The 288,358-nt window shown below is 38.5% G+C and overlaps 1 protein-coding gene and 2 non-coding genes across 3 annotated transcripts; 1 reads left to right on the top strand and 2 right to left on the bottom strand.

Annotated features, from left to right (window-relative positions):
• Positions 1–36,514: 36,514 nt before the first annotated feature.
• Positions 36,515–36,621, bottom strand: LOC127134104 (small nucleolar RNA R71). Its single transcript, XR_007807874.1, has one exon. It is a non-coding gene; the product is annotated as a small nucleolar RNA R71 (small nucleolar RNA).
• An 11,735-nt stretch (positions 36,622–48,356) lies between these two features.
• LOC127133395 (small nucleolar RNA R71) lies at positions 48,357–48,463 on the bottom strand. The gene has a single exon (XR_007807374.1). It is a non-coding gene; the product is annotated as a small nucleolar RNA R71 (small nucleolar RNA).
• Positions 48,464–101,475: 53,012 nt separating this feature from the next.
• On the top strand, positions 101,476–273,192 carry LOC127129989 (uncharacterized). Its single transcript, XM_051059076.1, has 3 exons — positions 101,476–101,804; positions 103,871–104,479; positions 273,122–273,192. Exons 2-3 carry the CDS (start codon positions 103,876–103,878, stop codon positions 273,190–273,192), a joined length of 675 nt encoding a protein of 224 aa, XP_050915033.1. The 5' UTR covers positions 101,476–101,804; positions 103,871–103,875.
• Positions 273,193–288,358: the final 15,166 nt, after the last annotated feature.

The following is a 288,358-nucleotide window of genomic DNA, read 5'->3' as shown; positions in this document are numbered from 1 at the left end:
CAAACATCATCATGGAAGAATTTGAAGTCAAACTAGAAATTTCCAAAAATAGAAAGTTGACCTGTAATTGGAGTTTGCCAAAAATGGAAACTTCTTGATCCCAAACTTACATCATGATACAAGCTTCAAATGAATTTTTGCCCAACATGAAAGTTGAAGATCTTGTTCTCCCATTTCCAAAAAGTCCAAGAACACTCAATTCCCATGTATGGTTGGCATGTTATGATCAAATCATTCTCACAAATTTTTGAACTTCAAAAGGCCATATCTCTCAAACCATTTGGCCAAATTGGGTGGGGTTTTTTGCAACAAGTCACATTTGATCCCCTCTTTCCAAATATGTCATCATAATTCACCAAAACATCACCAATCAAAATGGCACTTTTGGAAGTAACTTGAATTATTTTAAGTGAAGTGAAAAATTGACTTTTCAGAATAACCATTTTCAATCACTTTTACCAATTGGAATAGTTCAGGTATCATATTTAGACTTTGTTGGAAGCCCAATTTCGTGCACTTTCATGCACCTCCTTGCAAATTGGTGGATTTTTAGCAAAATGGCAAAAACACTCAAAATTACCAAATTTGGATTATCACTTTCACTAATCAAACTTAGCATGTTAAATAGCATATATATTTGCCATTTTCTGCCAAACAGAACCCTAGCAGCCACAATTGAAAACAAAAAAAGCTCATTTCTCCCAAACATCATTTTTCTTCATCTGAACTTTTCTGAAAAAATTGCAAAGAGCACGAGTTGGCCTTGGCTGCTGCATCATATACCATCATTTTGGAGCTCATTGCAAGCCTTATTCCACGACTGTAAAGCCATTACCACTCTGTTTTCATTAAAGCTCCATCAATGGCATATCTGAATTGAAGCCATTCCAAGGGTTCCTGAGCCACATTACCTTATTCATTCATCATTTGAAGCTTGAAGCAACAACTATTTTTGCCATTTGGAGCCAAACAACAACTACATCTCAACTGTTTCTCAAATCAAGTAAGAATTCGACCATGACCATTTGCTAAACTATGCTATGCTTATGATAGATCTTACTTTGCTGATTGTTATGAGCTTTTAATCGTGCAAAATGGTTGAGTGATGAGTGAGTAATCTGGCTTTAAAGTATCATGTTCAAACATGTTTTTGCTTGGTTCTTGGTTGATAGCTCGATTCAATGAAAATTATGGTTGGATTTGTGATGTATGATGTTTGATGTTTCGATTGCCATGCTTACTTTTCATTTCTGGAACAATTAATTTTCCACGATTTGGGAAGAGGATGAAGATCCACTGTAGCTTCATGAACCCTAAATGCCAATTCCCAGATTTGTGTTTCACGTGTTTTGCATGAGCCTTGCACTGTTCCATTGCCATGAGCGAGTTACCGGTTGCCACGTCCAGAATCAACACGCTGTGTTTCATTAAACGTTCAGGAAAATTACAAATATGCCACGGCCTTATTTATTTGGTTATTTAAATCATTATTTTTGCAATATTCATTTCATTTTGTACTCAAACTTGCAAAAATCATAAGTCAACCATTGTTAATCCAAATTTCATGAGAATTTTTGCTAATTGTTCATCTGGACCTCTAGTTTTTAATCATGATTTTTCCTGATTTTTTTGGATGAATGAATTTTAAATGGTGCTAGGATTTGTGACATGTGCTCATATTTTGTACACTTTGCCAAAACATTTGTGAAATGATGATGCTTTGTCCAATGGCTTCCAAATTTTTTGTGCTTAAACTAGACACATTCATGGTGATTTTTGTGTAGAGTTTGTGAATTTATCATTTCTGGTTTGTGAGTTATGATTTTTTGAATTAGGGTGTGACAATTTGTGTCACACCATTGATGTGGAACTTCATGATTTTCAATACCATGCTTCTTGAACTCAAATTGGCTTGAATTTTTGCATGAATGAACCTATGGATGTCTAGTTTACATGTGAATTTTCTTGGAATTATTTTTGGCATTTCCTAATTGTTTGGGATTTTCTCCCCTGTTTGACCAAAATGTTGACTTTTGTGATACATGTTCCCATATTGTTTGTGAAATTCTCATACTTTATTGGATGAACTCGAAATTTGACATGTGATCAGTGGACATCTTAAGCTTTGCCATGGTGTTGATCCCATTCATTTCTCATATGTTATCACTGATTTATGATTTTTTGAAGTTGATACATGTTTGGTTGACTTCTTTGAGCATGCTTAAACTTGCCTTGCCTTTCTAATTTTTATTGACCATCTTCCCATGATCCAATTGAGCTGAAATTTTGTGTGCTTACCATGCTATGGATTATCTTTGTTCATGATTTATTTGATGATTTTTGGAATTGTTTATGATTGGTTTTGAGTTAAGTCTTGCTGTTGACTTCTATGAGCTTCCATATGCCATGCCTTGACCTAATTTGCTCATGAAATGATGATGATGTATGATATGAACATGAAACCAATTGTGTTTGTTTCTTAATTGTTTGAACATGATTTTGGTTGACTATCATTTGCTGTTTTGACTTTCTCATCCCTTTTTGACCCTAGGCTTGTCCTAGTGGTCCTGTTGCTCATGTTTGAGTTCATGTTTTCAGGTTAAGCAACAAATGCTTCAAAGAGATCATACAAATTTGTTTGAGCTTGATTGTTTATCATGACTAACTTCTTTGTTTTGTAGGTTGCTTGACTCATATGCCTTGAGTCTTGTGCATTGCACATTTACCTGATTATTTTGACTGTTAATCCTTATCTCCTTTTGATTTAACTTTGAGATGTGTACTGATTCTGTTTGACTATTTCAGGTACTCTTAGTTGCTTAGTTCTTTAAGAACTTGCTTTGCTTTGCTTTAATAGCAATTTGCATTGAGGTATAATCCCTTTTCTTCATGTAGTCTGGAAGACCTGGCCTGTTATTTGGCCAGGCAACTGTCTGAAGTCCTCCTTAAGAGGCAATGCCTGTGTGTGTTTACATTTGTCCCAAGCAGGAAAAGTCCTTCAAATAAGGCAATTGGTAGAATCCAAGAGATATGCAACCTATCTCCTACTATTCTGTGAGTCTTCTCCTTGCTCCCATTACATGGTTGTAGCATTGAGATTCAAGCCCAAGATCTATAGAGTCTTATCTGTGGAGAGAGTTCCTACTTTCTGAACTCCCACACCTTCTGATATTCAAATGCTCTCCCTGACCAGGGATAAGAGCAATGAGGCACACCCCTCATATCCTTTCATATGCTTCACCTTAGCCCCTCAATGGCAAGGTTAAGAGCACCATTAACCCTATTCCAGTTGGCTTCAATGCCTAACCCTTCTGTGTGAGCCTCATTGTTTGGTTATAGTGTGTGCTGAATGATTTCATTGATTGATTGTTTGCTTCATATGCACATGTTTGCTTGTATGATTTATGCATTCATCATCATTAAGTGCTCATTATTGCATGATCATCTCATTTGTCTTTGTGACATCATATCTTTGTTGTTTGCCCATTGAGAACAATTGTAAGACCATTCCTTTGGCCATTGCTTCTATGATATGGAAGTGAGTTGTAAGACCATTTCATTGGCCACTCATCTTATCTTTGCTTGATGCATTTGTTTGATTGTATGTGAGGATGCAATTGTAAGCCCCTGTAAGTTGGCATTTGCTTTCCTGTGATCATATGTTGCATTTGTTTGTTGTATGTGAGGATGCAATTGTAAGTCCCTGTGATGTGGCATTTGTATTCCTAGGACCATACTGTGGAGGTTAGAGTAAGCCCAGATAAATTGGCATCTGACATTCATGATTTTCTTTTGTTTGATTTATGTGAGGATGCAATTGTAAGTCCGTGTAATTTGGCATTTGTATTCCTATGATCATATGTTGGAGTTTAGAGTAAGCCCAGATAGATTGGCATCTGACATCCAAGCGTTTGCTTCCTTTGTTGGAGATTGGTATAAGTCCAGACAGATTGGCATCCGGTATCCACTTTCATTTTCCTTATTGAGGAGATTAGTATAAGTCCATTGAGCGGCCTCTGATATCCATTTCTGTTTTAGGAGATTGGTGTAAATCCATCTATTGGTATCCGGTATCCGCTTTTTGTTTGTGAGATTGGAGTAAGACCATTGAGTGGCATCCGGTATCATTTGTTTGCTTATTTTATTATTGCTCTTTGCCCATTCCAAAGGACACACTTGAATCATCTTCTATATGATTTCAAGAGGTGAACCTTCTAAGAAGTTTTACAATCCATCCTCATCCATTCATCCCCCTTATGTCCTAAACCTTTTCACACCTTAATTTCAAACGTGAAATAGATATTGTGCAAACATCTTCATGCTTTTTAAATTAAAAACCTGGACCCCAAGTCCTTGACTCTTTTCAAACTCCATTTCATGATACTTCTTTTGAATCAATCTTAATCATACTTTGACCCTACTTTCATAATCACAATCAATTAACTTCACCCATTCAACTGTTTTGGCTTTGTCCATTGTTAATCTTTTCATGCATTAGCCATAGGTTTCAATTATCATTGTGGTTGATGTAAACCTCACCTTATCCTTAGTGAGTCGACTATAAGACTTCCATACTGAAAACAGGGTTAACCCCTCTAGTACGTCGAAGCTATCCTCGCATGGTGGATGTTGGTCTTGGTCGAGTTTTCTCCCATTGATAATGAAAAGCCTCAGTGTTATTGTTTTAAAACTGAATCCACTAACTTTTGGAAATCTTTTAGCCGAACTACGGCGTTTTGATCCTTACCTTTGATGGAAGGTACGTAGGCAACGGGTTCATCCGTTCAAACCCAATAATAAAATTGTATATTCTTTTCTCATCATCCCAATCATGTTTGCACAATAAATATGTCAAAAACAAATAACAACTTTATACAACAAGTGTGAAAAGGGCTCCCTAGGAGTACCTAGGACGTAGTGGGTGCCTAACACCTTCCCATTGCGGAATTTACCCCTTACCCAGACTCTCTGATCTTTTTATTAGTTTTCTACGCGTAAAACTTCTTAGGCTTTTGTTCGCTTTTTAGCCAGTCCTTTGGATAAATAAAAGTGCGGTGGCGACTCGAAATCTTTGTATACTTTGCTTATGGTTTAATCAATAAATCATATAGCGACGAATACACCGCTACAAGGGCCATCCATTTAGTTACATTTCGTAATTTATTTTTATCATCAATAAAGGACGGGTTTTGCAAACAATTTTGTGTTCTCTTTCTTTCAGTTTTTTTTACTTTTTACCAAAAAATGGCAATGTTTCTTTTTTCGTTTTTTCTCTCTTTCCCAAAAAAAAAAATCTCTCATTCTAAGGTAAAGCATGATCCTCCATCATGCAGAGCCGACCACCCGGATCTCACTGCTAACGACACTGCTATGGCCAAGTATGACTTCGACAATCCTATCTATCAAGCCGAAGAAGGGGCTGAGGGAGATTGTGAATTGCCTGAAGGGTTAGCCAAATTGTTGAAACAGGAGGACCGAGCTATTACACCTTATCAGGAGGTGGTTGAGACCATCAACGTTGGTACCGAAGACGACAAGAAAGAGATCAAGATCGGGGCCAGTCTATAGGCCGAGAAAAAAAACCGTTGATCATGTACTTGATTGTGTTAGAAAGGTCAATGGGTTGTGTGCTCAGTCAGCATGACGAGTCAGGTCGAAAAGAGCATGCAATATACTACCTTAGCAAAAGTTTACCGACTGTGAACAAAGATACTCATTGCTCGAGAAAACTTGTCGCGCTTTAGCATGGGCTGCTCGCCGACTAAGACAGTATATGTTGACTCACACGACTCTATTGATATCAAAAATGGATCCAGTCAAGTATATTTTTGAAAAGCCATCACTTACCGGAAAGGTTACTAGGTGACAAATGATACTGACAGAGTATGACATCCAATACACTTCACAAAAAGCCATCAAGGGAAGTGTCTTGTCAGACTATCTTGCAGAGCAACCGATTGATGATTACCAACCTATGAGGTTTGACTTTCCTGATGAGGACATCATGTTTCTCAAATCGAAAGATTGAGGGGAACCACTCCCGGAGGAGGGGCCTGACCCTGAATCCAAATGGGTTATGATGTTTGATGGGGCGGTCCACGTCAATGGTCGCGGAGTTGGTGTAGTGTTGATCACACCGGAAGGGGGTTCATATGCCATTTGGTGCCAGAATAACTTTTCCCTGCACCAACAATGAAGCCGAATACGAAGCTTGTATCTTAAGACTTGAGGAAGCCGTCAAAATACAGATTAAATCCCTGGATGTATACGGGGACTCAGCTTTGGTCATCAATCAAACCAACAGGGAAATGGTGCTATGCTGGAACTACGTACCAAGAATTGACGTATCTCGGTCAGAGACGAATGAAGAAAGCATTTGGTCAGAAAGTACGCTCTCGGGAGTATCGAGTCGGTGAATTGGTACTCAAAAGATTTCTTCCTCCCAACACAGATCACAGGGGAAAATGGACACCGAACTATGAGGGTCCGTACGTGGTTAAAATGATTTTCTATGGCGGAGCTTTGACGCTAACAACCATGGAGGGCGAAGGATTCCCGTCCCCTATTAACTCAGACGCGGTAAAAAATACTTCGCATAAAATAGACCCGCTGGACAGTAAAAAGAATAGTCCAGGCAAAAAAGGGGCATCCCGACGAACCAAAAAAAAAAGAATAAAGAGGTTCGGGCAAAAATTAGGGATATATAAAAAAAGAGTACACCCAGTGAGTCGAAAACCCAAAAGGGCGGCTCAGGCAAAAATGGGTATCCCGGTGGATTGAAAACCCGAAAAGGGGGCGATCCAGGCAAAAGTTAGGGAATAAGCGAATGACTATGATCTGAGTTCATCAGTGTTATATCACCGTTTCATTAAATCCAGCAATCTTCGAAGGTTAAAGATTGACTAATCATCCACTTCAGAAAGCAAGATGAGCAGAGCGTCTTGAGGACATACGAACCATAGCAGAGTCGAAACTCAGTGGGACCCCGTTTCCCCATTGCCATTAGGATAGTTCTCTTTTTATAGCGATCACCTCTTTTCAGGGATCAACTTCCTGATACCCTCGCCTATTCCTGGCACAAATTTTCTCCCCAGTAAGAGTCGAATAATTCAGTTAAAGAGCCTCTTTATTTTTCATTTATCAGTTTGTTTGCAAAAATGTCCGAATTTTTGATAAAACATATTGCATATGAACATAATGGTGGCTTTTGCAGATGATTTGCACAGGAAAACATTTAAAATTGCTTTGAATGTGCTTAATCCCAGACGGTGAATTCAAACCGAGTAATTCCCCCGAGGCATACGTGTATTTTTGGTTGCAGGTCACAGGAACCGGATGCCAAGTCATGAATCCTCATCCCCAAGCGGTTGACAAAGTCTCTCCTCAGCAGAGCATGTTCCCCAACAGAGTTGACAGTATCCAGACTGTCTATCCCTAGTAGAGTTGACAGTATCCAGACTATATATCCCCAGCGGAGTTGACGGTGTCAGACTGTATCTTCCTAGCAACAGCGGAGTGGTTGCATACCCAACGGACAAGAGGGTGGTGTTCCCAGTGTTCATCTCATCCCCAGCAGATTATTTCTAACAGATTTGTTCTAATCCCCAGCTTGAGGACGATTAGCAAGTTCATATCCCCAGCAAAGGTTGTTTCCTACGACATTTCCCCAGGAAGTGTTTTCCCCACAGACTCTCCTCACAGAGCCTCGCCGAGAAAAGTTTCCATAGTTGATACTCCCCCCGCAAGGTCGACTTTTCAAGCAGCCAATTTATTTTTGGTGGCTCATAGGTCCCGGCAAACGGATCATTCCCCACAGAGCATTCAAGGATTGATACAGCGATCTGTTCCCTACCGGAGTTTGCTTCCCCTAGCAGATTTTTTTTTTCTTTTACACCATGCATAGCATTTGCATTTGCATGCATATCATATCAAGCATACACATAAGCTGATAAACAGGTTCTTCCAAGCAGACTGAAGAATTACTTTACAACCAAGGTCATGAGATCCAGCCAGAGGATCAAGCGTGAGTGATCCAGCCTGAGGGTCATTTTGAAGATCCAGCCAGAGGATCAAGCGTGAGTGATCCGGCCTGAGGTTCATTTTGAAGATTCAGCCTGAGAATCGTGTTCCAGTGATCCAGCCTGAGGGTCCATTTCAAAGATTCAGCCTGAGAATCGTGTTCCAGTGATCCAGCCTGAGGGTCATTTCAAAGATTCAGCCTGAGAATCGTGTTCTAGTGATCCAGCCTGAGCATCATTTCGAAGATTCAGCCTGAGAATCGTGTTCCAGTGATCCAGCCTGAGGGTCATTTCGAAGATTCAGCCTGAGAATCGTTTTCCCGTGATCCAGCATGAGGGTCATTTTTGAAGATTCAGCCTGAGAATCGTTTTCCCAAGAGTCAGCCTGAGGCTCAATTTGAAGATTCCCCAGTGAAGTCGCCTACAAGCTTTATTCCCCAGCAAGTCTAATTGAGGAGTCGTTACAACATGTTCTAGCCCGAAGAATATGTACGAAGCCCAAAGTGGAATATGCTCGAAGCTGCATATCTAATATGAAGGTTGGGTGTAGATTTCAAAAGAGGGTCAACCAGCGCATGCCTCAGATGCGGGATCCTAATGATGGGAATTTATCATCAAAACAATCCAGATCTATCCAGAAGATCGAAGTCAGGTCTAGCCCGAAGGTCGGAAATAGATTCAGCCAGAGAATCGCAACAATTCAGATCTAGCCAGAAGATCGAAGTAGATTCAGCCAGAGAATCAAAGGAAATAGATTCAGCCAGAGAATCGAAACGAAGGAGATCTAGCCAGAAGATCGAAGAAGATCTAGCCAGAAGATCAAAATCGTATCCAGCCCGAGGATCAAAATTAATATCCGACCAGAGGACTAAATTGAGTATAGGTTCAGCCAGAGGATCGAAACTCCAGATTAACCCAGAGGATCGGAAAAAGATAAACAGCACGGTGTATTTCCGCGTTTTTTGTGGTATTCTCGGAGCACAAATTTTCGGTTTGTCTTTGATATTCAATCACAGCTCATCCCGTTTGTCTGATAAGCTGTTCGCTTTCATCCTACTCGGGTTAGCTGATGTTTGAATAGGGGCAGCTGTAACACCCCAAAATTGGCCCTCCTCATTCATGCATTCATTTAGCATTTCATATTGCATTTCATCATGTCAATCAAAATTAGATCCAAAAAAAAAAAATAATAATAATAATAATTTTTTACAAAAAAATAATAAAAATTTTTAATTAATTAATTAATTAATTAAATAAATAAAATATAATAAAAAAATTTTGCACTTGGGTCTCTCTCATTTGAGCCCACAAAACCATGAAATTCAGTCTATAAATACCAAGGCTTCACTTGAGAGAACACAGAACAAAAGGGGGATTTTGAAGAGAAGCAAAATACTCTGAGGTTTCCTTGGAACAAAACCCTGAGGAAAAAGATAGTGAGAGAAGACCTAACGGAGTTCAGAGCAGCCTCCAAACCCCGAAGGGAACTCAACTACACAGAATCACCTCTGCCTCACATAAACCCTGAAGATTGTTTTGTAAACCTCACGGGTGCAACTCAATTTCAATCAAGCTCTCCAATCAGGTTTGCCATTATTCCCATTACCTTTGCCCATGGGTTTAATATGTATATGAATGTATAAACAATGCCTTGAATGTTTAACCGTTTAATTTCTGAAATGTATGCCACAAGGTTTGAGTTTTCTGAAACCATACTGTTATTCATGAAAAAAATGCTTATGGTGTTTCACTAACCCTTTTGTTGAGTTTTTGTGAGGGCTCACATGACTTTTGCAGGGATAACTTGCGTGGTTTCCCACTTTATTTCTGGGATAACCCCTGGAGGTTCATTCCGATTACCTGTACTGACTCACTTTTCTTTGATGGTACCAGCTTGAGAGATCTCTGGGTTTCTTGTCCCCTTGGTTGCTGTTACTTCGGATCTTTATCCGTGTGGTACTTTTTACCTTTTCCCGTATTTTACTGCTTTCCTAGCTGGAAGACCTCGATAGGAGGCAATGTTTTGTGTTTACCTTAAGATACATGTTTTGTGTTTTGTGTTCATATCCCTGCAGGTAGCGCGGTTCCTTCATCAAGGACTGCCCTTTTTGCCCTTGAGCATCCCAAACCCTAACCCTTTATTGATTTTTCTTCTCCATAACACACGTTTACTCCTTCTACTACAGGCGAGTAAGTCTCCAAAGGTCGAGCATCCGGTAGATTGCGTAGTGACGTCGTTCTTCCAAAACCCAAACCATAACCCCGTAGTTAGCCGAACTACGTTTTGCTCTGATTCTCAGGCCAGATGAGATACGTAGGCATAAGACGCGATGTCTTAGCGAGCACACATCCCCCCAACCCATAGGTCAGCCGAGCTACGAAGACTCTGATTCTCATATTCAGATGAGATATGTATGCAGTGGATGCGACATCCGCGCGAGTCATTTTCATTTAACCCTTTTTTTTTTGGCAAACAGCACAAGATAAACCCACACCCTTTAGACAAAAAATACAAAAGTGGATCCCGTAGAGTACTACGGATGCGTAGGGGTGCTAATACCTTCCCTTCGCATAACCGACTCCCGAACCCAAGATTTGGTTGTGAGACCCCGTCTTGTCCTTTCCTTTTTCAAGTTTACTTCGAGCGTTTCCTTTCCCTCCTTTGGGATGAATAACGCACGGTGGCGACTCTTCTGTCTTTTTCTTTCGCCGGTTTTTTTTTTTTTCGCACTGTATTTTTCAGGTTGCGACACCCATACTGATCATCAAACACCTTCTGATTACAACCGGTCACCAGGTTGCTCAACTCTACCAACGATGTCAACGGCTCACGGTAAAAACTGTAGGTGCAAGTCTTCCTCTTCAACTCTGGAATGGCTGCCATCTCTCACTGTGAACAGACTCCTGAATGAACCTGAGAAATGATATGCATGAGCAAATTAGCTTTTTTTCTTTTTTTTTGTATTCTTTCTCTTTTTTTTTTGAAAATAAACATGCTATGATGCAAATGGTGCAACTATGACTGACTGGCTGTGTATCACGAGGCACAGGATCAGAGCTTCGGCATGAACTCGGAACCGGAAACCACATATCAAAGTCATCTGAAACCCAAGGTCATTTGGAACCCATACTTTAGAACCAAGTCACCAACAAGAACCAAGAGTCACCAACAGGACAAGGTCACCAACATAACAAGTCACCAACAGTACTTGTAAAATGATTCATTCCCTCCCCACTCACGGGTGTCATCTAGGTCAGGGTAAGGTCAAGAGAAACGCAGGATAAACAACCCTTTCAAGAATATCATCATATACACACCAGATGTATGCAACGATAATACCCCATCGGGATCTGAACTGCTCGTGATACCATGTTCCGCTAAGTGGCGCCATACCACCCGCTTCCCATGAATCACTTTATTCCTAGGTATCCTAGAGTTCACTCATAGCCTGGGTATTGGGCCTTTTACCTCTTGTAACTCCCACCCCACAGAGAAACAGATACACAACCAGCACAATGATAATATGATGCATGCAAACATATATGCACATATATACAATCACAGCATAATAATCATAAATGCAATAAATTAAAACAGTAAAAGCAACCAAAACTATCCTAGAGGGCGCTAGGATTGACTCGCTTAGGGAAGATGGACCAGCAAGAGGTCAACTTCTCTATTGTCCCCAGCAGAGTCGCCAGCTGTCGCATTACGCGAAAAATCGGCGGGAAAAGACACAGAGCCGCCACCGTGCGTTATTTATCCCAAAGGCGGGAAAGGAAACGCTCGAAGTAAACCTGGAAGGGAATGGTCTCACGACCAGAGATGCAAGGATCGGGAGTCGGTTATGCGAAAGGAAAGGTATTAGCACCGGTACGCATCCGTCGTACTCGACAGGATCCACGCTCAAAAGAATAGAATAAGGTTGCTAAATAAACTGCTCGAAACACTGCCCAAGGGAATGAAACACAGATGAAAGACGGACGAAGAGGACTCGGCAGGATGTCGCATCCTGGGCCAACGTAGTTTGTCAGAAACAAACATTAGAGCACTCGTAGCTCAGCTAACGCACGCCGAAACAAAGACACTGAAACGAAACGCTAAGACGTCTAACGAAACGCACAATAGGAAACGGAATGCCAATCAATGGACTTACATCCAACTCCACAAAAGAACACAGGAAACCGAATGCCAATCGCTGGACTTACATCAGACTCCAAACAGACAAACACCAACAGGAAACCAACTGCCAATCGCTGGACTTACATCAGACTCCAAACAGACAAACACCAACAGGAAACCAACTGCCAATCGCTGGACTTACATCAGACTCCAAGCACACACACAAGAAGAAGAAGGGTCTCGATTGCAACTAGGGCAAGAGAAAGGGAAGGTCTCAATCGCAACGGGGGCGAGAGAAAAGGATTAAAGTTAGTTGTCAGTCAAACTCGACAAGACACCGCATCTCGTGCCTACGTATCTCATTTGGATATGAGAATCAGAATTGTCGTAGTTCGGCTAAACTATTTCTACTTGTTTTGTGTTTTTTAAGTGAACAACGTTACTACGTAATCTACCGGATGCTCGACCTTGGGAGACTTACTCACCTGTAGTAGAAGGAGTCAACGTGTTCTTAAGAGGGGATAATGTTTGTTTGTGTTTTAGGAAAGCCCACGCAAGAAAGGAAGTCCTATACGAAGGAACCGTGCTACCTTAATTGACATGCAAACGAGACTACGCGAAGTCTAGCAAACCTAGGGGATACAATCACACCACACAAACACATACAACATGAAGTAAACACACCAACAAGGGGCTCAAACATCAAGCGTGAGGCTTTAGTCAAGGGGTCATATCAACCTCGACAAACAAGCCAACTGGAAGGGTATCTGAGGCTCTTAACCATTGACATTGACCGTCAGGGTGAGCAGATGAAAGGTAATGAGGATTGGTCCTCATAGCTCTTAACCCGGGCCTGGGTGAGCTTCAATCAATGAAAACGTGGGAGTCCAGAATGTGGGACTCTACTCCACTTGACTGACTCTATATACAAAGGATCTTGGGTGTTTATTTAAAATGCGTCAGCACGTAGTGCGAGCAAGATGAAAGACTCAACTGAATAGTAGGGGATGGATTGCACATCCCTTCTATCTGCCAATTGCCTCTTCACTTAGGAGGACTTGAAGTACATGGCACAAAAGTAAACAAACACAGTCATTGCCTCTTAAGGAGGACTTCAGCCAAACGCCTGCCAAACAAAAACGACAGGGCTTCCAGACTACATGGAATTAGAGGGATTACCTAAGTGGTACGTCAACCACAAGCAAAGCAAAGCAACTCAAGCAATGAGTTAAATCTACTAAAGTACCTGTAAGAAAATCAAACAAGTCAATATTCACATTCAGACAAACAACCAACAGTCAACAGTGTTACAACTCAATATGCACACAAGTCAAGCTTTATGACTCAAGAATTCAAGTGATTCCACCACACTCCATGAACCTACAACATAAAGAATTAGTGCACAAAGTAATTTGCATCTCATGAAGTGAGATTACATCAACCACTAGGATTAGAAGCTTGAACCTGAAATGCAAAACTCCAAAGGTGAGTACAAACCACTAGTTCAAAGACTAGGGTCAAAGGCAAAGCAAAAAGTCAAAACAGAGGTTCATTTTCCACATGAAGCACATTTATTGAAGTAAGAACATGTCATAAAAAGGACCAAACTCAAATCATAAGGCAAGGCCATCAATCAATCAAGCTAGGGCAAAGGCACCCAATGGTGGTCACACTTGAGCATCAAGAAGAGAAAATGTACATTAAATCAGAAACACATCCAATAATCATGAAACTTTTTGTGCAAGCTCAACATATTAAACAAAATCATCATGAAAAAAATTGGAAACAGAGGACATCAATTGACCTAGGAATGAAAATGAATAAGATCAACATCAAATTGTGTGACACACATTGTCACACCCTAAGTTCATGTACCTAAAACAGAAATGACAAATGCTAAAAATGCACAACCAAGCCTCAAAAGTCATGTTATGTGTTAGGAATCATCATGTCAAGTTTCATGGCAATTGGAGAAAGTATGAGCATTTCACAAGTCAAATGGCATAACATATCACATTTTGCATCATGTTCAATCAATCCATCACATTCAAAAATCCAGACATGGTAAAAATCAGAAAATCACATCATAAAATAATAGACATTTCAAGGAATATTTGGCAAAATATTGCATTCAATTTGGAGTTATTTTCAATTAGATATGATTTTTTGAAATTGGATGAAAATAGTGAAATAAAATGTGAGATAATTGGGAATGATAATGAAAATCAAATGAACAAAACGCTGCAGGTGGGGATCGAACCCTGTAGGCATCAAAACGTTTGCGTTTTGGATAAGGAAAACAAAAGGGAGCGAAAATATGTTCGCTGGGGATCGAAGTGAGAAGCGTCCAAAACGTTGCGCATCACTTATGAGCTGGCGTGCCAACTCACCGTCCACAACACGCGTGGAACTAGTCAACGAAGCAACAGCCTATCAATTGGCCAACAGGCGCGCCAGCATGGCACATGACATGGACAAACCCTAACATTAATGATCCAGACGACGCTCACTATTCACAGCGGTGGCCTAAGGCGGTTTCCACCGTCTTCTTCAACAAGACGGTGGCTGCACAGTGACTTCATCACAAAATTTTTACAGAAATTGGCAATACACACATGGTTGGAACCGTCACGATGAGTAGAACAAGAATCCACCATTATTTTGGCTTAAAACTCTATGAATCGTGCAAATCGAACGAAAACACATTTGACATTCAAACTTTAAATCCAGATTACTCAACCAATTCTCAACCATTTTCAAAAATGTTCATATCAGCGTGATTAGTGAGCCAAGATCTACAATACTATGGCAATAAAATAGAGAAAAATGAAAGTCGAAACTCACCTTGTTTGAAGAGCAGTGACCAAAACCGTGTCCTCAAGGCTCCCAGCTTTCCAGATTCACTTCCTTTGAGCTCCACTGAAGTTGGATGCAAGAAATGGCACGTGAAAAGACCTGAATCAAGCTCAATTTGGAGCTTCCATTAATGCCTTCAAGCTTGTGGTATGCACGAATTTGAGATGAATTCCACCAAATACACGTTGAATCTTGCTCAGTAACACTCCATACTCATGATTATGCAAGAATATTAAGGTGTTGTGTGCAAAATTTTGAGAAATCAAGAGAGTGAAAATTGAGAGTAAAAGAGGATTCTAGATCTGAAAATGTGTGTCATCAATAAAACAGTTACCATTAAGCTTTTATATGCTCTCCTAATTACTCTGAAATTGTCATTAGGCCAAGGCTAATGAAAGATTAGGAAGAAAAGAGGTGTATGACCAAATTGCAATTTCACCTTATGCATGGCAATCCCACGTGAACAGTGCACATGCACCATTCAAATACTCTTAAAATCATCCCATGCACGTGTTGGAATGGTTAAAAAACTCATATGATGTACCAATTTTAAATTCATGGTTTTCCCTCCAAAAATCACATGTATGGCCAAATGATTATGTGAATAAATTTCATGCCATGTAATGAATGATTTGGAAAGTATATGTCACGAGGAGAATAATGCAAAAAGAGGCACTCCATTTGGAGTTTTAGATCAAAAGTTATGGCTCTTGGAAGTTCCATGCACACTTGGTGATGATTTGATCATATCTTCTCAACCATTCATCAGATGCTCATGATCTTGGACATTTTGGAAATGGGAGAGAAAGATCTTCAACTTCCATGTTGGACAAAATTTCATTTGAAGCTTCTTTGATGTTGGAAAGTCAAGTTGAAAGTGGTCCAAAAACTTGCCATTTTTGGAAACTTGGAATTACAGGTCACTTTCCATTTTGGGAAACTTTTGATCTGGCTTCAAAATCTTCAAGGTAGATGTTTGAGATGATTAATAAACCTCTTTTGGACATGAATGAAATGTCTCAAACCATTTCTCCACCTCATATCCCTCAGTTGACTTTCAGTTGACTTTTATGGGCCTCAATGACATGGACATGTACTGTGGACTTTTGAGCCTCTAACACTTGGTCAAGTTGCTTCAAAATGAACCTTGATTCATATAAGCTCTTCAAAAATAACCATAGGGCCCTTGTCTCAAGAAAAACCTTGGTCTCTTTGCACAGATGAATTCTCTTGATGCCAGTCTTGACTGATAAGATGCAATGTACTATGCAATGCTAATGCCCTAAAAAATGAAATGGATGCATGAGTGGGGGGTGCAAATTTGAGGTGCTACACACATCTATGATGTTTGTTTTACTTTTTGCTTTATTCTGATAATGGTAATCACAAAAAACATAAATAAATAATATAATTGTCCATTTGTATAATATTTGGTCACAAATTCACTTCTCTAAAATCAAAATATCAAATCATTATGCAGGTTGGTTTCTAACCCCATCGAATACAATGATCCTTCTCCTTCTCTGAATTTTGAGTTCCTTGTGTTTGAGGCTGAGGAGGAAAGTGGTGAAGAAGTGAGTGATGAATTGTCTTGTCTTCTTGAACATGAAGGAAAAGCCATTCAGCCATTCGAAGAGCAGATTGAGTTAGTCAACTTAGGTTCCGAAGATGATGTGCAGGAAGTCAAGATTGGGTCTCGAGTGTGTCCAGATGTTAAGAAGGGGTTGATTGATCTTCTTCGAGAATATTTAGATGTGTTTGCTTGGTCCTATCAAGACATGCCTGTTTTGGATTCTGAGATAGTGGAGCATAGGTTTCCGTTGAAGCCAGAATGTCCGCCAGTCAAGCAGAAGTTGAGAAGAACGCATCCTGATATGGCGGTGAAGATTAAACAAGAAGTGCAGAAACAGATTGACGCAGGTTTCCTTGTGACCGCTGAGTGTCCGCAATGGGTAGCCAATATTGTGCCTGTGCTGAAGAAAGATGGAAAAGTCTGCTTGTGTGTTGATTACTGAGATTTGAATAAAGCCAGTCCGAAAGATGATTTCCCTCTGCCACACATTGATATGTTGGTAGACAATACTGCTAAATTCAAAGTCTTTTCGTTTATGGACGAATTTTCCGAATATAATCAGATCAAGATGGAACCCAATGATATGGAGAAGACCACATTCATTACACCTTGGAGAACATTCTATTATATAGTGATGCCTTTCGGTTTGAAGAATGTTGGTGCAACTTACCAAAGAGAAATGACTACTCTTTTTCATGATATGATGCATAAAGAGATTGAAGTATATGTTGATGATATGATTGCCAAATCAATTGATGAAGAGGAACATGTTGAGCATTTGTTGATGCTTTTCCAGCGTTTGAGGAAGTATAAACTTCGTTTGAATCCCAATAAGTGTACTTTTGGTGTTCGTTATGGTAAGTTGTTGGGCTTTATCGTCAGCGAGAAGGGTATTGAAGTTGATCCCGTCAAGGTCAAAGCAATACAAGAGATGCCTGCGCCCAAAACTGAGAAGCAAGTCAGAGGATTCCTCGGCCGCTTGAATTATATATCAAGATTCATTTCACACATGACTGCCACATCTGCGCCTATATTCAAGCTTCTCCGGAAAGATCAGTCTTGTGATTGGACCGAAGACTTCCAGAAAGCTTTTGATAGTATCAAAGAGTATCTGCTTGAACCTCCAATCCCATCTTCACCTATTGAAGGAAGACCGTTGATTATGTATTTGACTGTGCTTGAAGATAGTATGGGTTGTGTTCTTGATCAACAAGATGAGACTGGAAAGAAAGAATTTTCAATTTACTACCTTAGTAAAAAGTTCACCGACTGTGAGACTCTGTGTTATATGTTGGAGAAGACTTGTTGCGCATTGGCTTGGGCTGCTAAGCGTCTGCGTCAACATATGTTGAATCATACCACTTGGCTGATATCCAAAATGGATCCAATCAAGTATATATTTGAGAAGCCTGCTTTAACTGGGAGGATTTCCCATTGGCAGATGTTGTTATCAAAGTATGATATTGACGACCGATCTTAGAAAGCAATCAAAGGTAGTGTCTTGGATGATCATTTGGCTCACTAACCGATTGAAGATTACCAGTCAGTGCAGTATGATTTTCTTGATGAAGAGATCTTGTACCTGAAAATGAAAGATTGTGATAAACCATTGCTTGAACAAGGGCCAAAACCTGGTTCCCGTTGGGGCATGGTATTTGATGGAGCTATTAACCAATATGGTAATGGAATTGGGGTAGTGATTATTACTCCTAAAGGCACACATTTTCCATTTACAGCTAGATTGACTTTCAAGTGCACAAACAATATGGCAAAATATGAAGCTTGCATTATGGGGCTTGAAGAAGCCATGGATCTCACAATCAAGCATTTAGATGTCTTTGGAGATTCAACTTTGGTTGTGAATCAAATCAAAGGTGAATGGGAGACGAATCAACCCGATTTGATACCATATAAAGATTATGCGAAGAGGATTTCAACTTTCTTTACAAAGATTGAGTTTCATCATATCCCTCGAGATGAAAACTGGAGGGCAGATGCTCTTGCAACGTTGGCGTCAATGATTGTAGTGAAGTATTGGAATGAGGTTCTTAATATGACTGTGATGCATCTTGATAGGCTAGCTCATGTGTTTGTTGTTGAAGAGATCAAAGATGAGAAGCCGTGGTATTATGACATTAAGTGTTTCCTCCAAAATCAAATTTACCCGTCTGGGGAATCCTTGAAAGATAAGAAGACTTTGAGGAGATTAGCCGGCAACTTCTACCTGAATGGTGATGTCTTGTATAAGAGAAACTTCGATATGGTTTTTCTCAGATGCGTGGATAGACACGAAGCAGACCTATTGATGATTGAAGTTCATGAAGGTTCCTTTGGTACCCATTCCAATGGACATGCAATGGAAAAGAAGATGTTGCGAGCAGGTCACTATTAGCTGACAATGGAATCTAACTGTTGCAAGTTTGTGAAGAAATATCACAAGTGTCAAGTATATACGGATAAAATTCATGTCCCTCCAACACTGTTGAATGTCATTTCCTCACCATGGCCTTTCTCCATGGTGGCAATTGATTACTTCAAAATATGGGTTGAAGGGACATTGTATGCAAACATAACCAAACAAGTTGTTGTAAGGTTTATCAAGAATCAGATTATATGCCGTTATGGTGTGCCAAGTAAGATCATTACTGATAATAGATCAAACTTGAATAATAATATGGTGGAAGCTATTTGTAAAGACTTCAAGATTGCACATCATAATTCTTCTCCCTATAGACCCAAGATGAATGGGGCTGTTGAAGTTGCAAACAAGAACATTAAGAAAATCATTCAGAAGATGGTTGTAACATATAAGGATTGGCATGAGATGCTCCCATTTTCTCTGCACGGTTATTGTACATCCGTCCGCACTTCAACAGGGGCAACCTCTTTCTCTCTTGTATATGGTATGGAAGCAGTGCTCCCCGTAGATGTTGAGATTCCTTCATTACGTGTGCTCATGGAAGGCAAGTTGACTGAGGCTGAATGGTGTCAAGCCAGGTATGACCAGCTGAATTTAATCGAAGAGAAGAGATTGACTGCCATGTGTCATGGTCAGTTATATCAGCAGAGGATGAAGAAAGCTTTTGATAAGAAGGTCAGGCCTCGTGTGTTTAGAGAAGGTGACCTTGTGCTCAAGAAAATTATATCTTTTAAACCAGATTCTAGGGGCAAATGGACTCCTAATTATGAAGGCCCATATGTTGTTAAGAGAGCCTTTTTAGGTGGTGTTGTGATTCTTACAACTATGGATGGTGAAGAGTTCACTCGTCCTATGAACGCAGATGCAGTCAAGAAATAATTCTCCTAAAAAAGAAAAGAGCAGCTCGCTAAGTTGAAAACCCGAAAGGGCGGCTTAGGCAAAAAATGAGCGTCTCGGTGGATTGAAAACCCGAAAGCGCAATCTAGGCAAAAGTTAGAGACAAAAAACAGAAAGAATCATCCCGACAAATTGAGTACCCCACGTTGGGGAAATTTATGCAAAAGTTAGGGATTATGGCAAGTAACTGCATCCTGCTGATCTTTAGTTTGGAAAACTTTGTTGAGCACAAGGGTTGACGGTGATTCATCATCCTCCGTATCGGCCAAAAACACAGTGAACATCAAGATTTGATGGAAGGATTAATGGTCATTTGTATTCAATGTGACCCTTTTCCATGTAAATTACCATTTTCAACTTTGTAAAAATCTATGGAGTCTTGTCATTTACAGACTACCATTCTATTAAATAAAGTTATGCTTTTACCCCATTGTTTCTACTCTTGTTTATTTTAGCCAAATAGTTTAAATTTTATTATGATCATTTTCGAAATTTAAAATTTTAAAATAAAGATAATTTTTTATTAAACATATAAAAGCATGAATTCTAAAGCGATGAAAAGGAACGTCAATAGCAGTTTGAAAGCGGTAAGCCCTAAGTGTGGAGCAACATTGGTCCTCCCCGAGCAGTAGGTGCAATTTCTCCTCCATTCCCCGATGACATTTTTCAACATTCAGTTTTTGTTCGCCATTCTCCAGTATAATAGTCGGCTAAGTTGGTTGATTTAGTTCCCCTGCGGAATGTTTATCCCCCCAGCGGATCTTGTGGTTATTCCCAGCAAGGTTGGTGATTATTACCTGGCCATTTTTATCTCCAACAGATTAAGGATGGTGTCCTCAGCAGTTTGCACGGTTACGATAGAACTTTGGTTTCCTCACCAATCATTATCATATTCGCTCCCGGTAAGAGTTTCCTCCTGGTCTATGAGCAGTTATTTATGTTTATCCTCTGCATGGTTGTCTCCCATTTGATATGGTGTTGACCTAAAATTCCCCGCACACTCAATAACGGTTTTTCTCAACAGATCTCCTCCTTCCCCAGCTAGGATTGAGCCTTTGGGATGTCGATCTCTCTTTTCTACGGCAGTCGTCTCCCTCTTGTGTGGATTGACCGAGAATTGTATCGATGATTCAAATTTGGTACACTTTTGTATCCTTTGCGATCGTTTTGTCAGCATGATCATCACATATACATAAACATATACATATACATATACATATACATATACATATACATATACATATACATATACATATACATATACATATACATATACATATACATATACATATACATATACATATACATATACATATACATATACATATATACTCATATATTTCATCATGTGATTCTTATTCTCTGTTATGGCAGTACTTTATCCCCATACAAATTTGGTGTTTGTCCTCCCTTCATTGAAGAGTGTCATCCCCTTAAGCAAAAAAAAAAACTTTAACCTTTCTCCTTTCCCCACTAAGTTATTCTCTCGTAGACGATTTTTATTTCAATGTACTCCCAGGGATGTTATCAGGATGGAACTACTCCCCTGGAGTTATATCCTCATTGGGTTGAGTCTTGATTGACCGTTTCTTTCTAGATTTTACCTAGATAGATGCTTTGGGTCCCCTAAGAGATTGTTACCTAAATGGTGATATTCTTCTTAGGTTGCAATTTGCTACTTCTTGCCCAATACCCGCCAGAAGTAATTTGTTTCTCCCTGGCGGATTCATTTTCATGTTTCCCCAGGAAATATATCCTTGATATGTTCATCCTAACCGATGACGGATATTTTCTTCCCCTGTTTTGAGTTTATCCTTCATATGTTCATCCTAACCGATGACGAATATTCTCATCTTTGGTATTCTTCCCAATTAAAAGGTAGTTGTAATCCCTATTTTGTTCCCCAGAGAGTTAATCCTTGATATGTTCATCCTAACCGGTGACGAGTTTCCTTCTTCTTGCGGTGTTCTATCTAGTAACTGATAGATGTTATCCCTGTTCCTTCCTCACAGAGTCTATCCTTGATATGTTCATCTTAACCGATGATAGATTTTCCCTTTGACGGTGTTCTATCCAGCATTCAATAGATGTAATTCCTGCTTTTTGTCCATCTTGGTTTATCCTTGATATGTTCTTCCTAACCGATGACGTTTATCCTCCTTGACACCCTCAGGCAAGTCTATCCTTGATATGTTCATCTTAACCGATGATGGATTTTCTTTCCTTTTGAGTCTATCCTTGATATGTTCACCCTAATTGTTGACGGATATTCTCATCTTTGGTCTTCTGCCCAGTAACTAGTAGTTGTAAATCCTATTCTTGTAGTTTTCCCGAGCAAGGTTATTCTTACTCAGTAATCGGTAATGAATACTCCCTCTTGGCAATTCCCAGCGAGTCATCCTTGATATGTTCATCTTAACCGATGACGAATGTCCTCTCTGTCAGATCTTTATTATCTCCTTATCCAGTAGCAGGTAGTGGATAATAGATTTCTGTTCCTCCTATGTTGAAGTTTATTTCTTCTCTAGTTGAGTTGAGTGCGCATTTCCTTAGTGAAATCTCTTTTTCCTGCATGATTCAAGTACGTCAGTTTTATCCTGATCTACTCGTATCCACTGCAAATGTTTTTGTTTCCCCCGGCTGGGTCTTTCCATGTTTATGGAATTCCTCCAGTCTCCCAGCAGTTTTAAGTAGTAGCCTGGCCTACGCATACCCTTTCTATCCCCTCAGAGTCTCTGTCTCCCCAGTGATTTTAACTTACGAAATGCATCACGCTCCTATCGATATTCGGTCTCTCTAATTTATTTTCCTTTGTGGCAACATTTCCTCACAGAGAATTATCTTTTATATTCATACCATATGTATCATGAGGTCTCTTAGGGACCAAAATTTGTTTCTATATGTTGTTATTTAAGCCCATTCTACTGATGTCCTCTCCGTCAGACTTTTATTATCTCTTTACCCAATAATAGGTAGTAGATAATAGATTTTTGCTCCTCCTGTGTTGAAGTTTATTTCTTCCCCAGTTGAGTCGAGTGCACATTTCCTTAGTGAAGTCGTGTTTTCCTGCATGATTCAATTACGCCAGTTTTATCTTGATCTACTCGTTTCCCATGGAGATGTTTTTGTTTCCCCGGGCTGAGTCTTTCCATGTTTATGGAATTCCTCTAGTCTCCCGGCAGTTGTAAGTCATAGCCTGGCCTACGCATACCTTTCAATCCCCTTAAATTCTCTGTCTCCCCAATGAGTTTTCCTTACGGAATGCATCATGCTCCCGCGGATATTCGGCCTCTCTGATTTCTTTTCCTCTGTGGCAATATTTCCCCACAGAGAATTAGCTTTTACATTCATATCATATGCATCATGAGGTCTCTTAGGGACCATAATTTGATTCTATATGTTGTTATTTAAGCCCATTCTACTGAGTCGATACGAAGATTTTAACCTTCACCTCCTCAGTTAGAATGTCCTTAAATAGGGGCAGCTGTAAGACCCTAATTTTGACTCTAAGATCCCTCATGTAATCTCATCATATGCATTAGCATTAGGATCACACTTTGGCATCCTCCTTACCCCTCTTTCATTGGGTTTGTTTTGGGAGAGATCACCAAATACTATGTGATTGTATTATACTTGTATATTATCATTTTTACTAACCAAAATACCAAAAATATGTCTTTGCATTATCTAACTCTTTTGTAGGTAGGTCATGATCCTCATTTGATCCATCAAGTTCATATGTAGGGTTTAAGACCCTAATGGCTAAGAGCACAACGAAGGAATGATCCACAATGTCTTTAAGCATCATATATGAGTCCTATTGATATTTACATGTTACTTTGATCAAGTATTCTTCAAGATTTGGGAGGTAGTTTGCCTTGGAAACCCTAGTTTGTCTAGGTATCTTGATTAACTTCTTCAACAAGCTTCCTCACCAATTGATCAAATTTCTCAAGGGGCACTACAAAATTCATCATATTATGCATATATTATCTATCATGAGCCTAAAAATTCAAGAGAATTGCATGATAGCAAGTTGGTTGATGGTGGTTGGCCAGATGAATTCATCTGATCAAAACTGGGTCCCCCTAGACCCTATCTCCTACAATTCTCATCATATGAAAATGATCCCAAGATAAAAGTTACTCTAAATGACATTACAAACAACTTTCATGATGAATTCTAGAGCTAATTTTGCATGGAAAGTCATTTTATATGTTGAAATATTATAGGTCATTTTGTCTAAACCCTAATTTGAAAGTCAACTTCCCAAGGCCATAACTTGCTCAATTTTTAGAGATGAAAGATTTCCAAGTTGCACAATCAAATTCAAGATGTCTACTTAAACTTTTATGTTTGGAGTGAAATCTAAATCAACTTTTATGAGCATGTGATATAAGGGTACATTATAGGTCATTTTTTACCTATACCATTGAACAAGTGATTTTCCTCAACTTCAAAAATGCATAACTCTATCATTCTAAATTCAAATGACATGAAATTGGTGAACATTTTGAAGGTATTTCAAAGGGATACAACTTTGATTAAGACACTTGTCTCATTTAAAGCTCACATGAAAAGTTAAGTAAGGTGGAACATTGAGGTATATGACTTGACACTTAGAAAAAAATTTAACATGTTGAAATTTCCAAACTTCCACCTCAAAATTCACCATAATTCAAGTTCCAAATGAAAAAGTGTCCAATATAAGAGTTGTTCCCCTTGATCTAAGCTTTCCAAAGAGTCATATTTCATCCATTTTGGACAAGGTTTGCTAGGGATGCGCATGGTCTTAACCGGTCTGCATCAAGTGGAAAGATCAAATGTTCAAAACATCATATACCATTGCTTTGCCATTCAAGCTTCATTTCAACTTCATTTCAGATACATTTGGACCAAAATGGATTGTTTCATGGGCCTGTACACGCCTATACAAGCATGTGCATGACATTGCCAAATTTGGAAGCAAATTCAAGTGTGAAAATAACAATCCCAATTGCTATAAATACAAGCCCTCTGAGCTTATTTGAAGGATCCATTGCGCGCCAACTTTGCCCCCTCTTTTCAAACCCTCACAATTCAAAGGAAAACCTGAGAATTTTCAATCTTAAAATTGAGTTTGAATCTCACTGTTTCGAGATTCAAAAACTCCAAGATCCAAAGCTTTGTTCCATTTCCAAACCACTTTTGCAAGTTCCCTGAGTGTGATCAAGCAAGGATTGAAGCAAGCAAGATTAAGTTCTGCATAACTTTGAAGGTATTTTCCAGAAATTTTCTTCTCTTCGATTCTCACTCAATTCTCATCAATTCTCTTGGATCTTTGGTTGTCTGAAGTCCTACCAATGTAGGCAAGAAGATTGAAATGCTTTAAGGTCAAATCGAAGCAACTCAGTTGTCATACCTCAAAATTCAACTCCTCATATCTTTCTATATATGTGGAGTTAGTTAAAATTGAGGTCAGATTCGTGCTATACGCCATTTTTTCTTTCAGATCATATCCTCCTTTTTCATTTATGTGATGGTGATGACTAAACCAGTCTGGCGAGGTTCGCCTGAGAAGGTGACCGGAGGTTTAGCGCCGGTGATGTGTTGGACAGGTTCTGAGCCACATGATCAATTCAAAATGTTTTAATCTCACGCGTTGGTTTTGATTACCATCCCTGTGGCGAATTGACTTAAGTCCATAGTGGAAAGCGTGTTGATGACCACTTGATCTGCCACCTCAATTAATGAGGGAGATCAAGTGGTCCACGTTTTTTTGTATTTTCTGATTTTCATTTTATTCCTTTGATTTTCATTAATTCATATTAATTTTAATATTGATCCAAAAAATATGAGACTTTCACCCAAAAAAATTAAATAAAATCCTCTTTCATATTTTGAATTAAAGTTATTTTTTGGATCATTATTAATATTTTTCATGATTTAATTGATTTTGTGAATATTTTTAATTACTTAAAAATACTTTTAAGTCTCTAAAAATTCTGAAATTTTTTCTCCAAGGTCCTTTGACCTTGTTTGACCTATGATAAATCTCATGGCCATTTCTTTGGTGTTTTGATGAGATTTTAGGAATTTGACAAATCATATTTAATATAATGCATTATTTTTAGTATTTTTTAAATTGAATAAATGCCAAATAATTGTGTTGAGCCATTTTGATTGTTTGTATGAGTTTGACTTGTGTTGCTAGGCCTTGGTCAAGGTTGATTTGACTTTGCTATGTTAAGATCATTGGATTTAGGGGATTGACGGAATGTATATTTCATCTCCCAAAATGAATGAATGATCTTAATTTGGTAAAAGTCCTTATTTATCCAATTTGAGTTTTGATCCATTCCCCTCCCTCTTCATCTTATTCCCCTTCCTTATGCATTCATATCATGGACCTATGATATCTCAATATCCTAAGGCTAGTTGATTGAAAAATCAACATAAGTATGGATGAGATTAGGTCACCTCTTTTGCATATTCTTTTTTATGTGTGGTATTTTTCATGAGCATAGTTCATTATACTATGTCTCTAATATATATTAACACCAAAATTCTATTTCTCGGTCTCAAATAGTTGTGACTTCTACATAAGTCCAACTACGATTACTTAACATAGCGCTAAATTTTAGACACAAAAGGCATAGCATTCTAGTTAGTGAGATTGTAAGTCTCCCCTCTTTCATGGTATTATGTTGAAACTTAGACTTTTTTCCTTCCTTTGGAAGATGTCTTGGTTCAAGGATCCATGCTTGTGATAAGTGGGTTGAGTGTTCTCCAAAGAATGACTTAAAAAAAAGCAAAAGCAATACTAACTTCTAACTCATTAACAACTAACATTTAATTTTAATTTATTTACTTTAATGCACTTTATTTTTAAGCCTTATTCATTTGCCATTATTCATACCATTCTAATTGTTTATGTTAAAGTTATTTTCAGTTTGTCCATTTGGACCATATTTTGTGATATATTTTGCTTGTGGATATTGTGTTTGTTTGTGTGGTCTTTGGCCATTAATGTACATAATAAGAACAAAAACTCTAAAAAACATCTTGTGTGGACTGTTGGTTTGTCTGAGACAATTGGTCTTAGAATTTAGGCATAACTCCCTATCCAAAGGACTTGGCCAATGCCAACTTTCATGTAACCAAGTGCTTGTAATCTGAAACTTCATTTGATACATCATTAAAGATCCATTTGCGTTCATCTGCAACATGATCATTGTGAAACTGTTATTTTGAACCCGTGACTTATGGCATTGTGGAATTCATCTGCTACATGGATAAATTTGAAGAAGATCATGGAATGGTTAAGCTTGGATGTGGCTATCTTTATTTGATGCCTTGCTCTTCAAGTTGATATTGTGTGCATTGTTTGTTTCTTGATTCTAATGTCCAAGGGAATTTGGGTTTCTATATGACATTCTTGTCTATTGGATTGCAATCCATTGGTCAGATCTTTTCAACTCTTAACTTTTAAATTTATGCTTAGGATTAGTCTCTTCATCTCCTCCCCATCTCTTTAATTTCAAAATCTCTCCATCCTTTTAAAAAACTTCTTTTTTTGTACTTGTCTCTTTTTTAAAACATAGACCATTTTGCAAACTAGAAACTTTGGCCTTATGCCATTGCATTTTTAAACTTCTTTTCTTAAATAAATATGTAAATAAACTTAACCATACTTGACTTAAAATTTTCAAAAGCCAAAAGGAATTAACTCATTCAAACCATTTTCTAGGTCTTTGTGCCTTTCAAACCTAATTTTTGTTAAAAGCAAAGCATCCACTTTGAAATTTGTATCACGAACTTTGAGGTTTGATCCCTCATTTTTATGTTGGTAGGTAGGCCCAAGTCCGAAGGACTTGTCAAACACAAAAATATAATTAATGAATTCTTTTCTCATCCCCCATTCTATTTGTTTGTAAACATCATTTTGTACAAAATACATATGCACACAAGAAAGGGCTCCCTAGGAGTACCTAGGACACTTTGGGTGCTAACACCTTCCCTCTGTGTAACTAACCCCCTTACCTGTAATCTCTGGTATTTTATTAGTTTTGATTTTAAAACTTCTTGTTTTATGGGTTTTGTTCATACATTTCCCTTGGAAACAATAAAAGCATGGTGGCGACTCTTGTTATTTGATGTCTTGCTTATCCATAGCTTGATGATCATGAATTTACCGCTACACATGTAAAGATCAATGGGACTCATATATGATGCTTAGAGACATTGTGGATCAAACCTTGGTTGTACTCTTAGCCATGAGGGTCTTAAACCGTAGATATGAACTTGATAAATCAAATGGGGATCATGCCCTACCTATAAAAGAGTTAGGCAAATGCAAAGACATATTTTTGGTATTTTGGTTAGTAAAATGATAATATACAAGTATGATAAAATCACATAGTGCTTGGTGATCTCTCCCAAAACAAACCCAATGAAAAAGAGGTAAGGAGGATGTTAAGGTGTGATCCCAATGCCAATGCATATGATGAAATTGCATGAGGGATCTTAGGGTCAAAATTGGGGTCTTACAGCATGTCGCACATCTGCGAGTGAACAAATCCTGCAACACAAAATTTACCAAAATGCTCTAGGTATTGCATGAACACCTTGTCTACCATCCCGACCACACACAAAATCACAAACATATTCAGATGTCCTTTAATTATGCGATATAAAACCCCAAAAAATTTCAAATGCAATGATTATCAAAGATTCATACGTTTTTCCAATCAAAACAAATAAAAGAAAAATAAAGAACAAACTTTTGAATAATAAGAAACTTTTATTGATTGAGAATTTGCCTATAAATAGGAATTTACATCAGGAGGCAATTCCTAGGAGGAGGTAATTGCAAAAAAACAAAAAAATAACAGATTAATACAAGAATGGCAATATGAAAATGGATTTCCATCAAGTTCTGATTTAGTTATAACTCTTATGACCTTGACGTTCTCATCCCTTTGCTTTCTGAAGAAAATGATTGAACTGATTCCTACCCTTCGGGGTTTCCAACTGTAGTAGCACAATGAAATCTCAGCCCAATGCAAGACATAGTCGTTCGCTTTAAATCCCTAACTATTGCCTGGATCACTGTTTCGGGTTTTCAGTCCATCGGGATAGCCTTTTTTGCCTAATCTTCCCTTTTATGTTTTCAACTTAGCGGGTGTATTTTTTATTTTCTTATCCCTAATTTTTGCCCGAACCATTTATATATATTTTTTTGTTCGCCGGGATGCCATCGACTTAGCGGGTGCTTTTATGTGATGTATTTTTTGGCTACGTCTATATTCATAGAGAGTGGAAAGTCTTCACCGTGCATGGTGGTGAGCATCATGGCTCCGCCAGGTAAAAATTTTCATATAACGTATGGCCCTTCATAATTCAGAGTCCACTTGCCCCTGAGATCATACTGAAGAAGAATAATTCTTTTTAAGACAAGGTCGCCAGCTTTGTAATTCTAAGGACGAACTTTTCCATCAAACGCCTTCTTCATCCGCTTTTGATATAACTGCCCATGGAAGATGGAAGCCATTCTTTTCTCTTCGATGAGGTTTAACTAATAAAATCTATTCTGCACCCACTCGGCCTCATCGAGTTTCACATCTGTCATCAACCTTAAGGAAGGGAATTCAACCTCGACATGCAAAAATGCCTCCATGGTATATACCAACGAAAATGGGGCTGCCCCAGTCGAGGTACGTACCGAAGTACGGTAACCATGTAAGGCGAAAGGTAGCATTTTGTGACAGTCCATGTAGGTTACAACCATCTTTTGGACTATCTTCTTTATGTTCTTATTGCCTGCCTCCACTGCCCCATTCATATTTGGGCGGTAGGGAGAGGAATTATGATGTTGAATACTGAAACTCTTGCACAACTCTGTCATCATATTGTTGTTGAGATTTGACATATTGTATGTTATTATCTTCTCAGGGATTCCATAACGATAAATGATATTCTGATTGATAAAACGTGCAACCACCTGTTTAGTCACGTTGGCATAGGAAGCAACTTCCACCCACTTGGTGAAGTAATCAATAGCCACTAAGATGAAACGGTGTCCGTTTAAAGCAGTGGGCTCAATGTTCCCGATCATATCCATACCCCATATTGTGAAGGGCTAGGGAGAAGTCAAAACATTCAAAGGCATGGGAGGAACATGCACTTTATCAGCGTAAATTTGGCACATGTGACATGATCTGGAATGAATGTGGCAGTCGGTTTCCATGGTCATCCAATAATAACCTGTTTTCATAATCTTTTTAGCCATGGCATGACCACTGGAGTGTGTTCCAAATGAACCCTCATGAATCTCCTTAATGATTATATCTTCTTCGTGTCTATCCACGCATCTGAGTAGGACAAAATCATGATTCCTTTTATACAACACATCACCACTGAAGAAAAACCTGGCATATAACTTTCTTAGTGTTATCTTATCAGGGATAGACGCATCCTTCAGGTATTCCTATTTCTCAAGGTATCTCTTGATATCATTAAACCAGGTTTTATCATCCTGCGCTTCATCATTAGTGGAGCAAAGAGCTGGCTCATCCAACCTTATAATGCTGATGGAGAGGGCTTCATTCACTCATTTAACTTTGAACATGGAATATGGTCAAATGTGATCTCCTCAAAGTATGGAATCAATTTTATCACGTTCTCTCAGTATGGAATCAGATTCGGGTGACGAGTCTCCCAATCTCCATTGATTTGGATGATAACTATAGTAGAATCCCCATAGACCTCAAGAAACATCATTCTCAAATCGATAGCTGCTTCAAACCCATAGATGAAAGCTTCATATTCGGCTATGCTATTTGTGAAGTCAAAATAGATTCTGGTAGTGAAAGGAATATGAAAACTCGTGGGAGAAGTAATGATAGCTCCCACACCATTTCCCAAGGCATTTAAAGCACCGTCAAACACGAGCGTCCATCGCGATCCTAGTTCTGGGCCTTCAGCTTGATCTGGTATGTTGTAATATTCTTTGAGAAACAAAACATCTTCATCAGGAAATTTAAATTTCATTGGCTAGTAATCCTCCACAGGCTGATAAGCCAAATAGTCAGCAACTATACTACTCTTGATCGCTTTTTGAGTTGTATACTGGATATCATATTCCGTTAAAATCATTTGCCAATGGGAAACTCTTCCCGTAAGAGCCGGATTCTCAAAAATATACTTGATCGGGTCCATCTTCGAGATCAACAAAGTAGTGTGGGTCAACATATACTATCTCAGCCGGCGAGAAGCCCACTCTAGAGCACAACAAGTTTTCTCAAGCAGTGAATATTTGATTTCACAGTTGGTAAACTTTTTACTCAGGAAGTATATTGCGTGCTCTTTTCGGCAAGACTCTTCATGTTAGCCTAATACACACCACATTGACTCGTCGAGGATAGTGAGATACATGATCAAAGGTCTTCCCTCTACTGGATGCATGAGAATCGGAGGTTCCTGCAAGTACTCTTTTATTCTTCCGAACGCTCTTTGACAATTTTCGTTCCACACCACTGCCTGATCTTTTCTCAATAGTTTAAACATCAGTTCACATGTGGCTGTTAAATTGGAGATGAATATATCAATATAATTTAACCTCCCTAAGAAACCATACACTTATCTTTCAGTTTTTGGTTCAGGCATCTCTTGAATTGCGTTTATCTTTATAGGATCAATCTCAATTGCTCACTCACTAATCAGAAAGCCAAGTAATTTACCGGATCTCACGCTGAAAGTACATTTGTTGGAATTCAGCCTCAATCTGAACTTCCTCAACCTCTCAAACAATTTCTGCAAGTTGACTAAATGTTCCTCCTCTGTATGGTATTTTGCAATCATATGATCCACATAGAACTCAATCTCCTTATGGATCATGTAATGGAATATGGTTACCATTGCGCACTTGTAAGTTTCCCCTGCGTTCTTCAAACCAAAAGGCATGACTTTGTAAAAAAGGTCCCCTAAGGTGTGATAAACATGGTCTTCTCCATGTCTTCTAGAGCCATTTTAATCTGGTTATAACCGGAGAAACCATCCATGAAACAAAATACCGAGAAATGTGCAGTGTTGTCGACTAATACATCAATATGAGGGAGCGGGAAATCATCCTTGGGACTTGCTCTATTCAAATCACGATAATCAACATACATCCGTACCTTGCCATATTTCTTAGGCATAGGAACGATGTTAGCTACCCATAGAGGATAAGAAGTAACTGCCAGGAAACCTTCATCATGTTTCTTTTGCACTTCATCTTTGATCTTTTTATACATATCTGGATGCGTCCTTCGAAGCTTCTGCTTAACAAGTGGACACTCTTCTTTCAAAGGTAGCCTATGCACCACAATATCCGTGTGAGCCCAAGCATGTCCTGATAAGACCAGGAAAATATGTCAACAAATTCTTACAATAGATCAATAAACCTTTCCTTCACACTTTCCTCTAAATAAGCCCCTACCTTGACCTCTTTTACATCTTCCTTGGATCCAAGATTCACAACCTCAATGTCTTCTTGATGCGACTGGATGACCTTTTCTTCTTGCCTTAGCAACCTTTCTAACTCTTCAGGGGGTTCACAATCTTCATCACCTTCTTCTTCATCTTGGTAGATCGGATTATCAAAGTCATAACGAGTGATAGCAGAATCGTTGTCAACAGAAATCGAGGTGGACGCGGATCTGCATTAATGATGTTTTTTATGCTTTTAGGAAGTGTGTGGTGAAAAGAAAGTATTGCCATTTTTTAAAATAAAAATAAAAATAGAAAGACAGAGATCAAAAGATTTGAATGCAAAATGTCCTTTATTTCATGATAAAAATTGAAAATGAAACATGGTGGCCCTACATGATTCACTACGCCTTGGGCAAAGCGCGGGAAATATTGCATGATAAAATAAACAAAAGAAAATTACTCTTGATTGAGTGTGACTTGGATGACATCATCTGTAGTCCAATTGTGGAGCTCTTCATCTGGACACTTGGTCGAATCCAGTTGTCAATGTCATAATCACTGTCATCATCATCATCATCACCGACATCATTGGCCTGACCATTACTGATGAATCCAGCACTTGTAAACTTCACCGACGTGAGAAGACTTGGAGCCTTGGGAGATTCAAGGGCTAAACACTCTCTAGAATGATTGAAATTGAGACCTAGCTTATCAAACTTTGGAGGAAGATCTATCACTCAACCCCAACCTTCGAGGTGACCACTCTCAACCACTGCCCTAGCATCCTTCAACAAAGACATAGAAACTGCAGGCTTTTCATCCTCAGAACAAGGAGTCTTGATCATCTGAACTGCCTCAAACGCCTGAAAATAAGTTTCATGTAATTCCCCCTCAACCTCTATATACCAAAAAGATGTCAAGTGACTCACCATGTATTCTTCCTCGCTGTAAACCATAACAATTTTACTACCAATCAGGAACTTCATTTTCTGGTGCAAGGTGGGTGTTACAGCGTCTTCCCCATGAATCCATTGGTGTCATAGCAAACAACAATATATGGGCTGTATATCCATGACAAATAATGTCGTTCCAAAAACTTATGGTCCAATTTTAACAGGCAGATCCACCTCACCAAAAACAGCTCTTCTAGATCCATCGAAAGCCCTGGCTATCAAGTCACTTGGGTGCAACTCAACTCCTGCATAGTCAATCTTGATTAGAGAAGACATGGGTAGCACATTTAAGGATGACCCAATGTCCACCAACACGTGGGATGATGTAGTCCCTTTGCATTCCATAGAAATGTGCATATCTTTATTATGATTGCACCCTTTAGGAAGGAGTTCAAAGTCTGTAAAACCCAATCCATTATCAGCTGAAATATTGGCCACAACCCATTCTAACTAGTTGACAGTGATGTTTTGCGACAAAAAAGTGGAACTCAACAATTTCATCAAGGCATTTCTATGTGCTTCGAAACACAACAACAAGGACAAGATTGAAATTTTAGACGGTGTCTGGCTCAGATGATCTATCACTTTGTAGTCATTTTTCCTGATTAATCTCAATAACTCTTCAACTTCTTGAGACAAAGAAGTTCCAGGCACTGCATTCAGAGTATTAACTTGTACAGATTCTGAATTATCACCCACCACTTGTTTACCCTTAGCTTTTTCCAAGGCATCAGCATCATCTTGAGCATGTTGTGGAGAATAAATCCTACCACTTATGGTAATTCTTCTCGTACCGGTGAAATTGTCAACATTCAAACTTGCGTCTTAATTTGGTTTATCTTCGGAAAGCCTCCCTTTATTTGTGGGAGTATACATAATGGAAATTACCGCCACTTCTTTCTCTTTAACTTTCTCATCTTTCACATGATGACACTGAATTTCACCATATTTTCGACTACGATTTCGCATGCATTTTAGTGGTTTTATTGTTATTTTGTTATGTTATTACTATGTTTCTCTTTGTTTCTGGTTTTCAGTCTAATCAGAGCCCCAATCAAGAAAAGGAGTGAAAATGAGCTAAAAAGACTAAAATTCAGCATTTTGCACTTGTGGCTCCCACTGTGGCTGGCGCCATAGGTCCAGCCATGACGTGTCACATCTCAACTTCCCTCAACTGCCACGTTCCCCACTATCTCTATCATTTTCCTTGCCTATAAATACATACTCGTTTTCATTTGTTTAATCATCCAAACTTAGAGCAGATCCAAACTCAGAGCAAACTTAGTTTCACTTACGCATATATTCAGTATTTTTAAAGTGGTAATCGTTTCGCATTGGGGTGTTACCACAATTGTGTAATCACGTCTGTGATCGAGTCTGTAATCGAGTTTGGAGCACTTTGGAAGGAAGTTAATCCTGCCGCCATTTTCATTTCCGCTTCGCATTTTATTCAACCCTCCGATTGGAGCATGTTTTTATTGCTTTGCCTTTATCTATTTTATTTTCCCGCACTGTATTTACTTTATTTATTTCTCGCACTCACTTTACTTTATTTATTTCTCGCACTCTCTTTACTTTATTTATTTCTCGCACTCGCTTTACTTTATTTATTTCTCACACTCGCTTTACTTTATTTATTTCTCGCACTCGCACTACTTTTATTTATTTCTCGCACTCGCACTACTTTTATTTACTTTCCGCACTCGCACTACTTTTATTTACTTTCCGCACTCGCACTACTTTTATTTACTTTCCGCACTCGCACTACTTTTATTTACTTTCCGCACTCGCACTACTTTTATTTACTTTCCGCACTCGCACTACTTTTATTTACTTTCCGCACTCGCACTACTTTTATTTAAATTAAAATGCACTTTTACTTTACCATGTCTAACTAAATCTATAAAGGTTAGAATGTAAGGACCGTAATTGAACCGATAATACGTACAATTGTTCGTAGAAACACTTAAGGGCTATTTTGACTTTCAACTTAAGTTTTCTCGCACTTAATTTCCGTTGGGTAAGATCGAAAGCCGTCCAACGTCTTTTTAAACTTAGTTGTTTTTAACTATTTCAAATACAGCGAAAGCACTTTGTTTAGTTCATTAGGAGTTTTTAAATTAGGAAGAAAAGTGATTTTAAAACTATTTTCGGAAGCGTTTATAAGATTAGAGTCTGGTTCGTGAGAACCTCTTTTGGTTTAGAAATCCAGGTTAAAATACTTTTCAACTTAGTCAAGATACTATATTTCTTAAAAATAGGTTTACTACTCTAACGCAATGCGCGCCTTTTTATAAGTGAGAATAAGAGGGTTTGATTAGGGAGTACAACTCGGTTCTGAATACGCGAAAGCGACAGTTCCTGTTAAATTGGTTCTTTTCAAAGTAGGAAACACTGCCCATAAGTAGTTCTATTAGCAAGTACTTGGATTATTAATTGATTATGTGAATTACATTCGAGCCTGTCTTTATTAATTGAATTAAATTTAATACTTTACTTTTCATTGCACACTCTAAAAACCCCTATTTTGATTACCTTAGATAAACACCATAACAATAGATAACGATAGATTGACACTTGGTCTCTGTGGATTCGACAATCTTTTATATTACTCTGACGCGTTCGTATACTTGCGAAAAGCACGCATCAAGTTTTTGACGCCGTTGCCGGGGACCAATTTCGTCAAATTTCGTAGCTTGTTCTTATATCGTTTAGACTTAGGTTATTACCCGCCGGTCAATGCGAAGAACTCGCAGCACCAGAAGTTTAGTATACCCTCTGGCGGAACCTGAACGTTAGGCTCGCGCACGTTTATTCTTCCATAGAATTAAGAGAGCTATGGCCGAAGATCAGAACCAAAGACCTCTTAAGGACTTCGCCCAACCATTAAACGAAGAACCTAGTTCTAGTATAGTAAACCCAACCATCCCAACTAATAATTTCGAACTTAAACCCTCCCTGTTGCAACTAGTGCAACAGAGACAATTCTCAGGTCTCGCTATTGAGAACCCAAACCAACATTTAAAAATCTTTCTCCAATTAGCAGACACTTTTAAAACCAATGGAGCTTCTCTTGAGGCAATCCGTTTAAGATTATTCCCTTTTTCTCTTAGAGATAACGCCCTATCATGGTTAGATTCCCTTCCACCCAATTCCATTACGACTTAGGATAACCTTAGAAGAGTATTCCTTTCTAGATACTTTCCCCCAAGTAAAACCGTCGTTCTTCGAAAGCATATAACTAGATTTACCCATAACCAAGGAGAATCGATGTTCGAGGCTTGGGATAGATATAAAGAGCTGTTAAGAGCATGCCCACATCATGGTTTAGAAAATTGGTTAATCATTCAGACCTTCTATAATGGACTTCAGTATAACACTAAGATGACCATTGACGCTGCCGCAGGCGGTGCGCTGATGAACAAACCTTATCCTGAAGCTAGTGCCCTCATTGAAGATATGGCTCAAAACCATCAATCATGGGGAGTCGAACGAGCGACAGTTGAGAAGAAGGAAGCCCAAGGAGGAGTACATGAACTAAGCTCTATACACATGATGCAGGCTAAAATGGACGCATTAGCTCTCAAAGTCGAGCATATATGCATAAACCCGAATACTGCAGCCGCAGTTTCGTCGGATTGTGAGATATGTGAAACCAAAGGACACCAATCTGCAGAATGCAGTCTATTAAACGAAACCCACTCTGAGCAAGTGAACTACACCCAAGGGAACCCATACTCGAATACTTATAACCCTGGATGGAGGAATCACCTGAACTTCTCCTATAAGAACAATAACCCTATCCAAAATAATGCGCCTCCGAGACAACCTGGTTACCAAGCCCCAAGATCAAATTAACCTATGCAACCTGTACCACCAAAGCCGAGCCTTGAGAATATTATGGAAAATTTTATCACTGCCCAAACCCAACAAAACAAAGAGTTCATGAACCAAAACATTCACGTTAACGAACTGATTACCCAGTTAGGAACCAAGGTTGACCAAGTAGTTACTCATACCAAGATGCCTGAAACCCAAATCTCTCAGGTAGCTTTAAACCAAGCCCCCCAAACCACACCTGGAGGACAATTCCCTAGACAACCTCAACAGAATCCACGAGGGCAAGTCAATGCCATTACCCTACAAAGAGGGAACGCTTATAATGAGCCACCAAACCCAAGACTGAGTGAACCCAAAACTTCTAAGGAATATACCGAACCCACGGACAAAGTAAAGGAACCAGAGGAATCTAAAAAATAGGAAGGTCAAGAAAACGGAGAAGAACCTAAAGATAAAACTTACGTACCACCCCCGCCATATAAACCACTTATACCATATCTGCAAAGACTCAAACAAACCCAGATTAATAACCAGTATCAAAAATTCATTAAGGTTACAGAAAAAATTCACGTAGAAATCCCTTTCGCAGAAGCCATCACCCAAATACCTTCTTACGCCAAGTTTCTCAAAGACATCCTTACCAACAAACGTAGACTTGACGATCCGAAGCCCTTGGAATGTAATTCCATTTCTGAGAATAAGTTAGCCAAAAAGTATGAAGATCTTGGAAATTTCTCCATTCCTTGTCTTTTGGGTAGTCATGTCATTGAAAAAGCTTTTCTAGACTTAGGAGCTAGTGTGAGCTTAATGCCTTTAGCAATTTGTGAGAGGTTAAACTTAGGAGAATTACAGCCCACTAAGATGTCACTTCAGTTAGCCTATAGATTTGTTAAGTATCCGATAGGCATTTTAGAAGATGTCCCTGTTAGGATAGGTCATTTATTAATCCCTACTGATTTTGTTGTGATGGACATCAAAGAGGATAATGATATACCAATCCTTCTAGGTAGACCATTCTTATCAACTGCAGGAGCCATAATAGATGTCAAGAGAGGAAAGTTGACCTTTGAGGTAGGTGACGAGAAAATAGAATTTATACTTTCGAAATTTCTTATGGCACCTGTGATGGGAGACGCATGTTATGCCTTAGATATCATTGATGAATGCGTTAGGGAATTAGAACAAGAAGAAATCATAAAAACAATTAAGTTTCCATCAACTCTCATACTGGAAGATGATGACTTTAGGAAACCCTACATCGATGATAACCTTTACGAATGTTTATCCCTTACCCCAGATCATATGCCATGCCCTACGAAACCAACCTTAGAACTTAAGGAGTTGCCTAAGAACCTGAGATATGAGTTCCTCGACGAAGAGATGAACCGTCCAGTTATAGTCAGTTCTACCTTGAGCCAAGAGGAAACAAATCAACTTTTAGATGTTTTACGAAGATACCCCTCAACCTTAGGATATAATATCTCTGACCTGAAAGGTATAAGCCCATCTATATGCATGCATCGGATTTCGCTCAAAGAAGATTCAAAACCCTCCAGAGAACATCAGAGAAGAATAAACCCTATAATGAGTGATGTTGTTAAAAAAGAAGTTCTTAAGTTACTTGAGGCAGGTATAATCTATCAGATCTCGGATAGTAAGTGGGTGAGCCCTGTGCATGTAGTACCTAAAAAGGGAGGCATCACGGTCGTGCAAAACGATAAAGGCGAACATGTAGCAAAACGGATGGAAGGAGGATGGAGGATGTGCATAGATTACAGGAAGTTAAATAAAGCAACCAGGAAGGATCATTTCCCTTTACCATTTATAGACCAGATGTTGGAGCGTCTAGCCAGACACTCTTACTTCTACTATCTAGATGGATACTCAGGATTCTTCCAAATACCTATCCACCCCGAAGATCAAGAAAAAACTACCTTTACATGCCCTTATGGAACTTTTGCCTACAGACGAATGCCATTCGGCCTCTGTAATGCCCCAGCTACTTTCCAACATTGTATAATGTCAATCTTTGCAGATTACCTAGATGGCATCATGGAAGTATTTATGGATGATTTCTCGGTTTGAGGATTCGATTTCAAAAATTGTATTGCTAACCTTGAGAAAATCCTAGAGAGATGCGTGGAGGTAAACCTCGTGCTAAACTGGGAAAAGTGTCATTTCATGGTAACCGAAGGAGTCGTTTTAGGACATCTAGTTTCTGAAAAAGGTATAGAGGTAGATAAGGCTAAGATAGAAGTTATAGAGAACCTAAAACCGCCCAAAACTATCAGAGAAGTCCGAAGTTTTCTTGGACACGCTGGATTCTACCGGCGTTTTATCAAGGACTTCTCCAAAATAACTAAACCTTTAACTGGCCTTTTAATGAAAGATGTTGAATTCATTTTCAATGAAAAATGTAATGAAACATTTAATCTTTTAAAGCAAGCTTTAATATCAGCACCTATTATGAAACCCCTTGATTGGTCAGAACCTTTTGAGATAATGTGCGACGCTAGTGATTATGCCGTTGGAGCCGTTCTAGGATAAAGGAAAGATAAAAAATTACATGCAATTTATTATGCTAGTAGGACCCTAGACGCTGCCCAACTTAACTACGCAACAACTGAAAAGGAATTACTCGTTGTAGTCTTCGCTATAGACAAATTTAGATCTTATCTAGTAGGAGCCAAAATTATAGTTTACACCGATCATGCTGCCATTCGTTACCTATTAAGTAAAAAAGATGCCAAGCCCAGGTTACTCCGATGGATTATGTTACTACAAGGGTTTGATTTAGATATAAGAGATAAAAAAGGAACTGAAAATGTAGTAGCTGATCACCTTTCTAGGCTAGAACATCTAAAACCAGACTTAGTACCCATAAATGATGATTTTGCCCTATGATAGAATGATAGCTAGACTAGAAACCATTGAACACGATAGCCTAGGCCCTCATGAGCACTTCCCAAAATCCTTAGCAGTAAGTAACGTGCCATGGTATACAGACTTTGTTAATTACCTAGCTGCTGATATCGTACCCCCTGATTTTGACTACCACCGCAAGAAGAAGTTCTTCAACGATGTGAGAAACTTTTATTGGGACGAACCGCTCCTTTTCAAAAGGGGTAAAGATGGCCTTTTTCTCCGTTGCGTTCCAGAAGAGGAGGTAAAAAGTATAATTGAGCATTCTCACTCTGCATCCTATGATGGACATGCGAGCACCTCTAAGACATACGCCAAGATTCTTCAAGCTGGCCTATTGTAGCCTACCATGTGGCGTGATGTCCATGCTTGCATTGTCAAATATGATAGATGCCAACACACTAGAAACATTTCAAGGCGTGACGAAATGCCTCTAAAAAACATTCAGGAAGTAGAACTCTTCGACGTTTGGGGTATAGATTTCATGGGACCTTTCCCACCATCCTTAGGAAATAGGTATATTTTAGTATTTGTGGACTACGTGTCTAAGTGGATTGAAGCCATAGCTGCACCCACAAACGATATTAGGGTGGTGATCAAGCTATTTAAAAACTATATATTCCCTAGATTTGGAACTCCTCGTTTAGTCATAAGTGATGGAGGATCGCACTTCATATCAAGAATATTTGATAAGCTTTTAAGAAAATATGGAGTTAGGCATAGAGTAGCAACACCATACCACCCATAGACTAGTGGCCAAGTAGAAGTATCCAATAGGGAGATAAAACAAATCCTAGAAAAAACCGTTTCTATCTCTAGATGAGACTGGTCTCAGAAGCTTCAAGAAGCATTATGGGCCTACCGAACCGCTTTCAAAACCCCTATAGGAACAACTCCCTACCAACTAGTCTATGGAAAATCTTATCACTTACCTTTCGAATTAGAGCATAAGGCCTATTGGGCCATTAAAACTTTGAATTTAGACTACCGGACCGCTGGTGAAAAGCGTATCCTTGACATTCACAAACTAGAAGAACTTAGGCAATCCGCCTATGAGAATGCAAAAATATACAAAGAGAGAACAAAAGCCTGGCACGACAAAAGAATAGTAAAGAAAGATTTCAATATAGGCGACCTTGTTCGCCTGTTTAACTCTAAGTTATGACTTTTCCCTGGGAAGCTGCGCTCGAGATGGACTGGCCCTTTCAAAGTATCCAAGATTCTGAGATCCGGAGTTATAGAAATCAAGAACGAAACCTGTAGCCCATTCATTGTAAATGGACAAATACTGAAGCTCTACGAAGGAGGAGACATTCCAACAGACTACTCAAGCCACACTCTAATTGATCCACCGATTCCTACTACTACAGGTGTATAAATTCCGATCGTCAAGCTAATGACGTTAAGCAAACGCTGCTTGGGAGGCAACCCATGGTTTTTTATTTTGTTTTACTTTTTTGCATTTATTTATTTTATTTTATTTTATTTTTAATCATATTTTCACCGAGACTAAATATTTGAAATGTTTGTATTTTCAAGATCCCTTTTCCTAACTTTTACAGGATGTAGGACTTCGACGATATGCACGTAGCCTATAGGGATTATGCCCAGAGAGAGTGCTACATAGCTCTTTACCAACGCCCTATGTCGCCCACGCGCTATCCAGATCAGCACTGCATGGAAGCCCTGGGTATTGAGCCGAGTATCCAATTTCTTAGCCACCAGCTCCATTGGGACGAGTTCGCTGACGACCTGAGCAACACCTACAGGAACTTGACATTGGAGTTCCTTAGTTCATTCGATTATGACCCTTACCCTGGACCGGATGGGTATGCTGCTTTCAGACTTTTTGGGATTGAGTACTCCTTCATCCAGAAGGAGTTCGGTGACCTATTAGGCTTCCAGACCACCCCTGACGCTATCCCTGAGACACCGATGGGATACTTTCTGGGTAAAGAAGTGGAAAAGTTATGGAGTGACATATCCGGTGGAGGGAGTCAGGATCCTTCTACGCAGTTGTCCCAGGCTATACACAACCCTGTTTTTAGATACTTCCAGATGATATTGGCACACTCCTTCTTGGGAAGACTAGATGATGAGACGTTACTGAGTGAGGAGGAGATATTCCTATTGTTTTGTGCATCCCAGTCTCGCCCCGTGGCATGTGGGAACTTTCTATTGTGTGGCCTCAACAGTGTTTCCAGATCGTCTGAAGGAGTCATTCATGTAGGAGGAATCATCACACAGATCGCCATCGCTTTAGGTCTATCCCGCAAGCTGTTACATCTCAAGACCTACTATGGGTATACTACCATGGATATCGACTTTTGCTTGACCAGAGGGTTGATAAGGAGATCCTCCTTCAACACAAGACAGTTCAGATTGTTGGTCGATAGCGAGGCGATTCATTATTTTACACTGCCTGATCCTATGATGACTAGTGTTCATGACCCATCTAACTGGAGTTATGCTTTGGAGGGCCAGGGAGAGACTATCGAGAAGCTGAGGTCCCAACCTATTGTTGAGTATACCCCTACACCTCCTTCACCCAGGATCATTGTATTCTCTAACAATTTATCATTGCAGACCCCATACATCCGCACCCAGATTGCAGAGTGTCGTAGAGAGATTGCCGAGCTTAGGCAGGAGGTAGCTGACCTTACCTTACAGATGGGAGTATCCGATCTCACGCACGCTACCGAAGCTGACTGTTTATACCAAGAGATCGCAGAGCTTCGCAAGGAGATAGCCATGCTTCGTGGATCTACTCAGGCAACGAACCCCCTACTATTTGATTTTACCATCTCATTTTATTTTGTCTCATTTATGCTTATATTTTTCGCATTTACCTAACTTATTTTATATCATTGCATTTGAGATATTTTCTTAACTATGTCAGCACATTGATATTTCCACATCTATATATATATATATATATATATATATATATATATATATATATATATATATATATATATATATGTTTTATGTTTGTTTATTATATTTTTATTTTTATTATAGTTTAATTATATTAATTATTTATTTATTAGTCTAATGTTTGAATTTTATTTTTATAAAATTATGCAAACCTTATGTCACTAGGAAAATACAATGCAAACGTTATCCGGACCCCCCAACCAAAAAGAGAACGAGAAGCCCAAGCCAAATGACCAAAATCCGGCCCAGCCGAATTTAGCCTTGTGGCGCCCGCCATAGAAGTTGTGGTGCCCGCCACAGCGTCTGTATAAGCTCGGGGCAGACTCCCATTTTTCACCATTTTCATACTTTCAAACCTTCAAAACCCATTTTTCCACCTTACAAAAACACCCTTGAACCCCACAAAAGCTCCCAGATTTCTCATCTTCAAACCATACAAACCATTTTCCCAACTCCCATTTTCATTTTCATCCGTCGAATTTCATAAAAATCTCAACTTTATACAAACCCATCTTCATCTTCTTCATCACATTGCAAGAGCTAAATAATGGACTTCATTGGATTTATTCTTCGAGAAGGGAAACCGGGAGATAGGCAAAGGAAGATTATCGAAAGATTGCAAAATCGGGAAATCCTCCCGACAAGGTCTGTGGATGAAAATTGTCTTTACACTTTGGGTATCTACCATAGCATTTTTTTATTTATTAGATAATTTAGGCTTGCATACTATATTTTCAAACAAAGAACCTACCTTTGAGAGATTGACAATCGAATTTTTAAGTTCTTTAATTTATATTGTCAATCCTAATACTGCTAGCATAGTTGGTACTGTCAGATTTTGAATGTTTGCAATTGAGTACGAATTCAGTACCGACGAACTAGCAGGCCTGTTAGGAATTCCTTATGGGGAAGGTGCTATTTGTGAGGCCCCTTTGGATTCAGATTGGTCGGTCAAGGTATTTTCCTTCTGGCAGAAATTGTCAAACACTTCAATAAATTCTTTTAAAGGAATTCTTGCCTCGACCATCCATAACCCGGCCATCATAATTTTTAGATATTTGTTGGCATGTACTATTTTTGGCCGGGAGAATCCAAACAAGGTCAATGCTCGAGAGCTTCTATTTTTGCAAGGAAGCCTTACAAATAGAAGAATTAATTCGGTCCCGTTTATGCTCGCTCATATGGCTTTAACTCTTAATAAAGTGGGACCTATAGTTTTCGGAGGACTCATTACGTCTATTGCTCGGGCGCTTAACCTGAACAATGAGATAGCTACCCTAGATCCCTTACCTCCTTGCACAATCAACCTAAAATTTCTGAGAGATATGAAATTGTGCCGATTGAGGAGAGAAGGAGGTTATGTGCTTATGGTTCATGGTATAGCTATCCCATCTGTTGTCTTACCGTGCACTAGACGTACTGATGTACGTAATGAAAGGAATTGGACCTGTGTTTTAGATGCTCCACCTGTTTTGCGTCCACTTCCTCCTAATGTTCCTGATGAGGAGGGACACGACACTGATGAAGAATATGATCAGCGAGAGCGATCTCCCGTACCTCATGTGTCCCCCATCACCCATCACCACCATACACCGCACCATCTTCTTCTTTTGCAGGTTCTGCCCCTGGCTTTTATATTACAAAAGAGATGTGGCGTGACCACATGGCTAGAGAGCAAAGGCGTGATGGCCTACTCTCTACCATTCAGCAACAACTGGCGGATAACATGAGCTTCATGCAAGAATCAAAGCGGAGGACAGATAGATCCAATGAGACTGTTGTACACTCCTTGCTTAAGATCACAAATGAGCAAGCCCGTCAGCAGCACTACCACCGTCAACATACTGCACTCATAGAAGCCACTCAGGGTTCCATTTTGGGTAACCTTCGAGAGGTGAGGACCGCTCAGGATGCCTTACCGGCTAGGATGGATCAGAGAGACCGTCATCCTAGCCGATCCCGTCGTCCACCTCAGGATGGCGAAGGCACCAGTGGTCAGCAGTAGGATGTCAGGTGACTCTCCCCTTATCTTATTTCGAAACATTGGAGACAATGTTCGATTTAAGTGTGGGAGGAGACTTTATCACTTTCTATTTTTCTTTGTTGTTTTTAGTTAGTTTGTTTATTTTTATTGCTTTTTAGTTGTTTATTTTATTTCATTTTGCTTTTAGTTTGAGTGTTTTAGATAATGCATGAGTCTGACGAGTCACCAGTATAATGTATCTTTAGTACAGTCTAATCTTCCCATTCCTTTAGCCCTACCGAATTTTTTTTTGCAAAAGAAAACAGTGATATTCTGAAAGGTTTTGGGTTTTAAAGACGGGTTTGAGTAAGGATGCGGTGACTTGGGAGAACTTTTTGAAACATCAGTATTGTTTTAGCACCGTAGACTTCATGAATATAGGAATCACTCCCAAAACCCCATATATGCCTTAATCATCATTTCACTATAAGTCCTCAGTAGTTTATTCCAGCAGTCAGCTTCGGCCTACGCATCCTCTACGTAGGGGGCCGATGAACATAAGTGAATGATCTAGTGAAATGAATAAAAGAAAAGAAAAAGGCAACCCCGGTATAGGTGACCCTCACAAAGTCATTTAAACCAAAAAGTTGTAAAAAAATTCTACAAAAAGAAAAAAAAAAAAAACTCACCCGCTGTTAGTTGGTTCAGAGGTATCTGGCGCTGAACTCGGTAGGGAGGATTACGATCTGAACCCCCACAACTGCAGTTGGGTCAAATAAAAGGGTTTACACAAATTTATGTGCCAGGAACCCCATGTTTGGATCATAATCACTAACAAGTCACTCTGCTATGAAGCATGTACGGACAACGGGCTTAATATGATTGCGCCTGAATGAAAAGAACACAAAAAGAGATGAAGAGGCAGGCCTAGGTATTGTGGGATAATATGGGTTGGTTAATATAGGAATGGAGTTTATGCCTGTGTTTGCGGATAAGTGTCGTCATGATACCCTTAGTTCACTCAATATGTACCTATCACTGTATCCCGACTTGAATTTTGAAACCTTTTTAGCCCGAAGCGCTCGTTGACACCAGTTTTTCTTCTATGAACTTTTTAGTGTTTTGCTTGAGGACAAGCAAGGGTTTAAGTGTGGGAGAATTTGATGACACTGAATTTCACCATATTTTCGACTCCGATTTCGCATGCATTTTAGTGGTTTTATTGTTATTTTGTTATGTTATTACTATGTTTCTCTTTGTTTTCAGGTTTTCAGTCTAATCAGAGCCGCGATCGAGAAAAGGAGTGAAAATAAGCTAAAAAGACTAAAATTCAGCATTTTGCACTTGTGGCTCCCACTGTGGCTGGCGCCATAGGTCCAGCCATGATGTGTCACATCTCAACTTCCCTCAACTGCCACGTTCCCCACTATCTCCATCATTTTCCTTGCCTATAAATACAGACTCGTTTTCATTTGTTTAATCATCCAAACTTAGAGCAGATCTAAACTCAGAGCAAACTTAGTTTCCCTTAGGCATATATTCAGTATTTTTAAAGTGGTAATCGCTTCGCATTGGGGTGTTACCACAATTGTGTAATCAAGTCTGTGATCGAGTTTGTAATCGAGTTTGGAGCACTTTGGAAGGAAGTTAATCCTGCCGCAATTTTCATTTCCGCTTCGCATTTTATTCAACCCTCCGATTGGAGCAGGTTTTTATTGCTTTGCCTTTATCTATTTTATTATCCCGCGCCGTCTTTACTTTATTTATTTCTCGCACTCGCTTTACTTTATTTATTTCTCGCACTCGCTTTACTTAATTTATTTCTCGCACTCGCTTTACTTTATTTATTTCTCGCACTTGCTTTACTTTATTTATTTCTCGCACTCGCACTACTTTTATTTATTTCTCGCACTCGCACTATTTTTATTTACTTTCCGCACTCGCACTACTTTTATTTACTTTCCGCACTCGCACTACTTTTATTTACTTTCCTCACTCGCACTACTTTTATTTACTTTCCGTACTCGCACTACTTTTATTTAAATTAAAATGCACCTTTACTTTACCATGTCTAACTAAATCTATAAAGGTTAGAATGTAAAGACCGTAATTGAACCGATAATCCGTACAATTGTTCGTAGAAACACTTAAGGGCTATTTTGACTTTCAACTTAAGTTTTCCCGCACTTAATTTTTGTTGGGTAATATCGAAAGTCGTCCAACGTCTTTTTCAACTTAGTTGCTTTAAACTATTTCAAATACAGCGAAAGCGCTTTGTTTAGTTCATTAGGAATTTTTAACTTAGGAAGAAAAGTGATTTTAAAACTATTTTCGGACGCGTTTATAAGTTTAGAGTCTGGTTCGTGAGAACCTCTTTTGGTTAAGAAATCCAGGTTAAAATACTTTTCAACTTAGTCAAGATACTATATTTCTTAAAAATAGGTTTACTACTCTAATGCAATGCGTGCCTTTTTATAAGTGACAATAAGAGGGTTTGATTAGGGAGTACAACTCGGTTCTGAATACGCGAAAGCGACAGTTCCTGTTAAATTGGTTCTTTTCAAAGTAGGAAACACTGCCCATAAGTAGTTCTATTAGCAAGTACTTGGATTATTAATTGATTATGTGAATTATATTCGAGCATGTCTTTATTAATTGAATTGAATTTAATACTTTACTTTTCATTGCACACTCTAAAAACCCCTATTTTGATTACCTTAAATAAACACCATAACAATAGATAACGATAGATTGACACTTTGTCTCTGTGGATTCGACAATCTTTTATATTACTCTGACGCGTTCGTATACTTGCGAAAAGCACGCATCAAGTTTTTGGCGCCGTTGTCGGGGACCAATTTCGTCAAATTTCGTATCCTGTAGTTAAATCGTTTGACTGAGGTTATTACCCGCTGGTCAATGCGAAGAACTCACAGCACCGGAAGTTTAGTATACCCTCTGGCGGAACCTGAACGTTACGCTCGCGCACGTTTATTCTTCCATAGAATTAAGAGAGTTATGGCCGAATATCAAAACCAAAGACCTCTTAAGGACTTCCCCCAACCATCCAACGAAGAACCTAGTTCTAGTATAGTAAACCCAACCATCCCAGCTAATAATTTCGAACTTAAACCCTCCCTATTGCAACTAGTGCAACAGAGACAATTCCCAAGTCTCGCTACTAAGAACCCAAACCAACATTTAAAAATCTTTCTCCAATTAGCAGACACTTTTAAAACCAATGGAGCTTCTCCTGAGGCAATCCGTTTAAGATTATTCCCTTTTTCCCTCAGAGATAAAGCCCTATCATGGTTAGATTCCCTTCCACCCAATTCCATTACGACATGGGATAACCTTAGAAGAGTATTCCTTGCTAGATACTTTCCCCCAACTAAAACCGCCATTCTTCGAAACCATATAACTAGATTTACCCAGAACCAAGGAGAATCGTTATTCGAGGCTTAGGATAGATATAAAGAGCTGTTAAGAGCATGCCCACATCATGGTTTAGAAAATTGGTTAATCATTCAGACCTTCTATAATGGACTTCAGTATAACACTAAGATGACCATCGACGCTGCCGCAGGCGGTGCGCTGATGAACAAACCTTATCCTGAAGTTAGTGCCCTCATTGAAGATATGGCTCAAAACCATCAATCATGGGGAGTCGAACGAGCGATAGTTGAGAAGAAGGAAGCTCAAGGAGGAGTACATGAACTAAGATCTATAGACATGATGCAAGCTAAAATGGAGGCATTAGCCCTCAAAGTAGAGCATATGTGCATAAACCCTAATACTGCAGCCGCAGTTTCGTCGGATTGTGAGATATGTGTAACCAAAGGACACCAATCTGCAGAATGCAGTCTATTAAACGAAACCCACTTTGAGCAAGTGAACTACACCCAAGGGAACCCATACTCGAATACTTATAACCCTGGATGGAGGAATCACCCGAACTTCTCCTATAAGAACAATAACCCTATCCAAAATAATGCACCTCCGAGACAACCTGGTTACCAAGCCCCAAGATCAAATTAACCTATGCAACCTGTACCACCAAAGCCGAGCCTTGAGAAAATTATGGAAAATTTTATCACTGCTCAAACCCAACAAAACAAAGAGTTCATGAACCAAAACATTCACGTTAACGAACTGATTACCCAGTTAGGAACCAAGGTTGACCAAATAGTTACTCATACCAAGATGCTTGAAACCCAGATCTCTCAGGTAGCTTTAAACCAAGCCCCCCAAACCACACCTGGATGACAGTTCCCTAGACAACCTCAACAGAATCCGCGAGGGCAAGCCAATGCCATTACCCTACGAAGTGGGAACGCTTATAATGAGCCACCAAACCCAAGACTGAGTGAACCCAAAACTTCTAAGGAATATACCGAACCCACGGACAAAGTAAAGGAACCAGAGGAATCTGAAAAATAGGAAGGTCAAGAAAAAGGAGAAAAACCTAAAGATAAAACTTACGTACCACCCCCGCCTTATAAACCACCTATACCATATCCGCAAAGACTCAAACAAACCCAGATCAATAACCAGTATAAAAAATTCATTAAGGTTATAGAAAAACTTTACTTAGAAATCCCTTTCACAGAAGCCATCACCCAAATACCTTCTTACGCCAAGTTTCTCAAAGACATCCTTACCAACAAACGTAGACTTGACGATCCGAAGCCCTTGGAATGTAATTCCATTTCCGAGAATAAGTTAGCCAAAAAGGATGAAGATCCTGGAAATTTCTCCATTCCTTGTCTTTTCGGTAGTCATGTCATCGAAAAAGCTTTTCTAGACTTAGGAGCTAGTGTGAGCTTAATGCCTTCAGCAGTTTGTGAGAGGTTAAACTTAGGAGAATTACAGCTCACTAAGATGTCACTTCAGTTAGCCGATAGATCTGTTAAGTATCCGATAGGCATTTTAGAAGATGTCCCTCACGAGGAGGTGACATGCCTGTTAGATCAACCTGTAGGGAGCCTCTCACGAGGAGGTGACATGTCTGTTAGATCAACCAAGTTCAATTGCAATAAATGTTGAAGCACTTGAGAATAAGACATCGGGAGCGGATCAATTACTTTCTCGATTCTGGGTTGTCTCGGATGGTTATAATTGCAAAGAGGAGCGGTTTTCTATTGTTGTTGTTGTTGTTGGTACTGCGGTTATTGTTGCTGTTGAAGAGTTGTGATGACCGGAATGGCCATATCATTCACTTATTATTGTTGATGTTGATGTTGATATTGATATTGTTGTTGATGTTATGGTTGGTATGGATTCTTCCTTTTCCCCTCTGAGCATAAGCAGCACTTGATTCATCCTCTTTCTTCTTATGGTAACCACTAAATGGCTTCTTACCAACTTCACTTCCAGAACTACCAGCATTGGCTGACTGAATCGCTCCCATTTTGAGACAAGCTTCAATCTTCTCTCCAACCATTACCAACTCAGAAAAACCAGTAGACGTGCTACCCACCATTCTATCATAGTAAGGACCTTGTAAGGTACCCATGAACATGTCAACCAGCTCTCTCTCCATCAATGGAGGTTGAACTCTAGCAGCTAGCTCACGCCACTTCTGAGCATATTCCTTGAATGATTCATTTTGACCCTGAGTCAAACTTTGCAATTGGGTTCTATTTGGTGCCATATCAATATTGTACTGGTAGTGATTCATAAATGCTTCCACTAAATCCCTCCTGTTTCTGATGTATGTTTTCTCCAAATGCATATACCATTCCAAAGATACCCCAGTTAGGCTATCTTGGAAAAATGAATTAGTAGCCTCTCCTGTTCAGAATAAGCAGGCATCTTACGGTAATAAGCTTTAACATGCGTCTTCGTACAAGTTGTACCATTATACTTGTCAAAGACAAGAACCTTAAATTTAGGTGGAACCCTTACCCTCGGCACTAGTGTGAGGGAAAATATGCCTAGTCCTTAATTTAATGAGGTCAAACCTCTTTAATCTCCCATAACATGTACTTTGGACAGTATCATCATATCATAGAATGCATTCATCCTCTAACATTTCAAAATATAGGTTCAACGTGTCCAGGCATATATGAGCATATCATTGATGTGAATCATGCACTTGATCATAGTAAATATCCTAGGTTCATAAGAGATCGGTTTAAATTATTCAAAATACATCTCAAAACTCATTTTTGGGAGTTTAAGACCTGTGAGTCGGCTCATGGCTCGGAGCGTAACTCTCGGGTCTGAACAGGTCCAGTCACAAGTCGACTCAATGACTTAGAGCATAACTCTTGGGTATGAACAGGTCGAGCCAAAGGTCGACTCAATCCTGGGAAAACTGAATGAGTTGACTCATCCATATGTTGCGTTAACTCAATGCCTAATTTCATTTGAACCATGTAGTCATGGGTCTGAACAAGTCGAGTCATAGGTCGACTCATTCCCTGTTTGAGTCGAATCATCACCTGTTTTACTTGAATAATTTTGCCTTGGGTCCATACAGGTCGAATGGCCGCTGCTTAGACTTAATTTTCTGCTGTGTAATCTTGTAAAACAATTCGGTTATGTCTGTTAGTTGGTCAGTGCATCATATAAATATTCTAGAGTCTCTTCTTCAACATTCCAACAAGAAAGGTGAAAGATATATACTAAAGTGCTCTTTATCTTCATTCTTCATTGCATTTCTCAATAATCACACATAATAATATTTGTTGAGCATTGTGCATTGATGTTGTGATAACGTCCAAATAAGATTGGATTATCTTAGTTAGGGTTGAGGCTTTGTGTGGGTTTTTCTTGAATAAAACCATTGGGGTTTTGTCCTCCAAGAATTCAGGGTTTTTTCACTAACATTTGCTTCATAGGTTCAGCCGAGTGTAAAGTTTGAAGAACAATGGGTTCGGTCAAACAAGTAACGGTAATCGGAGGATTGTAAAGAAAGCTTAGGGTTCAAGCGACTTGTGTTCGAAATCAGCCGAGCTGAATTTTTGGGGAACATGGGGTTCTTGCAATAAGGTAGGGGTAGCCGGAGGTTTGTTGGAAGCGCTTGAAGGACTTGGTTCAACTCAAATCAAGGGGAGATAATAGAATAATATCTGCAACAACTCTAGGGGTTGATTGGTGGTGATCATTTGTTCTCTTGTATTGACTTTGCAACGTGTTAAAAAAAACATCCTCAAGTCTAGATTTAGAATTGAGGGTAGACGTACCCAAAGCGAGGACGATAGTGGAACTGCCTCAACAAATCCGATCTTGTTCTCTCTATCTCTTAACTCTTTAAATTTTGCATTAATTACAGTTTATGTGAAATTAATAGTAAAATCAATATCGCTTGATTGTTGTGCATAGTAATTATTCGATAAATTGGTGCAATCATTTTGATTGCAGTTGAGTGAAATTCTGCACATTCAATTTGAGTGTAATTAAAACTTGGTGTGGAGTGCACACCAAGTGTTCGATAAAATTAATCTCACAAAAATTTAGTAATATTTTACTTGATCTCTTATTGCATTTAAGCATTATTATAGGTAATGATATCAAGGATTATAATGGTTAATCGATTTATTTAGATAGTGGTTGATTAACTCTATCTTAGTTATTCCATTCGGTTTCACGTATATCCGATCTTTCCATTAACGGGTCTTTTAGACTATTATAATCTAGGGTGTTTCCGCAACCGTTGAAAACAATTTTAAAAAGAGCTAAATTTCAAAATTGGTCTATTCAACCCCCTTCTAGATCGGTACTATCGTCTAATAAGTGGTATAACGAGAACCGGTTCATCTAGTGCTTCACATATAACTTTTTAGAAAATGAGTAATGATCCTAAAGGGGCGTACAATACGGCGCCTATTTTTACCGGTGAAAACTATAGTTATTGGAAAGATTGTATGCGTATCCATATTTACTCTATTGATAGGAAAGTATGGAAAGTCATCCAAGATGGTCCTATGGAAATAACCATGACCAATGCGGATGGTTTTGTTATACCTAAACCTGAAACACAATGGAATGAAGAAGATGAGAAAAAGTACAACTGTGATTAGAAATCCATAAACATACTCATCGCCGCCTTAGATGTTGATGAGTATTATAGGGTTTTCCATTGTACTAGTGCTAAAGCTATGTGGGATTCATTGCAAGTTAGCCATGAGAGAACCAATGATGTCAAACTAGCTAGAATCAACACCTTAACTCAAGAATTTGACCTTTTTCATATGGAGGATGGTGAAACCACTGCCGATATACAAAAGCAATTTTCTCATATAATAAATCGGTTAAATGCTCTTGGTAGAACTACCTCTAATGATGTTGCTACTAATAAAATCTTAAGATGTCTTAATAGGGATTGGCTACCAAAGGTCACCGCGATTAAGGAAGCCAATGATCTAAGAACATTGGACATGGAAACATTGTTTGGCAAACTTAAAGAGCATGAGCAAGAGCTCATGAACCTTGAGAAACATGAGAAGAGTCAAAAGAAGGAGAAAGCTAAGGACACCGAAAGGAAGTCTATCGCTTTAAAGACTTCAAGATATAAGTCATCCACCAATGATGCATGTGAGAGTGAATCAAGTGACGACGATAAAGATTCGAATGAAGACATGGGGTTGTTCGTAAGGAGGTATAACCGATACCTTATAAAGAATGAAGTCCAACATACAGATAAAAATCTTATCAACTATAGAAGACAATCAAAATTCTCGAATCAAGAGGAAGGTAAGACAACTAAGTCAAAAAGATCATGCTTTAATTGCGGAAATACCGATCATTATAAGTTGGAATGTCCCTTGTTGAAGAAACACAAAGGAAAAGACAAACGTCACAACAAATCTAGCAAAGCTATAAGAGCATACATTGTATGGGAAAGTGATAGTGCATCCTCAAGCGATGATAACTCAAGTGATGAAGAAGAAAATACCAATCTTTGTCTTACAACTCATCGAAAGAAGAAAAAGAATGTAAGTCATTCTAAATATGACCATGTTGATAAAATGTCTTATTGTGATTTCTAAAATTCCTTTAGTACTCTACACAATGAGACCAAGGAAGCTTTTAAATGCCTAGCCTCAAATAAAAAAATGTTCTATTATTTAGAAAAGAAGATTTCGGATTCCGAAAAGGAATTAGAAACTCTTAAGAAATCTATGATAGAGGTTACTAAAGGCAAAACTGAAGATGATAAGGTATTTTGGTTTGGATGGTCTGGATGTGAAACCTGTCACATTTAACAAAGAGAGGTTAGATCTCTTCAAGCCAAATTAGACAAGGCTTTACAACCTAAAGTTACCTTTGCTATTGATCAATCACATTTTAGAAGTAACATGAATAATCCTTATCAAAAATACATGTATGTGGTAAAGGATCAAACTAGCAAAAGCAACTCTCATCCTAACTTAAATTGTCTATATTGTTGCAAAAAGGGACATACTATTGCTAAATGTTGATTTAGGAGATTTCTAGTCCCTAAAGGAATTTTTCAATGGTTGCCCAAATGCAACCAAAGTCTCACTCACACACTAGGACCCAATGAAAATTGGGTACCTCCTTCCCTTGTTTAAATTTGTAGGTGTAATGTCTTGAGGATACGGAGAGAACTTGTGTTCTCGATAGTGGATGCTCAAGACATATGACGGGGGAGACTTCCTTGTTCTTTGACTTTGTAGCTAAGAAGAAAGGGTTTTTAACCTACGGTGATAATAACAAGGGATCTATACTCGAAAAAGGTAGTGTAGGTAATCCCTCATCTACTACTATCTCAGACGTCCTTTTAGTTAAAAGCCTTAAGCACAATCTCATTAGTATTAGCCAATTATGTGACAAAGGATATAAAGTATCATTTTCAAAAGATTGTTGCATGATTGAACATAATGATAAGAAGAATGATGTGCTTAAGGGATGGAGGGAAAATAATGTATACATGCTTAACTTAAATGAATTATCTTTGACTATCGCTAAATGTCTCGTCTCCATGAGTGAAGACTCGTGGCTTTGGCATAGGCGATTAACGCATGTCAACTTTGACTTTCTAAATAAAGTTGTCGCAAAAGATCTAGTAGTTGGTCTTCCTAAAATCAAAATTTCAAAAGATCACTAATGTGATGCGTGCCAAATGGGAAAGTAAAGAAGGATCTCATTTAAATCTAAAATATTGTTTCCACAACGAGAACCCTTGAATTTCTCCATATGGACCTCTTTGGGCCATCTAGATTTAAAATCCTAGGTGGAAACTACTATGGTTTTATTATAGTAGATGACTACTCTAGATTTTGCTGGACTATCTTCTTAGAAAGTAAAAGTGAAACTTTTTCTGCTTTTGAAAAGTTTTCCAAGATGTCTCAAAACAAATTGAACACTAGCATAGTTACTATTCAAAGTGATCACATAGGTGAATTTGAAAACCACCTCTTTGAGGAATTTTGTGAAACAAACGACATTGATCATAATTTTTCTTCTCCAAGAACTCCACAACAAAATGGAGTAGTGGAATGTAAAAACAAATCTTTTGAAGAGCTTGGAAGGACTATGATCAATGAAAATGGCCTTCCTAAATACTTTTGGGTCGATGTAATAAATACGACTTGTTATGTATTGAATAAGATACTAATTTGTCTTATTCTAAATAAAACCGCTTATGAATTGTTAAAGGGAAGGAAACCCAATGTTTCACATCTTCATATCTTCGGATGTAAATGTTTTGTATTAAACAATGATAAAGAAAACCTTGGTAAATTTGACTCAAAAGCCGATGAAGGTATCTTTCTCGGGTACTCTCATTCTAGTAAAGCATATAGAGTATACAACAAAAGGTTACTTATTGTTGAAGAATCCGTGCAGGTTTCCTTTGATGAATCTTATCCAAAAACTGTCGGAGAAGGTATTATTGTTGATGGTGTATGTGTTCCTTCGGAAGACATAATAAAAGATCAAGAAGAAAAGCATGTTGAACCCCATCCGGAAATAGATGAGGAGGAGCCGGATCAAATTTCCGAAAATAAAGAGGAGGATCATTTTATTAATAATAATGATCTTCCTTTGGAACGGAAATCTTCTAAGGATCATCCCATCGATAATATTCTTGGAGATATCTCAAAGGGAGTTACCACATGGTCAAAGATAAGTAACTTTTGTTATCATTTCGCTTTCGTCTCTCAAAATGAGCCTAAAAACTCCAAAGACGCATTACTCGATGAACATTGGTTTTTAACAATGCAGGAGGAACTTAATCAATTCAAAAGAAATAAGGTGTGGCATCTTGTTCCCCCTCCACGACACCATCAAGCAATCGGCATTAAATGGGTGTTTAGGAAAAAGTTAGACAAAAACAGAGTCATAACACACAACAAGGCTCACCTTGTTGCTCAAGGGTATAACCAAGAGGAAGGCATCGACTATGAGGAAACTTATGCTTCGGTTTCCCGACTCGAGGCTATACGCCCTTTGCTTACCTATGCTTGTTCTCAAGATTTCAAATTATTTCAAATGGATGTTAAGAGTGCTTTCCTAAACGGTTACAATAATGAAGAGGTCTATGTATCTCAACCTCCCGGCTTTGAAAACCATGAGCATCCTAACTATGTATATAAGCTCAAGCATGCTTTCTACGGTCTCAAACAAGCCCCTAGGGCATGGTATGAGCGTCTTAGCAAATTTCTACTAGAGCAAGGATTCTCAAGAGGGAAGGTTGATACTAGCCTTTTTATTAGGCATCAAGGAAAACACTTTATTTTAGTTCAAGTCTATGTAGATGACATTATTTTTGGATCTACTAACATAAATTTGGTCAAGGAATTCTCTAAGTTGATGCAGGGAGAATTTGAAATGAGCATGATAGGGGAGCTAAATTACTTCCTCGGACTTCAAATCAAGAAACTTGAAGAAGGAACTTTTATGAGCCAAATGAAGTATTGTAATGAGCTACTTAAGCGCTTCGATATGGCAAACTCCAAAGTGATCGACACTCCAATGCCTACTGCTTTTAATATGGATCGGGATGAAAATGGTAAGGCCGTAGATATAAAAAGGTATAGAGGTATGATCGGATCTCTCCTTTATCTTACCGCATCTCGACCAGATATTATGTTTAGTGTATGTATGTGTGCTAGGTATCAATCATGTCCCAAAGAATCACATTTAAAAGCCGTCAAATGCATACTTAGATACCTATGTGGTACTTCAAAGTATGGACTTTGGTTTTCTAAGGGAAGTGATTGCTCTTTAGTTGGCTACTTCGATTTCGAATTTTCTGGTTGCAAATCGGATAGGAATAGCACTAGTGGCAGTTGTCATTTTTATTCAAATTCCTTAGTGAGTTGGCACAGCAAAAAGCAAGTTTCAGTTGCTTTGTCAATAGCCGAGGTGGATTACATTGTTGTTGGTAATTGTTGTGCTCAAATTTTGTGGCTCAAACAACAATTACTCAACTTCAATGTTCAACTTGAACGTATTCCCATTTTGTGTGACAACACAAGTGCTATCAATTTAACCAAAAATCCTATACTACATTCGTGCACTAAACATATTGAAATTCAGCATCACTTCCTTATGGATCATGTTGAGAAAGGTGATGTTGTTTTTGAGCATGTTGATAGCAAAAATCAACTTGCCGATATCTTCACAAAACCACTTGCGACAGAGCTTTTCTTCCACATCTATAGGGAACTTGGTTTTCTCGACATCTCGGATCGCGTTTAAATACATATAGTATGCCTAACTATTCCTTGATTTATAAGTGCGGCTATGTGAGGGCACTCGTCGTCTATCACCATTGGAGGTAATATCGCTCCTATCCATTTGACCTATATTGATCAACTATGTATGTATATACTTGATCTATGTAACTCTTGATGTCATTTGATGGCTTGATCTAAGTTCGATCAACTACTATGTTTGAATTATACTTGAACTTGCTTAGGTGTCATATTTACTGTATTTAGTCATTTGTCTAAAGTTTATGCTAAACAAATGTGGCAATGTTATTTACTTATTTCTCTTTACTCCGTGTAATATTTATGCTTATACTTATTCCATTGACTTCATGTTATGTGCATAGTTGTTAATGTCTATATGTTGCAAAGTCGTTGACTAAGTGCTTTTGAATATCTGTATTTCATGTTGACCATTTCATTGTTTCTTTTTGATGTTGTCAAAGGGGGAGAAGATATGGAAACAAACATAATAGCTGATTTAGCAGAAGGATAATAGCAGAATGTTTGAAGGCATGCATAAAACCAGGGGGAGGATGTATATCATAGTACGTGATTGTGCCATGGTTTGCCATCATCAAAAAGGGGGACTATGTGAGGGCAAATATTCCTAGTCCTTATTTTAATGATGTCAAACCTCTTTAATCGCCTATAACATGTACTTTGGACAGTATCATCATATCATAGAATGCATTCATCCTCTAACATGTTCAAAATATATGTTCAACGTGTGCAGGCATATAGGAGCATATCATAGATGTGAATCATGCACTTGATCATAGTAAATATCCTAGGTTCATAATAGATCAGTTTAAATTGGTAAAATACATCTCAAAACTCATTTTTGGGAGTTTAAGACCTGTGAGTCGACTCATGACTCGGAGCGTAACTCTCGGGTCTGAACAGGTCGAGTCACAGGTCGACTCAATGACTCAGAGAGTAACTCTCGGGTCGGAACAGGTTAAGCCACATGTCGACTCAATCCTGGGAAAACTGAATGAGTCGACTCATCCATATGCTGCGTCGACTCAATGCCTATTTTCATTTGAACCATGTAGTCATGAGTCTGAACAGGCCGAGTCATAGGTCGACTCAATCTTGTAAAAACTCTGTTTGAGTCGACTCATCCCCTGTTTGAGTCGACTCATCACCAATTTTACTGGAATAATTTTGCCCATACAGGTCGAGTGGCCGCTGCTTAGACTTTTTTTTCTGGTGTGTAATCTTGCAAAATAATTCTGTTATGTCTATTAGTTGGTTCATGCATCATATTAATATTCTAGAGTCTCTTCTTCAACATTCCAACAAGAAAAGTGAAAGATATACACCAAAGTAATCTTCATATTCATTCTTCATTGCATTTCTCAATAATCACACATGATAATATTTGTTGAGCATTGTACATTACTGTTATGATAACGTCCAAATAAGATTGGATTATCTTAGTTTGGGTTGAGGCTTTGTGTGGGTTTTCTTGAATAAAACCATTGGGGTTTTTTCCTCCAAAAATGGGGTTTTTTGCATTAACCTTTGCTTCGCAGATTCAGTCGAGTGAAAAGTTTGAAGAACACTAGGTTCGGTCAAACAAGTAACGGTAACCGGAGAATTGTGAAGAAAGCTTAGGGTTCAAACGACTTGCGTTCGAAATCAGCTGAGCTAAAGTTTTGTGGAACATGGCGTTCTTGAAATAACATAGCGGTATCCGAAGGTTTGTTCGAAGCGCTTGAAGGACTTGGTTAAACTATAATCAAGGGGAGAGAATAGAATAGGATCTACAACAACTCTAGGGGTTGATTGGTGGTGATCATTTGTTCTCTTGTATTGACTTTGCGACAAGTTAATAAAAAACATCTCAATTCTAGATTTAGAATCGAGGGAGATGTACCCTAAGCGAGGATTATAGGGGAACTGCCTCAATAAATCCGGTCTTATTCTCTCTATCTCTTAACTCTTTAAATTCTGCATTAATTACGGTTTGTGTGAAACTAATAGTAAAATCAATATCGCTTGATTGTTGTGCATAGTAACTGTTCGATAAATTGGTGCAATCACTTTGATTGTAGTTGAGTAAAATTATGCACATTCAATTTGAGTGAAATTGAAACTTGGTGTGGAGTGCACACCAAGTGTTTAATAAAATTAATCTCACACAAATTTAGTAATATTTTACTTGATCTCTTATTGAGTTTAAGCATTATTATAGGTAATAATATCAAGGATTATAATGGTTAATCGATTGATTTAGATAATGATTGACTATCTCTATCTTAGTTATTCCATTCTATTTCATGCATATATGATCTTTCCATTAACAGATCGTTTAGACAATTATAATCTAGGGTGCTTCTGCAACCGTTGAATTTTTTTTAAAAAGCGCTAAATTTCAAAACTAATTTATTTAACCCCCCTTCTAGATTGGTATTATCGTCTAACAACCAGTCCCAGGTCAGTAATGTTCATTCCTAAAACTCATTGCCCTTTCACAGCTTTCAATCTTTCCTCCAACAGACGGTACTTTCTATCATCAATATGATCACTCAAGTCACTATTATACATTGAATACATATCTTTGTTATGATCTACTTCCATCTCTTGTACTTGAGGGTTTCCCCGTGCATTAGGATGCCCATTATATCCACAACAATGAGATGCGGTCCTCCATGATTGTACTGTGGTGGTGGAAAATTTCCATGCAGACCCTGGTTATGGACATGATAACCATTAGCACTTGGATCATTAAAATTCGGCCCAACAAAATTCATAGCAACATTGGGGCGAGATTTCCCCACAGAAACATCTTCAAACATCAACTCAGGTCACTCATTCTTTACACGAGGTCTCTCCACAAAAGCCCTCAATTATTCCTGATTACAAGTCACATTAGTAATGGCCTCCACGAACTGTGTCATCCTAGCATCTATCTGGTTCCTCATTTCATCTATGTTAGCCTGAATTTGATCCATATGACGTCTTTGGTTGCTTCTTGTGGCATAACAATGAATGACTGGATTCGCAATCTCTGCTAAGAAAAACAGAATCAAAATGAGAGGGTCGACCATAAAACTTGTTATGAATGCAGTCTGAGTTCATGAGTGAATGTAATGCATGTAATGGCAGTTTTGTGTATTTCCAGGGTTCTAAAATTTTGACTCAAGTTATATAACCGAGAGAAAATAAAATATAGATAACGAGCACTGGATATGCCAAACATTAAATTCATTAGACTGAAAATCCAAAGTAACATAAATAGTTCTTACAAGAGAAACAAACAAACAAAAAAAACAATGCAAATCAAAAGACCCCATCAACAATCCAGATGGTGGTCACTACATGGAAAAAGACAAATTCAATCTTCCCAATCCACCTAGGTCAAATTCCCTCCACTTTTGAGATAGTCTAGGCTCCAAGCTTTGGACTCTTTGAACAACTTTTGTGTCTCCTCTTGACTGTGCTTCTGGACAAGACTTTAGATAACCACGTCTTTTCAAAAAATCATGCCATCCAGATACCGATATTGATAATCAACTTCTCACACTCGTTTCACTCTAGATGTGGAATCTGCATGGGAGCATCATCTTTTTCTTTTAACTATGCTTTGGCTTTCAATCTCCTCCACAACTTTCTCTAATTGAATGTGGCGTCCTCTGAGTTGAATTTCCACTCCTAGCCTCTGGGTATTTTCCTCCTCAAATTGGACATTCCTGACCTGAAGTTGCCTTTTCAACCCTTTAATCTTCGCCTTGTACTTCCTCTCTATCTTGGCTTTGGAGACTTTGAGAGATTCGTAGTCTCGGTGCTTTTGCTTGATTTCTTCTTCAATCTCTTCAAGAGCTTTCTTTTGTTCTTCAATAATTGTAGAAGTATTCCCTCCAATTCTGTTGGCTTTTGGCTTCTTTCTGATCCTTCCATCTACAGCAAGACCATATTCACTAAGCAATTACTCTCTTTCTGTAATTTTATGAGTCAAATCCACCTTTTCTTGCCTATAGCCAAGGACTTGCATGCTCATCCCCTCTTTCTCCTGCTTCAACTTCTTGTTCAAAAGTAAAGTTTTATTGAAATGCTCTCTAGGCACAAAATCAGGATGATCTGGCTCTTGGGGATACAATGGCTTCTCTATCAGAAAAGGTAACAAGATAGTTTAAACTCTATCTTTGATCCAGTCTATGTAAGGAGGATAAGCAACACAATCCTTCTTGTCAAAGAACTCTTTCCCTTTATATGAAATATGAATCCAGGCTTTAGCAGCTTTCTTCATCATCTCAACACCATCAGCCATATTGTAGAACAAAGACTCTTGTGTGGTCCTTTCCTCTGGAGGCCCTTTCAAAGCGTAGCCCAATTGTCTCTGAGAAAGTACATGATTATAGTTTATACCTCCCCTAATGCCTATGAGAGGAACATTAGGAAACTCTCTGCAACTTATAATCACTTCAGGTTTCTCCACCTTATTCAATCTCAAGTTATACCTGTAAGACCCCAATTTTGGCCCTAAGATCCCTCATGGCCCATATCATATCATATCATGGCCTCAAGGATCATTGCATGCCCTAGCTTCCCTCCTAGTGGGTGGTTTGCCTTGTGAGTGTGGTTCTTGATCACCAAGCATGCTTTGCATTTGTATATCATGGCCTTTCATATGTATACTAACCAAAAAGTACAAAAATATTGTCATCTAACCATGTTACTTGCAGCTGAAGCAATCATCAGCCAATTAGGTCAAAATCAGTCAAAGTCAGTCATTACAGTGGATGGTGGCCATTCTTGAAGAATTTGGGCACCATGATCAATAATCAAGAGTTCATATAACTTGTTACATCATTTGGAATCAAGATATCAAGGAATTAGGGTTTGGAATTCATCAGAAGGTGCTTCAGTCATCCAAAACCCTAAAAAGTCAAACTTGGTCAACTATGGATTTAGTCAGTGATTTGGTGATGGAATTTGGTCTGAGAGGTCTCATTCATGCCTATATAAGCTTCATATATCATGTCAATCATCCACAGTGAAGAAAATAAAGTCAGACAAGAAATGTCCAGAAATAGAAAGTTGACCTGTAATTCAAATTTGCCAAAAATGGAAACTTCTTGATCTTAAACTTACATCATGATACAAGCTTCAAATGAATCTTTGCCCAACATGAAAGTTGAAGATCTTGTTCTCCCATTTCCAAAAAGTCCAAGAACACTCAATTCCCATGTATGGTTTGCAAGTTATGATCAATTCATTTTCAAAAATTTGTGAACTTCAAAAGGCCATATCTCTCAAACCATTTGTCCAAATTCGGTGAGGTTTTTTCCAACAAGTCATATTTAACCTCCTCTTTCCAAAAATGTCATCCTCATTCACCAAAACTTCACCATTCAAAATGGCCTTTTTGGACTTGCATTATTTAATTTCAAGTGAAGTTAAAATTTGACTTTTCCAAATATTGATTTTTAAGCATTTTGGCCAATTGGAAACATTTTGAAATGTTATTTGAAGCATGCTTGAGGCCCAAACTCGGGCAGAACACACACCCTCCTTGCCACTTGGTGAAATTTAGCAAAATGGCAAAATTGGTTCATTTAAGCTAATGTTGATTAACACTTGATTAGGGAAGCTAAAACAGAAGTATATAACATCATTTTCTGTCCAAAAACCCTAGCAGCAGCCTCATTTCTAACAGAAAAAGATCACTTGCTCTAAAAAACACATTTCCTCCATCTTGAAATTCTGCAAGAACCTTCAAAGACCACGACCCCTGCTCACTTGTTTTTCATTTTGCCATCACTTGGGAAGCTATTTGAAGCCCTGAATCTCAACTGTAACAGCAATTTCCCGTTCTGTTTCTTCAAGACACTTCCATGGCAATGTTCGATTTAAGCATTTTCACGCCTTGCTGAGCCAAAGCATCTCAACCATTCACCTTGTGGAGCTTGGAACTTCATCTGTTTTGCTCTTTTACAACCAAACAACACTCAAATCATCACTGAACTTCAATCTTGGTCAGTTTTCGAATCTCTTGTTTTTTAAAATCGTGATATGCTTTAGTTAGATCTCTTCATGCTAGTCATTTTGAACTTCGAATCACTAAAAATGGTTAACTGTGCTGGGAGAAATCTGAGTTTAAAGTTTGTTGGTTGTTTTTGTTTTGCATGATTCCATGATGATTAGCTCGAGTTCATGAATTTTAATAGTAGCATATTGTTGTGCATTGCTTGCTGAATCCATTGATATGTGGGTTTGCTCATTTCTGAAACAATTATGTTGCACGATTTTGATGGAGAAGATGAGCTGAACACTGTACACGCAGAAACCCTAAAAATGCATTGCCCAGAATTTATTTTCCCTGTTCACGTATGCATGAGTTTGTTTCACTGTTCCATTAGCCAACAGCCAATCAGAACATTTCCAGCTTTGGCCTTGTACGCTGCGTTTTAGTTAGTTGTTGTGATATTTACGAGTATGCCATCGCCCGTGCCCCATGTCTCATTAAACCATGTTTGTTTTTGATGTTTATTCCAAATTGATACATCATCTTCTAAAAATCATAACATCATCAGTTTTGATCCAAAATTCGTGGGAATTTCTGCATTGTGTTCATCTTGATGTCTAGTATTTTATCATGATTTTTCCAGAATTTTTGCATGGTCGAATTTTAAATGGTATTAGGGTTTTGCTCATGTATCAATATTTTGTACCTTTTGCCAATTCATTTGTGAAATGATGATGATGTATCCAATGGCCCTGAAATTTTTTGTACACAAACTAGACACATTCATGGTGATTTTAGTGTAGAGTTTGTGAATTTATCTTATCTGGTCATTGAGTTATGAATTTTTGAATTAGGGTGTGACAATGTGTGTCACACCAATGATGTGCAATTTCATGATTTTTGATACCATGCTTCTTGACCTGAAATTGATGTGGATTTTTGCATGAACCTACTCTTGTATGTCTAGTTTACATGTGAATTTTCTTGGAATTGTTTGTGGCATTTTCCAATTGATTGAGATTTTTGTCCCCTGTTTGACCAAAATGTTGACTTGTGTGATACATGTTGCCATTTCATTTGTGAAATTCTCATACTTTATTGGATGAATTTGAAATTTTACATGTGATTACTAGACATCTTAAGCTTTGTCATGGTGTTAATCCCATTCATTTCTTATTTGTTATCACTGATTTATGAATTTTTGAAGTTGATACATGTTTGGTTGACTTCTTTGAGCATGCTTAAACTTGCTTTGACTTTCTGATTTTCATTGACTATCTTCCCTTGATCCAAATGAGCTGAAATTTTATATGTATGTCATGTTATGGATTATGTTTGATCATGAATTATTTGATGATTTTTGGAATTGATTATGTTTGATTTTGAGCTAAGTCTTGCTGTTGACTTCTATGAGCTTTCATTTGCCATGCTTTGACTTCTTTTGCTTATGAAATCATGATGATGAATGATATGAATGTGGGACTAATTGAGTTTGCTTCTTAAATGTTTGAACTTGATTTTGGTTGACTATCCCTTGCTGTTTTGACTTTCTCATCTCATTTTGACCCTAGGCTTGTCCTAGTGGTCTTGTTGCTTATGTTTGAGTTCATGGTTTCAGGTTAAGCAACAAATGCTCCAAAGAGATCATACAAATTTGATTGAGCTTGATTGTTTATGATGAGCTAACCTCTTTGTTTTGTAGGTGGCTTGACTCATATGACTTGAGTCTTGTGCTTTGCACATTTGTCTATTTTGACTGTTGACTTCTGTTTCCTTTTGCTTTGACTTTTGAACTGTGTACTGATTCTGTTTGACTATTTCAGGTACCTTTAGTTGCTTAGTTCTTTGAAATTGCTTTGCTTTGCTATATAGCAATTTGCATTGAGGTATAATCCCTTTTCTTCATGTAGTCTGGAAGACCTGGCCTGTTATTTGGCCAGGCAACTGTCTGAAGTCCTCCGTAAGAGGCAATGCTTGTGTATGTTTACATTTGTCCCAAGCAGGAAAAGTCCTTCAAATAAGGCAATTGGTAGATCAAAGAGATAAGCAACCTATCTCCTACTATTCTGTGAGTCTTCTCTTTGCTCCCATTACATGGTTGTAGCATTGAGATCCTAACCCAAGATCAATCGAGTCAATAATCTGTGGAGAGAGTTCCTACTTTCTGAACTCCCACACCTTCTGATTTTTCAAATGCTCTCCCTGACCAGGGATAAGAGCAATGAGGCACACCCCTCATCTCCTTTCATCTGCTTCACCTTAGCCCCTCAATGGCAAGGTTAAGAGCACCTTTGACCCTATTCCAGTTGGCTTCAATGCCTAACCCTTTTGTATGAGCCTCCTTGTTTGGTTATAGTGTGTGCTGAATGATTTCATTGATTGATTGTTGATTCATATACACATGTTTGCTCGCATGCTTTATGCATTCATCATCATTTATTGCTCATTAATGCATAATCATTTCATTTGTCTTTGTGACTTATCATTGTTGTTTACCCATTGAGGACAATTGTAAGACCATCCATTGGCCATTGCTCCTATGATATGGAAGTGAGTATAAGACCATTTCATTGGCCACTCATCATCTCTTTGCTTGATGCATTTGTTTGATTGTATGTGAGGATGCAATTATAAGTCCCTGTAAGTTGGCATTTGCTTTCCTATGATCATATGTTGCTTTGCTTGTTTGTATGTGAGGATACAATTGTAAGCCCGTGTAATTTGGCATTTGTATTCCTAGGACCATACTGTGGAGGTTAGAGTAAGCCCAGATAGATTGGCATCTGACATCCATGTTTTGCTTTTGTTTGTTTATGTGAGGATGCAATTGTAAGTCCCTGCAAGTTGGCATTTGTATTCCTAGGACCATACTGTGGAGGTTAGAGTAAGCCCAGATAGATTGGCATCTGACATCCATGTTTTGCTTTTGTTTGTTTATGTGAGGATGCAATTGTAAGTCCCTGCAAGTTGGCATTTGCTTTCCTATGATCATATGTTAGATATTGGTATAAGTCCAGACAGATTGGCATCCGGTATCCAAGTTTCATTTTGTTAGGAGATTAGTATAAGTCCATTGAGTGGCCTCTGATATCCATTTCTGTTTTAGGAGATTGGTGTAAATCCATCTATTGGTATCCGATATCCGCTTTTGTTTGTGAGATTGGGGTAAGACCATTGAGTGGCATCCGGTATCATTTGCTTGCTTACATTATTATTATCCATTGCTTATTCCAAAGGACACACTTGAATCATCTCCTATATGATTTCAAGAGGTGAACCTTCTAAGAAGTTTTGCAATCCATCTTCATCCATTCATCCCCATTGTGTCCTAAACCTTTTCACACTTTGATTTCAAACTTGACATAGATATTGTGCAAACATTTTCATGCTTTCAAATTAAAAACCTGGACCCAAGTCCTTGACTTTTTTCAAACTCCATTTCATAATACTTCTTTCAAATCAATCTTAATCATACTTTGACTCCATTTTCATAATCACAATCAATTAACTTCACCCATTCACTTGTTTTGGCTTTGTCCATTGTTAAATCTTTTCATGCATTAGCCATAGGTTTCAATTATCATTGTGGTTGATGTAAACCTCACCTTATCTTTAGTGAGTCGACAGTAAGACTTCCGTACTGAAAACAGGGTTAACCCCTCTAGTACGTCGAAGCTATCCTCGCATGGTGGATGTTGGTTTTGGTTGAGTGTTCTCCCATTGATAATGAAAAGCCTCAGTGCTATTGTTTAAAATTGAATCCACCAACTTTTGGAAATCTTTTAGCCGAACTACGGCGTTTTGATCCTTACCTTTGATGGAAGGTACGTAGGCAGCGGGTTCATCCGTTCGAACACAAAAATAACTAACTTGTATATTCTTTTCTCATCATCCCAATCATGTTTGCACAATATTTATGTCATAACAAATAACAATTTTATACAACAAGTGTGAAAAGGGCTCCCTAGGAGTACCTAGGACGTAGTGGGTGCCTAACACCTTCCCATTGCGTAATTTACCCCTTACCCAGACTCTCTGATCTTTTTATTAGTTTTCTACGTGTAAAACTTCTTAGGCTTTTGTTCGCTTTTTAGCCAGTCCTTTGGATAAATAAAAGTGCGGTGGCGACTCGAAATTTCATTGTATACCTTGCTTATGATTTAATCAATAGATCATATAGCGACGAATACACCGCTACAATACCACACCAAATCATTGGAAGTAAGCCCCATTAACTGCTTGTACCATTTCGGGGTTTCTTTGTTATCTATGAATGCTCATTTGCATGGGAGATGGCTTCGGAACCAATGATACAAAAGAGGATCACAACACCAAACTAAGCCACCCCTCTTCTTGTGATTTCTGGAATAAATAGAATGATACACATCCCTCAAAAGTGTTGGTATTGGATTTCCAATCATGAAGATGTGAATGGCGTTTATATCGACAAAATCAACCATGTTAGGAAACAAAACAATGCCATAGATACTGCAAGCCATATACTTGTAAAACAAATCATAAATTTTAAAATAAATATAGTAATATCGATCCATAATTTATCTTTCAACTCACTGTCAACTTCATGCCAATTATATATCCAAATGTAGTCTTTTCTTATACGTTATACTAACATGTAACCCTTAAAAGTGTCAGCATGTTCACCATAAGCCTTACCAGTTCTTGGACAAAAATTAACTGGAAAGTGAACACTGCTTTCATGGGCTTTTGTCACCTTGGTCAACATCGTGACACCTATAATTTTTCTTTTACTTTCAGTACTAGCAGAGGTTCTGTTAGAGATGTTGGACGAATCACCCATCTTGTGTAAACCAAGAACTATATTACTTAAATCAACTAATCTCTACTAAGGCGTCTAATACCTATATGGACTTATCATACTCATGGTACACTTCCTAAGAACATACATTTAACATATTCTCAAACTAACACTATTCAATAAAAACAACATTTTTATCAACATTCTAGTTGCCATTAACACCATGTTCTCAAATTAACATTATTCAAGAAAAAATAATATTTATATCAACATCTCAGTGGTCAGTGACACCATTTTCTCAAACTCACACTAGATAAAGTGAGTTACGTATCAAAAACGTGACGACGAAGTTCCAACGAGTTAGAAGAGATGATGAAATACGAGTTTTGATGAAGATGAAAATTGCCTAATTTTTTTAAGAGAATGATGAAACGAGGATTGTTGATAGGTAAATAAAAAGAACTTACACGCCGGGTTTTGGGAAAAACCGGGGAATAGATTAATTAAAAGTAAAAAAAAATAGAAAAGTGGCATATTATGGAAAATTCATGCAAATGATATTACCCCTCAGTTGGGAAAAGTAACTGAGAGATTATACAAATTTTAAAATAAAAAAATTAATAGAAAAAAAAGACATTTGAAAATATTAATTTCATAACTCAAAATAAATAAATAAAAAGAAAAGAAAAAGACGCCAACTAAGAAATGATAACGCTTGCTCCCTAAGTCAATTGAAAAAAAAACTCCAATAACTTGGATTCGAAGCAAGATCTCGGGTAGATATATTCCTTCGGTTTGGGGGGAAATCGAGGGAATATGTTGTATATATTTAAAAAAACATATTAATCATCACGCTCCCAAGATATATAATTATTGGTTGGTCGAGGTGAAAATTTTGTCATATAATGTATTATTTGTAATAATTATTTTATTTAACAAAATTCACTTTAAAGCTAGAAAACATCAAAAAAATGATTCAAGATATCATAAATCATCCCTACTTGGGAGTTAGAAACCTTCACAAAAGAAGAACATCATTAACAAAAAATAAATGCTATAGAGAGAGTCAATTACGAGATAATTTGACATGTTTCCAATGATCTACATCAACAATCCTGATGATTGTCTGTGACAAGAATTCAATGCAAATAACGAAGATATAGGGTGAATGGAGTCACCTTGCTTTAATCCTCTAGTCAGAGCAAAATTTGATAGTCGTCTCTCATTCCAGAGAATAGACATAGAGGAGCTAGTTACACAATGCATAATCAACTTTATAGTAATAGTGGAAAACCCATGTCACTTCAAACAAAATATCATTAAATTTCAATTATCATGATCATAGACCTTTTCAAGATCTATTTTAAAGACCATGTTGGCTTTTTTCTTTTTAGATTTAAGCATTGAGTAAATTACTTATTGGAGGATAATGGTGTTACCAATTGTCCCTTTACCAGACAAAAAACTACTCTAAAAGAGACCAATTATCTAATTAAATAAGGACACCATCTGTTAATCATAAACTTCATAATAAATTTGTAAATAGTGTTGCACAAGCTAATAGACTTGAATTTCTTAAAATATCATGGATAATCTATCTTAAAAATCAATGTGATAAAAGTCTTAAAAAAATACATATATATATATATATATATATATATATATATATATATATATATATATATATATATATATATATATATATATATATAATATAAATTAGACAATATGGTATAAAATGATGGTCTGACTCATCTCATTATCACTTTTTAAATCAAAATAATACAAACAAATTGAGCTGTGTTATAAAAGCACTTTATGAGTACATATGTACGAAAGTACTTATTGAATGCTACTATTCTAAACAGGTATGCCCACTATAGACATAGATGCTCAAAATAAAAAGCTAAATTTGACTTAGATACTACGACAGACAGAATAAGCTAGTAAATATCACCCACTATAGTTTTAACTACGAGAGGAGTATGAGGTTCTTCTTCAAACCCTTTTGGGAAGCAACAAGACATGGCATGGGTTAAGGTAGAGTGGACCGAGCTGTCAGAACAAGGCCTCAAAAACTGAAGTCATGTGTCGGCTGCCACCCTAAGCCAGCAACCCTAATTCAAATCTTTTAATTTCACTTAAGACATTGAAATTTTAGAAATAATCATACAAACTTTTCACAATTTATATCAATTCACTAAAAATCGTATAAATGAATTGTTGATTAAAAGATAATAATAAATATTTAAATTTATACAACGAATATGTTTTACCAAATCAAATTAAAGTCACAATTTTGTAATTTTGTATGATTAATTGGTTTAAAGTTCAAAATGCCAGAATTCTAGAAATTAAAAAAATTTATAATTAAATTTTTTTTTAATAAAGGTCAAAATATATAGAAAAGAAGAGATGATACAAAACGGAAAACAAGTTAGTCCCGACAATTACGAAAATCTAAAGAAATGTAAGTCTAACATATTCTTTACAAAATCCTTCCTAATACATAAAGGAGTGGAATCAAAAAGTATGGTAGAGTTTATGCCGAGCACATAAGTTGCTAAAAAGTCGGCACATGAATTATTTTGTCTATAAATGTGAGAAATTACTAAATTAGAGAATCTAGAAGAATCTAAACAGTAACTCCAACGTCTTCTGAATTTCTAAGGAACCAACTCAAGGTTGGAGTAAGCTTTAGCCGCCAAAGAGGAGTCAGTTTTGATCCAAAGCTTAGACCAACCCCTAGAAACCACAATCTCTATGGCTTTGATAACTGCCTCCAACTCATCAAGAAGAGAGGAGTTACAATGAAGACGCTCCACAAAAGGTAGGACGAAGTTCCCATTGTGAATCCTTAACAGACCACCACCACCAGTCGTATTCGATTCATGGATGAAAGAGCCGTCACAATTACACTTATGTCAACCAATAGGAGGATGGTTCCATATAACTTCTTTAATGGAGGGAGCCTTAGGGGGCTTGATGGAGGCATTGAAAGCTTTAATGAGAGAGAATTCATTCATGTTGATGAAGGACGATTTAGATGAGTGGTTACCTGAAAGTTGGACTTGATGCAAAATCCACGTCGTTGACGTCACTGCATTTTCCCTATGATTCCCATGCTTCACATTATTTCTAGTTTGCCATATTTGGAAAAGCGTATTGATAACGACAACAACAACGACAACAGTAGCTTGAGGAGAAGTAGGCTTGGAACAAAGCCTTATCCAACCATCAATAGAAAATGGTATGTTGGAAAAGTTCAATAAAGAACTTAACCAGCGCCAAAGATCATTCGGGAAACCACAATCGAAAAACAAGTGTTAAAAACTTTCAGGGCTAGCGCGACAAATAGGGCAGCAGGACGCCATTGAAATACCTCTGGACATGATAAAATCACCCGTAAGAAGTTTACGATTTAACTTGCGCCATATAAGAATAGATCTACTTGGAGGGATGTGAGCATTCAGAAGATTTTTTCTCCAAGGAATAGTTGGCAGCCGAATCTATTTGAAGGAATAAGCTTCTATAAGGTCAAGAATACCATTGACATTTAAGTTCCAAAAAAGAAAATCCTCATCATTGTTGACATTCATATTATATTTATTGATTAAAGGTTGAAGAAACGAAAACCAACTGAGCCAATTAGGAGGAAAGTTCAAAGAATTATGCAGCAATAACTCTGAAATCAGGATATTTAAGTTAATCTATTTTTGCATCAGAAAATCCAAATTCGTGTTATTTTTAGTGGATCACCGTCCCAAGAGTCTTTCTAGAACGGAATCCTGTGCCCAGAGCCTAAGGACCAACTAGAATTAAGAAAAAAGTTACGAATGGTCATGATCAGTGATAGAATATTTACCTCTTGTGACGATCAAAACCTTTGGTGCAGATCTCTTGTGACGATCAAAACCTTTGATGCAGATCCACGGAACGATCAGGAACGTTGAACGATGACAACGTCTCTACTCAGTCCACACGAACGGATTCCTTCAATCTCAGTGCTAGCTGGTACGAATGAAGGCTTTGAGTGAGAGAGAGAGAGAGAAAACGAAAATAATGCAACCGCAATGAATGCTTCTGCACAAGGGTTCTATTTATAGAACCACTTGTGTGGGCTTCAAGCTAAAAAGCCCACTTAAGTGTATTTTGGCCCATATCTTATAATATGCCCAAAATCACTTAAGCCCATGGTACCTTACCATATTTCATATTCTACTTAAGTACACCGTACCTTACGATGTTCTACAACTCACTTAAGTGCCCCGTACCTTACGGTGTTCCTTAGTTAGTCTATCTCTCATCAATCCGTCCTTTGTGTGTGACCCTGTAGGTTTTCGCGACGTTGGCAATTATATTAAATCACACATTTAACATAATAAACAGTGAGCGGTATCTAGCAACACATCACTGCTACCCAAGACACAAAAATGTCATGTGATCTGACAAATCCTTCTGTGATAATACTTATGTGCATAATTACCCTTTTGCCTTTATGTCTATATTGAACACAAGGCATAGACCGTGTCATCCTTGTCCAGTTCAATATTGGGCTCATAGACATTTATCCTGTTATGCAGGATGGGCAAATTCCATCTAGGTCACTCATGTCCCTCAGCATGCTTCGTGGAGTACACATCAACTGTCTTTATGGTTATCCAATTGCGGACAACGTTTGATCAACAATAAAGCACTCGACTCTGCATCTAGGGTCCATAGTGGTTTCAGGTCGAAGAGTGGTATACACCATTATCACCATGAGAATAACTTATGACACTTTGCATAACATTCTATATAGTATTCTCATAGCGGGTCAATCCGGTATAAATATTACTCTTAATATTCATACCTATGTTTAAGACTTGATAACTCCTTATCCAAGATCCATGAGATGTGATCATCAGTCTATATACATAATAGTCTTAATGCTTTAATGTTATCCCACTTCACAATAAAGCTCGACTACGGATACTTTAAGAACAGTGCTAAATCCAAATGAGGTCAAATTTGTGACTAAATTGAAGGGGTTTGAAAGAGCTACAAATTTGATGAAGTAAATTTGCTCATTTGAAGTCCATAAAAAAGTTATTCAAGGTGGAAGAAGTGAACATTTGACTTGGGACTTATAAAATTTTCAAATATGTTTGATTTTCCAAACTTCCACCTCAAAATTCATCACGATCCAAGACTCAAATGAAAATGTGTTCAACATGAAAGTTGTTCCTCTTGATCTTACCTTTCCAAAACATCCAAGATCATCTCATTTGGATCTAAATTGAGGGACTTACCATGGCTTCATTATGCAAAGTGTTTTGGCAAAATTGAATTTCAAGTGATCAAATTCTTTTGCATGCTTACACATGATACATTCAGCACACTTTGTACATGAATTGGGAGTGGATTGCATCATTCCTAAGGCCCAAATGATTGCCCATGCATCCATGCAAAGGAGTTTCTAAATTTGTCCAAATTTCAAGTGGTGCAAATATCAAGTGCATTGCCTATTTAAACAAGCTTAAGGCTTCAGATTCATCATCAACACCTCGCCCAAGCTTTGCTAGACCAATTCAAACCCCCACTGCCATAGATTTTTTGAAGGCTTCTTTTGAAATCGAGCTTAAACTTCACATTCTGTTAGGAAGTTCAAACTCCATAAATTCACTTCTCTTTTCATCTCATTTGGTTTCTGCAAGCAAGAGGGGGAGAAAGCAATCAAATCCAGATCAAGATCAAGTGGAACTAGATCAACTCGAAGGTGATTTTTCATAAACTTATTCTCTTCGATTCTCTCTCAAATATTCACTATTCTTGTTGATTTTTGGTTTTCTGAAGTCCTATCAATGTAGGCAAGAAGATTGAGTTGCTTTGAGGTCAAATCGAAGCAACTCAGTTCATGATCCTCAAAATTCAAATCCCTGTATCTTTTTATATACTTGGAATTGAACAAAATTGAGGCCAGAGTCGAGCTCCTGAGCATTTTTTCTTTAAATCCATATCTTTGTTTTTCACTTTGGTGATGGTTGATGGTGGTCCAGTCCGGTGAGGTCCACCGGAGAAGAAGACCGAAGCTCTGGCTCGGTGATATGTTGTCATGCATCTCAACCATAGGATCCAGTTCAAATGTTTTAATCTCATGTGTTGCTTTTGATTGCCATGTGTGTGGTTCAATTGACCAGGGAACATGTGGAACGTGCGCATATCACCATCTGATTTGTCACCTCAATTAATGAGGGAGATCAGATGGTTCTCATTGTTTTGAATTTCTGATTATTTCATTTAATTGCTTATTTTTAATTAATTCATATTAATTTCATTATTAATCCAAAAAATATGGGACTTTCACAAAATAAAATCAAATATTTTTCTCTTTCATTTTATGAATTAAAATTATTTTTTGGATTAGTTTTGATATTTTTCGTGATTTAATTGTTTTTTTACATATTTTTAATTGTTTAAAAATACTTCTGACGTTTCAAAAATAATGAAATTTTTTGTCCAAGGTCCTTTGACCTTGTTTGACCTATGATAAATCTCTTGGCCATTTATTTGGTGTTTTGAAGAGGTTTTAGGTTTTTGATCAAATATAATTGAATTTAAATGCATTTTAATTTGATTTTTAATTGTTTAATTGTGTAGAAATTATGTTGAGCCATTTTTATTGACTTGTGAAGTTTGATTATGTGTTTGGGTATTGGTCAAGGTTGATTTGACTATTGTTGGATTAAAATCACTGGATTTAGGGGATTGATGAAATGTACATTTCATCTCCCAAAATGAATGAATGATTTTAATGTGATAAAATTCATCCCATGACCAATTTGTGTTTTTCTCATTTCCCCTCCCTCTTCGTCTTCAATCCCATTCCTTCCCATCCCTCTCATTGACCTATGAAGTCTCAATATCCTAAGGCTAATTGGTTCATCAATAACTTTGTGTTAGATGAACCAATACAAGTATGAATGAGATTAGGTCCATCTTTTGATCATTTTATTTTTGTGTATGGTATTTTTTAGGAGTATGGTCCATTATACCATATATCTAACATGCATTAACACCAAAATTTCTATTGCTCGGCCTTAGATAGTTGTGACTTCTACATAAGTCAAATTACGATTGCTTAATATAGCGCTAAATCTTGACACAAAAGCATAACATTCTAGTAAGTGAGATTGTAAGTCTCCCCCCTTTCATGGTATTGTGTGGAAACTTGACCTTTTTTCCTTCCTTTGGACGATGTCTTGGTTAAAGGATCAATGCTTGTGAATAGAGGGTTGAGTATTCTCCAAAGAATGATTTAAACAATTGAAAAGAAAAACTCCACTAACATCTAATCAACTAACATTTGACTGTAAGACCCTAATTTTGACCCTAAGATCCCTCATGGCATCACATTATTGCTCATTGCGTTACCTCAAGGATCATAGCATGTGTGGCTCCTTAACCCTAGGGTTGGAACTTGTTTGAGTTGGTTTGAGACCACCAAGCATGCTTGAATTGTATATTGTTGCTTTTATTATTTGTTTACTAACCAAAAGTACAAAAATATGTCACTAACCTCTTTTGTTTTGAAGCTCAAGTAATCACATGTGCCCTTGCTCCTAGGAGGCTCCTGTGCCCATTGAAATGGTTAAATGAAGATGAAAGCAAGCATGACAATGGTCCACGAAGTTCTCAATCATCATGTATGTCTCCCAAGCATCTCAATTTTCCAATTTGATCAAGATAAACCAAAGGGCTTGAGGATTGTTTCCCAAGGAAACCCTAATTCAATTGTGCATTGACTGTGCCTTGCTCATGAAGCAAACTCAACCTATGATCAAATTTAATCAAGGTAAGTCCTTTAATTCATTATTTTATGCATATATGATCCTATGTGAGTATCCTCAATCATTCATTCATCAAGATTTGAAGTTTGGCTTTGAGCAGTTTACCAATCAAGTCATCTAACTAATTTGAGATCCACTGAGACACAACTTTTGATATGTTTGCCAAATTAAGATGACCTAAAGAGATAAAATGTTCTTAAGAACCATATGAACAACTTTCATGTTCATCAAAAATTCATTTGAAACTTGGAAGGTCATCATTCATTTCAAAACATTATAGGTCATCTTGACTGAAACCCTAATTTTGGGTCAACTTCCCAAAGACCTAACTTCTTCATTTTTTATGATTTTGAGGTGAGACCAATTTCATTGGAAATATTAATATGTCTAATTCAAATTTTATGTTGGACAAAATTTTATAATCCTAAAATAAACACATGTGATAATACAAAACATTATAGGTCACTTTGGACCAAAACAATTGAATGTTGAAAATGTCCAACTTCAAGTGCCCATAAATTTCTCATCAAAAATCCAAATGATGCAAAATTTAAGTCCAAATTGATCATATTGAAAAGATCTACAACTTTGATGTTGAGAATTTTTCCATTTGAGGCTTGCATCATTGAAACAGAAGGGTTTGAAGTTGACCATTTTTGGCAAATTTTCCAAAGACATGTTTTGTACCTCAAACTTCAAGGTCAGTTTTCATAAATTTCCAAACTCCAAATGGATTTTTGTCCAACATAGCTTTTGTTCCTTATGTCAAGACCTTTTCAACCATTACTCACATTCCTATGTTTGGATTTTCTATATGTGGCTTTCGAAGAGGTGAACATTTATGATCAAATATGCACTTCACTTTGAATCTTCATGCACAAGCTATTACAGTTCCAATTGCACGTCCAGTTCAACTTGGTATGAGCTCAGCTTGCAATTCCACTTGATTTTGGGCCTCACATGCGCCTGTACAGGCCCATGCATGGAGGACCCAAAGCTTCATGCACACGAGTTCTTCACCTGCTTGCATCCATCTCAGCTATAAATACAATGCCTTGCACATTCAAATCTGAACCTGAAGGCAATCTGAAGCTCTGCTGAAATCCATACCGAACCATACTCAAAGGAATTCTGATTTTTATTTCTCAATTTCAAATTTGAATTTCAACTTCCTTGGTTGATCTTCAAGTTCCAATTCTTAAGCCTTGCATCATCATCATCTCCTGATCAAATTGGAAGCAAGAGTTTGAGTGGATCGTGCTGCACAAAGTTGTTCTTCAAAGGTTTATCCTCTAACTGTTTTGATCTATATCTTGCTCCATGATGTGAATTTCTTGTGTTCAAACCGTTTTCCGAAGTCCTCATGCAAGAGGCAGGCCAGTGGTGGTCTTGATTTCATGTTTTGAAGCTTTTCAGTTTGCGTACCTGGATGTTCAAGCTCAGATTTTTCACTTGATAGAGATCTTGAGGACAATCCAAGGTTACAGGGGTGATGTACATCATCCCAGCTTCATTTTGGTACCTGGCTCGTGCATTTTGGTTGAGGTTTAAAAACCTGCAATTGGTGGCCGGAGTTGGTTGATCCACCGGAGAAGATGGTTGTTTCCACCACCATCCCCACATGGATGACTCCAGGCCTTTGGATCTTACTCATACGTTCTAATCCTAGCCTTTGGTTTGTTTGACTTATTTAAATCCATCATGTCGCGCGCTTGACTAATGCCTAGCATGGAAACGCGTTTCTGAGCCCTTGGATGTTGCCACGTCAATTAATGAAGTCGATCCAGCGCTCCTGATTTTTTAGCATTTTCTAATTTCTGTTTTATTTTTCTTTTATTCCTTTTTATTTTAAAAATTCATAATTATTTTATTTAAAATCACAAAAATATGAGACCAACACTAAAAATTTTCTCGAAAAATCTAGTTTCATAATCTGATTTTTAATTATTTTTGTGATTCCATTTAATATTTTTTGTGAATTATTTTGTTTTTAATAGTTTTTAATTCATTTTATTTACTTTTTTTATATCCAAAAATTCCAAAAATATTTTCTTAACACATATGGATCATGATGAATCAATGAAAAATGGTCTCATCAATTGCTTAATTGATTTGAGATTTATTTGAGATTTTAATTCATAATGTGTTATTTTTCTTTGTTTTTAATTGTTTTAAAATAGTTTCTGTTTTCAAAAAATGTTGAGAAAATTTGTCAAACCTTGTTTGACTATGTTAGACCTATGATGATTCAATTGGACTTGTTGAAGATGATTTGAATTGAATTTGAGGTTTGACCATATTTTGACCATTTTAATTTTGCATTTATTTTAATTTCAAATATACCAAAAAAAGATGTTTGACTTTGTTGACTTCTAATCTTTATTTCTCTTCTGTTTTACATTGGTTGATGATGGTTTGAGCCATAATTTGATCATTGTATTTTGATTATGTCTTTTGAATTCTCCCTTTATTTCATTTCATCTCATCTTCATTTTCTTCTTTTTATTTTGGCCAATGAGTTAATGATTTGTGGTTAGTCTTGACACATGAGAGGCTTAACCTTCTTTGATCCAAATCAAACTCAACTTGATCAAAGATCAAGTGAGTTGCTTTGTGTCCAAGATAGGTTGCTTCTTGGTCAAGCAAAAAACCTAAAATCCATACAAGGCCTTTCTCTTTTCTTTTGGCATGGCAAGTTGTAGGAGCTTGGCTTACTAGTCATGATCTCTAACTTGTGTTTATTTGCCTATATTTTTATTGACCGACCTCAGATAGGTGTGACTACTACATTAGTCCACTTACGATTGCTTAACATAGCGCTAAATTGTCTTATGACACACTAACATTAACTACTAATTACTAACTTTAATTCAAGCATTTAATTTCTTGCAATTTACTTTAAAGAAACTTACTTTCTTGCTCATTAATTCATATTGCTTTTCCCTTTGCTCATTTGAGCTCATATTTTATGCTTATGTCATTTTCCTTTTGCTCATTTGAGCTCATTATTGTATATAAATACATTGTTGTCTTGTGATTGTTTTGTCTTTGTTTGTGTGAACCCAATGCAAAAAGGAGAAAGGACTTAGAATTAGGACCTTACCTATGCTTAAAGGAGTTCAAGAGCAACTAGGCCTCATGCCTTTAGAATGCTAAACTTGTTGAAGAGCAACTAGGCCTCATGCCTTTAGAATGCTAAAATTGAAAAGTTGACTTCAAAGGATCCCTAATCTGAACTCATTCTTTGTCCATTTCTTTTATTGTATTGTGAACTTTTTGATGTTTGCTCTTGTGTGATAGGGATTCCCTCTTGAGATAGTAAGAAGGACCATTGTCATGAGTAGCCAAATTAAGAGAGACAAGCCAAGTAGAGGTCCTAGGAGCTTGAATATAATATTTGTTTGATTGCTTGAGTTGTTTGTTAAGTCCAAAGGAAAGGAGCATCTTGAATCATCTTTATGATCTCAAGAAAAAGGAACTCCAATGGTTTTATCTCTTCTCTTATCTTTGCATGTTTAGGACTAGCCCTTCTCTTCTTCTCCTCACTCTAACCCAAGCCAAACTCATTTATGTGCAAACTTTGACATTATTTTCAAACTAGAAACCTAGGCCTTATACCTTTGACTTTTCAAACTCATTTTCATTAATACTCATTGTGAGTAAACGTTAAGTCCACTTTGACCTCATTTTGTGAATACCTCTAACTTGTAAATACAACTCACTTCAAGTTGATTTTGTGGTTCCAATGGCCACCTTTGTTAAAAAAAATTCATAAACATTAGCCATAGGTTTGAGTTATCATAGTGGTTGATGTAAACCTCACCTTATCCTTAGTGATTGGACTATAAGTCTTCCATACTTATTATAGGGTGGATCCCTCACTAGTATGTTAAAGCTCTCCTCAGATGGTGGATTGTTGGTTTAGGTTGAGTTTTCTCCCTTTGATAACAAAAGACCTCAAGGCTTTTGATCAAATCAATTCACCAATCTTTTGAGATTTTTACCCCGAACTATGAGGTTTTGATCCTACCTTTGTGATGGTACGTAGGCAATGGGTTCATCCATTCAAATAACAAAATTTTAAATATAATGTATATTCTTTTCTCATCTCCCCAATCATGTTTGCGCAAATCTTTTCACAAATACCAACCTACAATACACACTTGCAAAAAGGGCTCCCTTAGAGTACTAAGGATGTTTTGGGTGCTTAAAACCTTCCCATCTCATAACCAACCCCCTTACCCAGATCTCTGACATTTTTATTAGTTTTTGATTTGGTAAAACTTCTTACTTGGTTTTTGTTCGCTTTCTAACCTTTTCTTTGGATAAATAGAAGTGCGGTGGCGACTTGAATTGTATGTTTACTTTTGATTTAGTCAATAAATCATAAGGTAACAAATACCCCGCTACATTGACTAACTTTTATTATAATTTCTTTTAATTTCAAGTCATTTACTTTATGCAATTCAAATTTAAGCCATTTAATATTTGCCATTTTACATATCATTTAACTTGTTTATGTTAATGTCATTTTCATTTTGCTCACTTAAGCCGTATATTGTGATTGTATATATTTGTTTTAGTATCTTTTTTGTGTTTGTGGTCATAGGACCTTAAAATACAAAATAAACAACAAAAACCTTAAAAAATGTTTGTGTGGACTGTTGTATTTGATGTGAGCTTTGGACTTAGAATTAGGCAACGTTCCCTATGCAAAAGGACTTGTCCAATGCCAACATTTTTGAAACCAAGTTCTTGTGATTTGAATTTTCATATGATGCAAGAATTGGGATCCACTTGAGTTCATATGCTACATGCTCTTGATGCAAATGTTACTTTGAACTTGTGTCTAATGCCTTATTCTGAGCCATTCAAGGAGTATGTCATATGATACATGGGAAGATTATAAAAAAGACTGTGAAGTTTCTAGCTTGGATGTGGCTATCTTTATTTGATGTCTTTCTCTTCACTTTGCTACTTGCTTATTGATATTGCTTGATTTAAAGTCCAAGGGAAAAATGGGTTTCTATATGACATTCTTATCTATTGGGTTACATCCCATTGGTCAGATCTTTTCAACTTTTAAATTTTAAATTTCATGCTTCGGATTAGTCTCTTCATCTTCTCTCATTTCTTAAATTTCAAATCTCTTCCCACTTTTTTTTTAAAATCTTCTTCGCTTGTGATTTCTAAACTTAGACTTTATTGCAAACTAGAAACTTTGACCTTATGCCATTTCATTTTTAAACTATCTTCTTGAATCAAACTTGTAAATGAATCTAATTATATTGACTTGAAATTTCAAAATACAAAAATAAATAAAACTCATTCAAACTTTTTTAGGCCCTTTGTGCCTCTTTAAAACCTAAACTTTTGTTAAAAGCAATTCACTAACTTTTAAATTGATACCATGAACTACAATGTTTTGATCCCTCATTTTATGTTGGTACATAGGCACAAGTCCAAAGGTCTTGTCAAACACAAAAATATAATTAATGAATTCTTTTCTCATCCCCACACTCTATTTATTATAAACATCATTTTATACCAAATTGCATACACACATAAAAAAGGGCTCCCAAGGAGTACCTAGGATACTTTGGGTGCTAACACCTTCCCTCTGCGTAACCAACCCCCTTACCTGTAATCTCTGGAATTTTATTAGTTTTGATTTAAAAACTTCTTATCTTTGGGTTTTGTTCGTACTTTTCCCTTTTCTTTTGGAAACAATAAAAGCGCGGTGGCGACTCTTGTTTTATTGATGTTAAGTTTATCCATAACTTTTTATAACATGATCTACAAGTTTTATCCTTTGTACACTCCTTTGGGATGGTTCTTAACCCGACTTCATGCTCGTGACTCACAACAAACCCTTGATTCTTGGTTGATCTAATCAAGTCTTTTCAATATCAATGGAACTTGGGTGTTGATAAGGTGAAAACCATAATCCCCCAAAATGGATGATTGATCTTGACAATTGTCGCAACCTGAAAAATACAGTGTTCAAAAAAACAACCGGCGAAAGAAAATGACAGAAGAGTCGCCACCGTGCGTTATTTATCCCAAAGGAGGGAAAGGAAACGCTCGAAGTAAACTTGAAAGGAGGAAAGGAAAAGACAAGGTCTCGCAACCAAATCTTGGGTTCGGGAGTCGGTTATGCGAAGGGAAGGTATTAGCACCCCTACGCATCCGTAGTACTCTACGGGATCCACTTTTGTAGTTCTTGTCTAAAGGGTGTGAGTTTATCTTGTGTTGTTTACTAAAAAAAGGGTTGAATGAAAATGACTCGCGCGGATGTCGCATCCACTGCATACGTATCTCATCTGAATATGAGAATCAGAGTCTTCGTAGCTCGGCTACCTAGGGGTTGGGGAATGTGTGCTCGCTAAGACATCACGTCTTATGCCTACGTATCTCATCTGGAATGAGAATCAGAGCAAGCCGTAGTTCGGCTAACTACGGCATTATGGATTGGGTTTTGGACGAACGACGTTACTACGTGTTAGGGACCAATTAGTACTACTTTTTATACCATTTTATTGGTCCCTTTTACCAAGTTTTGATGTAATTACACACTTTTATTCTCACTATTTTGTATAAATGCAATTAGGTTTAATTTATTTTGTTTTGAATAGTTATTTCACATATTTGTTAGTTTTGTAGAATTTTTGGATGAGAAAGCTTTGGATTGCATCATCATAATATGGAAGATTTTGGATGAAGCTTGCAAAACAAGGAAACCTGAGGCAGCTTCAGTTCGCCCCGCGAACTGCATGACAGGACCAGTTCGCCCCGCGAACCCTGCGAATCCAACAAACTGATTTTTGGGTCAAAAGTGCTGTTTTGAAGGCCAGCTGTTTTTGCCATTTTGGGTCTGCCTTGGAATTGCTTTTCTGCATTGGATGAGAATGACCAATTAAGGAAATGTCAACTCTTTTAGGAGAGAAAATACATTAATCTAGGGATTAATTATTGATTATCATTCATACATTGTTCTGTAGAGCTTTGGTAATAGAGTAGAACAGAGTTTTCGGTAAAAACCTTCTGCTTTGTAACAATGGTGATGAGGAGCTAAACTCCCTTTTGTCAAGATTGGAGGTAGTAGCTATTCTCATCTTTTTATGTATTCACTTTGATTTATATATGAGATAAAGATTGTTGATGTATTGAACACTGTTTTTGCTTTAAGTTGAAAACCAGATTTGAGTAGTTGTCGAGAGAGATTACTCGAGTTTAGACATAAAACAGATTTTCAAGTAGTGAATAAGTTGTAGAGATAGATTTATTCATTACTATTCTTTGATATTGAACATTAAAGATTGCTATATTGATAGTTAGGTGGAGAGATCGTCTAAGGATCAATATAGTGATTATCACGATATCATTTAGACATAAATGACTTTGAGAGGATATTTGAACATCATCAATAATCTTGAATCTATTTATTTATCATAGGGAATCATAGACATTTGAAATAGTGAACTCCAATCTTGCCAAGCCTTTATATTTGACTAAAACCATTTCATAGTTTTTGTTAACATTTATTAACAAGATATTTTTCCAAACAAAACAACCCAGTTACTTTCTAAACTTATAGCATTTGAATTATAGAACGGCGGTAATATTACCCAATCTCTGTGGATACGATACAAAAATATTTGCCGAAGATATACTATTCAACAAATTGGCGCCGTTGCCGGGGATTGGTGTCGATATTACAAGCATTGCAATAATTCATTGTTTTAAGTTTTGTTACTTTTATTGTTATCTCTCTTTTGTTTCACTTGGTTTGTTAGTTTTGAAGATTCTAGTGCATGCGGGGAAAAGCAACTGAGGAGCAACTTCAATTCGATCCTGAAATTGAAAGAACACTTCGGAAGCTCAATAGCAAAACACGAAGAAGAAGGAAACTAGTCGAAGAGAGGAACCGGAGAGAAGAAGCATCTACTTCCGCACTTGTTCAAATCGAAGAAGTGGTTGTAGAGGCTTGTAAAGGAAACATGGCGGATGACAATCGTACCGAAATGTCCGCTAATAGTCCAAGAAGGAATGCTCAATTTGCCCGCGGAGGAAGAAATACGGAGATGAAGACCGGAATCCTCCAACTTCTCTATGCAAATCCATTCACCGGAATGGATCATGAAGATCCGTACTCCCATCTCATCAAATTCTATGAGATTGCGGGTTCGACGGGAATTGATGAAGCGGGTGAAGAAGCATTATTCAAGAGGATGTTCCCACACTCCTTAGTGGGAAAGGCAAAAGAGTGGTACCTTGATCAAGCAGCAAGAGTTATGACGGATTGGAATTTGTTAGAAGAAAAGTTCTTAGAAAGATATTTCCCTCAATCCCGATTCATGGAAGCCAAAACGGCTATTGCGGTATTCACTCAAGGAAGCAACGAGTCTTTAAATGAGGCTTGGGAAAGATTCAAGTCAATGTTGAGAAAATGCAAGGGTCATGGTTTTGATGAGCTCACTCAAATCCATATTTTTCTAAATGGGCTCCAATCAACTCACAGAACACTTTTGGATGCTACCGCGGGTGGCTCTCTTATGTCAAAAACTGCGGAAGAAGCTAACGTTATTATTGGCCGGATGGCACTCAATGATCGTCAAAGTCAACATGACCGTAGTCCTTCACAACGTAAACCGGGAGTTCTTGAATTAAATACCAATGATGCCATCCTTGCTCAAAACAAGCTACTCTCTCAACAAGTGGAGCTTCTCACTCAACAAATGGCCAAGCTTCCACAGCAAATGAAGGAGATTCAAAGTTCTCAAGTTCGACATCAAGTAGCATGTTGCGAGTTATGCCAAGGAGATCATCCTACTGGTTTTTGCCCTCCGCTAGAAGAAGTGAGCTATGTGAACAATCAAAATCAATGCTATCAAAGGAACAATCAAGGTTACCAACCAACAAGGTTCAACAATCAAAATTTTCAGCAGCAAAGTCCTTATCAACACCCCAATTCTCAAGGCCAACAATCGCAAGGAGGAAGTTCCAAGCTAGAGGACACTCTTCAACAATTCATGCAAGCTTCCATGGCAAATTAGAAGAGTAATGAAGCAGCAATCAAGAATTTGGAAAATCAAATAGGTCAACTTGCGAAACAGCTGTCGGAACAAACTGCAGGATCTTCTTTCTCCGCTAATACTCAAACTAATCCAAAGGAGCATTGCAAAGCAATTTTTACTAGAAGCGGTAGAGAGTTGACAAGTAAAAAAGGTGAGGAAATTACAATTGAGAATGATATGGATGCTGTGCTGGAAAATGAGGATGTGGCTTGTGGGAAGAAGAAAGTGGTAGAAACTGCTCAGTTCGCGCCGCGATCTCCCTTCGCGCCGCGAAAACAGCAGAACCAACAACTGATGGAAGAGCAGCGGTGTGAAGCGGAAATGAATAAGGAGATCGAACCAAGAAATAAGAAAAAAGGAGACAAAGGAGTGAATGTCATTCCAGTTCAACATCTACCATATCCGCACGCATCATCAAAGAAGGATAACGCTAGACACTATGCACGGTTTATGGACATCTTCAAGCAGCTTCAAATCAACATTCCATTTGCTGATGCATTAGAACAAATGCCACGGTATGCCAAGTTCATGAAGGACATTCTTACAAAGAAAAGGAGACACGTGGAAGACGAGACCATACAGCTTGATGCACGGTGTAGTGCTATCATCCAAAAGACTCTCCCAAGGATGGAGTCCGATCCGGGCCGGGTTGTTCTACCGGTGACCATTGGAAGCACATACACTGGAAATGGTTTGATTGACTTGGGCTCTAGTATAAATTTAATCCCTCTCTCCATTGTTAAAAGATTAGGGAATGTTGAGATTAAATCGACGAGAATGACTTTACAACTAGCCGACAAGTCCACCACTTTACCATACGGAATTGCTAAAGACACGTTAGTGAAGGTGGACAAATTCTTGTTTCCGGTAGATTTCGTAATAGTGGAGATGGATGAGGACCGTGATGTGCCCCTAATTCTTGGAAGACCTTTTATGAAAACAGCTCGGATGATGATTGACGTAGATGATGGACTAATGAAGGTGAGAGTGCAAGACGAAGAAGTGACCTTTAATCTTTTTAAAGCTATGAAGCATCCACATGACAAACATGATTCATTCCGAAATGATGCAATTGAAGAAAAATACCATGATGGAAAGGCCCGTCGCAAGGAGTTTCATGTCGGACAAATGGTACTGCTTTTCAAATCAAGGTTCAAGTTATTACCGGGTAAGCTGAAGCCAAAAGGGTCAGGACCGTTCGTTGTCAAGGAAGTACGGAATTATGGAGCCATTGTAATCGAGGATCCAAAGTCACAAGAGAGTTGGACCGTAAATGGTCAAAAACTCAAAGTTTACCATGGTGGCGACATAAATCGTGATGTGGATGTCGTGTCTCTATTTAAACCGGGCTAATCAGTGGACCGTCGAGCTCAAACGACGTTAAACAAAGCGTTTGTTGGGAGGCAACTCAACGTTGTAAGTCTGTATTTTAATTTTTTTCTGCTGTGTGAGTTTTTGCTGTGTTAAATTTTGAAAAAAATTGGGTTCTGGTTTTTACAGTTCGCCCCGTGAACACTGTTCGCCCCGCGAACTGAATTCACAGCTTCAGTTCGCGCCGCGAACAAAGTTCGCCCCGCGAACAGTAAATAACAGAACTAATTTTTTTGAAATTTCCTTCAGTTCGCCCCGCGAACAAAGTTCGCCCCGCGAACTGAAAAAACAACAAAAAAAAAAAAAAAAAACTTTTGTTTTATGTCATTTTCGTTTCATTCCTATTTTCACGAACTTAGGAGATTCCTTCAACAACCTCGCTACTCCACATCCAAACCTCCAAATTTCAAAACTTCCCCTCTCCATTCCTTTCTTAAGAGGATTTTGTTGATTATGCTAAGTGGCCTGAGGGCAGGCCGAATTTTTTTAGGGGGTGCAGGAGGTGGTGTAAACCATGGCGATGAGTTGAAGGAAGATTGAGGAGTTTGTTGAATTTTAGAGTGTGTCTTGATAATTGCATGAATACTTTTTGAAATTTAAGTGTGTTTTAATCAAATATTGGTTTGCCAACATTTTTGTTTAATTGTTCTTACTCATAAGTCAAGCTTTAAGCAACCGAGAAATGATCGCAAAGAAAGAAGCATAGGACACTTCGAGTGGTGATGATAAGAATTAGTGTCGGCATTTCAAGGTACACTTTATCGCTTTCTAGACTTAACATGAGTAGTTTGATGGTGTGTGCAAATTCCATGTCATAAATTCATTGAAGTATATGTCATTTTTGAATCAAAATAGGACTTAGCCAGTTGTGAGGAGACTTTCCATTGTACACTAAAAAGCGGGAAACCGAGCATTGTTTTAACTCATTCTTATCATGCTAAATCATGCATCAATCCATTTTTGTGTGAAATTTTTGAAAATGATAGAGGCATTGTTTGTGAGAAAAACCACTTGACCAAAAAGTTTGAATCAACTAACCTTGTGAGGAATAATCCTTAGTTAACCCCCTTTGAGCTTAATTTAGGATTCATTTGATTGATCATTGTAAAATCAATTGAAAATTGTGGAATAAATGAATCCTAATTTCTTTCGTATCAGTTGAAACCTCAAACCGAGTTGTTTGCAAAATTTTGCCTTTTGCTTATGTCTAAGTAGGGAGCATTATTGAATAAATTTGGTTTTGGAATCTAAAGTTGGGGAGAGTAAAGTGAAAAGTTGATTAGAAACTTGGAAAAGTGAGTTTCTATGAAAGGGTAAAAATATGAAAAGAAACAAGAAAAAGAAATCACCCTTTAAACCATAGAGCATAGAAAAAAATTAGAAAAAGAAAAGCAAAGGAAATGCTCATGGTTGTGTGGATTTGAAAAGAAAAAGAAAAAGAAAAAGATAGGGATCAAAGAAAGGGAAATTGTGTAGAGTGAATCTTTGGGAATGCTCCCTTAGGATAGGCAATTTGGTTGAATTGTCTTAATCATATCCTTTCTTGTAACCTAAGCCACATTACAACCTTTGAAAGACCTCTTGATTCTCATTTTTCACATGATTTGGTACTTGTTGTGATAACCGCATGATTTGAGTTGTTGTTGATTTAATTGCTTGGATGACTGAAAGTAACCCTTCATGTTATTCATCATTATTATGATGTGTGTGTAAGCTTGATTCAATTTTGACATATATGGCTTTGAATTCCTTGGAATGATTTTTGCACTTTACCATTTCCCTTATTCATATTTTGTCTAGAATTGAGATAGGTGAATTGAGAAAATGCCAAACACTTTTGAACCATTTGAATGTTCTTGGTAAATCCTTGTTTCAATCTTTTGTGTCATTGCTTTGATTGTAAGGGTGAAAACTTTTGTTTAGGGACAAACAAAATGCTAAGTTGGGGAGAGTTGTTAGGGACCAATTAGTACTACTTTTTATACCATTTTATTGGTCCCTTTTACCAAGTTTTGATGTAATTACACACTTTTATTCTCACTATTTTGTATAAATGCAATTAGGTTTAATTTATTTTGTTTTGAATAGTTATTTCACATATTTGTTAGTTTTGTAGAATTTTTGGATGAGAAAGCTTTGGATTGCAGCATCATAATATGGAAGATTTTGGATGAAGCTTGCAAAACAAGGAAACCTGAGGCAGCTTCAGTTCGCCCCGCGAACCTTGCGAATCCAGCAAACTGATTTTTGGGTCAAAAGTGCTGTTTTGAAGGCCAACTGTTTTTGCCATTTTGGGTCTGCCTTGGAATTGCTTTTCTGCATTGGATGAGAATGACCAATTAAGGAAATGTCAACTCTTTTAGGAGAGAAAATACATTATTCTAGGGATTAATTATTGATTATCATTCATACATTGTTATGTAGAGCTTTGGTAATAGAGTAGAACAGAGTTTTCTGTAAAAACCTTCTGCTTTGTAACAATGGTGATGAGGAGCTAAACTCCCTTTTGTCAAGATTGGAGGTAGTAGCTATTCTCATCTTTTTATGTATTCACTTTGATTTATATATGAGATAAATATTGTTGATGTATTGAACACTGTTTTTGCTTTAAGTTGAAAACCAGATTTGAGTAGTTGTCGAGAGAGATTACTCGAGTTTAGACATAAAACAGATTTTCAAGTAGTGAATAAGTTGTAGAGATAGATTTATTCATTACTATTCTTTGATATTGAACATTAAAGATTGCTATATTGATAGTTAGGTGGAGAGATCGTCTAAGGATCAATATAGTGATTATCACGATATCATTTAGACATAAATGACTTTGAGAGGATATTTGAACATCATCAATAATCTTGAATCTATTTATTTATCATAGGGAATCATAGACATTTGAAATAGTGAACTCCAATCTTGCCAAGCCTTTATATTTGACTAAAACCATTTCATAGTTTTTGTTAACATTTATTAACAAGATATTTTTCCAAACAAAACAACCCAGTTACTTTCTAAACTTATAGCATTTGAATTATAGAACGGCGGTAATATTACCCAATCTCTGTGGATACGATACAAAAATATTTGCCGAAGATATACTATTCAACACTACGCAATCTACTGGATGCTCGACCTTTGGAGACTTACTCACCTGTAGTAGAAGGAGTAAACGTGTGTTTAGGAGAAGAAAAATCAATGAAGGGTTAGGGTTTGGGATGCTCATGCAAAAAGGCAGTCCTTGACAAAGGAACCTGCATAAAGTAAACACACAAAACATTGCCTCCTATCGAGGTCTTCCAGCTAAGAAAGCGGTAATAATACGGGAAAATGTAAAAGTACCACAGGGATAAAGATCCGAAGTAACAGTAATTAACGGAACAAGGAAACCCTGAGATCCTTCAAAGCTAACACCATCAAAGAAAGTGAGTCAGTACAGGTAATCGGAATGAAACCTCCAGGTGGTATCCCACAAATAAAGTGGAACACCAGGCAAACTTTCTCTGCAAGAGTCATATGAGCCCTCACAAAACAAAACTCAACAAACAGGTTAGAGAAACAAAATAGGGTAACCAAGAGTTGCCCCCAAATTAAAATGTAACCACATGAATCATGCCATTAAAATTCACAAAAAGCTCACAAAAAGCAACCAAGGGTAGGAGGCCTAAACCTCTTGTCAAACACATGCATCAAAAGGGTATCAAATTCACCCATAATACCTCATACATTTAGAGCATTCAAATTAAAGGCATAAAGATGATGGATATAGGGCAAACCTGATTGGAGAGCTTGATTGAAATTGAGTTGCACCCGTGAGGTTTACAAAACAATCTTTAGGGTTTATGTGAGGCAGAGGTGATTCTGTGCAGTTGAGTTCCCTTCAGGGTTTAGAGGCTGCTCTGAACTCTGTTAGCTCTTCTCTCACTATCTTTTTCCTCCAGCTAGGGTAATAGGAATATAATGAATTTTCTTTCACTGAAACTCTGAATTTATAACCTGATTTTTGTGGACCTGTGGGCTCAGATGAGAGAGGCCCAAGTCCAAAAATTTTCTTTTATTTATTTATTTATTTAATTTATTTTTTTTAATTTATTATTTTTTTTTGTTTTCTATATTTTTTAAAAAACCGATTGCCATGATGAAATGCAAATGCTAAATGACCTAAAAATGAATGCATGCATGAGGTGTAAAGCGTATGCTTCCAAGAAAAATGAAGGGTAAATTTTGGGGTATTACAGTTGCCCCTATTCAATCAACTGGAGACCTGGAAAGAAGATAGCAGCGACTTTCGTGCTTTCGAGGTATCAAGGGATTGAATACAATAAAAGCCCAAAAATTTGCACTGAAGTGAAGTGAAGTAACAATGCCTGTCAGAATCGGCAAAGAGGTGGTCTTGAAGAAGAATCCGTCTGACACTCTGAGAGTCAGTCTGAATACCGAAAAAGAATGTTAACCTGGATACCAAAATATATGGTAACACATAAATAACCATGGCCTGAATGCCGCTCATCAGTCTGAATACTGAAAAAAACTTCGATCTGAACATCGGGAGATATGAGATTATTAATATTGGTCTGAACACCGAGAGGCTGGCCTGAATGCCACAAGTTGTGTCGACCTGAATGTCGAAAACTTCTTCGATCTGAACATCGGAAAACTGGCCTGAATGCCACTTCGATCTGAATATCGGAAAATTGGCCTGAATGCCACTTCGATCTGAATATTGGAAAACTGGCCTGAATGCCACAAGTTGCATCGACCTTAATGTCGGAAACTTCTTTGATCTGAACATCGGAAAACTGGCCTGAACGCCACAAGTTGCATTGACCTGAATGTCAGAAACTTCTTCGATATGAACATTGGAAAACTGGCCTAAACGCCACAAGTTGCATCGACCTGAATGTCGGAAACTTCTTCGATCTGAACATCGGAAAACTGGCTTGAACGCCACAAGTTGCATCGACCTGAATGTCGGAAACTTCTTCGATCTGTACATCAGAAAACTGTCCTGAACGCCACAAGTTGCATCGACCTGAACGTCGGAAACTTCTTCGATCTGAACATCGAAAAACTGGCCTGAACGCCACTTCGGTCTGAATACCGGAAAAACTTCATGCCTGTCAGCATCGGCAGAAATAGGGAACGATAGTAGAGGCGGCGCATGGGCCAATGACACTTGCTGGGGATAATAAAGGTAAGTCATGAACAATCTTCAGTCTGAGTACTAGAAACAACTTCTGGCTTATCACTTGGGATACCAAGAATGTTTTATGCTTACATGCGTATGTTTGAATTTTTCAATGGCGTAATGCTCCATGAAAATGGAAATGCTACGCGATTTGGGAGGATGCAATGCAATATGATTCTACATGCAGGGATGCGAAATGTTGGGTAGAATGCCAAGCTGAGGCAAAGGGATCTGCTGGGGAAATTATCACCATCTTCTGAACCCTGGCAAGGCTGCTAGAGATGCACAGCACAAAGAATTCTGTGGGGAAATGACCCGCCACACGGTGTTCTAGTAATGACGAAATACCGAGATTCTGACTAGGGAGAGAACGGCACTGAAAACCTGTTGTTGGGGAAAGCGGTAGTGGTTATGGCAACCACGATCTGCGAGAGATGACTCAGCAGGGGAAGCAAACACCGATACGGTACCGAGGTTCTGCTTCAAGGAAAGAAACCATGGATCTGGCATTGGGATTATCGATCTGGCATCGAACTCTAAGGAGCAGCCGCTTCTACTGGGAAGATACAGTCTGGCACTGTCAACTCCGTTGGGGGTATATAGTCTGACACTTTCAACTCTACTGGGGAGTGTATAATCTGAAACCACCGCTTGGGGGAGGTACAACAGCTAGAGCCTGCTGGGGATCGAAGAATCCAATGCTCTGATCAGCTCTGTAGGGATAAGATACCAACTTTGACTGTTCGCGGAAAACATTGGGGAAAACATTCACGATCCTCTGCAGGGGATTTTAAGGAAATTCCCCGAGGGTACCTGTTCTGAATAGACGATCCAAAGCACTTAAAATTTACAGCAATTTTAAATGTTTATTAAGCATGTACCTGTAAAGCTCTTATGTGTCATGATGCAATGTTTATCAAAAAATTCGGACGACATTTTTGCAAACAAAACTGAAAAATGAAAATGAAAACAGAGATATGCTGAATAACATGATTTTATTGATTGAACGGCCTCTGAATAGGCATTTACATCAGGAAGCAATCCCTGGAAAGAGGTAATCGCACAACAGATAAAAACAGACATTAATCTAATGGCAATGTGAAATGGATTTCTATTGGGTTCCAATTTTGCTATGACTTGCTCGTCTTCAAGATCCTCCAGATGATCAGCTTTCTGAAAAGAGTGATTGGACAGTTTCCTATCCTTCAAAAGTTTCCAGTCATTGACACGAGATGAGATTCAGAACACAGTCATTCGCTTAATCCCTAACTTTTGCCTGGATCGCCCTTTTCGGGTTTTCAATCCACCGGGATACCCATTTTTGCCTAAGTTGCCTTTTCAGGTTTTCAACTTACCGGGTGTACAATCTTTTCACTTTTAATCCCTAATTTTTGCCCGAACCTTTTTCATTTTCTTGGTTCGCCGGGATGCCCATTTTTGCCTGGACTATTCTTTTTACTGTCCAGCGGGTCTATTTTATGCGAAGTATTTTTTAACTGCGTCTGAGTTCACAGGGGAAGTGAAGTTTTCACCATCCATAGTTGCAAGCATTAAGGCCCCACCATCAAAAACCTTGGTGACAATATACGGTCCATCATAGTTAGGAGTCCACATGCCCCTGTGATCTATCTGAGGAGGAAGGATCCTTTTCAGCACTAAATCTCTGACTTGGAAACATCGAGGACGCACTTTCTGATCAAAGGCTCTCTTCATCCGACTCTAATATAACTGCCCACGACAAATGGCTGCCATTCGCTTCTCTTCGATAAGACTCAACTCATTGAACCTTGTTCGAATCCATTCAGCTTCATCTAACTTGACATCCAACAGGACTCTTAGAGAAGGAATCTCCACTTCAACAGGTAGGACTGCTTCCATACCATACACAAGGGAGTAAGGGCTTGCCCCGGTCGATGTACGTATTGAAGTACGGTACCCATGCAAGGCGAAGGGTAGCATCTCATGCCAATCTCTGTACGTAACGACCATCTTCTGCACAATCTTCTTTATGTTCTTATTTGCCGCTTCAACAACACCATTCATCTTAGGGCGGTAAGGGGAAGAATTGTGATGCTGAATGTTGAAGTTCTGGCACAACTCCTTCATCATTTTGTTGTTGAGATTAGAACCATTATCAGTAATGATTCTTTCATGAATTCCATAGCGACAAATGATTTCTTTCTTGATGAAACGGGCAACCACATGTCTGGTGACATTCGCGAATGACGCTGCTTCAACCCACTTGGTGAAATAGTCGATGGCAACAAGGATGAAGCGATGCCCATTGGAGGCGGTCGGCTCAATCTTTCCAATCATATCGATGCCCCACATAGCAAAAGGCCACGACGAAGACATCACATTCAAAGGATTCGGCGGCACATGCACCTTATCAGCATAAATCTGGCATTTATGACACTTCCGAGCATATTTGAAATAATCAGATTCCATGGTCATCTAGTAATAACCCGCTCTCAACAATTTCTTAGCCATTGCATGTCCGCCGGCATGAGTACCGAAGGAGCCTTCATGAACTTCCTGCATTAACATGTCTGCTTCGTGTCTATCCACGCATTTGAGCAAAACCATGTCGAAGTTCCTCTTATACAACACATCATCTTTGTTCCAGAAGAAACTGCCTGCCAATCTTCTCAAAGTCTTTCTATCATTGTTGGATGCCCCTACAGGGTACTCTTGATTCTTCAGAAAGCGCTTGATGTCGTGATACCAGGGTTTGTCGTCAACTACCAGTTCAGCAGCAAACACATATGCGGCCCTATCAAGGCGTATAACATCGATCCTGGGAACATGGTTCCATCGATTCACCTTGATCATGGAGGATAAAGTGGAAAGAGCATCTGCCATCTAATTCTCATCACGAGGTATATGATATAACTTTACTGTTGTGAAGAAAGTCAACAGTCTTCTCGTGTAATCTCTGTAGGGGACCAGAGTAGGCTGGAGAGTGTTCCAATCACCATTCACTTGATTGATCACTAGAGCTGAATCTCCGAAGATGTCTAAAGTCTTGATTCTCAAATCAATGGCCTGCTCAATACCCAAGATAACGGCTTCATACTCAGCTTCGTTATTGGTGCACTTGAAAGTCAGACGAGCGGTGAAAGGCATGTGGGCACCTTTCGGAGTTGTAATGACAGCACCAATTCCACTTCCTCTGGCGTTGACGGCCCCATCAAACATTAAAGTCCACTTTTCGCCTGGATCAGGTCCCTCCTCAACAACTGGCTCTTCACAGTCTTTCGTCTTGAGGAATATGATGTCTTCATCTGGAAAATCAAACTTCATCGGCTCATAATCTTCAACCGGCTGTTGAGCAAGATAGTCTAACAGAATACTCCCCTTGATGGCTTTCTGGGAAGTATACTGGATATCGTACTCTGTTAGTACCATTTACCAACGAGCAACTCTTCCGGTGAGAGCTGGCTTCTCAAATATATACTTGACTGGATCCATTTTGGAGATCAGTAAGGTTGTGTGAGACAGCATGTATTGTCTCAATCGCTTAGCAGCCCATGCAAGTGCACAACATGTCTTTTCAAGCATTGAGTATCTCGACTCGCAATCTGTGAATTTCTTACTCAGGTAGTAGATGGCAACTCTTTCCTACCTGTCTCGTCGTGTTGACCGAGAACACAACCCATGGAATTATCTAGTACTGTCAAATACATAATCAGCGGTCTCCCTGGGACCGGAGGCACAAGGATAAGAGGATTCTGCAAATACTCTTTTATCTTCTCGAAAGCCCTTTGGCAGTCATCATTCCACCTGATAGCCTGATCTTTCCTCAACAACTTGAATATTGGCTCACACGTGGCTGTTAGGCGAGAGATGAACCTTGCAATGTAGTTCAACCTCCCTAAGAAACCACGAACTTGTTTCTCTGTTCTTGGCTCAGGCATTTCCTGTATCGCTTTCACTTTGGCCGGATCCACCTCAATCCCTTTTCCGCTAACAACAAAACCCAGTAGTTTTCCAAATCTCACCCCAAAAGTACACTTGTTCGGATTAAGCCTCAGCTTGAATTTCCTCAAACGCTCAAACAGTTTCTGCAAATTCACCAAATGTTCTTCTTCTGTCTGAGATTTGGCAATCATATCATCAACATAAACCTCGATTTCATGATGAATCATATCATGGAAAAGAGTCACCATCGCTCGCTGATATGTTGCTCCGAAATTTTTCAGACCAAACGGCATCACCTTGTAGCAGAAGGTGCCCCATGGGGTTATGAATGTTGTCTTCTCCATGTCTTCTGGTGCCATCTTAATTTGATTATAGCCAGAAAAGCTATCCATGAAGGAGAATACCGAGAACTGAGCCGTGTTATCCACCCAAACGTCAATGTGAGGTAAGGGGAAATCATCTTTAGGACTAGCCCTGTTCACATCCCGGTAGTCAACACACATCCGTACCTTTCCATCCTTCTTAGGTACCGGAACGATATTTGCAACCCATGGCGGATAATTTGTGACTGCTAGAAACCCTGCATCGAACTGTTTTTGCACTTCTTCCTTTATCTTGACAGCCATCTCTGGTCTTGTTCTTCTGAGCTTCTGCTTGACCGGAGGACAACCTTTTTTGAGAGGCAAACGATGTACCACGATGTCTGTGTCAACCCCTAGCATGTCCTGATAAGACCAAGCGAAGATGTCAACATACTCTTGCAGCAATTCAATCAACCCCTTCTTCACACTGTCTTCCAAAGCAGCCCCTATCTTGATTTCTCTCTTGGCGTCCTCGGTGCCGAGATTAATCACTTCAACAGACTCTTGATGCGGTTGAATGACCCTTTCCTCTTGTTTTAATAACCTGGTAAGTTCTTCAGGGTGTTCACAGTCTTCATCACCCTCTTCTTCAGCTTGAAAGATTGGATTTTCAAAGTCGAAGCGAGCCATAGCAGAACCGTTATCAATAGGATCCGGTGATGTGCATCTGCATGAGTGATGGTATGTGCTTATGAGTGTGAAAAAAAAGAAAAAAAAGTGGAAACTAAACAAAACATTGCCATTTTTTTTGAAAAACTGCAAAAATAGAAGGACAGGGAACGAAATATTTGAATGCAAAAAGACGTCCTTTATTTATGATAAAAAATGCAAGTGTCACATAGATGAGCCCTACAATGAGTCATTATGCCCTGGCGGAACGTAAGACTTGGATATGCATGAATAAACAAATAAAACTACTCCTCCAGACAAGTGGCTTGGACAATCTCCTCAGAAGACCAATTGTTGAGAACTTCACCCGGGATCCTCGGACGCACCCAGTTATCGATGTCGCAATCACTATCCCCATCTTCATTATTGACCGCAGAGACTAATTTGACATCTCCTTCAACCATGTTAACGTTGGCTCCACCATGCTGGGGCATGGGATTGTTGACGACATTAGGAGCTGGTGCAAAGTTAACGGCCTTTGAATCAATGAGGTCCTGAACTACGTGCTTAAAAGCTTTGCAGTTCTCAATATTGTGGCCAGGTGCCCCAGAGTGGAAGCTACACCTAGCGTTGGTGTCATAACCCACCGGAAGCCTACCAACGGGAGGAGCCAGAGTGCGCCACTGCACAATTTGTAGTTGTTGAAGACTAGAAAGCAACTGAGCGTACGACATTGGAAGGGTGTCGAAACGCCGGTCCATCGTCCTTGGCCTCGGTTGATAGGCGGGTCTGTTACCCGGTTGTTGTGGTTGGTACTGAGCTGGTTGACGCTGTGGTTGTTGTTGTTGTAGTGGTCCTGCAGCTGGAATGGTCACGGCCGCAACATACGGTTGCTGATGATAGTTCTGAAAGTTATTCCTCCGGTTATCCCTGTTCTGATAAGAAGATATGGCACTTGCATCCCCTTCTCTCCTCTTCTGTCCCTGAATGAACGGCTTCTTCACCCCTGATGAGGACCCATCTCCACTCTGGGTCTTGTATGTCCTCAGGTAATTCTCCGCCCTCTCTCCGGTAGAGACTACATTAGCAAAATTAGAGGCATTGCAACCCACCAGGCGCTCCAAATAAGGTCCGGGCAGAGTGTTCATGAACATGTTAGCCATTTCTTTCTCCAACATAGGAGGTTGAACACGGGAAGCTGTCTCCCTCCAGCGTTGAGCGTATTCTCTGAAGCACTCATTGCTTTTAAGAGACAGATTTTGAAGTTGAGTTCTGTCCGGAGCCATGTCTGCATTATACTGATACTGCTTCACGAAAGCCTCAGCCAAATCCCTCCAGCAACGGATGTGGGCTCTGTCCAGCCTCATATACCATTCCAGGGATGCCCCAGCTAGGTTGTCCTGGAAAAAGTACATAAGCAACTTTTCGTCATCGGAGTATGCAACCATTTTACGGAAATAGGCTTGCACATGGGTCTTCGGGCAAGAGTTGCCATTGTATTTGTCAAATATCGGGACCTTGAATTTCGGTGGCACTCTCACACTTGGGACCAACCCCAAGTCAGCAACATCTACTCCCAGAGGATTCTATCCTTCCACTGCCTTCAACCTCTCTTCCAATCTTCTAAACATGGGGTCCACACCATGACCCATACCAAAGTCTTCCTGCACCAAGGGGAACTGATCGTCCTGATCATCATGAACAGGCTGTTGACCGGAGGTGACATGTAGGATTGGGATAGGCCCCGGTCCATCGGGTCCATTAGCCTCTCCAGCTGGAGGATCAGTCACCGTCTCTGGTTGAGCAGGGGGATTCCTCTATATCATCTGCCTGAGCTCTTGCTGTCCCTGAGCCACCCATTGAACCACATCCATGAATTGATTCATGCAGATTTTCATCTCGGCGAACTCTGCCTGTAGGCTTTCCATTACTCTCTGTTGGTTTCTGCGGGTACCGTACCGGTGAATGCCTGGGTCAGCTATCCTATCGATGGAACACCAAACAAACTGAGAACACTGTGGAGGTACCTGTTATGCAAGACATGCTAATGAATATGTAAATGCAATGACATGTTTATCAATTCCAAAAGTATTCTACCCCCTTGATTCCAGTCTCTCAATAGATAAACGATGTAAAAAAAACTAAGCCGTTGATGAGAACCAAGAAAATTCCAACTAGAATCAAGTAGAAGATATAAACCCCATAGAAATGGATAAACATGTGTGAATGATTATGAATGCAAAATGATGTGATGCAAAATGATGTGAGTCCAGTGCAGTGGCATGGGAATCAGGATCACTGTATTTGCTTGAACATCTGTCAGGTTGCACTGTCTGGAAAGAAATTAAGAGCACACCAAACAAAGGTCATGGGATGAATCATGTTATCCTTAATATCAACCACCCATTTTGGTGGATTATGGTTTACACCTTATCAACACCCAAGTTTCATTGATATTAAGGATACCTGATCGGATCAACCATGAATCAAGGGTTTGTTGCAAGTCACGAGCATGGAGTTTAGGTTAAGAACCACCCAAAAGGAGTGTACTAAGGTTTAAACCTGCCAAACATGATCTACAAAAGGTTCCCATAGTCATAATCCCATCTTTCGGATATTATCGGAGGAACGACTACTCGTATTCCAAAAATATTCTCAAGAGAGACTCTTATGAGTGTAGTATCGCGTAACAATCGTATCAAATCTTACACTTGAACGACTTTCGCACTACGTCCTACGAATAGGCCAAGATGGGTTGGTAAACTAAGGTCCTTGGCTTATAAGGTCTATATTGGAAAAAGTAATGTCTAACCACAACTTACTTGTGTGACATTATTGATCTCAACATGACCTCCACCAAGTGAATGGGCTTGCAAGTCAACTTGCTAAGGAATAACTCCACACAAGTCGACAAGACTATGCCATTCTCCTATCCTAAGTGCACTCGAGTTCGGGTATAGATCTCATCTCACAAAGATCACCAAGCAGCCATAGCCAGCCAACAGATACAGCAATGATATGTACACAATGCAATAAGGTAAAACAGGTAAATAAATAACTGTACAAAAGCATGAACACCCAATAAATAAACAAACTACAAAAGCTAGGAGGGACTCGCTTAGGGAAACCGGGTCCCCAGCAGAGTCGCCAGCTGTCGCAACTTGAAAAATACAGTGTGCAAAAAAACAACCGGCGAAAGAAAATGACAGAAGAGTCGCCACCGTGCGTTATTTATCCCAAAGGAGGGAAAGGAAACGCTCGAAGTAAACCTAAAAGGAGGAAAGGAAAAGACAAGGTCTGGCAACCAAATCTTGGGTTCGGGAGTCGGTTATACGAAGGGAAGTTATTAGCACCCCTACGCATCCGTAGTACTCTACGGGATCCACTTTTGTAGTTCTTGTCTAAAGGGTGTGAGTTTATCTTGTGCTGTTTACTAAAAAAAGGGTTGAATGAAAATGACTCGCGCGGATGTCGCATCCACTGCATACGTATCTCATATGAATATGAGAATCAGAGTCTTCGTAGCTCGGCTACCTAGGGGTTGGGGAATGTGTGCTCGCTCAGAGCAAGCCGTAGTTCGGCTAACTACGGGGTTATGGATTGGGTTTTGGACGAACGACGTTACTACGCAATCTACCGGATGCTCGACCTTTGGACTCTTAGTCACCTATAGTAGAAGGAGTAAACGTGTGTTTGTCGCACCCCAAAATTTGACTTTGGCTTTGTTGACCACATCTTGATTAATCTCGTTGTCTCGTATTCATCTCAATTTCTTAAACTTCGCGTGACAACTGGTTTGATTAGGTTTTGTGTGTTTTCGTTGCTTACCGTGTTGTATTTCGTTGTTTTAGCAAAACCTGGCCGATATCGTTGCCTCGTATTTATCTCGCATATCTTTGTTGTGCGTGGCATCGCTTCGATTAGGTTTTGTGCGTTTTTATCTATTTAATTGTTTGTTTGTCGGTATTTTGACTGTATTTCGAATATATTAGAGTTTTCGTATTGTCCGATTATTTGTGATTGTGTTCGTCAGCGTTTTCGTGATGTCGTGTTGATTTTATTATTGCCTAGGGTTGTTTATTTAATTACGTGTTGTGTCGTGTGATTTAATCGAGTCTGTTTGAGTCGTGTTGTTGATTTTACTGGTTTACCGGTTTACTGGTTTATTGGTTTTATCAATTTGTCTGTTTTGCTGTGCAAATTGTCATCATTTTTATCGCGTTCGTGTCGCTCGATTTTATCGTATTTTAATCGTGTGCCGTTTAATATTATTTGTGCTTAATATTAATTATGTTTAGTTGTTAATTAGTTTATTTAATTAGGATTAATATTATATTAGTTTATTATTATTATTATTATATAATATATAAATATATATTATTAATTTATGTTAGATATTTTTTAGGTTTCTTATTGTTTAAGTAATCTAAATATATATTATTAATTTATGTTAGATATTTTTTAGGTTTCTTATTGTTTAAGTAATCTAAATATATATTATTAATTTATGTTAGATATTTTTTTAGGTTTCTTATTGTTTAAGTAATCTAAATATATATTATTAATTTATGTTAGATATTTTTTAGGTTTCTTATTGTTTAAGTAATCTAAATATATATTATTAATTTATGTTAGATATTTTTTAGGTTTCTTATTGTTTAAGTAATCTAAATATATATATATATATATAGATGTGGTTAGTAAGAAAAAAAAGGGAGGAGAAAGTGGATCAGTAAGGAAAAAACGTGTGGTGAGAGAAACAGAGAATTGAAAAGAAATATTTTTCCAAAAGCATTACCGTATTTCACTTGTTCTTCATTTTCGGTAACCCAAAATCGTCCCGATTATTCACCGAAACACAAAACCGATTTCATATCTTTGAAGTTCGTTGAGTCCAGGTCACAAATATCCAAGGTTCATTTCATTCCGGCGTCGTTTCACCGATCAAAAGCGACGTTGAAGTCAGGTACTCACGAAGGCAGCCAGCACTGCGTCGGTGACGGTTTCCAGCTTTCGGTCGATCATTTGAACGATCAGAAGTTCATCCTCTTCACACAAGGTAATATCTTCACTTATCTCTGAAATCGGCAAAGTTCCGGCTTGCCGACATGTGTTTTAATATATTATTTATCTAAATATATATATATATATATATATATATATATATATATATATATATATATATATATTATTTTTGTCTATTATATATTATTTGTCTAAATGTACATATATATTATTTTTGTCTACTATATATTTATTGTCTAAAATATAAATATCTATATATATATATATATATATATATATATATATATATATATATATATATATATATATATATATATATATATATATATATATATATATATATATATATATATATATATATATATATTACTTTTGTTTACAAAATATTATTTATCTTTTATTATTATTTTGCATATATGTTTTATTTAAATGTTAGTTAAATTAATTATTTGTTTAAATGTTTATTTTAATTAAATATTTATTTATATCAAATGTTTATTTTGTCTAAAGTAAATGTTTATATTGTTTTTTTTTATATTTGTTTATGTTGTTACTAACCGTTTCGTTTCAGTTTCAGCTCGATTAACTCCACTAACTATTCGTAATACTAACTATTCATAGCTAACTGTGTTGTAATAATTTACTTTCTCACATTTTTTATGTTCTGTATTGTGTGTTTAATCGTATTGTTCACGTTTTATGTTAAAAAATCGAAAAATCCAAAAAAGAGAAACCCGATGCGATTCCAACGGTCGCCGTTTAAGAAACCCTTTTCACACACTCACAAGCTTACTCTTGGGCTTCCTTACAATGAGCCCATTTATTTATTGTTTCAGGGTTTAGGCTCATTCAAAACTTTTGCCAGCTTTGGCTTTTCAGTTTAAAAACATTTTCAAAAGGACGTGTCAGTCTCGAAGCCTCCCGCCTAGGTCGAGCAAGAGATGGCAAGACATGCCAATCTAAAATCAACAAAACAGACTTTCCCCTTTTCTTTTGGGAGAACTACGTGGATTCTGATTTCTCCATTGCGCCTTGGAGATACGTAGGCATGAAGTCTACGATTTTATCGAGTCCAAAAACAATAAAATCAAGTTCTTTTCTCATCTCCCCAATCAAACGATCAAAGCGAAAAAAGCAAAGCATTCACATAAACATAAGCAAAAAGGTTCCTGTGGAGTACCACAGATGTAGAGGGTGCTAATATCTTCCATTTGCATAACCAACCCCCGAACCCGTAACTCTAAAGGGATTTATCGTTATTTTCCCTTCCTCTTTTTGGATAAAATAAAAGACGGTGGCGACTCTTGCATTTAAAATATTTTTCAAACGGGTTAAGTTCAATCAATACTTAATCTCGTGAAAAATCCCGCCGCGACAGAATGGCGACTCTGCTGGGGATTACATGATTAAACTTATTTGAGGGTTTAGCCTATCTTTGCTTGTTTATATGTTTGCTTTGTGAATATTTGCTAAATTGTATTGTTTGTAATGTTTGTTATTTTGGGTTTTGGGGGATACTTGTGATAAATCCTATACCCGGATTTGGGGCACATTTGAGATAGGATGGATGATAATTCAGGTTGACTTGATAGGAGACAATCCTTACCGAGTTGACTTGAGCCTTTGTCCGCTTGGTGGAGGCCTCTTTGAGGGTGTTAGTGCTAAACAAGTCATTTGTGAGGCATTATTGCTTTCGACGGGCCCGTGAAGCCAAGGACCTTAGTTTACCTTTACCCCATCTTGGCCTTACTTAGGATGTGATGCGGTGACCACTTCGGACCAAAAGTCTGGTTTGGTTGATACGCGATATCACACTCAAGCGAGATTCTTTTGAGAATAATATTGGAAAGCGAGCAGTTGCTTAACCCGGTATTATCCGAAGAAGGATCCATAACCTTGGGAACTTTTAGAACCCGTTTGGCAGGTGAAACTTAGAACTTATCTTGGGGCTTTGTCCTAAACTCCATGCTGGTGATGAACTTTGAGCCTTGTTTTGTTTGACCATGTTTGTGTTTGTTGCATTCATGCATGACATGCATTCATTCCCATCATTTCAACCTTTTTCCAAGGAACTTAAAGTGAGGATTGCAAATATTGCAGGAAACATGGATTTTGGACGGAGAAGTGTGAAAAAGTACAATCTCATCAATCCAAAGATAGATGAACTAAAGAAACTGGTTTCTTCGATCGCAGATCCTATTGGTTTCAGAGACAGATATGGGGCACTTATATCTTTATTGACACTTAGGATGGAAGAAGGGTTATTGCAGACATTAGTACAGTTCTATGATCCAGTCTATCACTGTTTCACATTCCCAGACTATCAACTCATGCCTACATTGGAAGAGTATGCCCAATTGCTTCACATCCCAGTTGCTGATACAGTACCTTTCTCTGGTTCAGAAAAGTTACCCGAGCACAGTTCTCTTGCAAAAGTGTTGTACATGAAGAAGTCAGAATTCAAAAATAACTTCACCACCAAAGGAGGACTTCCAGGTTTCACTGCCAAGTTCTTAATGGGGAAGGTTTCTTATTTTGCCAGTCAAGGTTGTGATATTATTATGGAGCATCTGTTCGCCTTGTTGATCTACGGTTTGTTATTATTTCCTAATATTGAAGGTTTTGTGGATTCATATGCTATACGCATCTTCCTAAGTGGTAATCCTGTTCCAACTTTGCTCGGAGACACCTATCATTCCATCCATTACCGTACTTTGAAAGGAGGAGGAACCATAGTCTGCTGTATACCGTTACTCTACAAATGGTTTGTCTCTCATCTTCCTAAGTCAGCTACTTTTTGGGATCGCAAGTCAGGACTTCAGTGGTCACAGAGGATTATGTCTCTTACCCAGTCAGATATTGCATGGTATAGTAGAGTTTTAGACGATGTGAAGATCATTGATAGTTGCGGGGAGTTCCCCAATGTGCCCCTCATGGGCACAAAGGGAATCATTTCTTATAATCCAGTACTTGCTAGGAGACAACTCGGTTACCCTATGAAGGACAAGCCTCCTAACATTCTTTTAGAAGGTATTTTCTTGAGGGATAACGAGGAGGACCCTACCATGAAAAAGAGAGTAGTAAGAGCTTGGCATCGGGTTTGTCGCAAAGGGAGACTTGAATTGGGTAGGAAAGATTGTACCTCCTATGAGCCGTACCTCCAGTGGATCAGAGCCAGAGCTATACAGTTGAAAATGCCATACCCACATCATGATCCTATCAAACCCGCTCCGTTGAAGACCCCCTACCTTCCGCTAGATGACAAAGAAGAACTCCAAGCCACCTTGGAGAGGGTCAAGAAAGAGAGAGACGCTTGGAAGGATAAGGCCCAGGTGCTCAAAATGGAAAATGAAGAACTTCAGAGACAGTTAAAGGAGCAGAGTGGAGAAGATCGTGCAGGTAAACGTCCAAGGGTGCAAGAGGATTTATTTTCCTCAGGCACAACAGATTACTCCCAGATTCCACAGTCCTCAGGTGCATGGAAAGGTCTTGTAGACAGTTTGGTGAAGGAGAAAGCTTTTATGCAGAAGGCCTATGAAGAAAGAATTGAGAGACTTGAAGGACAACTCCTACTTGTTTATGCTCGTCCTGATGACACATGTCCTTAAATGGTTTTCTTGGTTGTATTTTGGGTTGATAACTTTGTTTTGTTATCAAAAATGTTTGCAATTCTATCTTTTCCTTCACTTAGAGTTCCTTGGAAAATCATTCATTTTGCATATCCATGCATCACGTGCATACAGGTTGTCTGTCTTGGTCCAGTCTTCTAACAGTTGCTTCCCGCCAGCAGATCCATTTCAAGCTGACGCATAATTACAACACAAGAGCCAACTACAAAGGAAGAATGGAGATAACAGATAACGAGAGCTGAGAATTGAAAGCTCAGGTTGACCGCCTTTCTGCTATGGTCGAGACATTGATAGCAAACCAAGCAGCCCAAGCTGCTCAACTTCAGACAGCACAAGCTCAGGTTGCCGAAGCACAAGATGCACAGATCTAGGCGCAAGCACAGGCAGCAGAGATGCGCAACCAAATGTTAACCGCCCGTCTACAAGCAGAGGAAGCCCAGGCTAGGGCTCAAGTTCATAATTCAGGACAGACTTCGGCACAGAATCAACCTCAAATTCAGAATCAGACAACAGCAACACCCGTCACTACAGTCATCGCTTCAGAAATCAACGCTGTCCCAGTCACTTCTGTTACCATCACAGCATCCCGTCCTTGGGAAATACCCAGGGATCTTAATCAAGATAGATATCAACAAGAGTTCGTTCCACCAAATGCTCCTGTCTTCACTAATGTGCCTCCCGTTGTTCACTATACTCCTCACCTAGGAGAACCTGTCTATCACGGCCCTACCCCAAGTGAGGATCCTGGTCTCAATGATAGAATGGATGAATTCCAGGATCAGTTTGCGGAATTACAAAAAGAGATAAAATCTCTTCGAGGGAAAGACAGAATGGCGACTGGAGTAGTTATGAAGAACTGGACCGCAGTTGACATCCCACATTGTGTCCACATATCAAAGTAATTAAGCTTTTCAGTTTTCAAAAACCTTCCGCTTTAGCCCAAAGCGCGAAGCATTAATTTGGTAAAATGGGCACTTTTGTCAAAAACGTACTATCCATGAAAAAGATCTTTTGTGTTCCTATACACTTGTGTCCTTTTATCTTTTCAGCTTTTTCGGAAAATGGTAACACAAAAAAAACCTTAAAAAGAACACATTTTTGCATGGCATGGTCAGTCCTCTAAAAACAATTGTTTGTACAGGTTACTTAAACCCGTTGAACACAATGACATCATGCCCTCTCCCAACTTTGAACATTCTGTATTCGAAGCTGAAGAGGAAGAGTGGGATGAGATTCCAGAAGAGGTCGCCCGCCAGCTTGAAAATGAAGAAGACACTATTCAGCCATACAAGGAGCCTTTGGAAACAGTCAACTTGGGTTCGGAAGAAAATGTGAAAGAAGTCAAAATTGGAGCATTGTTATCCCCACAGGTCAAGGAGTAATTGATCAGCCTGTTGAAAGAGTATGTAGATGTGTTTGCTTGGTCTTATCAAGATATGCCTGGTCTCGACACTGACATCGTAGAGCACAAGCTACCTTTGAAGCCAGAATGTCCACCGGTCAAACAAAAATTAAGAATAACACATCCAGATATGGCCGTCAAAATTAAAGAAGAAGTTCTGAAGCAAATAGATGCTGGTTTTCTTGCCACTTCAGTGTATCCAGAGTGGATAGCAAATATTGTGCCAGTTCCTAAGAAGGACGGGAAGGTACGAATGTGTGTCGACTATCGTGACTTAAATAGAGCAAGCCCAAAGGATGATTTCCCCCTGCCTCACATTGACATGTTGGTAGACAATACAACAAAGTTTGACATATTCTCCTTCATGGACGGATTCTCCGGGTATAACCAGATCAAAATGGCTTCCGAAGACATGGAAAAAACTACATTCATAACACCATGGAGAACATTCTGTTATCAAGTGATGCCGTTTGGGTTGAAGAACGCAGGTGCTACTTACCAGCGAGCCATGACAACGCTCTTTCACGACATGATGCACAAAGAGATTGAGGTTTATGTGGATGACATGATCGCGAAGTCTCGTTCAGAAGAAGGTCACTTAGTAGATCTATTAAAGCTGTTTCAACGATTGAGGAAGTTCCGTCTTCGCCTCAATCCGAACAAATGCATATTTGGCGTCAGGTCAGGTAAACTCTTGGGCTTCATTGTCAGCCAAAAAGGCATTGAAGTTGATCCAGATAAAGTAAAAGCTATCCAAGAGATGCCCGCACCAAAAACAGAAAGGCAAGTGAGAGGTTTTCTAGGACGATTGAATTACATATCCCGGTTTATTTCTCACATGACTGCCACTTGTGAACCTATCTTCAAATTGCTGAGAAAGAGTCAGAATTGTGTTTGGACAGAGGATTATAAGAAAGCATTTGACAGTATCAAAGAGTACCTCATGGAGCCTCCTATCTTGTTACCACCTGTTGCTGGAAGACCGTTGGTTATGTATTTGACAGTGCTTGAGAATTCTATGGGCTGTATTCTGGGTCAACAAGACGAAACTGGAAAGAAAGAGCATTCCATTTACTAATTAAGCAAGAAATTTACTGACTGTGAATCACGATACTCCTTACTCGAGAAGACATGTTGTGCATTGGCTTGGGCTGCTAAGAGATTGAGGCAGTATATGTTAAGTCACACCACTTGGTTGATATCCAAAATGGATCCAATCAAGTACATTTTTGAGAAGCCTGCACTCACTGGTAAGATTGCCAGATGGAAAATGCTGTTATCAGAATACGACATTGAGTATCATACCCAGAAAGCTATCAAGAGCAGTGTGTTGGCTGAGTACCTTGCTCACCAACCCGTTGAAGATCACGATGATAATGAGGATGCATTTCCTGATGAAGATGTCATGTTCCTAAAATCCAGAGATTGTAAAGAGCCACTTCCTGAAGAAGGACCTGAACCAGATTCTCAATGGGGTTTAGTATTTGATGGAGCTTCCAACGCTTATGGACATGGAGTAGGTGCAATCATTATCGCTCCAGAAGGTTCTCATATTCCTTTCACGGCAAGAATTTGCTTTGAATGTACAAACAACATTGCTGAATATGAAGCCTGTATCATGGGTCTTGAAGAATCCGTTGACCTCCGCATCAAAAATCTTACTGTTTATGGTGACTCAGCGTTAGTTATCAATCAGATCAAAGGAGAATGGGAAACACGCCACCCTGGCCTGATCCCATACAAAGACTATGCAAGAAGATTGTTGACTTTCTTCACCAAGGTTGAGATGCATCACATTCCTCGGGATGAGAATCAGATGGCGGATGCTCTAGCTACGTTGTCTTCAATGTATCAAGTGGGTTTTCCAAACGAAGTACCCAGAATTGTGATCAAGCGACTTGATAGACCAGCACATGTGTTTACAGTTGAGGACAGTTTTGATGATAAACCATGGTACCACGATATCAAGCATTTCCTTCAGACTCAGGAGTATCCTCTTGGAGCAACAGAAAAAGATAAAAAGACTTTGAGAAGATTGTCAGGCAGTTTCTTCCTTAATCAGAATGTGCTCTATAAGAGGAATTATGACATGGTCTTACTCAGATGTGTTGACAAAAAGGAAGCAGAAATGATGATGAAAGAAGTTCACGAAGGGTCCTTTGGTACTCATGCAAACGGCCACTATATGTCAAGAAAGATGTTGAGAGTTGGTTACTACTGGTTGACCATGGAATCAGATTGCTGCAAATTTGTAAAGAAGTGTCACAAATGTCAGATCTACGCTGATAAGGTTCATGTACCACCAACCTTTTTGAATGTGATTTCTGCTCCTTGGCCATTCTCAATGTGGGGCATTGACATGATCGGTATGATTGAACCCAAAGCTTCCAACGGACACCGTTTCATTCTCGTGGCTATTGATTACTTCACCAAATGGGTGGAAGCAGCTTCGTATGCAAAGGTGACAAAGCAAGTGGTGGTCAGATTCATCAAAAATAATCTCATTTGCCGATATGGCATTCCAAACAAGATCATCACTGACAATGGCTCCAATCTGAACAACAAAATGATGGATGAATTATGTGAAAGTTTCAGGATCGAGCATCACAACTCTTCTCCTTACCGTCCCAAGATGAATGGGGCAGTTAAGCTGCAAATAAGAATATCAAGAAGATCACTCAAAAGATGGTTGTTACCTACAAAGATTGGCATGAAATGCTGCCTTTTGCACTACACGGATATAGAACATCAGTCCGTACTTCAACTGGGGCAACCCCATTTTCACTTGTATACGGTATGGAAGCTGTGTTACCGATAGAGGTTGAAATTCCATCAATGAGGATACTAATGGAAACTCAGTTGTCAGAGGCTGAATGGTGTCAAAGCAGATACGATCAGTTGAATTTGATTGAAGAAAAAAGAATGACTGCCTTGTGCCATGGACAGTTATATCAAAAGAGAATGAAGCATGCATTTGATAGGAAGGTTAAGCCGAGAGAATTCAAAGAGGGTGACCTTGTGCTCAAGAAGATGATACTATTTCACAATGATTCTAGGGGCAAGTGGACTCCTAACTATGAAGGACCCTATGTTGTCAAGAAAGCCTTCTCAGGCGGTGCTTTAATTCTTACAAACATGGATGGTGAAGAGCTTCCACGTCCCGTGAATACAGATGCAGTCAAGAAATACTTCGCCTAAAAAATGAAAAGAACAGCTCGCTAAGTTGAAAACCCGAAAGGGCGGCTTAGGCAAAAATGAGCGTCTCGGTGGACTGAAAACCTGAAAGGGCGGTCCAAGCAAAAATTAGAGACATAAAAAAAACAAAGAGAATATTATCCCGGTAGATTGAAAACCCGAAAGGGCAATCTAGGCAAAAGTTAGGGATTTCAGGCAAGTAACTGCATAACAGAGATAAGATCATTGAAGTATCAGATTATTTTCAACAGCTCTCCAACTTTCTCAAGGCTGCAATACAGGTCAAAAGTGGAAGAGAGAATGATGTCATTGTAGTTCAACGTACCCTTTTTCCACGAAATTACCATTTTCCAATTTGTAAAGATCTATGGAATCACGCTGTTGGCTGATTACCATCCTATCAAATCAATTTGAGCCTTTCTATATTTCTTGGCACTCTTAATTTTCATTTCAATTTACGAAAGTTCTTTTACTTTGACAGATATGTTCTGAAACAAAAGTTTTGAATTAAAAACAGTTTTTGAAAAATATAAAGATTATTTATTTTGATTTGTGGACATCAATAAAAGGATTGAGACATGCGGTCCCAGTAATTCTAAAACCATGTGATTCCAACTAGACATGTTCATGTTACTATCCTCATATGTATATAATGAAAAGATCTCCACAGGTGTCTTGGCAGTAATATTTCTCCAGCAGAGGTTGTGATTCTGGATATCCCCAGTTTTGCTTCCTAGTTTTCCTCAAGAGATCATGCAAGAAATATTTCAAGAAGATTGTTCCCTTCACTTGGGGCATGAAGACTCCCCGGTTAATTGATCATGAAGACTTTGATCCAGGTTTTAAGTTACAGATTTGGCCTATAGGATTACTACAGGTATTTCCCCAGTAATTTATTAAGGAGGGATCAGCAATGTCCCCAGCAGAGGATGAGAAGGAAGCTTTGATTTCCCCGAGCAGGAGTAATACAGAGGTCTCCATCCCTCAGCGAGTGAAGAAAGTTGATATTCAGAAACTACAGGGAATCTTCTGTTGTTCTCTGTCCATTCAATAGAAGGATATGTCTCCTCCTCAATAATGTTTTGTAGTAAAGAAGAGTGTGTTGCATTTTAAGCAAATTCAAAAATTACAGGATTCCTCCTGAATTCTCATTTACATTCAAAGGTCAGACCTCACTGTTCCCCGGCAGAGTCTCCTAGAGGAAAGATCTCGTAACCAGATATCAGACACCATAATCCCCTGCAGAGTCTTCATATACAGAAAGTCTCCATGATAATTAAAGCAAAAAAATCAAGGATAGATTTCCCCTATATTCTTATTCCCTGGAATGATACCACCTATCCCCAGCGGACTTTATCCCCAGCGGAGTCTTCCAGAAGAATAATCCCTTCTGCATTATCAGCAAATTCAAGAATTATAGGACTTCTCTTACAATATCATCTTATTTCCAGAGGATAACACCTTGTATCCCCAGCGGAGTCCTCAGAAAGGTCCAATCCTCATATACCTCACAAATTCAAGAACCACAGGGAATCTCCTGCATTTTTGAAGTAAAAGGCATCTCCATTCTTCTACGGAATCCTCAGCAGAGACAGACTTTTAAGGCAACCTGGATATGGTGCTCTTGTACCAATTCCCCACCAAGTCTTTGTACTACTCCCTAGCGAGTCTCAGTGCAAATCTCCAGCAAGTCCTTATGCAGCTGTTAACATTTTTAGTTATTCCTAGTTTTGTCTGTCCATCATGCATTCATTACTAAATATTCATGCATATCTATGACATATCATGCTTGCATTCATATGCACCTTGTTTCCTTGTTTATATTGTGGGTTGAGTCAATCTCTCCATGTAGAGTATCCTCATAAGCAGCAAAACACCTTTTATTGGTCATGTTCCCCACAGAGATCTATGCCTCGTGGAAGATGGTTGTTTCAGTTGTAAATCCTGATGAGTTCATTCCTCTTCAGTTGAAGTCTTGTTTGACCGTTTCATTCTAGTTCTATCCTAGTTTGAACCTCGTGTCTCCAGATAAAGCTCAGAAATTGCCAGTAAAAGAAGGCAACAATATAGTCTTTGTGACTCTCATTCAGTAAAACGGACATGACAGATATTGTGTCCAAGTCCTTTATACCTTCATCTTTGAGTTGGTACCCATTACAAACTTGAGTTACCTACATCCATGAGTGGTAACCTTTGTTATCCCTCGGATAAATTAATTACTATCTCCATCTATGAGTTGATAACATCCTCACAGAAAGTTCCATGGTTCTACCTGCAACTTTGAGCTGGTAGCGTGCTTTCGTCTTTGAGTTTAGCACAGATTCCTTTTGATTCCACCTTCGTCTTTGAGTTGGTGAAGTACCTGCAACTTTGAGTTGGTAATATGCATTCATCTTTGAGTTCGCACATTTTCCTGTGATTCCATCTTCGTCTTAGAGTTGATGGAGTACCTTCATCTATGAGTAGGGTATGTTTGATCCTTGTTGAACTGATAGTGTGCTTTCATCTTTGAGTCTGCACAGATAACTTCTGATTCCATCTTCGTCTTTGAGTTGATGGAGTACCTTCATCTATGAGTTAGGTACATTTTGTCCTTCCACCGTCATCTTTGAGTCGGTAATGATAAACATCTCCAGGAAAATATGTTCTAAATTCTTTTAAACACCTTTGTCAATGAATCGGTGGTTGCCTTCAACTTTGAGTCGGCATTTCTCTGTCTACCTCATCAATGAGTTGGTAGTGTGCATTCAACTGTAAGTCTGCACAATGATCCTTAGATCTGATTCTTCATCTACACCATCATCAATGAGTTGGAATTTGATTTCCCTAGCAATGTTATTATCAATCTTTTGAAGCTTGCCTTCAACTTTGAGTTGGCATGTCCTGTTTACCTCATCAATGAGTGGGTAGTGAGCTGTCAACCATGAGTCAACGCAGTTCGATTCTTATTATGCCCTTGTTATACCTTCATCCTTGAGTTGGTATTCATCTTTTCTGTTACCTCCATCTTTGAGTTGGTAATGTACTGTCACATCAGTACTCTTGTTATATTGATCTTTTCCCACTTTCATCTATGAGATAGCGATGTATCGTCAACATTGAGTCGATATCTCTTTTCCTCCTATTTTCCATCTATGAATAGGTAGTGAATCTTCCCCAGCTGAGTATTCTCAGTGTTTACCTTCATGCATTGAGTCGGTGTATGTCCTTCCCCAGTAGAGTTTGCACTCCTGTGTCTCTGTGTCTGTCTGTCTTTTGCATCATGCATACATGCATTTGCGGTCAAATTTTGTGGCGTTTGTCATATTTAATTACCTTACGCCATTCGATAGCCTCCGGCTATCTGGCCTAAGTTAATTAAATAGGGGCATCTGTCGCACCCCAAAATTTGACTTTGGCTTTGTTGACCATATCTTGATTAATCTCGTTGTCTCGTATTCATCTCAATTTCTTAAACTTCGCGTGACAACTGGTTTGATTAGGTTTTGTGTGTTTTCGTTGCTTACCGTGTTGTATTTCGTTGTTTTAGCAAAACCTGGCCGATATCGTTGCCTCGTATTTATCTCGCTTATCTCTGTTGTGCGTGGCATCGCTTCGATTAGGTTTTGTGCGTTTTTATCTATTTAATTGTTTGTTTGTCGGTATTTTGACTGTATTTCGAATATATTAGAGTTTTCGTATTGTCCGATTATTTGTGATTGTGTTTGTCAGCGTTTTCGATTAGGTTTCTTATTGTTTAAGTAATCTAAATATATATTATTAATTTATGTTAGATATTTTTTAGGTTTCTTATTGTTTAAGTAATCTAAATATATATTATTAATTTATGTTAGATATTTTTTTAGGTTTCTTATTGTTTAAGTAATCTAAATATATATTATTAATTTATGTTAGATATTTTTTAGGTTTCTTATTGTTTAAGTAATCTAAATATATATTATTAATTTATGTTAGATATTTTTTAGGTTTCTTATTGTTTAAGTAATCTAAATATATATATATATATATATATATATATATATATATATATATATATATATATATATTATATATATATAATATATATATATATATATATATATATATATATATAGACGTGGTTAGTAAGAAAAAAAAGGGGAGGAGAAAGTGGATCAGTAAGGAAAAAACGTGTGGTGAGAGAAACAGAGAATTGAAAAGAAATATTTTTCCAAAAGCATTACCGTATTTCACTTGTTCTTCATTTTCGGTAACCCAAAATCGTCTCGATTATTCACCGAAACACAAAACCGATTTCATATCTTTGAAGTTCGTTGAGTCCAGGTCACAAATATCCAAGGTTCATTTTATTCCGGCGTCGTTTCACTGATCAAAAGCGACGTTGAAGTCAGGTACTCACGGAGGCAGCCAGCACTGCGTCGGTGACGGTTTCCAGCTTTCGGTCAATCATTTGAACGATCAGAAGTTCATCCTCTTCACACAAGGTAATATCTTCACTTATCTCTGAAATCGGCAAAGTTCCGGCTTGCCGACATGTGTTTTAATATATTATTTATCTAAATATATATATATATATATATATATATATATATATATATATATATATATATATATATATATATATATATATATATATATTATTTTTGTATATATATATATATTATCTTTGTCTATTATATATTATTTGTCTATATATATATATATATATATATATATATATATATATATATATATATATATATATATATATTATTTTTGTATATATATATATATATTATCTTTGTCTATTATATATTATTTGTCTATATATATATATATATATATATATATATATATATATATATATATATATATATATTACTTTTGTTTACTAAATATTGTTTATCTTTTATTATTATTTTGCATATATGTTTTATTTAAATGTTAGTTAAATTAATTATTTGTTTAAATGTTTATTTTAATTAAATGTTTATTTATATCAAATGTTTATTTTGTCTAAAGTAAATGTTTATATTGTTTTTTTTATATTTGTTTATGTTGTTACTAACCGTTTCGTTTCAGTTTCAGCTCGATTAACTCCACTAACTATTCGTAATACTAACTATTCATAGCTAACTGTGTTGTAATAATTTACTTTCTCACATTTTTTATGTTCTGTATTGTGTGTTTAATCGTATTGTTCACGTTTTATGTTAAAAAATCGAAAAATCCAAAAAAGAGATACCCGATGCGATTCCAACGGTCGCCGTTTAAGAAACCCTTTTCACACACTCACAAGCTTACTCTTGGGCTTCCTTATAATGAGCCCATTTATTTATTGTTTCAGGGTTTAGGCTCATTCAAAACTTTTGCCAGCTTTGGCTTTTCAGTTTAAAAACATTTTCAAAAGGACGTGTCAGTCTCGAAGCCTCCCGCCTAGGTCGAGCAAGAGATGGCAAGACACGCCAATCTAAAATCAACAAAACAGACTTTCCCCTTTTCTTTTGGGAGAACTACGTGGATTCTGATTTCTCCATTGCGCCTTGGAGATACGTAGGCATGAAGTCTACGACTTTATCGAGTCCATAAACAATAAAATCAAGTTCTTTTCTCATCTCCCCAATCAAACGATCAAAGCGAAAAAAGCAAAGCATTCACATAAACATAAGCAAAAAGGTTCCTGTGGAGTACCACAGATGTAGAGGGTGCTAATACCTTCCCTTTGCATAACCAACCCCCGAACCCGTAACTCTAAAGGGATTTATCGTTATTTTTCCCTTCCTCTTTTTGGATAAAATAAAAGACGGTGGCGACTCTTGCATTTAAAATATTTTTCAAACGGGTTAAGTTCAATCAATACTTAATCTCGTGAAAAATCCCTCCGTGACAGTGTTTAGGAGAAGAAAAATCAATGAACGGTTAGGGTTGGGGATGCTCATGCAAAAAGGCAGTCCTTGACGAAGGAACCTGCATAAAGTAAACACACAAAACATTTCCTCCTATCGAGGTCTTCCAGCTAAGAAAGCGGTAAAAATACGGGAAAATGTAAAAGTACCACACGGATAAAGATCCGAAGTAATGGTAATTAACGGAACAAGGAAACCCTGAGATCCTTCCAAGCTAACACCATCAAAGAAAGTGAGTCAGTACAGGTAATCGGAATGAAACCTCCAGGTGGTATCCCACAAATAAAGTGGAACACCAGGCAAACCATCTCTGCAGGAGTCATATGAGCCCTCACAAAACAAAACTCAACAAACAGGTTAGAGAAACAAAATAGGGTAACCAAGAGTTGCCCCCAAATCAAAATGTAACCACATGAATCATGCCATTAAAATTCACAAAAAGCTCACAAAAAGCAACCAAGGGTAGGAGGCCTAAACCTCTTGTCAAACACATGCATCAAAAGGGTATCAAATTCACCCATAATACCTCATACATTTAGAGCATTCAAATTAAAGGCATAAAGATGATTGATATAGGGCAAACCTGATTGGAGAGCTTGATTGAAATTGAGTTGCACCCGTGAGGTTTACAAAACAATCTTTAGGGTTTATGTGAGGCAAAGGTGATTTTGTGCAGTTGAGTTCCCTTCAGGGTTTGGAGGTTGCTCTGAACTCTGTTAGCTCTTCTCTCCCTATCTTTTTCCTCCAGCCAGGGTAATAGGAATAGAATGAATTTTCTTTCACTGAAACTCTGAAATTATAACCTGATTTTTGTGGACCTGTGGGCTCAGATGAGAGAGGCCCAAGTCCAAAATTTTTCTTTTATTTATTTATTTATTTAATTTATTTATTTTTTATTTTTTATTATTATTATTTTTTATAAAAAAAAACCGATTGCCATGATGAAATGCAAATGCTAAATGACCTAAAAATGAATGCATGCATGAGGTGTAAAGCGTATGCTTCTAGGAAAAATGAAGGGTAAATTTTGGGGTATTACAATAATGACTTGATTCATCCTTTGACCTTTGTTTGTTTTCTTTGTGTGTGATCCTTTATTTGTGATTATTGCATTCATGCATTCATGCGCATCATAACATTTATCACACGAAAAGTAACTTCAAGGAACTGAGGTTTTATTTGCAAATATTTTCACATGGACTGTGGACGAATGAACACTAAGAAGACCAGTTTCAGATGTCCCGATTTGAAAGAGCTAAGGAAGTTTTCATCTTTTGTATTAGATCCCTTGGACTTTAAACAACGTCATGGGAAGCTTTTATCTGTATTGTCTACTGATGTGGTTGAAGGACTCTTGAGTATGTTGGTTCAGTTTTATGATCCTCTCTACCATTGCTTCACTTTTCCCGATTATCAGCTCATGCCTACGTTAGAGGAGTACGCCCATCTCTTAGGAATACCTGTTTCTGACAAGCTACCTTTTAGTGGATTGGAGAGATTCCCAGATCTCATATTATAGCTGAAGCTCTTCATCTGAAGAAGTCTGAGATTGAGGCTCATTGGGTGAATAAAGGAGGAATGTTTGGGTTGACTTCTGATTTTCTCATTGGGAAAGCTACTGCCTTTGCTCAAGCGGTAGTATGGATGCTTTTGAATCCACATTTGTGTTGCTCATATATGGTTTGGATTTGTTCCCTAACATCGATGGTTTTGTTGATGTTAATAATATTAGAATTTTCTTGATTGGAAATCCTGTGCCTACTCTGTTGGGTGATATGTACTTCTCTTTGCATCTAAGGAATTCTAAGGGTAGTGGAACTATTGTGTGTTGTGTTCCTCTTCTGTACAAGTGGTTTATTTCACACTTGTCTCAGACGCCTGCTTTTGTGGAAAACAAACAATGTCTACGGTGGTCTCTCACTAATGATGATATTGTTTGGTATGATTCTTCATTGAGTAGCATGAACATTATTGATAGTTATGGTGAATTCTCTAATGTGCCTCTCATTGGTACACAAGGAGGAATCAAGTACAACCCTACTTTGGCTCGTCGTCAACTTGGGTTTCCCTTGAGAGACAAACCTAATAACACTCAGTTAGAATGTATTTTCTATCAAGAGGGTAAAGATCTCCAACATTTGAAGCAGAAGATGGTGCATGCTTGGCATAACATGCATAGGAAAGGAAGATCCGAGCTTGGTTTGTGCAACTGTGTAGATTTGGAAGCATACACTCTTTGGGTGAAGAAAAGAGCTTTAGGTTTGAAGATGACTTATGCTTGTGAGAGACCTATGTCTATGGTTGTGGCTGAGCCACTAACTCTCCCTAACTAAGATGTAGAGGAGTTGGAAGATGCACTCTCCATGATGAAGCAAGAGAAGGATATGTGGGAAGAGCGGTTTCGTGCTTTGAGCCAAAAGCACGAGGAGTTACAACTTGAGTCTAAGAACAAAGATGCACTTATTGAACTTATTGAAGACTGAGTAGTAAAGAGACAGAGAGAGCCAGAGGGTCCATCTTCCTCTATTATGCCTCATCCTTCTGGTGCTTGAAAGTAGATGAAAACATATTTCATTTCTGAGATTCGATGCATCCGAAGGAAGTACGCACCCGTAGCCAGATCATTTGACATTGTTGTTAGGGGATCCTTAGGATGATTAGTTTCCTTTTCTCTTGTCTTTGTATTTTGGTTTATGAAGTTGTACTCAGTGTAATCCTTTCAAATTATATGAATAAAAAAGATTTTTATGGTCAATCAAATTGTTATTGTTATTATATACTTGTAAATAAAATAGTATGTTCCTTGAAAATAAAAACAATCAAAGCATTGCATTTCATGCATCATTTTCATAACCGGTTTTCTTCTGCCAGATGTCTTATCGATTATTCTTTTGTGCTTCAGCCAAGCTAACTCACCGATACAACACTCGCGACAATCAACCCAAAATCATGGAACATTTAGAACAAGAGAACCGAGAACTGAAGGATGAGATTTCTCATTTAACAACTATGATGGAGTCTGTTCTAGCTGCTCAGAATCAGTCTTCTCCAACGCCTGTAACTCCTCCTCCTCAGAGGACTGTCATTTCAGAGGTTGCTACCTCAACTGTGCCTACCACTCAGCTTGGTGCGACTATGCCTGCCGGATTCCCGTGGGGAATGCCACCAAATTTCATGCCTGAAGGGTTTGCACCCACATTTACTTCTATGTCGGTATCTAGCTCGGTCATGTCTGTACCGCCTCTAGTTGTTCACACTCTGCCTCATGTTGAGGACACCATCTACCATTCTTAGCCGTTTGAGGGCCCTGATGTTTATGAGAAGATGGACGAGATGAAAGATCAGTTCCTTGAGTTGCAAAAGGAATTGAAGACGTTGAGAGGAAAAGATTTGTTCGGTAAGAGTGTTGCTGAACTTTGCTTAGTGTTGAATGTCAAGATCCCGATGAAGTTCAAAGTCCCTGACTTTGAAAAATATAGGGGAAATACTTGTCCACTTAGCCATCTTGTCATGTATGCCAGGAAAATGTCAACGCGAATTGATAATGATCATTTATTAATTCACTACTTCCAAGAGAGTCTGACTAGTGCCGCTTTGAGGTGGTATATGGGGCTAGATAGTGCAAGTGTTCGCACATTGAATGATTTGGGTGAAGCTTTTGTAAAGTGGTATAAGTACAACGTGGACATGGCGCCTGATAGGGACCAGTTGAGGTCTATGTCTCAGAAGGATAAAGAGACATTTAAAGAGTATGCCCAGAGGTGGAGAGAGCTTACTGCTCAGATCAACCCTCTGTTGGAAGAGAAATAGATGATCAAGATTTTCCTTAAGACCCTGAGTTCGTTTTATTATGAACGAATGATTGTTAGTGCCCCCAGTGACTTTACCAAAATGGTAAACATGGGGATGAGGTTAGAGGAAGGAGTCCGAGAGGGACGTCTGTCCAAGGAAGAGATGTCGTCAAGCAAGAAGAATGGGAGCAGTTTCTCCATAAAGAAGGAAGGTGAAACCAATGCAGTGTCAGTGGGGAGGCAGAGGAGGCCTCATTTTAAAATAAATCCTCAACCGCGTCAGCATCATCGCCAAGTTTCATCAGTTATACCAGTATTTTCTAACAATCAATCAATTCCAATTCAACAACAACGCCAACAACAACCGCAACAAAGAACAAACAACTACGACAACAACACCAATAATCAATAACAACAATAAAATTTCGAGAGGAAGAAGGTCTCTTTTGACCATATTCCTATGACGTATGCCAAACTCTATCCGTCTTTGGTTCTCAAGAACCAACTTCAGCCAAGAAATCCGCCTCAAATTTCAGAATCACTTCCATGGTGGTATATGCTAGAACTCCGTTGTGCCTTTCATCAAGGAACTCCCGACCATGATATTGAAAATTGTTACCCATTTAAGTATGAGGTCAATAAGCTAGTGAAGAGTGGGATGGTGTCCCTTGAGGACCGCGCGCCGAATGTGAAAGTTAACCATTTGCCCGCTCATGGTAATTCTTCTGTTAATATGATAGATGGTTGTCCAGGAAGCTTTAAAGTATTCGATGTGCGACGTATTCGTAGGTCCTTGGTGGAGATGTATAGGAACATGTGTACCATTAGTGATTGTGAGCACGACCACGATGGATGTGCAATTTGTGGTGTAAACCGCCGTGGGTGTTCAACCGTCAAGAGAGATATCTAGAAGTTGATGGATGAGAATGTAATCCAGATTCAACAGTTGAGGGATATAGATGATGTGAATGTGATAGTGTAATACCCCAATTTTGACCCTAAGATCCCTCATGCTATCTCATCATATGCATTCGCATAGGGATCACAACTTGGCATCCTCCTTACCCCTCATCCATTGGGTTTGTCTTGGGAGAGATCACCAACCACTATGTGATTGTATCATACTTGTATTTTATCATTTACTAACCAAAATACTCAAAATATGTCTTTGCATTTGTCTAACTCTTTTGTAGGTAGGGCACATGATCACCTTTGATTCATTAAGTTCATATCTAGGGTTTAAGACCCTCAATGCAAGGAGCTCAATCAAGAAATTATCTAAAATGACTCTAGGCATCATATATGAGTCCATATGATCTTTACATGGTATTATTATCAAGAGTTTTGAATTGGTGTTCCTTGGAAAGTGCATCTGGGTACCTTGTGTAACTTCTTCACCAAGATTCTTCAACAATTGATCAAATATTTCAAGGGGTATTTCAAATATCTTCATCTTATGCATATATTATCTCCCATGAGTCCTAAAACTCAAGTGAATTGCAAGTTAGCAAGTAGGTTGATGGTGGTTAACCACAGGAATTCATCTAATCAAAACTGGGGTCCCCTAGACCCTATCTCCTACAATTTATATCATATGAAAATGATTCCAAGCGAAAAGTTACTCTAAATGACATTCTAAAAAACTTTCATGTTGAGGTCTAGAGATAGTTTTGCTTGGAAAGTCATTTTTTATGATGAAAGATTATAGGTCATTTTGTCTAAACCCTAATTTGGAGGTCAACTTCCCAAGGCCATAACTTGCTCAATATTTATGAGATGAAGGATTTACAAGTTGAAAAATCAAATTCAAGGTGTCTACTTCAACTTTTATGTTTGGAGTAAGAGCTAATTCAACTTTTATGAGCATGTGATATGAGGATACATTATAGGTCATTTTGGACCAAGGCCATTGAACAAGTGATTATTCTCCAACTTCAAAAATGCATAACTCATTCATCTCAAATCAAAATGAGGTCAAATTGGTAACCATTTTGAAGGATTTTGAAAGAGCTACAACGTTTATGAAGACACCTTTCTCATTTGAAGCTCACATAAAAAGTTAGCCAAGGTGGAATAAGTGAACATATTGCTTGACACTTAGAAAAAGGGTTGATATGTTAAAATTTCCAAACTTCCACTTTAAAATTCATCATGATACAAGCTTCAAATGGAAAAATGTTCAACATAATAGTTCTTCCTCTAGATATAACATTTCCAAAGAGTCCAATTTCATCCATTTTTGACAAGGTTTTAGGGGTCTGCGCATGGCTTGAACAGGGCATCATCATTTAGCAAAGATCAAACTTCAAACAGCTGTACACATTTTCCTTGCATTCCAATTCACATTCAGACTCATTTACACTTGATTATGAACCTAATTGAGTGACTTCATGGGCCTGTACACGCCCATCCAAGCATGCATCATCCATTGTCAAATTTGGAAATTGAATTTGAAGGTGCAAATATCAAAAGCTGCAGCTATAAATAGAGGCCTCTAGCATCAGAATTATGGACCCTGACGCGCCAGCTTTGCTCCAATACCTCAGACCCTCACATTTGAAAGGAGAAACCTCAGAATTTTCTTTGAAAAATTAGTTTGAATCTCACTGTTTTGAGATTCAAAACACTAGGGATCCAAAGCTTTTGTTCAATCCTAAACCACTTCTACAAGCTTCCTGAGTGAGATCAAGCAAGAATCAAAGTAAGAGCAATCGAGTTCTGCACAAAATTGAAGGTATTTTCCAGATTTTTTTTCTCTTCGATTCTCTCTCAATTATCATTAATTCTCTTGGATCCTTGGTTATCTGAATTCCTACCAATGTAGGCAAGAAGATTGAGTTGCTTTGAGGTCAAATCGAAGCAACTCAGTTCATGTACCTCAAATTTCAACTCCATGTATCTCTCAATATACTTGGAGTTAGGATGAATTGAGGTCAGATTCGTGATCAGTGCCATTTTTAATTTAAAATAATGTCCTTCTTTTTCATTTTTGTGATGGTGATGAGTGGACCAGTCCGGCCCAGGTCGCCTGAGAAGATGACCGGTGTTTTGCACCGGTGATGAGCTGGATTGTCCAGAGCCACATGATAATTCCATTATGTTTTAATCATGAGCTTTAGTTTTAAATACCATTTGTATGGCGCGCTGACTCGTGTACATGGTGGAACGCGCGTTTGGATCCACTTGATCTGCCACCTCAATTAATGAGGGAGATCAAGTGGTCCATATTTTTTCTAAATATTTGAATTTCATTTTATTTCCTTTATTTTCATTAATTCATATTAATTTTAATATTGATCCATAAAATATGAGAGTTTCACCAAAAAAATTTAAATAAAATCCTCTTTCATTTTCTGAACTAAAATTATTTTTTGGATCATTATTATTATTTTTCATGATTTAATTGATTTTGTGAATATTTTTAATTGTTTAAAAACACTTTTAAGTTTCCCAAAATTATGAAGTTTTTTCTCCAAGGTCCTTTGACCTTGTTTGACCTATGAGAAATCTCACGGCCATTTCTTTGCTGTTTTGATGAGGTTTTAGGAAATTGACCAACCATTATTTAATTTAATGCATATTTTTTATTATTTTTAATTGTTTAAATGCCAAATTAGTTGTGTGGAGCCATTTTAATTGACTTTGTGAGTTTGACTTGTGTTGTTGGGCCTTGGTCAAGGTTGATTTGACTTTGTTAGATTAAGATCATTGGACTTAAGGGATTGATGGAATGTACATTCCATCTCCAAAAATGAATGAATGATCTTAATTTGTTTAAAGTCCTCCTTTGACCAATTTGTGTTTGATCCATTCCCCCCTCCCTCTTCATCCCATTCCCCTTCTTTATTCATCCATGTCATGGACCTATGATATCTCTACATCCTAAGACTAGTTGATTGCAAAATCAACATGAGTATGAATGAGATTAGGTCCACCCCTTTGCATATTCTTTTTGTGTGTGGTATGTTTCATGAGCATAGTCCATTATACTATGTCTCTAACATGCATTAACACCAAAGTTCTATTGCCCGACCTCAAATAGTTGTGACTTCTACATAAGTTCAATTACGATTGCTTAACATAGCGCTAAATTTGTGACACAAAAAGGCATATCATTCTAGTTAGTGAGATTGTAAGCTCCCCTCTTTCATAGTATTGTGTGGAAACTTGGCATTTTTTCCTTCCTTTGGAAGATGTCTTGGTTCAAGGATCCATGCTTGTGATAAGTGGGTTGAGTGTTCTCCAAAGAATGACTTAAAAAAAATAAAGCAAAAGCAATACTAACTTCTAATCAACTAACAACTAATATTTAATTTCAAATCATTTACTTTTATGCACTTTAATTTTTAAGCTTTTAATTCATGTTCCATTATTCATACCATTCAATTTGTTTACTTTAATTCTATTTTCCCTTTGCCCACTTGGGCCATATTTTGTGATATATTTTGTTTGTGTATACTTGTTTGTTTGGTCTTTTGACCTTAATATACATAATAAGAACGAAAAACCCTAAAAAAACATTTTGTGTGGAATGTTGGTTTGATTTGAGACTATTGGACTTAGAATTTGGGTAACACTCCCTATGCAAAGGACTTGGCCAATACCAACTTTCATGAAACCAAGTGCTTCTGAAATGAACATTCATCTAATATAATATTGAAGATCCATTTGAGTTCATCTGCAACATGGTCATATTGAAGTTGTTATTTTGAACCTGTGTCTAATGTCATCTTTGAAGTCATCTGATACATGGAATTTTGAAGAAGATCATGGAGTTGCTAAGCTTGGATGTGGCCCTCTTTATTTGATGCCTTGCTCTTCACCTTGCTATTTGTGTATTGATGTTTCTTTATTCTAAAGTCCAAGGGAAATTTGGGTTTCTATATGACATTCTTGTCTATTGGATTGTATCCCATTTATCAGATCTTTTCAACTCTTAACTTTTAAATTTATGCTTAGGATTAGTCTCTTCATCTCCTCCCCACTTCTTTAATTTCAATTCTCTCCCCCCTTTTAAAATCTTCTTTGCTTGTGTTTGTTTTCTAAGCTCAGACCATTTTGCAAATTAGAAACTTTGGCCTTATGCCATTGCATTTTCAAACTTTTTTCTTAAATAAACTTCTTAATAAACTTAACTATACTTGACTTAAAATTTTCAAAATCCAAAAAGAACTACCACTCATTCAAACCATTTTTAGGCCTTTTGTGCCTTTGTCAAACTTAATTTTTTGTTAAAAGCAATGCATCCACTTTCAAATTGATACCACGAACTACGAGGTTTTGATCCCTCATTTTTATGTTGGTACGTAGGCACAAGTCCAAAGGTCTTGTCAAACATAAAAATAATTAATGAATTCTTTTCTCATACCCTCACTTCATTTTATTACAAACATCATTTTATACAAAAACACATATGCACACAAGAAAGGGCTCCCTATGAGTACCTTGGACACTTTGGGTGCTAACACCTTCCCTCTGTGTAACCAACCCCTTTACCTGTAATCTATGGCATTTTATTAGTTTTGATTTGAAAACTTCTTATCTTTTGGGTTTTGTTTGTACTTTTACCTTTTCCCTTGGAAATAATAAAAGCGTGATGGCGACTCTGGTTTTATTGATGTCTAGCTTATCCATAGCTTGATGGTCATGAATTTACCGGTACAAAAATTAAGTGGCAACTCTGATGGGGAGTAGTCTCCAGTGGGTTTATATAATTGTATATTTCATGTTTGTATATTTGTTTGTATGATATAATCTGCTTGTTGTGCTTGGTGATCTCTGAGTGGTGAGATAAGTTCTAACCCGAACTTGAGTGCAATTAAGATAGGAGGATGGTATAGTCATGTTCGATTTGTGCAGAGTAGTCCTTAACAAGTTGGCTTAAGACCCATCTACTCAGTGGAGACCCTTTTGGAGTTAAAAAATGTCACACAAGTTATTTGTGGTTAGGCATTAATATCTCTGATTTGAGATCCAAGAAGCTGAGGACCGTAGAACATTTAACCCCTCTTGGCCTATTTAGGATATAGTGCGGAGACTGTTCAAGTGTAGACTTGATAACAGTTGTTACATGATACTACACTCAAACGAGTTTCTCTTGAGAATATTATGGGTTGATGAGTCAGTCATCCTAACCTGTAATATCCGATAGATGGAATTAAGACTCTAGGAACTTTTTAGAAAATGATCTACATGTTTTTATCCTTAGTTCACTCCTTTGGGATGGTTCTTACCCAGACCCCATGCTCGTGACTCATAACAAACCCTTGATTCTTGGTTGATCCAATCAAGTCTTGTCAATATCAATGGAACTTGGGTGTTGATAAGGTGAAAACCATAATCCACCAAAATGGATGATTAATCTTGACAATGACTTGATTTATCCTTTGACCTTTGTTTGTCTTGTGTATGATCCCTTATTTGTGATTGTTGCATTCATGCATTCATGCGCATCATAACATTCATCACACAAAAATTTCAAGGAACTGAGGTCTTATTTGCAAATATTTTCAGACCATGGATTATGGACGAAGGAACACTAAGAAGTACAGTTTAAGATGTCCCGACATGAAAGAGTTAAGGAAGTTATCATCTTTTGTATTAGATCCCTTGGACTTTAAGCAACATCATGGGAAGCTTCTGTCTATCTTATTTGCTGATGTTGTTGAAGGACTTCTGAGGGTATTGGTCCAGTTCTATGACCCTCTCTACCGTTGCTTCACTTTCCCTGATTATCAGCTTGTGCCTATGTTGGAGGAGTATGCCCATCTCTTGGGAATACCCGTTTCTGACAAAGTGCCTTTTAGTGGATTGGAGAAGATTCCCAGATCTCTTATTATTGCAGAAGCTCTTCACTTGAAGAAGTCTGAGATAGAGGCTCACTAGGTGAAGAAAGGAGGGTTGTTTGGGTTGACTTCTTAGTTCCTCATCAAGGAAGCTACTGCCTTTTCTCAGGCTGGTAATCTGGATGCTTTTAAAGCTATCTTTGTGCTGCTCATCTATGGGTTGGCTTTGTTCCCTAAAATTGACGGTTTTGTTGATGTTAACGCCATTAGAATTTTCTTGATTGGGAATCCTATGCCTACTCTGTTAGGAGATATGTACCTCTCTTTTCATCTAAGGAATTCTAAAGGTGGTGGAACTATTGTATGTTGTGTTCCTCTTCTGTACAAGTGGTTTATTTCACACTTGCCTCAGACGCTTGCTTTTATGGAGAACAAACAATGTCTAAGGTGGTCTCTGAGACTTATGTCTCTCACTAATGATGATATAGTTTGGTATTATTCTTCATTAGGTAGCATGGATATTATTGATTTTTGTGGTGAATTCTCTATTGTGCCTCTCATTGGTATTTAAGGAGGAATTAACTACAACCCTGCTTTGGCTCATCGACAACTTGGGTTCCCCTTGAGAGACAAACCTAATAAAACTTGTTAGAAGGTATTTTCTATCAAGAGGGTAAAGATCCCCAACATTTTAAGTAGAAGATCGAGCATGCTTGGTATAATGTGCATAGGAAAGGAAGATCCGAGATTGGTCCGCGCAATTGTGTAGCTTTGGAAGCTTACACTCTTTGGGTGAAGAAGAGAGCTTTAAAGTTGAAGATGCCTTATGCTTTTGAAAGACCTATCTCTTTGGTTGTGGTTGAGCCATTAACTCTCTCTAACCAAGATGTAGAGGAGTTGGAAGATGCGCTTGCCAAGATGAAGCAAGAGAAGGATATGTGGGAAAAGCGTTTTCGTGCTTTGAGCCGAAAGCATGAGGAGTTGGAGCTTGAGTCTAAGGACAAAGATGCACTTATTGTGATAATTGAAGACCGAGTGACGAAGAGGCAGAGAGAACCAGAGGTTTCATCTTCCTCTAGTATGCCTTAGCCTTCCGTTCCTTGGAAGAAGATTGTTGATCAGCTTGTCCTCGAGAAGACTCGGATGAAGGCTTCTTTTGAGACTGAGATTCAATGCATTCAAAGGAAGTACGCGCCTGTGGCCAGATCTTCTGATGTTGTTATTAGGGATCCTTAAGATGACTAGTCTCCTTTTCTCTAGTATTATCATTTGGTTTCTGAAATTGTACCCAGTGTAATCCTTCCAATTATATAAATAAAAGAGATTTTTTTAATGGTCAATCAAATTGTTACAATTGTTATTATATATATTTTGCAAATAATATAGTAAGTTCCTTGAAAATAAAAACAATCAAGCATTGCATTTCATGCATCATTTGTGTAGCGGTAAATTCATGACCATCAAGCTATGGATAAACTAAACGTCAATAAAACCAGAGTCGCCACCGCACTTTTATTATTTCCAAAGGAAAAAGGGAAAAGTACGAACAAAACCCAAAAAGATAAGAAGTTTTCAAATCAAAACTAATAAAATGTCAGAGATTTCAGGTAAGGGGGTTGGTTACACAGAGGGAAGGTGTTAACACCCAAAGTGTCCTAGGTACTCCTAGGGAGCCCTTTTTTGTGTGCATATGTGTTTTTGTACAAATGATGTTTGTAATAAATAGAATGGTGGGATAAGAAAAGAATTCGTTAATTATATTTTTGTGTTTGACAAGACCTTCGGACTTGTGCCTACGTACCAACATAAAAATGAGGGATCAAAACCTCGTAGTTCGTGGTAAGAATTTCAAAGTGAGTGCATTGCTTTTAACAAAATTTTAAGTTTAAAAGGAACAAGGGCCTAAAATGGTTTGAATGAGTGCTAGTTCTTTTGGATTTTGAAATTTTAAGTCAAGTATAGTTAAGTTTATTTACAAGTTTGATTAAGAAAAGATCTTTAAAATGCAATGGCATAAGGCCAAAGTTTCTAGTTTGCAATAAGGTCAAAGTTTAAAAAACAGACACAAGCAAAGAAGATTTTTTTAAAAGGGGGAGAGATTTTGAAATTAAAGAAGTGGAGAGGAGATGAAGAGACTAAACCTAAGCACAAAATTAATAGTTGAGAGTTGAAAAGATCTGATGAATGGGCTGCAATCCAATAGACAAGAATGTCATATAGAAACCCAGATTTCCCTTGGACTTTAGAATCAAGCAACAAACAATAATCATATATCAAGTTGAAGAGAAATGACTCAAATAAAGATAGCCACATCCAAGTTTAATAGCTCTATGATCTTCTTCAAAATTTGCCCATGTATCAGATGACTTCAAAGATGGCATAAGTCACAGGTTCAGAATAATAGCTTCACAATGATTATGTTGCAGATGAACTCAAATGGATTTTCAATATTGTATCAGATGAATGTTCACTTCACAAGCACTTGGTCTCAAAAAAGTTGTCATTGGCCAAGTCCTTTGCATAAGGAGTGTTGCCTAAATTCTAAGTCCAATAGTCTCAGATCAAACCAACAGTCCACACAAGATGTTTTTTAGGGTTTTTGTTCTTATTATGTACATTAAGGTCAAAAGACCACACAAACAAACAAATATATACAAACACAAAATATCACAAAATATCACAAAATATGGTCCAAATGGACAAAGCGAAAGTGACATTAAAGTAAACAACTTGAATGGTATGAATAAAGGAAAATGAATAAGGCTTAAAAATTAAAGTGCATTAAAAGTAAATAACTTGAAATTAAATGTTAGTGGTTAGTGAATTAGAAGTTAGTATTGCTTTTGCTTTTCTTTTGTTTAAGTCATTCTTTGGAGAACACTCAACCCACTTATCACAAGCATGGATCCTTGAACCACAACATCTTCCAAAGAAAGGAAAAAAGGCCAAGTTTCCACACAATACCATGAAAGAGGGGAGACTTAAAATCTCATTAACTAGAGGGCTATGCCTCTTTGTGTCAAAATTTAGCGCTATGTTAAGCAATCGTAATTGAACTTATGTAGAAGTCACAACTATTTGAGGTCGGGAAATAGAATTTAGGTGTTAATGCATGTTAGAGACATAGTATAATGGACTATGCTCATGAAACATACCACACACAAAAAGAATATGCAAAGTGGGAGACCTAATCTAGTCCATACTTATGTTGATTTTGCAATCAACTAGCCTTAGGATATAGAGATATTATAGGTCCATGACATGAGTGGACAAAGAAATGGAATGGGATGAAGAGGGAGGGGGGAATGGATCAAACACAAATTGGTCAAAGGAGGACTTTAAACAAATTAAGATCATTCATTCATTTTTGGAGATGGAATGTACATTCCATCAATCCCCTAAATCCAATGATCTTAACCTAGCAAAGTCAAATCAACCTTGACCAAGGCCCAACAACACAAGTCAAACTCACAAAGTCAAATAAAATGGCTCTACAAAATTAATTTGGCATTTAATAATTAAAAATAATAAAAATATGCATTAAATTAAATTATGGTTGGTTAAATTCCTAAAACCCCATCAAAACACCAAAGAAATGGCCATGAGATTTCTCATAGGTCAAACAAGGTCAAAGGACCTTGGAGAAAAAATTTCAGAATTTTGGGAAACTTAAAAGTTTTTTTAAACAATTAAAAATATTCACAAAATAAATTAAATCATGAAAAATATTAGTAATGATCCAAAAATTAATTTTAATTAAGAAAATGAAAGATGATTTTATTTAAAAAAATTTGGTGAAACTATCATATTTTTTGGATCAATATTAAATTTAATATGAATTAATGAAAATAAAAGAAATAAAATGAAAATCCATTAAATTAAAAAAATGTGGACCACTTGATCTCCCTCATTAATTGAGGTGGCAGATCAAGTGGATGAAAACGCGCGTACCATGGTGCACACTAGTCAGCGTGCCACACAACTGGTAATCAAAAAGAACGCTCAAGATTAAAACGCATTGGCTTGATCATGTGGCTCAGAACTCATCCAGCATATCGCCGGAGCAAACCGCCGGTCATCTTCTCCGATGACCCTGGCTAGATTGGTTCTCTCATCACCATCACATAAAGGAAAAAAGAGGACATGATCTTAAAGAAAAAATGGTGTAGATCACGAATATGACCTCAACTCAACCTAACTCCAAGTATATTGAGAGATACATGGAGTTGAAATTTGAGGTACATGAATTGAGTTGCTTCGATTTGACCTTAAAGCAACTCAACCTTCTTGCCTACATTGGTAGGACTCCAGACAACCAAGGATCCAAGAGAATTGATGAGAATTGAGAGAGAATCAAAGAGAAGAAAAATATGGAAATATACCTTCAATGTTGTGCATAACTTGATCTCTCTTGCTTCAATTCATGTTTGATCTTGCTTATGGAGCTTGCAGAAGTAGATTAGGAATGGAACAAGGCTTTGGATTCTAGAGTTTTTGAATCTCCAAACAGTGAGATTCAAACTTAAATTTCAAGTGAAATTTCTCAGGTTTTCCTTTCAATTGTGAGGGTTTCAAATGTGGGAGGTAAAGATGGCGCCCAAGGGTCCTCAAAACTGATGCAATGGACCTCTATTTATAGCAAATGCAAGTGATATTTTCACCTTTGAAAATTCTTCCAAATTTGGCAATGTCGAGTGCACGCTTGCATGGGCATGTACATGCCCATGAAGCAACTCAATTAGGTCCAAATGCAAGTGAGATTGAGTCTGAATGTGGATTGTGATGCAAGACAAAAGTGTATTGATGTTTGAAGAATGATTCTTGCCAACTGATACAGCCATGTTCAGGCCATGCACAGACCCCTCAAACCTTGTCCAAAATGGATGAATTTGGACTCTTTGGAAAGGTTAGATCAAGGGGAACAACTCTTATGTTGAACACTTTTCCATTTGGAGCTTGTATCATGATGAATTTTGAGGTGGAAGTTTGGAAATTTTAACATGTCAAAATATTCTCTAAGTGTTAAGCCATATGTTCAATTATTCCACCTTGGATAACTTTTTATGTGAGCTTCAAATGAGAAACGTGTCTTCATAAAAGTTGTAGATATTTAAAAAAACCTTCAAAATGGTCACAAATGTTATCTCATTTGGATTTGGGTGAATGAGTTATGCATTTTTGAAATTGAGGAAAATCACTTGTTCAATGGTTTTGGTCCAAAATGACCTATAACGTATCCTCATATCACATGCTCATAAAAGTTGATTTAGATATTCCTCCAAACATAAAATTTTAAGTAGAAACCTTGAATTGGATTGTGCAACTTGGAAATATTTCATCTCATAAAAATTGAGCAAGTTAGGGCCTTTGGAAGTTGACTTTCAAATTAGGGTTTAGACAAAATGACCTATAATCTTTCAACATAAAAAAATGACTTTCCAAGCAAAACAAGCTATATACCTCAACATGAAAGTGGTTTGGAATCTCATTTAGAGTAAAGTTTCTCTTGGAATAATTTTCATAGGATGAAAATTGTAGGATATAGGGTGTAGGGGAACCCAATTTTGATCAGATGAATTCCTCTGGTCAACCACCATTGACCACCTTGATAATTTGCAATCTTATTGACTTTTTGGACTCTTGGGAGATCATATATGAATAATATGATGAATTGTGAAGTGTCCCTTAGAGTATTTAATCAATTGGTGAAGAAGCTTGTTGAAGAAGTTACTCAAGATACCCAGATAAACTAGGGTTTCCAAGGCAAACCAATTCCAAACTCTTTAAGATTGCTTGATCAAAATAACATATAAGTATAATGGGGACTCATATATGATGCATAGAGCCATTGTGGATCATTCCTTGGTTGAGTTCTTAGCAATGAGGGTCTTAAATCCTATATATAAACTTGATGGATCAAAGGTGATCATGTGCCCTCCCTACAAAAGAGTTAGACATATACAAAGACATATTTTTGGTATTTTGGTTAGTAAATGATAAAATACAAAGTACGATACAATCACATGGTGCTTGGTGATCTCTCCCAAAACAAACCCAATGAATAAAAGGGGTAAGGAGGATGCCAAGGTATGATCCCAATGCATATGATGAGGATAGCATGAGGGATCTTAGGGTCAAAATTGGGGTCTTACAGCTGCCTCTATTTATTGATATTCTAACTAAGTAGGAGAAGGTTGAAATCTTCGTATCGACTGAGTAGAATGGGCTTAAATAACAATATATAGAAACAAATTTTGGTCCCTAAGAGACCTCATGATGCATATGATATGAATTCTAAAATAAACTCTTTGTGGGGAAATATTGCCACAAAGGAAAAGAGATCAGATAGACCGAAAGTCCGTAGGAGGGTAATGCAATCCATACGGAAAACTCACTAGGGAGACAGAGACTCTGGGGGATAAAGGGTTATGCGTAGGCCAGGCTGCGACTTAAAAATTGCTGGGGGACTAGAGGAATTCCATGAAAATGGAAAGACTCAACCGGGGAAACGAAGGAATGTCTGCTGGGGAACAAGTAAATCAGAATAAAATTGAAATACTCGAACCATGCAGGAAAAGCGATTTCACTAAGGAAAAAACGCACTCAAATCAACTAGGGAAGAAATAAACTTCAACACAGGAGGAGCAGAAATATATTATCCACTACCTGTTACTGGGTAAGGAGATGATAAAATCTGATAGAGAGGACATGTGTTATCGGTTAGGGTAAACATATCAAGGATGACTCACTAAGGGTCTCCCGGAGGTGAATTCATTACCGGTTACTAGGTAAGAATAGACTTGCTGTGGAAAACTGAAAATAGGATTTACAACTACCGGCTACTGGGAAGAAGACCAAAAGGAGAGAATATTCGTCACTGGTTAAAGTGATCATATTAAGGATAGACTTAAAGGAAAGAAAACTCGTCACAGGTTAAGATGAACATATCAAGGATATACTTGCCTGGGGATGTTAAGGAGGATACCCGTCTTCAGTTGAGATGAACATATCAAGGATAAACCACCTGAACAAAAAGTAGGAATTACATCTATCGAATGCTGGATAGAATACCATCAACGAGAAATATATGTCACCGGTTAAGATGAACATATCAAGGATAGACTCCGAGGGGAAGAATAGGAATTACATCTATCAGTTACTGGATAGAATACCACAAAGAGGATATATGTCACCGGTTAAGGTGAACATATCAAGGATAAACTCTACAAAGGGGAGAAAAACACAGGATTTATAACTACCGGTTACTGGGCAGAAGACCACAAAGAGAAGACAACCCGTCATCAGTTAGCATGAACATATCAAGGTTTAACCCTCTGAGAAACAAAATAGGGATTACAACTACCTTTTTACAGGCTAGAATACCCAAGATGAGAATATCCGTCACCGGTTAGGATGAACATATTAAGGATAGACTCAAAGAAGAGGAAGAAAATATCTGTCACCGGTTAGGATGAACATATCAAGGATATACTTCCTGGGGAAATGTGAAAACGAATCTGCTAGGGAGAGAAAGGTTACTTTTTCCGGGTATTGGACAAGATGTAACAAACTGCCAACTAAGAAGAATATCACCAGTTACTGGGTAATAAACTCTTAGGGGACCAAAAGAATCTATCTAGGAAAGATCTAGAAAGAAATGGTCAATTAAGAATCAACTCGATGAGGATATAACTCAAGGGGATGGTTCCATCCAAATAATCAATTGGGGAGGAAACTAAAATAATAATCATCCATGAGGAAATAACTCAGTGGGGAAAGGAGAAAGGTTAAAGTCTTTCTGCTTATAGAGCTGACACTCTACAATTGAAAAGAGGGCAGACTCACCAAACCTGTATGGGGATAAAGTACCACCATAACAGAGAATAAGAATCACAAGAATGAGTCAGCAGGTGCAATGATGCAATAATGAAATTATATGAGTGTATATGTATATGTATATGTGTATATGATGATTATGATGACAATACGATCTCAAAGGATACATGGATGTCACAAATGTGAATCGTCGATACAATTCTCGGCTAATCCCCAAAAGAGGGAAACAACTGCTGGAGAAGAGAGATCAACATCCCAAAGGCTCAACCTTAGCTGGGGAAGAAAAGAGGAGATCTACTGAGGAAACTGCTACCAACTCTGCGGGGAATTTTAGGTCAACACCATATCATATGGGAGACAACTCTGCAGGGGAACAAATGCAAATAGATGCTCAGAAACCAAGAGGAAATTCTGGCTGGGAGCGAATCCGATGACGACTTGCGAGAAACCAAAGTTCTACCGGAATCATGTGAACTGTTGCAACGGAGTCTTCGCGCCCTGCTGGAGAATAAATATAAACTCGACTGTGGAGTAAACACCAACTCAGTTGGGGATAACGGAGAAATAACTGCCCAGAGGAATCAACAAACACCGGGTGCTGAACAATGCTGCCAAGGATGAAAGAGAAATTGTGCCTACTGCCTGGGGAGAACCAATAATGCTCCACACTTAGGACTTACTTCTTTTGAACCAGTGTTGATACTCCTTTTTAATGAAATCTATTGTGTAAAATTAATGCTTTTATATGTTTAAGAAACTATGATTTTGATTAAAACTTTAATTTTCAAATTGGTCATGATAAAATTTAAAACTATTTGGCCGAATTAAATAAGAGTATAAATAATTGGATAAAAGCTCAACTTTATTTAATAGAATGGTAGCCTGTAAATGACAAGACTCCATAAATCTTTACAAAGTTGACAATGGAAATTTACATGGAAAATGATTACATTGAATACAATGATCACTAATCCTTCTACCGCCTCTTGATATCCATTGTGCTCTAGACTGTTTTTGGGGACGATGAATCAAAACCGACCATTGTGCTCAAGAATGCCTTCAAATCTGAAGATCAGCAGGATGCATTTACTTGCAAAAATCCTTGTTTTTTTGCATAAATTGCCCCAAAGTGGGGTACTCAATTTATCGGGATAAATCTTTCTGTTTTATGTCTCTAATTTTTACCTAGATCGCCCTTTCGGATTTCAATCCACCGAGACGCTCATTTTTGCCTAAGCCGCCCTTTCGGGTTTTCAACTTAGCGAGTTATTCTTTTCTTTTTAGGCGAAGTATTTCTCGACTGCATCAACATTCACAGAACGAGTGAACTCTTCACCATCCATAGTTGTAAGAATCAAAGCATCGCCCGAAAAGGCTCTCTTAACAACATAAGGGCCTTCATAATTAGGAGTCCATTTGCCCCTGGAATCTAGTTTGAAGGATAATATCTTCTTGAGCACAAGGTCACCTTTTCTGAACACACGAGGTCTAACCTTCTTGTCAAAAGCTTTCTTCATCCTCTGCTGATATAACTGACCATGACACATGGCAGTCAATCTCTTCTCTTCAATCAAACTCAGTCGGCCATATCTAGTTTGACACCATTCAGGTTCAGTCAACTTGGCTTCCCATCAAGACACACAATGATGAGATCTTAACCTCTACCGGGAGCACAACTTCCATGCCATATACAAGAGAAAAATGGGTTGCCCCTATTGAAGTGCGGATGGATGTACGATACCCATGCAAATCAAATGGGAGTATCTCATTCCAATCCTTATACGTTACAACCATCTTCTGAATAATTTTCTTGATGTTCTTATTTGCAGCTTCAACAGCCCCATTCATCTTAGGTCTGTAGGGAGAAGAATTATGGTGTGCAATCTTGAAGTCTTTACAAAGAGCTTCCACCATATTATTATTCAATTTAAATCCATCATCAATAATGATCTTACTTGGCACACCATAACGGCATATGATCTTATTCTTGATAAATCTTACAACAACTTGCTTGGTTTCATTTGCATATGATGCCGCTTCAACCCATTTTATAAAGTACTCAATAGCCACCAAAATGAAATGATGTCCATTCAACGCTTTAGGCTCAATCATGCCAATCATATCAATTCCCCACATAGAGAAGGGCCATGGGGAGGAAATGACGTTCAACAGTGTCGGAGGAACGTGAATCTTATCTGCATATATTTGACACTTGTGGCAATTCTTCACAAACTTGCAACAGTCAGATTCCATTGTCAACCAATAGTAACCTCTTCGCAATATCTTCTTCGCCATTGCATATCCATTGGAATGAGTACCAAAGGAACCTTCATGGACTTCAGCCATCAACAAGTCTGCTTTGGGAACACATGAGCTGGCCTATCAAGACGCATTATAGTCAAGTTGGGAACTTCATTCTAATATTTCACCATAATCATTGAGGCTAGTGTCGCAAGAGCATCAACCATCTGGTTTTCATCTCGAGGGATATGATGAAACTCAACCTTTGTAAAGAAGGTTGAAATACTCCTCGCGTAATCTCTATATGGTATCAAACCGGGTTGACTCGTCTCCCATTCACCTTTGATTTGATTCACCACCAAAGCTGAATCTCCTTAGACGTCCAAATACTTGATTCTGAGATCAATGGCCTCTTTAAGCCCCATAATGCAAGCTTCATATTCTGCCATATTGTTTGTACACTTGAAAGTCAATCTTGCTATAAACGTAAAATGCGTGCCTTGAGGATTAATAGTCACTGCCCCAATGCCATTACCATACTGATTAACAACTCCATCAAATACCATGCCCCAACGGGAACCAGGTTTTGGCCCTTCTTAGAGCAATGATTCATCACAATCTTTCATCTTCAAGTATAAGATCACTTCATCAGGAAAATCATACTGCACTGACTGGTAATCTTCAATCGGTTAGTGAGCCAAATGGTCAGCCAAGACACTACCTTTAATTGCCTTCTGAGATTGGTATTTGATATCATACTCTGATAACAACATCTGCCAACGGGAAATCCTCCCAGTTAAAGCAGGCTTCTCAAATATGTACTTGATTGGATCCATTTTGGATATCAACCAAGTAGTATGATTTAACAGATATTGACGCAGACGCTTAGCAGCTCAAGCCAATGGATAACAAGTCTTTTCAAGCATAGAATACCGAGTCTCACAATCAATGAATTTCTTACTGAAGTAGTAAATTGCATACTCTTTCTTTCCAGTCTCATCTTGCTGACCTAGAACACAACCCATTCTCTCTTGAATATAGGTGCATATGTGGCAGTCATTTGTGAAATAAATCTTGAGATATAATTCAAGCGGCCGAGAAAACCTCTGACTTGCTTCTCAGTCTTGGGCGTCGGCATCTCTTGTATTGCTTTGACCTTGGCAGGATCAACCTCAATACCTTTCTCGCTAACAATAAAGGCCAACAACTTACTAGAACGAACACCAAAAGTACACTTATTGCGATTGAAGTGTCCCTTGGATTATTTGATCAATTGGTGAAGAAGCTTGTTGAAGAAGTTACTCAAGATACCCAGATAAACTAGGGTTTCCAAGGCAAACCAATTCCAATCTCTTGAAGAATGCTTCATCAAAATAACATATAAATATCATAGGGACTCATATATGATGCCTAGAGCCATTGTGGATCATTCCTTGGTTTAGTTCTTAGCAATGAGGGTCTTAAACCCTAGATATAAACTTGATGGATCAAAGGTGATCATGTGCCCTCCCTACAAAAGAGTTAGACAAATACAAAGACATATTTTTGGTATTTTGGTTAGTAAATGATAAAATACAAAGTAAGATACAATCACATGGTGCTTGGTGATCTCTCCGAAAACAAACCCAATGAATAAAAGGGGTTAGGAGGATGCTAAGGTATGATCCCAATGCATATGATGAGGATATCATGAGGGATCTTATGGTCAAAATTAGGGTCTTAAAATTTGCATAACAGGTTTATATTTCGCCAGATGTCTTATTGGTATTTCTTTTGTGCTTCAGCCAAGCTGACTCATCGATACAATACCCGTGCCAATCACTCAAAGATTATGTAGCATCTAGAGCAAGACAACAGAGACTTGAAGGATGAGATTGCCTGTCTGACTGCCATGATGGAGTCAGTGCTAGCCACTCAGAGCCAGTCTTCTCCAACGCCTGCAACTTCTCCTCCTCAGAGAACTGTCATTTCCGAGGTTGCTACCTCTACCATTCCTGCAACTGCTGCTCACTTTGCGCCTAACATGCCTGCCGGATTCCCATGGGGAATGCCGCCTAATTTCATGCCTGAATGATTCGCGCCTACATTCGCTTCCATGCCGGTATCTAGCCCGGTCATGTATGTGCCTCCACCTGTTGTGCATACTCTACCCCGTGTTAAAGACAACATCTATCACTCTGAGCCGTCTGAGGGCCCTAATGTGTATTAAAAGATGGATGAGATGAAATATCAATTCCTTGAGCTGTGAAAGGAGTTGAAGTCTTTGAGGGGTAAAGATCTATTTGGGAAGAGTGTTGCGGAACTTTGTTTGGTTCCAAATGTTAAAATCCTGGTGAAGTTCAAAGTGCCTGACTTTGAAAGGTACAAAGGGAATACTTGTCCACTCAGTCATCTTGTGATGTACGCCAGAAAGATGTTTATGCCAACCGATAGCGATCAGTTATTGATCCATTATTTTCAAGACAGTCTGACTGGTGCCGCGTTGAGATGGTACATGGGTTTTGGATAGTGCGAGTATCCGCACATTCAATGGTTTGGGTGAAGCATTTGTGAAACAATACAAATATAATGTTGACATGGCACCCGATAGAGATCAGTTAAGGTCGTTGTCTCAGAAAGACAATGAGACATTTAAGGGGTATGCTTAGAGATGGAGAGAGCTTGTCGCTCAAATTACCCATCCTTTGGAAGAGAAGGAGATGACCAAGATTTTTATCAAGACCCTGAGCTCATTTTATTATGAGCGAATGATTTCCAGTTCCCCCAGTGATTTTACCGAGATGGTTAACATGGGGATGAGGCTAGAAGAAGGTGTCCGAGAGGGACGGTTATCTAAGGAGGAAACGTCATCCAGCAAGAGGTATAGTAATAGCTTTGGTAAGAAGAAGGAAGTAGAGACTAATGCAGTGTCTGTTAGAAGGCAAAGGAGGCCTTATGTAAGAAGAAATCAACCACCCCGTCAACACCATCATCAAGTATCATCTGTGATCCTAGTATTTTCTAACAATCAGTCAACAACAACAACGTCAATAACAACAGCCACAACAACGAACAAACATCAATAACAACAACAATACCAATAATCATCTTCAAATTACCCTATTCCTATGACAAACACAGAATTGTATCCATCGTTGGTTCTCAAGAACCTGTTGCAACAAGGAAACCCACCTCAAATCCCTGAACCACTTCCATGGTGGTATAAATCAGCACTTCGCTGTGCTTTTCACCAAGGAGTTCCCGGTAATGATATCGAGAATTGCTACCCTCTAAAATATGAAGTCTAGAAGTTGGTTAAAAGTGGAATGGTGTCATTTGAGGACCATGCGCCAAATGTTAAAGCTAATCCACTACCTGCCCATGGGAATTCATCTGTTAATATGGTGGATGACTGTCCTGGTGAGTTCAAGGTATTTGGTGTCCACTTTATTAGAAGGTCCTTGGTGACGATGCACAAGGATATCTGTTTGCTAAGCGATTGCGAACATGACCATGATGGTTGTGCAATTTGCAGTGTCAATCCCAGAGGTTGTATGGTTATGAAGAGAGATATTCAGAGGTTGATGGATGAAGGTTTGATTCAAATTGTCCAGTCTCGTCATATAGATGACGTTGTGAATGTTATAGTACCAGTATTGAAGACTCCTGAGAGAGTAGTAATCCAATATGACAACAGCAACAGTAACAACGTCAGCAACAGATCGGTATCACCGTTGGTTATATGGTTAGAGGACTCCGTCCCGTAATCATCTGATAAGGCTGTCCCATATCAGTACAATGCTACTATGATAGATAATGGTCAAGAAGTTCCTTTTCTTATGACTAGTTATGTTATGAGCATAGCTGATGTTACTAAGGTGACCCGCAGTGGTTGAGTTTTTGGGCCGGTGTTCCCAAAGAACGTGGAAGATATATCTGTTAGAAAGAAGGTTGATGCGCCTGTGGTAGATTCTGCTAGTGTTCCAAAGTGTCAGTCTAGTGAATCCAGCGGTTTGAAGCCTAGCAATGATGATGAGGTGCTTCGTTTGATCAAAAAGAGAGAGTTCAATATGGTGGAGAAGTTGCTCCAACCCCCTCTAAAATTTCAGTGTTGTCTCTGCTTAAAAATTCTGAAGCACATAGAGAAACACTACAGAAAGTTCTAGAGCAAGCTTATGTGGAACATGATGTTACGGTGGATCAATTTGATCATATTGTAGCTAACATCACTTCCTAAAACAATCTCAGATTTTGTGATGAAGAACTCCCCGAGGAGGGTAGAAATCATAACTTGGCTTTATACATTTCAATGAATTGTAAAGATGACACTCTATCGAATGTGCTGGTAGACACCGGCTCTTCACTGAATATGCTTCTGAAGTCTACCCTATCAAGGTTGTCATACCAAGGTTCTCCTATGAGATATAGTGGTGTGATCGTCAAGGCTTTTGACGGTTCTTGCAAGACTGTGATCGGCGAAGTGGACCTTCCAGTGAAGATAGGTCCGAGTGATTTCCAAATTACTTTTCAAGTAATGGATATCCACCCGGCCTATAGCTGTTTATTGGGAAGGCCATGGATTCATTAGGCAGGAGCCGTTACTTCAACGTTGCATCAGAAGTTGAAATTTGTTAAGAATGGGAAGCTTGTTATTGTTGGTGGGGAGAAGGCTTTGTTGGTAAGCCATTTGGCATCTTTCTCTTATTTAGAAGTTCAGGATGAGATTGGAACTCCATTCCAAACTTTGTCTATTGCTGAGGAAAAGAGAGTTCGGGCACCTATGTCCTCATTTAAGGATGCACAGAAAATTGTTGAAGATGGTCAGTCTGATTAGTGGGGACAGATGATAGAGGTCTCCGATAACAAGAGCAGAGCCGGTTTGGATTTTAAACAAGGTTCATCAGTGGTTAGAATTGAAGATGTATGACCCAATTCCCGTAGCGGAGGGTTCATTCATGGTAATGAACAACACTTAGTTGTTGTGATCGAGGATGATGAAGACGAAGACTGCACCAACTTTGTGACGCATGGAAAAGCTTGCAACAATTGGATTTTTGTTGATATTCCTGTTATTGTGCATCGATATAAGTAATTGCTTTTGTTTGTTTTTTTTTAAATCCTTCTCTTATGCCTAAGGGAGAAGTGAACATTATTAGGCATCTCAAATTTGATCATCAATACAATTTATCGTATTCATCCACATCTATGATGTTTTATTTTACTTTTTTCTTTATTCTTAAAACGGTAATCACAAAAAACATAAATAAATAAAATTGTCCATCTGCATAATATTTGGTCACAATTCAATTCCCTAAAATCAAAATATCAAATCATTATGCAGGTTGGTTCCTAACCCCGTTGAATACAATGATCCTTCTCCTTCTCCAAATTTTGAATTCTCTGTGTTTGAGGCCGAGGAGGAAAGTGATGAAGTAAGTGATGAATTGTCTCGTCTTCTTGAGCATGAAGGAAAAGCCATTCAACCATTCGAAGAGCAGATTGAGTTAGTCAACTTGGGTTCCGAGGATGATGTGAAGGAAGTCAAGATTGGGTCTCGACTATGTCCTGAAGTGAAGAAGGGGTTGATTGATCTTCTCGAAGAATATTCAGATGTGTTTGCCTGGTCCTATCAAGACATGCCTGGGTTGGATTATGAGATTGTGGAGCATAGATTTTCATTGAAGCCAGAGTGCCCGCCTGTCAAGCAGAAGTTGAGGAGGACTCATCTTGATATGGAAGTGAAGATCGAAGAACAAATGCAGAAACAGATTGATGCCAGTTTCCTTGTTACTGCCAAATATCCGCAATGGGTGGCCAATATTGTGCATGTTCTGAAGAAGGATGGAAAAGTCCGCATGTGTGTTGATTATAGAGATTTAAATAAAGCATGTCAGAAAGATGATTTCCCTCTACCACACATTGATATATTGGTAGACAATACAGCTAAGTTCAAAGTCTTTTCATTTATGGACGGATTTTCCGAATATAATCATATCAATATGGCACGCGAAGATATGGAGAAGACCACATTCATTACACCTTGGGGAACATTCTGTTATAGAGTGATGCCTTTTAGTTTAAAGAATGCTGGTGCAACTTACCACAGAGCAATGACTACTCTTTTTCGTGATATGATGCACAAAGAGATCGAAGTCCATGTTGATGATATGATTGCTAAATCTATCAATGAAGGGGGACATGTTGAGCATTTGTTGAAGTTATTCCAGCGTTTGAGGAAGTATAAACTCCGCTTGAATCCTAATAAGTGTACATTTGGTGTTCGTTCTGGTAAGTTGTTGGGCTTTATTGTCAGCGAGAAGGGTATTGAAGTTGATTCTGCCAAGGTCAAAGCAATACAAGAGAAGTATGCGCCAAAAACTAAGAAGCATGTTAGAGTTTTTCTCGGCCGCTTGAATTATATCTGAAGATTCATTTCACGCATGATTGCCACGTGTGCGCCGATATTTAAGCTTCTTTGGAAAGATCAATCTTGTGATTGGACCGAAGTTTTCCAGAAAGCTTTTGACAGTATCAAGGAATATTTGCTCGAGCCTCTGATTCTGTCTCCACCTGTTGAAGGAAGACCATTGACCATATATTTGACTGTGCTTGAAGAGAGTATGGGTTGTGTTCTTGGTCAGCAAGAAGAAACTGGAAAGAAAGAGTATGTTATTTACTACCTCAGTAAGAAGTTCACTGATTGTGAGACCCGACATTCTATGCTTGAGAAGACTTGTTACATATTGGTTGGGGCTGCTAAGCGTCTGCGTCAATACATGTCGAATCATACCACTTGGTTGATATCCAAAATGGATCCAATCAAGTACATTTTTTAGAAACCTTCTTTAACTGGGAGCATTGCCCGTTGGCAGATGTTGTTATCAGAGTATGATATTGAATACCGATCTCAGAAAGCGATCAAGGGTAGTGTCTTGGCTGACCATTTGGCTCACCAACCAATACAAGATTACCAGTCAGTCGAATATGATTTTCCTGATGAAGAGATGTTGTACCTGAAAATGAAAGATTGTGATGAACCATTGCTTGAGGAAGGGCTAGAACCTGGTTCCCGTTGGGGCATGGTATTTGATGGAGCTGTTAATCAGTATAGTAATAGCATTGGGGCAGTAATCATTACTCCTCAAGGCACTCATTTTCCATTTACAGCTAAATTGACTTTCAAGTGTACAAATAATATGGCAGAATATGAAGCTTGCATTATGGGGCTTGAAGAGGCCATTGATCTCAGAATAAAGTATTTGGATGTCTATGGAGATTCATCTTTGGTTGTGAATCAAATAAAAGGTGAATGGGAGACGAATCAACCCGGTTTGATACCATACCGAGACTATGCGAGGAGGATTTCAACTTTATTTACAAAGGTTGAGTTTATCATATCCCTCGTGATGAAAACCGAATGGCAGATGCTCTTGCAATGTTGGCTTCAATGATTGTAGTAAAGTATTAGAATGAGGTTCCCAATTTGACTGTGATACGTCTTGATAGGCCAGCTCATGTATCTACGGTTGAAGAGGTAAAAGATGAGAAGTCGTGGTATTATGATATCAAGTGTTTCCTCCAAAGTCAGATTTACCCGTCTAGGGCATCTTTGAAAGATAAGAAGACTTTGAGAAAATTAGCCGGCAATTTCTACCTGAATGGTGATGTTTTGTACAAGAGAAACTTCGATATGATTCTGCTCAGATGCGTGGATAGACACGAAGCAGAACTATTGATGACTGAAGTCCATGAAGGTTCCTTTGGTACTCATTCCAATGGACATGCAATGGCGAAGAAGATGTTACGAGCAGGTTCCTATTGGCATCGTATGAGAATGTAACCAAGCAAGTTGTTCTGAGGTTTATCAATAATTAGATCATATGTCGTTATGGTGTGCCAAGTAAAATCATTACTGATAATGGATCGAACTTGAATAACAATATGGTGGAAGCTCTTTGTAAAGACTTCAAGATTGCACACCATAATTCTTCTCCCTAAAGACCTAAGATGAATGGGGTTGTTGAAACTGCAAACAAGAACATCAAGAAGATTATTCAGAAGATGGTTGTAACGTATAAGGATTGGCATGAGATGCTCCCATTTGCTTCGCACGGATATCGTACATCCATCCGCACTTCAATAGGGGCTACCCCTTCCTCTATTGTATATGGTATGGAAGACGTGCTCCCCGTAGAGGTGGAGATCCCATCATTGCGTGTTTTGATGGAAGCCAAGTTGACTGAAGCTGAATGGTGTCAGACCAGGTATGATCAGCTGAATTTGATTGAAGAGAAGAGGTTGACTTCCATGTGTCATGGTTAGTTATACCAGCAGAGGATGAAGAAAGCTTTTGATAAGAAGGTCAGACCTCACGTGTTTAGAGAAAGTGACCTTGTGCTCAAGAATATTTTATCTTTCAAACCAGATTCTAGGGGAAAATGGACTCCTAATTATTAAGGCCCGTATGTTGTTAAGAGAGCCTTTTCATGCGGTGCTTTGATTTTTGCAACTATGGATGGTGAAGAGTTCACTCGTCCTGTAAACGCAGGTGCAGTCAAGAAATACTTCTCCTAAAAAGAAAATAACAACTCGCTAAGTTGAAAACCCGAGAGGGAGGCTTAGGCAAAAATGAGTGTCTCGGTGGATTGAAAACTCGAAAGGGCGATCCAAGCAAAAGTTAGAGACATAAGAACAGAAAGAATTATCCCGATAAGTTGAGTACCTCACCTTAGGGAAATTTATGCAAAAATTAGGGATTATGGCAAGTAAATTCATCCTGCTGATCTTCAGTCTTGAAGACTTTCTTGAGCATATTGTCGGATTCTGATCCCCGGTAGCGGCCAAGAGCACAATGGATATCAAGAGTTGGTAGAAGTATTAGTGATCATTGTATTCAATGTAGCCATTTTCCATGTAAATTACCATTTTCAACTTTTGTAAAAGATCTATAGAGTCGTGTCATTTACAGACTATCATTCTATTAAATAAAGTTGAGCTTTAATCCAATTGTTTCTATTCTTATTTAATGTAGCCAAATAGTTTTAAATTTTATTATGATCATTTTTGAAATAAAAACTTTAATTAAAAGAATATTTTCTTAAACATATAAAAGCATTAATTTTAATCAATTTCATTAAAAGGAATATCAACAGTGGTTTGAAAGTAATAAGCCCTAAGTGTGGAGCATTATTGGTTATCCCCAAGCAGTAGGTGGGATCCCTCTTTCATCTCTGGCAGCATGATTAGCACCTGGCGTTTGTTGATTTCCTCAGTTGTTAATTCACCATTCTCGCTAGTTGAGTTTGTGTTTGTTCTCCAACTGAATGTAGATGTTCCTGTAGCGGTAAATTCATGACCATCAAGCTATGGATAAGCTAGACGTCAATATAACAAGAGTCGCCACCGCACTTTTATTATTTCCAAGTGTAGCGGTAAATTCATGATCATCAAGCTATGGATAAGCTAGAGATCAAATAACAAGAGTTGCCACCGCGTTTTTATTGTTTCCAAGGGAAAAGGGAAAAAGTACAAACAAAACCCAAAAGTAAGAAGTTTTCAAATCAAAACTAATAAAATGTCAGAGATTACAGGTAAGGGGGTTGGTTACACAGAGGGAATGTATTAGCACCCAAAGTGTCATAGATACTCCTAGGGAGCCCTTTTTGTATGCATATGTATTTGGTACAAAATGATGTTTACAAACAAATAGAATGGGGGGATGAGAAAAGAATGAATTAATTATATTTTTGTGTTTGGCAAGACCTTCGGTCTTGTGCCTACGTACCAACATAAAAATGAGGGATCAAAACCTCGTAGTTCGTGATACAAATTTCGAAGTGGGTACATTTCTTTTTAACAAAAATTAAGTTTGAAAGGCACAAAGGCCTAAAAATGGTTTGAATGAGTTAGTTTTTTTTGGCTTTTTTGAAAGTTTAAGTCAAATATAGTTAAGTTTATTTACAAATTTTACTTAAGAAAAGAAGTTTGAAAATGCAATGGCATAAGGCCAAAGTTTCTATCTTTTTGCAAAGTGGTCAAGTTTGGAACAAAATAAGTTCAATCAAAGAAGATTTTGAAAAAAAAAAGGGGAGAGATTTTGAAATTAAAGAAATGGGGAGAAGATGAAGGGACTAATCCTATGCACAAAATTAAAAGTTAAGAGTTGAAAAGATCTGACCAAATGGGTAGCAATCCAATAGACATGAATGTCAATAGAAAACCCATAATCCCCTTGGACATTTAGATTCAAGCAACACACAAATGCACAATTATATTATCTTGAAGAGAAAAGGCATCAAATAAAGATAGCCACATCCAAGCTTTAGCAATTCCATGATCTTCTTCAAGATTAGCCCATGTAGTAGATGAATCCCATAAGTCACAGGTTCAAAATAACAGCTTCACAATGATCATTTTGCAGATGAACTCAGAGGGATCTTGAATGATGTATCAGATGAAGTTTTAAATTGCAAGCACTTGGTTTCTCAATAAGTTGGCATTGGCCAAGTCCTTTAGCATAGGAATGTTGCCTAAGTTCTAAGTCCATTTGTCCAAGATCAAGCCAACAGTCCACACAAAAGTTTTTTAGGGTTTTTGTTGTTATTATGTACATTAATGGTCAAAGACCACGCAAACAAGCAAAGTATACACAAATAAGATATATCACACAATATGGTTCAAGTGGACAAAATGAAAATTGCATTAGCATAAACAATTAGAATGATATGAACAATGGCAAATGAATAAAGGCAAGAATTAAATGACATAAAATAAATGGCTTGAAATTAGAAGTTAGTTGCTAATGAGTTAGAAAGTTAGTATTTTTTTGCTTTTGCTTTTCATTTTAAGACACTCTTTGGAGAACACTCAACCCACTTATCACAAGCATGGATCCTTGAGCCAAGACATCTTCCAAAGGAAGGAAAAAAGGCCAATTTTCCAAACAATACCATGAAAGAGGGGAGACTTACAATCTCACTAACTAGATTGATATGCCTTTTGTGTCACAAATTTAGCGCTATGTTAAGCAATCGTAATTGGACTTGTGTAGAAGTCACAACTATCTGAGGTTCGGCAATAGAATTTGGGTGTTAATGCATGTTAGAGACATAGTATAATGGACTATGCTCATGAAACATACCACACACAAAAAGAAATATGCAAAAGAGGTGGCCTAATCTCATCCATACTCATGTTAATTTTTCAATCAACTAGCTTTAGGACTTTGAGATATCATAGGCCAAATGAGATGAATGCATAAAGAAGGGGAATGAGATGAAGAAGGAGGGGAATGATCAAAAATCAAATTGATCAAACGAGGACTTTTACCAAATTAATATCATCCATTCATTTTGGGAGATGGAATGTACATTCCATGAATCCCCTAAATTCAATGATATAAACTTGAAAAAGTCAAATCAACCTTGACCAATGCCCAACAATAAGAGTCAAACTCAAACAAGTCATCACAATTATTCAACAAAATTATTTGGAATTTTTCAAATTAAAAATATTATAATAAGGCATTTAAATTAAATAGGGTTTGTCAAATTCCTAAAACCTCATCAAAACACCAAAGAAATGGCATTGAGATTTATCATAGGTCAAACAAGGTCAAAGGACCTTGGAGAAAAAATTTCAGAATTTTTAAAGACTTAAAAGTATTTTATTTTTAAATAATTAAAAATAATCACAAAATCAATTAAATCATGAAAAATATTAATAATGATCCAAAAAATAATTTTAATTCAGAACAGGAAAGAGGGAATTATTTGAAAAATTTTGGTGAAACTCTCATATTTTTTGGATCAAGATTAAAATTAATATGAATTAATGAAAATAAAAGGAATAAAAGAAAATAAGAAAAATAACAAAAAATGTGGACCACTTGATCTCCCTCATTAATTGAGGTGGCAGATGAGGTGGCCATAAGCGTGCGTTCCATGGTGCACTGTAGTCAACGCGGCATAGGCTTGGTATTTAAAAGCAACGCACAAGATTAAAACAATTTGAACCAGATCAATGGCTTTGAACACTTTCAGCGCATCGCCGACGTCCAAAGGTCGTTCATCTTCTCCGGTGACCCTGACCGGACTGGTTCACTCATCACCATCAAGAAAATGAAAAAGCAGGACATGATCTAAAAGAAAAAATGGCGTAGAGCACGAATCTGACCTCAATTTTAACTAACTCCATATATATAGAAAGATATGAGGAGTTGAATTTTGAGTTGTGTCAACTGATTTGCTTCAATTTGACCTCTAAGCAACTCAATCTTCTTGCCTACATTGGTAAGACTTCAGACAATCAAAGATCCAAGAGAATTGAGTGGAATTGAGAGAGAATCGAAGAGATGAAATTTTATGGAAAATACCTTCAATGTAGGTCTGGATTTAACTGTTCTTGCTTTGGCTCGTGCTTGATCTTGCTCAGTATGCTTGCAAAAGTATATTAGAATGCACAAAAGGTCTTGGATCCCTGGAGTTTTGAATCTCAAAATAGTGAGAATCCAACTCAATTTCCAAAGGAAATTCTCAATATTATCCTCTCAAATGGAAGGGTTAGGTGTTTGGGATCCAAGCTGGCACGAAGGGGTCCTCAATTCTGGGCATATAGAGCTCTATTTATAGATGAATCATGTGATATTTTCACCTTCCAAATGAGTTTCCAAAATTGGCAATGAGTGATGCATGTGTGCATGGGCGTGTACAGGCCCATGAGATCATTCCATTTGATCCATAATTGAGTGTGAACAAGTCTGAATTCAAATTGGAGTGCTAGGCAAATGTGCATGGAAGCTTGAAGTTTAGTTCTTGCCAAATGATGATGCAATGTTCAAGCCATGCGCAGCCCATTCCAACCTTGTCCAAAATGGATGAATTTGGACTTTTTGGAAAGGGTAGATCAAGACGAGAAACTTTCATGTTCAACACTTTTCCATTTGAAGCTTGTATCATGATGAGTTTTGAGGTGGAAGTTTGGAAATTTCAACATATCAAAAAAAATTCTAAGTCTCAAGCCATATATATCAATATTCCACCTTGCTTAACGTTTTAAATAACTTAAAAATGGTCACCAATTTCATGTCATTTGGATTTGTTATGATAGAGTTATGCATTTTTGAAGTTTGGAAAAATCACTTGTTCTATGGTATAGGTCTAAAGTGACCTATAATGTAACCTCATATCACATGCTCATAAAAGTTGAATTAGCTATCACTCCAAACATAAAAGTTGAAGTAGACATCTTGAATTTTATTGTGCAAATTGGAGATCTTTGATCTCCTAAAAATTGAGCAAGTTATGGCCTTGAGAATTTGACTTTCAAATTAGGATTTAGACAAAATGACCTATAATGTTTCAACATAGAAAATGATTTTCCAAGCAAAAATAGCTCTAGGTCTCAACATGAAAGTTGTTTGGAATGTCATTTAGAGTAACGTTTCTCTTGGAATCATTTTCATATGGTGAAAAATGTAGGAGATAGGGTCTAGGGAGACCCAGTTTTGGTCAGATGAATTCATCTGGCCAACCACCATCAACCAACTTGCTAACCTTCAATTCATTGGAATTTCTTGGCTCTTGGTAAATCATATATGTATAATATGATGAATTTTGAAGTGTACCTTGAGAGATTTGATCAAATGGTAAGATAGCTTGTTGGAGAAGTTACTCAAGATACCCAGTCAAACTAGGGTTTCCAAGGCAAATCACCCTCAAACTCTTGAAGAAAACTTGATCAATATAACATGTAGGAATCCATGAAACTCATATATGATGCTCATAACCATTCTTGGATCAATTCATGGTTGTGCTCTTTGTCATGAGGATCCTAAACCCTAGATATGAACTTGATAGATCAATGGTGATCATGCCCTACCTAGAAAAGAGTTAGGCAAATGCAAAGACATATTTTTGTATTTTGGTTAGTAAAATGATAAGATACAAGTATGATACAATCACATAGTTCTTGGTGATCTCTCCCAAAACAAAGCCAATGAAAGAGGGGTAAGGAGGATGCCAAGGTATGATCCCAATGCTAATGCTTATGATGAAATTGCATGAGGGGTCTTAGGGTCAAAATTGGGGTCTTACAGCTGCCCCTATTTAAGGACATTCTAGCTGAGGAGGCGAAGGTTAAAATCTTCATGTCGACTCAGTAGAATGGGCTTAAATAACAACACAGAAACAAATTTTGGTCCCTAAGAGACCTCATGATGCAAATGATATGAATGCAAAAGTTAATGCTCTATGGGGAAATATGGCCAAAGAGGAAAAGAAATCAGAGAGGCCGAAAGTCCCCATCAGTATAATGCATTCCATAAGGAAAAATCACTAGGGAGACAGAGACTCTGGGGGATACATGAGTTATGCGCAGGCCAGGCTACGGCTTAAAACTACTGGGGGACTCGAGGAATTCCATTCAAACATGGAAAGGACTCAGTCGGGGAAACAACAACATCTGTAGGGGATACGAGTAAGTCAGGACGAAACTGAAATACTTGAATCATGCAGGGAAAAGTGATTTCATTAAGGAAAAACGCACACTCAACTCAACTGGGGAAGCAATAAACTTCAACACAGGAGGAGCAGAAATCTATTATCTACTACCTGTTACTGAATGAGGAGATAATAAAGATCTGATAGAGAGGACATCCTTCATCGGTTAGGATGAACATATCAAGGATGACTCATTGGGAAAAGCCAGGAGGGAATATTCATTACTAGTTACTGGGTAAGAATAACCTTACTGGAGAGAACTGTAGAAAAATAGGATTTACAACTACCAGTTACTAGGCAGAAGACCAAGGGTGAGAATATCCGTCATCGGTTAGGATAAACATATCAAGGATAAACTCGACAGGGAAGAAAATTCGTCATCGATTAAGATGAACATATCAAGGATAGACTTGCCTGGGAAATGTCAAGGAGGATATCCGTCATCGATTAAGATGAACATATCAAGGACAAACCAACTGAACAAAAAAAGTAGGAATTACATCTATCGAATGCTGGATAGAAGACCACCAAAGAGAAAATCCATCACCGGTTAAGGTGAACATATCAAGGATAGACTCTAAGAGGGGAGAAAATAGGAATTACATCTATCAGTTACTGGATAGAATACCAAGGGAGAGAATCCGTCACTGGTTAAATTGAACATATCAAGGATAAACTCTGCGGAGGGAACAAAAGCAGGATTTACAACTACCGGTTACTGGGTAGAAGACCGCAGAGAGAAGGAAACCCGTCATCGGTTAGGATGAACATATCGAGGATTAACTCTCTGGGAAACAAGAATAGGGATTACAACTACCTTTTACTGGGTAGAATACCAAAGGTGAGAATATCCGTCATCGGTTAGGATGAACATATCAAGGATAAAACTCAGGCAGGGGAGAGAAAGATATTTGTCACTGGTTAGGGTGAACATATCAAGGATATACTTCCTAGGGAATAGATCCACTAGGGACTCTACTGAGGAGAAAACAGGGATACTTTTGTCGGGTATTGGGCAAGAAGTAACAAACTGCAAACTAAGAAGAATATTACCAGTTATTAGGCAATAGGCTCTTAGGAGACTCAAAGCATCTATCTAGGTAAGAGCTAGAAAGAAACAGTTAATTAAGACTCAACCCAATGAGGATATAACTCAAGGGGAGTGATTCCATTCAGATAAACAACTAGAAAGGAAACTGAAGTAATAATCATCCACGAGGAACAACTCAGTGGGGAAGAGTAGAAAGGTTAAAGTCTTTCTGCCTAAGGGGCTGACGCTCTACAATTGAGGGAGGACAGACGACGAAATTTTTATGGGGATAAAGTATCTCTATACAGAGAATGAGAATCTCAAATCGACAAATCAAACAAATATGATGGTGCCAATATGCAATTATGAAATTATATGAATGTATATGTATATGATGAGTATGCTAACAAAACGATCACAAAGGATACAAAGGTGTCGTAAAGAATTTGAATCATCGGTACAATCCCCGGTCAATCCACAAAAAGAGGGAGACAACTATTGGAGAACATAGAAATCACAAATCAAAGGCTCAAATCAAGCCGAGGGAGGAGATCTTCTGAGAAGAGGCGAAGTGTAGCACCTCAAATTTGCACCTCCCATTTTGTACATTCATTTCATTTTAGGTCATTAACATTGCATTGTCTATGGCATAGCTCATTGCATTATCATTTGCATAGTGCAAGTCATCGGTCAAGACTGGTCAGTAGATCCAGTTGTGCAAGCAAGCAAGTGCATTTCCTATGGAAGCAAAGCCCTAGGGTTGGTTTCATGAGTTCACATGACCTAGGGATCATTTTGAAGTGGTTTGGCCAAAGGTTGGATGCTCAGAGATCATCAGTCAAGATGCAATTCATCTGAAACCCTAGAAAGTCAACCAAAGTCAACTGTAAATTTAATCATGGATTTGAAGGTGGGAGATGGTTAGAGAGGCCTCATTCATGTCCATACAAGTCTCATTTGACATTTCAAACATCAACAATGAAGAATTTGAGGTCAGATGAAAAGTTTCCAAAAATAGTAAGTGACCTGTAATTTGAAATTGCCAAAAATGGAAAGGTTTTCTCCTCAAGATTACATCATCAAGAAAGCTTCAAATGAAATTTTGTCCAACATGAAAGTTGAAGATCTTTCTCTCCCCTTTCCAAAAAGTCTAAGAACATGAATTTCTCATGTATGGTTGAAAAGATATGGATCAATCATTGACAAGTGAATTTGAACTTCAAGAATGCATAACTTTCAAACCATAAGGCCAAATGGAATGGTTCTTTTTGCAACATTTCTCTCTTGACATGCACTATCCAAAACATGCATCATAAGCCATGAATTTCCATCACAAAAATATATGCATTTTCATTTGAATTTTGGAGGGAAATTCCAAATTAAAAAATTATGCATTGTCCATACATTTTTCCACTTGCATTTGGCTCCAAATAGCATTTCAAGTGAATTGGAAACAACAAAATGTGTACTGTTACATTGTAATCTCATGCACAAGGTGCATTTGCAAATTTGCATCAACACCTCATTCTCACTAATCACACTTGCATTGGCTTAATTGTGATTAGCAACGTGATTAAGGCATCATATAAAAGGCAAAGCATAACAGAATTCATGATTAACACATCAGAATTCTCAGATCTAGATCCATTTCACAATTTTCTTCACATTGTGCTCTCAAACTTTTCTTCATTTTTCTTCAAGTACATTGCCTGGTTGTCGATTGATTCATCATCCACAAGCATTGGAGAGGTAGATTGAAGCAAGATCCATCAAGTTTCGTGCATATTTGAGGCTGTTGAAGTTCACACTCATCCATGGCAGTTGGAGTTTCTGGCCAAATCGTGCAAGGTTAAGCATCGAGCATTCATCCATTCAATCATACAAGAGTGTTGGAGCGTCTGTTTGTGCTTAGCAAGGCTTGAATCCACCAAATCCACTTCTGCATCATCTTGAAGGTCAGAATTCGACTCTCATAATTCATGAAATTGTTAGGTGCTTAGTGTAGATCGTGCACCATTGAGTATGCTGAGCTTTGTTTCAATAATTTTCATGAAGAATTGAGCAAGATATGCTAGATCTAAGTTTGACATGTGAATGTTCTTGGCTTCGAATCTTTTGATACATGTGGAATTAGGTTAAATTAAGCTTGGATTATTGATGTATGATGTGAGAGGAACACGATGATATCTCTATTGTTAATTTCTGTGCACATGTGTTCTTGAGCGTATGAACATGATGAATGTTGATGAAGAAGCTAGGTTTTCCTTTCCAGAAATTCGTTTGATCTTGCTAGCGCGTTTCTGCATGTGTTTTTGTGTTTCTGATCATGCATTGGTCCAGCGAAGCGCTTGCCTGGCATTTTGATTGGTTGTGTTTGATGCGCCTTGCCACGTCTTTTAGTGAAACTGCGCGTTTCACTCTGAGGCGCCTTAATTCAAAAATTACCTCCCTTCGATTCTGGCCTATAGCAAATGTTCCACATATTATTTCCATTTCTCCATCCATATTCATGCTATGCTCTTACATGTTTTTTATTTTTTCATTCATTTTAAAAAATCATAACTCAATAAATATTCATCCAATTAATGTGTGGTTTTTTGTATCTTGCTCCTCATCATGTCTAGTATTTTTTGGCTATTTTTCCAAAAATTGTGCCTGGATGGAATTTAATTTGTCCTATGGTTTGTGTATGCATGTCCAATTTGTACCTTGCTTGCCATATGCTTTGTGAAATGATGATATTTAATCCAATGCTTTTGAAATTTGGTATGCTTAAACTAGACATCTTGCTGGAATTTATGGTGTTGAGTTTGCAATTTTATCATATACCATTGTTAAGATATGATCTGTTTAATGTAGGTGTGACAATGTGTGTCACACCTTTGCTTGCTCAACTTGATGATTTTCTTTGCCATGCCAAATAAATGCCAAATGATGTGATTTTTTGCATGATGCTCCTCCTGGATGTTAGGATTGATCATGATGTTTTGTGGAATTTTTGGAATCGTTTCTGATTTTTTTGAGATTTTTATTTTTGGATTGCCATTTGACGACTTTTGAATAGTCTTGAACTTCAATGATTTGTGAAATGCTTATGCTTTATCATATGAACTTGAAATTTTGCACATTGATTTTAGACACATTGAAGTTTATTGTGGCTTTGGTTTGAGGTCTTTATCATTTGCCAATTCTGTTTTAGGCTTGTGCTAAGTTGATGTAGCATTTTGTGTCTCAATTGAGCTTATTTGTGCTTACCTTGCCTTATGGAATTTGATTACCATGCTTAAACTTGTCCAATTGCCCTAATTTTTGGTGTGTTGATCATGTTGTGTGTTCTGTTTCGCCATGATTTTTCTTGAGATTTATTTAATCATTTTTGAATTAATGTGGATTTGTTCATTCTGTTGCTTCAATGTGCTTCCAACTTGCATGCTTTGCCTTATTTGATTTGTGAAATGAATTTGGTTGATGCTATTGACATGAGACCTTTTGGATTATCTTCTTATTGGATTAAAGTTGATTCATGTCAATTTTCAGGTTCTGTTTTGAATTATTTCTCCCTCTTTGACCCTAGGCCTTGTCCTAGTGGTTTGCCTCTCACAGTTGAGCTTTGTTTTCAGGTTAAGAAGTACATGGCCATGATGGAATTGATTCACTTGTTTGGATGGATTATTTAGTTGATGTTGACTAATCTTGACTTGTTTTGTAGGTGGCTTTTAGCTCATTTGAAGTTGAGCTTGTGCCTTGCACATTGGTGCATTGTTTGTTTGACTATGTCTGTTGACTGTTGACTATTGGTTGTCTGTTTGACTTTTTGAGTTGTGTACTGACTGAGTTGGATTGTTTTCAGGTACTTTAGTTGCTTGAGTTCATTGTGAACTTGCTTTTGCTTTGCTTGGTTGCTTAAGCATTGAGGTATAATGTCTCGACTTCATGAAGTCTGGAAGACCTGTCCTGTTACTTGGGCAGGCACCTGTCTAAAGCCCTCCTTAAGAGGCAATGCTTGTGTTTGTTTATCTTTGTGCCAAGCAGGAAAAGACCTCTAAGAGGCAATTGGCAGATAAAAGAGATGTGCAATCCATCTCCTACTATTCAGTGTGTCATCCCTTTGCTCACACACCTTGTGTTGATGCATTGTGGATATTAACCCAAGATCCTTGTTGAGTCAGTCTTATGTGGATAGAAGAGTTCCAACTTTCTGAACTCCCACACTTTCATTTGTCTGAAGCTCTCCCAGGCCAGGGATAAGAGTTGTGAGGTCTTATCCTCACTTTCCATTTCATCTGCTTCACCCTAACTCTCAATGTTAGGGTTAAGAGCTAACTTCACCCGATTACAGTTGGCTTGTGTTTCACAGCCTAACCTTGTGTGAGCCCACTTTGTTTGTATATAGTGTGTGCTATTTGTGTGAATGATTGCTTTGCCTGTGCTATTTAGGATAGCTTGCTCCCTTTGCAAGTTAGATAGCAACCTTAACATAGGGATCGTATGCATGACAACTTCTAGGCTCGAGTCGTAGTCTTCCTAGTAATTTGTGTCTCCCTTTGTATCTGGTTAGGCTAGTCCTTTTTCCCTGCGTAGGGGAACTACGTCGCCCTGATCCTCATACCAGATGAGGTACGTAGGCAGGAGATGAGCTGATCTCTCCGGGCGCCCTTTTTATTTTGTCTTGTGTGAGTTAGGAGATGGATGTAAGACCAGCGATTGGCATTCCGTATCCTATTGTCGCGTGCTTGGAGTCCGATATAAGCCCAGCGATTGGCATTTGGTTTCCAGTGTGTGTGTGTTTGTGTGGAGTCTGACGTAAGTCCAGCGATTGGCAGTCGGTTTCCTGTGTGGTTTTGTTTGGCGTGCGTTAGCCGAGCTACGAGTGCTTTGATTCTTCTTTAGTCCGAGAAGATACGTATGCATAGGATGCGACATCCTAGCGAGCACGTTCCCTTTGTCCCGAACTACGTCGACTTTGATGTCTGTGCCTGACAGACTACGTAGGCCCAGGATGCAATATCCTGCCGAGTTAGTTTCTTTCGTTTTTGTGTTTCTTTTCAGCCAGTGTTTGATGTGTGTTTGAGCAGTGTTTAGCAACCTTTATCCTTCCTTTTGTGCGTGGATCCCGTCGAGTACGACGGATGCGTAGGGGTGCTAATACCTTCCCTTCGCATAACCGACTCCCGATCCCATCTCTCTTTGGTCGCGAGACCATGTCTTTTCCAGGTTTACTTCGAGCGTTTCCTTTCCCTCTTTTGGGATAAATAACGCATGGTGGCGGCTCTGTTGTTTTGTTTTCCCGCCGGTTTTTCGCGTAATGCGACACGAAGCTATCGAGCTTGCAGGGAATTTTAGGTCAACACCATATTAAATGGGAGACAACCATGCAGAATATAAACACAAATAGTTGCTCGGAAAGCAGGAGGAAACTCTAACTGGGAGCGAGTCGGATGGTGTTTGGTGGGGAAACCAATGCGATCTACCGGGGAAAACATCTTACTCTGCTAAAGATCAACCCCGTTGGGGAATACAGAAACACTGCCGGGGGAATAACACGCCGCAAGGTACTGAATCAACCAACTTAGCTGGGAAAAAGGATCGAAACTCCGCTAGGGAACTAACACTCCGCAGGGGGACCAGAACAACACACACAACCAGGGATACCCGATGGGTTAACTACTTGGGAAACCTCTGATGTTCCGCACTTAAGGACTCGTTTCTCTTGAAGTGCTGTTGATACTTCTTTTTTAATTGCTTTGAAAAATTCTTGCTTTTATATGTTTTTGAGAAAAAAATGGTTTTGATTAAAAATTTAAATTTTCAAAATGATCATAATAAAATTTAAACTATTGGCTGAAGTAAATAAGAGTAGAAACAATCGGATGAAAGCTCAACTTTATTTAATGGGATGGTAGTCTGTAAATGACAAGATTCCATGGATTTTTACAAAGTTGAAAAATGGTAATTTACATGGAAAAGGGTTACATTGAATAAAAATGACCACTAATTCTTCTACCAATCCTTTGATATCCATTGTGCTCTTGACCGCTGCTGGGATGATGAATTGACGTCAACCCTTGTACTCCAAGTTCTTCAAAATTTGAAGATCAGCAGGATACAGTTACTTGCCATAATCCCTAATTTTTGCATAAGTTTCCACAAGGTGGGGTACTCAACTTATCAGGAAATTCTTCTGTTTTTATGTCTCTAATTTTTGCCGGGATCGCCCTTTTGGGTTTTCAATCCACCGAGACGCTCATTTTTGCCTAAGCCGCCCTTTCGGGTTTTCAACTTAGGGAGCTGTTCTTTTTTTTTTAGGCGAAGTATTTCTTGACTGCATCTACATTCACAGGACGAGTGAACTCTTTACCATCCATAGTTGTAAGAATCAAAGCACCGCTTGAAAAGGCTCTCTTAACAACATATGGTCATTCATAATTAGGAGTCCATTTTCCCCTAGAATCTGGTTTGAACGATAAAATCTTCTTGAGCACAAGGTCAACTTCTCTGAACACACCAGGTTTGACCTTCTTATCAAAATCTTTCTTCATCCTCTGCTGATATAATTGACCATGACACATGGTCGTCAATCTCTTCTCTTCAATCAAATTCAGTTGATCAAACCTGGTCTGACACCATTCAGCCTCAGTCAACTTGGCTTCCATAAGCACACGCAATGAAGGAATCTCAACCTCTACTGGGAGTACTGCTTCCATACCATACACAAGAGAGAAAGGGGTTGCCCCTGTTGAAGTGCGTATAGATGTACGATACCCATGCAAAGAAAACGGGAGCATCTCATGCCAATCCTTGTATGTGACAACCATCTTCTGAATAATCTTCTTAATATTCTTGTTCGCAGCTTCAACAACCTCATTCATCTTGGGTCTGTATGGAGAAGAATTATGGTGTGCAATCTTGAAGTCTTTGCGAAGAGCTTCCACCATATTATTATTCAAGTTCGATCCATTATCAATAATAATCTTACTTGGCACGCCATAACGGCATATGATCTGATTCTTAATAAACCTCACAACAACTTGCTTGGTTACATTTGCATACGATGTCGCTTCAACCCATTTTGTGAAGTAGTCAATTGCCACCAGAATGAAACGATATCCATTCGAAGATTTGGGCTCAATCATCCCAATCATATTAATTCCCCACATGGAGATGGGACATGGGGAAGAGATAACATTCAATAGTGTCGGAGGAACATGAATCTTATCAGCATAAATTTGACACTTGTGGCATTTCTTCACAAATTTGCAACAGTCGGATTCCATTGTCAGCCAATAGTAACCTGCCCGCAACATCTTCTTCACCATTACATGTCCATTGGAATGAGTACCAAATGATCCTTCATGCATTTCAGTCATCAACAAGTCTGCTTTGTGTCTATCCACGCATCTGAGGAAAACCATGTCGAAGTTTCTCTTATACATTATATCACCATTCAAGTAGAAATTATTGGCTAATCTTCTCAAAGTCTTCTTAACTTTCAAAGATGCACCAGACGGGTAAATCTGACTTTGGAGGAAACACTTGACGTCGTAATACCACGGCTTTTCGTCTTTGGTCTCTTTAACAGCAAACACATGAGCTGGCCTATCAAGACGCATCATAGAGAAATTGGGAACTTCATTTCAATACTTTACCACAATCATTGATGCCAACGTTGAAAGAGCATCCGCCATTCGGTTTTCATCTCGAGGGATATGACGAAACTCAACCTTTGTAAAAAAAGTTGTAATCCTCCTCGCATAATCTCTATATGGTATTAAACCAGGTTAATTTGTTTCCCATTCCCCTTTGATCTGATTCACAACCAAAGCTGAATCTCCAAAGTCATCCAAATACTTGATTCTAAGATTCATGGCCTCTTCAAGCCCCATAATGCAAGCTTCATATTCTGCCATGTTGTTTGTACACTTGAAAGTCAATCTAGTTGTAAATGGTAGATGCGTGCCTTGAGGAGTAATGATCACTGCCCCAATGCCATTTCCATACTGATTAATAGCTCCATCAAATACCATGCCCCAATGGGAACCAGGTTTTGGCCCTTCTTCAAGCAATGGTTCATCACAATCTTTCATTTTCAAGTACAAAATCTCTTCAATTGGTTGGTGAGCCAAATGGTCAGCCAAGATACTACCTTTGATCGCTTTCTGAGATCGGTATTCGATGTCATACTCTGATAACAACATATGCCAACGGGAAATCCTCCTAGTTAAAGCAGGCTTCTCAAATATATACTTGATTAGATCCATTTTGGATATTAACCAAGTGGTATGATTCAACATATACTGGCGTAGAGGCTTATCAGCCCAAGCAAATGCGCAACAAGTCTTCTCAAGCATAGAATACCGAGTCTCACAGTCAGTGAACTTCTTACTGAGGTAGTAAATTGCAAATTCTTTCTTTCCATTCTCATCTTGCTGACCAAGAACACAACCCATACTATCTTGAAGCACAGTCAAATACATGATCAACGGTCTTCCTTCAATAGGTGGAGACAAAATTGGAGGTTCAAGTAAATATTCTTTGATACTGTCGAAAGCTTTCTGGCAGTCTTCGGTCCAATCACAAGACTGATCTTTCCGAAGAAGCTTGAATATAGGCGCACATGTGGCAGTCATGTGGGAAATGAATCTGGAAATATAATTCAAGCGGTCGAGAAAACCTCTGACTTGCTTCTCAGTTTTTGGTGCAGGCATCTCTCGTATTGCTTTGACCTTGGCAGGATTAACTTCAATACCCTTCTCGCTGAGAATAATGCCCAACAACTTACCAGAACGAACACCAAAAGTACACTTATTGAGATTCAAGCGGAGTTTATATTTCCTCAAACGCTGGAATAGCTTCAACAAATACTCAACATGTTCCTCTTCATCAATTGATTTAGAAATCATATCATCGACATATACTTCAATCTCTTTATGCATCATATCATGAAAAATTGTAGTCATTTCTCTCTGGTAAGTTACACACGCATTCTTTAGACCGAAAGGCATCACTCTATAATAGAATATTCCCCAAGGTGCAATCAATGTGGTCTTCTCCATATCTTCGGGTGCCATCTTGATCTGATTATATCCGGAAAATCCATCCATAAATGAAAAGACTTTGAATTTAGCAGTATTGTCTACCCACATATCAATGTGTGATGGAGGGAAATCATCTTTCGAATTGGCTTTATTTAAATCTCTATAGTCAACACACATGCGTACTTTTCCATCCTTCTTCGGAACAGGCACAATATTGGCCACCCATTACGGATACTCAGCGATTACAAGGAAACCGGCATCAATCTGCTTCTACACTTCCTCTTTGATCTTCACAGCCATATCAGGATGCGTTCTTCTCAACTTCTGCTTGACTGGCGGGCATTCTGGCTTCAACGGCAATCTATGCTCCACAATCTCAGAATCCAAACCAGGCATGTCTTGATAGGACCAAGCAAACACATCTGAATACTCTCGAAGAAGATCAAACAACCCCTTCTTAACATCTGGACACAGTCGAGACCCAATCTTGACTTCTTTCACATCATCCTCGGAACCCAAATTGACTAACTCGACCTGTTCTTCGAACGGTTGAATGGTCTTTTCATCTTGCTCAAGAAGACGAGATAATTCATCACTCACTTCTACATCACTTTCCTCCTCGGCCTCAAACACGGGGAATTCAAAATTTGGAGAAGGAGAAGGATCATTGTATTCAATTGGGTTAGGAACCAACCTGCATAATGATTTGATATTTTGATTTTAGAGAACTGAATTTGTGACCAAATATTATGCAGATGGACAATTATATTGTTTATTTATGTTTTTTTGTGATTACCATTTTCAGAATAAAGCAAAAAGTAAAAGCAAAACATCATAGATGTGGATGAATAGAATTAATTTTATTAATGATCAATTTAGAAATGCCCAAACAATTTTCACTTCTCCCTCAGGCGTATGAGAAGGATTTTAAAACATATAAAAGTAATTACTTAGATCGATGCAAAATAACAGGAATATCAACAGTAGTTCAACTGTTGCAAGCATTTCCATGCGTCACAAAATTGGTGTAGTCTTCCTCTTCGTCATCCTCTAGCACAGCAGCTAAGTGTTGTTCATTGCCATGAATGAACCCTCCGCTACGGAAGCTAAGTTGCATATCTTCAGTCCTTGTAGTTGATAAACCTTTATGGAACCCCAAACCGGTTTTGCATTTGTTATCGGAGACCTCTACCATGCGCCCCCACTGATCAACATTGCCTTCTTCCACAATCTTCTTGGTATCTTTCAATGAGGACATAGGTACCCCAACTCTCTTTCAGCAGCAATGGATAAGGCTTGGAACGGTGTTCCAACCTCATCCTCAGCTTCAACATAAGAGAAAGATGACAAATGGCTAACCAACAACGCCTTCTCTCCACCAACAATCACAAACTTTCCATTCTTCACAAATTTGAGCTTTTGGTGCAAAGTTGAAGTAACGGCTCCTGCCTCATGGATCCATGGCCTTCCCAACAAGCAACTGTAGGTCGGGTGGATATCCATTACTTGAAAAGTAATTTGAAAATCACTCGTACCTATCTTAACTGGAAGGTCCACTTCACCAATATCTGTCTTGCATGAACCATCAAAAGCTTTGACGATTACACCGCTATACCTCATAGGCGCTCCTTGGTATGATAGCTTTGACAAAGTTGACTTCTGAAGAACATTCAGTGACGACCCGGTGTCAACAAGCACATTTGACAAAGCATCCTCTTTGCAATTCATAGAAATGTGCAAAGCCATATTATGATTTCTTCCCTCCTTAGGGACTTCTTCATCACTGAAGCTAAGATTATTGCAAGAAGTGATGTTAGCCACGATATGATCGAATTGATCCACTGTAACATCATGTTCTACAAAAGCTTGTTCCAGAACTCTCTGTAGTGCTTCTTTGTGCGCTTCAGAATTCATGAGCAGAGACAACACTGAAATCATTGAGGGGGGTTGGAGTAGCTGCTCTACCACATTGAACTCACTCCTTTTAATCAACCGAAGTACCTCATCATCATCATTGGCCTTCGCATTGCTGGATCCACCAGACTTACCCTTTGAAGCACCAACTTGATCTACAACAGGCACTTCTACCTTCTTTCCAACAACTAATTCCACTTTTTCCTTTGGGAACACCGACCCAAACACTCGACCACTACGGGTCACCTTGGTAACATCAGCAATGCTCACTATTGAGCTAGTCGTAGGCAACGGGACCTCTTGACCACCTTCTATCATTGTAGCATTGTACTGATACGGTACAGCTTTATTAAATGAATACGGGATTGGGCCCGCTAACCGTACAACCAACGGTGATACTGATATATTGTTGACATTGTTACTGTTGCTGCTGTCGTACTGAATTACCAATCTCTCTGGCTGCTTAAAAATGGGCACTATGACATTCACATCATCATCTACATGACAGGATTGAACAATTTGAGTCATGCCTTCATCCATCAGTCGCTGGATGTCCCTTTTCACAACTTCACAACCCCTCGGGTTAACACTACAAACATCACAACCATCATGGTCGTGCTCACAATCACTTACCAAATAAGCATCCTTATGCATTTTCACCAAGGACCTCCTGATAAAACGCACATCAAAAACTTTGAACTTGCCAGGATAACCATCCACCATATTCACAGAAGAGTTCCCATGAGCGGGCAAAAGATTTGCTTTCACATTCGGCGCACGGTCCTCGAAGGACATCATTCCACTCTTCACCAGCTTCTGAATCTCATACTTGAGCGGATAACAGTTCTCAATATCATGTCTGGATTCTCCTTGATGAAAAGCACAACGGAGCTCAAGCTTGTACCACCATTAAAGTGGTTCTGGAATCTATGGCGGGTTTCTTGGTTGGATCAGGTTCTTGAGGACCAATGACGGATATAATTCTGCATAAGACATAGGAATTGGGTCGAAAGAGACCTTTTTCCTCTCAAAGTTTTGTTGATAATGATTATTGTTGGTATTGTTGTTGTTGTAGGTGTTCGTTCGTTGTTGCGGTTATTGTTGTTGACTTTGTGGTTGTTGAACTGGTGTTGATTGTTGATTAGAAAATACCGGGATAACAGAAGATACTTGATAATGATGTTGACGGGATGTTGGATTCCTTCTGATCTGAGGCCTCCTCTGCCTCCCACTACTTATTGCATTCGCTTCATTGTCCTTCTTCTTGCTGAAACTACTGCCATATCTCTTGCCCGTCGATGCCTCATCCTTCGACAAATGTCCCTCTCGGACTCCTTCCTCAAGCCTCATCCCCATGTTTACCATTTCAGTAAAGTCACTGGGGGCACTAACAATCATTCGTTCATAATAAAATGAACTCAGGGTTTTCAGAAAGATCTTTGTCGTCTCTTTTTCCTCCAAAGGAGGAGTGATCTGGGCAGCCAATTCCCTCTATCTCTGCGCATACTTTTTAAACGTCTCCTTATCTTTCTAAGACATAGACCTCAGCTAGTCTCTATCAGGAGCCATGTCCACATTGTACTTATACTGCTTGACAAAAGCCTCTCCCAGGTAATTTAAAGTACGTATGCTAGCACTATCCAACCCTATATACCAACAGAGTGCAGCACCGATCAGGCTGTCTTGGAAATAATGAATCAACAGTTGATCATTATCGGTCTGAGTAGACATCTTGCAAGCGTACATCACTAGATGACTAAGTGGACAAGTGTTCCCTTTATACTTTTCAAAGTCAGGTATTTTGAACTTTACTGGGATCTTGACGTTGGGCACTAAACACAACATAGCAGCACTCTTTCCAAAAAATCCTTACCTTTTAGCGTCTTCAATTCCTTGTGCAGCTCAAGAAACTGATCCTTCATTTCATCCATTTTCTCGTAGACATCCGGACCCTCGGACGGCTCGGAGTGATAAATGGTGTCCTCTACACGAGGTAAGGTATGCACAACGGGAGGTGGCACAGACATGACCGGGCTAGATTCTGGCATGGAAGCAAAGGTAGGCGCAAAGCCTTCAGGCATGAAGTTGGACGGCATTCCCCACGGGAATCCGGCAGGCATAGTGGGCGCAAAATGAGCGGTAGCAGCAGGCATGCTAGAGGTAGCCACCTCTGAAATAACCGTCATCGCAGGAGGAGTTGCAGGCGTTGGAGAAGATTGACTCTGAGCAGCAAGCACTGACTCCATCATGGCAGTCAGGCGGGCGATCTCGTCCTTCAGCTCTCTGTTCTCTTGCTCTAGATGCTCCATAATTCTGAAGTGATTGGCGCAGGTGTTGTACTGATGAGTCAGCTTGGCTAAAGCACATAAGAAACACCAATGAGACATCTAGCGAAAGAGAAACCTGCTTATGCAAATGATGCACGAAATGCAATGCTTGTTTATTTATTTTTGTTTTCAAGGAACTTACTATATCATTTACGGACATATATATATATATATATATATCAACAATTGCAATAATTTTTATATGACCAAAAATCCCTTTTCATTTATATAATTGGAAGGATTACACTGAGTATAATTTCAGAAACTATATGAAAAATACAAGAGAAAAGGAGACTAGTCATCCTAAGGATCCCTAACAACGTCAGAAGATCTGGCTGAAGGCGCGTACTTCCTTCGAATGCGTCGAATCTCGGTCTCAAAAGAAGCCTTCATCTGAGTCTTCTCAAGAACAAGCTGATCAATAATCTTCTTCCAAGTAACGGAAGGCTGAGGCATGCTAGAAGATGAAACCTCTGGCTCTCTCTGTCTCTTCGTCACTCGGTCTTCAAGTAGCTCAATAAGTGCATGTTTGTCCTTAGACTCCAACTGCAACTCTTCATGCTTCTTGCTCAAAGCACGGAAACACTATTCCCACATGTCCTTCTCTTGCTTCATCTTGGCGAGTGCGTCTTCCAACTCCTCTACATCATGGTTAGGGAGAGTTAATGGCTCAACCACAACCATAGACATAGGTCTTTCACAAGGATAAGGCATCTTTAACTCCAAAGCTCTCTTCTTCACCCAAAGAGTGTAAGCTTCCAAAGCTACACAATTGCACGGACCAAGCTCGGATCTTCCTTTCCTATGCACATTATGCCAAGCATGCACAATCTTCTGCTTCAAATGTTGGGGATCTTTACCCTCTTGGTAGAAAAGACCTTCTAACAAACTGTTATTAGGTTTGTCTCTCAAGGGGAACCCAAGTTGACAACGAGCCAAAGCAGGGTTGTAGTTAATTCCTCCTTGTATACCAATGAGAGGCACATTAGAGAATTCACCACAACTATCAATAATCTCCAAACTACTTAAAGACGGATCATACCAAACTATATCATCATTAGTGAGACACATAAGTCTCTGAGATCACCTTAGACATTGTTTGTTCTCCACAAAAGCAGGTGCCTGAGGCAAGTGCGAAATAAACCACTTGTACAGAAGAGGAATACAATAGACAATAGTTACACCACCCTTTGAATTCCTTAGATGCAAAGAGAAATACATATCTCCCAACAAAGTAGGCACATGATTCCCAATCAGAAAAAGTCTAATGGCGTTTACATCAACAAAACTGTCAATGTTAGGGAACAACGCTAATCCATAAATGAGCAACACAAACATAGCTTCAAAAGCATCCACACTACCAACTTGAGCAAAAATAGTAGCTTCCTTGATGAGGAAATCAGATGGCAACCCAAACAATCCTCCTTTCTTCACCCAATGAACCTCTATCTCAAATTTCTTCAAGTGAAGAGCTTCATCAATAATACTAGACCGAGGAATCTCCTCAAATCCACTAAAAAGTACTCTACTAGAAACAGGCATTCCCAAAAGATGAGAATACTCCTCCAAGGTAGGCACAAGCTGAAAATCTGGGAAAGTGAAACAACAGTAGAGAGGATCATAGAACTGCATTAACAGACTCAAAGGTCCTTCAACCACATCAGCAGACAAGATAGACAGAAGCTTCCCGTGGCGTTGTTTGAAGTCCAAGGGATCTAATACAAAATATGCTAGCTTCCTTAACTCTTTCAAGTCGGGACATCTGAAACTGTACTTCTTAGTGTTCCTTCATCCATAATCCATGGTCTGAAAATATTTGCAAATAATACCTTAATTCCTTGAAATTTTCGTGTGATGAATGTTATGATGTGCATGAATGCATGAATGCAACAATCACAAATAAGGGATCACACACAAGGCAAACAAAGGTCAATGGATGTGTAGCAGGGTTTTCGTTAACTTTAGGTTTATTTACTAAACCAAAAGTCAACATACAATTTGAGTCGCTACCGCACTTTTATTTATCCAAAGGAGAGGCTAAAAAGCGAACAAAAGCCATGTAAGAAGTTTTTCAAATAAAAAACTAATAAAAATGTCAGAGATCTAGGTAAGGGGGTTGGTTATGAAATGGGAAGGTTTTACGCACCCAAAACATCCTTAGTACTCTAAGGGAACCCTTTTTGCAAATATGTGTTGTAGGTTGGTATTTGTGAAAAGATTTGTGCAAAAAGATGGGAGGGATGAGAAGAGAATAGATTATATTTACAAATTTTGTTGTTTGAATGGTTGAACCCATTGCCTACGTACCATCACAAAGGGGGATCAAAACCTCGTAGTTCGTGGTAAAAATTTCAAAGATTGGTGAATTGATTTTAATGAAAAGCCTTAAGGTCTTTTGTTATCAAAGGGAGAAAACTCAACCTAAACCAACAATCCACCATGTGAGGAGGGCTTCAACATGCTAGTGAGGGTTATCCCTATAATAAGCATGGAAGGCTTACAATCCAACACTAAGGATGAGATGAGATTTACATCAACCACTATGAAACTCAAACCTATGACTAATGTTTTTGAAAAGAATTCAACAAGTGGTCATTGGAACCACAAAACAACTTGAAATGGGTAATATTTACAAGTTAAATTTATTTACAAAATGAGGTCAAAGTTGGGTTAAAGTTTATTTACAATGAGTATTTATGAAAATGGATTTGAAAAGTCAAAGGCCTAAGGCTTAGGTTTCTAATTTGAAATAAAGTCAAAGTTTTGAAAATGATTTTTGGCTTGGTTAGAGAGGAGAGAGAGGAGAGAAGGGCTATTCCTAAAGCAAACAAAGATAAGAGGGGAGAGATAACCCTTGGAGTTCCTTTTCTTGGAGTCATAGAAATGACTCAAGATGCTCCTTTCCTTTGGATTTAGCACACAAAACAACCAATCAATAATTTGAATTTAAGCTCATATGATCTCCATTTGGCTTGGCTCTCAACTTTGCCACTCATGATAATGGTCCTCTTTTCCCAATCTTAAGATGAGGTTCCTATCACACAAAGGCACGCGTCAAAAATCTCATAATATAATAAAGGGAATGGACAAAGAATGAATTTAAGGAGAAGTCCTTTGAGGTCAACTTTGAATTTTAGCATTCTAAAGGCATGGGGCCTAGTTGCTCTTCAACATATTTTGCATTCTAAAGGAATGAGGCCTAGTTGCTCTTGAACTCCTTTAAGCATGGGTGAATCCTAATTCTAAGTCCTTTCTCCTTTTGTATTTGGTTCACATCAAAACAAACACAAAACCACACAAAATAGCAATATATTTATATACAATAATGGGCTCAAATTAGCAAAAGAAAAATGACATAAACATAAAATATGTGCTCAAGTGAGCAAAGTGAAAATCAAGATGAATAATTAGCAAGAAATAAATGACATTAAAAGTAAATGACAAGAATTTAAAAGCTCAAATTAAACTTAGTAGTTAGTAGAGTTATGTTAGCTTGTCATAAGACAAGGTAGCGCTATGTTAAGAAATCGTAAGTGGACTAATATAGTAGCCACACCTATCTGAGGTCGGTCAATAAGAATATAGGCAAAGAACACAAGTTAGAGATCATGACTAGTAAGCCAAGCTCCATAAACTTGCCATGCCAAACAAAAGGGGAAGGGCCTTGTATTGACTTTTGGTTATTTGCTTGACCAAGAAGTAACCTATCTTTGACACAAAATAACTCACTTGATCATGGATCAAGTTGAATTTGGTTTGGATCAAAGAAGATTAAACTTCTATTTGTCAAGACCAACCTCAAGACTTTAACTCATTGGCCATTAAGGGAAAGAAAGGGATGAAGATGAAAGCGAGGGGGGTAAGAAGACAACAACCAATCCCAATTGATCAAGGGATAACTCATCCTTGATCAAATTCATTCATCTCTCTAGGTGATGATCCTTAAGGATTCACACACCACAAGATCCAATGAATTTGATCAAAGTTGAATCAATTCAACCTTGATCAACACCAACTAGAAAAGGAATGAAGATAACAAGTCAAGAAGTCAATATTTTTTTTTTGTAATTTTTGAATTAAAAGAGAACACAAATAAAAAGTAAACAAAAAAAGTTGAACCTCCAATTCAATTCAAAACAACTTCAATAAGTCCAATTAAATTTTCATAGGTTCAACATAGTCAAACAAACTTTGACTAATTTTCTCACAAATTTTTAAAGTCAGAGAGTAATTAAAATCAATTAAAAACAACCAAAAATAGCATAATATGAATTAAAATCTCATATAATCTCAAAAACAAACAAGAAATTATTGAGACTATTTTTCATTGAATATTCATGATCCATAGATGCTATGAAAATATTTTTGTATTTTTTAAAAGTCAGAAAACATTTTAAAATGAATTAAAATCATTAAAAACTAAATAATTCATGAAAAATATCAAATGAAGTCACAAAAATAATTAAAAATCATAATATCAAACTAGATTTTTCAAGAAAAATTTTAGAGTTGGTCTCATATTTTTCTGACCTCGTATGAATTTTTTATGAATTATTGAAAATGAAATGAATTAAAAGAAAATAAAAAGAAAATGAAATAAAACGAAAAATGATAAGCCACCGGATCCATTTCATTAGTTGACGTGGCAATGGTACACGGCTTGGATCTGATGATGCACGATGGACGCAAGTCAACAGCGAAACATAATGAATTAAAACAAGTAATTGAAATGAACGCACAAGATTAGATCGTGAGGGAGAGATCCAAGGGTTATGGTTAACACATGTGGTGGTGGTGGTGGATACCACCATCTTCTCCGATCAACCAACAAATTCCGGCCAGAAGTTGCAGGAAAATGGATCTTATCAAAAATGAAAAACAAGGGCATGGACATGATGCTCGTGTGATGTAGATCATCATTGTACCATTAGATTCCTCTCATTCTTCCTATATTGAGAGAAAGATGAAGGAGAAAATCATAGTGTCCACACGGATTGCTCTTGAAATGGAAAATTAAATGCACCAAAAGCTTGCCTCAAGTATGAGGACTTCAAAGAACCACAAAAACACAAGAATACTACATTGAATTGTGATTTTCAGATCCAAACAGTTTGAGTTTATACCTTCAAAATGGTGAGCTTCTGGCCACGAATCCTTCAAGCTTTTTGCTCCTTTTTGATCTCTGAATATAGGGAAGATGGTTGGCTAAGGAATCTAGCTTTGAAACTCAACTAATGTTGCTGAATTTCAAGCTCGAAAATATTGAAAAAAATGGTGAATGATTCCTTTGGTGAGGATGTGGTTTCAGTTCACCAGCATATGGGATCTCCAAAAGGTTATCAAATGAAGGAGAGGAAGCCCTTATTTATAGGTGAATGCTTCTGAATTCACACTTTGCTCATGTGCATGGGAATTATAATTTTGAATGCATGAGCCTTTGTGGACGTGTAAGAGGCCCATGAATGGCTGAAGGAGCTTGCTGCGATCATATGGGAAGCATGTGGTTGTGCACATGGAATGGAAGAAGCTTGCATTTCAAGTTTTAACATAAAATATCAAGAATGCACATAAATGAATAAAAAAATCGAATCTCCCAAATGGTAGATCCAAATGACTATTGTGAGTAATGGTTGGAAAGCTTTTGAAATAAGGAACAAAAGTCATGTTGGGCAAAAAACCATTTGACATGTGCAAATTGATCAAAACTGGCTTGGAAAGTTCAAGTGTAAAACATGTTCAAATCATTTTGAAAAAATCACCCAAAAGTAAGCTTGGTTAAATCCCTCTGCCCTCATTATACAAGCTTTAAATGAAAACATCTCCAACATCAAAGTTGTATATCCTTTCAAGATAGTAAATTTAGACTCAAAGTTTGCATCATTTAAATTTTCTATGACAAAGTTATGGGCATTTGAAGTTGGGTACTTTTTCAAATTCAATGAGTTAGGTCAAGGATGACCTATAATGTTTTGCAATGGCACATGTATTTCCTTTAGGATTATGAAATTTTGTACAACATAACATTTGAATTAAACATCTCAGGCTTCCCAATTCCTTTGGTCCCACCTCAAAATCATAAAAATTGAGAAAGTTATGCCCTTGGCAAGTTGACCCAAAATTAGGGTTTCAGTCCAAATGACCTATAATGTTTTGAAATGAATGATGACCTTCCAGGATTCAAATCGATTTTTGATGAACATGAAAGTTGTTCATATGGTTCTTAGGAACAGTTTTTCTCTTGGGGTCATCTTCATTTGACAAACACATCAAAAGGTATAGCTCATGGAACCTCAGCTTAGTCAGATGACTTGACTGGTCAACTTTTCAAAGTCAAACTTCTAATCTTGATGAATAAATGATTGAGGGGCCTCAAATAGGCTCATAAATTCATAAAATGATAAATTAAAGAACTTCCCTTGATTAAATTTGATCAAAGGTTGAGATTGCTTCATGGGCAAGGCACGATCGAAGCACAGTGAAATTAGGGTTTCCTTGGGAAACAATCTTCAAGCCCTTTGGGTTATCTTGATAAAATTGGCAAATTGAGATACTTAGGAGACATATATGATGATTAGGAACTTTGTGTACCATTGTCATGCCTTTCCTCACCTTTATCTAGCCATTGCATTGGGCTTAGGAGCCTCCTATGAGCATTGTGGAGCACATGACCACTTGAGCTTCAAAACAAAAAGAGTTAGTGACATATTTTTGTGCTTTTGGTTAGTAATTAAATAATAAACGCAATAACATACAATACAATCATGCTTGGTGATCTCAAATCACTCAAACAAGTCCCAACCCTAGGTTAAAGGGGCCAAACATGTTATGATCCTTGAAGCAATGCACTTGTGCAATAACATGATGCCATGAGGGATCTTAGGGTCAAAATTAGGGTCTTACAGGATGAATCAAGTCATTGTACAGATCAATCATCCATTTTGGCAGATTATGGTTTACACCTTATCAACACCCAAGTTCCATTGATATTGACAAGACTTGATTGGATCAACCAAGAATCAAGGGTTTGTTGCAGGTCACGAGCATGGAGTCTGGGTAAGAACCATCCCAAAGGAGTGAACTAAGGATAAAAACCTGTAGATCATGTTCTAAAAAGTTCCCAGAGTCTTAATTCCATCTATCGGATATTGTAGGTTAAGATGACTGACTCACCGACCCATAATATTCTCAAGAGAAACTCGTCTGAGTGTAGTATCGCGTAACAACTGTTATCAAGTCTACACTTGAACAGTTTCCGCACTACGTCCTAAATAGGCCAAGAGGGGGTAAATGTTCTACGGTCATCAGCTTCTCATACCCAAATTAGAGATAGTAATGCCTAACCACAAATACTTGTGTGACATGTCCAAATCCAAAAGAGTCTCCACTGAGCAGATGGATCTCAAGCCAACTTGTTAAGGACTACTCTACACAAGTTGAACATGACTATACCATCCTCCTATCTTAATTGCACTCAAGTTCGGGTTAGAACTTATCTCACCACTCAGAGATCACCAAGCACAACAAGAAGATTATATCACACATACATATATACAGACATCACATATATACAAATATATACACACAAAAAGTAGGCTAAACCCACTGGAGACTACTGTAATACCCCAAAATTTACCCTTCATTTTTCTTGGAAGCATGGGATTGTGTTTCACATTGCATTAGCATCATACTAGGTCATACTCATTGCATACTGCATCGGTGACTTGGGAAATCAGGGTTTGATTGATCACTCCTTGCTAGAAGGAGCCCACACAAAACAAGACTGAGAATTGAACTTCATTCTCGAATTATACAAGTCTCAAGGGGTTCCAAATGTCATATTATGGTCCTCAGTTCATCAGTGGAAGATTCAGAGCTCTCAGAATGTACATTTGCGCTTAATTAGGAAATCAGGGTTTCATGGCTATTTGCAACAGACAAGGTTTGGTTGGAAGTGAAGGGGCTCATTCATGTCATGATTATAGAGGCATCTTGGCCTAAGAAGATCCACAATTATCACAGAAAGATCCATTGGCAATCAGTGCAATCCGTTCCTAGTCATTTTTGCCCTAAAACTAGGGTTTGGTATAAAATCGGTTTATTTCTAATTCCTTGAGTGAAACTCATTTCCATGGCCCTCCATATGTCCACAAGGGTCTACATACAAAAAATCAGCTCTTTATTTGAGCCAGAGGTGCCTCAATTGATCAATGGAATCGGGAATCAGACGGTTTGGGAAAAGGTCAACTGTGGGGCCAGAAAAGTCAACTCCTGACATTTTGAAGGTGGAATCTCAAAATTCATGCCTAAGGAAGTCCACATGTGAAATTTGATCAAGGTTGGTTCATGGATTCATCATTTAATCAGGAGTTGGAAAAGTTACCAAATTTGGAAATAGTTGACTTTCCATTTAAGGCAAGTTTTTATGGTTTTTGCACCCACTTTAAGCCTATATTCCATCAAGATGCAATCCCCATTTGAAACTTTCTTCAACATGAAAGTTGTTCCTCTTGTTTCAAAATTTCTAGAGATATAAAGTTTGTTTCATTAGGAATAAAAGTGAGAAAGTTAGGCTTGGTCAAAGTAAGACATTATTTTAGAACACTTAGAAATTTTTCTAAGTCCAAAATTTGCAAAATTTATCAAGACTTATGGGCCAGATTTCTTGCACTTCAAGGCATCTTTTGAAAACACTTTCTTCATGACAGTTGTACCTTAATATGTGCTCTTTCACACCTTTTTGGAACCACCCCATTTGGATCATTGGTTTGGAAGATACACTCATCTAAAGTTGGTATCATAGGCTGAATTTTTTTGACAGCATTTAGGTCAAACTGGCCCAACCATTTTGCAGCCATGAAACCTGAACTTTATGGCCATTTTCCACCCCTTTCCACTCACGATTTCAAGATGTGTTCAACATGAAAAATGTTAAATTTCATGTCCTCTTTCACACCTTTTTGGAACCACCCCATTTGGATCATTGGTTTGGAAGATACATTCATCTAAAGTTGGTATCATAGGCTGAATTTTTTTGACAGCATTTAGGCCAAACTGGCCCAACCATTTTGCAGCCATGAAACCTGAACTTTATGGCCATTTTCCACCCCTTTCCACTCACGATTTCAAGATCTGTTCAACATGAAAAATGTTAAATTTCATGTCCTCTTTCACACCTTTTTGGAACCACCCCATTTGGATCATTGGTTTGGAAGATACACTCATCTAAAGTTGGTATCATAGGCTGAATTTTTTTGACAGCATTTAGGCCAAACTGGCCCAACCATTTTGCAGCCATGAAACCTGAACTTTATGGCCATTTTCCACCCCTTTCCACTCACGATTTCAAGATGTGTTCAACATGAAAAATGTTAAATTTCATGTCCTCTTTCACACCTTTTTGGAACCACCCCATTTGGATCATTGGTTTGGAAGATACACTCATCTAAAGTTGGTATCATAGGCTGAATTTTTTTGACAGCATTTAGGCCAAACTGGCCCAACCATTTTGCAGCCATGAAACCTGAACTTTATGGCCATTTTCCACCCCTTTCCACTCACCATTTCAAGATGTGTTCAACATGAAAAATATTAAGTTCCATGCCCTCTTTCTACTGTTTGCATTGCCTTGCCATTTGGACATGTTCTCATCAAGTTACAAGGTCATACAGTCACCCTCTTGAACTTATTTCAAAACAGAAAAACCATGTCATGTTGCACAAACCAACCAACACACTCTTTTCCTCATTTGGTCATTTGTTTTATGATCACTCACTTAAGTTTTGCTACTTTTAGAACTTGCTCATACCACCCCACTTTTTGCATCATTTTGCATGAATCAAAAACAAATATTCTAAGCCCATCCACACACTTGAAACCCTACATATATAAACTCCTAAAACCCTAATCAGAAGAGGAGGCTGCCACTATTTTCAAACAAGCATGGCAAGAGGAAAAGACCAAGTTTAATTCCATTGCATTTCCACAAGGCTCTTGAAGTTTCAAAGCATCTCATTTTTTTCTTCCATCTTCAAAGGTGCAGTGGACTTTGCATCTACTAGGTACCTTCACTTCTCCATTTTTATGACCATATATTCATGTTTATCATCATGCTTACCATTGTTCATTACTATTCTTTCATGCTTACTATCCATATTTCATGCTATTTTCCACTATGCCATGCTTGTTTCATACTAATTTTTGTTGTTAATATTATGCTATGTGTGTCTTATGGACCCTTCATTGCAGCATTTTCATTAAACTTTAATTTTGAAACATTGAATTTTTGCCAAAAATCCTTGCATGAGCCTCCCTTGCTGTTCATTTTTCTCTATGCTAGAGGCATTATTTTTAATGAAATAAGACACCATTGTATTTTACATGTTTCAAACTTCAATTTTGATTTTTATATCATCCCATTTGGAGCCTTAAGTTGTGAGATATGGGGATTTGAAGTTTGGGAAAATATGTTGCATTTCTCACATTTTGGTGCATGAGCCTCCCTTGTTGTTCACTTTTCTCTATGCTAGAGCCATTATTTTTAATAAAACAAGACACCATTGTGTTCTACATGTTTCAAACTTGAACTTTGATTTTTGCATCATCCCATTTGGAGCACCATAGAGGGAGATATGTTGGTTTGAAGATGAGCAAAAAAATCATGCGTTTTCCATTGTTGTGCTGCATGCATGGCTGTTTTTTTACTGTTCATTAATGCTGTCACACTTAATCCAACCGGAATGGGCCTAGCGATGTACAGCGCTGCTACCTGCACCCCCATCCAGGCCCATTTCCAATTCACTTTGTATTTTCATTTTCATTTTTATTCTTTATTCTTATTTTTATTCTGTTTTGTTTTAATTATTAAAAATATTTTATTTGTTCACAAAAATACCAAAAAATATTTTTTACTTTCCTTAATATTTTATTTAATTTATTTAATTTTTATTTTTATATTTTATTTAATGTTAATATTTTATTTTAATTATTTATTTCAAGTGGTTCTTTTAAGCATACATTTTTTCATTTATTTTATTTTCTCGACTTAAAATTATTTTTAGGTTCTGATTTTTGGGATGAGGGACCAAGGTCTCATGGTCAACCTGACCTTTTATTGGAATTTTGTTTACCATTTTCAATTTATTTTTGATTTATTTTTGACCTAGTTTGCTTGGTTGACTTTTCATTTGACTTCTGTTTTATTTCAATTAATTTATACACTAATTTTTATTATTTTTAAAATCTTTTTGGGGGATGATGATGACCTGACCCCACCTCATTTAATTTAATTTTTGATAATTTATTGAATTAATTTACTATTTATTTGATAATTTTTAAGTTGACTTTTCTATGATTGATGTTTGACTAAGGGATTGCTTAGGGCAATTGAAGAGATCTTTTGATCCCCCCTTGTTCATCTCATGTGCCACATATTTGAGGCCTTTCATCTTGATTTTATTTGATCCATGCATCATTTCCCGATTAAATTATTCATTGGTTCTTTGTGTGCATAGTTTCACTTGTCCGATTTCATCTGATAATTTTTACATTTGTTTCTTTCATCCATGCTTCTATTGTTTGATTGTTTAACATGTTTATACTTGTCATACATTATTTAATGTCTTATTATTTCATTCTTTGATTATTTGACTTGATCATATACTTGTTTATATATCTTATCTGTCTGATTAATAATTGTTGCCTACTTGTATGATGTATGAGGCATATATTATTATTGTTTGATTGCCATGAACAATCCCCATTCATAACAAATGTATCCCTCTCCCATGAAATGTATAATATTTATTCTTTCACTCTTTATTCATCTGTTAATATAAGAATTAAAATGAACATTCGATAACCATTTCAAAACAAGATCAGAACCTCGATCCAACGTCGAGTAATCTTTTTTTCAAAACCTAACAAAACCAGCACATATTCATCCATTTACCTTGTAAGTCGATAGCTTTATGCATCGCCATCAACCTTGTAAGTCGATTGCTTCATGCATCGCCATCTACCCTTATCCCTAGCACCTCTCCTTGCTCCATTCGTCGATTCTTGTTCCGTTTAGGTAGCACCCATTAGATAGAACCCTTTGTATGATAACATAGGTAGGATTCCCATATTCTTTTGTACGATAACATAGGTAGCATTCCCGTATTCTTTTGTATGATAACATAGGTAGGATTCCCGTATTCTTTTGTATGATAACATAGGTAGCATTCCCTTATCCTTTTGTATGATAACATAGGTAGAATTCCCTCTTTACTTTGCATGCTAACATTAGGTAGATGTTCCCATTTGTAAATCCTAACACATAGGTCCAAATTGCATGACAACTCTAGGGCAGGGCTTCCCTATCTTTAGACCTTTCCGAGCGTCTCCGATCTTGTGGCATGTAGTCCGTTCTATTGCAAAGAGGTAACTGCCTAAGACTCGATTCAGCGAGCTGCGACACCTGTTGCTAGGACGTGAACACATTGCCCACTCTCCTTTGACACAACTGGTGTCCTCCTTTGTAAGTCCATGTTCAGATGGCAACCCCTATGTAGCCGAACTACGGCAACTCTGATTCTCATGTTCAAATGAGATACGTAGGCACAAGATGCGATGTCTTGCCGAGTTTGACTGACAACTAACAACTAATCCTTGCATGTTTTCGCCCTTGTTGCGATTCTTTTCTCTCACCCTCGTTGCGATCGAGACCTTCCCTTTCTCTTGCCCTAGTTGCAATCGAGACCCTTATTCCCGTAGGTAGCTGAACTACGTTTTGCTCTGATTCTCATTCCAGATGAGATACGTAGGCATAAGACGCGATGTCTTAGCGAGCACACATCTCTTTCACCCATAGGTAGCCGAGCTACGAAGACTCTGATTCTCATTCCATATGAGATACGTATGCAATGGATGCGACATCCGTGCGAGTCATTTTCTTTTGACCCCTCTTTTAGTAAATAGTACCTTAGATAAACACACACCCTTTAGAAAAGAACAACAAGAGTGGATCCCGTAGAGTACTACGAATGCGTAGGGGTGCTAATACCTTCCCTTCGTATAATCGACTCCCGAACCCAAGATTTGGTTGCGAGACCTTGTCTTTTCCTTTCTTTTCTCCGGGTTTACTTCGAGGGTTTCCTTTCCCTCCTTTGGGATAAATAACACACGGTGGCGACTCTTCTGTCATTTCTTTCTCGCCGGTTGTTTTTTCGCACATCTATATTTTTTAGGCTGCGACAGCTGGCGACTCTTTTGGGGACTGTATAGTTTCCCTAAGCGAGTCCCTCCTAGCTTTTGTAGGTTTCTTGTTTGTTGGGTGTTTATTCTTTTGTACAGTTATTTATTTTTCAGCATTTACTTGCTTTACCTTATTGCATTGTGTACATATCATTGTTGTGTCTGTTGGCTCTGTGGGGATTGCCTTTTTGTTGGGGTGGGATGTTTTATGAGAGATAAGCCCACTACCCAGGCTTGAGCGTACACACAGGTTTTAGAGTGGATAGTCATGAGGCTTGCGTGGCATGTTGCTACGTTAAGTCATTCATGAGACCCACATCCAGACGAGGTTTCTTTTGGATATATTATGTTCTATGGGTGTTCCATAATGACAAATATTCCTTTAGAAATCGTCGACTCTGGTGACCATTTCCCGAGAACTCAGTCGAGGCCTCTCCTCTGAGACACGTTTATGTTAGCTCTGGTGGGCGCATTCTCGCTGCTCAATCCGAGGACCCCGAGACTGGGAACTTGCTTTAGGATATCCTGTTGAGGGGAGTCAGTGGAGGTCTTTTATCCTATAATAATGCCAAACCTTCAGTGGTAAACATATTATTCCCGACTGAAGGGCTGAAGCTGACGAACTTCTGTTCTTAGAACCTACTAGTGAGGGGCGGGCTAAATTCAGGAAACCTTAACCTTCAACCGACCCAGTTTTGCGGAGCAGAGCTTTGATCTTGTATTATATTCCTCAGTGGGTTTCTCTTCGAACAATGCAACCCGATAGTGGTTCAAGCAGATACAGCAGTCCTGATTTCCATGTCACTGCATTGCATCACATCATTTGCATATACATCATTTAATACATGTTTATCAATTATCAGGGGGTTTACATCTTTTTCTTGATTTCGGTCGAGGTTTTCTGGTTCTCCTGAGATGGATATTGGTAGAAAGAGACACGTCGCTTACAAGTTTCCTGTGGTTTGTTTGGAGCCTATTCAACAACTGATGAAGTTAATGAATCACGATTCTCTAGAAGGGTTCCGGAAGGAGTACGGTTTGATTCTAAGTTTCATCACGATTCTTTCCAAGGATCAACATGATGCTCTATTCACACTGCTGCAGTTGTATGACCCTCCATTAAGGTGTTTCACATTCCCGGATTTTATTTTTGTCCCTACTTCGGAGGAAGTTGCCAGTTTTCTCAGAGTTCCTATCAAGCCGCAGTCACTATTCTACAGTTCTGAGTTTCTCCCCAATCTCAACATGGTTGCTTCAGCCACATATTTGGGGAAATCAGTCTTGAAGGCTAATATGTGTCAGAAGGGAGGAGTCGGTGGTTTTCATTTGAGTTTCTTACTGGGAGAAGCAAAGAAGAAGCTTGAAGATGGTGACCAGAGGGGTTTCAATGTTATGTTGGCTCTTTGTGTGTATGGGATTGTCCTGTTCCCTAATGTAGCGAAATTTGTGGACGTAGACGCCATACGCCTCTTCGCGTTGGGAAATCCGGTGCCGACCTTGTTGGGAGATTTCTTTCATTCAGTGCATCATAGGAATGAGAATAGAAGGGGAGGATTGGTGAATTGTTGTGCGCCTTTGTTTTATAAGTGGTTCAGTTCCCACCTACCCAAGTCAGGAGCGTTTGTTGATGTCAAGAACTCGTAGAGTTGGTCAAAGAGACTGATGGGGATAAGAGCTAAAGATATTTCTTGGTGGTCAGACCGAAGCTTGCTTCGGGCAGATATTATTCATAGTTGTGGGAACTTCCCGAATGTACCATTGGTAGGAAGAAGAGGAAGTATCAACTACAATCCTTCTCTAGCAGTCAGATAGTTTGGATATGCTTTAAGAACCCCACCTTTGGAAAAAGATGTGGAAGAATCTCTGTTTTTCCATTCTTCATCTGATTTGACTGTATCCCTTAAGGCAGCTGAGGCCTGGCTCAAGGTGATCAAGAGAGGAAGAACTGTGCTTGGAAAAGGAGATTGTAGAACTTACCCTCAGTATGAAGAGTGGCTTCAAGGAAGAGTCGAAGAGTTTGGTCTGCCGTTTCCTATTGAAGAACCTTTGTATCCACCTACTCCTGAGCAGTCAACAATGGTGAGACGAGAGGAGTATGACAAATTCTATGAGGCAGAATATCAGAAGGGGGAAGCCGTCAGATTGCAAGAGGAAGCAGAGAGGAAATTAGTCGTGGAGGTGGACTTCTTCAGGAAGACAGACAAAGCCTTGGGATCATCCAGTTCGGAGTTGAGGCGATCCAAACAGCAGTTAACAGACGCTCATGGTAAGTTAGCTGGTTGGCAAGAGAAATGGGATGCATTTTCAACTTCTCGGAAAGCAAAAGAGGAGGAGATGGTAGCCCAACTGACTGTTCAGATGGAGAAATTGAAGACTTTGCTGAAGGAGAAGAACAATGAGCTTCTATGCGCCCGTTCAACCAATGGTTATATCACAGATCAACTCAACAAAGCTCAAGAACAGATTGAGGAACTCAAAGTGCTGGCAGGTTTGAAGAAATCCAGACTTGAAGAGGTATTCGGAGAAGATGATGGGAATTACTACAGAGAGCACATCAACGAGTTGGATGGAGTTATTCACAAGAGGAATCTGCTTATCCAGCATTTGACAGAATCTCCAGATCATCCTGACACAGTGGCACTACTGGCTGAAGTGAGGAGCAGTCCTTTTGGGTGGTATACAGGAGGCTGATTCCTGATTTTTGTTCCTCTCTTTACGTATTGTATTGTAGTGATGATCCACAGGCTTGTTGTGGAGATCCTTTTTTGATGTACTGTTGGCTAAGGCCTTTCCGTTCTTGAACTCATTTATATGATGGTTTTCCTTATTTCATCTTGATCTCAGAAGTTTATCCATAACTCGGTCTTCTTGCGCTTTCTATCTGATGTGAGACTGGAATCAAGGGGGTAGAATACCCTTTGGAATTGATAAACATGTCATTGCATTTACATATTCATTTGCATAACAGGTACCGCTGCGGTGTTCTCATATTATTTGGTGTTCCACTAACAGGATAACTGATTCAGGAATTCACCGGTACGGTACCCGCAGAAACCAGCAGAGAGCAATGGAAAGCCTACAAGCAGGGGTTGCCGAGATGAGGATCAGCATGACCCAATTCATGGGTGTGGTTCAAGGGGTGGCTAAGGGACAGCAAGAGCTCAGGCAAATGATGCAGAGGATTCCCGCCACTACTCAACCAGAGACGTTGACTGATCTTCCAGCTGGAGAGGTTAACGGACCCAGTGGATCGGAGCCTACCCCGATCCCACATGTCAACTCCGGTCAACAGCCCGTCCATGATGATCAGGACGATCAGTTCACCCAGATGCAGGAAGACTTTGGCATGCGCCATGGCATGGACCCCATGTTTAGAAGATTAGAGGAAAGGTTGAAGGTAGTAGAAGGACAAAATCCTCTGGGAGTAGACGTTGCTGACTTGGGATTGGTCCCAGGCGTGAGGGTGCCACCGAAATTCAAAGTACCAGTCTTTGACAAATACAATGGCAGCTCTTGCCCAAAGACCCATGTGCAAGCCTACTTCCAAAAGATGGTTGCATACTCCGATGACGAGAAGCTACTTATGTACTTCTTCCAGGACAGCCTAGCTGGGGAATCCTTGGAATGGTACATGAGGCTGGACAGAGCCCACATCCATTGCTGGAGGGATTTGGCTGAGGCTTTCGTGAAGCAGTACCAGTATAATGCAGACATGGCTCCGGACAGAACTCAACTTCAGAATCTGTCTCTTAAAAGCAATGAGTGCTTCAGGGAATACGCTCAACGCTAGAGGGAGACAGCTTCCCGTGTTCAGCCTCCTATGTTGGAAAAGGAAATGGCCAACATGTTCATGAATACGCTTCCTGGACCTTACCTGGAGCATCTGGTGGGGTGCAATGCCTCCAACTTTGCTGATGTAGTCTCTATCGGAGAGAGGGTGGAGAATTACTTGAAGACCTGCAAGATCCAAAGTGGAGGTGGATCTTCATCAGGGGTAAAGAAGTCGTTCATTGGAGGGCATAAGCAGAGAGAGGGGGGTGTGAATTCTTTGTCTTCATGTCAGAGCAGAGGTGTCCGGAGGAACAATTTTCAGACTTACCATCAACAACCGTATGTTGCGGCTGTGACCATTCCAGCTGCAGTACCACTACAACAACAACAACCACAGCGTCAACCAGCTCAGTGCCAACAACAACAACAGGGTAACAGACCCGCCTATCAACAGAGGCAAAAGGCGATGGACAGGTGTTTCGACACTCTTCCAATGTCGTACACTCAGTTGCTTCCTAGCCTTCAGCAACTACAACTTGTGCAGTTACGCACCCTGGCTCCTCTTGTTGGCAGGCTCCCAGTAGGATATGATGCCAATGCTAGGTGTAATTTCCACTCTGGGGCACCTGGCCATAATATAGAGAACTGCAAAGCTTTTAAGAACGTAGTTCAGGACCGCATTGATTCAAAGGCCATTAACTTTGCGTCGGCTCCTAATGTCGTCAACAATCCCATGCCGCAGCATGGTGGTGCAAACGTTAATATGCTGGAAGGAGAAGCCAATTCCATTAAGGATGTGTTGAAGTTGAAGACTCCGCTGTTGGAGATTAAAGAATGCTTGCTGAAGGCCGATGTTTTCCCCGGTTGTGGGAAGGATTGTTTGGATTGTGCTACACAGGGCAATGGTTGTTTGAAGCTGCAACAGGGTATCCAGGTCTTGCTTGACAATGGTATCCTCCAAGTTGAAGACTTGTCTGTCAAAGAGTTTACTGAAGGGGTTTCTGAAGAGGTGTTTGAAGGTGCTGTTGAAGAATTCACAGATGTTGTTCCTGCTGATTCTGTAATTCGTAATGATGTATTTAATTTTTCCAATGTTGTTGCTAATATCCCAAATAATGTGGTTGATTCTGATGTAATTGAACTTGATTGGGATGTTTCGGATGCTTGCATTTCAATGAATGAGATTTCTGAGTAGGATTGTGATGTTGCTACTATCACCATTTTCTATCCAACTGCTCAGATCAGTGTGCCAGAAGCGTAACCAGTACCACCAGTGCGACCATCCACTATGACCATCACAACCCTTGGTCCTTTACCTTTCATTAGTGAAAGGGCCATTCCTTGGCATTATGGGGGGAGTGTGTACACGCACGATCATGGAGTGGAGCAGCCACTGAAAATAGAGGAGAAGTCTGAATCTGAAGTGGAAATAGTAGATCCCACGGTGGACAATGTTGGTGGAATCGTGCGATTCACCAGGAGTGGTAGACTGTTCTCACCACTCGCTACTCAAGCTGAAAATGCTGATGCCGCGGCGAAGACCAAAGGCAAACAGGTTGTGAATGAGGGTACCTCTGCACCACACGCTGGTTCTAAGCCTACTTTTGCGAAGGACGTGGACGAGCTTCTGAGAATCATAAAGAAAAGCGACTACAAGGTAGTTGATCAGTTGATTCAGACGCTGTCTAAGATATCTATTCTCTCACTGTTGTTGTGTTCGAAGGCACACAGGGAGGCACTTCTGAAGGTTCTTAATACTGCTTATGTACTTCAAGAGATCTCGGTAAACCAACTAGAAGGGATCGTTGCCAATGTTCATGCAAGCAACGGGTTGGGTTTTACCAATTCTAACTTAACACCAGCCGGACGCAATCATGACAAGGCTCTGCACATCTCGATGGAATGCAGAGACACCGTGTTATCACATGTTCTGGTGGATACAGGTTCCTCTCTCAATGTGCTACCCAAGAGAGCCCTGTCAAGGTTAGAAGTAGAGGGTTTGGTCTTGAAGCCTTCAGATCTTATTATGAGAGCCTTCGATGGTTCAAAGAGGTCGGTGTTTAGAGAGGTAGAATTGCCAATTCTGATTGGATCACAAACTTTCAACACTGTCTTCTATGTGATGGATATCAGTCCCTCGTACAGTTGCCTGCTGGGTCGTCCTTGGATCCACAATGCTGGGGCAGTCTCTTCAACTCTACATTAGAAGATTAAGTTCCCGGTCAACGGACGAATTATCACCGTCTGTGGTGAGGAGGACATTCTGGTCAGTAACCTGTCTACATTCAAGTATGTAGAAGTAGAAGGTGAAATTCATGAGACTTTGTGTCAGGCCTTTGAGTCAGTTCAGATCAAGGATGCAGCTCCGATGGAAGAGGTTAAGGCGGGTGCCTCTATCTCATCCTTCAAGCAGGCACAGGCCTTGGTGGATTCAGGTGTTGCTCCCGGTTGGGGACGTCTGTTGGAGTTACCAATGAAAGATGACAAGTTCGGGATTGGGTATCAGCCAACTCTGACTTCTACAACTTCAGCACTTCAGACTCGTCAGGGGCCGATTACTTTCTCCAGCGCTGGCGTCATCCAATATGGCCAGATCTCTGCGATCAACGATAAAGATGGGGATAGTGATTGCGACATCGACAACTGGGTGCGTCCGAGGATCCCGGGTGAAGTCATCAACAATTGGTCTTCTAAGGAGATTGTCCAAGTCACTTTTCTGGAGGAGTAATTTCTCTTGTTTATTCATGCATGTCTAAGTCTTACGTTCTGCTCAGGGCGTAATGACTCATTGTAGGGCTCATCTATGCGAATACCTGCATTTTTATCATAAATAAAGGACGTCTTTTTGCATTCAAAATTTTGTTCACTGTTTTTCTATTTTTTGCAGTTTTCAAAACCAAAAATCAAAAAATATCTGGCAATGTTTTGTTTAGTTTTCACTTTTTTTTTCACACTCATAAGCACATACCATCACTCATGCAAATGCACATCACCGGATCCTATTGATAACGTTCTGCTATGGCTCGCTTCGACTTTGAAAATCAGATCTTTCAAGCTGAAGAAGAGGATGATGAAGACTCTGAACTCCCTGAAGAGCTTGCCAGGTTGTTAAAACAGGAGGAAAGGGTCATTCAACCGCATCAAGAATCTACTGAAGTGATTAATCTTGGCACCGAGGACGCCAAGAAAGAAATCAAGATAGGGGCTGCTTTGGAAGATGATGTGAAGTAGGGGTTGATTGAATTGCTGCGAGAGTATGTCGACATCTTCGCTTGGTCTTATCAGGATATGCCAGGGCTTGACATAGACATTGTGGTACACCGTTTTCCTCTCAAAGAGGGTTGTCCTCCGATCAAGCAGAAGCTCAGAAGAACAAGACCAGAGATGGCTGTCAAGATAAAGGAAGAAGTGCAGAAGCAGTTGGATGCAGGGTTTCTAGCAGTTACGAATGATCCTCCATGGGTTGCAAATATCGTTCCAGTACCTAAGAAGGATGGAAAGGTACGGATGTGTGTTGACTACCGAGATCTGAACAGAGCTAGTCCTAAAGATGATTTCCCATTACCCCACATCGACGTTTTGGTGGATAACACGGCTTAGTTCTCGGTATTCTCCTTCATGGATGGCTTTTCTGGCTATAATCAAATCAAGATGGCACCAGAAGACATGGAGAAGACAACTTTCATAACCCCATGGGGCACCTTCTGCTACAAGGTGATGCCATTTGGTCTGAAAAACGCTGGGGCAACATATCAACGAGCTATGGTAACTCTTTTCCATGATATGATTCATGATGAAATCGAGGTTTATGTGGATGATATGATTGCCAAATCTCAGACAGAAGAAGAACATTTGGTGAATCTGCAGAAACTGTTCGAGGGGTTGAGGAAATTCAAGCTGAGGCTTAATCCGAACAAGTGCACTTTCAGGGTGAGATCTGGAAAGCTGCTGGGTTTCATTGTTAGCGAAAAAGGGATTGAGGTGGATCCTGACAAGGTGAAAGCAATACAAGATATGCCTGAGCCAAGAACAGAAAAACAAGTTTGTGGTTTCTTAGGGAGGTTGAACTACATTGCACGGTTCATCTCTCACCTAACAACCACGTGTGAGCCCATTTTCAAGTTGCTAAGAAAAGATCAGGCTATCAGGTGGAACGATGATTGTCAAAGGGCTTTCGAGAAGATAAAGGAGTATTTGCAGAATCCTCCTACCCTTATGCCTCCAACCCCAGGGAGACCACTGATTATGTACTTGACAGTACTTGACAATTCTATGGGTTGTGTTCTCGGTCAACACGACGAGACAGGTAGGAAAGAGCATGCCATCTACTACCTGAGTAAGAAATTCACAGACTACGAGTCGAGATACTCAATGCTTGAAAAGACATGTTGTGCACTTGCATGGGCTGCTAAGCGATTAAGGCACTACATGCTGACCCACACAACCTTACTGATCTCCAAAATGGATCCAGTCAAGTACATATTTGAGAAGCCAACTCTCACCGGAAGGGTTGCTCGTTGGCAAATGGTTCTGACAGAGTATGACATCCAGTATACATCCCAGAAAGCCATCAAAGGGAGTATTCTGTCAGACTATCTTGCTCAGCAACCGATTGAAGACTATGAGCCAATGAAGTTTGATTTTCTAGATGAAGACATCATGTACCTCAAGATGAAAGACTGTGAAGAGCCAGTTGTTGAGGAGGGACCTGATCCAGATGAAAAGTGGACTTTAACGTTTGATGGGGCCGTCAATGCCAAAGGAAGTGGAATTGGTGTTGTCATTACTACTCCGAAAGGTGCCCACATGCCTTTCACCGCTCGTCTGACTTTCGAGTGCACCAATAATGAAGCTGAGTATGAAGCATGTATCTTGGGTATTGAGAAAGCCATTGATTTGAGAATCAAGACTCTGGACATCTTCGGAGATTCAGCTCTGGTGATCAGTCAAGTGAATGGTGATTGGAATACTCTCCAGCCTACTCTGGTCCCCTACAGAGACTACACGAGAAGATTATTGACTTTCTTCACAACAGTAAAGTTGTATCATATACCTCGTGATGAGAATCAGATGGCAGATGCTCTTGCTACTCTATCCTCCATGATCAAGGTGATTCGATGGAACCATGCTCCTAGGATCGATGTTATGCGCCTTGATAGGGCCGCATACGTGTTTGCTGCTGAACTGGTAGTTGATGACAAGCCCTGGTATCACGACATCAAATGGTTTCTGAAGAGTCAATAGTACCCTGCAGGGGCATCCAACAATGACAGAAAGACTTTGAGAAGATTGGCAGGCAGTTTTTTCTTGAACAAAGACGATGTATTGTATAAGAGAAACTTCGACATGGTTTTGCTTAGATGCGTGGATAGACACGAAGCAGGCATGTTAATGCAAGAAGTTCATGAAGGCTCCTTCGGTACTCATGCCGGCGGACATGCAATGGCTAAGAAATTGTTGAGAGCGGGTTATTACTGGATGACCATGGAATCTGATTGTTTCAAATATGCTCGGAAATGTCATAAATGCCAGATTTATGCTAATAAGGTGCATGTGCCGCCCAATCCTCTGAATGTGATGTCTTCGCCGTGGCCATTTGCTATGTGGGGCATTGATATGATAGGAAGGATTGAGCCGACTTCCTCCAATGGGCATCGCTTCATCCTTGTTTCCATCGACTATTTCACCAAGTGGGTCGAAGCAGCGTCGTTTGCGAATGTCACCAGACATGTGGTTGCCCGATTCATCAAGAAAGAAATCATTTGTCGCTATGGGATTCCCGAAAGAATCATTACTGATAATGGTTCTAATCTCAATAATAAAATGATGAAGGAGTTGTGCCAGAACTTCAACATTCAACATCACAATTCTTCCCCTTATCGTCCTAAGATGAACGGTGTTGTTGAGGCAACAAATAAGAACATAAAGAAGATTGTGCAGAAGATGGTCGTTATGTATAGAGATTGGCATGAGATGCTACCCTTCGCCTTGCATGGGTACCGTACTTCAGTGCGTACATCGACTGGGGCAACCCCTTACTCCCTTGTGTATGGTATGGAAGCAGTCCTACCTGTTGAAGTGGAGATTCCTTCTTTAAGGGTCCTGTTGGATGTCAAGCTAGATAAAGCTGAATGGATTCGAACAAGGTTCAATGAGTTGAGTCTTATCGAAGAGAAGAGGATGGCGGTCGTTTGTCATGGGCAGTTGTATCAGAGTCGGATGAAGAGAGCCTTTGATCGGAAAGTGCGTCCTCGGTGTTTCCAAGTTGGAGATTTGGTGTTAAAAAGGATCCTTCCACCTCAGACAGATCACAGGGGCAAGTGGACTCCTAACTATGAGGGACCGTATATTGTCACCAAGATTTTTGATGGTGGGGCCTTAATGCTTGCAACTATGGATGGTGAAGACTTCACTTCCCCTGTGAACTCATACGCAGTTAAAAAATACTTTGCATAAAATAGACCCGCTGGACAATAAAAGAATAGTCCAGGAAAAAAATGGGCGTCCTGGCGAACCAAGAAAATGAAAAAAGGTTCGGGCAAAAATTAGGGATTAAAAATGAAAAGATTGTACACCCGGTAAGTTGAAAACCTGAAAAGGCAACTTAGGCAAAAAAATGGGTATACCGGTGGATTGAAAACCCGAAAGGGCGATCCAGGCAAAAGTTAGGGATTAAGCGAATGACTGCGTTCTGAGTAGTTCTGAATATCATCCCGCATCGATAACTGGAAACTTTCAAAGGATAAGAAATAATTCAATCACTTTTTTCAGAAAGTTAATCATCTGGAGGATCTTGAAGACGAGCGAGTCATAGCAGAATTGGAACCCGATAGAAATCCATTTCACATTGCCATTAAATTAATTTCTGTTTTTATCTTTTGTGTAATTACCTCTTTCCAGGGATTGCTTCCTGATGTAAATGCCTATTCAGAGGCCGTTCAATCAATAAAATCATGTTATTCAGTACATCTCTATGTTCATTTTCATTTTACTGTTTTGTTTGCAAAAATGACGTCCGAATTTTTGATAAAACATTGCAACATGAAACATAAGAGCTTTACAAGTACATGCTCAATAAACTTTTAAAATTGCAGTAAATTTTGAGTGCTTTGGATCGTCTATTCAGAACAGGTACACTTGGGACATTTCCTTGAGGTGGTATTTGGTACCTTATCCCTGCAGAGCTGGCCCGAACGTTGGATTCTTCAATCCCTAGCAGTTTCTCACTACTGTGCTTCCCCAAGCAGGTGTTTCAAACTATACACTCCCCTAGTAGAGTTGATAGTGCCAGACTGTATATCCCCGGCGGAGTTGATAGTGCCGGACTGTATCTTCCCAGCTGAAGTATTTGCTCCTCAGAGTTTGATGCCAGATCGATAATCTCGACGCCAGACCCACGGTCTCTTTCCTTGAAGCAGAATCTCAGTACCGTATCGGTGTTTTCTTCCCCTGCTGAGTCATCTCTCTCGCAGATTATGGTTGCCAGAACCACTGTAACTTTCCTCAGCAGCAAGTTTTCAGTGTCATTCTCTCCCCAGTCAGAGCCTCGGTATTTTGTTATTTTCTAGAACACCGTGTGGCGGGTCATTTCCCCACAGAGTTCTTTGTGATGTGCATCTCCAACAACCTTGCCAGGGTCTAGAAGATGGTGATCATTTCCCCAGCAGAATTCCTTGCCTCGGCTTGGCATTCTCCCCAGCATTTCGTATCCCTGCATGTAGAATCATATTGCATTGCATCCTCCCAAATCGCGTAGCATTTCCATTTTCATGGAACATTACGCCATCGAAAAATTCAAACATACGCATGTGAAGCATAAAACATTCTCGGTATCCCAAGTGATAAGCCAGAGATTTGTTTCCAGTATTCAGACTGAAGGTTGTTCATGACTTATTATCCCCAGCATAGGTCGTTGGCCCACGTGCCGCCTCAATTATCATTTTCCCTATTTCTGCCGATGCTGACAGGCATGAAAATTTTTCCAGTATTCAGACCGAAGTGGCATTCAAGCCAATTTTCCGATATTCAGATCGAAGAAGTTTCCGACGTTCAGGTCGACGCAACTTGTGGCATTCAGGCCAGTTTTTCGGTATTCAGACCGAAGTGGCATTCAAGCCAATTTTCCGATATTTAGATCGAAGAAGTTTCTGACGTTCAGGTCGACGCAACTTGTGGCATTCAGGCCAGTTTTTCGGTATTCAGACCGAAGTGGCATTCAGGCCAGTTTTCCCGATGTTCAGGTCGAAGAAGTTTCTGACATTCAGGTCGATGCAACTTGTGGCATTTAGGCCAATTTTCCGGTATTCAGACCGAAGTGGTATTCAGGGCAATTTTCCGATATTCAAATCGAAGAAATTTCCGACATTCAGGTCGATGCAACTTGTGGCATTCAGGCCAGTTTTTCCGGTATTCAGACCGAAGTGGCATTCAGGCCAGTTTCCCGGTGTTCAGACCGATTGTTGATAATCTTGTATCTCCCGATGCTCAGATCGAAGTCATTTCCAGTATTCAGACTGATGATTGGCATTCAGGCCATAGTTTTTCCTCTGTTACCATTTATTTTGGTATTCAGACTACCATTCTCTTTTTTCGGTGTTCAGACCAACTCTCTCCGTACCACACGGATTTCTTTGTTGATCCTCAGATCAAGATTCCTGTGTTACCATCTATTTTGGTACTCAGACTACCATTCTTTTTCGGTGTTCAGACCGATTCTCACCGTACCAGACGGATTCTTGTTCAAAACCACCTCTTTGCCGATTCTGACAGGCATTGTTACTTCACTTCACTTCAGTGTAAATTTCCGGCTTTTTATTGTATTCAATCCCTTGATACCTCGAAAGTGCGAAAGCCGCTGCTATCTTCCTTTCGGGTCTCTAGTTGATTGTGTTGGTGTAAGCCCTAGAGGCCAATACTTTTGGTGCTTGTATCGAATTATTTATTAATAATAAAAGGCATTTTATTTATTATGGTTGATTAATAAAGTCCCTAGAATAGATAGTCCGTTTAATGTATTAAGTGTGACTTAATCATGAGAACACATTAAACATAAGGGCACTGTTCTTAAAGTATCCGTAGTCGAGCTTTAATGTGAAGTGGGATAACATTAAAGCATTAAGACTATTATGTTTGTAGACTGATGATCACATCTCATGGATCATGGATAAAGAGTTATCAAGTCTTAAACATAGGTATGAATATTAGGAGTAATATTTATACCGGATTGACCCGCTATGAGAATACTATATAGAAAGTTATGCAAAGTGTCATAAGTTATTCTCATGGTGATAATAGTGTATACCACTCTTCAACCTGAAACCACTATGGATCCTAGATGTAGAGTCGAGTGCTTTATTGCTGATCCAACGTTGTCCATAACTGGATAACCATAAAGACAGTTGATGGGTACTCCACGAAGCATGCTGAGGGACATGAGTGTCCTAGATGGAATTTGCCAATCCTGCGTAACAGGATAAATGTCTATGGGCCCAATATTGAACTGGACAAGGGTGACACAGTCTATACCTTGTGTTCAATATAGACATAAGGGCAAAGGGGTAATTATACACATAACTATTATCACAGGAGGTTTTGTCAGATCACATGACATTTTCGTGACTTGGGTAGCAGTGATGTGTTGCTAGATACCGCTCACTGTTTATTATGTTAAATGCGTGATTTAAGATAATTGCCAACGCCGCGAAAACCTATAGGGTCACACACAAAGGACGGATTGATGAGAGATAGAATAATTAAGGAACATCGTAAGGTACGGTGCACTTAAGTGGAATACGAAATATGGTAAGGTACCAAATACTTAAGTGATTTTGGCATATTATGAGATATGGGCCAAAATGCACTTAAGTTGGCTTTTTGGCTTGAAGCTCACACAAGTGGTTCTATAAATAGAACCCCTTGGGTAGAAGCATTGTCACTCCACACTAACTCACTGAGACAGAAAACACAACTGAAGAGTTGGAATTTCGTATCTCTCTCTCTCACTCAAAGCCTTCATTCATAACAGCTAGCACTGCGATTGAAGGAATCCGTTCGTGTGGACTGAGTAGAGACGTTGTCATCGTTCAACGTTCGTGATCGCCCCGTGGATCTGTATCAAAGGTTTTGATCATTATCAGAGATCTGCACCAAAGATTTGAATCGCCACAAGAGGTAACGATTCTATCATTGATCATGCCCATTCGTAAGGATCACTAAATGGAGAAATTTTTAAATTTCGCTGCGCCTTGGATGGCAATTCTCCAACAGTGGTATCAGAGCCACTTACGAAACCATGAATCTGATAACTGTTTTTGTTCTATAATAATATGATTAAAGACAGAATGAATCAAAGGTTAAATTGAGATCGATCAAGTTACATATATGTGATATATGTAATCCTGATGCAAAATACATTATATATGATATAGTGTTCTGGTTTCGTTCATTCAAACCCTCAATGATTGTTTTCCTTTGAGCGATCAATGGTCGTTTGCTTCTTGATCCAACATTAGTATGGTGAAGCAATGACGTGTTGATCAATCATACTGAATTAACAATCGAGATGTGTTTGACGGTCTGAAATTGGTGCATCAGGGTTAGTGACGACACAAGGGTTGTGTTGTCAGAGAGTTATGCGATTGGGGTTTGACTGCATAAGAGTTGTGCGTTCTAAACACTTTTCCGAACAGTGTTAACCGGTTAACGCGTATGGTTAACCGGTTAACGCAATACAAAATAAATTTTTTTAATTTTCAAACAGTGTTAACCGGTTAACGTATTTGCTTAACCGGTTAACGTAAGGCGAAAAACAGTTTTCCAAGAAATTTTTCAACAGTGTTAACCGGTTAACGCATATGGTTAACCGGTTAACGCAAGGCAGAAAAGAATTTTCTAAAAGTTTTCAAACAGTGTTAACCGGTTAACACATATGGTTAACCGGTTAACGCAAGGAAAAATTCACCCGTTCGGCTAGAAAAAGTGCTTTGAAGTATCAAGTGTTGATACGAAAAACGACGTCAATTTTAAATGAATTGTACATTAAAATTTTCGAGCAGCGGACCCCCGGCTAACTCTGCGTAGTATGATCGGTCGTCGAAATTTAATTTGATTTTAATTAATTAAAGGAATTAATAATAATAATAATAATAAAGTGTTTATTATTGTCTTGTGGTGATCGGTTATGGCCCTAGTTTTCCTTTATTCTGCTTTGGATTTTAAAATACGACCTGCGTGTCGTGCCTCTCTCTTAATCTCCCAAATGTAACTTCTTTTCTCATCTCACTCCCTCGTATGTAAAACGAGTTTCTTTTATGTAATGTAATGATATGAAGAAAGCAAAGAAGTCAGTGCCAAAGGAGGACAACCTTGAAGATCTTGCTTGGAGAAGCTTAGATCGTTGTAGGTTAGCTTAGGTTCTCTCATTGGCTTGGGAGAACAATTGCGCTAGGGGCCATAACTGTTTCATTTTGTTTGTATGTATGTTGATGCATGTGAATGTATGTTGATGCATGTGAGAGACGGTTTATATGATAAACAAGCCGGTGAGATCAGAAAAATTGCAATTCCCTCAAAATAAATATTAAGTTTATGCTTTCCAAGTTTTAACACTCATCAAGACTAGTAATGGATAATGTAGGTTTCGCCTACGCGAGGTGCATGATCTATATATTAGTAAGGTGCGATGGGATAATTGTAATATCCAACTGTTAAAACAATGGGTCAAACTTAACTAAACAAATTATAATAAGATTATATATATGTTTAGAAGCAAGAGTTGGGAATAATCCATATGATGGATTAGAATAAGGAGTTATTCACCCAACTGAAACTTTCGAGAGGTGTATGAGATACAATTGGAAGGAGTTCCTACCTAAATAACCTAGTTTTGTGTAATCCGCCTACGCGGACTTAGAACGAAGTGAAATGTGGATCTCGACCCACTAGAAAATCTTCCAATGGGATTTTCCGAATTAGATGATGAGGGTCATTTGTTTTGAGTAAAATAGTGGGAGCATGTTTAATTAAAAGGCCTAATTAAATATGTCAATGATACTTATATTTTTCATTAATCCTTGTGTAGATTACCATGGCAGCAAACACCTCTAACAACATCTTGCGATCAATCCTTGATAAGGAAAAATTGTCTGGGACAAATTTTCTGGATTGGCACCGAAACCTGAGGATTGTCCTCAAACATGATAAAAAGTTGTATGTCTTTGAGACACCTGTTCCTGAAGAGGAACCTCCTAGTTCTGCACCTAAGGCAGAAAGAGATGCTTATAAGAAGCATGTCGATGATGCCAATGAAACTTCTTGTCTCATGCTGGCTACCATGAACTCAGAATTGCAAATGCAACATGAGAACATGTCAGCATTCGATATGATCGAACACCTGAAGTTGCTCTATCAAGAGCAAGCAAGGCATGAGAGGTTTGAAGTTTCAAAAGCCCTTTTTCAAAGCAAGTTAGCTGAGGGAGCCCCTGTAGGTCCCCATGTACTCAAGATGATTGGGTATGTGGAAAACCTTGAGAGATTGGGTTTTCCCCTCGAAAAGGAACTTGCAACTGATTTGATCTTGCAATCGTTGCCAGATAGTTTCAGTCAATTTGTCCTAAATTTCAATATGATTGATATGGACAAATCTCTTCCTGAACTGCTCGCCATGTTAAGAACTGCCGAGCAGAATCTGAAGTCAAAAGGGAAGTCCATTCTGATGATCGGAAATGGAAAGAGACAGAACAAAAGGCCCACTAAGCAGAGTGATAAGGGGAAGGGCAAGGAAGTTGCCAATCCCAGACCCACTGCTGCTTTGAAGCCTAGTGGAGGCATAGCAAAAGAAGGCACCTGCTTCCATTGCGGTAAGACCAGACACTGGAAGAGGAACTACCCAAAGTACCTGGAAGATAAGAAGAATGGAGTAGAGACTTCAACTTCGGGTATTTTTGTTATTAATTTATCTACTTCTGCATCATGGGTATTAGATACTGGATGCATTTCTCACATTTGTATAAATGTGCAGGAACTAAAAAGGAGTAGAGATTTGGCAAAAGGTGAAGTCGACCTACGAGTTGGCTATGGAGAAAAGGTTGCTGCTTTAGCCGTAGGAACTTTTGTATTGACTTTACCTAGTGGTTTAATAATTCAGTTAGAGAACTGTTATTATGTACCTGCAATTACCAGGAATATTATTTCCATTGCTTGTTTGGACAAGTTTGGTTTTTCATTTATAATAAAGAACAATTGTTGCTCAATTTATTTGATTGATATATTCCATGCTATTGCACAAATGAACAATGGACTATATGTCCTTGATCTTGAAATGCCTATTAATAACATTAATACAAAAGGGTGAAACCTAACGAGTTAAAACCAACTAGGTAAGAATATTAAAACTCTTCGATCAGATCGAAGTGATGAGTATTTAATCCTAGAGTTTGATGACCATCTGAAAGAGTGTGGGATCCTATCCCAACTTACTCCTCCTGGACCATCCCAATGGAAGGGTGTATCTGAGAGAAGAAATCGAACCCTGTTGGACATGGTCCGATCCATGATGAGTCACACCAATCTTCCAAACTCCTTTTGAGGACATACACCATTGACATCAGCTTACACACTTAACCGTGTTCCATCCAAAAGGTTGAAAAGACACCATATGAGATATGGAGTGGTAAGAGACCACATATGTCTTACATGAAGATTTGGGGTTGCGAAGTTTATGTGAAACGACAAATTTCAACTAAGCTTGAGCCCAAATTTGACAAATGCTTATTTGTGGGGTATCCTAAAGAAACAAGAGGATATTATTTCTACAATCCTTCTAAGGGTAAAATGTTTGTCGCTCGAACTTGAGTTTTCCTAGAAAGGGATTTTATTTCCAAAGGAATCAGTGGGAGGAAAGTAGAACTTGAAGAAATTCAAGAATCACAAAGTATCGATACACCTATGGAGGAATTAGAGCAGGAAACACAAGTAGTTGTGTAAGAGCAACCTACTCAAGTAGAACAAGACCAGCGTAGGTCAGGCAGGATACGTCACCTACCTGAGATATATGGATATCTGATCAAGGTGATGTATTACTCATGGATCAAGATGAGCTTATGACCTACTCATGGAATCTTCGTTCTGATGAAACAATAAAACTGTATGGATTCATCAAGAACGAAGATGAGCCTTATGTCTACAAGAAGGTTAGTGGGAGCATGATCGTATTCCTGGTATTATATGTAGATGACATATTACTCATTGGAATCGATATCCCTACCCTGCAACAAGTAATGTCTTGGTTGGGGAAATGCTTTTCTATGAAGGACCTAGGTGAAGCAGCCTATATATTAGGAATCAGAATCTATAGAGATAGATCACAAAAATGCTTGGCCTAAGTCAGAGTACATACATAGACATAGTGCTGAGACGCTTTAATATGAATGATTCCAATCTGGTTATGTGTTTTGCTTAAATGGTGGCACTGTGAGCTTGAAAAGTTCAACGCAAGATGCAGTTGCTGATTCTACAACTGAGGCCGAGTATATTGCTGCCTTAAGTGCAGCAAAGGGAGCTGTTTGGATCAATAAACTTGGCATAGTCCCTAGCATTGTGGATCCCATTGGTCTCTATTATGATAACAATGATGTTATCGCACAAGCTAAGGAGCCTAGATCTCACCATCGATCCAAACACATACTTAGGCATTGTGCAAAAATATGTAAAGTACCTACACTTGACAATATAGTTGACCCTTGCGCAGCAGAACCATGATGGCCATACTGGATCAATGGGCATACGGGGTATGCCTGATTGGCTCTAGTGCTAGTGGGAGATTGTTGGTGTAAGCCCTAGAGGCCAATACTTTTGGTACTTGTATCGAATTATTTATTAATAATAAAAGGCATTTTCTTTATTATGGTTGATTAATAAAGTCCCTAGAATAGATAGTCCGTTTAATGTATTAAGTGTGACTTAATCATGAGAACACATTAAACATAAGGGCACTGTTCTTAAAGTATCCGTAGTCGAGCTTTAATGTGAAGTGGGATAACATTAAAGCATTAAGACTATTATGTTTGTAGACTGATGATCACATCTCATGGATCATGGATAAAGAGTTATCAAGTCTTAAACATAGGTACGAATATTAGGAGTAATATTTATACCGGATTGACCTGCTATGAGAATACTATATAGAAAGTTATGCAAAGTGTCATAAGTTATTCTCATGGTGATAATAGTGTATACCACTCTTCGACCTGAAACCACTATGGATCCTAGATGTAGAGTCGAGTGCTTTATTGTTGATCCAACGTTGTCCGTAACTGGATAACCATAAAGCCAGTTGATGGGTACTCCACGAAGCATGCTGAGGGACATGAGTGTCCTAGATGGAATTTGCCAATCCTGCGTAACAGGATAAATGTCTATGGGCCCAATATTGAACTGGACAAGGGCGACACGGTCTATACCTTGTGTTCAATATAGACATAAGGGCAAAGGGGTAATTATACACATAATTATTATCACAAGAGGTTTTGTCAGATCACATGACATTTTCGTGACTTGGGTAGCAGTGATGTGTTGCTAGATACCGCTCACTGTTTATTATGTTAAATGTGTGATTTAATATAATTGTCAAAGCCGCGAAAACCTATAGGGTCACACACAAAGGACGGATTGATGAGAGATAGAATAATTAAGGAACATCGTAAGGTACGGTGCACTTAAGTGGAATACGAAATATGGTAAGGTATCAAATACTTAAGTGATTTTGGCATATTATGAGATATGGGCCAAAATGCACTTAAGTGGGCTTTTTAGCTTGAATCCCAAACAAGTGGTTCTATAAATAGAACCCCTTGGGTAGAAGCATTGTCACTCCACTCAGAAGAACTCACTGAGACAGAAAACACAACTGAAGAGTTGGAATTTCGTATCTCTCTCTCAATCAAAGCCTTCATTCATAATAGCTAGCACTGCGATTGAAGGAATCCGTTCGTGTGGACTGAGTAGAGACGTTGTCATCGTTCAACATTCGTGATCGCCCCGTGGATCTGTATCAAAGGTTTTGATCATTATCAGAGATCTGCACCAAAGGTTTGAATCGCCACAAGAGGTAACGATTCTATCACTGATCATGCCCATTCGTAAGGATCACTAAATGGAGAAATTTTTAAATTCCGCTAGGCCTTAGATGGCAATTCTCCAACAGGTTGAATAGGGGCAGCTGTAATACCCCAAAATTTACCCTTCATTTTTCTTGGAAGCATGGGATTGTGTTTCACATTGCATTAGCATCATACTGGGTCATACTCATTGCATACTGCATCGGTGACCTGGGAAATCAGGGTTTGATTGATCACTCCTTGCCAGAAGGAGCCCACACAAAGCAAGACTGAGAATTGAACTTCATTCTCGAATTATACTAGTCTCAAGGGGTTCCATATGTCATATTACTGTCCTCAGTTCATTAGTGGAAGATTCAGAGCTCTCAGAATATGCATCTGCGCTTAATCAGAAAATCAGGGTTTCATGGCTATTTGCAACAGACAAGGTTTGGTTGGAAGTGAAGGGGCTCATTCATGTCATGATTATAGAGGCATCTTGGCCTAAGAAGATCCACAATTATCACAGAAAGATCCATTGGCAATCAGTGCAATCAAATCCTAGTCATTTTTGCCCTAAAACTAGGGTTTGGTATAAAATTGGTTTATTTCTGATTCCTTGAGTGAAACTCATTTCCATGGCCCTCCATATGTCCACAAGGGTCTACATACAAAAAATCAGCTCTTTATTTGAGCTAGAGGTGCCTCAATTGATCAATGGAATCGAGAATCAGACGGTTTGGGAAAAGGTCAACTGTGGGGCCAGAAAAGTCAACTCCTGACATTTTGAAGGTGGAATCTCAAAATTCATGCCTAAGGAAGTCCACATGTGAAATTTGATCAAGGTTGGATCATGGATTCATCATTTAATCAGGAGTTGGAAAAGTTACCAAATTTGGAAATACTTGACTTTCCATTCAAGGCAAGTTTTTATGGTTTTTGCACCCAATTTAAGCCTATATTCCATCAAGATGCAAGCCCCATTTGAAACTTTCTTCAACCTGAAAGTTGTTCCTCTTGTTTCAAGCTTTCTAGAGATATAAAGTTTGTTTCATTTGGATTAAAAGTGAGAAAGTTAGGCTTGGTCAAAGTAAGACATTATTTTAGAACACTTAGATATTTTTCAAAGTCCAAAATTTGCAAAATTTGTCAAGACTTATGGGCCAGATTTCTTGCACTTCAAGGCATCTTTTGAAAACACTTTCTTCATGACAGTTGTACCTTGATATGTCTTTTTTCACAAATTTTTGGAACCACCCCATTTGGATCATTGGTTTGGAATATACACTCATCTAAAGTTGGTATCATAGGCTGAATTTTTTTGACAGCATTTAGGCCAAACTGGCCCAACCATTTTGCAGCCATGAAACCTGAACTTTATGGCCATTTTCCACCCCTTTCCACTCACCATTTCAAGATGTGTTCAACATGAAAAATGTTAAATTCCATGTCCTCTTTCACACCTTTTTGGAACCACTCCATTTGGATCATTGGTTTGGAAGATACACTCATCTAAAGTTGGTATCATAGGCTGAACTTTTTTGACAGCATTTAGGCCAAACTGGCCCAACCATTTTGCAGCCATGAAACCTGAACTTTATGGCCATTTTCCACCCCTTTCCACTCACCATTTCAAGATGTGTTCAACATGAAAAATGTTAAGTTCCATGCCCTCTTTCTACTGTTTGCATTGCCTTGCCATTTGGACATGTTCTCATCAAGTTACAAGGTCATAAAGTCACCCTCTTGAACTTATTTTAAAACAGAAAAACCATGTCATGTTGCACAAACCAACCAACACACTCTTTTCCTCATTTGGTCATTTGTTTTATGATCACTCACTTAAGTTTTGCTACTTTTAGAACTTGCTCATACCACCCCACTTTTTGCATCATTTTGCATGAATCAAAAACAAATATTCTAAGCCCATCCACACACTTGAAATCCTACATATATAAACTCCTAAAACCCTAATCAGAAGAGGAGGTTGCCACTATTTTCAAACAAGCAAGGCAAGAGGAAAAGACCAAGTTTCATTCCATTACATTTCCACAAGGCTCTTGAACTTTCAAAGCATCTCATTTTTTTCTTCCATCTTCAAAGGGGCAGTGGACCTTGCATCCACTAGGTACCTTCACTTCTCCATTTTTATGACCATATATCCATGTTTATCATCATGCTTACCATTGTTCATTACTATTCTTTCATGCTTACTATCCATATTTCATGCTATTTTCCACTATGACATGCTTGTTTCATACTATTTTTTGTTGTTAATATTATGCTATGTGTGTCTTATGGACCCTTCATTGAAGCATTTTCATTAAACTTTAATTTTGAAACATTGAATTTTTGCCAAAAATCCTTTCATGAGCCTCCCTTGCTGTTCATTTTTCTCTATTCTAGAGGCATTATTTTTAATGAAATAAGATACCATTGTATTCTACATGTTTCAAACTTGAATTTTGATTTTTATATTATCCCATTTGGAGCCTTGAGTTGTGAGATACGGGGATTTGAAGTTTGAGAAAATATGCTGCACTTCTCACATTTTGGTGCATGAGCCTCCCTTGTTGTTCACTTTTCTCTATGCTAGAGCCATTATTTTTAATAAAATAAGGCACCATTGTGTTCTACATGTTTCAAACTTGAACTTTGATTTTTGCATCATCCCATTTGGAGCACCATAGAGGGAGATATGTTGGTTTGAAGATGAGCAAAAAAATCCTGCGTTTTGCATTATTGTGCTGCATGCATGGCTGTTTTTTTACTGTTCATTAATGTTGTCACACTTAATCCAACCGGAATGGGCCTAGCGCTGTACAACGCTGCTACCTGCACCCCCATTCAGGCCCATTTCCAATTCACTTTGTATTTTCATTTTCATTTTTATTCTTTATTCTTATTTTTATTCTGTTTTGTTTTAATTATTAAAAATATTTTATTTGTTCACAAAAATACCAAAAAATATTTTTTACTTTCCTTAATGTTTTATTTAATTTATTAAATTTTTAATTTTATATTTTATTTAATGTTAATATTTTATTTTAATTATTTATTTCAAGTGGTTCTTTTAAGCATACATTTTTTCATTTATTTTATTTTCTCGACTTAAATTTATTTTTAGGTTCTGATTTTTGGGATGAGGGTTGAACAATGTCTCATGGACAACCTGACCTTTTATTGGAATTTTATTTACCATTTTCAATTTATTTTGGATTTATTTTTGACCTAGTTTGCTTGGTTGACTTTTCATTTGACTTCTGTTTTATTTCAATTAATTTATACACTAATTTTCATTATTTTTAAAATTGTTTTGGGGGATGATGATGTCCTAACCCCACCTCATTTAATTTAATTTTTCATAATTTATTGAATTAATTTACTATTTATTTGATAATTAATAAGTTGACTTGACTTTATAGTTGACTTTTCTATGATTGATGTTTGACTAAGGGATTGCTTAGGGAAATTGAAGAGATCTTTTGATCCCCCCTTGTTCATCTCATGTGCCACATATTAGAGGCCTTTCATCTTGATTTTATTTGAACCATGCATCATTTCCCGATTAAATTATTCATTGGTTCTTTGTGTGCATAGTTACACTTGTCCGATTTCATCTGATATTTTTTACATTTGTTTCTTTCATCCATGCTTCTATTGTTTGATTGTTTAACATGTTTATACTTGTCATACATTATTTAATGTCTTATTATTTCATTCTTTGATTATTTGACTTGATCATATACTTGTTTATATATCTTATCTGTCTGATTAATAACTGTTGCCTACTTGTATGATGTATGAGGCATATATTATTATTGTTTGATTGCCATGAACAATCCCCATTCATAACAAATGTATCCCTCTCCCATGAAATGTATAATATTTATTCTTTCACTCTTTATTCATCTGTTAATACAAGAATTAAAATGAACATTCGATAACCATTTCAAAACAAGATCAGAACCTCGATCCAACGTCGAGTAATCTTTTTTTCAAAACCTAACAGAACCAGCACGTATTCATCCATTTACCTTGTAAGTCGATTGCTTTATGCATCGCCATCTACCCTTATCCCTAGCACCTCTCCTTGCTCCATTCGTCGATTCTTGTTCCATTTAGGTAGCACCCATTAGATAGAACCCTTTGTATGATAACATAGGTAGGATTCCCATATTCTTTTGTATGATAACATAGGTAGCATTCCCGTATTCTTTTGTATGATAACATAGGTAGGATTCCCGTATTCTTTTGTATGATAACATATGTAGCATTCCCTTATCCTTTTGTATGATAACATAGGTAGAATTTCCTCTTTACTTTGCATGCTAACATTAGGTAGATGTTCCCATTTGTAAATCCTAACACATAGCTCCACATTGCATGACAACTCTAGGGCAGAGCTTCCCCATCTTTAGACCTTTCCGAGCGTCTCCGGTCTTATGGCATGTAGTTCGTTCTATTGCAAAGAGGTAACTGCCTAAGACTCGATTCAGCGACCAGTGACACCTGTTGCTAGGACGTGAACACATTGCCCACTCTCCTTTGACACAACTGGTGTCCTCCTTTGTAAGTCCATGTTCAGATGGCAACCCCTATGTAGCCGAACTACGGAAACTCTGATTCTCATGTTCAGATGAGATACGTAGGCACAAGATGCGATGTCTTTCCGAGTTTGACTGACAACTAACAACTAATCCTTGCTTGTTTTCGCCCTTGTTGCGATTCTTTTCTCTCGCCCTCGTTGCAATCGAGACCTTCCCTTTCTCTTGCCCTAGTTGCAATTGAGACCCTTATTCCCGTAGTTAGCTGAACTACGTTTTGCTCTAATTATTATTCTAGATGAGATACGTAGGCATAAGACGCGATGTCTTAGCGAGCACACATCTCTTTCACCCATAGGTAGCCGAGCTACGAAGACACTGATTCTCATTCCATATGAGATACGTATGCAGTGGATGTGACATCCGTGCGAGTCATTTTCTTTTGACCCCTCTTTTAGTAAATAGTACCTTAGATAAACACACACCCTTTAGACAAGAACAACAAGAGTGGATCCCGTAGAGTACTACGGATGCGTAGGGGTGCTAATACCTTCCCTTCGCATAATCGACTCCCGAACCCAAGATTTGGTTGCGAGACCTTGTCTTTTCCTTTCCTTTCTCCGGGTTTACTTCCAGCGTTTCCTTTCCCTCCTTTGGGATAAATAACGCACGGTGGCGACTCTTCTGTCACTTCTTTCTCGCCGGTTGTTTTTTCGCACATCTATATTTTTTAAGCTGCGACAACTACTCCCCAACAGAGTCGCCATTTAATTTCTGTAGCGGTAAATTCATGATCATCAAGATATGGATAAGCTAGAGATCAAATAATAAGAGATGCCACCGACCTTTATTGTTTCTAAGGGAAAAGGGAAAAAGTACGAACAAAACCCAAAAGTAATAAGTTTTCAAATCAAAACTAATAAAATGTCAAAGATTACAGGTAAGGGGGTTGGTTACATAGAGGGAAGGTATTAGCACCCAAAGTGTGCTAGGTACTCCTAGGGAGCCCTTTTTGTGTGCATATGTATTTGGTACAAAATGATGTTTACAAACAAATAGAATGGGGGGATGAGAAGAAAATTCATTAATTATATTTTTGTGTTTGGCAAGACCTTCAGTCTTGTGCCTACGTACCAATATAAAAATGAGGGATCAAAACCTCGTAGTTTGTGATACAAATTTCAAAGTGGGTACATTGCTTTTTAACAAAAATTAAGTTTGAAAGGCACAAAGGCCTAAAAATGGTTTGAATGAGTTAGTTCTTTTTGGCTTTTTTGAAAGTTTAAGTCAAATATAGTTAAGTTTATTTACAAATTTGATTTAAGAAAAGAAGTTTGAAAATGCAATGGCATAAGGCCAAAGTTTCTATCTTTTTGCAAAGTGGTCAAAGTATGGAACAAAATAAGTTCAATCAAAGAAGATTTTTAAAAAAAAAGGGAGAGATTTTGAAATTAAAGAAATTGGGAGAAAATGAAGGGACTAATCCTATGCACAAAATTAAAAGTTAAGAGTTGAAAAGATCTGATCAAATGGGTAGCAATCCAATAGACAAGAATGTCAATAGAAAACCCAGAATCCCCTAGGACATTTAGAATCAAGCAACACACAAATGCACAATTATATTATCTTGAAGAGCAAAGGCATCAAATAAAGATAGCCACATCCAAGCTTTAGCCATTCCATGATCTTCTTCAATATTAGCCCATGTAGTAGATGAATTCCACAAGTCCCAGGTTCAAAATAACAGCTTCACAATGATCATGTTGCAGATGAACTCAGAGGGATCTTAAATGATGTATCAGATGAAGTTTTAAATTGCAAGTACTTGGTTTCTCAATAAGTTGGCATTGGCCAAGTCCTTTAGCATAGGAATGTTGCCTAAGTTCTAAGTCCATTTGTCCAAGATCAAGCCAACAGTCTACACAAAAGTTGTTTAGGGTTTTTGTTGTTATTATGTACATTAATGGTCAAAAACCACACAAACAAGCAAAGTATACACAAACAAGATATATCACACAATATGGTCCAAGTGGACAAAGTCAAAATTGCATTAGCATAAACAATTAGAATGATATGAACAATGGCAAATGAATAAAGGCAAGAATTAAATGACATTAAAATAAATGGCTTGAAGTTAGAAGTTAGTTGTTAATGAGTTAGAAGTTAGTATTGTTTTTCTTTTGCTTTTCATTTTAAGACATTCTTTGGAGAACACTCAACCCATTTATCACAAGCATGGATCCTTGAGCCAAGATATCTTCCAAAGGAAGGAAAAAAGGTCAAGTTTCCACACGATACCATGAAAGAGGGGAGACTTACAATCTAACTAACTAGAATGCTATGCCTTTTGTGTCATAAATTTAGCGCAATGTTAAGCAATCGTAATTGGACTTATGTAGAAGTCAAAACTATCTGAGGCAGGGCAATAGAATTTTGGTGTTAATGCATGTTAGAGACATAGTATAATGGACTATGCTCATGAAACATACCACACACAAAAAGAAATATGCAAAAGACGTGGCCTAATCTCATCCATACTCATGTTAATGTTTCAATCAACTAGCTTTAGGACTTTGAGGTATCATAGGCCAAATGAGATGAATGCATAAAGAAGGGGAGTGAGATGAAGAGGGAGGGGAATGGATCAAAACTCAAATTGGTCAAAGGAGGACTTTTACCAAATTAATATCATCCATTCATTTTGGGAGATGGAATGTACATTCCATCAATCCCCTAAATTCAATGATATTAACTTGACAAAATCAAAACAACCTTGACCAAGGCCTAACAACAAGAGTCAAACTCAAACAAGTCATCACAATTGGTCAACAAAATTATTTGGCATTTATTCAAATTAAAAATATTAAAATAAGGCATTTAAATTAAATAGGGTTTGTCAAATTCCTAAAACCTCATCAAAACACCAAAGAAATGGCCATGAGATTTATCATAGGTCAAACAAGGTCAAATGACCTTGGAGAAAAAATTTCAGAAATTTTAAAGATTTAAAAGTATTTTTAAATAATTAAAAATAATCAAAAAAATCAACTAAATCATGAAAAATATTAATAATGACCCAAAAAATAATTTTAATTCAGAATAGGAAAGAGGGAATTATTTGAAATTTTTTGGTGAAACTCTCATATTTTTTGGATCAATATTAAAATTAATATGAATTAATGAAAATAAAAGGAATAAAAGAAAATCAGAAAAATAACAAAAAAACGTGGACCACTTGATCTCCCTCATTAATTGAGGTGGCAGATCAAGTGGCCAGAAGCGCGCGTTCCATGGTGCACTGCAGTCAATGCGGCATAGGCTTGGTATTTAAAAGCAACGCACGAGATTAAAACAATTTTAACCAGATCAATGGCTCTGAACACTTCCAGCGCATCGACAGCGTCCAAAGGTCGGTCATCTTCTCCGGTGACCCTGGCCGGACTGGTTCACTCATCACCATCAAGAAAATGAAAAAGGAGGACATGATCTGAAAGAAAAAATGGCGTAGAGAACGAATCTGACCTTAATTTTAACTAACTCCACATATATAGAAAGATATGAGGAGTTGAATTTTGAGGTCTGTCAACTAAGTTGCTTCGATTTGACCTCTAAGCAACTCAATCTTCTTGCCTATATTGGTAGGACTTCGGACAATCAAAGATCCAATAGAATTGAGTGGAATTGAGAGAGAATCGAAGAGATAAAATTTGATGGAAAATGCCATCAATGTAGGTCTATATTCAACTATTCTTGCTTTGGCTCGTGCTTGATCTTGCTCAGTATGCTTGCAGAAGTATATTAGAATGCATAAAAGGTCTTGGATCACTGGAGTTTTGAATCTCAAAACAGTGAGATTCCAACTCAATTTCCAAAGGAAATTCTCAGGATTATCCTCTCAAATGGAAGGGTTAGGTGTTTGGGATCAAAGCTGGCGCGAAGGGGTCCTCAATTCTGAGCATATGGAGCTCTATTTATAGCTGAATCATGTGATATTTGCACCTTCCAAATGAGTTTCCAAAATTGGCAATGAGTGATGCATGTGTGCATGGGCGTGTATAGGCCCATGATATCATTCCATTTGATCCATAATTTAGTGTCAAAAAGTCTGAATTCAAATTGGAGTGCTAGGTAAATGTACATGGAAGCTTGAAGTTTAAATCTTGCCAAATGATGATGCAATGTTCAAGCCATGTGCAGCCCCTTCAAACCTTGTCCAAAATGGATGAATTTGGACTTTTTGGAAAGGTTAGATCAATAGAAGCAACTTTTATGTTCAACACTTTTCCATTTGAAGCTTGTATCATGATGAATTTTGAGGTGGAAGTTTGGAAATTTTAACATATCAAAAAAATTTCTAAGTGTCAAGCCATATATCTCAATATTCCACCTTGCTTAACTTTTTATGTGAGCTTCAAATAAGAAACGTGTCTTCACCAAACTTGTATTTATTTCAAAGACCTTCAAAATGGTCACAAATTTCATGTCATTTGGATTTGTGATGATAGAGTTATGCATTTTTGAAGTTTGGAAAAATCACTTATTCAATGGTATAGGTCTAAAGTGACCTATAATGTAACCTCATATCACATGCTCATAAAAGTTGAATTAGCTCTCACTCCAAACATAAACTTTAAATTAGACATCTTGAATTTGATTGTGCAACTTGGATATCTTTCATATCATAAAAATTGAGCAAGTTATGGCCTTGGGAAGTTAACTTTCAAATTAGGGTTTAGACAAAATGACCTATAATGTTTCAACATAGAAAATGATTTTCCAAGCAAAAATAGCTCTAGGTCGCAACATGAAAGTTGTTTGAAATGTCATTTAGAGTAACGTTTCTCTTGTAATCATTTTCATATGGTGAAAATTGTAGGAGATAGGGTCTAGGGAGACCCAGTTTTGATCAGATGAATTCATCTGGCCAACCACCATCAACCAACTTGCTAACCTTCAATTATTTGAACTTTCTTGGCTTATGGTAGATCATATATGCATAATATGATGAATTTGGAAGTGTCCCTTGATAGATTTGATCAAATGGTAAGATAGCTTGTTGGAGAAGTTACTCAAGATACTTAGTCAAACTAGGGTTTCCAAGGCAAATCACCCTCAAACTCTCGAAGAAAACTTGATAAATATAACATGTAGGAATCCATGAAACTCATATATGATTCTCATGACCATTATTGTATCAATTCATGGTTGTGATCTTTGTCATGAGGGTCATAAACCCTAGATATGAACTTGATAGATCAATGGTGATCATGCCCTACCTAGAAAAGAGTTAGGCAAATGCAAAGACATATTTTTGTATTTTGGTTAGTAAAATGATAAGAGACAAGTATGATACAATCACATAGTTCTTGGTGATCTCTCCCAAAACAAACCCAATGAAAGAGAGGTAAGGAGGATGTCAAGGTATGATCCCAATGCTAATGCTTATGATGAAATTGCATGAGGGATCTTAGGGTCAAATTTGGGGTCTTACACCAAGGCTAAAGGGAAAAAGTACGAACAAAATCAAAAAGATAAGAAGTTTTCAAATCAAAACTAATAAAATTCCAGAGATTACGGGTAAGGAGGTTGGTTACACAGAAGGAAGGTGTTAGCACCCAAAGTGTCCTAGGTACTCCTAGGGAGCCCTTTCTTGTGTGCATATCTGTTTTGGTATAAAATGATGTTTTCAATAAATAGAATGGAGGGATGAGAAAAGAATTCATCAATTATACTTTTGTGTTTGACAAGACCTTCGAACTTGTGCCTACGTACCAACATAAAAATGAGGGATCAAAACCTCGTAGTTCATGGTAACAATTTCAAAGTGGATGCATTGCTTTTAATAAAAAAAATTAAGTTTGAAAGGCACAAGGGCCTAAAAGTGGTTTGAATGAGTGTTAGTTCTTTTTGGATTTTGAAATTTTAAGTCAAGTATGGTTAAGTCCATTTACAAAGTTTGATTTAAGAAAATGAGTTTAAAAATGCAATGGCATAAGGCCAAAGTTTCTAGCTTTTAAAATGGTCAAAGTTTAGAAGAAGAAAAACAAGCACAAGGTAAGAAGATTTTTAAAAGGAAGGGAGAGATTTTGAAATTAAAGAAATGGGGAGGAGATGAAGAGACTAACCTAAGCATAAATTTAAAAGTTAAGAGTTGAAAAGATCTGACCAATGGGCTGTAATCCATTAGACAAGAATGTCATATAGAAACCCAAATTTTCCTTGGACTTTATAATCACACAACAATTAATATACAAACAGCAAGTTGAAGATCAGGGCATCAAATAAAGATAGCCACATCCAAGCCTGACAACTCCAAGATCTTCTTCAAGTTTGGCCCATGTAGCAGATGACTTCGAAAGATGGCATAAGTCACAGGTTCAAAATAACAGCTTCATAATGATCATGTTGCAGATGAACTTAAATGGATCTTCAATGATGTATAAGATGAAGTTTCAATTCACAAGCACTTGGTTTCATGAAAGTTGGCATTGGCCAAGTCCTTTGCATAAGGAGTGTTGCCTAAATTCTAAGTCCAATAGTCTCATATCAAACCAACAGTCCACACAAGATATTTTTTAGGGTTTTTGTTCTTATTATGTACATTAATGGTCAGAGACCACACAAACAAACACAATATACACAATCACAATATGCCACAAAATATGGTCCAAGTGAAAATGACATTAACATAAACAACTTGAATGGTATGAATAATGGAAAATGCATAAAGCTTTAAAAATTAAAGTGCATAAAAAGTAAATGACTTGAAATTAAATGTTAGTTGTTAATGAGTTAGAAGTTAGTATTTCTTTTGCTTTTATTTTAAGTCATTCTTTGAAGAACACTCAACCCACTTATCACAAGCATGGATCCTTGAACCAAGACATCTTCCAAAGGAAGTAAAAAAGCCCAAGTTTCTACACAATACAATGAAAGAGGTGAGACTTACAATCTCACTAACTAGAATGATATGCCTTTTGTGTCAAAATTTAGTGCTATGTTAAGCAATCGTAATTGGATTTTTGTAGAAGTCATAACTATTTGAGTTCGGGCAATAGAATTTTGGTGTTAATGCATGTTAGAGGCATAGTATAATGAACTATACTCATGAAACATAGCACACACAAAAAGAATATGCAAAGTGCGGTACCTAATCTCATCCATACGTATGTTGATTTTGCAATCAACTAGCCTTAAGATATGGAGATATTATAGGTCCATGACATGAATGCATAAAGAAGGGAAATAAGATGAAGAGGGAGGGGGAATGGATTAGACACAAATTGGACAAAGGAGGAATTTTACCAAGTTAAGATCATTCATTCATTTTGGGAGATGGAGTGTACATTCCATCAATCCTCTAAATCCAATGATCTTAACCGAGCAAAGTCAAATCAACCTTGAACAAGGCCCAACTATACAAGTCAAACTCACAAAGTCAATTAAAATGTCTCTACACAATTAATTTGGCATTTAATCAATTAAATATAATAAAAATAATGCATTAAATTAAATATGGTTGATCAATTTCCTAAAACCTCATCAAAACACCAATGAAATAGCCATGAGATTTATCATAGGTCAAACAAGGTCAAAGGACCTTGGAGAAAAAATTTCAGAATTTTTGGAAACCTAAAAGTATTTTTAAACAATTAAAAATAATCACAAAATCAATTAAATCATGAAAAATATTAATAATGATCCAAAAAATAATTTTAATTCAAAAAATGAAAGAGGATTTTATTTAAAAAAAATTGGTGAAACACTCATATTTTTTGGATCAATATTAAATACGTGATGTGTTGGGTAGCAGTGATGTGTTGCTAGATACCGCTCACTGTTTATTATGTTAAATACGTGATTTAATATAATTGCCAACGCCGCGAAAACCTACAGGGTCACACACAAAGGACGGATTGATGAGAGATAGAGTAACTAAGGAACACCGTAAGGTACGGTGCACTTAAGTGAGTTGTAGAACATCGTAAGGTACGGTGTACTTAAGTAGAATACGAAATATGGTAAGGTACCATGGGCTTAAGTGATTTTGGGAATATTATAAGGTATGAGCCAAAATACACTTAAGTGGGCTTTTAGCTTGAAGCCCACACAAGTGGTTCTATAAATAGAACCCTTGTGCAGAAGCATTAATTGTGGTTGCATTATTTTCGTTTTCTTTCTCTTTCTCTCACTCAAAGCCTTCATTCGTACCAGCTAGCACTGAGATTGAAGGAATCCGTTCGTGTGGACTGAGTAGAGACGTTGTCATCGTTCAACGTTCGTGATCGCTCTGTGGATCTGCATCAAAGGTTTTGATCGTCACAAGAGATCTGCACCAAAGGTTTCAATCGTCACAAGAGGTAAATATTCTATCACTGATCATGACCATTCGTAAGGATCTCTAAAGGAGAAAATTTTAATTTCCGCTGCGTTTTGGATCGCAATTCTCCTTCAGTAGTATCAGAGCCACTTACGAAACCATGAATCGGATAGCTGTTTATTTTCTGTATTAATATGATTAAAAGACAGAATGAATCAATTAATTAAACGGGTAATTAAATTTGGCATCATGAGTGTACGAGTTGGATGATTGATGTTGACTGTGCTTCGGAACCGACATTAGTATGGTGAAGCAGCGATACATCGATGGTCCATAGGTTACACAATTAAGACCGATCAACTTATATATGATATAAGTAATCCTAATGCAAAGTACGGTATATATGATATATTGTTTCTGTTTCGTTCATTCAAACACTAAATGGTTGTTTTCCTTTGAGCGATCAATGGTCATTTGCTTCGGAATCCGACATTAGTATGGTGAAGCAATGACCTGTTGATCAATCATACTGAATCAACAATTGAGGTGTGTTTGACGGTCTGAAATTGGTGCATTAGGGTTAGTGACGGCGCAAGGGTTGTGGCGTCAAGGAGTTGTGAATTGAGGGCTTGTTGGAACACGTCTGCTGACTGTTTCAAAGCGCTGGTTTTTAGTCGTGTGACGATCGCCATGGACTTGTAACGATCGTAACAAGATGGACGTGACAGTCGTCACGTGCTTTGTGACAGTCGTTACATTCACAGATCCAGAATTCTAGGCGTTTCTGTTTTTGGCCGCGTGACGTTCGTCATGGGCCTGTGACGGTCGTAACATGCTTGTGACGGTCGTCACACTCACAGAGTCAGAATTCTCGGGGTTTCTGTTTTGTGACTGCGCAAGAGTTTTGTTGATGCAAAACAATGTCCATTTCAAATGAATTGTTCATTAAAATTTTTGGACAGGGGCGATGCCCCTCCAACCCCGCAAGGGGCGCTGCCCCCTTGACCCCCGTCCGCTGACCGGGCAGTGGAACCTCCGGCTAACTCTGCGTAGTATGATCGGTCGCCGAAATTTAATTTGGTTTTAATTAATTAAAGGAATTAAAAATTAATAATAATAATAATGTGTTTATCATTATTGCCTTATGGTGATCAGTTATGGCCTTAGTCTTCCTTCATTTTGTTTTGGGTTTTTAAATACGACCTGCGTGTCGTGCCTCTCCTTTTAATCTCTTAATGTAACTTCTTTTCTCATCTCAATCCCTCGTATGTAAAACGAGTTTCTTCTGTAATGTAATGTTATGAAGAAAGAGAAGAAGACAATGTTATGAAGAAAGAGAAGATTTCAATATCAAAGGAGGACAACCTTGAAGGTCAAAGGAGGACAGCCTTGAAGATCTTGCTTGGAGAAGCTTAGATCGTTATTAGGTTAGCTTAGGTTCTCTCATTGGCTTGGGAGAACAATTGCGTTAGGGGCCATAACTGTTTCATTATGTATGTTGATGCATGTGTATGTATGTTGATGCATGTGAATATATGTTGATGCATGTGAGAGACGATTTATATGATAAATAAGTCTGTGAGATCATAACAATTACAATTCCCTCAAATTAAATATTAAGTTTATGCTTTCCAAGTTTTAGCACTCATCAAGACTAGTATCAGATAATGTAGGCTTCGCCTACGCGAGGTGCATGTTCTATATTAGTAAGGTGCGATGGGATAATTGTAATATCCAATTGCTAAAACAATGGGTCAAACTTAACTAAATAAATTATAATAAGATTATATATGTTTAGAAGCAAGAGTTGGGAATGATCCATATGATGGATTGGAATAAGGAGTTATTCACCCAACTGAAATTTTCGAGAGTTGTATGAGATACAATTGGAAGGAGTTCCTACCTAAATAACCTAGTTTTATGTAATCCGCCTACGCGGACTTAGAACAAAGTGAAATATGGATCTCGACCCACTAGAAAATCTTCCAACGGGATTTTCCGAATCAAATGATGAGGGTCATTTGTTTTGAGTAAAATAGTGGGAGCATATTGAAGGAGAATTGCCATCCAAGGCGCAACGGAATTTAAAAATTTCTCCATTTAGTGATCCTTACGAATGGGCATGATCAGTGATAGAATCGTTACCTCTTGTGGCGATTCAAACCTTTGGTGCAGATCTCTGATAATGATCAAAACCTTTGATACAGATCCACGGGGCGATCACGAATGTTGAACGATGACAACGTCTCTACTCAGTCCACACGAACGGATTCCTTCAATCGCAGTGCTAGCTATTATGAATGAAGGCTTTGATTGAGAGAGAGATACGAAATTCCAACTCTTCAGTTGTGTTTTCTGTCTCAGTGAGTTCTTCTAAGTGGAGTGACAATGCTTCTACCCAAGGGGTTCTATTTATAGAACCACTTGTTTGGGATTCAAGCTAAAAAGCCCACTTAAGTGCATTTTGGCCCATATCTCATAATATGCCAAAATCACTTAAGTATTTGGTACCTTACCATATTTCGTATTCCACTTAAGTGCACCGTACCTTACGATGTTCCTTAATTATTCTATCTCTCATCAATCCGTCCTTTGTGTGTGACCCTATAGGTTTTCGCGGCGTTGGCAATTATATTAAATCACGCATTTAACATAATAAACAGTGAGCGGTATCTAGCAACACATCACTGCTACCCAAGTCACGAAAATGTCATGTGATCTGAAAAAACCTCCTGTGATAATAATTATGTGTATAATTACCCCTTTGCCCTTATGTCTATATTGAACACAAGGTATAGACCGTGTCACCCTTGTCCAGTTCAATATTGGGCCCATAGACATTTATCCTGTTATGCAGGATTGGCAAATTCCATCTAGGACACTCATGTCCCTCAGCATGCTTCTTGGAGTACCCATCAACTGTCTTTATGGTTATCCAGTTACGGACAAAGTTGGATCAGCAATAAAGCACTTGACTCTACATCTAGGATCCATAGTGGTTTCAGGTCGAAGAGTGGTATACACTATTATCACCATGAGAATAACTTATGACACTTTGCATAACTTTCTATATAGTATTCTCATAGCGGGTCAATCCGGTATAAATATTACTCCTAATATTCATACCTATGTTTAAGACTTGATAACTCTTTATCCATGATCCATGAGATGTAATCATCAGTCTACAAACATAATAGTCTTAATGCTTTAATGTTATCCCACTTCACATTAAAGCTCGACTACGGATACTTTAAGAACAATGCCCTTATGTTTAATGTGTTCTCATGATTAAGTCACACTTAATACATTAAACGGACTATCTATTCTAGGGACTTTATTAATCAACCATAATAAAGAAAATGCCTTTTATTATTAATAAATAATTCGATACAAGTACCAAAAGTATTGGCCTCTAGGGCTTACACCAACAATCTCCCACTAGCACTAGAGCCAATCAGGCATACCCCATATGCCCATTGATCCAGTATGGCCATCATGCTTCTGCTGCGCAAGAGGCTTTGTCAGTGGGTCAACTATATTGTCAAGTGTAGGTACTTTACATATTTTCGCACAACGCCTAAGTATGTGTTCGGATCATTGGTGAGATCTAGGCTCCTTAGCTTGTGTGATAACACCATTGTTATCATAATAGAGACCAATGGGATCCACAATGCTAGGGACTATGCCAAGTTTATTGATCCAAACAACTTCCTTTGCTGCACTTAAGGCAGCAATATACTCGGCCTCAGTTGTAGAATCAGCAACTGCATCTTGCGTTGAACTTTTCAAGCTCACAGTGCCACCATTTAAGCAAAACACATAACCAGATTGGAATCATTCATATTAAAGTGTCTCAGCACTTTGTCTATGTATGTACTCTGACTTAGGCCAAGCAGTTTTGTGATCTATCTCTATAGATTCTGATTCCTAATATATAGGCTGCTTTACCTAGGTCCTTCATAGAAAAGCATTTCCCCAACCAAGACTTTACTTGTTGCAGGGTAGGGATATCGATTCCAATGAGTAATATGTCATCTACATATAATACCAGGAATATGATCATGCTCCCACTAACCTTCTTGTAGACATAAGGCTCATCTTCGTTCTTGATGAATCCATACAGTTTTACTGTTTCATCAGAACGAAGATTCCATGAGTAGGTCATAGGCTCATCTTGATCCATGAGTAATACATCACCTTGATCAGATATCCATATATCTCAGGTAGGTGACGTATCCTGCCTGACCTACGCTGGTCTTGTTCTACTTGAGTAGGTTGCTCTTACACAACTACTTGTGTTTCCTGCTCTAATTCCTCCATAGGTGTATCGATGCTTTGTGATTCTTGAATTTCTTCAAGCTCTACTTTCCTCCCACTGGTTCCTTTGGAAATAAAATCCTTTTCTAGGAAAACTCCAGTTCGGGCGACAAACACTTTTCCCTCAGAAGGATTGTAGAAGTAATACCCTCTTGTTTCTTTAGGATACCCCACAAATAAGCATTTGTCAAATTTGGGCTCAAGCTTAGTTGAAATTTGTCGTTTCACATAAACTTCGCAACCCCAAATCTTCATGTAAGACATATGTGGTCTCTTACCACTCCATATCTCATATGGTGTCTTTTCAACCTTTTGGATGGAACACGGTTAAGTGTGTAAGCTGATGTCAATGGTGTATGTCCTCAAAAGGAGTTTGGAAGATTGGTGTGACTCATCATGGATCGGACCATGTCCAACAGGGTTCGATTTCTTCTCTCAGATACACCCTTCCATTGGGATGTTCCAGGAGGAGTAAGTTGGGATAGGATCCCACATGTAAAGACAAAGAGTCACACAACATACGATCGCAAGTTTCGATGATGACAAAAGACCATCATGCACGTCTACAAACAAATGCAACACATTACCCATCATATCCTTTTCTACGTTTGTCTAAACCTATTATAATGATTAAAAACATATGTGGACAAAGTGTGATCATGACGAAATGCATGAAAATCACAAAACACAGTTTTATGCAGATTTGAAGGCCTTGAGTCGACCATAGGGGTCAGCTCAAAGCTCACGGGTCAGCGCAAAGCTCAGCTAAACTGGAGATTGGTCAACACATGCTTCTTTGCGTCGACCATAAGGGTCGGCGCATAACTCACGGGTTAGCGCAAAAATCCCTTGAGTCGACCAGAGGTCAGCGCATGGCATAATGATGCTATCCTGGGTCAGCGCATGGAACCATGGGTCGACCATAGGGGTCGGCGCATCACTCACGGCTCAGCGCACGCCGACCTATGGTCGACCGCTCGTGCGTAAACTCAGTTTTCTGAGTTATTTCCACTGTTTGAAAGTCTGTTATTTTTGGTTGGTTTGTCAGTTACTATATATAGAAGTCAAAACACTTTTATTAACTAACATTTGCCAATTTGAGTTCAAGTGTTCAAGGAAACAAGAAAGAGTGAAAAAGGTGTCCAAGACTCATCATCTTCATCTTCAACATTTCACAACACGTCATCTGCACACAATTACTTTTGATGTGGTTCGTGATCGATTAAAGGTGATAAGGTTCGAAGTTGTAATCGAAGAATCAAGTTCGAGTTGAAGCTTGTGGCAGGTTCTTTCTTGAATAAAACCGTTAGGGTTTTGTCCTCCAATACGGGTTTGTGTTTGGGGGTTTTTGGACGAATCGCTTCATCAATATTCAGCCGAGCGAAGGTGATTGAGAAGAGGAAGTCTTCATCAGTCTAGTAGCGGATTTGGTGGCATTGAAGTGAAGGATTCGGGTTCGACTCGTTGTGTTTGAGATCAGCCGGGCCGAGGGTTTGAAGAACGGAAGATTCTTCAACAAAGGGGCTGGAATCGGAGGTCTAGCAACAACGATCGAAGGTCTTGATTCATCTTGAATCAAGGAGCAAGGATTGGAAGCATCATTCAACACATTGGAAGTTCTGTTGTTTACATGCTTTGCAATCCTTGTATAAACGATTAAATTTCACAGGTGATATCTAATTAATCATCTCAATTCTAATTTTAGAATTGAGGGCAGACGTACCCCGAAGCGAGGACGGCGGGGGAACAGCCTCATCAAATCTCTGTCTTCTTTAATTTTCTGCATAAGTGCTTTTCAGCTTAAAAATTAAGTGATTTTAGTTTAAGCAATTTTACCAAACGTTGATATAAGTTGAGTAAGAAACTAAAACTGCTGTTTGAATACAAAGTACAATAGTTTATTGTACTAGATAAATTTGAATTACTTACTCAACTCAAATATCTCTTGGAGTTTATGCACACCAAGTGTTTGTGAATTTGCATAAGCCAAAGTTGTCTTAAGTTTGCACTCAGTTTAATTTGGTATTTTGGATCATTGGAACTAGGCTTGCTAGTTAGTGAAATATATCAATTGAGTGTGCAAATAGTGTAGTGATTAGTATTTCATTTTATCTCTAATCCATTAGCTTAACGCATATCCGGTTTTCCAATAACGGTTCGTTTTAGACTAAAATTTTCCCTCGGCCGCTTCCGCATTCAAAACAAATTTTTAAAACCAATTTTCTCTCAAATTGGTAGCGCCGACTCAAGTTTTTAATTGGGATCTATTCAACCCCCCCCCCCTTCTAGATTCGTGCCATAGTCTAACAAGTGGTATCAGGAGCTCCGGTTCACTACGTGCTTCAAAATATAACTTTGATAGAAAATGGCTAACGAACCTAAAGGGGCTTATAATAGAGCTCCCGTTTTCAATGGTGAAAATTATAGTTATTGGAAAGACTATATGCGGGTGCACATAAATTCCATAGATAGAAAAATATGGAATGTTATTCTCAATGGTCCAATTCAAATAACCATGACCAATGAGAACAACGAAGTGGTGCCTAAGCCCGAAGCACAATGGACCGATGATGATGAAAAGAAATACAATTATGATTGGAAAGCCAAAAATATCCTAATCTCCTCATTAGGCGTAGATGAATACTATCGTGTATCCCATTGTCCTACTGCTAAGGCTATGTGGGATTCACTACAAATTGCCCATGAGGGGACGAATGATGTTAAATTGGCTAGAATCAATACACTAACACAAGAGTTTGATCTCTTCTTCATGGAGCAAGGGGAAACCATTGCGGACATGCAAAAGAGATTCACTCATCTCATCAATCGATTACATTCACTTGGTAGGCCTGTTTGCAATGATATTGCTACTAATAAGATCTTAAGATGTCTTAACAGGGAATGGCAGCCGAAAGTGACCGCCATCAAAGAGGCAAATGATCTTACCACATTGGACTTGACAACATTGTTCGGTAAACTACAAGAGCACGAACAAGTTCTCTTAAGCCTGGAACAACACGAAAAGAAAGATAAGAAAGACAAAGCAAAGGTGAGTGAAAAGAAATCAATAGCTCTAAAGACTTCCTCCTCAAAGTCTCAAGCAAAAGAGCAAAGTGATTATTCATCAAGTGACGAAGAAGAAGAGGACAAGAGTGAAGATATGGGGCTATTCGTCAAACGCTACAACCGTTACGTGAGAAAGAACGGCATCCAACATTCCGAGAAGAACTTGGTAAACTTCCGGAAGCAATCTAGGTTCTCTAAAAATGATGACTCAAAAGGAAAAACAACTAGAGGGTCGTGCTATAAGTGTGGAAAGCCGGGTCACTACAAACCGGACTGTCCGATGAACAAAAAGACAAAAGAAAAAGATTCATACAAATCACACAAGAAACCATCAAAGCCAAGGAGAGCATACATAGCTTGGGAAAGCGATAGCGACTCCTCCGATGATGAAAGTTCTAGTGATGAAGATGAAAATGCAAATCTATGTCTTTCTGCTCATCAAAAGAACAAAAAGAAACAGGTACGACATGCTAAATATGAAAAATCCTCTAGTATGTCTCATCATGAATTGCAAACTGCTTTTGATACTTTACACTATGAAGTGAAAGAGGCCTTTAAAAGGCTTGCCTCAAATAAGAAAATTTTTTCTCATTTGGAACATAAAATTCAAGAATCCGAACGGAAACTTGAGGCACTTAAAGCTTCTATAGTGGAAAGCACAAAAACAAGTTATGAGGACCTTAAAAGTAGAATGATGAACTTTGGGTGTGATACTTGTTACATTTGGCAAGGTGAAGTAAGAAACCTAAAAGCCAAACTTGACAAGGCTCTTGAGCCCAAGATTACTTTTGCTATCGACAAATCAAATTTTCGAAAAAGTATGGTTAATCCATATCAAAAATATAAATATGTTATAAAAGATGAAGATAGCAAAAGCAATCCAAATGTAACTTTCTCTTGTCTCTATTGTTGCAAGAAAGGCCATTCCATCGCTAAATGTAGATTCAGGAGGTTTTTAGTTCCTAAAGGCATTTATCAATGGATGCCCAAATGCAACCATTTCGTTCCTCACCACTCAGGACCCAATAAGAAATTGGGTACCTTCTCTTGTTAATTATCTTGTCACAGGTACAATGCCTCGAGACTACCGAGAGAAGATGGGTTCTCGACAGTGGATGCTCAAGGCACATGTCAGGTGACATATCTCTCTTCATTAACTTTGTGGCTAAGAAGAAGGGATATGTAACTTATGGTGACAACAACCTTGGAGCAATACTTGGTAAAGGTAGTGTAGGTAATCCCTCCTCTACTACTATTTCTGATGTTTTACTTGTCGAAGGTCTTAAACACAATCTACTTAGCATCAGTCAATTATGTGACAAAGGATACAATGTATCGTTTTCAAAAGATTGTTGCAAAATTGTACATAATGATGATAAGAAGAGTATGTTTAATGGTCTTCGTGTGAACAATGTCTATATGCTTGACTTAAATGAAGTATCGTTAACAAGTGACAAATGCCTTGTAACAATGAGTGAAGATTCATGGTTATGGCATAGGCGTTTAGCACATGTTAACTTTGACTTACTTAACAAAGTAGTCTCAAAAGATCTAGTCCTAGGTCTCCCTAAAATTAAGTTCACCAAGGATCACATTTGTGATGCTTGTCAAAAAGGGAAGCAAACGAGGATCTCTTTTAAATCCAAAAATATCGTTTCAACAACGAGACCTCTCGAGCTTCTCCATATGGATTTATTTGGGCCATCTAGGATTAAAAGTCTAGGAGGAAACTATTACGGTTTCGTAATAGTGGACGACTTTTCTCGATTTTGTTGGACTATTTTCTTAGTAAGTAAGAGTGACACATTCGCCGCCTTTGAACGATTTTCTAAGCTTTCCCAAAATAAACTAAATACAAACATTGTTGCAATTAGAAGTGATCATGGAGGTGAGTTTGAAAATCACTTATTTGAAGAATATTGCGGTAACCATGGTATTGATCATAACTTCTCCGCTCCACGTACTCCTCAACAAAATGGGGTTGTGGAGCGTAAAAATCGAACTTTGGAAGAATTGGGAAGAACAATGATCAATGAAAGTGGCTTACCGAAATATTTTTGGGCTGACGCCATTAGTACGGCTTGTTACGTTCTGAATAGGGTGCTCATTCGCCCCATTCTAAACAAAACACCGTATGAACTTTTAAAAAGGCGAAAGCCAAATGTTTCTCACTTACATGTCTTTGGTTGCAAATGTTTTGTATTGAACAATGGAAAGGAAAACTTAGGGAAATTCGATTCCAAGGCCGACGAAGGTATCTTCCTCGGATACTCTCAATCTAGCAAAGCATATAGAATATACAACAAACGATTACTTACTGTAGAAGAGTCTGTACATGTCACTTTTGATGAATCCAATCCGAGAAACGTCGGAAAGGGTAGTGTTTTTCATGGTGCAGGTACATCTACCGAAGACATACTCAAAGGTGGCGAGCCGGGAATTGATCAACCCGACATAGTCAAAATTGAGGAGGACAAAGATGTACACCGTGAAGAAACCGAGGTAGTTCATCCGCCTTCAAACGATGATCTCCCTCAAGCTTGGAAGTCTTCCAAAGACCATCCAATAGACAACATTCTCGGGGACATCTCAAAGGGTGTAACAACTCGATCTAAGCTAAGTAATTTCTGTTATCACTTCTCTTTCGTTTCGCAGATGGAACCTAAAAACCCTAAAGAAGCCCTACTCGATGAACACTGGTTTTTATCAATGCAGGAGGAACTTAATAAGTTCACCAGAAATGAGGTTTGGGACCTTGTCCCTCCTCCGCGAGATCATCGAGTAATCGGCACCCGATGGGTGTTTAGGAACAAGCTGGACGAAAATGGGGTAATAACCCGTAATAAGGCGCGTTTAGTCGTGCAAGGGTATAACCAAGAGGAAGGCATCGACTATGAGGAAACTTATGCGTCGGTTGCCCGACTCGAGGCTATACGCCTTCTCCTTGCTTTCGCTTGTGCGAAAGACTTTAAGCTATCCAAATGGATGTCAAGAGTGCGTTCCTTAACGGTCACATAAATGAAGAGGTTTATGTCGCACAACCTCCGGGTTTCGAATCCCATAAGTATCCTGATCATGTTTATAAACTAAAAAGAGCTTTGTATGGCCTCAAACAAGCTCCTAGAGCTTGGTATGAGAGACTAAACAAATTCTTACTCGATCAAAAATACTCAAGAGGAAAGGTTGACACAACCCTCTTCATTAAACGTCAAGGAAAGCACTTGATATTAGTGCAAATTTATGTAGATGATATCATATTTGGATCTACTAACATAAATCTTGTGAGAGAGTTTTCTGACCTTATGCAGGGCGAATTCGAGATGAGTATGATGGGGGAGCTCACATACTTTCTCGGTCTGCAAATTAAACAGCTCAAAGAAGGAACTTTCGTGAGCCAGACAAAGTACTGTTTGGACCTTATCAAGAGATTTGACATGGCAAAAGCTAAGGCCATAGACACCCCCATGCCTACGTGTACCAACTTGAACAAAGATGAAGACGGTAAGGAAGTAGATGTAAAACTGTATAGAGGTATGATTGGTTCACTCCTTTATCTTACTGCTTCTCGTCCCGATATTATGTTTAGCGTATGCATGTGTGCAAGATATCAATCATGTCCCAAGGAATCCCATTTAAAAGCCGTCAAACGAATACTTCGATACCTATCCGGTACTCCGAAGTATGGATTGTGGTATTCCAAAGGTAATGATTATTCTTTGGTAGGTTTTTCCGATTCCGACTTTGCCGGTTGCAAATCGGATAGGAAGAGCACTAGTGGCACTTGTCACTTATTTTCAAACTCTTTGGTCAGTTGGCATAGCAAGAAACAGGTTTCTGTTGCTTTGTCAACCGCCGAAGCGGAACACGTTGCCGCCGGTAGTTGTTGTGCCCAAATCCTATGGATTAAGCAACAACTATTGGATTTTAACCTCAAACTTGAACGTATTCCCATTTTTTGTGACAATACAAGTGCCATTAACCTAACCAAGAATCCTGTGCTACATTCTCGCACCAAACATATCGAAATACGACACCACTTTCTTCGGGATCATGTAGAGAAATGTGACATTGTGTTTGAACATGTCAATACTGAAAATCAACTAGCGGACATTTTCACAAAGCCGCTAGCCACTGAACCTTTCTTTCATATCCGCCGAGAACTTGGCATTCTCGATATTTCGGAACGGGCACTATAATCTGCTATTTTACCTTATTCCATATAAGACTTTAATCTTGTACTTCTAACAAATCTATGTTGTTGTAAGCCCAAGTCTACCGTTCACTAAGTCACTCCGGCATTGAGGTGATACTGTTCCTCTCTTCCTCTCTCTGCAAAATCTCATGACTACAATAGTTATATCTCATAATGATGTTGTTTATATATATCTATATGATCTCTCTTTGGATGTTTATTGCTGTATGAATTGTTAATTATGCATCAAACCTGTCATCGCATGTGCCAAACAGTGAAAAATTGAAATTTGGACTGTATGAGTCGACCGCAGCAGGGCTATGGTCGACGCAAGCTTAAATAATTTCTGCATTTTCTCAAAAACCAAACAGTATGCGTCGACGCATACAGGGCTATGGTCGACGCATCGCTCGAAAATTTCGTTTTTCTGCAGAAAAATTTAAATCGTTTTTCATGCATTCCCATTCGAAAATCGTCATTAAGTGTGCATTTACATTCCATCACCTTTCAAACTACCCACTACTTTGTAACTTGCATCTACCTAGTGGCTATTGTTCCTTGATCTTCCATCTTCCCAAAACCCTAACCTTTCCACTATAAATTGGGAGAAACCTCTATCTAGCAGAATCACTCTCAAAACCCTTCTTAAACCTTCTCTCTATACCCAAACACTCAGTTTCAAACTTGCTCAAATGGCTTCCACATCACGCAGACCTTCCGGCAAGAGATCCCGAGAATCATTCGCTGCATCTCTCCCCTGTAAGACCCCAATTTTGACCCTAAGATCCCTCATGGCCCATACCATATCATATCATGGCCTCAAGGATCATGGCATGCCCTAGCTTCCCTCCTAGTGGGTGGTTTGCCTTGTGAGTTTGGTTTTTGATCACCAAGCATGTCTTGCATTTGTATATCTTTGCTTTTCATATGTTTACTAACCAAAAAGTACAAAAATATTATCATCTAACCATGTTACTTGCAGCTGAAGCAATCATCAGTCAAACAGTCAGATCAGTCATTAAACAGTGGATGGTGGCCATTCTTGAAGAATTTGGGCACCATGATCAATAATCAAGAGTTCATATATGTCATGATATCATTTGGAATCAAGATCTCAAGGAATTAGGGTTTGGAATTCATCAGAAGTGGTTCAATCAAGCAAAACCCTAGAAAAGTCAAACTTGGTCAACAGTGGATTTAATCAGTGATTTGATGGTGGGAATTGGTTTGAGGGGGTTCATTCATGTCCACATAGGCCTCATATATCATGTCAAACACCATCATGGAAGAATTTGGAGTCAAACAGAAAATTTCCAAAAATAGAAACTTGACCTGTAATTTTCACCTGCCAAAAATGGAAACTTCTTGATCCTAAACTTACATCATGATAGAAGCTTCAAATGAATTTTTGCCCAACATGAAAGTTTAAGAGCTTGTTCTCCCATTTCCAAAAAGTCCAAGAACACTCAATTCCCATGTATGGTTGGCAAGTTATGATCAATTCATTTTCAAAAATTTTTGAACTTCAAAAAGCCATATCTTCCAAACCATTTGGCCAAATTGGGTGGGGTTTTTTGCAACAAGTCATATTTGATCCCGTCTTTCCAAAAATGTCATCATCATGCACCAAAACATTACAAATCAAAATGGCCTTTTTGAACTTGCATGATTTATTTTCAAGTAAGGGTGAAAAGTGAATTTTCCAAATAACCATTTCCAATCCATTTTGCCATTTGAGTAAGTTCTGAATTGACATTTGAAACATGTTACAAAGCCCATTTCGTGCAGACCTACACCCCATTACTAACTTGGTTGAATTTTAGCAAATTACCAAAAACACTTCATTTAAGTTAATCATGATTAACATTCCATTAGCCAACACAAAACAGAGGTATATAGGTTCATTTTCTGCAAAATCAAACCCTAGCAGCCTCAATTCAAGAACAAAAAAAACTCTTTGCTCTCAAAAACCATTTTCTTCATTTTTCGAAATTCTTCAAAAAAACACCAAAGAACTTGTACATTGCTTGTTGGTATCATCACATACAAACCATTTGGAGGCATTTGCAAGAATTAAATCTCAGCTGTAATCTCATTTCCAGTTCTGTTTCTCCAAGCTCCATTAATGGCATTTTTCGATTTGAGCTAAAGGCAAGGTTGCTGAGCCAAAACATCTTAACCATTCATCATCTGGAGCTTAAACCTTCATCTGTTTCGAGCATTTATGTCCAAAGAACCATTGAATCACAATTGCACTTCCAAGTTGGTAATATTTCGAATCTCTCCTTTCTCAGAACCATGATATGCTTTATAAAGATTTCTTCGTGCTGATTACTATGAGCTTTGAATCCATGCAAATGAGTGAGTGATGAGTGAGAAATCTGATTTTTAAGTTTGATGCTCAAAGTTGTTTTTGCTTGATTCCTCTTTGGTAGCTTGATTCAATGATTATAGATGTTGTAGTTGTGATGCTTGATGTTAGATGTATCGAATGGTATGCTTATTACTCATTTTTGTGACAAAATTTTTCCACGATTTCTTGAGGAAGATGAAGTTACTGTAGCCAAAACCCTAAAAATTTGCCCAGAATCCTGTTCACGTATGCATGAGCTTGTTTACTGTTTCATTCACCATCAGCCAATCACGTTATTTCGTTGGCCACGGCCTTGTTTATTTTGGTTATTTAAATCATTTTGTTTTGATGTTTATTTCATTTTTGTTACCCAACTTGCAAAAATCATATCTCATCCATTTGTGATCCAAATTTCATGAAATTTTTTGCATTATGCTCTACTTGATCTCTACTTTTTTATCATGATTTTTCTTGATTTTTTGGATAAGTGGATTTTAAATGGTACTAGGGTTTGTGACATGTATCCATTTTTTGTACCTTTTACCAAAACCTTTGTGAAATAGTGATGCATTATCCAATGGCCTTGAAATTTTTTGTGCACAAACTAGACACATCCATGGTGATTTTGGTCATTGAGTTTTGATTTTTGAAGTAGGGTGTGACAATTTGTGTCACACCATTGATGTGCAACTTGATGATTTTCATAGCTATGCCTATTGACCTCAAAATGGATTGAATTTTTGCATGATTGAGCTTGTGTATGTCTAGTTTACATGTGATTTTTTGTGGATTTGTTTATGACATTTTCCATTTGTTTGAGATTTTTCTCCCCTATTTGGTCATATGTTGACTTTTTGTGACACATCATGCCATTTCATTTGTGAAATTCTCATACTTTATTGGATGAATTTGAAATTTGGTATGTGATTACTAGACATCTTAAGCTTTGCCATGGTGTTGATCCCATTCATTTATCATATGTTATCACTGATTTATGAATTTTTGAAATTGATGCATGTTTGGTTGACTTCTTTAAGCATGTTTGAAATTGTTTTGACTTTCTGATTTTCATTGACTATCTTCCCATGATCCAATTGAGCTGAAATTTTATATGCATGTCATGTTATGGATTATGATTGATCATGATTTATTTGATGATTTTTGGAATTGTTTATGATTGGTTTTGAGTTAAGTCTTGCTGTTGACTTCTATGAGTTTTCATTTGCCATGCTTTGACTTCTTTTGCTTATGAAATGATGATGATGCATGATATGAACATGAAACCAATTGAGTTTGCTTCTTAAATGTTTGAACTTGATTTTGATTGGATATCACTTGCTGTTTTGACTTTCTCATCCTCTTTTGACCCTAGGCTTGTCCTAGTGGTCCTTTTGCTTATGATTGAGTTCATGTTTTCAGGTTGAGAAGCAATTGCCTCAAAGAAACTTATACAAGTTGAATAAGTTTATTTGATTATCATGAGCTAACCTCTTTGTTTTGTAGGTTGCTTGGCTCATATGCCTTGAGACTTGTGCTTTGCACATTTGTCTGTTTGTTTTGACTGTTGATTCCTACCTCCTTTTGCTTTAACTTTTGAATTGTGTACTGATTCTGTTTGACTATTTCAGGTACCATTAGTTGCTTAGTTCTTTGAACTTGCTTTGCTTTGCTATATAGCAATTTGCATTGAGGTATAATCCCTTTTCTTCATGTAGTCTGGAAGACCTGGCCTGTTATTTGGCCAGGCAACTGTCTGAAGCCCTCCTTAAGAGGCAATGCTTGTGTGTGTTTATATTTGTCCCAAGCAGGAAAAGTCCTTCAAATAAGGCGATTGGTAGAACCCAAGAGATAAGCAACCTATCTCCTACTATTATGTGAGTCTTCTCCTTGCTCCCATTACATGGTTGTAGCATTGAGATCCAAGCCCAAGATCTATAGAGTCCTATCTGTGGAGAGAGTTCCTACTTTCTGAACTCCCACACCTTCTGATATTCAAATGCTCTCCCTGACCAGGGATAAGAGCAATGAGGCACACCCCTCATATCCTTTCATCTGCTTCACCTTAGCCCCTCAATGGCAAGGTTAAGAGCACCATTGACCCTATTCCAGTTGGCTTCAATGCCTAACCCTTTTGTATGAGCCTCATTGTTTGGTTATAGTGTGTGCTGAATGACTTCATTGATTGATTGCTTATCTTCATATGCACATGTTTGCTTGTATGCTCTATGCATTTATCATCATTAATTGCTCATTATTGCATGATCATTTCATTTGTCTTTGTGACATTATCATTGTTGTTTACCCATTGAGGACAATTGTAAGACCATCCTTTGGCCATTGTTCCTATGATATGGAAGTGAGTTGTAAGACCATTTCATTGGCCACTCATCTTATCTTTGCTTGATGCATTTGTTTGATTGTATGTGAGGATGCAATTATAAGTCCCTGTAAGTTGGCATTTGCTTTCCTTTGATCATATGTTGCTTCTGTTTGTTTATGTGAGGATGCAATTATAAGTCCCTGTAAGTTGGCATTTGTTTTCCTGTGATCATAAGTTGCTTTGTTTGATTGTATGTGAGGATACAATTGTAAGTCCGTGTAATTTGGCATTTGTATTCCTATGATCATATGTGGGAGTTTAGAGTAAGTCCAGATAAATTGGCATCTGACATCCAAGTACTTGCTTTTGTTGGAGATTGGTATAAGTCCAGACAGATTGGCATCCGGTATCCACTTTCTTTTCTTTTCTTTGATAAGGAGATTAGTGTAAGTCCATTGAGTGGCCTCTGATATCCATTCCTGTTTTAGAAGATTGGTGTAAATCCATCTATTGGTATCCGGTATCCGCTTTTTGCTTGTGAGATTGGAGTAAGACCATTGAGTGGCATCCGGTATCATTTGTTTGTTTGTTTTGTTATTGCTTATTGCCCATTCCAAAGGACACACTTGAATCATCTTCTATATGATCTCAAGAGGTGAACCTTCTGAGAAGTTTTACAATCCATCTACATCCATTCATTCCCATTTTGGCCTGAACCTTTTCACACTTTACTTTCAAACTTGAGATAGATATTGTGCAAACATCTTCATGTTTTTCAAATTAAAAAACCTGGACCCAAGTCCTTGACTTTTTTCAAACTCCGTTTCATAATACTTCTTTTGAATTAATCTTAATCATACTTTGACCTTACTTTCATAATCATAATCAATTAATTTCACCCATTCAATTGTTTTGGCTTTGTCCATTGTTAATCTTTCATACATGAGCTATAGGTTTGATTTATCTTAGTTGGTTGATGTCAATCTCACCTATTTGTCCTTAGTTGATTGAATTGTAAGTCTTCCTTGCTTATTATAGGGTTAACCCCTCACTAGCAAGTTGAAGCTGTTCTCACATGGTGGACTTGTTGTTTGTATAAGGTTGAGTTTTCTCCCGTGGATAACGTAAGACCTTAGGGCTTGTGTTTAAAATTGAATCCACTAACTTTTGGAAGCTTTTAGCCGAACTACGGCGTTTTGATCCTTACCTTTGATGGAAGGTACGTAGGCAACGGGTTCATCCGTTCAAACCCAATAAAAATTGTATATTCTTTTCTCATCATCCCAATCATGTTTGCACAATAAATATTTCATAACAAATAACAATTTTATACAACAAGTGTGAAAAGGGCTCCCTAGGAGTACCTAGGACGTAGTGGGTGCCTAACACCTTCCCATTGCGTAATTTACCCCTTACCCAGACTCTCTGATCTTTTTATTAGTTTTCTACGTGTAAAACTTCTTAGGCTTTTGTTCGCTTTTTAGCCAGTCCTTTGGATAAATAAAAGTGCGGTGGCGACTCGAAAATTCATTGTATACCTTGCTTATGATTTAATCAATAGATCATATAGCGACGAATACACCGCTACAGAAAAGTGGCGACTCTGCTGGGGAAGATCGGTCCTTGGTGGTATTGCCTACTTTTCACCATTGTTGTGCTATATTGTTATTTGTTATATGACATATTTTTGTACAATTTGGGATAACTGTATTGATTGTAATGTGTGAATTGCTTGATATACAATTGCTGTTTGCTTTGGTGATCTGTGAGATGAGTTTTGTACCCGAACTCGAGTGCACTCTAGGATAGGAGAATGGCATAATCTTGTTGACTGGTGTGGAGTATTCCTTAGCCAGCTGACTTGCGAGCCCATTCACTTGGTGGAGGTCATGTTGGACTAATAATGTCACACAAGTTATTTGTGGTTAGGCATTATTCTTTCAATCATGTTCCGCAGAAGCCAAGGACCTTAGTTTACCAAACCCATCTTGGCCTATTTTTAGGAACGTAGTGCGGAGATCGTTCAGATGTCAGTTCTGATACGATTGTTACGCGATACTACACTCATAAGAGTTTCTCTTGAGAATATTCTTGGAATACGAGTATTCGTTCCTCCGATAATATTCGAAAGATGGAACGATGATTATGGGAACCTCTGATAGAACATGTCTGGCAGGTTTAAACCCTAGTACACTCCCTTTGGGTGGTTTTTAACCGAGATTCCATGCTCGTGACTCTCAACAAACCCGTGATTCGTGGTTGAGTCGTTCAGACACCGTTAATATCAATGGATCCCGGATCAGGTGTAAAACCTAAAATCCACCAAAGCGGCTGGTTGATATTAAGGATGTTTGAGCCGGCTCATGTACCGTTAATATCAATGGAACTTGGGTGTCGATAAGGTGAAAACCTAAATCCACCAAAATGGATGATTGATATTAGGGATACATAGAGCTTTCCCATGACCTTTGCTTGGTGTGCTTTGCTTGATCCTTGAGTGTGTTTGTTGCATTCATACATTCATGCATTCATCTGCACTTCATGTCATCAGAAAAAGAAAATTTTCAAGGAACTTAAAAGGGTTTATTTGCAAAATTTTCAGACATGGAAAGACCAAAAAGGCATACAAAGAAGTACAGCTTTAGACAGCCCGATGTAAAAGAGTTAAGGAATCTGACATCGTATGTATTAGATCCCTTGGGTTTCAAAGCTCGCTATGGGAAGCTCCTACCTCTGCTGACTACTCAGGTTGATGAAGGGTTGATGAGTACTCTAGCTCAGTTCTACTATCCGTTGCATCACTGCTTCTTATTTCCGGACTTCCAGTTGTTGCCAACTTTGGAGGAATATTCTCACCTTATTGGGATTCCGATTCTGGATCAAGTGCCGTTCAGTGGCTTAGAGGATATTCCATCTGCTCGAGAGATTTCCAGCTTGTTGCACATAGATGAAGAGTTGATTAGAGCTAATCTGACTACCAAAGGCGGAATTCAGGGTTTTCCTTCCGAGTTCCTCATTGCCCAAGCTACCTTCTATGGGAAGGCCATGAGTGAGGATGCCTTTGAGGCTCTATTTGTGCTGCTCATCTATGGATTGGTGCTATTTCCCAACTTCGACAAGTTCGTGGACATGAATGCTATTTGGATCTTCTCAGTTCTTAATCCAGTTCCGACTTTGTTGGGCGATGCTTATGTTTCCTTGCACTCCAGGAATGCGAAAGGAGGAGGAGTTATTGTCTGCTGTCTATCCCTGCTGTACAAGTGGTTTATTTCGCACTTGCCGCAGACAGTTGCTTTCAAGGAGAACAAGGGATGTCTACGGTGGTCTCAGAGACTCATGTCTCTCACCAATGATGATATCACCTGGTATGATCGCGTGTATGACACCGTCCAGATCATCGACTATTGTGGGGAATTCCCTAATGTGCCTCTTCTTGGCACATGTGGTGGGATCAGCTACAATCCTATTCTCGCACGTCGTCAGCTTGGGTTCCCCCTAAAGGATAAACCCCATAACCTTCTGTTAGAAGGTGTATTCTTTCTGGAGGGTAAAGATCCCCAAGGCCTGAAAGCCAGATTTGTCTGTGCTTGGCGCAGTATTCGCAAGAAGGGTAGGAACGAGTTGGGTCCAAAGAACTGCATTGCTTTGGAGCCATACACCTCTTGGGTCAGACAGAGAGTTGCTACCTACCTGATGCCGTACGATCATCCGAGACCTACACCGTTGGATGTGGCTGGGCCTTCAACCCTCCCTACCCAACGTGTAGAGGAGTTGAGAGAAGAAGACCTTTCGCGTGCTTGGATCCGTGAAAGGGAGGAATTGCTGCAGCAGCTCAAGGAGAAGGACGCTATGATTGAGTTCCTCGAGCACCGAGTGATCGACGACCCGAACGACGCTTGGACTTCTCTGCTTCCTCAGTCTTCCAAATTCTGGAAAAGGAAGTATGATCAACTTGCAAAGGAGAAAGCTGACATGGAAGCGGCCTATGAGAGAGAGATCAAGAAGTTGTGCACTTCTCGTCTTCCAGCATCCCGAGCTGCAAGGGATCCATAGGATGTCATTTACCTTTTCTCTTTGTAATGATGTTGTACTTCTTTGTCTCAATATTTTGAATGAAATATTTTCCATGAGTAATTAAATTGCTTTAACTATTCAAAATATTGCAAATAATACCCTAAGGGTTCCTTGAAAAAACAAAGCATCTGCACAAGCATTTCATGCATCATTCTTGCATAAACAGGTACCCTTTGTTTCTGGTCTTCTGTTCCTAACCTTGTGTTCTTCATTTATTTTGAAGACAAGCTGACTCACCGGTATTATACGCGAGTCAACTCTGCGAGAGTCATGGAGCAACTGGAACAAGAGAACCGAGAATTGAAGGAAGAGGTCGCCAGACTTGGCGCTTTGATGGAGCAACTCCTCGCTGCTCAGAACCAGCCTACTCCGCCTCCCGCAACTCCTGCTCAGAGGACGGTCATATCAGAGATAGCCACTTCTACCGTGCCAGTCAGCGCCCATGCGCCCAATGCTATGCCAGCCGGGTTCCCTTGGGGGATGCCTCCAGGCTTTATGCCCGATCTGCCAGCTCCAACATTTGCTCACATACCGGCATCTAGCCCGGTCCCTGTCCCCGCTCCTCCTGTCGTGCATACCATGCCCAGGGTAGACGACACCATTTATCACTCTGAGCCATCTGAGGGCTCAGATGTTCATGAGAAGATGGATGCTATGAACGATCAATTCCTTGAGCTGAGAAAGGAATTGAGGACTCTTCGAGGCAAAGATCTCTTCGGCAAGTCTGCAGCCGAACTATGCTTAGTTCCCGGTGTGAAAATACCGATCAAATTCAAGGTCCCTGACTTTGAAAAATACAAGGGGAACACCTGTCCACTAGCTCACCTGGTCATGTATGCCAGGAAGATGTCAACTCAGACTGATAATGATCAACTCCTGATTCATTATTTTCAAGACAGCTTATCCGGTGCAGCACTCAGATGGTACATGAGCCTGGACAGTGCCAACATCCGATCTTTCAATGACCTTGGCGAAGCTTTCGTCAAGCAATACAAGTACAACGTCGATATGGCGCCTGACCGAGATCAACTTAGATCCATGTCACAGAAGGACAAAGAATCGTTCAAGGAGTACGCCCAGAGATGGCGAGAGCTGGCAGCTCAAATCACTCCACCGCTGGAAGAGAAAGAAATGACCAAGATCTTTCTGAAGACTCTTGGCTCATTCTATTATGAGCGGATGGTAGCAAGCGCTCCCTCTGATTTCACCGAGATGGTGAACATGGGGATGCGTCTCGAAGAAGGTGTCCGTGAAGGACGGTTGGCTAAAGATGATAGCTCTTCCTCTAAACGATATGGAGCGTTTAAGAGGAAAGAAGGGGAAGCACACGCTGTGCAGTCTCAGCCTAAGCATAGAAGACCCTCTATTTAGAGGAAGCCTGCACATCGTGCCGGACATCAGCACCAGGTGGCTCATATAGCACCTGTATTCAAACATAATGCTCAGCAGTATCAACATCAGCAGTATCAGCATCAGCAGCAATATCAACAACCGCAATACCAACAGCAACAGCAACGTCCACAGCAACAGGCTTACCAGCCTCGTGGAAGTACAACCAATCAAGCTAATGTGAATTATGATAGGAAGAAGATCAGCTTCGATCCAATTCCTATGACATATGCAGAGCTTTATCCCTCCTTGTTGGAGAGGAAATTGGTTTCGCCCAGGGATCCTCCTGCCATTCCTGCAAATCCACAATGGAGGTACAAACCAGACCAGCATTGTATCTATCATTCCGGTGCTCCGGGCCACAATGTAGAGAATTGCTTCCCACTCAAGACTAAGGTGTAAGACCTTATGAGAAGTGGAATTCTGAGTTTTGAAGACTCAAGCCCGAACGTCACCAAGAACCCATTGCCTTCGCATGGGAAGTCTGTGAATATGATTCAGGAATGCCTTGGGAAGTACAAGGTCAGATATGTGAGCCATATCAGGAAGTCGTTGGTTGAATTACATCGGATGCTGTGTCAGTACAGCTGCTTGGAGCATAACCACGACAAGTGCCGCGTCTGTTCAGTTAACCGTTTGGGTTGCGACCAGGTCCGCAGAGAACTTCAGAAGATGTTGAATGAAGGTACCATTGAGATTCTGCAGAATCGCAATGTTGATATAGTTGAACCTGAAGTGAATGTCATCTCACCAGTGTTCAAACTGCCTGAGCCAATTGTTATCCGTTATAATAGCAACAAGCCGAAGGCTTCCCCTTCTTTGATCATCAAACCCGCCGGCCCTGCGCCCTATTCATCTGATCGAGCTGTGCCATTCCGGTACAATCCTGTTGCTGTCCAGGATGGGGTCGAAGTGCCTTTGCCTTCCACTTCCGTGACCAATGTAGCTGATGTCAGTGGGTTGACCCGAAGTGGTCGTGTATTTTCTGCACCTGCCAAAGCTCCTGTTTCTTCTGAATCTGTTGAACGTCCTGTGGGGACTGCTGTTAGCGTTCAGAATCCGGCACTTGATGTTGCCAAACCCTCCTCATCCGTACAAAAGACTCCTATTTCTTCAGTTGGCCCAAGTGGCATTGTAGATGAAGAATCTGATGAGATGCTGAGGCTCATCAGAAAGAGTGAGTACAATATTGTAGACCAACTTCTACACACGCCCTCCAAGATTTCTATTCTTTCTCTGCTGCTGAATTCAGAACCCCATAGGGAGTCTCTGCAGAAAGTCTTGGACCTGGCGTATGTTGATCATGACGTCACCCTTGAGCAGTTTGATAGTATCGTTGCAAACATTACCGCTTGCAACACTTTGAGCTTTTGTGACGCTGATCTCCCTGAGGAGGGAAGAGACCACAACATGGCTTTACATATCTCCATGAATTGCAAATCAGATGCACTGTCCAATGTGCTGGTGGACACTGGATCTTCTTTAAATGTATTGCCGAAATCCACACTCTATCGTCTGTCATATCAAGGTCCTCCCATGAGGCAGAGTGGGGTTATTGTGAAAGCATTTGATGGGTCGCGCAAGACCGTGATTGGAGAGGTTGATCTCCCAATCAAGATAGGACCAAGTGATTTCCAGGTTACTTTTCAAGTAATGGATATCCACCCATCGTATAGCTGTCTCTTGGGCAGACCATGGATTCATGAGGCTGGCGCCGTGACATCCACCCTACACCAGAAGCTAAAATTTGTCAAAAACAAGAAACTGGTTGTAGTAGGGGGAGAAAAGGCTCTCCTGGTTAGCCATCTGTCTTCTTTCTCGTACATTGACGCTGAGGATGAAGTTGGAACGCCATTCCAAGCTTTATCTATTGATGAACCCATCGAGAACAAGTCTCCTTCATTCACTTCCTACCGTGATGCTAAGCTGGCCATTGAGTGTGGTGCAGTTGCTGGATTAGGGAAAGTGCTTGAACTTGAAGATAACCGATCCCGGGCTGGCATTGGCTACTGTTCTGGGGCGTGCAATGAGCAAGGTTTGTTCACGAGTGGAGGATTCATCCATGCTGATCAACCTGAAGAAGAGGAAGCTGCTGCTATCATTGAAGAAGATGCAGAAGATGTGAACAATTTTGTTATTCCTGGTGGTGTCTGCCACAATTGGGTCGCTGTGGATGTTCCTACAGTTATCCATAGATCAGTGTAAATTGTTCACTTTGTTTAAAACCCTTCTCCCATGCCAAAAGGAGAAGTGATGACATTGTTGGCAAAGCATATATACAATGATGTTTTCATTCAATTTTCACATTGTTAAACATTTGTTTTTCCTTTGTTTTCACTTTTTGCTTTTTATATGAAATCAGTGATCACAAAAAACCATAAAAACAAAAAAATAAAATCAAACATTTTTCATCTGCATAATGATTTGCTTGTTTAAATGCTAAAATTTTTCTTTAACCAAAATCATTATGCAGGTTGATCCTAAAACCCATTGAACATAATGATCCAACGCCATCTCCCAATTTTGAATTCCCTGTATTTGAGGCAGAAGAAGATGACGTTGAAGGGATTCCTGATGAGATCACCCGTCTCCTTGAGCACGAAGAGAAGATCATTCAGCCGCATCTCGAAGACTTGGAAACAGTCAACTTGGGGACCGAGGATTGTGTTCGTCTGGTGAAGATTGGGGCACTTCTCGAAGGGTCTGTCAAGGAAGATTTGATCGGTTTGCTACGAGAATATTCAGATATCTTTGCTTGGTCCTATGAAGATATGCCGGGTTTGGATACAGATATTGTGCAAGATTTCCTGCCTTTGAAGCATGAGTGCGTGCCTGTGAAGCAGAAGCTCAGAAGAACTCATCCAGATATGGCAGTAAAGATCAAAGAGGAAGTTCAGAAGCAAATTGATGCGGGGTTTCTGGTGACTTCTACATATCCTCAATGGGTGGCCAATATTGTGCCTGTTCCTAAGAAGGATGGAAAAGTCCGTATGTGCGTTGATTACAGAGATTTGAATAAAGCTAGCCCAAAAGATGATTTTCCTCTACCACACATTGACATGTTGGTAGACAATACAGCTAAATTCAAAGTCTTTTCCTTTATGGACGGATTTTCCGGATATAATCAAATCAAGATGGCACTAGAGGATATGGAGAAGACAACATTCATCACACCTTGGGGAACATTCTGTTATCGAGTGATGCCCTTCGGTTTGAAGAACGCCGGAGCCACGTATCAACGAGCTATGACTACCTTGTTTCATGATATGATGCACAAGGAGATAGAAGTCTATGTTGATGATATGATTGCTAAGTCCCGAACGGAAGTTGAACATGTTGAGCATTTGTTGAAGCTTTTTCAGCGTCTGAGGAAGTTCAAACTTCGCCTGAATCCGAACAAATGTACATTTGGAGTCCGTTCCGGCAAGTTGTTGGGTTTTGTGGTAAGTGAAAGAGGTATTGAGGTTGATCCTGCAAAGGTCAAAGCAATACAAGAGATGCCTGCACCCAAAACTGAGAAGCAAGTCCGAGGTTTTCTTGGCCGCTTGAACTACATTTCCAGATTTATATCCCACATGACTGCCACATGTGCGCCGATATTCAAGCTCCTCCGGAAAGATCAGTCTCATGATTGGACCGAGGATTGCCAGAAAGCTTTCGACAGTATCAAAGATTATCTGTCTGAACCTCCGATTTTGTCTCCGCCTGTGGAAGGAAGACCTCTGATTATGTACTTAACAGTTCTTGAAGACTCGATGGGTTGTGTACTCGGTCAACAAGATGAATCAGGGAAGAAAGAGTTTGCTATATACTACCTCAGTAAGAAGTTTACTGATTGTGAGTCTCGGTACTCTATGCTTGAGAAGACGTGCTGTGCTTTAGCTTGGGCTGCTAAGCGTTTGCGCCAGTACATGATAAATCATACAACTTGGTTGATATCCAGAATGGATCCGATTAAGTATATCTTTGAGAAGCCTGCTTTAACTGGGAGGATTGCCCGTTGGCAGATGTTGTTGTCTGAGTATGATATTGAGTATCGAGCTCAGAAAGCTATCAAAGGTAGTATTTTGGCTGACCATTTAGCGCACCAGCCGATTGAAGATCATCAGTCTGTTCAGTATGACTTCCCTGACGAAGAAATCCTGTATTTGAAGATGAAAGATTGTGACGAGCCTACACTTGATGAAGGTCCGGAACCTGGTTCCAGATGGACGATGGTGTTTGATGGCGCTGTTAATCAATATGGGAATGGAATTGGGGCAGTGATCATTACTCCTCAAGGTTCACACATTCCATTTACAGCAAGGCTAACTTTCAAATGCACGAATAATATGGCGGAGTATGAAGCCTGTATTATGGGACTTGAAGAATGCATTGATTTGAGAATCAAGTATCTTGATGTCTATGGTGATTCGGCCTTGGTTGTCAATCAGATCAAGGGTGAATGGGAGACGAATCAGCCAGGTCTCATTCCGTACAGAGATTATGCAAGGAGAATTTCAACATTCTTCACAGAAGTTGAATTTTATCATATTCCTCGAGAGGATAATCGGATGGCAGATGCCCTTGCTACGCTTGCTTCCATGATAGTAGTCAGATGGTGGAATGATGTCCCCAATATTACTATGATGCGCTTGGACAGACCCGCTCACATATTTGCAATCGAAGAAGTGAAAGATGACAAGCCTTGGTATTTTGATATCAAGAATTTCCTCCAGAACCAGGTCTACCCGCCTGGGGCATCTGTGAAAGATAGGAAAACTTTGAGAAGGATGTCAGGCAGTTTCTACCTCAGTGGTGAAGTGCTGTATAAAAGAAATTTTGACATGGTTTTGCTCAGATGCGTGGATAGACACGAAGCAAACCTGTTGATGACTGAGGTCCATGAGGGTTCATTTGGTACTCATTCCAACGGACATGCCATGGCTAAGAAGATGTTGAGAGCAGGCTACTATTGGCTGACAATGGAGTCTGACTGTTGCAAGTATGTGAAGAAATGTCACAAGTGTCAAATTTATGTGGACAAGATTCATATTCCTCCGACACTCCTGAATGTGATTTCATCACCATGGCCTTTCTCTATGTGGGGAATCGACATGATCGGCATGATTGAGCCGAAAGCGTCCAACGGACATCGGTTTATTCTCGTAGCAATTGATTACTTCACCAAATGGGTTGAAGCCGCCTCGTATGCGAATGTAACCAGGCAGGTGGTTGTGAAGTTTATCAAAAACCAGCTGATTTGTCGTTATGGTGTGCCAGAGAGGATCATTACTGATAATGGATCCAATCTGAATAACAAGATGATGGATGAGTTGTGCGCTGAATTCAAGATTGCACACCATAATTCCTCTCCCTACAGACCTAAGATGAATGGGGCTGTTGAAGCTGCTAATAAGAATATCAAGAGGATTATCCAGAAGATGACTGTCACCTACAAAGATTGGCATGAGATGCTGCCATTTGCTTTGCATGGATATCGTACGTCTGTACGCACTTCAACAGGGGCAACCCCTTTCTCTCTTGTTTATGGCATGGAAGCCGTTCTCCCAGTAGAGGTGGAGATCCCATCAATGCGAGTCTTGATGGAAGCCAAGTTGACTGATGCTGAATGGATTCAGAGTCGTTATGACCAACTGAATTTGATTGAAGAGAAGAGATTGACTGCCATGTGCCATGGTCAGTTATATCAGCAGAGAATGAAGAAAGCATTCGACAAGAAGGTCAAGCCTCGTGTGTTCCGAGAAGGTGACCTGGTGCTCAAGAAAGTTTTGTCTTTCACGCCCGATTCCAGGGGCAAGTGGACTCCAAACTACGAGGGTCCATATGTTGTTAAGAGAGCCTTTTCAGGCGGTGCTTTGATGCTTACAACAATGGATGGGGAGGATTTCACTCGTCCTGTGAATTCAGATGCAGTTAAGAGATACTTTGCCTAAAAAAAAGTATATGCAAATAAAAAAAAAGAATGAAAAAAACAGAATAGCTCGCTAAGTTGAAAACCCGAAAGGGCGGCTTAGGCAAAAATGAGCGTCTCGGTGGAGAACCCGCAAGGGTAATCCAGACAAAAATTAGAGACTTGAAAAAAAAGAATATTTGCATCCCGCTAGATTGAGTACCTCACTCTGGGGAAATCTAGGCAAAGTTAGGGATTTGGCAAGTAACTGCATCCTGACAAGACTTTCTGTTTCACCAGTCGTCATTTTGTCAGAAGATTCTCGATTCGTCGTCAACTGAAGCTTTGAATACATCGAGATTCAAATTGGTAGAGAAAGGATCATTATGTTCAATGTAGCCCTCTTCCAATATATATCACTGATTTCAAATTTGTACAGATCTATGGAGTCTTGCCATTTGCAAGCTACCATTCCATCAAATCAATTTGAGCTTTTTATCCAGTTATTTGCACTCTTATTTGTTTCAATTCCACAAATGTTTTGCATGTTTTAAATTGATAAAATGTCATTGTTTTAAACAAATCAAATTTTTCAAAAATTGTTGTTTTAAACAAAGTGAACATTCAGAAGATTGAAAGGATACTCAAGAATATCTCAGTGCTCTCCCGAGGGTGGCATGATCTCCAACAGGTAAGACATTTGTTCATATTCCTGGTTTGGTTGTATCTTCTTTCTTCAGGTCCTTGTTGAGGTTGTTCCTCAGGCAGATTTGTTGTTGGGGTTGTTCCCCAGTATAGTCGCAAGCAGAGTGTTGTTGAAGACTTCGTTTTCTCCAGCAGCAATCTTCCCTAGCATGGGTGTTTTTCTCGTAGAAGTTTCGGTGGTTGATGGTTTGTCATCTTGGTGCCCCGTCACTTTCTCCAGTGGGTCGACTATCCCCAGAATTCATTTGTCTCCTCAACACAGTCGCGAGTAGAGCTGTTGTTGATATCCCCATCGGAGTCGCGTGCAGAATTGTTGTCACTCTTCCCGGTGCAGTTGCCAGCGGAGTTGTCTGTTTCCTCAGCACGATCGCTTTCCTTTTGAAGGCTTGGTAAGTCAGTGGTTTGAGACCCGGTACTTTACCTTTTCCCCGGCAAAGTTGTCCGCGGAATTGTTGCTATCCCTCCATCAGAGTTGTTCTCTTCAGCAGAGCAGGATTTATTTTCCTACTCAGTGGTTGATTTGGGTTGACATCCCAGTATTTTCATCCATCTTTTCCTCAGCATAGTCTGCAGAATGGTTGTTGAGGCAGTTTTTGCCTGTTGAATACTCCTTCAATCCCCAGTATGATCGGATGATGGCTTTGGCCTCCAGTGAACGGATTGATTTCCTGACTGTTTGTGATCCCCAGTAGAGTGGCTTGTATTGTAGAATCTACTTGTTGTGATCAGTTTACTATGTGGGTTCTCCCCGAGTAGAGTTGGTTTGTTGCAGAATCTGTTTGTTTGATCTGTCCTCCCTCAGTGGTTTGTTCCCCAAGAGAGTAGCCGACAGTTTTCCCTAGTAGAGTTGCTTATGCAGTTAGATTCTATTTGGATGATATCATTCTCCCTCAGTGGGTTGTTCCCAGCGGAGTTTTGTGGATTTGCTGCTACAGCAGTTTGTGCTTATGCAATGCACTTTTTGTTTCTCAGTTGACACTGGGATCCCTTGCAGATATCCCGGATTTTCTCTTGTTCCCCTACAGATTCGTCTTGGTGGTTGTTTCTGCCCGTTGTGACTTTCTGTACCCTGGTTGGGTTGTTTCCTGATATTTTCGACCCTCTGCTTCTTCAGCAGTACTCGCAGATCTTTGCTTTACAGCATACAGATCTCCGCAGATTGGCTCTCCAGTTGGTTTTTTCCCTTGGAAGTATAATACCGGGCGTTTGATTCCTGGACCTGTTTGCGTTAGAATTGTCTGTTTTGTCAGCATTCATCAAACATAAATTATGCATATTCATGCATACTCATAAACATTCAGATATTCATGTTGCATTTCTTGCCATATATCCTTTGTTTGTTGTTCCCTGCTTTCGGGTGATACAGATCTTCTTTACAGATCTCCCCAAGCAGATGTCGGGTGTTTAAAATCTCTCCATATAGAGTCGACCCCATAAGCAGGAAATGTGTCTGTCTTTCTTTCTGCAGTTCCCCACTGAGATATATCCTCGTGGATGACGGTTTCTTCCGTTTCCTCCCAACATATATATTGGGATGGATTTTCCTATTTGAGTTATATCCTCATTAGGACGTGTCTTGACTCAGTCTGTCTTTCCGGATTATTCCTGAATTGGCTATTTGTCAAATATTTTTGCTTCCCAGTGGGTTGTTCCCCAGCGGAATTTTTTCGGGCCTCTACCCTCATACCGGTAGTTATAAGTCCTATTTTTCCTGGCTTCTTGGCGGAATTTGTGGTTATACACCTTTTATTCCCCCAGCCAGATTTGTTGGTTTTTCTACCACAGTCAGTAGTTGTAAATCCTACTTTCCTGCTCTCCAGCAGTTTGTGGTTTGTTATAAACCCTATTTTGGTTTCCCGTGCGGATTTGTGATTTGTTCTATCCCCACGCGGAGTTGTTGGTTTTCTACCCCGTATCCGGTAGATGTAAACCCTAAATTTGCGGTTCTCTCCATCTAGTTCTTGATGATGAGTTTCCTCTGCTCGGATAAGTTGCTCAGATAAGCACTTATATCCCCAGCAAATCTTTTGTGGATAAATGCCGTATGCTAGCAATTTTATCCCCAGTGGGTCCTTTCACCTTTTGTCAGTGATTGCGTTTCCCGGATAGTTGATTGTCATCATTATATCCCTAGTCTGTTGTTGTGGATAATTGCTGTTTATGCAATTCATCCCTGGATCATTGATTTTCACCAGTGAATCCTCAGCAGATAGCCTTTCATTTACCCTCTTGTTGGTAATGTTTGTTGCTCCTTTTGATTGGTCATCATTATATACCTAGTTTGGTATCCCGATGCCTTTCTTTTCGGTTGATTTATCCTTTATTAACCCAGTAACCGGTTGTGGATAATCTTCCATTCGAGTATATTATTCACGGTCTGCCGGTAATGAATAATATATCTCATGCACTCTTCAGTCGAAGCCTTTTGTGTTTCCCTAGTCGAGTAAGATTCGTTATTTCCCTTTGTGGAATCGAATATTTCTTTGTTGTTGGATAATTGCCGGATGCTTGCAATTTATCCCTTTGAGTTGTCTTTCGTTTACCCGGATGCTTGGTATCGATTGTCTCTCTTTTTGGTTAGTCACCTATTATATACTTCGGTATCTCTGGTGTCTTTTCCTTTCGAGTATGTTATTCACGGTCTGCCGGTAATGAATAATATGTCTCATGCGCTCTTTAGTTGGAATCCTTTGTTGATTTTCCCCAGCTGAGCAAGATTCGTATTCTTTGTAGAATCGAATATCCATCCTTTAACCAGTTTGTGTTCTGGATGATGAGTGTTTTGGCATATATACCAACTCACGTTTTCGGTAGATCACCTATTATATACCCAGTAACCGGTATCTCTGGTGTTTCTTACCATGCGAGTTTATTATCTACGTTCTGACGATAATAGATAATATATCTCATGCGAGTATTCTTATCCACGGTCTGCCGGTAATGGATATTGTACCTCATGCACTCTTTGGGTTTGTGTCCCCAGTCGAGTAAGATTCGTTTTCCCGTTGTGGATTCGAATGTCCATCCTGTAAGTCGATTTGCTTTTTCAAGCCCTCCTTTCAGATGATGAGTGTTTTGGAATATATACCAATTCACGTTTCGGTCGGTCACCTATTATATACCTCGGTATCCCTGGTGTTCCTTCCTTTCTGCTCCCTATTATGACCTCGGTCCCTTGTGGAGTCAGATTTTCCTGAGTTTATGTACCTTTTCCAGGTCCTTCTCAGACGTTGGTTGATTGATATCTCTCACCCTTATACCGGTCTTAGATATTCATTCTTCCTGAGCTTGTTACCCTTATACCGGTAACATCTCATTTCTTTGGTGCTTCCTCATTGAAGTTTCCTGTTGCTTCTCCTCAGGAGTCAGCTTGTGTCTCTCCAATGGATTTATTTTCCTTTGGAATTCTTTTCCCCAGTAAGGTCTCCAGTCTGTTTTCTGTTCCCTAACCAGAGTCGTGTCTTGTTCACGCATTCTTTTTCTTACTATCCCTAACTAGAGTCTTGTTAGAGTCTCTGTTCCTGGTAAGTGTATTACTACGACGGATCATCTTTCCTTCTGTGTGAATCATATTCCCCACAGAGTTTGTGTCTTTTGCATGCATACATTTGCATCATGAGGTCTCTTAGGGACCAAAATTTGTCTCATTACTGTTATTTAAGCCCATTCTACCGCGTCGAGATGAAGATTTCTAAACTTCACTTCTCCGGCTAGAATGACCTTAAATAGGGGCATCTGTAAGACCCCAATTTTGGCCCTAAGATCCCTCATGGCCCATACCATATCATATCATGGCCTCAAGGATCATGGCATGCCCTAGCTTCCCTCCTAGTGGGTGGTTTGCCTTGTGAGTTTGGTTTTTGATCACCAAGCATGTCTTGCATTTGTATATCTTTGCTTTTCATATGTTTACTAACCAAAAAGTACAAAAATATTATCATCTAACCATGTTACTTGCAGCTGAAGCAATCATCAGTCAAACAGTCAGATCAGTCATTAAACAGTGGATGGTGGCCATTCTTGAAGAATTTGGGCACCATGATCAATAATCAAGAGTTCATATATGTCATGATATCATTTGGAATCAAGATCTCAAGGAATTAGGGTTTGGAATTCATCAGAAGTGGTTCAATCAAGCAAAACCCTAGAAAAGTCAAACTTGGTCAACTGTGGATTTAATCAGTGATTTGATGGTGGGAATTGGTTTGAGGGGGTTCATTCATGTCCACATAGGCCTCATATATCATGTCAAACACCATCATGGAAGAATTTGGAGTCAAACAGAAAATTTCCAAAAATAGAAACTTGACCTGTAATTTTCACCTGCCAAAAATGGAAACTTCTTGATCCTAAACTTACATCATGATAAAAGCTTCAAATGAATTTTTGTCCAACATGAAAGTTGAAGAGCTTGTTCTCCCATTTCCAAAAAGTCCAAGAACACTCAATTCCCATGTATGGTTGGCAAGTTATGATCAATTCATTTTCAAATATTTTTGAACTTCAAAAGGCCATATCTTCCAAACCATTTGGCCAAATTGGGTGGGGTTTTTTTGCAACAAGTCATATTTGATCCCCTCTTTCCAAAAATGTCATCATCATGCCCCAAAACATTACAAATCAAAATGGCCTTTTTGAACTTGCATGATTTATTTTCAAGTAAGGGTGAAAAGTGAATTTTCCAAATAACCATTTCCAATCCATTTTGCCATTTGAGTAAGTTCTGAATTGACATTTGAAACATGTTACAAAGACCATTTCATGCAGACCTACACCCCATTACTAACTTGGTTGAATTTTAGCAAATTACCAAAAACACTTCATTTAAGTTAATCATGATTAACATTCCATTAGCCAACACAAAACAGAGGTATATAGGTTCATTTTCTGCAAAATCAAACCCTAGCAGCCTCAATTCAAGAACAAAAAAAACTCTTTGCTCTCAAAAACCATTTTCTTCATTTTTCGAAATTCTTCAAAAAAACACCAAAGAACTTGTACATTGCTTGTTGGTATCATCACATACAAACCATTTGGAGGCATTTGCAAGGATTAAATCTCAGCTGTAATCTCATTTCCAGTTCTATTTCTCCAAGCTCCATTAATGGCATTTTTCGATTTGAGCTAAAGGCAAGGTTGCTGAGCCAAAACATCTTAACCATTCATCATCTGGAGCTTAAACCTTCATCTGTTTCGAGCATTTATTTCCAAAGAACCATTGAATCACAACTGCACTTCCAAGTTGGTAATATTTCGAATCTCTCCTTTCTCAAAACCATGATATGCTTTATAAAGATTTCTTCGTGCTGATTACTATGAGCTTTGAATCCATGCAAATGAGTGAGTGATGAGTGAGAAATCTGATTTTTAAGTTTGATGCTCAAAGTTGTTTTTGCTTGATTCCTCTTTGATAGCTTGATTCAATGATTATAGATGTTGTAGTTGTGATGCTTGATGTTAGATGTATCGAATGGTATGCTTATTACTCATTTTTGTGACAAAATTTTTCCACGATTTCTTGAGGAAGATGAAGTTACTGTAGCCAAAACCCTAAAAATTTGCCCAGAATCCTGTTCACGTATGCATGAGCTTGTTTACTGTTTCATTCACCATCAGCCAATCACGTTATTTCGTTGGCCTGGCTAATACGCAGCGTTTCAATAAGTTTCCCACATATTTACCATTATGCCACGGCCTTGTTTATTTTGGTTATTTAAATCATTTTGTTTTGATGTTTATTTCATTTTTGTTACCCAACTTGCAAAAATCATATCTCATCCATTTGTGATCCAAATTTCATGAAATTTTTTGCATTATGCTCTGCTTGATCTCTACTTTTTTATCATGATTTTTCTTGATTTTTTGGATAAGTGGATTTTAAATGGTACTAGGGTTTGTGACATGTATCCATTTTTTGTACCTTTTACCAAAACCTTTGTGAAATAGTGATGCATTATCCAATGGCCTTGAAATTTTTTGTGCACAAACTAGACACATCAATGGTGATTTTGGTATAAAGTTTATGAATTTCTCATTTCTGGTCATTGAGTTTTGATTTTTTGAAGTAGGGTGTGACAATTTGTGTCACACCATTGATGTGCAACTTGATGATTTTCATAGCTATGCCTATTGACCTCAAAATGGATTGAATTTTTGCATGATTGAGCTTGTGTATGTCTAGTTTACATGTGATTTTTTGTGGATTTGTTTATGACATTTTCCATTTGTTTGAGATTTTTCTCCCCTGTTTGGTCATATGTTGACTTTTTGTGACACATCATGCAATTTCATTTGTGAAATTCTCATACTTTATTGGATGAATTTGAAATTTGGTATGTGATTACTAGACATCTTAAGCTTTGCCATGGTGTTGATCCCATTCATTTCTCATATGTTATCACTGATTTATGAATTTTTGAAGTTGATGCATGTTTGGTTGACTTCTTTAAGCATGTTTGAAATTGTTTTGAATTTCTGATTTTCATTGACTATCTTCCCATGATCCAATTGAGCTGAAATTTTATATGCATGTCATGTTATGGATTATGATTCATCATGATTTATTTGATGATTTTTGGAATTGTTTATGATTGGTTTTGAGTTAAGTCTTGCTGTTGACTTCTATGAGTTTTCATTTGCCATGCTTTGACTTCTTTTGATTATGAAATGATGATGATGCATGATATGAACATGAAACCAATTGAGTTTGCTTCTTAAATGTTTGAACTTGATTTTGATTGGATATCACTTGCTGTTTTGACTTTCTCATCCTCTTTTGACCCTAGGCTTGTCCTAGTGGTCCTTTTGCTTATGATTGAGTTCATGTTTTCAGGTTGAGAAGCAATTGCCTCAAAGAAACTTATACAAGTTGAATAAGTTTATTTGATTATCATGAGCTAACCTCTTTGTTTTGTAGGTTGCTTGGCTCATATGCCTTGAGACTTGTGCTTTGCACATTTGTCTGTTTGTTTTGACTGTTGATTCCTACCTCCTTTTGCTTTAACTTTTGAATTGTGTACTGATTCTGTTTGACTATTTCAGGTACCATTAGTTGCTTAGTTCTTTGAACTTGCTTTGCTTTGCTATATAGCAATTTGCATTGAGGTATAATCCCTTTTCTTCATGTAGTCTGGAAGACCTGGCCTGTTATTTGGCCAGGCAACTGTCTGAAGCCCTCCTTAAGAGGCAATGCTTGTGTGTGTTTATATTTGTCCCAAGCAGGAAAAGTCCTTCAAATAAGGCGATTGGTAGAACCCAAGAGATAAGAAACCTATCTCCTACTATTATGTGAGTCTTCTCCTTGCTCCCATTACATGGTTGTAGCATTGAGATCCAAGCCCAAGATCTATAGAGTCCTATCTGTGGAGAGAGTTCCTACTTTCTGAACTCCCACACCTTCTGATATTCAAATGCTCTCCCTGACCAGGGATAAGAGCAATGAGGCACACCCCTCATATCCTTTCATCTGCTTCACCTTAGCCCCTCAATGGCAAGGTTAAGAGCACCATTGACCCTATTCCAGTTGGCTTCAATGCCTAACCCTTTTGTATGAGCCTCATTGTTTGGTTATAGTGTGTGCTGAATGACTTGATTGATTGATTGCTTATCTTCATATGCACATGTTTGCTTGTATGCTCTATGCATTTATCATCATTAATTGCTCATTATTGCATGATCATTTCATTTGTCTTTGTGACATTATCATTGTTGTTTACCCATTGAGGACAATTGTAAGACCATCCTTTGGCCATTGTTCCTATGATATGGAAGTGAGTTGTAAGACCATTTCATTGGCCACTCATCTTATCTTTGCTTGATGCATTTGTTTGATTGTATGTGAGGATGCAATTATAAGTCCCTGTAAGTTGGCATTTGCTTTCCTGTGATCATATGTTGCTTCTGTTTGTTTATGTGAGGATGCAATTATAAGTCCCTGTAAGTTGGCATTTGTTTTCCTGTGATCATAAGTTGCTTTATTTGATTGTATGTGAGGATACAATTGTAAGTCCGTGTAATTTGGAATTTGTATTCCTATGATCATATGTGGGAGTTTAGAGTAAGTCCAGATAAATTGGCATCTGACATCCAAGTACTTGCTTTTGTTGGAGATTGGTATAAGTCCAGACAGATTGGCATCCGGTATCCACTTTCTTTTCTTTTCTTTGATAAGGAGATTAGTGTAAGTCCATTGAGTGGCCTCTGATATCCATTCCTGTTTTAGGAGATTGGTGTAAATCCATCTATTGGTATCCGGTATCCGCTTTTTGCTTGTGAGATTGGAGTAAGACCATTGAGTGGCATCCGGTATCATTTGTTTGTTTGTTTTGTTATTGCTTATTGCCCATTCCAAAGGACACACTTGAATCATCTTCTATATGATCTCAAGAGGTGAACCTTCTGAGAAGTTTTACAATCCATCTACATCCATTCATTCCCATTTTGTCCTGAACCTTTTCACACTTTACTTTCAAACTTGAGATAGATATTGTGCAAACATCTTCATGTTTTTCAAATTAAAAAACCTGGACCCAAGTCCTTGACTTTTTTCAAACTCCGTTTCATAATACTTCTTTTGAATTAATCTTAATCATACTTTGACCTTACTTTCATAATCATAATCAATTAATTTCACCCATTCAATTGTTTTGGCTTTGTCCATTGTTAATCTTTCATACATGAGCTATAGGTTTGATTTATCTTAGTTGGTTGATGTCAATCTCACCTATTTGTCCTTAGTTGATTGAATCGTAAGTCTTCCTTGCTTATTATAGGGTTAACCCCTCACTAGCAAGTTGAAGCTGTTCTCACATGGTGGACTTGTTGTTTGTATAAGGTTGAGTTTTCTCCCGTGGATAACGTAAGACCTTAGGGCTTGTGTTTAAAATTGAATCCACTAACTTTTGGAAGCTTTTAGCCGAACTACGGCGTTTTGATCCTTACCTTTGATGGAAGGTACGTAGGCAACGGGTTCATCCGTTCAAACCCAATAAAAATTGTATATTCTTTTCTCATCATCCCAATCATGTTTGCACAATAAATATTTCATAACAAATAACAATTTTATACAACAAGTGTGAAAAGGGCTCCCTAGGAGTACCTAGGACGTAGTGGGTGCCTAACACCTTCCCATTGCGTAATTTACCCCTTACCCAGACTCTCTAATCTTTTTATTAGTTTTCTACGTGTAAAACTTCTTAGGCTTTTGTTCGCTTTTTAGCCAGTCCTTTGGATAAATAAAAGTGCGGTGGCGACTCGAAAATTCATTATATACCTTGCTTATGATTTAATCAATAGATCATATAGCGACGAATACACCGCTACATCCCCATATCTGTTGTATCACTCGTTCCACCCGCTCGCGTCGAAGTCTTCAACAGAGATATCAGCAAAAGAGGCGTTGTGCAACAACATGCGTTCTACAAACTTACCGCTGAACGCATGCACCTTCCTGAAGTCCTGGCTCTGCTGCAGCATCAGGGCTTTATCAACTTCTTGGAATGTAATACTAAATACAGTGAAGACCTTGTTCGAGTGTTCTATGTCGGCCTTCATGACAACTTTCGCGGGCACAAGTTTCACTCTAGAATTGGCCCGACAAAGGTACCGCTTAAATCAAATATCTGGAACCAATATTTTGATATGTCTGTTGATAATGCTGAAAACCCTCTACCTGAGGTAACTGACTCTCACCACATAGATGGCTACGAGTTTAAGAGTGCATTGAATAACATGCTGAGACGACCCTATCCTGATCAGTTTGTGAACAGTGACGCGTTCCCACGAACTGTCACTGTCGGCAAGCTGAAAGCCGGAGAAAGGATTCTTCAGTGGGTTGTCTCACGAATCCTGCGACCAAAGAAGGGCGGTCTCTCCAGAGTCGAACTGTAACACCCCGATAAAATATGATAATTATTTAATTTAAGTTTAATAATATATTATGATGATAATATGAATGAGAGGTTATTATTCATATATATTATTATTAGTATATTTATTAATTTAATTAAATAATTGGAATATTATTGGATTATTATTATTGGAATAATAAAGTTGGAATTGGAATGATTGTTGGAATCGGTAAAGAGTCCCATTTATAAAAAGGGTTTTTCACGTGAAAGGAGAGAAGCGACTAAAAAGTGGAAAAAGGAGAAAAGAGAAGAAACTGAGAAAGGGAGAAGAAGAGGCTAGGGCTCAAGAGGAGAATTCACGATTGTTGAAGGTCAAAGAATCAATTGCCGGATTAACTCAGGTAAGGGGGGTTTATCATCGTTTAATGGGTATTATGGGTTAACATGTAATGGGTAGTAATAAGCCATTGAATTGACTCTAATCAGGATGATGAATGCTGCAAATTGTGAACTTATGGATGAATGAGATATGGGTTTATAATTGAAGAAAATTCGTAGGAATTAGATGTAACAAGGTTAGAAATTGTGAAATTGAATGGGTATGTTCTGTGTTAGATAATATGAACGAATGCTGTGTAAAAATTGGACTGTGGGAGGTTGGATCTGAGAAATCTCGTAGCAGAGAAAAACCCATAGCAGATCTGGAATTCTGGTTTTTGGTCATACGCGTATGACACTAGGCCATACGCGTATGAGATGGCCGGAAGGGGAGGAGAATGGTGCTGATACACGCCATACGCGTGTACTTACGCGTAGCCTGTGAGTGGTACGCGTATGGGGTGAGGCCATACGCGTATGAATGAAGAAGATGATGTTCTAACATAGTTTTGTCTTTGTTGGTACGCGTATGGGAGAAGTGGTACGCGTATCATACGCGTATGAGACAGGCCATACGCATATGGGCTTGGCTAGGAAATGTGCCATACGCGTATGGGCATGAGGCATACGCGTATGGGCAGAAGTTTGATTTTTTCTGAGCTGTTGTTGTGCAGTTTTAGTCATTTCAGCTGAGTGATGTAATTTAGCTGATGTATGATATAGTAGGGATCATTTCCCGTTGTTTTGAGCAGTATAAGTATTAGTAGAGTGTGCTAATACTGTGATTTATTATTTGGCATGACATGATATGATTCTGTGATAAATATGTTGATGATGTATGATGGTATGCATAATGCTGTGAATATATCTATTATGTATGCAATTGTGGATGGACTATTTATGGCTTAGAGTGTGAGCATATGTCCATTGTGGATTGTTGTTGATGTTTGCATGCTAGGTGATTTAGCGTGCATAACATGGCCTTTATGGTGGTAGCTAATTCCCGTGGTGAGGAATTAGTGAGTTGTTTATGGCTTAGAGTGTGAGCATATGTCCATTGTGGATTGTTGTTGATGTTTGCATGATAGGTGATTTAGCGTGCATAGCATGGCCTTTATGGTGGTAGCTAATTCCCATGGTGAGGAATTAGTGAGTGAGTCACTAGGTCTCAAATGAGTGGGACTAGTGAGCTTGGTAGCCGTATCTGGGTTTGATCGGTGAGGTTGAACTATGTGTTCACGAATAGTCGGTACCGCATGCATGGAGTCTCATTTCATAATGTATGTATGGCGTATAATATGAATGGATGTATTCCAATATTATACGTGTGTTTTGCGTTTGTGTTTGTGTTGAGTATGATTATGAGTTGATGTTGCCGTTGCTGAATGTGTGATATGATTAGGGTGATGAATGTGTTAATTTACTTAACATTACATGATATTTTATAATGCTTATTATATCGATTGAGGAACTCACCCTTACAACTATGTTTCAGGTAACGAGCAGTGATTGAGTAGAAGCTAGTGCTTGGAGTCTAGTGTAGTTCCTTAGTGAGTCATGCTCTGGTATATGTAACATCGGGACGGGATGTTTTACTTTGTTCTCATTTTTTGTTGTTGAACAATTTTACATGTAATGTGTTACATGGTTCGAATGTTGTTAGATTTCTATCCGCTGCGAATTGTGCAATGTTTTATTTTGATTAATAAATGAGCATGACAAGTTATTTGGTGATTGGTGTGAAGTGTCAAGTGTGACACCCTGAAATTGCATATCTACTCTGATTCATATTTTGTTGTTTTAATTAATTATTGGGGTATTTTAGAAGGGTGTTACATTAGTGGTATCAGAGCATAGTCGGTCGAGTCGAGTCGTAATTATTCTGTTTCCCTGTATGTGATAGGTGTTGTGTAACCCTATCAGTACTTATTGTTTTAGCGTGTTGGGTTCTCAGAATAGAGATGGCTGGAAGAGGTAGAGACGATGCTGCGATTGCTGAGGCTCTGGGTATGCTAGCTGGAGTACTTGGAGGGAATCCGAATGTTGTGGGATTGGGAGCTGCTCGTCAACTGAGTGAGTTCCAGAAGAACAATCCTCCAATGTTCAAGGGAGCATACGATCCAGATGGTGCTCAGAAGTGGTTGTAGGAGATCGAGAGGATCTTCCGAGTGACTGAGTGTGCCGATAACCAGAAGGTCAGGTTCGGTACGCATATGTTGTCAGAGGAAGCGATGATTGGTGGGTTGCTGTCCGCACTGAGTTGGAAGCTGCTGGGAGTGCTGAGATCACTTGGGCGGTGTTCAGAGAAAGATTCCTGAGGAAGTACTTTCCAGAGGATGTCAGAGGAAAGAAAGAGATAGAGTTCTTAGAATTGAAGCAGGGCAACCGGTCTGTTACTGAGTATGCTGCTAAGTTCACAGAGTTGTCGAAGTATTACACTCCCTATGATGAGGCAGTAGCAGATGGGGCAGAGTTGTTTATGCTGTTAGCGACTTTGGAGGCTAAAGATAAACTGGTGATTTGCGATCTAGTCGTGGTGTGTGATTTTCCTGATGTGTTTCCTGAAGAAGTGAATGAATTACCGCCAGAGCGTGAAGTTGAGTTCTCGATTGATTTGGTACCTGGTACTAGGCCGATATCGATGGCTCTGTACCGTATATCTGCTGTTGAGTTAACTGAATTGAAGAGTCAGCTGGAAGATCTGTTGGATAAGAAATTTATTCGTCCGAGTGTGTCACCGTGGGGCGCACCTGTGTTATTGGTTAAAAAGAAAGAAGGTACTATGAGGTTGTGTGTGGACTACAGGCAACTGAATAAAGTGACGATCAAGAATCGGTATCCTTTTCCGAGGATTGATGATTTGATGGATCAGTTGGTTGGTGCGAGTGTGTTCAGCAAAATAGATTTGAGATCGGGATATCATCAGATACGTGTGAAAACTGAGGATATTCAAAAGACTGCTTTCAGAACAAGGTATGGACATTATGATTATTCTGTAATGCCTTTTGGTGTGACTAATGCGCCTGGGGTATTTATGGAGTATATGAATAGGATTTTCCATCCGTACCTAGACAAGTTTGTTGTGGTGTTTATTGACGATATTTTGGTGTATTCGAAATCTGAAGAAGAGCATGCTGAACATCTGAGAGTGGTTTTAGGAGTTCTACGAGAAAAGAAGTTATTTGCTAAACTGTCCAAGTGTGAATTTTGGTTAGAAGAGGTTAGTTTTCTTGGTCATGTGGTTTCAAGAGGTGGTGTTGCTGTTGATCCTTCTAAGATAGAAGCGGTATCTAAGTGGGAAGCTCCGAAGTCAGTTTCTGAGATAAGGAGTTTTCTTGGACTTGCAGGTTATTATAGGAAATTCATTGAGGGGTTTTCTAAGTTGGCATTACCGTTGACGATGTTGACTAGAAAGGGGCAAGCGTTTGTTTGGGACTCAAAATGTGAAGAAGGTTTCCAAGAGTTAAAGAGAAGGTTAACTACTGCTCCTATTTTGATATTACCAAGTCCGTCGGAACCATTTGAGGTTTATTGTGATGCTTCATTGTTGGGTTTGGGTGGTGTTTTGATGCAGAATAAGTAGGTGGTAGCTTATGCTTCGAGACAACTAAAGGATCATGAGGGGAACTATCTGACACACGATTTAGAGTTGGCAGTTGTGGTATTTGTTCTGAAGTTATGGAGGCATTACTTGTACGGGTCAAGATTTGAGGTTTTCAGTGACCATAAAAGTTTAAAGTATTTGTTTGATCAGAAAGAGCTGAATATGAGACAGAGGAGATGGTTAGAGTTTCTGAAGGATTATGACTTTGGTTTGAATTACCATCCGGGTAAAGCAAACGTAGTGGCTGATGCATTGAGTCGGAAATCATTGCATATGTCTATGTTAATGGTTAAGGAATTGGATTTAATTGAGCAGTTTAGAGACTTGAGTTTGGTGTGTGAGAGTACTCACGATAGTGTTAAATTGGGAATGTTGAAGTTAACGAGTGGTATTCTGGATGAGATTAGAGAGGGTCAGAAATCCGATGTGCTTTTGGTTGATAAGTTAACTCTAGTGAATCAAGGTCGAGGTGGTGAATTCAGAGTTGATGAGAATGGTGTTTTGAAATTTGGTAATCGGGTGTGTATTCCGGATGTTACCGAACTTAAGAAGAGTATTCTTGAGGAAGGACATCGTAGTGGCCTGAGTATTCATCCTGGGGCTACGAAGATGTATCATGATTTGAAAAAGTTATTTTGGTGGTCGGGAATGAAAAGAGAAATTGCGAGTTTTGTTTATTCTTGTTTGACTTGTCAGAAGTCAAAGATTGAGCATCAGAAGCCGTCTGGGCTAATGCAACCGTTGGCTATTCCAGAGTGGAAGTGGGATAGTATCAGTATGGATTTTGTTTCTGGTTTACCGAGGACAATTAAGAATTTTGAAGCTATTTGGGTGATTGTTGACAGATTGACAAAATCGGCTCATTTCATTCCGATCAGAATGGATTATCCGTTAGAGAGATTAGCTGAGTTGTATATTGAGAAAATTGTAAGTTTGCATGGTATTCCGTCGAGTATTGTTTCGGACAGAGATCCTAGATTTACATCGAAGTTCTGGGAAGGTTTGCAGAGGGCTTTGGGAACTAAGCTGAGATTGAGTTCTGCATATCATCCGCAAACTGATGGTCAGACTGAGAGGACGATTCAGTCACTGGAGGATCTTTTGAGGGCTTGTGTTTTGGAAAAGGGAGGTGCTTGGGATTGTTATTTACCTTTGATTGAGTTTACTTACAACAATAGTTTTCATTCGAGCATTGGTATGGCATTGTTTAAAGCTTTGTATGGTAGGAGATGTCGGACACCTTTATGTTGGTATGAGTCCGGTGAGAGTGTTGTGGTTGGACCGGAGATTGTTCAACAAACTACGAAAAAGATTAAGATGATTCAGGAGAAGATTAGGATTGCTCAGAGTCGTCAGAAGAGTTATCACGACAAGAGGAGGAAGTCACTTGAGTTTCAAGAGGGAGATCATGTGTTTCTTCGTGTTACTCCGATAACTGGGGTTGGTCGAGCTTTGAAGTCGAAGAAGTTGACACCTCGATTTATTGGTCCTTATCAGATTTTGGAGAGGATAGGGGAGGTAGCCTATCGTATCGCTTTACCGCCGTCACTTGCGAATTTGCATGAGGTTTTTCATGTATCTCAGTTGAGGAGGTACATTCCTGATCCGTCGCATGTGGGCCAAGTAGATGATGTACAGGTGAGAGATAACCTGACTGTTGAAACATCACCTATGAGGATCGAGGATCGAGAGTTGAAGCAGTTGCGGGGTAAAGAGATTGCTTTGGTAAAGGTAGCCTGGGGAGGACCAGCAGGTGGCAATGTGACTTGGGAACTTGAGAGTCAGATGAAGGAGCCTTATCCAGAGTTATTCGCTTGAGGTATGTTTTCGAGGATGAAAACTCTTTTAGTGGGGGAGAGTTGTAACACCCCGATAAAATATGATAATTATTTAATTTAAGTTTAATAATATATTATGATGATAATATGAATGAGAGGTTATTATTCATATATATTATTATTAGTATATTTATTAATTTAATTAAATAATTGGAATATTATTGGATTATTATTATTGGAATAATAAAGTTGGAATTGGAACGATTGTTGGAATCGGTAAAGAGTCCCATTTATAAAAAGGGTTTTTCACGTGAAAGGAGAGAAGCGACTAAAAAGTGGAAAAAGGAGAAAAGAGAAGAAACTGAGAAAGGGAGAAGAAGAGGCTAGGGCTCAAGAGGAGAATTCACGATTGTTGAAGGTCAAAGAATCAATTGCCGGATTAACTCAGGTAAGGGGGGTTTATCATCGTTTAATGGGTATTATGGGTTAACATGTAATGGGTAGTAATAAGCCATTGAATTGACTCTAATCAGGATGATGAATGCAGCAAATTGTGAACTTATGGATGAATGAGATATGGGTTTATAATTGAAGAAAATTCGTAGGAATTAGATGTAACAAGGTTAGAAATTGTGAAATTGAATGGGTATGTTCTGTGTTAGATAATATGAACGAATGCTGTGTAAAAATTGGACTTTGGGAGGTTGGATCTGAGAAATCTCGTAGCAGAGAAAAACCCATAGCAGATCTGGAATTCTGGTTTCTGGTCATACGCGTATGACACTAGGCCATACGCGTATGAGATGGCCTGGAGGGGAGGAGAATGGTGCTGATACGCGTCATACGCGTGTACTTACCGTAGCCTGTGAGTGGTACGCGTATGGGGTGAGGCCATACGCGTATGAATGAAGAAGATGATGTTCTAACATAGTTTTGTCTCTGTTGGTACGCGTATGGGAGAAGTGGTACACGTATCATACGCGTATGAGACAGGCCATACGCGTATGGGCTTGGCTAGGAAATGTGCCATACGCGTATGGGCATGAGGCATACGCGTATGGGCAGAAGTTTGATTTTTTCTGAGCTGTTGTTGTGCAGTTTTGGTCGTTTCAGCTGAGTGATGTAATTTAGCTGATGCATTATATAGTAGCGATCATTTCCCGTTGTTTTGAGCAGTATAAGTATTAGTAGAGTGTGCTAATATTGTGATTTATTATTTGGCATGACATGATATGATTCTGTGATAAATATGTTGATGATGTATGATGGTATGCATAATGCTGTGAATATATCTATTATGTATGCAATTGTGAATGGACTGTTTATGGCTTAGAGTGTGAGCATATGTCCATTGTGGATTGTTGTTGATGTTTGCATGCTAGGTGATTTAGCGTGCATAACATGGCCTTTATGGTGGTAGCTAATTCCCATGGTGAGGAGTTAGTGAGTTGTTTATGGCTTAGAGTGTGAGCATATGTCCATTGTGGATTGTTGTTGATGTTTGCATGCTAGGTGTTTTAGCGTGCATAGCATGGCCTTTATGGTGGTAGCTAATTCCCATGGTGAGGAATTAGTGAGTGAGTCACTAGGTCTCAAATGAGTGGGACTAGTGAGCTTGGTAGCCGTATCTGGGTTTGATCGGTGAGGTTGAACTATGGGTTCACGAATAGTCGGTACGGCATGCATGGAGTCTCATTTCATAATGTATGTATGGCGTATAATATGAATGGATGTATTCTAATATTATACGTGTGTTTTGCATTTGTGTTTGTGTTAAGTATGATTATGAGTTGATGTTGCCGTTGCTGAATGTGTGATATGATTAGGGTGATGAATGTGTTAATTTACTTAACATTACATGATATTTTATAATGCTTATTATATCGATTGAGGAACTCACCCTTACAACTATGTTTCAGGTAACGAGCAGTGATTGAGTAGAAGCTAGTGCTTGGAGTCTAGTGTAGTTCCTTAGTGAGTCATGCTCTGGTATATGTAACATCGGGACGGGATGTTTTACTTTGTTCTCATTTTTGGTTGTTGAACAATTTTACATGTAATGTGTTACATGGTTCGAATGTTGTTAGATTTCTATCCGCTGCGAATTGTGCAATGTTTTATTTTGATTAATAAATGAGCATGACAAGTTATTTGGTGATTGGTGTGAAGTGTCAAGTGTGACACCCTGAAATTGCATATCTACTCTGATTCATATTTTGTTGTTTTAATTAATTATTGGGGTATTTTAGAAGGGTGTTACACGAACCGGCCGAGGTTCATCTGATTTACATTCTGAAACATAAGATGAAAATCAACTGGCCGTACTACATTGCCAGTAGAATGTTTGGGCTACGTGATTCCGGACGAGGAACGGCTCTTGCCTACGGATCCTTCATTCAAGAGGTCCTCACTGCAGCCAACGTCAATCATCCGACTTTCCCGTACACTTCCATCTCATCTGACAAAGAGTTTAGCACAAAAACTATGTCTATGATGGGATATCTTTGGTGCAATGAGCGGAGAATGTATAAGTTTATTCGCAGAGCAAATATTCCTGCAGATGATGACAGTGATGAAAGCGAAGAACAAGAAGATGACGAGGAAAATGAAGAAGAGGACGCCAGGAACGATTTTGATCACAATGGTGGAGATGATAATCCTCCACCCGTTGACACTCACGACTACTCGGACTCCGCTTGGGCTCAGCAGTCGCATTCAACTGAAGAAGATGTTCCACGCTGGGGTGGCTGGGGTGAATGGCAACATACGGGCTGGTCAACTCAACGTCAATTCTACCAGCCGTATCACCAAGATGAAGAAGAATCTCCTCCGTCCCCTCCACAGCAAGCAGAATCTTCCGAAATTTTGAATATGATGCACAATATGCAGATAGCTCAACAGTCCTTCATGCAAGCTCAAGATGAGCGCTATGCTCATATCAACGAGCAACTTCAAGCCCAAAATGAGCGTCTCGACTCCTTCTCTACAAGCATGAATGACCGGTTAGCAACCTTTTCGGCTTCATTTGAACTTCAGGAAAGGTCGATCGACGAGAGTCTCAAGCATCTGAACGGTGTCACCGAATACCTTTCATCTCTGGCTGACCCTTAAAAAAACCCGGGCATTTGTTATCATCCAGGACACCGCCACTAGGACATAGACATTCACATGCACTGTGTAGTTGATTGTTATTTTGAATGTATTTCTATGTTTTACTTGTTTTTTAATAAATGACTATTGCTCAGAAATGACATTGGTGTGTTATTATTATCTGTTTATGTTATTTCCTGTGAAATTTCCTTGTTATCTTGAATAATCACTTTGTCTCTCTTTTTGATGTTGTCAAAGGGGGAGAAAAGTGCACAAAGCAGGCAGACAAAAATGCCCACAACTAACAGTCGCTTTCTGCAGATAGCCTTAGATTACAAAAGAAAGGGGGAGTGTGCAAAATGTGTCAATACTGCATGCTGTTTGTCACGTTGACTTATACAGGTTGTCATCATCAAAAAGGGGGAGTATGTAAAGACAAAGAGTCAGACAACATACGATCGCAAGTTTCGATGATGATAAAAGACCATCATGCACGTCTACAAACAAATGCAACACATTACCCATCATATCCTTTTCTACCTTTGTCTAAACCTATTATAATGATTAAAAACACATGTGGACAAAGTGTGATCATGACGAAATGCATGAAAATCACAAAACACAGTTTTATCCAGATTTGAAGGCCTTGAGTCGACCATAGGGGTCAGCTCAAAGCTCACGGGTCAGCACAAAGCTCAGCTAAACTGGAGATTGGTCAGTGCATGCTTCTTTGCGTCGACCATAAGGGTCGGCGCATAACTCACGGGTTAGCGCAAAAATCCCTTGAGTCGACCAGAGGTCAGCGCATGGCATAATAATGCTATCCTGGGTCAACGCATGGAACCATGGGTCGACCATAGGGGTCGGCGCATCACTCACGGCTCAGCGCACGCCGACCTATGGTCGACCGCTCGTGCGTAAACTCAGTTTTATGAGTTATTTCCACTGTTTGAAAGTCTGTTATTTTTGGTTGGTTTGCCAGTTACTATATATAGAAGTCAAAACACTTTTACTAACTAACATTTGCCAATTTGAGTTCAAGTGTTCAAGGAAACAAGAAAGAGTGAAAAAGGTGTCCAAGACTCATCATCTTCATCTTCAACATTTCACAACACATCATCTGCACACAATTACTTTTGATGTGGTTCGTGATCGATTAAAGGTGATAAGGTTCGAAGCTGTGATCGAAGAATCAAGTTCGAGTTGAAGCTTGTGGCAGGTTCTTTCTTGAATAAAACCGTTAGGGTTTTGTCCTCCAATACGGGATTGTGTTTGGGGGTTTTTGGACGAATCGCTTCATCAATATTCAGCCGAGCGAAGGTGATTGAGAAGAGGAAGTCTTCATCAGTCTAGTAGCGGATTCGGTGGCATTGAAGTGAAGGATTCGGGTTCGACTCGTTGTGTTTGAGATCAGCCGGGCCGAGGGTTTGAAGAACGGAAGATTCTTCAACAAAGGGGCTGGAATCGGAGGTCTAGCAACAACGATCGAAGGTCTTGATTCATCTTGAATCAAGGAGCAAGGATAGGAAGCATCATTCAACACATTGGAAGTTTTGTTATTTACATGCTTTGCAATCCTTGTATAAACGATTAAATTTCACAGGTGATATCTAATTAATCATCTCAATTCTAATTTTAGAATTGAGGGCAGACGTACCCCGAAGCGAGGACGGAGGGGGAACTGCCTCATCAAATCTCTGTCTTCTTTAATTTTCTGCATAAGTGCTTTTCAGCTTAAAAATTAAGTGATTTTAGTTTAAGCAATTTTACCAAACGTTGATATAAGTTGAGTAAGAAACTAAAACTGCTGTTTGAATACAAAGTACAATAGTTTATTGTACTAGATAAATTTGAATTACTTACTCAACTCAAATATCTCTTGGAGTGTATGCACACCAAGTGTTTGTGAATTTGCATAAGCCAAAGTTGTCTTAAGTTTGCACTCAGTTTAATTTGGTATTTTGGATCATTGGAACTAGGCTTGCTAGTTAGTGAAATATATCAATTGAGTGTGAAAATAGTGTAGTGATTAGTATTTCATTTTATCTCTAATCCATTAGCTTAACGCATATCCGGTTTTCCAATAACGGTTCGTTTTAGACTAAAATTTTCTCTCGGCCGCTTTCGCATTCAAAACAAATTTTTAAAACCAATTTTCTCTCAAATTGGTAGCGCCGACTCAAGTTTTTAATTGGGATCTATTCAACCCCCCCCCCCTTCTAGATCCGTGCCATAGTCTAACATCCCACACTCTTTCAGATGGGTATCAAACTCTAGGATTAAATACTCATCACTTCGATCTGATCGAAGAGTTTTAATATTCTTACCTAGTTTGTTAGGTTTCACCCTTTTGTATTAATGTTATTAATAGGCATTTCAAGATCAAGGACATATAGTCCATTGTACATTTGTGCAGTAGCATTGAATATATCATTCAAATAAATTGAGCAACAATTGTTCTTTATTATGAATGAAAAATCGAACTTGTCCAAACAAGAAACGGAAATAATATTCCTGCTAATTGCTGGTACATAATAACAGTTCTCTAACTGAATTATTAAACCACTAGGTAAAGTCAATTCATAAGTTCCTACGGCTAAGGCAGCAACCTTTGCTCCATAGCCAACTCGTAGGTCGACTTCACCTTTTGCCAAATCTCTACTCCATTTTAGTTGCTGCACATTTGTACAAATGTGAGAAATGCATCCAGTATCTGATACCCATGATGCAGAAGTAGATAAATTAATAACAAAAATACCTGAAGTTGAAGTCTCTACTCCATTCTTCTTATCTTCCAGGTACTTTGGGCAGTTCCTCTTCCAGTGTCCGGTCTTACCGCAATGGAAGCAGGTGCCTTCTTTTGCTATTCCTCCACTAGGCTTCAAAGCAGCAGTGGGTCTGGGATTGGCAACTTCCTTGTCCTTCCCCTTATCACTCTGCTTAGTGGGCCTTTTGTTCTGTCTCTTTCCATTTCCGATCATCAGAATGGACTTCCCTTTTGACTTCAGATTCTGCTCGGCAATTCTTAAGATGGCGAGCAGTTCAGGAAGAGATTTGTCCATATCAATCATATTGAAATTTAGGACAAATTGATTGAAACTATCTGGCAACGATTGCAAGACCAAATCAGTTGCAAGTTCCTTTTCGAGGGGAAAACCCAATCTCTCAAGGTTTTCCACATACCCAATCATCTTGAGTACATGGGGACCTACAGGGGCTCCCTCAGCTAACTTGCTTTGAAAAAGGGCTTTTGAAACTTCAAACCTCTCATGCCTTGCTTGCTCTTGATAGAGCAACTTCAGGTGTTCGATCATATCGAATGCTGACATGTTCTCATGTTGCTTTTGCAATTTTGAGTTCATGGTAGCCAGTATGAGACAAGCAGTTTCATTGGCATCATCGACATGCTTCTTATAAGCATCTCTTTCTGCCTTAGGTGCAGAACTAGGAGGTTCCTCTTCAGGAACAGGTGTCTCCAAGACAAACAACTTTTTATCATGTTTGAGGACAATCCTCAGGTTTCGGTGTCAATCCAGAAAATTTGTCCCCACTCTTGCTTCTAAACATATATAATAAAATTATATAATTAAGTTTGACTCATCGTTTTAGCAGTTGGATATTACAATTATCCCATCGCACCTTAACTAATACAAAACATGCACCTCGCGTAGGCGAAACCTACATTATCCGTACTTATGTTGCTTAAAGATGATAAGAATTTTTTATGAATCCGCTGCGTGATGATTTTATGAAGTTGAATTATTGGAGTGAATGACATTATTTTGTCGAATTAAGAAAAGTGTTACATATTGTTGTGATTCCTTAAAGTGGAAATTGTTTAAAGTTGAACATGTAATATTCCATTTATAGAAAATTTTACGACTCTGATTTTGTTGTTATAACTCGTGGGTAGAAAATGGGGTGTTACATTAGTGGTATCAGAGCGACTGACCACTGACCCGAATAACGGTAACCGACTACTTCTCAGGATTACCTGCACGTTGTCACATAAGGACAACATTCAACAGAAGGGGTGAGTTACAATAATTATAATCAGTATATGAAAAACAATACAATAACGTGATGATTTTATGAAGTTGAATTATTGGAGTGAATGACATTATTTTGTCGAATTAAGAAAAGTGTTACATATTGTTGTGATTCCTTAAAGTGGAAATTGTTTAAAGTTGAACATGTAATATTCCATTTATAGAAAATTTTACGACTCTGATTTTGTTGTTATAACTCGTGGGTAGAAAATGGGGTGTTACAATACTAGTCTTGATGAGTGCTAAAACTTGGAAAGCAAACATATATAATATTCTCATAATTTGTTTAGTTAAGTTTGACCCATTGTTTTAACAGTTGGATATTACAATTATCCCATCGCACCTTACTAATATATAAATCATGCACCTCGCGTAGGCGAAACCTACATTATCCGATATTAGTCTTGATGAGTGTTAAAACTTGGAAAGCATAAACTTAATATTTAATTTGAGGGAATTGCAATTTTTTCTGATCTCACCGGCTTGTTTATATAAACCGTCTCTCACATGCATCAACATACATTCACATGCATCAACATACATACATACATAATGAAACAGTTATGGCCCCTAGCGCAATTGTTCTCCCAAGCCAATGAGAGAACCTAAGCTAACCTAACAACGATCTAAGCTTCTCCAAGCAAGATCTTCAAGGTTGTCCTCTTTTGGCATTGACTTCTTTGCTTTCTTCATATCATTACTTTACATAAAAGAAACTCGTTTTACATACGAGGGAGTGAGATGAGAAAAGAAGTTACATTTGGGAGATTAAGAGAGAGGCACGACACGCAGGTCGTATTTTAAAAACCCAAAGCAAAATAAAGGAAAACTAAGGCCATAACCGATCACCACAAGACAATAATAAACACTTTATTATTATTATTAATTCCTTTAATTAATTAAAATCAAATTAAATTTCGACGACCGATCACACTACGCAGAGTTAGCCGGGGGTCCGCTGCTCGAAAATTTTAATGAACAATTCATTTAAAATTGACGTCGTTTTTCTTATCAACACTTGATACTTCAAAGCACTTTTTCTAGCCGAACGGGTGAATTTTTTCTTGCGTTAACCGGTTAACCATATGCGTTAACCGGTTAACACTGTTAGAAAACTTTTAGAAAATTCTTTTCTGCCTTGCGTTAACCGGTTAACCATATGCGTTAACCGGTTAACACTGTTGAAAAATTTCTTGGAAAACTGTTTTCCGCCTTGTGTTAACTGGTTAACCAAATACGTTAACCGGTTAACACTGTTTGAAAATTAAAAAAAATTATTTCGTATTGCGTTAACCGGTTAACCATACGCGTTAACCGATTAACACTGTTCGGAAAAGTGTTTAGAACGCACAACTCTTGTGCAGTCAAGCCCCAATCGCATAACTCTCTGACAACACAACCCTTGTGCCGTCACTAACCCTGATGCACCAATTTCAGACCGTCAAACACATCTCGATTGTTAATTCAGTATGATTGATCAACACGTCATTGCTTCACCATACTAGTGTCGGATCAAGAAGCAAACGACCATTGATCGCTCAAAGGAAAACAATCATTGAGGGTTTGAATGAACGAAACGAGAACACTATATCATATATAATGTATTTTGCATCAGGATTACATATATCACATATATGTAACTTGATCGATCTCAATTTAACCTTTGATTCATTCTGTCTTTAATCATATTATTACAGAACAAAAACAGTTATCAGATTCATGGTTTCGTAAGTGGCTCTGATACCACTGAAGGAGAATTGCCATCCAAGGCGCAGCGGAATTTAAAAATTTCTCCATTTAGTGATCCTTACGAATGGGCATGATCAGTGATAGAATCGTTACCTCTTGTGGCGATTCAAACCTTTGGTGCAGATCTCTGATAATGATCAAAACCTTTGATACAGATCCACAGGGCGACCACGAACGTTGAATGATGACAACGTCTCTACTCAGTCCACACGAACGGATTACTTCAATCGCAGTGCTAGCTGTTATGAATGAAGGCTTTGATTGAGAAAGAGATACGAAATTCCAACTCTTCAGTTGTGTTTTCTGTCTCAGTGAGTTCTTCTGAGTGGAGTGACAATGCTTCTACCCAAGGGGTTCTATTTATAGAACCACTTGTGTGGTCTTCAAGCTAAAAAGCCCACTTAAGTGCATTTTGGCCCATATCTCATAATATGCCAAAATCACTTAAGTATTTGGTACCTTACCATATTTCGTATTCCACTTAAGTGCACCGTACCTTACGGTGTTCCTTAGTTACTCTATCTCTCATCAATCCGTCCTTTGTGTGTGACCCTGTAGGTTTTCGCGACGTTGGCAATTATATTAAATCACGCATTTAACATAATAAATAGTGAGCGGTATCTAGCAACACATTACTGCTACCCAAGTCACGAAAATGTCATGTGATCTGACAAAACCTCCTGTGATAATAATTATGTGTATAATTACCCCTTTGCCCTTATGTCTATATTGAACACAAGGTATAGACCGTGTCACCCTTGTCCAGTTCAATATTGGGCCCATAGACATTTATCCTGTTACGCAGGATTGGCAAATTCCATCTAGGACACTCATGTCCCTCAGCATGCTTCGTGGAGTACCCATCAACTGTCTTTATGGTTATCCAGTTACGGACAACGTTGGATCAGCAATAAAGCACTTGACTCTACATCTAGGATCCATACTGGTTTCAGGTCGAAGAGTGGTATACACTATTATCACCATGAGAATAACTTATGACACTTTGCATAACTTTCTATATAGTATTCTCATAGCGGGTCAATCCGGTATAAATATTACTCCTAATATTCATACCTATGTTTAAGACTTGATAACTCTTTATCCATGATCCATGAGATGTGATCATCATTCTACAAACATAATAGTCTTAATGCTTTAATGTTATCCCACTTCACATTAAAGCTCGACTACGGATACTTTAAGAACAGTGCCCTTATGTTTAATGTGTTCTCATGATTAAGTCACACTTAATACATTAAACGGACTATCTATTCTAGGGAGTTTATTAATCAACCATAATAAAGAAAATGCCTTTTATTATTAATAAATAATTTGATACAAGTACCAAAAGTATTGGCCTCTAGGGCTTACACCAACACATATTTAATTAAAGGCCTAATTAAATATGTTATTGATACTTATATTTTCATTAATTCTTATGTAGATTACCATGACAACAAACACCTCTAACAACATCTTGCGATCAATCCTTGACAAGGAAAAATTGTCTAGGACAAATTTCCTGGATTGGCACCGAAACCTGAGGATTGTCGTCAAACATGATAAAAAGCTGTATGTCTTGGAGAAACCTGTTCCTGAAGCGGAACCTCCTAGTTCTGCACCTAAGGCAGAAAGAGATGCTTATAAGAAGCATGTCGATGATGCCAATGGAACTGCTTGTCTCATGCTAGCTACCATGAACTCAGAATTGCAAAAGTAACATGAGAACATGGCAGCATTCGATATGATCGAACACCTGAAGATGCTCTATCAAGAGCAAGCAAGGCATGAGAGGTTTGAAGTTTCAAAAGCCCTTTTTCAAAGCAAGTTAGCTGAGGGAGCCCCTGTAAGTCCCCATGTGCTCAAGATGATTGGGTATGTGGAAAACCTTGAAAGGTTGGGTTTTCCCCTCAGAAAGGAACTTGCGACTGATTTGATCTTGCAATCGTTGCCAGATAGATTCAGTCAATTTGTCCTAAATTTCAATATGAATGACATGGACAAATCGCTTCCTGAACTGCTAGGCATGTTAAGAACAACTGAGCAGAATCTGAAGACAAAAGGGAAGTCCATTCTGATGATCGGAAATGGAAAGAGACAGAACAGAAGGCCCACCAAGCAGGGTGATAAAGGGAAAGGCAAGGAAGTTGCCAAACCCAGACCCACTGTTGCTGCTTTGAAGCCTAGTGGAGGCATAGCAAAGGCAGGCACCTACTTCCATTACGGTAAGACCTGACACTGGAAGAGAAACTGCCCAAAGTACCTGGAAGATACGAAGAATGGAGTAGAGACTTCAACTTCAGGTATTTTTGTAATTGAAATAAATTTATCTACTTCTACATCATGGGTATTAGATACTGGATATGGTTCTCACATTTGTACAAATGTGAAGGGGCTAAAAAGAAGTAGAGATTTGGCAAAAGGTGAAGTTGACCTACGAGTTGGCAATGGATCAAAGGTTGCTGCTTTAGCCGTAGTAACTTATGTATTAACTTTACCTAGTGGTTTAATAATTCAGTTAGAGAACTGTTATTATGTACCTGCAATTAGCAGGAATATTATTTCCATTTCTTGTTTGGACAAGTTTGGTTTTTCATTTATAATAAAGAACAATTGTTGCTCAATTTATTTGAATGATATATTCTATGCTACTGCACAAATGAGCAATGGACTGTATTTCCTTGATCTCGAAATGCCTATATATAACATTAATACTAAAAAGATGAAACCTAACGAGTTAAATCCAACTTACATTTGACATTGTCGATTAGGCCACATAAATGAGAAACGCATTTCCAAACTCCATAAAAATGGACTCTTGGACTCTTTTGATTATGAATCATATGAGACATGCAGATCTTGTTTAATTGGAAAGATGACAAAGTCTCCATTCACAGGAAAAGGTGAAAGAGCGAATGATCTTTTGGGCCTAATACATAGTGATGTATGTGGACCACTGAACATACCAGCCAGAGGAGGTTTTCAGTACTTCATCACATTCACTGATGATTTCAGTAGATATGGTTATGCGTATTTAATGAAACACAAATCAGAGTCCTTTGAAAAGTTCAAGGAATTCAAGAATGAAGTACAAAATGAACTAGGTAAGAATATTAAAACTCTTCGATCAGATCGAGGTGGTGAGTATTTAAGCCTAGAGTTTGATGACCATCTGAAAGAGTGTGGGATCCTATCCCAACTTACTCCTCCTGGAACACCCCAATGGAATGGTGTATCTGAGAGAAGAAATCGAACCCTGTTAGACATGGTCCGATCCATGATGAGTCACGTCGATCTTCCAAACTCCTTTTGGGGACATGCACTATTGACAGCAGCTTACACACTTAACCGTGTTCCATCCAAAAAGGTTGAGAAGACACCATATGAGATATGGAGTGGTAAGAAACCACATATGACTTACATAAAGATTTAGGGTTGCGAGGTTTATATGAAACGACAATTTTCAACTAAGCTTGAGCCCAAATCTGACAAATGCTTATTTGTGGGGTATCCTAAAAAACAAGAGGGTATTACTTCTACAATCCTTCTGAGGGCAAAGTGTTTGTCGCTCGAACTGGAGTTTTCCTAGAAAAGGATTTTATTTCCAAAGGAACCAGTGGGAGGAAAGTAGAGCTTGAAGAAATTCAAGAATCACAAAGCATAGATACACCTATGGAGGAATTAGAGCAGGAAACGCAAGAAGTTGTGGAAGAGCAACCTGCTCAAGTAGAACAAGACCAGCGTAGGTCAAGCAGGATATGTCAACTACCTGAGAGATATGGATATCTCATAACTGATCAAGGTGATGTATTACTCATGGATCAAGATGAGCCTGTGACCTACCAAGAGGCCATAACTGGTCCCGAGTCTGAGAAGTGGCTAGAAGCCATGAAATCTGAAATGGATTCCATGTACACAAACCAAGTTTGGACCTTGGTAGAGCCTCCTGTAGGAGTTAACCCTATAGGATGCAAGTGGGTCTTCAAAAAGAAGACTGACATGGATGGTAAGGTACATACCTATAAGGCAAGACTGGTTGCAAAAGGATATAAACAAATTCATGGGATTGACTATGATGAAACCTTTTCACCAGTTGCAATGCTTAAATCTATTCGGATTTTACTTGCTATCGCTGCATATCATGATTATGAAATATGGCAGATGGATGTCAAAACTGCTTTCCTTAATGGAAATCTTCTTGAGGATGTGTACATGACACAGCCTGAAGGATTTGACATACCAGAGGAAGCCCAAAAGATATGTAAGTTACAAAGATCAATCTATGGATTGAAGCAAGCTTCCAGAAGCTAGAATCTTCGTTTTGATGAAACAGTAAAACAATATGGATTCACCAAGAACGAAGATGAGCCTTGTGTCTACAAGAAGGTTAGTGGGAGCATGATCGCTTTCCTGGTATTATATGTAGATGACATATTACTCATTGGAAACGATATCCCTACCCTACAACAAGTAAAGTCTTGGTTGGGGAAATGCTTTTCTATGAAGGACCTAGGTGAAGCAGCCTATATATTAGGAATCAGAATCTATAGAGATAGATCATAAAAACTGCTTGGCCTAAGTCAGAGTACATACATAGACAAAGTGTTGAGACGCTTTAATATGCATGATTCCAAGAAAGGATTCATACCTATGCAACATGGCATGTGTCTATCAAAAACACAATCCCCTTTAACTAAGGAAGAAAGGGATCGCATGAATAAGATTCCATATGCATCTGCAATAGGATCTATCATGTATGCCACGTTATGTACTCGATCAGATGTCTCGTATGCTTTAAGTGCAACGAGTAGGTACCAGTCTGATCCTGGTGATGCTCACTGGGTAGCTGTCAAGAATATCCTTAAGTATTTAAGAAGGATTAAGGACTCATTCTTGATATATGGAGGTCAGGAAGAGTTGGCTGTAATTGGATACACCGATGCTAGCTTCCAGACATATAAGGATGACTTTAGATCGCAATCTGGTTATGTGTTTTGCTTAAACGGTGGCGCTGTGAGCTGGAAAAGTTCAAAGCAAGATACAGTTGCTGATTCTACAACTGAGGTCGAGTATATTGCTGCCTCAAGTGCAGCAAAGGAAGCTGTTTGGATCAAAAAAAAGTTCATTAGTGAACTTGGCATAGTTCCTAGCATTGTGGATCCCATTGGTCTCTACTGTGATAACAATGGTGCTATCGCACAAGCCAAGGAGCCTAGATCTCACCAACGATCCAAACACATACTTAGGCGTTATCATCTCATTCGAGAGATAATAGATATAGGAGATGTGAAAATATGCAGAGTACCTACAGTTGACAATATTGCTGACCCACTGACAAAGCCTCTTGCGCAGCAGAAGCATGATGGCCATACTAGATCTATGGGTATTAAGGGTATGCCTGATTGGCTCTAGTGCTAGTGGGAGATTGTTGGTGTAAGCCCTAGAGGCCAATACTTTTGGTACTTGTATCGAATTATTTATTAATAATAAAAGGCTTTTTCTTTATTATGTTTGTTTAATAAAGTCCCTAGAATAGCTAGTCTGGTTAATGTATCAAGTATGACTTAATCATGAGATCACATTAAACATAAGGACACTATTCTTAAAGTATCCGTAGTCGAGCTTTATTGTGAAGTGGGATGACATTAAAGCATTAAGACTATTATGTATATAGACTGATGATCATATCTCATGGATCATGGATAAGGAGTTATCAAGTCTTAAACATAGGTATGAATATTAAGAGTAATATTTATACCGGATTGACCCGCTATGAGAATACTATATAGAAAGTTATGCAAAGTGTCATAAGTTATTCTCATGGTGATAATGGTGTATACCACTCTTCGACCTGAAACCACTATGGACCCTAGATGTAGAGTCGAGTGCTTTATTGCTGATCAAACATTGTCCGTAACTGGATAACCATAAAGACAGTTGATGGGTACTCCACGAAGCATGCTGAGGGACATGAGTGACCTAGATGGAATTTGCCCATCCTGCGTAACAGGATAAATGTCTATGGGCCCAATATTGAACTGGACAAGGATGACACAGTGTATGCCTTGTGTTCAATATAGACATAAGGGCAAAAGGGTAATTATACACATAAGTATTATCACAGAAGGAATTGTCAGATCACATGACATTTTCGTGTCTTGGGTAGCAGTGATGTGTTGCTAGATATCGCTCACTGTTTATTATGTTAAATACGTGATTTAATATAATTGCCAACGCCGCGAAAACCTACAGGGTCACACACAAAGGACGGATTGATGAGAGATAGAGTAACTAAGGAACACCGTAAGGTACGGTGCACTTAAGTGAGTTATAGAACATCGTAAGGTACGGTGTACTTAAGTAGAATACGAAATATGGTAAGGTACCAAGGGCTTAAGTGATTTTAGGCATATTATAAAATATGGGCCAAAATACACTTAAGTGGGCTTTTAGCTTGAAGCCCACACAAGTGGTTCTATAAATAGAACCCTTGTGCAGAAGCATTAATTTCGGTTGCTTTATTTTCGTTTTCTTTCTTTCTCTCTCTCTCACTCAAAGCCTTCATTCGTACCAGCTAGCACTGAGATTGAAGGAATCCGTTCGTGTGGACTGAGTAGAGACGTTGTCGTCGTTCAACATTCGTGATCGCTCCGTGGATCTGCATCAAAGGTTTTGATCGTCACAAGAGATCTGCACCAAAGATTTCAATCGTCACAAGAGGTAAATATTCTATCACTGATCATGACCATTCGTAAGGATCTCTAAAGGAGAAAATTTTAATTTCCGCTGCGTTTTGGATCGCAATTCTCCTTCAAAACGTGTATCCATCAAAGTTATATCTCTTTCAAAAACCTTTAAAATGGTCACAAATTTGACCATCATTTGGATTTGGGATGAGAGAGTTATGCATTTTTGAAGTTGAGGAAAATCACTTGTTCAATGGTATTGGTCCAAAGTGACCTATAATGTATCCTCATATCACATGCTCATAAAAGTTGAATTAGCTCTCACTCCAAACATCAAAGTTAAAGTAGACATCTTTAATTTTATTATGCAACTTGGAAATCTTTCATCTCATAAAAATTGAGAAAGTTATGGCCTTAGGAAGTTGACAATCAAATTAGGGATTAGACAAAATGACCTATAATGTTTCAACATAAAAAATGACTTTCCAAGAAAAACTAGATCTATACCTAAACATGAAAGTTTTTTGGAATGTCATTTAGAGTAACGTTTCTCTTGGAATCATTTTCATATGATGAAAATTATAGGAGATAGGGTCTAAGGAGACCCAGTTTTGATTAGATGAATTCATCTGGCTAACTACCATCAACCAACTTGCTAACTTGCAATTCTCTTGACTTTTAGGACTCATGGGAGATCATATATGCATAAGATGATGAAATTTGAAGTGTCCCTTGAGATATTTAATCAATTGGTGAGGAAGCTTGTTGAAGAAGTTACTCAAGATACCCAGATGAACTAGGGTTTCCAAAGCAAACCAACTCCAAACTCTAGAAGAAAACTTAATCAAAATGAAATTTAGAGATCATTGGGACTCATATATGATGTCTAGAGCCATTGTATATCATTCCTTGGTTGAGCTTTTCTTAGCAATGAGGGTCTTAAACCCTAGATGTGAACTTCATAGATCAATGGTGATCATGCCCTACCTACAAAAGAGTTAGACAAATACAAAGACATATTTTTAGCATTTTGGTTAGTGAATGATAAAATACAAGTATGATACAATCACATAGTGCTTGGTGATCTCACCCAATGCAAACCCAATGAAAGAGGGGTAAGGAGGATGCCAAGGTATGATCTCAATGATAATGCATATGATGAGGTAGCATGAGGGATCATAGGGTCAAAATTGGGGCCTTACAGTTCCGTTACAACAGTTTGTGTTGGTATCAGTAGAACTTTGATTCCCCACAAGTCGCCCTTAGATTCGCTCTCAATCAGAGTTTCCTCCTGGTTTCTGAGAAACTATTGGTGTTTGTTTTCCTATAGGGTTGTCTCCCATTTGAAATGGTGTTGACCTAAAAATTCCCCACATAATTGGTAGCGTTTTCCTCGGCAAACCTCCTCTCTTCTTCCCCAACTAGGGTTGAGCCTTTGAGATGTTGATCTTTTCTCCAGGAGTTGTTTCCCTCTTTTGTGGATTGGCTAGGATTGGTATCGATGATTCATATCAGTGACATTTTGTATCCTTTGTGATCCTTTTGTCAGTATAATCATCATATATATATATATATATATATATATATATATATATATATATATATATATATATATATATATATATATGTATATATATATATATGCATATACACTTATGTAACTTCATTATTGCACCATTACACCTAGTGATTCATTCTTGTAATTTGATTCTCTATTATGGTGGTACTTTATCCCCATACAAGTCTAGTGTGTCTGTCCTTCTTCAATTGTAGAGTGTCAGCCCCTTAAGTAGAAAGACTTTAACCTTTCTCCTTTCCCCACTGAGTTATTTTCTCGTGGATGACTATTATTTCAGCTTCCTCTCCAGTTTTTTATCTGGATGGAACCACTCCCCTTGAGTTATATCCTCATCGGTTTAAGTCTTGATTGACCGTTTCTTTCTAGATCTTACCTAGATAGATATTTTTGGTCCCCTAAGAGTCTATTACCTAGTAACTGGTAATATTCTTCTTAGTTTGCAATTTGTTTCTTCTCGTCCAATGCCCGGAAAAAGTAACCCCTTTTTCTCCCTAGCGGGTTCGTTTTTACGTTTCCTTAGGAAGTATATCCTTGATATGTTCATCCTAATCGATGACGGATATTTTCTTCCCTTTCAGAGTCTATCCTTGATATGTTCATCCTAGCCGGTGACAGATATTCTCTCTTTGATGGTATTCTACCCAGTAAAAAGGTAGTTGTAATTCCTATTTGTTTTCCCAGAGATTTAATCCTTGATATGTTCATCCTAACCGATGACGGGTTTCCTTCTCTTTGCAATCTTCTACCAAGTAACCGGTAGTTATAAATACTACTTTTTCTCCCTTTGCAGAGTTTATTCTTGATATGTTCACTTTAATCGATGAAGGATATTCTCTTTGTGGTCTTATATCTAGTAACTGATAATATAATCCATAGTCTTTCCCTCGGAGTCTATCCTTGATATGTTCATCCTAACCGGTGACGGATATTCTCTTTGATGGTATTCTATCCAGCATTTGATAGATGTAATTCCTACTTTTTGTTTGGGCGGTTTATCCTTGATATGTTCATCCTAACCAATGATGGATATCCTCCTTAACATCCCCAGGAAAGTCTATCCTTGATATGTTCATCTTAGTCGATGATGGATTTTCTTTCCGCAGAGTCTATCCTTGATATGTTCACTTTAAATATTGACGTATATTTTCTCCTTTTTGGTCTTCTTCCCAGTAACTGGTAGTTGTAAATCCTATTTTCAGCTTTTCCCCAGCAAGTCTATTCTTACCCAGTAGCCGGTAATGAGTACACCTCTTAACGGCCCTCAGTGAGTCATCCTTGATATATTTACCCTAACCGGTAACGGATGTCCTCCCTGTCAAATTTTATTATCTTCGTACACAGTAACTGGTAGTGGACAATATATTTTTGCTCCTCCTATGTTGAATATTGTTTTTTCCCCAGTTGAGTTGAGTGCTATTTACTTCGCTGTTCCTGCTTGGTTAGAGTATTTCAGCTTTGTTCTGATTTATCCGTTTCCCCTACAGATGTTCCTTTTCTCCCCAGATGAGTCTTTCCATTTTCATGGAATTCCTCGTATCCCCCGGCAGTTTTTAAGTCGTAGCCTGGCCTATGCACAACCCTTTATCCCCCAGAGTCTCTGTCTCCCCAGTGAGTTTTCCTTACGGAATGCATTACACTCCTGCGGACTTTCGATCTCTCTCAATTCTTTTCCTTTGTGGCAATATTCTCCACAGAGAGTTTATTTTAGCATTCGTATCATATGCATCATGAGGTCTCTTAGGGACCAAAATTTGTTTCTATATGTTGTTATTTAAGCTCATTCTACTGAGTCGATATGAATATTTTAACCTCCGCCTCCTCAGTTAGAATGTCCTTAAATAGGGGCCGCTGTAAGACCCCAATTTTGACCCTAAGATCCCTCATGCTATCTCATCATATGCATTGGCATAGGGATCACAACTTGCCATCCTCCTTACCCCTCATCCATTGGGTTTGTCTTGGAAGAGATCACCAAGCACTGTGTGTTTGTATCATACTTTTTATTTTATCATTTACTAACCAAAATACCAAAAATATGTCTTTGCATTTGTCTAACTCTTTTGTAGGTAGGGCACATGATCACCTTTGATTCATCAAGTTCATATCTAGGGTTTAAGACCCTCAATGCAAGGAGCTCAATCAAGAAATGATCTACAATGGCTCTAGGCATCATATATGAGTCCCTATGATCTTTACATGGTATTATGATCAAGAGTCCTTCAAGAGTTTGGAATTGGTTTGCCTTGGAAACCCTAGTGCATCTAGGTACCTTGTGTAACTTCTTCACCAAGCTTCTTCAACAATTGATCAAATATTTCAAGAGTTATTTCAAATCTCATCATCTTATGCATATATAATCTCCCATGAGTTCCAAAAGTCAAGAGAATTGCAAGTTAGCAAGTTGGTTGATAGTGGTTAACTAGAGGTATTCATCTAATCAAAACTAGGGTCCCCTAGACCCTATCTCCTACAATTTTTATCATATGAAAATTATTACAAGATAAAAGTTACTCTAAATGACATTCCAAACAACTTTAATGTTGAGGTCTAGAGCAAGTTTTGTTTGGAAAGTCATTTTTTATGATGAAAGATTATAGGTCATTTTGTCTAAACCCTAATTTGGAGGTCAACTTCCCAAGGCCATAACTTGCTCAATGTTTAGGAGATGAAAGATTTACAAGTTTCACAATCAAATTCAAGGTGTCTACTTCAACTTTGATGTTTTGAGTAAGAGCTAATTCATATTTTATGAGTATGTGATATGAGGATACATTATAGGCCATTTTGGACCAAGGCCATTGAACAAATGATTTTCCCCAACTTCAAAAATGCATAACTCATTCATCTCAAATCCAAATGAGGTCAAATTGGTAACAATTTTGAAGTATTTTGAAAGAGCTGCAACTTTGATGAAGACACGTTTCCCATTTGAAGCTCACATAAAAATTTAGCCAAGGTGAAATAAGTGAACATATTGCTTGACACTTAGAAATTTTTTTGACATGTTAAAATTTCCAAACTTCCACTTCAAAATTCATCCTGATACAAGCTTCAAATGGAAAAGTGTTCAACATAAGAGTTGTTCCTCTTGATCTAACCTTTCCAAAGAGTCTAATTTCATCCATTTTGGACAAGTTTTTAGGGGTCTACGCATGGCTTGAATAGGGCATCATTATTTGGCAAAGATCAAACTTCAAACAGTTGTGCACATTTACCTTGCATTCCAATTCACATTCAGACTCATTTACACTTGATTATGGACCTAATTGAGTGACTTCATGGGCCTATACACGCCCATGCAATCATGCATCATCCATTGTCAAATTTGGAAATTGAATTTGAAGGTGCAAATATCACAAGTTGCAACTATAAATAGAGGCCTCTAGCATCAGAATTAAGGACCCTGGCGCGCCAGCTTTACTCCAATACCTCAAACCCTCACATTTGAAAGGAGAAACCTGAGAATTTTCTTTGAAAATTGAGTTTGAATCTCACTGTTTTGAGATTCAAAACTCCAGGGATCCAAAGCTTTTGTTTAATTCTAAACCACTTATGCAAGCTTCCTGAGTGAGATCAAGCAAGAGCAATCGAGTTCTGCACAACATTGAAGGTATTTTCCAGATTTTTTCTTCTCTTCGATTTTCCCTCAATTCTCATCAATTCTCTTGGATCCTTGGTTTTCAGAAGTCCTACCAATGTAGGCAAGTAGATTGAGTTGCTTTGAGGTCAAATCAAAGCAACTCAGTTCATGTACCTCAAATTTCAACTCCATGTATCTCTCAATATACTTGGAGTTAGGATGAATTCAGATTCGTGATCCGTGCCATTTTTACTTTAAAATCATGTCCTTATTTTTCATTTTTGTGATGGTGATGAGGGGACCAGTCCGGCCAAGGTCGCCTAAGAAGATGATTGGTGTTTTGCCTCGGTGATGAGCTGGACTGTCCAGAGCCACACGATCATTCCATTATGTTTTAATGACGCGCTGACTCGTGTACATGGTGGAACGCGCGTTTGGATCCACTTGATCTGCCACCTCAATTAATGAGGGAGATCAAGTGGTCCACGTTTTTTCTGAATATTTGAATTTCATTTTATTTCCTTTATTTTTATTAATTCATAATAATTTTAATATTGATCCAAAAAATATGAGAGTTTCACCAAAAAAATTTAAATAAAATCCTCTTTCATTTTCTGAATTAAAATTATTTTTTGGATCATTATTAATATTTTTCATGAATTAATTGATTTTGCATTTGTTTTTAATTGTTTAAAAATATTTTTAAATGTCCAAAAATTATGAAATTTTTTCTCCAAGGTCCTTTGACCTTGTTTGACCTATGATAAATCTCATGGCCATTTCTTTGGTGTTTTGATGAGGTTTTATGAAATTGACCAACCATTATTTAATTTAATGCATATTTTTATTATTTTTAATTGTTTAAATGCCAAATTAATTGTGTAGTGCCATTTTAATTGACTTTGTGAGTTTGACTTGTGTTGTTGGGCCTTGGTTAAGGTTGATTTGACTTTGTTAGGTTAAGATCATTGGATTTAGGGGATTGATGGAATGTACATTCCATCTCCCAAAATGAATGAATGATCTTAATTTTGTAAAAGTCCTCCTTTGACCAATTTGTGTTGAATCCATTCCCCCTCCCTCTTCATCTCATTCTCCTTCTTTATTCATCCATGTCATGGACCTATGATATCTCTACATCCTAAGACTAGTTGATTGCAAAATCAACATGAGTATGGATGAGATTAGGTCCACCTCTTTGGATATTCTTTGTGTGTGTGGTATGTTTCATGACCATAGTCCATTATACTATGTCTCTAACATGCATTAACACCAAAATTCTATTGCCCGACCTCAAATAGTTGTGACTTCTACATAAGTCCAATTACGATTGCTTAATATAGCACTAAATTTGTGACACAAAAAGTCATAGCATTCTAGTTAGTGAGATTTTAAATCTCTCATCTTTCATGGTATTGTGTGGAAACTTGGCCTTTTTTCCTTACTTTGGAAGATGTATTGGTTCAAGGATCCATGCTTGTGATAAGTGGGTTAAGTGTTCTCCAAAGAATAACTTAAACAAAACAAAGCAAAAGCAATACTAACTTCTAATCAACTAACAACTAACATTTAATTTCAAGTCATTTACTTTTATGAACTTTAACTTTTAAGCTTTTAATTCATGTGCCATTATTCATACCATTCAACTTATTTACTTTAATGATTTTTTCCCTTTGCCCACTTGGGCCATATTTGTGATATATTGTGTTTGTGTATACTTGTTTGTTTGTTTGGTCTTTCGACCTTAATGTACATAATAAGAACAAAAAACCCTATGCAAAGGACTTGACCAATGCCAACTTTCATGAAACCAAGTGCTTGTGAAATGAACATTCATCTGATATAATATTGAAGATCCATTTGAGTTCATCTGCAACATGATCATATTGAAGTTGTTATTTTGAACCTGTGTCTAATGTCATCTTTGAAGTCATCTGATACATGGAATTTTGAAGATGATCCTGGAGTTGCTAAGCTTGGATGTGGCCATCTTTATTTGATGCCTTGCTCTTCACCTTGCTATTTGTGTATTGTTGTTGCTTGATTCTAAAGTCCAAGGGAAATTTGGGTTTCTATATGACATTCTTGCCTATTGGATTGCATCCCATTGGTCAGATCTTTTCAACTCTTGACTTTTAAATTTGTGCTTAGTATTAGTCTCTTCATCTCCTCCCGACTTCTTTAATTTCAAATCTCTCCCTCCTTTTAAAATCTTCTTTGCTTGTGTTTGTTTTCTAAGCTCGGACCATTTTTCAAATTAGAAACTTTGGCCTTATGCCATTGTATTTTCAAACTCTTTTCTTAAATAAACTTGTAAATAAACTTAACTATACTTGACTTAAAATTTTCAAAAGCCAAAAAGAAATAACACTCATTCAAACCATTTTTAGGCCTTTTGTGCCTTTGTCAAACTTAATTTTTTGTTAAAAGCAATGCACCTACTTTGAAATTGATACCACGAACTACGAGGTTTTGATCCCTCATTTTTATGTCGGTACGTAGGCACAAGTCTGAAGGTCTTGTCAAACACAAAAATAATTAATGAATTCTTTTCTCATCCCTCCACTCCATTTTATTGCAAACATCATTTTGTACAAAAACACATATGCACACAAGAAAGGGCTCCCTAGGAGTACCTAGGACACTTTGGGTGCTAACACCTTCCCTCTGTGTAACCAACCCCCTTACCTGTAATCTCTGGCATTTTATTAGTTTTGATTTGAAAACTTCTTATCTTTTGGGTTTTGTTCGTACTTTTCCCTTTTCCCTTGGAAACATTAAAAGCGCGGTGGCGACTCTGGTTTTATTGACGTCTGGCTTATCCATAGCTTGATGGTCATGAATTTACCACTACAGATAGTACCAATGTTTAGAACCCCTGAGCGGGTAGTGATTCAGTTTGATAGCATCAGTAGTAACAACGTCAATAGATCGGTATCTCCGTTAATGATACGGTTAGCGGGCCCTATACCGTATGCATTCGATAGAGCTATTCCGTATCAATATAATGCTACCATGGTAGAGAATGGTCAAGAGGTTCCGTTTCCTACGACCAATTTTGTTGTGAACATTGTCGATATTGCAAAGGTGACCCATAACGGTCGTGTTTTTGGACCTGTCTTTCCGAAAGAGGTGGTAGAAGATGTGTCAGTTGGTAAGAAGTTCGGTGTGCCTGCAGCAAATCCGATTAGTGCTCGAAAAGATCAGTTTGGTGAATCCAACAGTTTGAAGCCTAATGATAATGATGAGGTACTAAGATTGATCGAGAAGAGTGAATTTAATATGGTGGAGTAGTTGCTCCAAACTCCTTTAAAGATTTCAATGTTTTCTCTGCTCATGAATTCTGAAGCGCACAGAGAAGCATTGCAAAGAGTGTTAGAGCAAGCTTACATAGAGCATGACGTAACTGTGGATCAATTTGACCATATTGTGGATAACATCACTTCCTGCAACAACTTGAGCTTTTGTGATGAAGAACTTCCTGAGGAAGGAAGAAATCACAATCTAGCACTGCATATATCGATGAACTGTAAGGAGGATCCATTGTCAAATGTGTTGGTTGATACTGATTCTTCTTTGAATGTACTCCCCAAATCAACTCTATCCAGATTATCCTATCAAGGCGCCCCGATGAGGTATAGTGGTGTAATCGTCAAAGCTTTTGACGGTTCTCGCAAGACTGTTATAAGAGAAGTGGACCTTCCGGTGAAGATAGGTCCGAGTGATTTCCAAATTACTTTTCAAGTAATGGACATCCACCCGGCCTATAGCTGCTTATTGGGAAGGCCATGGATCCATGAGGCTGGAGCTGTGACATCCACTCTACATCAAAAGTTGAAATTTGTGAAGAATGGAAAGCTTGTCATTATGGGTGGAGAGAAAGCACTCTTGGCAAGACAGCTGTCGTCTTTTTCATATGTGGAAGCTAAGGAAAGTTGGGGCACCCATGTCCTTTTTCAAAGATGCACAGAAAATTGTTAAAGATGGTAGTACTAATCAGTGAAGGCGTATGATAGAGGTCGCCGAGAATAAGAACAGAGCCGGATTGGGATTCTAGCAAGGGCCGTCTTATGTCAAAGTTGAAGAAGTGCAACCAAGTTTCCGTAGCGGACGGTTCATTCATAGTAATAAACAACACTCAGCTGTTGTGATTGAGGGTGACAAAGACGAAGACTGCGCCAATTTTGTGACGCATGGAAAGGCTTTCAACAATTGGATTTCTGTTGATGTTCCTGTTATTGTCCAACGCTCTAAGTAATTTGTTTTTCATTGTTTTAAGAAAAATCCTTCTCCTATGCCTAAGGGAGAAGTGAACATTGTTTGGCATTTTTCCAAATTATCATCAATAAAATGCAATTCTATTCATCCACATCTATGATGTTTTATTTTTAGTTTTTGCTTTTCTGAAAATGGTAATCACAAAAAACAAAAATAAATAAATAAAAATTGTCCACCTGCATAATATTTGGTCAGAATTCACTTCTCTAAAATCAAAATATCAAATCATTATGCAGGTTGGTTTCTAAACCCATTGAATACAATGATCCTACTCCTTCTCCAAACTTTGAATTCCCTGTGTTTGAGGCTGAGGAAGAAAGTGATGAAGAAGTGCCTGATGAATTATCTTGTCTACTTGAGCACGAGGAAAAAGCCATTCAGCCATTCGAAGAGCAGATTGAGCTGGTCAACTTAGGTTCCGAAGATGATGTGAAGGAAGTCAAGATTGGGTCTCAACTGTATCCAGAGGTTAAGAAGGGGTTGATTGATCTTCTTCGAGAGTATTTAGATTTGTTTGCTTGGTCCTATCAAGACATGCCTGGTTTGGATTCTGAGATTGTGGAGCATAGATTGCCATTGAAACCAGAATTCCCGCCGTTCAAGCAGAAGTTGAGGAGGACTCATCCTGATATGGCAGTGAAAATCAGAGAAGAAGTGCAGAAGCAAATTGATGCTGGTTTCCTTGTTACCGTTGAGTATCTGCAGTGGGTGGCCAATATTGTGCTTGTTCCGAAGAAGGATGGAAAAGTCCACATGTGTGTCGATTACAAAGATTTGAACAAGGCTAGTCTGAAATATGATTTTCCTCTGCCACACATTGATATGTTGGTAGACAATACAGCTAAATTCAAAGTCTCTTCGTTTATGGACGGATTTTCCGGTTATAATCAGATCAAGATGGCACCAGAAGATATGAAGAAGACCATGTTCATTACACCCTTGGGAACATTATTTTATAGAGTGATGTCTTTCAGTTTAAAGAATGCTGGTGCAACATACCAGAGATCTATGACCACTCTTTTTCATGATATGATGCATAAGGAGATCGAACTCTATGTTGATGATATGATTGCTAAATCTAGTTATGAAGAAGAGCATGTTGAGCATTTGTTGAAGCTATTCCAGCGTTTGAGGAAGTACAAACTCCACTTGAATCCCAATAAATGTACTTTTGGTGTTTGTTCTGGTAAGTTGTTGTGCTTTACTGTCAGCGAGAAGGGTGTTAAAGTTGATCCTGCCAAGGTCAAAGAAATACAAGATATGCCTGCGCCCAAAACTGAGAAGCAAGTCAGAGGTTTTCTCGGCCGCTTGAATTATATATCAAGATTCATTTCGCATATGACTTCCACGTGTGCGCCTATATTCATGCTTCTTTGGAAAGATCAGTCCTGTGATTGGACCAAAGATTTCCAGAAAGATTTTGACAGTATCAAAGAGTATCTGCTTGAACCTTCAATTTTGTCTTCGCCTAATGTAGGAAGACCTTTGATCATGTATTTGACTATGCTTGAAGAAAGTATGGAAAGAAAGAATATACAATTTACTACCTCAGTAAGAAATTCACCGACTGTGAGACTCGGTATTCTATGCTCGAAAAGACTTGTTACGCATTGGCTTGGGCTGCTAAGCGTCTACGTCAGTACATGTTGAATCATACCACTTGGTTGATATCCAAAATGGGTCCAATCAAGTACATTTTTTAGAAGCCTTCTTTAACTGGGAGAATTCCATGTTAGCAGATGTTGTTATCAGAGTATTATATTGAATACCAATCTCAAAAAGCTATTAAAGGTAGTGTCTTGGATGACCATTTGGCCCACCAACCGATTGAAGATTACCAGTCAGTACAGTGTGATTTTCCTGACGAAGAGATCTTGTACTTGAAAATGAAAGATTATGGTGAACCATTGCTTAAAGAAGGGCTAGAACCTGGTTCCCGTTGGGGCATTGTATTTGATGGAACTGTTAATCAATATGGTAATGGCATTGTGGCAGTGATTATTACTCCTCAAGGCACTCATTTTCTGTTTACAGCTAGATTGACTTTCAAGCGTACGAATAATATGGCTGAGTATGAAGCTTGCATTATGGGGCTTGAAGAGGCCATTGATCTCAGAATCAAGTATTTAAACGTGTATGGAGATTCAGCTTTGGTTGTGAATCAAATTAAAGGTGAATGGGAGACGAATCAACCCGGTTTAATAACATATAGAAATTATGCGAGGAGGATTTCAACTTTCTTTATAAAGGTTCAGTTTCATCATATCCCTCGAGATGAAAATCGGATGGCAGATACCCTTGCAATGTTGGCTTCAATGATTGTGGAGAAGTTTTGGAATGAAGTTCCCAATTTTACTGTGATGCATCTTGATAGGCCAGCTCATGTGTTTGTTGTTGAAGAAATCAAAGATGAAAAGCCGTGGTATTTTGATATCAAGTGCTTTCTCCAAAGTCAGATTTACCCGTCTGGGGAATCTTTGAAAGATAAGAAGACTTTGAGGAGATTAGCCAGCAATTTCTACCTGAATGGTGATGTACTTTACAAGAGAAACTTCAATATGGTTTTGCTCAGATGTGTGGATAGATACGAAGCAGACTTGTTGATGACTGAAGTCCATGAAGGTTCCTTTGGTACTTATTCCAATGGACATGCTATGGCTAAGAAGATATTGAGAGCAAGTTACTATTGGTTGACAATGGAATCTGACTGTTGCAAGTTTGTGAAGAAATGCCACAAGTGTCAAATTTATGCAGATAAGATTCATGTCCCTCCGACACTTTTGAATGTTATTTCCTCTCCATGGCCTTTATCCATGTGGGGAATTGATATGATTGGCATGATTGAGCCCAAAGCTTCAAACGAACATCGTTTCCTTCTGGTGGCTATTGACTACTTCACAAAGTGGGTTGAAGCGGCATCGTATGCGAATGTAACCAAGCAAGTTGTTGTAAGGTTTATCAAGAATCAGATTATATGTCGTTATGGTGTGTCGAGTAAGATCATTACTAATAATGGATCTAACTTGAATAACAATATGGTGGAAGCTCTTTGCAAAGACTTCAAGATTGCACATCATAATTCTTCTCCTTACAGACCTAAGATGAATGAGGCTATTGAAGCTGCAAAGAAGAACATTAAGAAGATCCTTCAGAAGATGGTTGTGACGTACAAAGATTGGCATGAGATGCTCCCGTTTACTTTGCATGGGTACCATACATCCATCCGCACTTCAACAAGGGCAACCCCGTTCTCACTTGTTTTTGGCATGGAAGTTGTGCTCCCAGTAGAGGTTGAGATCCCATCACTGTGTGTGCTGATGGAAGCCAAGTTAATAGAAGTTGAATGGTGTCAGGCCAGATATGATGAGCTGAATTAGATTGAAGAGAAAAGGTTGACTGCCATGTGCCATGGTCAGTTGTACCAGTAGAGAATGAAGAAAGCATTTGATAAGAAGGTCAGGCCCCGTGTGTTCAGACAAGGTGACCTTGTGCTCAAGAAGATTTTATCTTTCAAACCAGATTCTAGGGGCAAATGGACTCCTAACTGTGAAGGCTCATATGTTGTCAAGAGAGCCTTTTCAGGCAGTGCTTTGATTCTTACAACTATGGATGGTGGGGAGTTCACTCATCTTGTGAATGCCGATGCAGTCAAAAAATACTTCGCCTAAAAAGAAAAGAACAAATCGCTAAGTTGAAAACCCGAAAGAGCAACTTAGGCAAAAATAAGTGTCTCGCTAGATTGAAAACCTGAAAGGGTGATCCAGGAAAAAGTTAGAGACATAAAATAGAAAAATAATTATCCCGATAAATTGAGTACCCCACCTTGGGGAAATTTATCCAAAAATTAGGGATTATGGCAAATAACTGCATTCGGTCGAGCTCTAGTCTTGAAAGCATTCTTGAGCCAGTCAGTCAATTTTGATTCGTCATTCTCAGCCGAAGCCAAGGGCAAAGTAGATATTCCAGATGGTAGATGGATTAGTGATCATTGTATTCAATGTAGCCCTTTTCCATGTAAATTACCATTTTTTAACTTTTGTAAAGATCTATGGAGTCTTGTCATTCACAGACTACCATTCTATTAAATAAAGTTGAGCTTTTTATCTAATTGTTTCTACTCTTATTTATATTTCGGACAAATAGAATTAAATTTTATGATGATCATTTTGAAATTGAATTTTAAAAATCAAAATCATGTTTTCTTAAATAATAAAAGCAGTTACTTTTAAGAGCAATCGATTTTGTGTAAGGAATATCAACAGCGGTTTGAGAACAAGTGAGCCCTAAAATGCGAAGCATTGTTGGTTTTCCCCAAGAAGTTGGCATGATCTCTGTTTCCTCCCCAACAGCATTTCAGCATCTCCAGCCGAATTTTGTTTGTTTCCCCAACTGAGTTTGTAATTGCCTCCCTTGATTTGTAGGTGCATTTTCTCAGCAGTTTGCATAGATCCAGCCCAAGATTTTGTTTCCCCTCAAGTTGCCAGTGGATTTCATTCGGCACTGATTCTAGAGCAGTATATCTGATCCTCTGTAAGGTTGTCTCCTATTTGATATGGTGTTGACCTAAAATTCCCCGCAGAGTTGATGGTGCAGATTCTCGGCAGATCTTTTCCTCTTCCCCAACCAGGGTTGAGCCTTTGAGATAGATGATTCACGTTTATCCTTTGCCTCTCTTTCTTTAGTTGATTCCCTCCTGTTGAGATTTGCGAAGTGTTGTATTGATGATTCAGACCGGTGACGTTTGCATCCTTTGTGATCGTTTTGTCACCATAATCATCATATATACATATACATATACATTCATAGATTTCATTATTACACTTTGTGATTCATTATTTCTCTGATCCTCTACTATGGTGGTATCTTCCCCCCCCCCCCCCCCCCCCCCCCGTGCAGATTCGGTGTGTCTGTCCTCTTTCAATTGTAGTGTGTCAGCCCCTTAAGCAGAAAGAATTTAACCTTTCTCATTCCCCACTGAGTTACTCCCTCGTGGATGATTATTATTTCAGCTTCCTCCCCAGTTGATTATCTGGATGGAACCACTCCCCTTGAGTTATATCCTCATTGGTTTGGATCTTTGATTGACCGTTTCTTTCTAGACCTTGCCTAGATAAATGCTTTTAGTCCCATGAGAGTCTATTACCAGATAACTGGTAATATTCTTCTCGATTTGCGAGTATTTTACTTTTTCCCAACACCCGGTAAAAGTAATTTATTTACTTCATTCTCCCTAGTGGATTCGTTTTATGTTTCCCCAGAAAGTCTATCCTTGATATGTTCATCTTAACTGATGACAGATTTTCTTTCATTTTTGAGTTTATCCTTGATATGTTCATCTTAACCGATGACGGATCTTTTTGTCTTTGTCTTCTGGCCAGTAACCGGTAGTTGTAAATCCTGTTTCCCCTTGCGGAGTCTATCCTTGATATGTTCATCCTAACCAGTGACGGATATTCACTCTTTTTGTATTCTATCCAGTAACTGATAGATATGATTCCTATTTCTCCCCTCGAAGTCTATCCTTGATATGTTCATCCTAACCGGTGACGGATATTCTCTTTCTGATATTCTATCCAGTGATTGATAGATATAATTCCTACCTTTTTCCAGCAGTCTATCCTTGATATGTTCATCTTAATTGATGACGGATATTCTTCCCTTCGAGTTTATCCTTGATATGTTCACTTTAACCGGTGACGAATATTCTCTCTCTTTGATCTTCTTCCCAGTAACCGGTAGTTGTAAACCCTATGTGGCTTTTCCCCAACAAGTTATTCTTACCCAGTAACTGGTAATGGATACACCTTTTGAATTCCCTCAGCGAGTCATCCTTGATATGTTTACTCTAATCGGTAACGGATGTCCTTTCTGACAGATTTTGTTATCTTATTACCAAGTAACTGGTAGTGGATAATGTACTTTTGTTACTCCTGTGTTGAAGTTCTTTTCTTCCCCAGTTGAGTTTAAGTGCGTATTTCCTCAATAGACTCGTCATCCCCTGTTTGGTTCACGCATTTCAGCTTTGTTCTGATTTACCTGTTTCCCCTGCAGATGTTCCTTTTATCCCCGACTGAGTCTTTCTAACTTTCATGGAATCCCTCATATCCCCAAGAATCTTTGTCTCCCCGGTGAGTTCTCCTTAGGGAATGCATTATGCTCCTGCGGACTTTCAGTCTCTCCGGATTATTTTCCTTTGTGGCAACATTTTCCCCACGAAGATTATTTTAACATTCATAACATATGCATCATGAGGTCTCTTAGGGACCAAAATTTGTTTTTATTGTTGTTATTTAAGTCCATTCTACTGAGTCGATACGAAGATTTTAACCTTCATCTCCTCAGCTAGAACGTCCTTAAATAGGGGCAGCTGCAAGACCCCAATTTCAACCTTAAGATCCGTCATACTATCTCATCATATACATTAGCATTAGGATCACACATTGGCATCCTTCTTACCCCTCACTCATTGGGTTTGAATTGGGAGATATCACCAAGCAAATTTGATTGTATCATACTTCATTTTTCTTTGTTTACTAACCAAAATACCAAAAATATGCCAATGTATAGTTTAACTCTTTTGTAGTATCAAGCTCATATCTAGGGTTTAAGACCCTCAATGCAAGGAGCTCAATCAATAAATGGTTCATATTGGCTCTAATAATCATATATGGATCCCCATGTTCTTCACATGTTATTTTGATCAAGAAATCATCAAGAGTTTGGAGTTGGTTTTCCTGGGAAACCCTAATTCATCTGGGTATCTTATGTGACTTCTTCAATAAGTTTCTTCAACAATTGATCAAATATTTCAAGGGATACTTCACCTTACATTATCTTATGCATAAATTATCCTCCACGAGTCCCAAAAGTCAAGAAAATGGCAAGCTAGCAAGTTGGTTCATGGTGGTTGACCAGATGAATTCATCTGATCAAAACTGGGGTTCCCTAGACCCTATCTCCTACAATTTTTGTCATATTAAAATACTTCCAAGAGCACAGTTAATCCAAATTACATTCCAAACAACTTTCATGTTGAGGTCTAGAGCTAGTTTTGCTTAGAAATTCATCTTTTATGGTGAGAGATTATAGGTCATTTTGTCTAAACCCTAGTTTGGAGGTCAACTTCCCAAGGCAATAACTTGCTCATTTTTTATGATATGAAATAAATTCAAATTGCATGATCAAATTCAAGATGTCTACTTCAGGTTTTATGTTTGGAGGAAGTGCAAATTCAACTTTCAAATGCATGTGCCAAGAGGAAACATTATAGGTCATTTTGGGTCGTTACCATTGAACAAGTGATTTTCCTCAACTTCTAAAATGTATAACTCCTTCACGCCAAATCCAAATGAGGTCAAATTTGTGACCAAATTGAAGAGGTTTGAAATATCTATAACTTTGATGAAGGAATGTTTCTCATTTGAAGTCCATAGAAAAAGTTATTCAAGGTGGAAGAAGTGAACATTTGACTTGGGACTTAGAAAATTTTCAAATATGTTTGATTTCCCAAACTTCCACCTCAAACTTCATCATTGTACAAGCTTCAAATGAAAACATATTCAACATGAAAGTTGTTCCCCTTGATCTCACATTTCCAAAACATCCAAGACCATCTCATTTGGATCAAAATTGAGGGACTTGCGCATGACTTCATTATGGAAAGTGTTTTGGAAAGATTGGATTTCAAGTGATCAAATTCTTTTGCATGCTTACATATGATGCATTCAGCACACTTTATACATGAATTGGGAGTGGATTATGTAACACCCTTCTAAAATACCCCAATATTTAATTAAAATAACAAAACATAAATCAGAGTAAATATGCAGTTCAAGGGTGTCACACAATCACTTCACACCGTGTTCCAAAATATCTGGTCATACTCATTTATTTATCAAAATAAACATTTGCATAATTCGCAGCGGATAGAAGTTAACAACAACATGCAAACCATGTAACATATTACATGCAAAATTATTCAACAACAATAATGAAAATAAGGTAAAACATCCCGTCCCGATGTTACATCTACCAGAGCATGACCCACTAAGGAACTACACTAGACTCCAAGGACTAGCTTCTACTCAATCACTGTTCGTTACCTGAAAAATAGTTGTAAGGGTGAGTTCTTCAATCGATATAATAAGCATTATAAAATATCATGTCATG

The sequence above is a fragment of the Lathyrus oleraceus genome, chromosome 3, assembly GCF_024323335.1.
Source record: "Lathyrus oleraceus cultivar Zhongwan6 chromosome 3, CAAS_Psat_ZW6_1.0, whole genome shotgun sequence".
In the NCBI taxonomy this organism is placed as follows: domain Eukaryota; kingdom Viridiplantae; phylum Streptophyta; class Magnoliopsida; order Fabales; family Fabaceae; genus Lathyrus; species Lathyrus oleraceus.
Note: the sequence above shows the minus strand (reverse complement) of the source record. Positions and strands in the feature narration are given on the sequence as shown.

Excerpts from the sequence above, each read along its gene's own strand:
- LOC127129989 (XM_051059076.1), top strand. The coding sequence starts at position 103,876 with ATGGATTTTGGACGGAGAAGTGTGAAAAAGTACAATCTCATCAATCCA. Across the intron at positions 104,480-273,121 it reads CTATCATTCCATCCATTACC|AGTTTATTCTTGATATGTTC; the intron begins GTACTTTGAAAG and ends CTCCCTTTGCAG.